This window comes from Eublepharis macularius, chromosome 3 (genome assembly GCF_028583425.1).
Source record: "Eublepharis macularius isolate TG4126 chromosome 3, MPM_Emac_v1.0, whole genome shotgun sequence".
Lineage (NCBI taxonomy): Eukaryota > Metazoa > Chordata > Lepidosauria > Squamata > Eublepharidae > Eublepharis > Eublepharis macularius.
In genome coordinates this window covers 72181475-72469832 of record NC_072792.1, presented here as the reverse complement: position 1 = coordinate 72469832, position 288358 = coordinate 72181475, and the positions used below count along the sequence as shown (strand labels likewise).

The 288358-nt window shown below is 42.5% G+C and overlaps 1 protein-coding gene and 1 pseudogene across 1 annotated transcript; both read right to left on the bottom strand.

Annotated features, from left to right (window-relative positions):
* Positions 1 to 10510, bottom strand: part of LOC129326225 (leucine-rich repeat-containing protein 14-like) — a 23415-nt pseudogene extending 12905 nt beyond the window's left edge.
* Positions 10511 to 95404: 84894 nt separating this feature from the next.
* PHEX (phosphate regulating endopeptidase X-linked) lies at positions 95405 to 272454 on the bottom strand. The gene is made up of 22 exons (XM_054974975.1): positions 272019 to 272454; positions 268045 to 268113; positions 266012 to 266173; positions 236925 to 237011; positions 234468 to 234694; positions 233488 to 233556; positions 229367 to 229483; positions 226490 to 226573; positions 226026 to 226171; positions 214512 to 214605; positions 211694 to 211822; positions 207926 to 208027; positions 177123 to 177200; positions 156036 to 156139; positions 144698 to 144756; positions 119644 to 119698; positions 109183 to 109250; positions 103760 to 103890; positions 103252 to 103317; positions 103033 to 103137; positions 102659 to 102735; positions 95405 to 99091 (listed from the first exon to the last, which is right to left on the bottom strand). The coding sequence occupies exons 1-22, from the start codon at positions 272140 to 272142 to the stop codon at positions 98989 to 98991; spliced, it is 2256 nt and encodes a 751-aa protein (XP_054830950.1). The 5' UTR covers positions 272143 to 272454; the 3' UTR covers positions 95405 to 98988.
* Positions 272455 to 288358: the final 15904 nt, after the last annotated feature.

Sequence of the window (288358 nt, the reverse complement as noted above, 5' to 3'; positions counted from 1 at the left end):
GACTCAGAGCTTTGTAAAGCTTGACCATCTGTATTCAATTCTTGCTTCTCTAAGAGTTCCTGTGATTAGTTTAAGTTCTCTTCTTTTGTTGAGGATTTCTTTTGGCAGATCAACAAAGACAGCAATATAAGACCCATTATAAGTAAGTGAGTTCTGTTGTATGGCAATTTCTAAGATCTTTCTTCTTGAACGCCTGTCTGAAAAAGTTGCTAAAATGTCCCTGGGGATTTTCCTTCATGGATTATTTGGCAAACCAAGCTGATGTGCTGTGGTAATTAGAGGGGCAGTATGATCTCTGAGGTTTAGAATGTTTGTTAGCCATTTGTTCAAGAAAGCTGCAGGATCTTCATTTATTGCTTCATTTTCTTCAATCCCTCTAAATTTAAGATGAAGCTTGCTATTTGAAAGTTCTAGGGATTGAATTTTGCTTTTCATTAAGTCATTGTCCCTTTGCAAGGCTTGGATTTCATTTTGCAATGAAGTACTCAGATCCATTGCACAATCAGCCTTATGTATGGCTCTAGTAATGTCCAATTTTGTATCTGAGATCTGGTCAGTTAAATGTGTAATTTTATACAAGATTCTTTGCTCCATTTTTTGCAGCAACAAGGGCAAATTAGTTTCAAAGTTTTACCTGTTGCATTTGCCTCAGGTGCCATTTTGAGTGCTTCTTCTCCAGCATTGTTTTGAGTCTCAGGCTGCAACGGCACGGGAAAGTAATGCTGGAGCTTTTTAGCTGAATTGCCATTTGCATTTTTCTTTTCTGCATTGTTCTTGCCCATTATTTGAGCGTTCTTGCTTAAATGAGTTGCTTTCTTATACTAATTGGCTCGAGGGAAGAGCAGAGCTCAGGTTTCTGCATCTGTCTTCATCCAAAGCAGAGCCCCCCCCCCCTGCCTGGTCGCTGTTTGTCAGGGCCAGGTAGGAATTTTTTCTCTTTTCCCAACTGGCATGAAAGGGAGAAGGATTTTTTGCCTACCTTGCACTGTGGGATTTGTTTTGTGTAATTGGTTGGTGGAGCTGTACATAGTTCAGCCACTGGCAGGTTAGGATGGCAAAATGAGCGGGCCGGTGACCCCCTTGGCACATCCTCATTAGTGAGGAATTGGGGTCTGTCCAGAGCAGCTGGTGGGCTGTACGGTAGCCAGTGGCGAGGGCAGACTGTGGCTGCCCTCGCCACTGCATCAAAAGACAGAGATCTCTCAGTGTCACAGACTGTGACACTGAGAGATGTCTGTCTTTTGGTGCTACACCTCTGAAGATGCCAGCCACAGCTGCTGGCGAAACGTCAGGAACTACAATGCCAAGACCACGGCAATACAGCCCGGAAAACCCACAACAACCGTTCTCCGGCCGTGAAAGCCTTCGACAATACAAATTCTAGTTTTGCTTAAGCAAAAAAAATCCCCTTTTTTGAAACCTCACAACCACCCCCATGCTCTGACTGTTCTGTCATACTACCATTTATAACATAGTTGTTCTAGAATTCCAGATAAACAGGAGAGATCTAAGGTGAAAGAACTTGGTAGCTGTGAAGACCTTTTAGAAAGCAGCAAGATATAGGTACACAGCAGTGGGATTCAAACCCAAAAAAGAAAGTGTTCTCAAGGTAAAGTAGAGAACACCTGAAGCTCTGTATGTGTGGAAATAAAAAGAATATTGGTTTTGACTAGGGCCCTCCTGAGGTAAAAGTGTAATGTAACAGAAAGAGGAACTGAATTAAAAGTCCAAAAGCAAAGGTGAGTTAAAAACAAAAGAAAACCATAACAGTACTCTACATAGGTGTCCCCTCAGAGTCAACTGAGAATCCAGTTGGTACAGAATGCCAAAGCTTGGTTATTATCAGGAACTAGGAGCAGTATGCATATTACTCCCATTCTGCAAGCACTCCATTAGCTACCTATCATTTACTGGGCTCAATTCAAAATACTAGCTGTCACATACAAAGCCACTCATGTATAGAGATTCCTAAAACATCTACATTCAAACATATAGATTCCTCAAAAAAACGACTGCTAGATATCGATAGGCAAACCCTCTGTTCTCTTGCACAGAAGACCTGCTCCCCACTGGAGTTTGGTATCACTCCTAAGTACAGAACCCTTGCTGCTTACCTCTCATTGTTGACTTTCCCTTGATTATGCCGACCTTTTATGCTCTCACGTTTTAATGTTTTACCTTCTGAAATCCTATTTGGGAGATTTACAAATACGCCCTATCTTAGTATATTTGACGGAGTATATGTTTAAAAGAAATAGAACATGTTTAAAGTAAGAGATACTGTGATCCTTGCTATATACTAGGCTATATGGTTATGCTTTATTGACACGATAAATATCATATGGATAGTATGCTTGATAGAGTCTATGTAAAAGAATTAGAATGCGCTTAGAGTAAGAGATATTATGATTTATAGAGGGTAGGGAAAGGTAAATGAAATAGATTTAAGCAATAAGAAGGGTTAAGGGTTGGAAAGCTGTTGGAAGTCAATAGGGAGGGGGGAGGAAAAGGGTGGGGGATAGAGGGGGGGGAAATGAGATTATATGTCTTAAATTTGAAAATTCTTTTTTTTCCACTCACCAATAAAATTTTATTAAAAAAAAAACAAATACGCCCTTTGCAACCCCAGCCGGAAGGAAGAGACAGACACAGGTTTGGAATAAAGGGCCGTTTATTAAAATGACCATAAAGGTAATGCACAGCAAGAGCTAACTAAGCGGTACAGGTCAAGCCCTGGGGTCAGCACACTGACCACTGCCTTGCCTGTCTGGGCGAGCCCCAATGCCCCGGGTGTAGGCCATCTCAGGAATGGCTGCAACCCGGCCAGCTAGGCCATAGGATCCCCACTCAAGCACCTGTTGCGCCCCAGCCGCCCAAGCATGAGGTTAGGCCTTGTTCCCGGGGATCCACTCAGGCGTCTGCCCTCCCTGACGGTAGCCGCCCAAGCATACCGCCCTAATGACAGACCCTGTTCCCCAACCTTGGGGAATGCCACAGGGGCTCACCGGCCCGCACCCTATTCCCAAAATCTCCTGCCAACTACTAACGAAACAGCACAACCCAACAATAACTCAGAACACTGCAATTAGTGCAAGGTAGGCGAAAAAAACCCCTTCCCAAAAGCCAATCAGGGAAAAGAGGGAAAAATTCCTACCTGGCTCTGAACTCAGCGGCCGGCTATTCCTGCACTAAAAACAGGGTGAGGTGGGTGGGCCAAGCGCTCGAAGAGACTGCAGCTGGAGAGAGCGGAGCCGCCTGGATCAGGCTCTTGGCTCCGCCCCCCAGCTAAGCCCAGGATGCCTGGGAAGGAAGCCTGTCTCCTTTCCTCCAGGGCGGGGCCGCAAAGGACGGCTCCCAGCTTGAGCGGCATTCTGCCATGCTGGGAGAGCCGCATTGCAACCCCAGCCGGAAGGAAGAGACAGACACAGGTTTGGAATAAAGGGCCGTTTATTAAAATGACCATAAAGGTAATGCACGGCAAGAGCTAACTAAGCGGTACAGGTCAAGCCCTGGGGTCAGCACACTGACCACCGCCTTGCCTGTCTGGGCGAGCCCCAATGCCCCGGGTGTAGGCCATCTCAGGAATGGCTGCAACCCGGCCAGCTAGGCCATAGGATCCCCACTCAAGCACCTGTTGCACCCCAGCCGCCCAAGCATGAGGTTAGGCCTTGTTCCCGGGGATCCACTCAGGCGTCTGCCCTCCCTGACGGTAGCCGCCCAAGCATACAGCCCTAATGACAGACCCCGTTCCCCAACCTTGGGGAATGCCACAGGGGCTCACCGGCCCGCACCCTATTCCCAAAATCTCCTGCCACCGCAAGGGTCAAGCCTCTGCTTAGACCCTCGCGCCCCACAGGTGGCCTAGAGCCACCCGAAGCCCTTGCCATAGGTCATCTAGGAATATATCATTGCCCTCAGGTGACAGATGGACACCATCTCCTCTGTAGAGGTGGGCAAATTCGGCCCTAATCTTGGGGTGTGGCAATAAATATCCAATCCTTGCCCCAAAGACCTCTTAATGGCATGGTTAGCCTTGCGTCGGGCCCTCTCTAATGCCCTGGTGTCAAAGGCCTCCCGCCATACCCGTCGTTGTAGCATCTCTGACCATACGAAAAGCACACCCGGCCATCGGCTGCTTATGTATTCAAGGTCCTCAGCTACCTGCATCGACAGGGCCTTGCCCTGTACCAGCCCAAGGTCATTACCACCCAGGTTAATGACCACTATGTATCGGGGAGGACCTTTCCGTCCCCTAAACAGGAGAGGCAGCAGCCCGGGCCATCTGAGACCACGCCTGCCCTGCCAATCCACCATGGCCACAGCGCTCAGGCCCAACTGGGATCCAAACTGTGTTCTCTTGGCTTGATTGGCCGCCCAGAACACCATGCTGTGGCCACAAATCAGGATCCTTTTCCTCTCCTGGCCCGACACGGCACCTGAGGAAAGAACAAGGACTTTGCCATTTAGCACTGATGTAGGGGCCGGACATAGGACCGAAACGCCCTTGACCGCCACCTACCCACTCTCTGAATCACCTGCTGAGGGTATCCCATAGCAGCTGCTGTGGAGGCCGCTCCAATCTGGAAGGAGTGGGTTCCGAATATGACCCCCAACAAGCCAATTTTCATAAATACCCTCTCTGTCACCGTCCAAAAATGATATTAGTCAGTGGGGCCTGATCTTCGTGGCAGAATAACACCCCTTGGGCATCCCCACGAAGCGTGACATATTCCCTGAGGGCCTTAACAGGGCACAGCTCCTGCTCAGAGCAGGGGCCCAAAAGCAAGGCGGTCCCCTGCTGCCGCTGGTCTGTCTTGGACCTTCTAATCCCAATGGAGACTTTGTCCCCCACAAATTTAATGTCCTGGGCCTTCAAGGCCCGTCCAGACGCGTCTGTACGCGATGAGGCCACCAGCTCACTTACTCGGAGGGCCCCAAAAAATGCCGTTAAGGCAGCAGCGTAAAAAAGCTTCCGTTCAAACACGGATGAGCAGACTTCCGCCCACGCGGTCACCAGCCCCCTCAGCACTGACGGGGAGATGGGCTGCCTCGGGTCACTTGGCGTTTTAATGCCCCCTAAAAAAGACTCCAAAGCCTGTAGACCAGGAGGCATTAGGGGTGACTTGAAGTTCGGCTTCTAGCAAAAGCTCCTCCCTCCAAAAAGTCACCCCATTAAAGGTGTCAAGGAATTCCTTCCCCACCAACAGGTCATCCCGCGTGCCCTTATTAATTCTTAAACGCTGATGGGGCAACCGTAAGGCCCTCATAACATCGCACAGCCACCTGAGGAAAGCCCTCCCAGGCACAACTGCCTTACAGGCAAAGTTTAAATGGCCAACTAATTGCTGCAACTCAAGGAGAGATATCTTGGCTCCACTCAAGCAGCCCTCCAATCGAGCCCAAGATCTACCACCGTCTCTAAGGGCAACCTTAAGGTCTGTTGAACTGTGTCTAGTTCTATTCCCAAGAACGTTATGACAACAGATGGTGTCTTGGTTTTCTCATGAGTTAAAGGAACCCCCAGTTCCTCAGAAAACTCCATGAACCCTGCCAAAAGCCTGGCACACTGCCCCAAGCCAGCTGGCCCAGACATCATAAAGTCGTCTAAACAATGGATGAATAGTCAGCATCCCTGCGCCTTGGGGAGACCTGAAGAAACCGTTCAAGTACCCTCAGCTTTACTGGGCTGGGCCCCTTTTCCAGGCTCTTGTTGGCCACCACTGCCCCCAAAGCATTTCCCACCCTGTCTTCCTTTGGGGCAGGCAGATTATGGGTGGGTTCCCATGCATGCAGGGCAGTCACACATATACTTGCCCACTTTCTTGTTGCAAAGCTCCTCGGACGTGAAGTCCAAACAAAGCAGCCGTAATTAAACCTGCTGCCCCGCAGAAGTGTGGGAACCTGAACCCTGAGAGGGTAGAATAATCATATGATCACTCTCGCTCCTATTCCTGAGGTTGGACTTGGCAAGGGCCATGACCTGCACCCACAGCTGTATCAACCAAGCCGTCCCCTCAAAGTCCGTGTACCCCCTGTATATAATATTCATGTATTGGAAAAGGGGGAGAGCCCTACCTGGCTGTGCCCTAGCCAATACCCCTGCATAAACCAGGAACCCAGACAACCAATGAGTCCAGTTCCTGTCAATCTGCCTGCAGCAGATCTTCTCCTTATCCCTATCGTATAGATCATCTACATCCTTCTTCTCCTGTTCCCTGAAGAGAAGGGTAAAGACATCCATGTACTAACCCTTTGTATATCCCCCCCCCCCTTGCAGGCAATGCCATATCTCCCAGGGGAAGTGTCCTATAAGGAACCATGCCATATCTCTGGGGTCCATAAGGGGCCAGGCCCATCTGCTTGCCATCACCAAAAGGCCACCCAGTCACAGACAGAGGGAAGGCCTATCCATCCCAAATGGTAGCACAGCCCGATACAGGCAGTACTTGCGCCTGCTGCAGGTGCAAGGAGCCACTGGCATAACTAGGCCAAATAGTTGGGCCTGCAGAAGGCCAACCAAGCATGGGATATGTCTCCAAAACAGAAGATGCAGGAGCGCCGGTAGCAGCTACCTGTCCCAAAGAGCCCCAGGGCCAAGTGGCACTCCGCTTGGGCAAAGGATCCTTACCGTCAGGCATGGGTTGTTCCACTGCTATGGCAACTTGCCCACTGTCAGCTGACCATTCCTGGTCAATGTCAGCCACACTCTCAGTTAATGTTGGATGGTCCTGGCTGCTGCCTCCATCACCTGCCACCACTCCTGATACTCCATCCAGGGCAGAAAGACAAGAGACAAAATCCTTATTAAAATCAGCCCTTGTAATTGTTTTAGCACCCTTGCATGGCAGAACAGGCCATCATCCTCGTCTGAGAAAGACAGAGCCCAAGTAGGGTTCCGCGGCACTGGCCTTTTTACAGGCCACTGCCCCATTGATGGGCCACCCCCTTTTCTGGGCAGCATAAACATTCCCAAATGATGACACAGCAGCCGTTAATAATGTGTTGGACTGGCTCGCAGCTTTACCCCTTAACCAACTGTTGACGCTAGCCTTGACAGGTAGCACTAAGCCCCAGCAAAAGTAGCAATTGCCAGGAGCAGTACCAAGCTGCCACACAAGATGGTGCCGAGCACATCCCTGAGCAAATCCGCCTGCCAACAGAATGGCTGCCAGGCAGAGACAGGCCACCAGTAATTCTCCACCACAAGATGGCGCCGAGCACAGCCCTGAGCAAATCTGACTGCTACCAGAATGGCTGTCAGGCAGAGACAGGCCACCAGGCCTCTTTTATGGCCCACAAGAATATAGGCTTAGGTGCCGCTTTACCAGTAGGCCAAAGTGAAGAACACAGGCTCTGTTTTTAAGTTACTTTATTTTACTTCTTGCCGGGGGTGGGGGGAGGCTAAATGGAAACAAACAGGCTTATGGCAGGAAGAGTGGTTTATGTGTAAGTGGGGGGGGAGAGGGGTCTCACCACCCACTCTCTCCAAGACAACTATTAAGGGGAGCGACCACATCCAAGTTGAGCCAAAGTCCCTCTGATACAGCCTAGTTGCCCGCCACCCCAGTGCCCAACCAGCCTGCTCAATTAAACCGCTCAATTACTCTAGCCCCAAAAGGCCCTGAAGCCCTGGCCTGTATTGTGCGCTGCAGCCGCCAGCCGCCTCCGACAGCCTCCAAGAGCTGACTGCTATCGCCGCTTTCCAACTGCCTCCACTGCCGCCATCAGTGCTTGTTCAGCACACATTCCTCCCTTCAGCTTCACCACTCAAATACACCCTATCTTAAAAGTCTGTGTCCTTGTGGAAGGAGGCAACCTAAAACAGTATTTTATGTTTGCCCCCTCAGTTGGAATGAAAGGCAGACACAGTATTTGGGTACTAAAAATGGGCCACTTTATTAAATTCTCAACCAGCAAACATCAACTACAGCAAAGGCCTAACTAGCAGTACAGGTCAGGCCCTGGGGTCACTCTGCCCTGACCTGCCCGGGGTGCGAGCCATCCATCAAATAGCTGGGACTCGGCTTGGCTAGGCGAAGTGGTTCACCCCTGTAAAGCTCCCCCACCAGTCCATACGGCAGCAGGGGGAGACTGGCTTGTCCAGGGGCTCCCCACCCAGGGTGTCTGTCGTCACAACTGGGCTGTATGGCAGCCAGCAACTCCTGACAGATCCCAATTCCCCACCAATGGGGAGGTGCCAAGGGTGCTCACCAGCCTGCTACAGATTTCCCCTAACTGAAATCCTGCCACCGCAGAGGCCAAGCCTCTGTTTAGGCCTCGATGCCCCATAAATGGCTTAAGGCCAACCTAAGCCCTTGCTGCAGGTCGTTCAGGAAAATACTGTTACCTCTTGTAGAGAGGTGCACACCATCCCCTTGGTAGAGGTCTGCAAACTTGGCCCGAATTTGCAGATGGGGCAAATAAATTCCCAATCCCCCTGTCATTGCTTTGAATAGGGCTCTATTGGCCATCCACCTAGCCCTTTCTATAGCATTGTCGTCCAACGCATCCCGCCACACCCAGCGCGGAAGCATTGCAGACCAAAAATTAGGACACCGGTCCATTGCTTCCGAATCTCCAGGAAGTCGCCCCATGTCTACCAAGAAAAGGGCCACGCCCTTCATCAAACCTGGGTCATTTCCTCCCAAGTGCATGACCAGGATGTGAGGCAGAGGGGCACTCCTCCCCTCGAACAAAAGAGGCAGCAACCCAGACCAGCGCAGGCCTCTTCTGCCCTGCCATTCGACAGTGGCCCACTGGCTGAGACCAAGCTGGGACACGATCTGTGTCCTCTTTGCTTGTTGTGCTGCCCAAAAGACCATGCTGTGGCCACAGATGAGGATACGCAGCCTCTCCTGTCGCACCACAGCACCTATAAGAAAGACAATGTCAACACGATTGACTACTGACCAGGGGCCTAATGTACGTTCTATAAGTGGCAGAACGCCATCATCCCACTCTCTGAATTTCAGGCCCTGAGAAACCCATCGCTGCAGCTGTAGATACAGCGCCTATCCTGAAGAAGTGAGTCCCAAATTTGACCCCATCCAGTCCAAGCTTCTGCAGTGCCCTGCCCATAACTGTCCAGAACTGGTATTTAGTCAACAGGGCACCGTTGCTGTGGTGGAAAAGAATTTAGCAAAAGAGAGAAACCTACTAATGAACAATAATCAAAGAAAGTACGAGCACATAAGTAGGCATAAGCAATGAGTCAGTTACAAAGTATCAAATATGTTCTATTGGAGTACCAACACTCTCAAGCGTACAAAGAAATAACAATCAACAGTGAATATATAAACAGTTAATTGACCAGTGTACAAAGAATCAAGATAAGTACAATGGTTAGAGAAGTCCAAGGAAGAAAATGGGTCCAAAAACGGTAAGTCCAACAGAGTAAATATTTCCTTTAGAAATATTTCCTTTAGAAACTTCCTTTCTTCCAGGTAGAAAAGGGAACCAAAGGGCTGCTGAATAGCTGCCTCCTGTGCCTGACAGACAGGGCCGGCTGAATACTGCTGTTTCGTGATGATCACGTCATCAGGGGCGAAATTCCACCATTAACAACATTAAAAAAGTGTAACAATGTACATATAATCAACCATAGCATGATACACGTAAAAAACAAAATATGAAAGACTTACCACCAATCAAGAGTAAATTCTTACAGAGTGCACATGAAGCCTGGAAGCTTCCTTTATATCCATTAGACTCACCAATCCATTTTTTGAACAGATTGTCTTTATCTTTATCTCTTTATCCTTCCTCTCCAGTTCCCTGAAGAGAAGGGTAAAGACATCCACGTACTCACCTCTTAAAAATTTTTCCCTCGTCACGGGGGTCAGTTGATCACCCAAAGGCATGAGAGCCAGTTTGGTGTAGTGGTTAAGAGCACGGGACTCTAATCTGGAGAGCCGGGTTTGATTCCCCACTCCTCCACAAAGCCAGCTGGGTGACCTTGGGCGAGTCACAGTTCTCTTGAGCTCTCTTAGTCCCACCCACCTCACAGGGTGATTGTTGTGGAGATAATAATAACACTTTGTAAACCGCTCTGAGTGGGCATTAAGTTGTCCTGAAGGGCGGTATATAAATCGAATGTTATTATTATTATTATTAATATCGCCGAATGGCAGTGCCTTAAAAGGCACCACCCCATAATTGGTCCATAGCACCCCCCAATAGGAGCCCCAAGGTAGAACCAAACCCATCCTGGCTTGAGACCGGGCAACCGGAGGCTGCCAAACCAGGTGCCCAGGCATCTGCCCGGGAACGGAGAGTGGCCCCATTGTGCCCAGCCCCCGGCTCCCCCACTGGTCTGAGCTGCTCCGGATGAGCCCCCCTGAGTGTAAATGGATTGGGGCATGGCTGAGGGTGCAGGGAGAGTGGCCTGATTCCCTTGCAACCACGGCCACGCACAGCCCTGCTGAGGCCAAGTCTTACCATCGGTCTCCGGCAGTTGCACTACCAGAGCAACTTGACCCACCTCCGCTGTCCAATTCCCTTCCGGCACCATCGGTCTCACATCTTCAGGTGACTCCTCTGCAGTGTGGACACTGGGTGAAGCTGCTGGGGCCACCAAAGCCACTCCTGCCGCAGTTCCGGCACCTGCTGTTCCTTCCAAAGCAGCCAGACAAGAGAGAATATCATTAAGAGAAGCAGACTTGGAGGCAGCCCTAACAGGCCTCTTGTTAATAGCGCCTGCCAAGAGGGAAGCCGCCCCCTGCGCCTGCTCTAAAGCAGCTAACCTGGCCATAATTTCCTGCCTTATGGAACCCCCTTCTTCCTCATCAGAGGAAGAGAAAGCCACTACTGGCCGTTTGGACGCATGCCGCACAGGCTGCTTGCCTTTTGAAGTACCTACCCCCTTCTTAGGGGCTATACTCCACCTGATGCGCCTAACGAGAGCAGAAACAAGCAACCTCTTCCAAAAAAGGGGGGGTTCCCAGCAGGTGGGCCAATCCACCAAGTGAATATTGGGACCAGTAACCTCTCAAAATGGCCACCGTAACCCGATTGCCCACAAAATGGCTGGCGACTGCCTAATAATGCAGGACAACTACTCGGGGGGGGGGGGCAGCAGTCTACTGCAGGGAAGATAAAGGCCTCACCTCACAGGTAAACCCACCCCGCTCCCAAACAGGTGGGGGTGTCTAGGGGAGATTTAAGCCCCTACTGGCAGCTGCCAAAAGCCCCCAAGCCCACTGCCCAGGAACGCTAGACTGGCCACCCTAAGCAATGTCCCTCGGGGCCTATTGAACCACTGAGCCCGGAAGAAAGTGCCACGCTAGCAAAGAGGACCAAGAGCCAGGCGAGCCTCAGCGCTAAGTAAGCCATGGCCCCTAAAGTGCAGCATGAAGGAACTGCACCAAGGCACGGGCTGGATCGCCAGCACTCTTCCCCACTTGGCGCAGAAGCACCCAACTGAAGCCAAGCCTCCCCCCACACCCGCAAAGTGCAGCATGGAGAAGCCAAGCCGAGGTGTGCCTGACTCTCTGATGCTCCCACTCAAGCCGCAGCGACCCGGCACTCCCATGGGGAACGATTCTCCGCTCCTCCAACCAGCCCAACCAGTCACCACTTCACTGCTCAACTGCAGGCCAACAGGCCTTGCCACCGCCCACTCCTCATGCCAGGGAAGCAACAGGATCGTCCTGCTTCACCCGAGCATGAGGCTCAACTGGAGAGTGAAGAGGGCGGCTAAGCCTAACAAGGCTTCAGGTTCTGCCCTCCCCACTAAAACCCCAGATGACCGGGTGTGCGCCTTCTGCCTTCCTCCTTCCAAGGAGGCAAAGTGCGGCCCCTAGCCTAAGTGGCATTGCCACAGGCTGGGAGGGCTGGATTTATTTTATTGTGACTTTTATGTTCACGTGCAGGATTCCTTGATTAGCCCTTTATTGTCTAACCGACAGGGTCATTCTGACAGAAGGTTAGGTTTTTTTTTTACTGTCAGACTAGTACTCCCATACCACATATATGGTTGAATTGTGCTTCTCAATTGCCATGTAGATTAGGGAGTACATGGTTAATTCTACTGCCGGCTGATCTTGTTGTACCTTGGCTCTGTCTCTCCTGATGTAATTTTTTTTCTTTTTGAATGCAGGGCCAGATCAAGGGGGGAAGGGGGGGTATCTTGCCCCCAGTGCTGCCAAAGAGGGGGCACCGGGCACAGCTGCCAGCCACTGGAAGCGTGCCAGAGCTGGTGGCTTGCTGTGCAGGAGGCTGAGCACAGGGTTGGGAGGCCCTCGTCTGCCCCGTCGATGGGGCGGCTGGCTTGCCATACGCAGGACCTCCCAGCCCTGCACTCAGAACCCGCATGGCAAGCCGGCTGCCCCAGTGCAAACCCGCAACGGTGCTGGCACTACCAGCTCCGCAGCATATCATGCACTGGGGCAGCAGGCTTGCCACGTGGGCAGCACGGGGAAGCGGGGCAGGCAAACTGCGTGGACGGCCTCCTAGCCCTGCGCTCAGCCACCTACATGGCAAGCTGGCCACCCCAGCACACACTCATGCTGCCGCTGCCAGCTCCGTGGCGCACCGGGCGCTGGGGCGGCTGGCTTGCCGCACGTGCGGCACACCTCCCACCCTGCATGATGATGTCACAGAAGTGACATCACACAGCCCCGGGAGTGCGCGTTCGTGCAGGGCTGGACAAGGGTTGCACCGGGCACTGGAAACCCTAGATCCGGCCCTGTTTGAATGCTAATAAAAGGTTACTGAGTGACTGACTGACAAAGCCATTCATGTCCTTCTCCCTTTTATATGCAGCATTTCCTCTTTTTCTATGGTGTCCCATGGCAGCTTTGCTTATTTGAACAGGGTCTTCTGCAGGTGTCACCCTGCAATTGGGAAAAATCAACTGCTGCCTGTACACCAACTTTATGGAACAGCCTTTCTGATGAGATTAGGAAGGCTCCCACTCACTTAGTTTTCTAGAAATTATGCAGAACTGAATTATATACAGGTAGGAGGGCTGTACTGTAAGGAAATGGTAGAGAGATGCTTTTTTTAAAGAAACAGTGGCTGTGGACTTTATTTCAGATATGTTCCAGCTCTGCTTTTGGATTTCTGTTTGTATTCAAATTTCTGCAATCCATACACTATTGCATTGTTATTGAAGTTCCAATTTGCAATTGTATTGACTCCCACTGTATAATCTGCCTTGAGTTTCAGTGAGAAAGACAGAGTATAAATAACCTAAATAATTTTTTTAAAAAAATAAAAATTAAACCAATGGGTAGATCTATACGTCTAATTCTGACATGGCCACAGGGTGCAGATCAAAAAATCTACACCAGGTGGCCATGTGTGGATTGGGAGAGAACTATGGCCCTACCAGAGAACACCGGAAGCAAAAGAGAGGAAAGCCCATGGATCCTGCAGCTCAGTAGTTAGGGGGCTTGCTTGAGGAAATGGGTGACATTGGTTCTCACTTTTCTCCTGAGAAAAATGTCACAGGGCTTCCTCGGAAGGTAAAACTGAAGTACGTAAGATGTTACAATTAAAATAAAATAAACAGATTAACGTAGGACTGTAAGAATTTTCCACAAGCAGACACTGAAGCACTAAGAAGAAGAATTAACACTTTTATCATTGTTCCATCCACGTTTGGAGATTATTCCAAGTATGCATAAAGGGAATCTTGGGAAACCTTTTTTCAAACTCAAGTCACATTATCAATTAGAATCACTGGAAATAATTTGAGAAAGGTTGGCTTTTTTGTAGTATTGGTAGTAGTTAATCCAGAATGTTACAAATTACATTTTCTGAATGCTTCTTTGCTCCAGCTTTTGGGAGGTTTTGACTCAAGCCATACTGACAGACAAGATGGTGAGTAGAGGAATTTTCTTTCCCCTTCAATTGGGTTTTACTTCTTTTTTTTGCGCAGTCTCTTCTCAGAGAGCAAAAACTCAAAATGGTCTAACTAAAAATCGCATGGCTATTGCAAGCAGCTGTTTCCTAGGCAACATAACTAAAGCTCAACCGTGTCAACATTATTATTTATTAAGCATCTCAAAGACTGAGAGGCGTATTACAGACATAAGATAAACCAGATCATAATACGAGAACGGCTAATCACATAGTATTATCTCAATATCTTTGGAATAGTTGGAGCAATACACATTACAAAACACCCTGCAGTCAGAAATATGAGCACCATATCCATAAATATATTAATTGCTCATTTTTTGTTTGTTTTATTAAATTAATTAACACATTTATTTCTCTGAATGTAAACAAGGGGAAAGACAGCTCCTTATTCTTTTCACAGAGCAATAATAGAGATTAAAGAAGGGGTGATACTTCATATTCATTCACTCAAAATGAATAATACTTTTCATTTATATTTGCAGTGAATGCAGAATATAAAAACAGTGTCATTAGACCTTTTGGCTTAATTCATAATTTGGGCTCAACTAATACAAACTCCCCAAAGAACTGATTTTCCTTCAGAAGGTAATTCTGAAATTCAGAAACCCCATCCCCCCCCCCCGCCCAGTTGAAATGAAAGGCAGACACAAAATTTGGGATTAAAATTGGGCCACTTTATTGATTACAACATAACTTGTCACTATGGCAAAGGATCTAGCTAACTAGCGGTACAGGTCATGTTCCCAGTGACATTATAAAGACTGTAACAGGGCTCACAGATTGTTCCCTGAAAATTCCCCCAAACTCTCCAGTGAGCCCACACCATGACAATCCAATCTATGTCCTTTTGCACCCTTCCTTTCACCATGAAGTCATTTTGATATAAGCAATTTCAAGTTCTTTGTCTCCTGGGCATCTCAGAAACTGAAATAGCAGTATTCCAGCAGTACTAGGGATCCTAGAACATGTAGCTTTTCAGGGTGCCTGGTTTCTCAACAGCACTTCTTGCTGCTGCTTCTGATAGCTTCCAGGATAAAATAATTTCTAAGGCATCTGATTCATAATGAAGCTAAGTATTACAAGTTGTTCATATTCTGAGCCAGGCAATTGCAAACCCTGAAATTGCACATAACCTTGGGTTCATAGGGTTGCCAATTCCAGGTTTGTAAATTCCTGGGATATGTGGGTGAATCCTAGGGAAGGTGGAGTTGGGGGAAGGGGTATAATGCCCTAGATTCCACTCTCTAAAGCAGCCATTTTCTCTAAGGGAACTGATCTCAGTTGTCTGGAGATCAGTTGTAAATCCAGGAGTTATCTAGGCCCTATCTGGAGGTTGGCAACCCTAGATGATTATGGGCCATGCCATGCCATAAATTTTACACTTGGGGACATGGCACACACATGTACAAACTGTAGCTGTTTGTCTTCAAAATTCATGAACACGGCAAGCGGGGAAGAATTCTCCCTGGTCCTGCTTTGCAGCCCTAAGCTACAATTTGCACATATATTTTCCACATATAAATTACACTATGTGTCAGCCTAATCTACCTCATGTGGCTGTTATAAAAATTTCAGGGTGACTCCAAGAATGGTACCTGAGTTCCATCAAACGCAGCAGTGTAAATGTGTGATATTTAGAGCCTGTTTTGCAGAAAGGAACACATTTCTAGCCTGAAGAAATAGGCAAGAAAGAACTAGCAAAGGAAGGTAAATTACAAAAACAAGCAAAAAGCCCATTTAAGTGGTGGCAGCAGCCGGGCCTAAACCAAATAGTAAAGAGACAGGAAGTCAATATGCTCCTGCTCAGTCTACTGGGCTGTCTTTCTTTCCTCTGATGTTTAACTTGACAGGCTTTGGATTGCTTGATTTTACTGAAGAGGGAGCTCTGAAACCTGTCACTGGTACTTACAGCATTTATTCATAGCTAGTTCTTCAACTGAACAAAGTGGAACTGGAGGGGGCAGTAATTTCCTCTTGATTCTCGATTTCAGATCCTGCTAGGCAACTCCAGATTATTGCCATGAGGCAATATTTTCATGTCGGTGCTGCTCTCTTAAGGGAAAAAAATGAGGGAAATAAGAGTAGATGGGTTTTCCCAAGTAAGGTCCAACTACATGTTGGCCTTGGCACAAAAACATCTTCAATTCCATTTTTTTAATGATGGTAGCCTGATAACCTATCTACTTATAATATACTGTTGATAGGCTTATGGAGTTATCCTAAGCAGGTCTACTAAGAAATAAGTCCCATTTTATTCAATGTTACTAACATCCAGAAAAATGTTTTTAGGATTACTAATCTCTGTTTTAAACAATGAGCAAAAAATTAGTAATCTGAACTCATAATTTCTTCAAATTAAAAAAAAAATCTTTGAGTGGGGTGGGGCAGTGCCAATAGGTAACGAGGAGGGAGATTCTCTAGCTGAGATTGCCAATGTTTATGTTTATTTTTAGATGTAAGAAGATTACAGAGTAACACATATTTTGGGTGAACAAGGTTATTATTAGAATTGCTTTTTTCCTGACAGGTGTATGGGACAGGAAGCCTGAGTTCTGCCATAGGTAATAATCAGAGGCACCATAATGGACTCTTCTTTCTTATAGGAGCTGATGCTGTTTAGTTGTGTATAACCTCCTTCCTTAGCATTGGTGCCAATTAAAGAGCCACACTGCCGATGTGGTCATCACACATGCTTTTTCATTTTTTGATGATTAGGAAACATATATTGGCTTCATATTCATTAAATGCTATCTGAGAAACAAGTGTTTGCCAGGATGTTACCTTCAAAGAGGAAAAGGAAAATCAAAATGCATTATAGTTTGAACGGAAGGGGCACATACTTGGTGCTACCTGGAGGAAGCAACTTGGTAGACAGAAAGAAGCTTTCCTAACTATCAAAGCTCCTGGACTGATGTAGTGAAATCGTGATGGCTCCTTATTGCATTCCGAGCTCTACCCACTAGGCCCTAAAACAGATAATTCAAAGTCCAAGTATTTTATATCAATATTCACCACAGCAAGTGTTGCTTTGTACAAAATATTTTCTAACTCTTTTCTCCTTTTCATTTCTGAGTCTGTGGCAGATTTCCTGCATAAGACCTGCATCCCTTGTTATCTCTTACCCACATTCAGAAGCCTCTCTTGATGTTTAGATACTGTCATTGCCAAATAGTGGCAGGCTCCTTTCCCTGTGGTAAGAAAGATAAGCATCTACAGCCATCAGAAGCCTTTTTCCCTCCCTTCTGTATGCAAAACTTACATCCTACTTGTGACATTCATACCTGAGCTATCTGTTCTCCAGGGAATGTGCTTTGCAGTTAATTCTGTCCAATGTACAGGCAGAAGCCAAAGGCAGTTGTTCAGTATATTTAATAGACTGGGTTAGTGACTGTATTCTAATGGCTATCATTATTTGTGCATTTGAGAGCTCCCACCCACCCCCTTTAAACCTTTTTCGCATTTTTTTTTAGCATGGAGTTCTTCTAAACCTTTTTTGCATTCTCATGCCTCTGCTTGGTTGCCTAAGAGCACAGGAAACAAAGTCTGTATGCTTGAGAAATTGAAGCAAACTCAAAAGAAGGAAAAATATTTTAATGTAGTTGATTACAGCAGTGTAGCTTCATTAATAACAGAGAGCTTTTTTCTAAATAAGTGAAAGTAAGAGTCTTTCATCATCATTATTTTAATGTTATTTCACATTCCAGATTTATGTCTGTATGGTTTTCCCCTTCCCCTCCAACAGTTCGTATTACATAGAAGAATAAATGCTGTGATTAATGCAGCTCGCACAGTTTATGGAAGGTAAGAAAGGCAAAGTTCTACACAACATCCATTTTCTTTTTCTTGCTACTCTCTCTCTCTTGGACTGAAGTGCGCATGAGTTATGTAATGTTTTGCATCTATATAGTTTGGACTATATGATAATGTGGAGCTTTTCAATATTGGTTACTGTGAGTTTAAATGCCGGGCTCTGAAGAAAGGAGGAAGGAGCTAGAAAGATGAATGGAGTTTGCTCTGTTTGGACCGTAGCTACTCCCTGGGAGGGGGGAGTGAACTCCTGTTTTTAGTCAGAGAGCTGAGGGAAGAGGTTTTGTCACCCTTTGTATATCAAAGAGAGATTATTCTGACTAACAGTGCAATCCAGTGCAATGGTGAGTTACTCCATTTTAAGCCCATTTACTTCAATGGGCTCTATAGGATTGCACTGTAAATCATGCAAACTAAGTGGAAGCCTGAAAGAGGTTTTAATTGTCAAATGGCTGGAAGCAAATGAACAGAAATTGTACCCAATAAGACAGAAGTGATACTGGTTGGAAAAGTGGAGCTCTTGAAGGACATTGCACTTCCAACTTATGATGGGATCCACTTGACCCTGGGTTAGGGGATATGGGATCCAGCACTGCTGCTAGAGAAGCAAGTAAATGCAGTGGCAAAAATGGTCTTCTCCCAAATTAGACTATCCTGGAAGATTGTCTCCTACCCCAACATGGCTGATTTGGCCACCTGGATTCATCAAGATTAAACTACCTATAATGCACTCTACATAGGTCTCCCCTCAGAAACTCCAGCTGATGCAAAATTCTGCCATTCATTTCATTTCAGGAGCTAGATATAGCATGCATATCACTTCCATTCTGCAGTCTCTCCATTGGCTACCTATCAGTCACCGGTTCAATTCAAGGTCATCACTATTACATTTAAAGCCCTTCATGACCTAGGCCCCTCATATCTGTAAAACCACCACTTGCTTTGTTCCACTACAGCAGCTTTGCTCATCTGAGCAGGGCCTTCTGTAGATACCACCCTGCAGTTGGGCTAAATCAACAACTGCCCATACACATGCTTTCTCTGTGGTAGCCACAACCTTATGGAATGGCCTACCTGAGGAGGTCAGGAAAGCTCCCACTCTCCTGGCTTTCTACAAACTATACACAACTGTTCATAAGGGCTTTCTACTCAAGATGGTCATAAATAGCTCAGAGAGATACCTTGTATAGTACAGGGACTATAGGCTATTATGTACTGCCTGCTGATGTAGATACATTCCTATTGGGTAGTTCTTCTTTGCTAAAGATGACATGTTAATTACTTATGCTTCTCAGAAATGTTTCATCGATGTCACTAGTTTCAGCTAGTGACTAACATACCCTACTATATCTGTTTTCACTGACTGTCCTGTTTATCATATTGTATTTTTGCTCTGTGAATGTCCTAGCTATTGATTATATTGTATTCACTGGCAGTCTGTAATCTGCCTTGGATCTCAGTGAGAAAGTTGGGCTATAAATAACAACAACAACAAATAATCTGTGTGGGAAGGCCTGAGTGAATCTATGTCTGCATGGATAAGATTTAAGCTTATTCTGTTAGTGAACATCTGGGTAGATATATCTTTAAGAAGATATAATTATTTTTGAAACCATCAGTTTTAAGAACTATTCTGAAATCCAGGGCTTTTTTTCAGGGGGAACGCGGGGGGATGGAGTTCCAGAACGTCTTGAAAATGGTCACATGACTGGTGGCCCCGCCCCCTGATCTCCAGACAGAGAGGGGTTTAGATTGCCCTCCGCGCTGCTCAGCGGCGCGGAGGGCAATCTAAACTCCCCTCTGTCTGGAGATCAGGGGGCGGGGCCACCAGCCATGTGACCATTTTCTCTGAGGGCAACCCACTGAGTTCCACCACCTCTTTTCCCAGAAAAAAAGCCCTGCTGAAATCAATACACTTGTTAAAACTCTACAACCATTTATGCTTATATACTTATAAATAAATACTACTTTTGTTTAAGGGGGGGGGGAAGATCCCTGTTTTACTTCACAACCATGCTCATGCGCTGACCATTCTGTGAAACTACCATCTATAAGTAGCCTTCCTATTACCAGTTAAACCAAAAACCGTTGGGAACAGTGAAAACCTTTTGAGGGATCCAGAGAGGAAGCAATATATAGGTCTCATAAACAAACAAAAAAGGTGTTTTTAAGGTAAAAGCCTGGGTAAAGTAGAGAACACTGGAAGTGGGAATAAAATGAGCATCGTGAGTCGTGACTAAAGCCCTCCTGAGATATAAGTTTAAGGAAACAAAGAGAGCTGAATTAAAGGTCCAAAGGCAAAGTTTTTTTAAAAAAAGAAAATCATTACAAGGTAGTTCACATAGAGAACAGAGCAGAGTTGTTTTCTGTTGCCCAGAGGGTCCGACCAGAACCAATGGGTTAAAATTAAACTGAAAGAGTTTTCAGTTAAACATGAGGAAGTACTTTTTGACGGTAAGAGCAGTTCCTCAGTGGAACAGGCTTCCTCGGATAGTGGTCAGCTATCCTTATTTGGAAATTCTTAAGTATGGCCATCTGTTAACATAAGAACATAAGAACATAAGCAAAGCCATGTTGGATCAGGCCAGTGGCCCATCCAGTCCAACATTCTGTCACACACAGTGGCTAGAAATCCAGTGCCATCTAAAGGACTGTCAGTGAGGCCAGGACACCAGAAGCCCTCCCACTGCCTTCCTTCCAGCACCAAGACAACAGAGCACCACCTCCCCACAAAGAGAATACCATCTATCTCCTGTGGCTAATAGCCACTGATGGACCTCTGCTCCATATATTTGTCCAGTCCCCTCTTGAAGCTGGCAATGCTTGTAGCTGCCACCACCTCCTGTGGCAACGAATTCCATGTGTTTATCACCCTTTGTGTAAAGTAGTATTTTCTTCTATCTGTTCTAACCCGACTGCTCAATAATTTCATAGAGTGCCCACGAGTTCTTGTATTGTGAGAAAGGGAGAAAAACACATCTTTCTCGACCTTCTCTAACCCGTGCATTATCTTGTAAACCTCTATCATGTCTCCCCTCAGTCGTCTTTTCTCCAGGCTAAAGAGCCCCAAGCGCCTCAATCTTTCCTCATAGGGAAAGTGTTCCAACCCTTTAATCATTTTAGTTGCCCTTCTCTGTACTTTTTCCAGTGCTATGATATCTTTTTTAAGGTGTGGCGACCAGAACTGTACACAGTACTCCAAATGAGGCCTCACCATCGATTTATACAGAGGCATTATGATACCGGCTGATTTGTTTTCAATCCCTTTCCTAATAACCCCTAGCATAGCATTAGCTTTTTTTATGGCAGTCGCACACTGTGCTGACGTTTTTAGTGAGTTATCTATCATGACTCCAAGATCTCTCTCTTGGTCAGTCTCCGCCAGTTCAGACCCCATCAACTTGTATTTATATTTTGGATTTTTGGTTCCAATGTGCATTACTTTGCACTTGGCTACATTGAACCTCATTTGCCACATGGATGCCCACTCTTCTAGCCTCGACAGATCCCTTTGGAGTGCCTCACAATCCTCTCTGGCTTTCACCACCCTGAACAATTTCGTGTCATCTGCAAATTTAGCCACTTCACTGCTTAATCCCAATTCCAAATCATTAATAAACAAGTTAAAAAGCATTGGACCCAATACCGACCCCTGTGGCACCCCACTGCTCACCACCCTCCACTGTGAGAAGTGCCCGTTTATGCTCACTCTCTGTTTCCTATTAATTAGCCAGTTTTCGATCCACAAGAGGACTTGGCCCTTTATCCCATAGCTACTGAGCTTACTTAGGAGCCTTTGATGAGGAACTTTGTCAAAAGCTTTCTGGAAGTCAAGATAAACAATATCTATCGGGTCTCCCTTGTCCACTTGTTTGTTCACTCCCTCAAAGAACTCTAACAGATTGGTGAGACAAGATCTTCCCTTAGCATCTGTTAGCATCTGAATGCTAATTCTAGGACTCAATATTAACTTAGGCAAATTGTGAGAAGGATGGATGACTCAATGCTTGGCTCTCATGGTCCTTTCTTCATGCTCAGGGTAATGTCAATCACCATTGTGGGGTCAGGAAGGAATTTTCCTCCAGGTCAGATTGGCCAGGGATCCTGGAGGTCTTTTGTCTTCTTCTGAGCATTGAGCAGGGGGCACTGTGGGAGTAGGAGGGAACCTGTAGATTTTCTGCATTGTGCAGTGTGTTGGACTGGAGAATTCTTGGGAGTACCCTCCAGTTCTATGTTTCTATATACTCAGAGTACTTTTCGGTGATTATTGCCAGTCAATATATATGTAGAAAGTGAAGTTCCCTATGGGCTCACTTTTACCTATTAGGGAAATAATAGGATGAGGAGGAAAACTTTGAATCTAGAAAGTAGCAGGCTTCCTTTCAAGTCAGTGGCATTGATTTTAGACTAGATAATTGCAAAGTTTGTTAATGAATTATATTGTATTTTGAGATGTTGGTTTTAGTTGTCTTGAGCAATTTTGGAAAGGTAGAGTAGAAATATTTACATAAATACAGGTTCATATACAGCATTGTTTTAAGCTTAAGAATATGTTGGGTGAGGCATAGAATTTGTGGCATGTAGTAGTCCTGCAACATCCAAATAGTGCCTCCGAAAAATGACTTATTGACAATGGAAGGTTAAAAATACACACCCATGACATGTCACTTCTACATAAGATGACAAAAAGATGTGAGTGGGTGCCATCATCACAAATCTATCTGCAGCATTCATCAGCTACTTTTGGAAATATTGTCACAGCTCTGAAAACAACTGGACACACTATGCACAAAAATGAAGACAAGGACCTGTTCTACCAAACATATTGGAATTTTCTATGTGACTTGCTATCAAGGAGAGCTCAAGCAACAAAAATGCCTGAAATCACAGTATTTTTGTTTCTCAGGTCCTTATACCAACTCACCCAGCAAAAGAGAGTTCCACTACACAATTATATATTTGGTAGCACTGATCCTTACATTCATTTTGCTACATTGTATGTCCCAATCAGTCATTCCATTCTGAGCTGTGACTGTTTCTCTGAAAATAGCTCGGCCAAAACCTCACAGTGATATGTAACCTTGACAATGGCTTGCAAGATCATTTTTGTGAGTAGTATCCACCCACATCTTCTTTGTCACTTTATGCAGAATCGTCTTGGCAGGATTGTGCCAGTTTTTAATGCCAATGCCGGTAACTCATTTTCTAATGCACTTTTTGGATGTTAACAGCCCTGTTGGTGAAGGTGCCTTTGAACATGTTCTGGATGCTATATGCTTGTTCAGTGGTAAGTAATATGGAATAAAGGCTGTGAAAATCTAACCAAGAATTTTTATTTTGTGTCATGGATTTTGTAGTTTTAACATTTCATAAATGTTCTTCTCTATGTATATTCCACTTGTGAGAATAAGTCCTGATAATGGACACAGAGAGGGGAAAAAGACATTTGAGGATTATTTACTCTAGATTGGTTTAGAGGTGTTTACTAGGGGTGTGCAAGCCAAAAATTTTCGGCTAAAGCCGAAAGCAGAAAGCCGAAAGAGGATTCTCTTTCATATAAGCCGAAAGCCGAAACGGCCAGCCGTTTCGGCTTTCGGCTTTCGGCTTACATTCGGCTTTCGGCTTTCGGCTTTTTCAATGGGAAAATGCCTCCGGCGTCTTCCCGGACGTCTGGGGGAGGCATTTTCCCACCGAATCAGCCCTAAATTGGTGGGGACCTTCCCCTAACCCCTCTCTACAAACCCCCCAAGTTTCAGACCGATTGGACTTTGGGGGGCCATGTTATGGCCCCCCAAAGCAGGTCCCCCTATCCTCCCATAAGAAAGCGAAGGAGCAGCATATTGTTAGCATGCTGCTGCTCATCTTCTTCATTATTTCCTATGGGGAAAAATGAAGAAGCAGGCTTCCTTTGCCAGGGGTGGCATTTTGCATGCAAAATGCCCCCTTACCCTCAGGGGCCCTTCTCCCACCCTTCCTCCCACCCCCCACCAAGGCTCAGCCTGCTCCCACTTGGGGGGGCCATTTCATGGCCTCCCCAAGTAGGTGCTCTTTTCTCTACCACTGACAGCTGGGGGAGGCTTTTCTTGCCAGGGGTGGCATTTTGCATGCAAAATGCCCCCCAGCCCTCTGGGGCCCTTCTCCCACCCTTCCTCCCACCCCCCCACCAAGGCTCAGACTGCTCCCACTTGGGGGGGCCATTTCATGGCCTCCCCAAATAGGTCCTCTCAGCCCCTAAAGTCCACCCCTTACAGCCCCACACAAACCCAATTCCCCCCAGCTGCCACACACAGACCCAAATCCCCACATTAGCCCCTCACAGACCCAAATCCACCCCCACCTGCCCCACACCCATAACCCCAGGAACAGGCTGGCAAAGGCCAGCCCTCTCCCTTTGTTCCCTATGCTGGGAACTTCTAAACTCTCTTTCCCTGGGCAATTCTGCACAGCCCAGGGGTGCCACAATGGTGGGCACACTTCTGAGTGCCAGCTGGTCCCTGTGAAAGAGCACCTGAACCACAGACACCCTCCCTCAAATTCCCCCACCACCTACAGAGATGGCTGGCCAGCCAGCCCCATTGTTCCCTATGATGGGAACCAACTGCACAACAAAGAATAAAACAAGAACAACACAAAATAAAGTTTTTAAAAAATTATTTTCTCCCTCCCAAAGTACAAGTAGGCAAAGCATTATGACACATTACACCAGCAGTCCCCCACACAGAAAAATAACACAACTCACTTAACATCAGAGAATCACAAAGCACGATTCCTGTCAAAAACACTTTATTTCTTGAACAGCTTTAGGTTACACAGCAGGGGGGAACACCAAAGGGCATGGCAGCACTATCTTACACAAAAATAACACAACTCACTTAACATCAGAGAATCACAAAGCACGATTCCTGTCAAAAACACTTTATTTCTTGAACAGCTTTAGGTTACACAGCAGGGGGGAACACCAAAGGGCATGGCAGCACTATCTTACACAAAAATAACACAACTCACTTAACATCAGAGAATCACAAAAACACAATTCTTGGCAAAAACACTTTATTTCTTGAACAGCTTTAGGTTACACAGTAGGAGGGCACAACAGGACATGATAGCAATGTACTACAAAAAATAATACAACCCACTTCACCGTTTTTGATAGCAATTGTGTTTGTGTGATTCTCTGATGTGAAGTGAGTTGTGTTATTTTTGTGTAGTACACTGCTTTCCTGCTCTGTTGTGCCTTCCTACTGTGTAACCTAAAGCAGTTACAGAAATAAAGTGCTTTTGACAGCAATTTTTTGGGGTGATTCTTTAATGTGAAGTGAGTTGTGTTATTTTTGTGTAAGATACTGCTTCCATGCCCTTTGGTGTTCCCCCCCGCTGTGTAACCTAAAGATGTTCAAGAAATAAAGTGTTTTTGACAGGAATTGTGCTTTTGTGATTCTCTGATGTTAAGTGAGTTGTGTTATTTTTGTGTAAGATAGTGCTGCTATGCCCTTTGGTGTTCCCCCCTGCTGTGTAACCTAAAGCTGTTCAAGAAACAAAGTGTTTTTGACAGGAATCGTGCTTTGTGATTCTCTGATGTTAAGTGAGTTGTGTTATTTTTCTGTGTGGGGGACTGCTGGTGTAATGTGTCATTATGCTTTGCCTACTTGTACTTTGGGAGGGAGAAAATAATTTTTTAAAAACTTTATTTTGTGTTGTTCTTGTTTTATTCTTTGTTGTGCAGTTGGTTCCCATCATAGGGAACAATGGGGCTGGCTGGCCAGCTATCTCTGTAGGTGGTGAGGGAATTTGAGGGAGGGTGTCTGTGGTTCAGGTGCTCTTTCACAGGGACCAGCTGGCACTCAGAAGTGTGCCCACCATTGTGGCACCCCTGGGCTGTGCAGAATTGCCCAGGGAAAGAGAGTTTAGAAGTTCCAAGCATAGGGAACAAAGGGAGAGGGCTGGCCTTTGCCAGCCTGTTCCTGGGGTTATGGGTGTGGGGCTGCTGGGGGTGGATTTGGGTCTGTGAGGGGCTAATGTGGGGATTTGGGTCTGTGTGTGGCAGCTGGGGGGGGAATTGGGTTTGTGTGGGCTGTAGGGGGTGGACTTTGGGGGCTGAGAGCACCTACTTGGGGAGGCCATGAAATGGCCCCCCCAAGTGGGAGCAGTCTGAGCCTTGGTGGGGGGTGGGAGGAAGGGTGGGAGAAGGGCCCCAGAGGGCTGGGGGGCATTTTGCATGCAAAATGCCACCCCTGGCAAGACAAGCCTCCCCCAGCTGTCAGTGGTAGAGAATGAGATTAGAGCACCTACTTGGGGAGGCCATGAAATGCCCCCCCAAGTGGGAGCAGGCTGAGCCTTGGTGGGGGGTGGGAGGAAGGGTGGGAGAAGGGCCCCTGAGGGTGAGGGGGCATTTTGCATGCAAAATGCCACCCCTGGCAAAGGAAGCCTGCTTCTTCATTTTTCCCCATAGGAAATAATGAAGAAGATGAGCAGCAGCATGCTAACAATATGCTGCTCCTTCGCTTTCTCATGGGAGGATAGGGGGACCTGCTTTGGGGGGCCATAACATGGCCACCCAAAGTCCAATCGGTCTGAAACTTGGGGGCTTTGTAGAGAGGGGTTAGAGGAAGGTCCCCACCAATTTGGGGCTGATTCGGTGGGAAAATGCCTCCCCCAGACGTCCGGGAAGACGCCGGAGGCATTTTCCCATTGAAAAAGCCTAAAGCCGAAACGTTTCGGCTGTTTTTCTTTCGGCTAGCCGAAACGTTTCGGCTTAGCCCGAAACGTTTCGGCTAACCTGAAAGAAGCCGAAACACTTTTGTTTCGGCTTTCTTTCGGCTTTCAGAAAGCCAAAATGCACATCCCTAGTGTTTACCAATGAACACCCATGAAATGTAACTGTATTTAATAATAGAAGTCAGTGTGTGTCACAGTGCACACTTGATATCACCACATGTTCTGCAAACATAAACACTCAATTATGTCTTGCAGTAGATTTGTGTACCCTATATGTACACCAATAAAAGTTGTTTCTTTCATAGCTTTATAAAAGTAACTGTTCTATTGGAAGCAGTTCTAACAACTTTAATTAAGGTCACTTCCACACATCCTTAATGAGACGGCCTGCTAATGGAACTTTGGCAGGTTATCTCACTATTTACATATGTCATTGTTCCCCATGCGTGAGCGGGTCATGATGATTCCTGTTTTGAAGCATTTTTGGTGAAACTTTTTTTCCATTTTCATTTTTATGCCACTTTTTTCTCATTATTATCGACCGTATCAATGCATCTGGAGGCTCTTTTTGCACTTTGAAGTGCCCTCCCTCAAATCTCCAACCCCTCTTCTTGCCATTACCCCTTCCACACAAGCATCTGGCTTGCATGCGCCATCATATAATTCCTCCTTCCTTTAAAAAAAAAACTTTTAAAAATGGTCCTTGTGTTATTTGCAATGCAGTGCTTGCTACACTAGATCACTCAGCAATCAGGGACTCCCTCTCCTCCAACCTCTCGGCCACCATTTGGCTTGTACACGGCCCTCTCAAGGGATGTTGGGAGTTCCTGACCACCATGCTAAGCCTTCCTACAGCCCCTGCTGAGCTCTTATGGGCGTCTGAAGGCCCAAAGGAGGCAACAGAAAGGCTAACCATTTTGCCCCTCACTCGCTTCTTATTCCTGCATACTGCACCTCCGTGGGGTTAAGAAATGACTGCTAGGGAACATGATTTGCCTTTTATATAATAGGAATGAAATCACATGATTGCGCTGCTCTACTGTTCACATATTTATTAAACACTTCTGCATTTAAACTTTGAGTGGGACCTCAACAGTAGAGGATGGAGGACTACACATGCCCAGTTTCTACAGAAGCTGAAAGACAGGACAATGATCTAGCACAATCCTGCATGTGCTCAAAAAAAAAAAAAGGTCACATTTGCCCTCAGGGATGTGACCTGAGGGCATGGCTGCCTGAAGCTTCCTCAGCAGGGGAGAGGCAACAAAGCTTTAATTAATGACTGGAGACGCACTCCAGTTGATAAATCACTCTGGAGAAAAGAGAGATCATGAGTTTATCCACATGGCCTCTGTCTAGCACCCTTACTGACAGTTTTACTATGCAGATTTTTATCTGGGTGATGGCTGGAAGTTTAGGGTTGCCTGGAGAAGTGGAAATTTCCATCGGCTCCCTGGCTGCATTGGATCTAAAAGCAAGCAACTCTCAAGTATTAATCTTCTGTTTACTTTAAAAGAACTAATTAGTTCTATGATGCAATTACTCATTGAGTGTTGAGAGGATAAACTGCTTTCCTGGATGTTTCTTTCTTTCTTTCTTCTTCTTTCTTTGGAATGAGTGGTGGAAGTATAGTGCCAGCAGGAAGCCTTTGAAGTGTATATGAGAAGGAAAGTTTTTAATGAACTAAAGGGGATCCAAAAGCTTTGTTTGTCTCAGTAATTTGTGAACTAAAATTTGAAGAAAGTATATTTGCCATATTTGCTAGACTGATTAAAACTTCTGTACTAGAAACTAAGGCTGAATTTATGACCTTGAAAACTTCTTGAAATGTAAACAAAGGAAAACAAAAGGAAAACAAACACCATCTGAAAGAGAAAGAACTTGCCACCTGCTGATACTTGGCATAACAGTTTAACTAAATGTCTTACAAGCCATCTAGTGGAGCAAAGTCGCAAGGCACAAGAAAATGTTCAATTGAAATTTCCTCATGCATGGATTTAATGCAAAAATTACTTGACCAATTAAGTGATAAACTAGATTCTTTTGAGAAGAAAATGGACGATAATTTCACAAAATTCAAAACATACTTAACTGAGCAAATTAAAAATATTGAAGGTGTTGTCAAGAAAACCTCTGAGCAGGGAAAAGAGCTGAATAATCAGGTGCAGACTTTGGACTGTAAAACAGCAGTGCTGGATAAAGAGTTAGAGAAGCACCAAGACAACTTAGCTTTACTGGAATTAAGAGAGAAAGAATATGTGCTCCACTTGAAAGGTGTGGAGGAGACACAAAATAAAGATGTTTGATACAGGGTGGTAGAAGCCGTGACAGAATTTATGCAGTGGGACATCCCAAAAGTAGAGATGGAACTAGATAAAGTATATAGAATTCCCACCAGATATGCGACACAGAATAAACTCCCAAAGGACATCATGGTGCATTTTGTCAGAAAGTCGATAAAAGATCAAATTTTACAACAACACCACATGAAGAAATTAACCATACAGGAAGTTCCAGTCATTGTGTTAAAGGATATACAACTCAGAATTCTGAGGAAACACAGACTATATCTTTTTAACTGAAAAGCTGAAACAGAAGAAAATCCAGTTTAGATGGGACAAGCTGGAAGGAGTGATCTCCAGAAGATTCAAAACCACTTATACTGGATCAGAAAGAACAAGATGATATGGACTCAGACAATAACTAAAATTTCAAGCATGGATTACAAATGCATAATGTGGAATATAAATGGAGTGAATGCTCCTCAAAAAAGACGGAAAATATTTCATTATCTGAAAAAGTTGAGAGTTAATATCATCTGTAAAAAAGGCTGAAAGAATTTTTTGAATTAAATTTGAACAAGGGTACAGATTTGAGAATGGTTTGGGATGCAAGCAAAGCATTTATAAGAGGCCATTTTATACATCATAATTCGGAATTAACGAGAAAGGGGTAGGAAAAAATGCAAGGTATTGTGCAAGAAATTAAGAAAAAGTTTTAAGAACTGTGCCAGGGGATGTTAAGGTGCAACAGGAGATAAAATATCTGCAACAACAGCTATCAATGATAACAGTAACAGATTTAGAGAAAAAACTGAAATATGTCAAACAGAAAAATTTCGAATTAGCAAATAAACCGGGAAGATGGTTAGTTTATAAACTGAAAAAAGAGAGAGAGAAGAAATTGATTTTAAAATTGCAAGATGGGAATGCTATGTTAATAGATAATTGGGCCATCCAAAAGACTCTTAAAATACTATTCTCTAATTTGTATAGAAGACAGGTTTCCTTAAAGAAAATGAATGAGTATTTAATAAAACAGAATTTACCTAAAATCACGGAGGAACAACATCAAGTGATGAATGGCAGCACTTAAGAAGATGAAAATAGGGAAGATACCAGGCCCAGATGGACTGCCATGTCTGTATTATAAATGCTTTGAAGATGAGATGTTGATACCCTTGCAAAATACAATGAATTTAATTTTATTGGGAGGCAAGATGCCAGAGACCTGGAAAGACGCAAATATCACATTGATCCCTAAAGAAAGACAAGATTTGGCAAAAAACTATAGACCTATATCACTGCTGAATAATGATTATAAATTATTTACCTTGATCTTAGCAGAAAGACTTAAGTATGTGCTTAAAGACTTTATCCACGAGGATCAAAGCAGCTTTCTATCCGAAAGAAAGTTGAAAGACAATGTCAGAACTGTGTTGGATATAGTGGAGCATCTGAATAAACATAATGAAAAAAAGATGCTGCTCTTATTTTTTTGGATGCTGAGAAAGCCTTTAACAATTTGAACTGGGTTTTCCTGTTTGAAGTCTTAGAAAAGATGAATTTTGGGGAGAACTTTAGAAAATTGGTGAAATCAATTTACACTTTACAGAACCCCAAAATTATAGTAAATGGAGAATTAACTAAACCATGCAAGATTCAGAAAGGAACATGTCTAGGTTGTCCATTGTCACCATTAGACACGGGCACGAACCGCATTATGAACTAAAAAAACCCATGAACTGCACAATCTTCCGTTCGCGATCCAGCAGATCGTGAGCGTCCATGGCCAATGAACCAGCGTTCATTAGAGGTGCGGTTCAGTGCGTTCTTCTGCAGTTTGTGAAGCCAGACAGTCAGGCACCATCAATCAATTCCCTTGGAAACGGAACGGGGGAATGCCTGAACTCTGTCTGCACTCCTTCTGTCACCCTGGAAACCCAAATGGAAGCCCAGCTTACCTTGATCGGCATGTCTTCCAACCATGGAGCTGCAAAGTAGTTACAACCTGGGAGAAGACACCCGGGGGAGGGAGGGGGGTGTTCTGTAGCCATGGGCACTCCAATCTCATCCCTGCAAACCCTGATAGGCAGCTCTGACGTCCAACCACAGACCTCCTGCGTTGCTTAATGGGACCTCTGCTTATAAAAAGCAGTGGGCTCCCAGGCTGGGTTTCACTTTCAGCGAGCAGTGGAGCGTGACAGAGCTGTTGCTTGCTACTTGCTAGCCTTTGGGGAGAAAGTCAGAGAGAGTTTAATTGTAGCTTGGATCCCTATTGCAATCTTGACCAAACTTGGGTAATGACTGGAGGAGAGCTTGTTAAACACTCCCTGGGAATATGGGCTCTCTAATTCCAATGGGGGTCGTTCTGACACCCACAAACCATGAACCTCGAACCAGTTCGGCAATGGGAAAAGTTCATTGCGGGTCACTGGTTTGGGTTCGTCGTTTGCACTGAACCACGAACCACCACTTCATTAAATTTTTTCAGTTCGTGCCCATGTCTAGTCACCGCTCCTTTTTATTTTGGTGGAGGTTTTGAATAGAGATATTAGACAGGATGAAAGGATCAAGGGTGTTAAAATTGAAAAAGAGTCATATAAATTAAGAGCCTTCGCAGATGACTTAGTCTTGTTTCTGGAGGACTCTTTAGATGGAATTGAAATACTAATGGAGAAATTGAGAGAGTTTGGTGCTCTGGCAGGTTTTAAAATAAATGATCAGAAAACAAAAATGTTGACAAAAAATATGGATATTAAATATAAGGGAGAATTGATGAAAATAACAGGTTTTAAGGTTGGAAAAAAGGTAAAATATTTAGGTATTACGCTAATGGGGATGAATTGTATGCTATTTCAAAATAATTATGTTAAGAAATGGAAAGAAATTTTAAAAGATATGTTAAGATGGGATAGAATGCAGTTATCCTTGTTGGGAAGAATATCAGTTATCAAGATGAATGTTTTATCTAGAACGTTATTCCTCTTCCAGACATTACCTGTGTTAATTTCAGATGTACCATTTAAGTACTGGCAAAAGGCTATTTCAACATTCATATGGCAAGGGAAATAAACCAAGGGTCAAATATAAAATTCTACAGGATGCAAAGGATAGAGGCGGACTTGGTTTACTAGAAAGTGTATTATGCCTCTGCATGTCTAACGTGGATGAAGGAATGGGTGCTTTTGAGAAATGAGAGGCTCTTGACATTGGAAGGATATCTTGAGATTTGGATGGCATGCCTATTTGTCGTATGACAAAGTAAAGGTCAATGCAGACTTCAAAAATCTTAATATTAGGAGAGCTATTTTGAGAATTTTGAAGAAATATAAATTGAGACTAACACAGAAGACACCACTTTGGATTTCAACACAGGAAGCGTTCTACAGAAGGGAGATCATTTTCAAACAGGGATGGTTGACATGGAAATTTAATAGAATTTTCACAAGAAGATTGCAAATTGAAGGCAAGGGAGGAGTTAGTAGCTAAGGGTTATAAATGTCAATGGTTTGCATATGCTCAGCTTTGATCAGAGGCAAAACATTGTCTTTCTTTTTGGCTAACTGGAAACCCTTTAGTTACTTGCTGCATGAAATGAGGAATAGTGACTTGATGATCTGTGGTTTTGATCATTAAGAAGATAATGGGGGAATATAAAACAAGTCGAAGGAAGGCAGTAGTGGAAAAGAAAACTTCGGAGAGACGGTAATTTTGCTAAAAAAAAAATTTAAGTGTTGTAGAGAAGAATGGAAATGAAATATGTATTATTGTTCTTTTTCCTTTCTAAGTTCCAAGTTCTGTAACTGTCTACTTTTTCCTTATCCTTATTTTCCCTAGATATGCATGAGGACACTGAGTGTGCAAGGTGAGTTCCGAAAGTGGGTCGGGAAGACAGCTTCGGGACAGAGAGAGCCTGAAAAAAAAGGAAAATGTGGAAGCCACCTAAGTTTCTAATGAACAAGATGGGATAAGTTTGTATGCAGGTTGTTTCTAATGAAACAGCCGAGGTAACTTGTATTCCAATAATTAACCTGAGCCAAGGTACAAAATTGTTTTTTTCCACCTTGATTAAAGGAAATAATAAATGCTAATTGTTTTTCCTTTGGGAATGTCATGCAACAGACTAGCAATGATAATGTCCTAAAATGGCAAAATGATACACCTACTAACTTCTGAGTTTTTCAAGAAAACTGTACCTGGAGCAGGCAGTTATCCTGAACACTGAACATGAGTCAGTAGTATTGTGATGCAGTAGCTAAAAAGGCAAATGCGATTTTGTTCTGTAGTTATGGACTCAGGGAGATCTTTTGAGGGATTGTAAAGGCTTCTCTATGCTTTAGCTACATTGGAAGAAAACTATAAAGAAACGTTTGAAGGACAGGAGGAAGAACTTTAAAGAATTATAAGCAAGGTCAATCCAGGACTGGTAGTCTTCCTGGTGCTCAAGCTTAAGGTCTTAATTTGGAGAATTCATGAAGTTGCTCTGCACTTCTTTTTTGCTGCATTCTACCTTTCATCCTAACATTCTTTTATTTTTTCAAAGGTAGTGGAGTTCCTTGAAAACAAAGTAGTTGGAGTATACACATGAAGCTATCTTATATACTGTCCATCATGATTAGTATCTCAGAGGCTAAGCAGGTAATGTATTATTTGGATGGGAGACCCCTGAGAAAGTACAGGGTTGCTATGCAGAGGCAGGCAAACCACCCCTTTTGGTCTCTTGCCTTGAAAACCCTGCAGGGTCACTATAAATTGGCTGTGAGTTGACAGTACTTTAACACACACAACCCTACATATGCTTAATCAGGTGTAAATCCCATTCAACTCTTAGCACTTACTACCAAGCATATATGGTTTGAATAGGAGTTCCTTTTTCATAAAAAAATTTTTTTAAAAAAAACGTTCTGTTAACAAAGCACATTCATATGTTGAATAACAAGCTTCTTTTCCAGTCAGCATCTTCCAGTCTCCTGGGAAACAATTTCCTTGGCTCAAAGGGAAGAAGATTCTCTACAAGATCCCATAATCTCCTGGAACTAAGTTCAGTGAGGGGGGAGGGGTGAATCATGAACTCTCAGCTGCCCGAAGCCTCAGAGCTGACAGAGATTGTCAGCATTGCAAGTTTGCAACCTTTTAAAAAAGGTAACAGACACTCGTTTGTATAGAATGGAGACCACCAATTTGAAGGCTAGGGTTTGTGCTGGGCTTCCTTGAAAGTAAGTTAGTCTGGGTGTCATCTTGAGAAGGCAAGCACAAGTGGCTCCATAATATGAAGAAACATTGGCTCCACCAACTATTATTTCCACAAGAGCTGAAACAGTGTGTTCTTTAACTCCCTCTTTCCTAGTATCAATAGCCCATTCTCATTTATGTGTACTTTAGCTCACAAGGAGACAGAACCTGAGCTGCACAATAGTGAGAGGAGATTTTGGATGCATGTCAGTGAACAGATGAGAAGCTTCTATGATATGGGGTGGGGGGAAATTAGGAAGAAATGCACATTTTAGCTGTGGTGGTCCATCTTGTTTTGTACACAAAAATTACATACCCACTCATTGCAACCATGTTTACTTGGAAGTAAGACTCATTGATTTCAGTATGCTTTGTTCTGAGCTCAGGTTTGCAGTCTCATGCTGCCTTAATTTCAAATGTGCTTACTTTGCAGATAGCATCTACATAAAGAGATGCAGGTAAACAAACTTGCAAATGCTGTTGAATCTCCAGAGGCTGGAAAAGGATGGGGAGACAACAATACAATAAGGAAATCAATAATCACATTTCTGTCAGCCCATTGTTAACAGATCAGATGGCAGGACACAGCTCTCAAGGTATAATGGAGATCTAAAAATAGAAACACCATTATATAACCCAGCTGCAAGCTCATTCAGTTTCTAAACATAGGCTTCTCTGCAAAGGCCCAACTGATGGTGTGTTTCCCCATAATGCCAACTAATTGGATGACTCACACAGATCAGCTAATAAAAATGAAATGCGTATCTTGAAGGAACAATAAAAAAATTATGTGTATTTATAGGAAACATTTGAAAAGGACTCAAAATTAGATTTAAGGATAAAACCAAAAGACGGAATAAAATCTAAAGAATAACACAACACAATGGAATGCCCACCAAGAACAATAGCAAAACAACCAACCATTAGCGAATTGTTTCGAGACATTTTGTTTTCTGTTGTATTCACGATACAAAGCCACACAGATTTTTTGGTAGCATATGAGAATAATTAAAAGAAAAACCTTTGGTATAAGTAATTGATCTACTAACACAACAAACCATAGACATTTTTTGTTAATAAAGTCCGGTTTATGCATACTACAGATGACTCAGTAACTCCAATAACTCCAGTATATGAAACCACTGGAAAGCCAATGCTGTCACTCTTTCCAAGTCCAAAAGGATAAAATAACTGACTGTACAAAAACTTGAGAATGTTCCAATGGAATCAGCAAGAAAAGCATCCCGTATATTGCTGTGAAGACATATATCATCCATAGGACCATTGATGCTATCTGTGGTTTTAAAGGTCATTCAATAATCATACTTGTATGTTTTTTTGCATTATTAATTTCGAACTATTTGTTTAAATGCATCTTTTTGTGGTTTACCACCTATCTCTGTGCAGCATAATTTGATCTGTGTACATTAATCTCTTGGGATATGGTAGAGAAATGTTCTTGCAACAAAGATCTTCTTAGGCCTTTCCAACACTAACAATGTAATCCTGTGCACAGCTACTCCAGTCTAAGCCTATTGAAAACACATTTTATATAAACCCCTTCTGTGGTAGAAGGTAGGGCACAGAGTGTACACTTTGACCTAGCATTCTTCCTCTTCAAAAAAAAGGTTCAAATTCTTTCTGAACTGCAAACCTCAATCCAAACACCCTGGCAGTTTGAAAAGGAATCATTTGCTAACAGTATTACAATGTATTTTGACAGGAAGGTATTCCTGGGCTACAGAATGGTTTCAGGAGATACCGTTGTTTCACTCCTTTTAGAACAGCCCATCTTATCTCTTGCAGTCTGCTCAAAACATCTTGGTGTTCATTTTATTTCTCCTGGAGCCTGTAGATCCAGTAAATCCTAATCTAAACAATTTAGCCAAGTTCCTCACCAAAGAAGCATTCTTCCTTTCCCCCCTCAAGCTGCAGAACTGATTCAGCTGTTTCCTTTGACAGATTTACAGTAATTAAAAAAAAACTTTACTTTTCCTTTTTGCCCACAAATCTTTTGCATCAGATTGAAAGTAGAAGGATAACCTCAACAGCCAGAGGGCAACATACTTATCAGCAGGACTGCTAAGCCACATTCAGTAAATGGGATGGCAGCCATGCCATGAGTCAAGCATAGAATTTCTCTCAGTCACATAAATGAGGTGAGAATTTTATTTAAACAGTACCTGGTACTTGTGGGGTGAGGTGAATTGAACCCTCCTGGAAACCACACTTTACTTCCCCAGATGTCTTTGGGCAGCTGAAACAAGCCCAGCGTCATAGCTCTGCTGAACGGCATTCAGGGATAGCATCTTCTTCTCTTCTAATCAGCACAGCCCTTTTAATTTTCAACCCCTTCTTCAGACTTGCAGCTACCATCTCTACAAGATTGGGGGACTTCCATGTCTAAATAAAGTGGAACAGTTTTTGTCAAATCTATTTTGGCTTTCAGAAGGTGCACAGAAAGCCAACATTTGATATCTTACTGTGTGAGCAAACTTCACGGCTACAAGCATAAAATAAAAACAATAAATAGCAACAACAATATAATAAAACAATCCTAGAGAAAAATAGGAACCACTGAAAGCAAGCATAGACATAAAAGCACATAAATCAACAGAGTGGTTTACAGTGAGTTTAAAAAAAACTCTCATGCTGGGAGCAAACGTTAAAACAGCTTTAAAAGATGGAACCTCTTATTTAAAAGCCTACATAAAGAGAAATGTTCTAGTCTGAAAAGAATCATGAGCTAAGCATCAAGGGACATTCCAAAGGCAAGGTGTCACCACTGAAGACACACTGATTGTCGTCCACCTTACCTCTGAAGACAGGAGGTGGGGGCAAGAGTAGGGCTCGAGGAGGATCTCAGCTGGTGGAGTCAAAAGTATGGAAAGAGGTGGTTCTTCAAGAACCACAGGCACAAGCCATTTAGGGCCTTAAAAGTAACATCCATCATTTTGTATTGTGCCTGGAAACAGATAGGCAGCCAATGTAGACCTTTCAGTGCAGGGGTGATATGATCTGTGCATGTAAACCCTGACAATAACTTGGCTGCAACATTATGGTCCATGGAAGTTTTCAAACAGTTTTCAAAAGGAATCCCAAATATGCTGCATTACATTAACCTAACCTGAATATGATCAGAGCATGGATTATTATGGTTGAATCAGACTTTTCATTGAAGGGCAAGCATATCAGCTGAAGATGACAAGGTTCTAGATGCCACAGAAGAGAACTAAGCCTCCAACCATAAGCAGCATCCCCAAGTTACGAACCTACTCTTTAAGGTGGAATGCAACTCCCTTGAGAACAAACTGTCTTCTCTATCCTCAAGTGGCTTTATCATTGATTGATATCCCAGACATCTGGATTGAGCTTCAATTTATTGGCCCTCATCCATCCCAGGAACCTGTCCAGGAGTTCCATAGACCCACCTGACTCTGCTCTTAAGGACAAAAAGAGTTGGTTGTTAGTCACATATTGGTGGTAGTTCATACCAAATCCCCAGATTGTCTGTTCCAGTGGTTTCATGAAGATAGTTTCAGGTGGGTAGCTGTGTTGATCTGCAGTTGAAGACCAAGATCCAGGTCCAGGATATGAGCTTTGGGGAGTCAAAGCTTCCTTCATCAGATACTTGACAAAGGGAATTTTTACTGTCAAAAGCTCATGCCCTGGAAATCTACTTGGTCTTGGACCCAGAACTTGTTCTCAGTGATTTCATGTAGTTCTGGAAAGGCTCCTCTCACCATTCCAGTGTCCATTTGTCCGGCGACGCTGGCCTTTTGTCCACCCTCACCACCAGCCCTGCAGCAGCAGGCACCCCTTTTAGGTCCTGCAGCACAGCCTCTGGCAGTACCTCAGTTGCAGGAGCCCCTACAAGCCTCCAGGCCTCCCCCACCCTTAGGCCAGTTGCAGCCGACGCCCAGGCACAACTCTGGGGAGCAGCCTGCAGCCACTCAGCAGACTCACCTGTCTCCTGCAGTTGCCCAGATGGCTCCACTTCATCCAGGCTCACAGGAGGTTGCCATCAGCACAAGTCAGGCAGGTGCAGGCCCCAAGATGCCAAGGGAGCTACTGGGGAAGGTTCAGAAGCAGCAGGGGCGAGCCAGGCAGAGAGCAGACCAAATGCCACACCCTAGGTGGGGATGGAGTGGGTGGGGCCAGGAGACTACAGAGTCTACCCAGCCCTCCTATCAGATAGGCTGGGAGCAGGGCCAGTCAGGGAGACGGGGTGATGATTGGGGCCAGAGCCAGGGAGGTGGGGCCAGGGGAGGCCTTTAAATTCAGGTTCCTGTGAAGGCCGGGGAGGATTTTTGGAGGGAGAGACAGCTGGAGCGCACTGCTACTCCCAGGGCAGGAGAAGGAACAAGGTGGTGCAACCCCCTTCCCTGCCCATCTGAGACCGGAGGACACCTGCCTGGAGAGCTGGTAGGATGGCAGGCTGTCAGGAGAGGGTGCCAGTGAGGGAGGATCCTCACACCATTCACTAGCGATCATTCCTCACAGATACATCAGAGAAGCCCTCTGTTGATCCCAGCTTCCCTTTAGATCCTCCTTTCCCAAATCTGCTTTCATCAGCAATTATCCCACTGGACTTTAGGTAGATATAACAACAACAACAACATTTGATTTATACACAGCCCTTCAGGACAACTTAATGCCCACTCAGAGCGGTTTACAAAGTATGCCATTATTATCCCCACAACAACAATCACCCTGTGAGGTGGGTGGGGCTGAGAGAGCTACAGAGAACTGTGACTAGTCCAAGGTCACCCAGCTGGCTTCAAGTGGAGGAGTGGGGAATCAAACCCGGCTCTCCATATTAGAATCCCACGCTCTTAACCACTACACCAAATTATATAATTTGTCTAAGACTCTGTACCTCCCCTTGCTGTCTCTATTTTGAACTGTAAATTGCCTTACACAAAGTGACAGAAAGGGAGAATATAAATTTAGTAACTAAACAAATTCAGATAAAAATAGAGTTGTCTCTGTAAATTTTAAAGCTATGGGTGAAAACTTTTTTCTTCCAAGAGACTCCTCCCCCCCCCCCCACAGTGTTGGGGGAAATTGAAATGTATATAACATTTACTTTCCTATCAAACCTAAATTTCTTTTTTGCTTTTACAGTGCAACATTTATAACTTATTTAGCATATAAAATTGTACTACTGACATATTTATGGAATTTTAAAGTATAAATGTCTTCACTTTCTATAAATAACTGCAAATATGTCCACTATATGATAGAAAGCTGGAAACTGCTGCACCCTAAACTACTTTAGTTACATCAAGATGGGTAGCCAAGTTAGTCTGTCTGTAGTGATAGAAAAAAGCAAGAGTCCAGTAGCAGTCCAGTACCAAAAGGTACTGGGAGGGTATGATCTTTTGTGAGCCACAGCTCAATACTTCAGATACATGGTGCCCATCACAATTTTTTTAGTCTTATAGGAACTACTCTTGCACTTTTTTACTACTTTAGTTACATTTTGCCATATGAGAGGATGGAAAAATTAGAAAACAAATTTTGTAGTAAACAAAAGAAAATATATTATTTAGACAGTAACAGACTCATACAGTTACAACAGGTAAATCTGCCAACATATCTGGATAACAAGTTTATAACACTGAAACACATAATATAGTGTCTGTTGCAAACCCTTTGCTGTCTCAAGTTTGTGCTATCTTTCCCGTACTCTGAGGTAAAATTTTCCTACCAAAGCATATGAAGCTGTTTACAGGGCTAGGAAGCCTTCAGTAGTGTGGTTGTGTTGTTTAACTTGAATGTGCACAATTTTATTCAGACAGCACCCTAATAAATGTCATGCAGTTTTATGGGAATAAGATAACCTTGAGAAATAATTGTAAAACACCTTAACCTAGGTTTTAATACATAAAATTGACAGACTAAATTAACAAAGTATTAAATGAGTAACTTAATGACATGAATATGCCTTTTTAAAAAGAAAAGCAAGAAGGAAACTGTGATCATGAGAAGGGGAGTAAGTCCAAGTAGAAGGGGCAGTCTGAGCTTTCTGTTTAGACTGTGAGGTAGCAAAGCAGCTTGGGCCCTAAACTCTTTGTACCATCATACCCCTTTGTACTATCATAACTACTAAGATCAACACAAAGCACCTTTCCATCTGTGACAGCACCCACCCTTTGTTGGGTATTACATTCCAGTGTAGCAGTTGCTTACAGATGGATTATCCACTCTGGACTAGGAACGTGTACCCCCCCCCCCAAATCATATCAGGCCAGATCCAGGTTTCAGGGATACCATAAACATTCAATATCCTTGAAATCCAAGTCAGATTCTCTAATCTGGTTCAGTAAGATTAGAGAATCCCAAATTTATGCAGCCATTATTTCATCTGGGGAAAATTATTCCAGGGACGGGGGGCATTTTTCAAACAAGCTCTGCCAGATTTGCAGAGAACCTACCCTGACCACTAAAGACTCCACAAGTTTCAGGGAGATTGGACCCTGGGGTGCAATTCTATGGACCCCTGAAAACAGTCCCCCCAGACACTCTCCATTGTTTTCTATGAGAAAACATTTCCAAAGCTTTCCAGTCAAAGACAACTCCTGACCAAAAGCCAGTCCCAATGCAGGTATCACTCCCAATGAAAGCCAAACTAACAAAGGCCAACAGAACCAAATTACAGCAAGGTAACCAAGGCCAAACTAGAGAAGCTCAATGTCAAATCAGAGAATCCCAAACTGAAGTGGGGGTGGGGGTGAGGCTCACCAGAGGTGTGGAGTTAAAGAGGTGGCCAGGAGTGGCTTGAAGAGCTCTTATGAAGTTTGGGCATGAGTGGAGGGGTGGGATGTGAATCTACTTTTCCTGCTATCTCCTGTCCCCCACCAGCCTTATGCTGCTCTCCTCCTACAGTGCAGAACTTGCCTCCATTTTTCACTGCTGCCCTGTCGCTCACTGCTGCTCTGCCTCTGCTGTACCTGCTGCAGGCTGCAGGGGCAGAGCAGAAGCAAGTGAGAGGGCAGAGGTGGATGCAAGCTCCACACTGTGGCAAGAGAGCTGTGTGAGGCCAGCAGCGGACAGGAAGAAGTAGGCAGAGAGGCTAGGAGAGAAGCCAGCTGGGAGCATAGCGAGCCATGAGAGAGCAGGACAAGGGAGTTATTCTTGCCTTCTCTTCCCCATGCCTGAAAAAAAAAGCCTATGGAAGCCAGAATAATCCGGCCCATCAGAGTCCGGCATCCTAGATCTGATCTAGGATTCTCAGTTGTGAGTCAGCTATTTAGCTGATTCATGAATCCCAGACCACACACGCCTACTCTGGACCAGACAGTTTAGTTGCAAATGATTGCTATAGCATGATGACAATGCAATATCCAATACTGCATACTGTATATGGTTTGAGCTTGTATACTAAAGTCACAAAAAGATGGTCACACAGGGAACTGTTTACCCTGCAACAGAGCTGAAACACTTTCTGGAACAATTGCAAAAACCTTGCAGCTATAACATGTGGGAAATCCTCAGGCAAGGTACCTCAGATCTGTGTTTGCCCCTTGGTTTGGGCAACTGTTGCTGCTGCTGCTCCTACTCTTCCTATTTTCTCTCAAAGTGTACAACTAGGTAGGTGAGTAGCAATGATGGAAACCTTGCAGCAACAGCCATCAAAGTCTCACTCTAAGTGAAGATCATCTGGTTTGCTCTTATGGAGGATTAGTGGGCTTTTCTGTCTTGTCCTTGGTTGTGCCACTACTGCATCTTCCAGAGATGAGGTCATTGTTGGCAGAGAGGAGGAGGCCCTTCTAGCTTTAACAGTTATGTTTGTCTCTGGCAATACACACAGTGTTTACATGCACTGCACAAGGTTGGAGGACAGGCAAGGAGGAGGAGACAATGGTTGCTTCCACATATTCCTTTTTTTTCGGGCTTTCTCTGTCCTGAAACCAAGTCTTTCCAACTCACTTTCATAACTCACCTTCCATACGCAGCATCCTCATGCATTTCTTGTGTGTGTTCATAGCAGAAGATAAAAAGGTCCCAAAACAGAAAGTGCGTTCTTTCTGCACTTTGCCACTAATGACATTGGTGCAGTCCCACCCAACATTCCATTTTTTTTTGAGCGTATGTGGGATTGCACTATATCGTTGTCCTGACTTTCAGTTTCTGTAGAAACTGGGCATGCATAGTACTCCTTTCTCTACCGTTGATTTCCCAAAGTTTTAAATGCAAAAGTATTTAATAAATATGCAAACAGTAGACTAGCGCAATCGTATGATTTCATATGCTACTATATAAAAGGCAAACCATATTCCCTAGCACTCACTCCTTATCCCCACGGAGGCGCAGTATGCAGGGATAAGAAGCGAGTGAGGGGAAAAACAGTTTGCCTCCCCCTTGTCTCTGTGAGGCCTTGGGAGGGCCTCGCACAAGCCAAGCGTGGCCGAGGGATCAGAGGAGGAGGGCGCCCCTGCTCTCTTCCCCATCCCCTTCTTGACTGATGCTGCGGGGAGAGGCGCGGGGGTGGGGCGAAGCGCTGCTAGGAGCTGTTGTATTTTCAAAAACAACAGGCTTTAATGCTAGTTTGAAATAAAAATCAGAAATGGCATTCTGTTCCCAATGCCTGCTTTTCACATTCTGAGAGAAGGGCCAAACAGTTGGCCTGGTGGAGGAGAACTACAACAGTAAACAGCAAGTCCTTCTTCTTTGTAATGGTACTCAGTGGCCAAGCCTAAGCAGGTGACATAGCTTTAATTTAATTTTTATCATATTTTTTTTGTTTTCCATCTAAGCCCTTGGATAGGGGCATGATAGAAATTTGACAAACTTGTAATATTAAAAAAAGCTTTTGCAGTCCAGTGATTGATTGTGAAATGAAGTGCAGACTACCCACAGCTCCTTGCTTAAATATTCACAGAAGTACACACCAAAAACATGTAACAAGATCAGAGGTGGTATAGTATAGTGGCTTAAAGTATCAGACTAGGAGAGGGGATATCTCAGTACAACTCCCTACACTGTCATGAAGCTCCCTGGGTGGTCTTGCACAAATCACTCTCTTTCAGTCACAGAGGGCCAAACTACAAGTGACGAATGACACTTGAACAGCAAGTGTATTCCTCCCTGCTCACTTGCTCTCCACTCAATCCACTTGCCGTTCAAGTGTCATTTGTCACTTGTAGCTTGGCCCTAAGTTGTGTGAAGATAAACCACGAAGGGAAGAATGTGCATGCTTGTATTGTCGAAGGCTTTCACGGCCGGAGAACGATGGTTGTTGTGGGTCTTCCGGGCTGAAGTGCGTGGTTTAGATCCGCAAAGCAAACTTTCAGTTAGGTCACAAGGTCTACAGGAAACCAACTCACACTGATCGGTACTTACACAAAAACTCCAATCACCACCTCCGACAGAAAAGAGGCATAATGAAAACATTAGTGGATCGTGCAAGACGGATATGTGAGACGCACTTTCTCAATGAGGAAATTAATCATCTAAACCACGCACTTCAGGCAAATGGCTACTCCAGAAATGAAATCCGAAGAGCAATCAAACCCAGGATGAATCAAACAACCAAGGAAAAACAGTCTCCTACAGGAAAAGTGTTTTTGCCATATATCAAAGGAATTACTGAGCAGATGGGAAAGCTTATGAAAAAGCATAACCTTCAAGCAGTATTCAGACCCACCCGAAAAATACAACAGATGCTACGATCAGCAAAAGACAGTAGAGACCCCCTCACCTCTGCAGGAGTATACCGTATACCCTGCAGCTGTGGACAAGTTTACATCGGGACCACAAAGCGTAGCATCCAGACAAGAATAAAAGAACATGAAAGACACTGCAGACTTGGACAACCTGAAAAATCAGCAGTGGCTGAACATAGCCTAACTCAAACAGGGCACAGTATCTTATTCCAGGACACCAAAATACTGGACAACACTTCCAACTACTTTGTCAGACTGCACAGGGAAGCCATTGAAATTCACAAGCATAAGCAAAACTTCAACAGGAAAGAAGAAACCTTAAGAATGAACAGAGCATGGTTTCCAGTTCTGAAAAACACCAGGCTAACAAAACATTCTATCCCCGACAATAGCCCTGCAGAGAAGATTAGCACATCAAGTACCAATCCATATGCAAAAGAACCTCCTCAGGATACAGTGAAGCCTCCCGCCATTAGCATTCCACACCCTGGGAAACTCTTACAGGATGACTCAGCTCAACCCTACCCCTCCTGAGTAGATACAAATGACCTACATCTTTTCCACACTGTGACACTGAGAGATCTCTGTCTTTTGGTGCTACACCTCTGAAGATGCCAGCCACAGCTGCTGGCGAAACGCCAGGAACTACAATGCCAAGACCACGGCAATACAGCCCGGAAAACCCACAACAACCATCAATGTGCATGCTTCTTGGAGGGTTTGACTGATAGATCATGCTGATAGAAGTTTGACTGATAGATCACACAACCCAAGCTACATATGGTAGGCAAGGTGATATTTATTAGACTAGCTTTATATAACTATTGGATTATGTGATGTTCTATGTAGTCAGAACTTCAATATATGCTCTTACATTATCAAATATATCACTTCAGGCTTACAACTTGGCTGCAGACTGGTCAGTGCTGAATTTTTCGAATGAGAAGGGCCAGAATTCAAGGATACTCAAAATCCAATATTTCTGTATTGTATCTTATCCTTTATTCTGCTTAATGATGATTACAGAAAAAAAGAGGTTCCACAAATGCTCAAAGATAATATAAGTTTTGAAACTAATCTGAGGACTAAAGTCTACAGAATCTTATAGCCAAACTAGCCTAGACATGATATAGAGTCCCATGTTGTTGTTTTCCTCCCCAGCATTTTTAATAAAAAGTTGCTCAGGATAGCTTTCATCAGGAGTGGGAAAGCAGAGAGGAGTACTTACCCAATCTTCCCACATGCTGCTTTTCCTTTAAAAAACCACTGCTTTTCAAATCTCTTCTTCAGCAGAGAAGCTAAGGGATCCCTCTGCTTTCTCCCCCGAAAGAGCAGAAAAGCTGGGGGGGGGGGGCGGGAATTTTCACAGAACTGCATGAATCTCTTTTTAATTTAATGAAAAGTAGTGTTGAAAGGTGCAGTTGGGAGCACGCAGGGTGATAAGGAGAAGCAGGGTGATACCTAACACATAAATGTCCAAAAGGCAAAAAAGATAAGCAGTTCCCCACCACTTCTCTTCAAAATTCCACTCCCAATTGTTCCTTCCAAGGCTGTTTTTCATTAAATTAAAAGTCAGGTTAAAAAGTTAAATAACTCAGTGTCGTGAGAAATTTGGCCCCCAGTTCAAATTATGGCTGCCATCAATGCTGCAGAAAACAGCACAACTGTCCCTGTTCTACCCCTAGGGAGATTTGTAGCGTTTTCTTACCAGTGGCTGCTGACTAATCCAAGACCAGATGCAACGTAGCAGCAGATTTCCCTCAACTCCTGCTTCTCCAACCACAGACTGTCACTAGTGTGGATGTGAGACTGATGTGAACAAGGGGAAAATCAATAATGCTGCTTTTGCATGCTCGTCTTGCTTGGAAACAAGTTGTGCAATGAATGCAACTTGTTTGTGTAGCGCTTTCAGGTGGCTTAGAATGAATGGAGTGACCTGTGCTATTCTCTTCAGAATCCATATCGATGTCAGGTAAATGCAGCAAAAGTGCAAATGATGGGAAGGAAATTGTTACATAATTGTTACATTCCTAGTGATTTGCCTTTGCCAGGAAATAGACTTTTCCTTCAGTGTTGTGGACAGAATGCTCCCTGAATTATCATTTTTATTGAGGAAAATCCGTATAGCAACAGACTCTGCAGCAAAAGAATGCCACAGCTTATTTCATCCTATTAGGTTGTTCAACCCTTTACTTAAATCACCAGCATTTCAGAAGTGGGATGCATGGATTTACAAAGTGCATTTCTGGCAAGGATTTGTGAAACACTCTTGTATTATAAGTAGACTGAGCAATGCATGATTTTAGTCCATTTCCCATTCCAGTTTCTTGTATGTTTTTAAAAGCCAAGGATAAGAGTGATTTTTTTCCCTTTAAAAAGTGAAACGAAGCCTAATACACACATTTGAGGAAGCTTAGGACAGCCAGCCATGCAGAGAGCTGTAAATCATCTGTGTTTTGCAGGCAAACACAACTAGTGGACTCAGGGCACAAGTTTCGTTGTACATTGGCTGAGGACAAGCTGACCACTAGACAAGTTAGACAGCTGACAAGAATGGTGATTTGGCAATTTGATAAAATCATTGATGTTTGGCACCTGTCACAGCCTCCTACAAAAAGAAAGGAGATCAGAAGATTGTGTTGAAAAGAGATTTTAAAAATATTGTTGTGTGTATCAAATGGGCCTTTGGCTGCCCTTTGTACTTTCTTTGGCGGAGTTCCATTTCTTTATGATGAAAGGGAAGAGAAGATTGGGCAGAAGGTAAAAGAGGAAGAGGAGGGTTGTTTCTTTTGAGTAGTTGTTGTTGAGGGTTGTTTCTTTTTGGATAGGGAAAACTAGTGTTTAAATTAACGGGGGGTACATATGGAAGTTGAATGGGTAAAGTTAGTTGAAAAAGGAGTTGATCGGGGATTGCTTTGTACCTTGGAAGTCACTTGTCTCTTTGCTTTACTGATTTGCCTTTGTTTTAACTAGATATTCCACCAGTATCAGCAAAGGAGTGGTTTGCAGTTTAGGAACTTCCACTTCTGTACTCAGTTTTTCTACATTTTGTGACTTTGGTCTATGTCTAACCAAATACTCTTTTTCTAACAGCAAGCAGCCAAATGCATCTGGAAAATTTAGGGATGGGGGACAAAGAGAAATACCATTCTTTTGTTGTTTGTCTCCAGAAGGCATGCAAAGGTACTTAACTTCTGAACATGGAGCTATCAAACTATAAAATTACAAAACATTTTTTTCTGTTATGACTCATCTAGTAGTTAAGGTAAAACACATACTTGGTGACACAATATCAAAGTGTTTCACAATATCTTTATGGTTTGAGTCCAGTGGCAACGTAGAGCCAAAACAGGCAAGACACCTGATGCGTGGAGGACACAAGTTGGTTTCCCGCAAGGTTCCATGGGAAGTGTAGTGAGAAAGAATCTCTGCCAGGGAGAAGAAGGAGAGAATCCTCTTGCTGCCATCAGCTTCCCTTGCTCCCCTAAAAGCACTCCACAGCCAGCAAAGCCAGAGGGAGGTGAGCACATTGGCAGTGGCGAGACAGAGGCAGTCAGAAGGGGTTGGCAATGACGACCAGCTCCTTGTACCTCTTGCTGCCACCAGCATGCTCAGCTCCCTCAGCAGAGAGCAAGGGGAGCTGGCAGTGGTGAGAGCAAGGGGAGCTGGCAGGGGTTCTTTCTCACTTTACTTCCCATGGAACCTTGCAGGAAACCAACTCTTGTCCTTCATGTGTCAGGTGTCTCATCTGTTTTGAATCTTAGAGACCAACAAGATTTTCAGGATATGCGCTTTCAAGAGTCAAAGCTACTTTCTTCAAATACTGATACAATATCTTCATTACTCTCTTCACATAATTATGTCATGTTATGGTGAAGTTGGCTCCTCAACTAATTACTACTCAGCAAGGAAATGGTCAGAAACTGCTAGTTGCAGAAGGAATATCTCAGCCTCTTGTCATTCATTTGTAAAAGATGTTATTTAAAATTGGGTCTGATACACAGTGCAATACTATATAAAATTACTCTGGAATAAACCCACTGATTGCAGTGGGTGTAGACTGGGATTACTTTGTACAGGATTGCATTACTAGAGTATTTTCTAAATCCATTCTGAGGTACAGTGAGATAATGGGAATTGTAAGATGAATAGGGTGTCACTGATAGACACAGGATTTTTTGCATAGCGCTGGAGCTCTTGACCCAGAAGAAACCATTGTAGTGGGGCCAGTTTTTATATTCAGAGGAATTAAGTCATAATGCTTTTTGTAATGTTTGTTGATTTTAAAGGTTTATGGTAAAAGTTTAAGGTAACATAAGAAGGAGCTGAATTAAAGCTTTAGCTCCTTCTTATATTACCTTAAAACTTTTACCTCAGGAGGGTCTTGGTCACAACCAACACTCCTTTTATTTCCACACAGATGTTCTCTACCCTGGCTTATGCCTCAAGAACGCCTACCCTTTGGAGTATGGATCCTACTGCTAACACCATCTGTGGCATTTCACCCTGTTTATGTGACCTATATATTGCTGCTTCTCAAAAAGCAGTGATCCAGGCAATGGTCACCTCCAGATTAGACTACTGCAACTCACTCTACGCAGGGCTTCCCTTGGGCTTGATCCGGAAACTGCAGCTGGTTCAGAATGCAGCTGCATGGGTGGTTGCCAGAGCACCAATCATGGCTCATATAACACTTATCCTCCATCAGCTGCACTGGTTACCAGTTGAGTACCGGGTCCGGTTCAAGGTTTTGGTGTTGACCTATAAAACCCTATGCGGATTGGGCCCAGCATACCTTCGGGACCGCCTCTCCCCATATGTTCCCCGGAGGGCGCTTCGATCAGCCACTAAGAACTTGCTGATGGTCCCTGGCCCCAGGGAGGTCCGCCTGGCCTCTACCAGAGCCAGGGCCTTTTCAGTTCTGGCTCCGACCTGGTGGAACTCTCTGTCTGAGGAAACTAGGGCCCAGCAGGATTTGTTATCTTTCCGCCGGGCCTGCAAGACGGAGATGTTCCACCGGGCATTTGGTGGGGGCTAGGCTGTCCTCTCGCTGGCCATACCACTGAAGACCTTCCACCACCCATGCAGGACAATGCTGTATTTTAATATTTTATACCTGCCAATTTTAATTGTTTTGATATGATGTTTTAATGTTTTTATAATGTTTTTACTGTTTTTAATCTGTTGTTAAACTGCCCTGAGCCCGTCTGACGGGGAGGGCGGTCTAGAAATGTGATTAAATAAAATAAAATAATAAAAAAATAAAAAGGGTTTTGCGGCCACCAAAGGCTTTTGCCTTAGATCTCTTCTGTTTAACTGGTATTATAGAAAGGTTCATTATAGACGGTAGTATGACAGAACAATCAGCACATGGGGGTGGCTGTGAGGTAAAAAAAATGATCCTTTTTTGCTTAAAGAATTGAATTTATAAGTATATTATTATTATTATTATTATTATTATTTATTCAATTTATATACCGCCCATCCCAGGGGCTCTGGGCGGTGAACAGTTAAAATTGATAAAAACAAAAACTAAAATCAATATACAAATAATAAAACAAATTAACAAAGTGCAGTGGTGGGGAGAACCTTCCCCACCCCAAAGGTGGGAGGCCGACATGGCACCGCCCCCTTCAATCACCAAACGCCTGGCGGAACAGCTCTGTCTTACAGGCCCGGTGGAACGATAATATGTCCCGCTGGGCCCGGGTTTCCATTGACAGAGCATTCCACCAGGCTGGGGCCAGGACTGAAAAAGCCCTGGCCCTGGTTGAAGCGAGGCGGGCTTCCTTAGGGCCGGGGACCACAAGTAAATATTTATTCGCTGATCGGAGCGATCTCCGGGGAACGTACAGGGAGAGGCGGTCCCGAAGATATGCCGGTCCCAACCCACTCAGGGCTTTAAAGGTAAGAACCAACACTTTGAACCTGATTCGGAATTCAACCGGAAGCCAGTGCAGCTGGCGCAGGACAGGTGTGATGTGTGACTGGTAAGGTATACCAGTCAGGACCCGTGCCGCCGCATTCTGGACCAGTTGTAGTTTCCGGATCAGGCCCAGGGGTAGCCCAGCGTAGAGTGAGTTACAGTAATCTAGCCTGGAGGTGACCGTTGCATGGATCACTGTAGCCAGGTCCTGGGGCGTCAGGTAGGGGGCAAGTTGCCTGATCTGACGAAGATGGAAAAATGCAGACTTGGCAACCGCCGTGACCTGGGCCTCCATCGATAGGGAGGCATCCAGGAACACACCCAGACTCTTTACCACTGGCAAAGTTGCCAGTGGTGTCCCACAATGTCCCACAAAGTTGCCAGTGGTGTCCCACAATGATCACAATATAATTGTGATCATTGCACAATACTGATAAGTGTATTGCTTTCATAATATTTCTTATGCTTAGTGGTTTCAAAATAGTTACAAATTCACAGACATAGTCACAAAGACTAATTTTTTACACAGGTATTCACAAACAGAAAAAACATTACTCTCATCCATGCAGCTTGCTTGACCTTGGTAGAATAATATTTCTTTCAGATATACACAGACTGATCCAAGCTCATGAACAGTTTGCCTGACTTAGAATTTCTTAAAACTTCACACAGATTTACTGAACTTGAAAGAATGAGACCTCTTTTGGACTCCTATGCAGTTTGCTTGACTTAAGGTAAAGGTAGTCCTGTACAAGCACCGAGTCATTACTGACCCATGGGGGGACGTCGCATCACGATGTTTTCTTGGCAGACTTTTTACAGGGTGGTTTGCCATTGCCTTCCCCAGTCATCTACACTTTACCCCCAGGGAACTGGGTGCTCATTTTACCGACCTCGGAAGGATGGAAGGCTGAGTCAACCTTGAGCCGGCTACCTGAACCCGGCTTCTGCCAGGATCAAACTCAGGTCGTGAGCAGAGCTTGGGCTGCAGTACTGCAACTTACCACTCTGCACCACGGGGCTCTTGACTTAGCCAGAATAAAAACTTTTCTCTCAACACTAATTAAAATCTCAGTCCACTTTCCCCTCTAGGATTCAGCTACCATCCATTCACAGCACACATTATTCACCCATCCAGCCTTTCTCCTTCTTACTTCAGAGACATGCATTTAAACCCACAATAACCAATAGTCAAAAACCCCACATTACTACATGCTCAACCGTACTTACATGAGAACATTACACTTTTCACAAACTATACCACTTCAGGCTGCAGGCCCAGTCTAAAAAACATCTGGCATACACACAATGACTATGCCAGAGAAAAAAGTTGAGTCTAGCCTTTTCTCTGTCATGTTGTTTCTTTCTGCATAGAAAGTGTTTTTCATGGGGGGAACTTTCAGGGTGCTCATCTCTATTTATAATTAAGGAAAAGTCCTACCACTTGATTCTGCTGCATCTAGTTTTGCAGTATTTTAAAAACACAGCTGATGAAAGTCATTCCTATGCTCTACATTTCTCAGGGGAGCAACACTAGCTTCAGTGTTGCCATTTCTTATTATAGAGATAAAACTCCTTATGGGATCTGCATTTGGTATATCACCTACACCTTGTATAGATTGGCCAATGTCTTCCAAGATCTCCAAAGAAATCAAACACAATTTGTTTTCTTCCATGAGTGTAAAAAAGAAAGGAAAAAAGCACAAAGAACAAATATTTGGCAGATATTTTATACTGAGCATCAGTATTTGATATCCAAAGCATTTGCTATAGCAGTTACTGATAGTGAGCCTGTAATCACTATCAGAATCTGGAAGTACCTGATTTACAGTGATCAGCTGATTTTCTGAATTAGTACATTTTATTTTATTATTTTATTTATACTCTGTCTTTCTCTCCAGTGGGGACCCAAAGCGGCTTACATTATTCACATCTCCTCCATTTTATCCTTACAATAATCATGTGAGATAGATCCAGAGGAGTTAGCTGTGTTAGTCTGTAGTAGCAAATTAGTAAAGAGTCAAGTAGCACCTTTAAGACTAACCAACTTTATTGTAACATAAGCTTTCGAGAACCACAGCTCTCTTCATCAGATGCATGGATCTGATGAAGAGAGCTGTGGTTCTCGAAAGCTTATGCTATAATAAAGTTGGTTAGTCTTAAAGATGCTACTGGACTCTTTATTACATGTAAGATAGGTTAGGCTGAGAGTGTGCTGTTGAACAAATGTCATCTTGCAAACTTCCATAAACTTAATCCTACACTCTAATCACTACAGCAGATTAGCTCATATTAATTTCATTCATAGGTTCTTTTTGCACTGAGACTTTAAAGCGTTTTAGTATCTGTTCTGCTTCCCATGTTTGCAGGAGTTTCACACTTGTAAGGTAGTCATGGGCTACAGTACTGATGTTTGTCCATGGTATCTCTGATTTTTCCCCCTGCAGACATACAGAGATGTTATTTTGAAGCCCCTGCTGAATGTCAGTGCAAATTCTATACTCTCCTTCTGCTTCTCTTCTCCCCCCTTTCCTTTCCCCAGGAGCTGATTGGTCTGTGTGGAATTAACCACTCCCACACAACTCAGCTCTCTGAACTCATTTTCTGCCATTTTAAACAGTAAACCAAGGTAAGGGTCATAAAGATGCTTCTCAGTTGGGGCTTCTTTCCTCCCCAGTATGTGGATACTGTTTTGTTTGTTTGTTTGTTTGTTTGTTTGTTTGTTTGTTTGTTTGTTTGTTTGTTTGTTTGTTTGTTTGTTTGTTTGTTTGTTTGTTTGTTTGTTTGTTTGTTTGTTTGTTTGTTTGTTTGTTTGTTTGTTTGTTTGTTTGTTTGTTTGTTTGTTTGTTTGTTTGCAGTCCACCTTTCTCACTGAGACTCAAGACAGATTATGTAGTGTGAAATTAGTACAATTAGTATCAAGGACATTTCCATACAGTGTCAAGAATAGACATGGGCATGAACCAAAAAAATTTAATGAACCAGCAGTTTGTGGTTTGGTGCCACCGCCGATCCCGAAGTCGCGAACTGCAACAAACATTTTCCGTTGCCGAACAGGTTCGTGGTTCACAGTTCATTGGATGCAGAATGGCCCCTGTGGCACTTAGAGAGCCCATATTCCCGGGGAGTCTTTTGTAGGCTCTCCTACAGCCATCATCCAAGTTTGGACAAGATTGCAAAAGGGATCTTCAAGTTATACTCTCTCCAATCCAAGGCCCCCAGGAAACTCCCACAAAAATCCAAGCTCAATTATACTCTCAGTCTCTCTCCCCAAAGGCTAGCAAGTGGCAAGCAAGAGCTCTGTCCCACTCCACTGCTCACTGAAAGTGAAATCCAGCCTGGGAGCCCATGGCTATTTATAAGCACAAGTCCCAATGAGCAACGCAGGAGGTCTGTGTTTGGCTGTCAGAGCTGCCTATCAGGGTTTGCAAGGATGAGATTGGAGTGTCCATGGCTACCTCCCCCTCCCTCCCCCAGGTATCTTCTCCCAACTCGTAACCGCTTTGCAGTTCTGTGGTTGGAAGGAAGACCTGCCGATCAAGGTAAGCTGGGCTTCCATTCAGGTTTCCAGAGCGACAGAAGGAGCTCAGACAGAGTTCAGGCATTCCCCCAGCTCTGTTGCCAGGGGAATTGATTGCTGGTGCCTAAGTGTCTGGCTTCCCGAACCGTGGCCAAACGCACCAAACCAGGCCTCTCCTGAATGCTGGTTCATTGGCTGTGGACAATCACGAACCGCCGGATCGTGATTGCCAATTTCAAGGGTTTTTGAAGTTCGTAATGTGGTTCATGCCCATCTCTAGTCAAGAACATTTCCATAAAAAATTTCACAGGATTTTTCAATGACATAACATTAGCCAGGATCCAATACAGAGTTGAAGAATTGCTGAAACAGAACGTAATTAATTCTAGGACTCACATTAAACAACATGAAGCACAGGTAGTATGTAGGAGTACATATTCAAAGCAACAGATAATATGCAAGCCAACATAGTGGTGAAGTCTATGGTCCCTAACTCATTAGCAAAGCATCTGAGTCCCCCTCCCTACAATACTTCCCTCCTCTCTGAGTAAAAAGCCTTTTTGAGTAATTCAGTTTTGCACTGTTTGCAGAAAGCCAGGAGAGTGGGGATTCTCTTGACCTCCTCGGGCAGGCCATTCCATAGGGTAGGGGCCACCACAGAAAAAGCCCATGTTCAGGCTGCTGTTGATTTCACCCATGTGCAGGCTGGCACCTGCAAGAGACCCTGTTCAGATGAGCAATGCTTCCATGGAGGGTCATAGGGAGGGAGGCGGTCCCTAGGTATGCTGGGCCAAGACTGTAAAGAGCTTTGTATGTAATAACCAATACCTTGAGTTGAGAACAGTAACTGATAGGTAGCCAATGAAGTGACTGTAGGATGGGATGTTCATGCTCCTGCTTGTTCCTGCTAATGGTTGAGCTGCAGCAATTTGCACCAATTGGAGCCTCCTATTTATCTTAGATGGGAGACCAATGTATAGTGCATTACAATAGTCAAGTTTTGATGTTACCGTAGCATGGAGCCAGGTGGCCAGGTCAGCCATGTCAAGGTAAGAAGCCATCTTCCAGGCTACAATGAGATTGTAATAAGCATTTTTGTGGCTGCATTAATTTGTTTTTCTAGTAGTAGTGCTTCAAAGCCAGGAATGATTCCTAATGTTGCTGCTTATTCCCTGCTGGCTTTAAAAGCCAAGAAAGGATTAAATGGCTGCTTTTCCCTCCCTCCCAGGCATGTTTTGGGCTTTGCCAAAGAAAAAAAAAACCCAAACATTTTACACAGCCCTTTGGAAACAAAGCAGCAGGGAAGCTGCCAAGAGGTAAAGCAGCAGCAGCATTATAACCTTTTCCTGGCTTTGCTTTAAAAAAATGAGAGTGGAACAAGCATGAAAAGTATATGTTTTTCCCCAGAACTCCGCCACCAATTGCCTCTCCAGTGGGCATGGAACAGCCCACTCAGCAAATACAGGGAGGGAGGATGGGTTCCAATATTGCAACGTTACTACACCTGCTCAAAGTTTTTTTTAAAAGGTATGATGTGAATTGCAAAGCCCTGAAAGCCTAAAACTGCAACCAAGGCTTCAAAGCCCATCTAAAATGAAAAACAAGACACCAAGTTGAAATGGCCTCAGACAGTGTGGAATGTGGAGGTGCCATGCCGAAGCCATTGTGATCATGGTGAATGCTCATAAATGGTGGTTTAATAACAACAACAACAACAACAACAACAACAACATTAGATTTATATACCGCCCTTCAGGACAAACTTAATGCCCACTCAGAGCAGTTTACAACTTATGTTCTTAATCCACACAACCCAGAGACGTGGGACCTAGGCAAATTGATTACTAGCAAAGAGCCAATCCTAGAGAAAGGCAGACTCCTCCCTTCTGCCACAAATGCAATAAGCCCAGTCACCTCCAGAGGGAGTGCTTTAGCAACAGAAGCTACAGCCACAAGGGCAGAAACAATTATACTGCTGCAAGCAGGAACCAACAGGCAGAGAGAAACAGAGATTTTTCAAAAGCAATAGCTAATAATTTCAGAGATTTTCCTCAAACAAGGGCTGATAGTAATTATCATGTGTCTCATATTGCCTGAATAAATGATAGCCCACAGTGCTGGGTACTGGACAGTGGAGCCAGCTGCCATATGACATCAGATATTAATCTGTTTTATGAATTGGATACCAGTGCATCCAAAAAGGTTACAATGGCTAATGGGACATGTGTGAATATTGATGGCCAAGGCTCAATTATGCTTCATTGTAATAATTATATCTCTAAAAAGATCATTAAAGTAGAAGAAGTTTTATACATTCCTGATTTAAAGGCAAACCTACTAAGCGTACCTGTTCTATCACAAAAAGGATTTTCTATACACTTTGAGAATAACAAATGTACAGTTTCTCGCAAAGGAGAGATATATTCCACAGGTAGTCTCAGAAATGGAGTCTTTGAACTGGACTGCCAAGGAGAAAAGGCCTACAGGGCAACAACAGCTACCACAAAAGGAGAACCAATTAAACTATGGCATAAAAGATTTGCACATCACGATATGCAAGCCATAAAGGAGCTGCAGTCTAAGGACTTGGTAACAGGTATTAATGTAAGTGCATATGGCAATGATGATGAATTATGTGTTTGTTGTATAAAGGGAAAGGCAACTTGACCTTCAGTTCCCAAACAAAGCCAAAGGTGCTCAAGGCAACCACTTGAACTAATCCATACTGATTTATGTGGTGCTATTAAACCAGCATCAACAGGAAATAACCTTTATATATTGTCTTTCATTGATGACTTCTCGAGATATACAGTGTGCTATTTGCTCAAGAAAAATCGCAGACTGAGCAGAAACTGCGTGATTATGTTTCCATGGTGTCTAAAAAGGTCAACAGGAAACCTCAAGCCTTTCAAAGCGACAATGGCGGTGAGTACGTTTCTCATGCCACATAGAGATTTCTCAGGGAAAATGGAATCCAACATAGATTCACTGTTCCGTATAACCCTGAACAGAATGGGGTAGTGGACCGTAAAAATCATTCTATCATGAATATGGTCAGATGTATGCTAATTGATTCAGGACTTCCCTACAGACACTGGGGAGAAGTGGCCATGACTGCAATCTACTTACAAAACAGATTGCCTACTAAAGCTACAAACAAAACTCCTTATGAGTTATGGCATAATAGGAAGCCAAACATAGAACATCTTAGAGTATTTGGATGCAAAGCATATGCTCACATACCAGAAGAAAAGAGATCCAAACTAGAACCCAGAGCCTTAGAAGGCATCTTTGTAGGATATGCTCCAGGATGTAAGGGATATAGGATTTTTAATCCAGAAACTAACAGTGTTACTGTAAGCAGAGTTGTGCAATTTGATGAGCGACAGAGGAGCAACCAGAATGCTGCTATACGTGACCCTTCAGAGGGAGAGAATGATGACAGCCAGCTGCTGCTGTATCGGCCAGATGACATCGCTACGCAAATGCGACCAGATATCCAACCCGATGATGAGGCAATGGATGCAGCCACTGAGCAGATGCAACCAAAAGCCTAACCAGGTGAGAGAATAAAGGCGGAAATTCCCAGGCCAGTGTGCCTGAGGAGCCAGAGCCCACTGTGGAGGCAGAGGTGACTCAGGACCTTAGGCGGTCTCAGCACATCAACAGAGGAGTTCCAGCCGAGAGACTGACCTACCTTGCAAGGTCGTTGCCACCACAAGAACCAACTTCATGGGCCGAAGTTCAACAAATGCCTGAATCAGAAGCAAAGAAATGGAAGGAAGCAGTACAAGAGGAAATAGATGCTCTACACAAGAACAAAACATGGACTCTCACAAAACTACCTAAGGGTAAGAATGTTATTGGATGTAAATGGGTTTTTAAAGCTAAGAAAAATGAGAATGGTGCAGTTGAGAGATACAAAGCTAGATTAGTAGCCAAAGAATATTCTCAGATTTATGGAACTGATTATGATCAAACGTTTGCACCAGCTGTAAAATATTCCACAATCAGGGTGCTTTTAAGCATAGCAGCTTCTTGAAACATGCAAACAGAACACCTGGATATAAAGACTGCATTTTTACATGGCGAAATTGAGGAAGAATTATATATGAGTCAACCTCCAGGGTTCATAGATGAAAAGAATAAACACTTAGTATGCAAACTTCAGAAAGGACTTTATGGTCTTAAGCAATCTGCCAAATCTTGGAATGATAAACTGACCAAAATGTTACTTGATCTAGATTTTAAACGAGGCAAAGCTGACCTCTGTCTTTACAGTAGATACAAGAATGGGAGATGAACTTTTATTTTGGCTTATGTTGATGATCTTATCCTTTGTTATGAAAATTCAAGTGATTGTGCTGAAATTATATCTCATCTAAACAAGGAAGTCGAGGTGAAATGCTTGGGCAATGCTAACTTTTATTTGGGGATCCAGATCGAGAGAGAACCAGATGGCAGTTACCTTCTCAGCCAAAGACAAAAGATACTAGAATTACTGGAAAGTTTTGGACTAGAAAATGCCAATCGAATGCCTACACCAATGGAAGTAGGCTTTCAGAAAGAAAAGGAACCAAATGAGCCTCTACCAGAGAACAACGGGTACAGAACTGCCATAGGCAAGCTTCTTTACCTAGCAATGACAACAAGACCTGACATTGCAACAGCTGTAGGTATTCTATCCAGGAGAGTAAGTAAACCCACTGTGAATGATTGGACTGCAGTAAAAAGAGCAATGAGATATTTAGAGGGTACTGCAGATTCTAAACTAAGGCTGCCAGCTAGTAAAAATCCCACACTATTGGGATATGCTGATGCAGATTGGGCTAAAGATAATTCAGACTGGAAATCCACTACAGGTTATGTGTTTTTCTGTGGGGATGGACCTGTAACTTGTGCCAGTCGTAAACAAGAAATTGTAGCCCTTTGATCCACTGAAGCAGAACTTGTGTCAGCTTCAGAAGCATGCAAAGATTTACAAATGCTTTTAATGTTACTTAAAGATTTTGGCATTACAGAACCTTTACCAGTTAACATGCTAGAAGATAACCAGAGTTGTATAGCCCTTTCTCTTTTAGAAGGAAATACTCCATGCACAAGACATATTGGGACACGACAGCAGTTCGTGAAGGAACTTCAAGCACAAGGAATTGTGAAGCTGCACTACTGTCCCACTGAAGAAATGACAGCGGACATCTTTACCAAGCCGCTGCCTAGAGACAAGTACCAAGGTCTACGAAGTGACCTGAACAGTGTGAATGCTGACGGCATTCTGAGTCGAGAGGGAGTGTTGGAATAGGCAACTCAGCCTGCCTTTGGATACTGGGGGGTGCTGCATGTCTCTTTGAATGTAATGTATAAGTCTAGCAATCTGCCACTCTCTTGTCTAAGGTGGGAACACCTACTGACTCCTCCTATCTTGCCTCTGTGCCTCTTGGGAGATTTCACACCTTCCCTCATGCTCTTGCAAAGAGAAAAGATGTAAAGCCACCATGCTCCTTATGGAGCCCTTCTCTTTGTCCACAAACCTGCTGCCTAGTTTCAGGCCGTCGTATTAGACTAGAGAATGTAACTCTTTAGAATAGGATCTTTCCCTTGTTATTACCAGAAGATATTGCTATGGAGAAATCTGCTACAATAAACTGTAAGTTCTATCTTTCTATGAATTTTGTCTGAGGATTAATTAATGCACGTTTGTGAGGGTTTAAACGCTTCTAAATAACTCTGCTATGTTACTCTGCTAAGTTACTAAACTAAATAAATATATAAAATACATAATCTCTAACAAAAGGATCTATGAGGCTTTTTAATACCAGCTTAACAATCTTTTCTGTGGATTCGTTTCATTTCTATTTAAGACCCCATATTTCCAACATGTGTCTCAGGCCCTTCATTGGGAGAACTGAGAACCTGTGTGAAATAATAGTTAAAGTGTTGAACTAGGATCAGGGGAAACCTAGGTTTGAATTCCCACTCTGCCTGGAAGCTTGCTGGGTCACATAACTCAGCCTAACCTACCTTGTTGTTGTAGTGAAGATAAAATGGAGGAGCGGAGAATGATGTAAGCCTCTTTGGGTCCCCACTGGGAAGAAAAGCAGGGAATAAATGATGTAAACAAGCAAACTAACAATGGTCCTTGTAAAATGGGGCAGACCCTGCCCCTGTGTGGTCCAGCGACATAATCTCTGCCTACACCTTGCCCAAGAATGGAATGTTGACTAGTGGGCAGTAATTATTTAGGTTTTAGAGTCCAAGGGCACCCACTTCAGGAGAGGGCTGTATGGTTGCTTCTTTCAAAGCAATCAGAACTACATCCTCCTACAGAGATGCATTTATTTTACATTACAAAGAAGAGACCAAGGGAGTCTCCATGAGGTTGTCATCTTTGGTGCACCAATTTCAGTATTTGCTTTCAGTTTCTGTCATATGTGGAATTATAGAGCAATACAAATTTAACTGAGGTACATTCCTGCTCAAAAGATGGCATTCAAACAAGGGATAAAAGGCAAAAAATTCACACTTCCCCTAAGCTTAGCCTTCAGGTTGGCATAACCCTCCAAGGCCCAGTAGATTTCTGTACTGATTCACTGCAATTAATTATCATTAGACTGCAGAGTGATGGGCATTGACCTTTCCCTGATGCAGCTAAGTATGGAAACACATCAGAAATTCTGTGGTGATATCTCTAGAGGAACAAAATAATATATTCCTTTTTTATTTTAACTTTAAAGGAGGAGAACTGATGAAAGATAAGCAAAGCTGAGTTGTTGGGCTGGTGCAATTACATGTAATCAGCTGGGATTTAAGTTTTGGCTCAGTTTATTCATTTACAATGGCAGCATGTGTAGTCTTAAAGTATCTACATGATTAATAGCAGATATAAACTGCAGCGCATCCTGTATAAGCCATTATTAAAGTCATTAACAGCAATGTTCAGAGATGAGGTCACAGTATGTCAGCAAGAGGAGAAAAACAGATTGTTGGGAGGCACAAATGACACTAAAGGAGCAACAGTCTCAAATCATCTTTAAAAAAATACAAAAGCTTCTTAGTAAACCACTTTAAACAACTGAAATGCTGCTACATGTAAAAGGTGTCCTTTGGGAAGTGCCAAGGTTTTCCTTTCGTTAATAAGTTGCACCTCTACAAGTAGTTGACTGATATTTTATACCAAACAATCGTGTCAAATTAGCTGTGAAAGCAAAGTTTTGCAGTATTCCTTTAACATGTGAGAGCTCTTATTGAAAGGGCACTGTAGCCTTCAGTTTCTGCATCATGTTTTGTGTGTGTGCACGCACGCACATTGTGTTCAAATATCAAGCATGTACCCACCAGTGCCCATATATGACAATTCTATTACATTCAGTAAAATTATGTTCAGCTAATTGTTTTTTTTCTGCTTCCAAATTCCTCATCTATTAACAATCTCATATCTCAGATAATAGTTTCTAAAGAAAACCATACCCTGGGAAGTGCTCAAGATGATCAAATACTTCATTTTAACTCTGCATTTTTTGAATCAAGCTTTGCTAACTGTTCCATATTTTTAACAGCAGCACAATGCAACTTCATTAATACTAAAATGACTTGACACCTTTACTTGATGCCTGCATTCTTTTTATACACACTGAAAAAGTGTGTATATAAACCTATAAAGAACTAATAAAGACGCCTTGGATAGTTTGAATGGAATTCAGATGATGGAGAGCCTTCCTATTTCTTTCCAGTTCTAGACATAAGCTCTTTGAGAGATTACTGTCAATTGGAGGAATTCACATTTGAGCTTCTTCATCTACGGGGAAATAATCATATATATAGTCATAGTAATCTACTTGGTAGAAATAATTTAAATGTACCCTTTACTAAGGGTAAATAAAGTTCTTTTCATACTTCTTTGATTGTCTGATCATGGTACACCGTAATGGACCTTGAAAGTTTCAACACAGGTTATGAACTACAATAAAAAATAAATAATAACAAGTAGCGAAGTACGGTTACCATATGCCAGGTGGGAGTAGGGTGGTCCCACCTCTGCCACCCCATTGCCCACCCTCATTATGGTGAGCAGTGGCGGGGGGGAGGTATGTGTGGAGGGAGAGTAATGCTGCTGCTCTAGCAACATTGGGTGACATAATGATGTCATTTCTGACTGCAGAACCAGAAATGAAATCTCTGCATTGCTAGACTCTCTAATGTTCACCAGAAACTCACCTTAGAGTTGGTAGAATATGACCTCATCAAAACACGAGGTGGGATATGACCTCATCAAATTGCTGAATACCTCTCAGGGGTTACCAGATGAGAGCATTATGATTAAGCTGGCAACTAATACAGTCCCACCCACCCTAAGGGTATAAAATACTGAATCTCTGAAAAGTTTGGATTTTCTAAGTCCAAGTTTTTGACTTCTGGATTTTTTAAAAAGCTGTTTGGGCATGATCCAGCAAAAATCAAGTTCATTTAAATCCCATTTATTTCAGTGGGAGATTCAGCAATGATTAAATTTGGTTTAGTAAAATGTCTAACTTTTTAATATATAAAAACTTGCCACAAAGGTGGTTTGGCCATTTTGCTTTGGAGATGTTTCTTCAGGTTTATAAAAATAAATCCTTCCTTGACTGAGTTTTCATTCCACCCTTGCTTTGGGATTCAGTTACATTCTAATTGCTAATTTCTATTTTGCAAGGAAATGGAGCTTATGTCTGAGGAAAACTCCTACAATTGATCAAGTGAGTTATTCCTCAGTTTAGAAGTGGCTTACCTTATTGTCTAGGGGTGCTACAGTGAGAGAAGCTTCTGAGAAGGACTTGGCTGTGAGTGATTATCTTCAAATGCATAGACAGTACCGTTGGATCACATTCAATATTTCTTTGTGTAACAGTGGTCTATTTTTTTCAATTTAATTCCAAAAAGAAGATCAGATTTAGGACAAGATCAATAAATATCTTTCAAGTTGCATTTTCAGTACAGTTTCTTCAATGGATTTTACATTCCAATCCATTTTATAGTATAGATCTTTCTAGGAATAAAGTAGAACAGTATATTATTCAGTCACAAACAGAGATGCTGGCCACAATACTGAGCACATTAAATTGTTAAGACAAAGGGAATTAAGCAACAGTATGAAACCTTGCGCCAGCTGTGTTCAGCCTCTTAACATTGGTCTGTTCCTTTCCCTAAAATGTTGAGAAAAGCTGCAGCCCATTTGGGGGCTTTTTCTAAAGTTCTGAAAAGTGCTTTCCTTGGACTTTCTTAGCTTTTAGAAAAGATTGTAAGATGGCATTTTTTACTTTCTTAGCTTTTAGAAAGGATTGTAAGATGGTATTTTAATGAGTGCTTTTAATTCATGGTGAGGGAGTTAGTTCTCTGATTATTTTGTTTTTCAAAGGTGGTTTGTTTCTGATTTTGTATGTTGTCGTAAGCCCTCTCTGGTATGGAGAAAAGTGGAATAAACATAAACTGTGTACTACATTGCAGTCCCTGCTTTCTAAAGATAATGATACGGCCTAACAGCTACCATACATTATACATTACATCCACCATACATTATTTCCCAGCTAGCTTATTCTACATCTCCTTATATGTTACAAGGCAACACAGGTAAGGTTGCCAACTCTGGAAATTCCTGAAGATTACAGTAGAGTTTACAGACCCCATAAAAAAGTTGGGTTAACGGTATGACCAGAAAATGATGTCATAGATCTCTAGGAGTCTCCAGAAATCATAAACTTTCTGGCAACTTCTACAGAGGAATATTACAGTGTCACTGATGGCTGCCCTGCCCCCTCAGTCTCCCAATGGTTTCTGGGTCCGGCAACCTTGCCATTTCCTCCAGGGGAAATGATCTCTGTAATTCTAACTCCTGTAGAACTCCAAGTCTCACCTCAATGTTAGTAACCTTAAGCATATGCAACGGGTCAAAAAGTTATCTATAAGCAGCACTTGCTACATCTAATTCTCAGTATGGCCTCATCTGTGAATACTTAAATATGGAGACTGGCACCATTGACAAACAAGACAGATCTTTCTACAAACCTGAGAAAAGCTCTAGGTTTGCAGAAAAGTCTGATATCTTAAAAAAATACACCAGGGTGTTAAACCCCACCCCTCAAATAGAAGAGCTGCCTGCAGCTTTAAGAAACAAATGCCCTCTGAATCCTTTGCTAGGCAACAACAACAGTAAACAGTACTGTCAGTAAAAGGTCAGGAGCAGGATGGGGTGGAGGGGGGCCTTTCCAGGGCTGTTTTAAGGGAGGACTCATTGGAGCCAGGTCTGGCAGCAACCACTGGGTAATGTGCTACCATGCAACATCCATAAATTGACCATGCCCGGCTACTTACTACTGTTCAATAGCAGCCACTACCACTGGAAAACTGTATTTTATAAATTAAAATGCAGAACTACTATGTTTTTGTTAACTTTTTCCTAGCCCAAATACATTCAGAACACTATAGAACTGGCCAGGATGGGCATTAAAGAAAACTATTTCCACAAAAAGAACAGTGGAGTGCATTAAAGATACCAGAGAACAGTATTTTAGAAATTAAATTTAGAAATTAAAACACTGAAATATCACACAAGTTTATTAACCCTTTCCAAGCAAAAATACTTCCAGAACAGCACATAATGGGCCAGAACAGGAATTAAACAAATATTAATACCACAAATAATATCACATTAAAGACATTAGAGAACAATGTTTTAGAAATGAAAATACTAACAATAGCACAGGTTTATTATCCCTTTCCAAGCCAAAATGCATTCAGAATACCTTGGAATGGGCCCAAATGGGCATTAAACTAGTATCACAAAAAACAGTAGGATGCATCAAAGACACCAGGGAACAATATTTTAGAAATTAAAATGTGGAAGTATTTGTTAACCATTTCCCAGCCAAAATGCATCTGGAATAGCAGGAAACAGGTTGGAATGGGCACTAAACAGATAGTAGAACCCCCAAGTACAGCAGGATATGCTATTTCCCCGTTGCTGCTGCAGCTGCTGATATAGTGCAGCAGCAAGAGAGCTCCACATGGCTGTGAGGAAGCAGGGAAAAAATATTTCCCCAAAGCATTGAACTCAGGGCAGATAACCTTTGTGAAAAGCCACTTAATAGCCTCAATCCTTCACAATTGTCAAGAAGGCTTATTAAACCTGAGCTCGTCATAACACTTAGGAACATGGATTACCAAGAAGCATCGGAGCTGATCAGGATGAGGGTGACTGACCTTGACCATGTCAGCACACTAACCCAGGAAAGGTATGTCTGTTCCACTTTTACATTACGAATCCCTGACAGCATGGTCTCAGCATGGAGTTTGAAGTCACCCAAGACCAAATGTCTTGGCATCTCCACCAACACTGCAGAGAACAGCTTGGCCAGCTCTAGAAGAGAAACAGCTGGGTGGACAGTGCACCAGCAGAATCCCTATTGTGTTCTGGTCACCCACCTTTAGAAGCACACCTTTAGGAATCCCTCCTTCCCTCACCTCACATTTGAAATTCCTTACAATCCCCATCCACAGGCTCACTTTTATGCTTGCCAGTTTAAATGTTCTGCCAATGGCAGAACTGAGAGGACAAATTGTCAAAATCTCATTTTCAGACCATTTCTGAGGTTGTATATCTGGTGCAACAGAGTCTGTAGACCACCTTTTGTTATATTGTGATCGATGGACTATCCCCAGGACTCAGGATTATGCCTATTCTGTCTAAATATCAGCTTCCTGTTGAGCCCTGTTGGTATCTTTATTATTAGCAAACTTTGCTCCAGAAATAACTCAATCTGTGGCAAATAGTGGTCTTTTAAAAACACGGCTAAAATGAGTTCTACCCTGTTGATTACATGAGAAATTGTATAGTATTAATTATTTATTTTATTCAATATGTTTTAGATTTTCATGAGACGTGTTTTATTGTTCTATATCTTGCTTTTGTTTGTTTTGTCATGTTTTGCAACGTCTGTTCTATTCTGATGTGATGTTCCGGCTTTATGCTCAAGACTGCTGATCATACAAGCTTAAATAATAATAAAGGAAAGGTAAATAGTACATTCAGATTCAGGATTTGTTTTTAAAGTGAATGCTTATAGCCATATTGGTGCTATGGATACTCCTTAAAAAGTATAAAGGTGGAGCACTGGAAAGATGTTCAAGATTACAACAAGCTTCCAGTAAAGATGGCAGAGTAATCAGAAGCAACTCTATGCCACTCCTGATGACACCCAGCTATATCTGTTGATGGACAGATTGGCCCCCAGATGTCCTGGAGCATGCTTTTGAAGCTGTGGCTGGATAGTTGAGGCAGAGTCAGCTGAAGCTAAACCCTTCAAAGACGGAGATCCTGTACTTGAGTCGCAGGAGTGTGGATTCAGGGCCCTGGCTGTCAGGGTCTGTTATCCTGGGAGAATGCAGCCTAAGTAACGCCATATTAATTTCTGTAGTTGTTTAGTCTTTCTCTCCCTCCAGGTCCCTCCAAGTGCCAGGACCGCATTTTCCATGGGAGAGGATTCTGCGTCTTATCTATGTTCTTCTTAGTCGACCTTGGGTAATCGGCGTTCCCACAGAGAAGTTTCCTGCTATGTGAACTCTGGGGGGAGGCTGGGATCTGAGGGTTTGATGTGTAACAACTTTCGTTTTGTACCTCATTCCTAACAAAGCTTTGCTCAGCCAGGATCTGCTTGGTCCTGGAGTATGGACACCTGGGCCTGAATGCTGTCTTTCAAATAAAACCTTTTGAAACCAAAAGACCTTGTCTTCTTGCAAAAGGGAGGAAGGCAGACTCATGCATCTGGAATGCCATAGCCTGACACTGGCTTCCTACATTCGATGGGGCAGTGCTTACACTGACTCCGAGTTAGGAGCCTAGGGGAGATCCTGTATGCCTCCTTGAAAATGGAGGCCCAGGTCACAGCCAGGTCATCGTTCTTCCATCTCTGACAGACCAGACAGCTTGCCCCCTATCTTTTGACTCATGACTTAACTACAGTGGTCCAGGCAATGGTCACCTCTAGGTTAGACTACTGTAACGTGCTCTGTGTAGGGCTTTCTTTGAACTTGATCTGGCAGTTACAACTGGACCAAAATGCGGCAGTGAGTGTCATCACCAGAGTGCTTTCTAATGCACATATAACACTGGTACTGTGCCAGCTGCATTGGTTACCGGTGGAGTACCAGATCAGATTCAAGGTCTTGGTATTAACCTATAAAGCCCTATGCGGACTGGGACTGGCGTATTTGCGGGATCACCTCTCCCTATATGAGCCTCGGAGGATGCTTCAATCCAGTGACAAACAGCTGTTAGTGATCCCTGGCCCCAGGGAGTCCTGCATAGCGTCAAACAGAGCCAGGGCCTTCTTGGTCCTGGCTCCAACCTGGTGGAACACTCTGCCTAAAGAGACCAGGGCTTGGTCAGATTTGTTATTCTTCTACCGGGTCTGCAAGATGGAGCTCTTCTGCAAGGCAGATGGTTGATGCTGGTTGGGCCTCCCCGCTGGCCGACTAGAGGAAAACATGCCACCCTACTAGAAGTATCTACCACCCAGCCTTGTTAAATACTTTTGGAGATGTTGAGTGGTGGCTTTTAGAGAAGTCTGCTGCTGTATGTTCTTAAATATTTGTGTGGTTTTGTTGGTTTTAAATCTATATGTATTTTAAATTACTATACCAATTGTAATCTGTCTTGAGCCTGCTGATACGGGGAGGATGGACTATAAATTGAAATAAATAAATAAATAAAATCTCTTTTGCTTGATATGCATTGCTATGGACATGTTTTCTTTGATGTAGCTGTAATTTGACTTTACTGTTTTGTATTCTCTCTGGCTATCAACTTGAGATAAATGGGCTTATAATTTTCAACTATGAGCTATAAAGATGCCATCTCCTTCCTCTCAGGGAGCTGGTGCGGAAAATCAGGAAGAAGTTATTGTTCTGTTGAAAAATATGGGGGGTCAGCTGGAAAAACAATGTGAGCAACTTAAACAACTTTCCACTAACAATAAGGAAATTGATAAGTCACTTCAACAACTTCAGGAGTCAAATGAAGCTATTGGTATATGAGTTCAACAAATGGAGGGAAAAAATGCTGCCTTGGAAGACCAAACCGTTACTTATGAGTTTACATGGGCACAAACGGGGAAAAAAATGAACAAGCTGTTCGTTGTTCATTGCCATCCACGAACAACGAACAACTAACAGTAAGGAACATGACCCTGTTCAAAAACATGTTTGTTGTTCGTGGCCCCTTAAAGATCCCTTTAAACTATCAGCTGGCAGGTGGCAGGGGGAATTCCCCCCTGCCGCCTGCCAGCTGATAGTTTACAGGGCCCTTTCCTGCAATGTGCAAGGGGCAGGACTCTTTAAACACCCCACAAACTGACCTTCCCAATGTCCAATACCCATCAAATTTGCCAGAGACATAGTCCTCACTGTCCTCTGAAGACCCCCCCCCCAAGTTTCAGAGAGATTGCACTCCGGGAAAGGCATGATCCATGGGTGTCCCCCCCCTTTGCTGTCATTTTCTCTTCACAGTGGCAAAAATGGAACTGCCTGTTGCAAGGCAGCTAATTTGAGGGGTTACAAAAAACCTTCCCAATGTCCAAAACCCACCAAATTTGCAGGGGACATAGTCCTCACTGTCCTCCAAAGACACCCCCCCCCAAGTTTCAGAGAGATTGCACCCCAGGAAAGGCATGATCCATGGATCATTCACTTTGTTGTCATTTTCTCTTCACAGTGGTAAAAACAGAACTGCCTGTTGGAAGGCAGCTACTTTGAGGGTTTACAAACTGACCTTCCCAATGTCCAATACCCACTAAATTTGCAGGGGACATAGTCCTCATTGTCCTCTGAAGACCCCCCAAGTTTCAGATAGATTGCACCCCCAGAAAGGCATGATGCATGTGTCTCCCCCTTTGTTTTCATTTTCTCTCCACAGTGGCAAAAACGTGAGTCTCTGCTGGAGTACTTTGAAGGGTTAAAGCCAAGCCAGAGGGAAAGCCAGAAAGAGTTCAGACAGAGTTCAGTCCGTGCTGTTGCCAGGGGAATTGATTGAAAGGCCCCAGACTGTCTGGCTTGATGAACGGCTGACGAAGGAAACGAACGAGGCTTGCAATGATCACTTGTTCATTTAGAATGGAGCCTCACAAATGGCTTGTTCGTAAACAGACTATTTGTGGTTTTTTTCCATTCATAATGCTGTTCGTGCCCATGTCTACTCATGAGAGGGTTATCACAGTTTCTCATAATGTTCTCTCTAACCAAATGTCCCATCTAAATACCTATGTCAGAGGTCTAAATATTCGTGTTCTTGCATTATCAGAAGAGTCTGAAAAGACAGGATAGGCTGATTGAACTCATGGAGACACTACTTCATGAGGTTCTGCACCTTCCTGCCGATTACCAGTTGCAGACTGAACGAGCTTACAGGATTCCTCGGGCACCGGGAAGTGTAAACGAACGAGCCCCTATAATTGTCTAGTTTCTACAAGTGGGGGTGAGAGATCACTTTTTACATAAGGAAAGAGAGAAACCGGAGTTGTATTGGGGTCCTAATGAAGAGCAGATCATACTTTACCTAGATTATACTAAAGAAGTGTCAATACTATGTCATCAGTTTGCAAAAGTGAAAGCTCTTGCAAGAGAGTTCAATTTGCAATACTACATCAAGTATCCTACCATCTTGTGTCCACTGCCAAAATCAAATTATGAAGTTTTACAAACCAGTCAGGAGACGCTTACCTCATCGGTTTAAAAAGATTAAGTGTTATTGCTGACCATCTGAAGAAATACTAAAGCATTTATAAATCTAGAAACAAGCAGTCTCCCCTCAACCCTAGCTTCTTTTTTCCCCTTAGGTTCCTTTCTATGTTTTGTCTGTGGGATCTAGGCATAACACCAGCTAGAGATAATAATTTTTGGCTATTTGTGCATGTGTGCACACATCTATTTTTTTCTTTTTTCCTCTAAGTATCTCTAAGTTTTAGACATATATATGATCCACAAATAATTTTATATATCAATATAACAATAAAGAGGGGAGTGGCCTGTATTATGGAGATCTCTGGCATTTTATTTGAGATCATTTTATTTTTTCTTTGTTTTTCTTTGGTTTTTTTCCTTTTTTAATTCACTTTTGGTGTGGTGTGAAAATTATTGTGGTGGGCTGATTTACAGAATCATGGCTCTACTTATTTTTTAAAATTACTGTTTTTTCCTATGTGTACTTTTTTGATATTTTTAAAGGTATTTTGCTTATAATAAGGTTGTGTATGTGATATTCTGCATTTATTCAGTGATAAGGGAAGAGAGCTTTATTGCTTAGATATACTATTGTATGGATTTATGTTCAATGTATCATGGAATATTAAAGGCATGAGAGACGCTAATAAATGCAAAAAGATTATCTCCAAATTGAAAAATTATAATGCTGATATGGCTTTTCTACAAGGAACTTATACAATGGCAAATAATAAAAACAAGTTGTATAGATACTGAGTCAGAGAGGTATATGTTAGAGATACATCTACTCATTCTGAGGGTATGGCTATATTAATACATAAACATGTCTCTTTACAGGGTCAAGAAGTAATAACAGACCCAAATGGTTGTTTTATTGTTTTGGCAGTGAAAATCTTAGATTCGGTTATGGTTATGATTAATGAATATAGTCCAAACATGGATTCCCCAGATATATTTCATCAATGTTTCAGTAACTTGGTAGGTCTTAAATATGATTACTTGTTAGTGGGAGGGGGAGAGATTTTAACAAAATACTAAATACAGCTTTGAATCAAAGTACACCCCCACATAAGGAACATTCATTGGTGACATCTATACTTAAGGCCTATATGGCTGAAGTAGGTTTGATTGATCCTTGACGCATATTACACCCAGAGATTATACCTTTATCTATTCTTAACATGATAAATGTGTTCAATTAGATTATTTCCTTGTTTCAGCAGAGTTGATGCCTCAGATTAAAGCATGTGATATAGATCTATATCACATGCTTTAATCTGATCATTTCTGATCATGCCCCTGTTTCAGTTTCCTGGTTGGGTCAGTCCACCAAGCTTATGGCATTTTAACATCTCTGTTCAATGATGAAACTTTTAGAAAACAGATGATAGCTGATTGCAGAGTATTTTAATATTAACCAATGAACTGCAAATACTGGTGCCTCTCTCAAGAAGAAGCTTAGAGAAAGGGAAGGAATGTGTCAGGTCTGACTATGTCCTTTGTATGATTTAACCAAACAGACTCCATTTTAATCCTGTCAGTGTTTTAAGCTCTTCTCTTGCAGGTGACAAGCAGCCCAGTAACAGTTATCTCAAAGAAGAGGAATCTTATGACTACAGCCTTTCCAGCCTTGGGAAAGTTTCACTCTCTCAGCTTCAAGCCGTTTGTTTTGAGAACTATGGGGGGAGGATGGGACTTGCTGGGCTTTGCTATTCTGTACCTTAACTTTTGCCTGTCATTCGTAACAATACCCGTGTACCAGCCAAGATATTGCATCTTGGTCAGTGGACTATAATGGTTGTTTATATTCAGTAAAATCTTTTGAAACCAATGGACTCATGTCTAATTGCAAGAGACAGGCTGGATTGCAACTTTTAGTAAGCCACAGTCTGACATTTTGTTACGAATCACGTCTGTTCCAACCGGGGCAGACGGATACCAAGGCCGCGTCCAACAGGGACCCTTTGTTTGATCCTTATACCTCCCCCGGTTCGGAAGGACTGGAACCTCCACGACCCGTTCAAGGAGGGACGGAGTCCAGACATACTGTGCCATACACCCTCGCACCTGATACTAGGCCCAGGGCGGCAGCAGACCCTCTGATATCCCTGCCTACGCCAAGGCAATGGGGTTCGAGGCCGAGAGACACGAGGGAAAGGAGAGCGAGTGCGGTATTTACTAAGTTGCAAATGGACGGGAAATGGAGTGTCGGCTCGATAGCAGAGCATTCAAGTAGCCAACCGTGGTATCACTGGAATCGGGAAGCCAACCAACTAGAGTGGGACCGAAGAGGTTCGGAAAGTACCCAGGTGTGGGATACCTCCCATTGTGACGTGATGAGTTGGGACTACGTGAAAGTTACCCCGTGGACGGGGCAATGCGAGCCAACTGAACGAAGTTGGGTACAATTGCAGAGCCAAACTTTAGCGGTGAATGCTGGAATCTTGGCGGTAACCGGATTAGCGAAAGGAATCCTGGCGGGGATATCGGAGGAAGACCAAGGTAATGGGACCCGGGGCATGGGAGAAATTCAGCCATGGCCTCATGCAACGGCTTCCTATGCGGAATATATGGAGACTACCCAAGTTCCCAATGAACCTCCTCAGCAATATTCGGAAATGGGGGGGTGCCACGGCGGCCCCAGGACGTGTTCAAATGTTAGAGGAGAGACTTTGTAGTATGGAGGAGAGCTTAGCGCATGCGGTTCACCTGCTCTCCATACTCATTGTCGGAGGATCAGAAGAGGGCACCTCACAGGGAGAGGGTGCCCACAGCCGAGTTGTCGGCCAGGGTCTGGCAACCCTGCAGGCTATTATCCTGGGTCCAAATGTCACCCCGAGGGAGCAACCGCTCATACTATTAGACGATCTGCAACAACCGGTGCAACCTCCGGAACAACCGCAGGGGCCAGCAGACAAGAGACCGGAGGAACTACCCCCTGACGCGCCCAGAGGGCCTCTGGGAGGAGAGGAAGAGGCACCGCAAGAGCAGCCACAAGAGCAAGCGCAGGAGCAGCCACAAGAACAGCCACAAGAGCTCCCGGTTCTCCCAGGAGACCAGCCGCTACAACCACAGGAAGAGGCTCCGGTACTCCCACCGCAACCTCAAGGGCAACCGCTTCTCCCACGACTTCCAGTGCCTAGGCTACCTCCACCATTGAGACCGAGAGGTCCACCTCCGCAAGGCCCTCCAGCTCCGCGACCACAGAGACCGCAACTGAGGCCGCAAGGCCTTCCAATACCGGGACCCCAAGGAATTCCGCAGCTGAGGCCCCAGCATCCGCCAATGCAACCGCCCCTGCATAGACCTGACTGGCAGCCAAGGCAGGAACTGGCGCCCGTACCTTACTACCCACTTCAAGCACTGGTTACCAGACCTCAAGAGTTACCGATGGGATGGGTAAAATTGGAAGCTACTTTCGACAGGGACCCAGTGAAGTTGGGATTTTTTCTAGTACAAGCACTTCAGTTCTTCAACCGTTGGGGACATTTATTCGAAGATGAGGCCAGTCAAATCGAGCATTTGGGGTCCCGTGTAGCAAGGAAAAGCAGCAGAATGGTATGTAGCCTTGTACGAATTGGGGGGCCCAGAACTTGACTCCCTACAGGGTTTGGTAGACGCACTCCGAGCGCAATATGAAGACCCATTAGAGGAGAGCAGAGCCCGAACGGAATTACAATCAATTAGACAAGGTAGCATGTCAGCCAGAGACTATGTTACAAAGTTCCGACAGCTAGCCGCCAAATGTCCAAGGTGTGAGGAATCCACCAAAATAATTTTGTTCAAGCAGGGCATGAATCCCAGACTGTTGGATCGGGCCCTTATGCAAGATAATCCCCCCACACTCTTGGGTTGGATTCAATTAGCCTGCGAAGTGGAAAACCGCATGCAAGAAGTGCGTCTTGTAGAACAACAACAAACGGCAGGGCACCGGCGAACCTCCATAATTGTAAGAGGGGGCAGGGGAGCAGGATATGCAGCTAGAGGAGCGAGAGATGCTAGATGGCAACAAGGATTGTGTCTACATTGTGGCCAAAGCGGTCACTTCGCAGCACAATGTCCGTTCCAGCCTGTGCAGAGAACTCCGTTCCCACCAAGGCGCCCAGCCCCTGCCACTCTTCCCCAGCCGTCCCGCCCAACGCCCACTCCGCGAACTACGAGAGGAAGAGGGACATTTAGAAGAAATCTTCCCGAGAAAGGATTAGAGCTAGAAGAAATTATGGACTTTGATTCAACCGCTCTAATCGGGGAAGAAGCACCCGAAAGTCCTAATTCGGGAAACGAAATGGATCTGTCATAAACGGACCCAAACGGCAGATCAAAACTCAGTCAGTTCCCATAGTGGATAGACCTCAAGGGTCCATACTGTTCATGCCTGTTACGTTAATCAATCCTGAAAGAAAGACTCATATTTGGGTGCAAGCGCTCATTGATTCTGGATGTTCCAGAGATATTATTGCACCAGCTCTAGTGAACGGATTAGTACTCCCAGTAAAAGAACTTGAAACGCCAGTCATTTTTGAACAAATGGATGGCACTAATATGAATCCTGTCACCACTGAAACAGTACCTGTCATCACAGGCATGGGTCAGCATTGGGAGACAAGATCATTTGTAATTAGCTCTACAGCGAAGTACCCTTTGATTTTGGGGAGCAGATGGTTGTGGGACCACAACCCAGACATAAATTGGACAGTCGGAAGCATCACCTTCAAAAGGGATAGCTGCAAAAATCATCGCTGGGACCAAAATTGGGGCAACAATCCTACCCTCATAGAACAAGCACTCCTAATGCAGGAGGAAATTGACCTAATACCTAAACAGTATAGAGCCTATTTGCAAGCCTTCACCGAAGAAGAGGCCAACACCTTACCTCCCCACAGGAGGACAGATTGTGCAGTGGAAATCATTCCTGGGGCTACATTGCCCAAAGGTAGACTTTATCCAATGAGCCCAAATGAAAGAGAGGAGCTCAGAAAATTCATTGACACTAATCTCCAAAGGGGGTTCATTCGACCTGCAAACAGTCCTCATGCTGCACCAGTACTGTTTGTTAAAAAGAAGGATGGAGGGCTAAGACTGTGCACTGACTTCAGAGGACTTAATGCAGTCTCCTCTACAAATGCCTATCCCATACCTCTCATCAGAGATCTACTCAACGTCGTGGCCCAAGGTAAGATCTTTACAAAATTGGACTTAAAAGATGCTTATTTCCACGTTCGTATAAGAGAGGGGGATGAGTGGAAAACCGCGTTCAATACGCCCTTAGGGCAGTACAAATACTTAGTTATGCCTTTTGGCTTATCTGGGGCCCCTTCGGTTTTCATGTCCATGATCAATGAAGTATTACACGAATTTTTATATAAAGGAGTAGTTGTTTACCTGGATGATGTGTTAATTTACTCAGAAACCGAAGAAGAACATGTACACTTGGTGCAATGAGTATTAACCACTCTCATGTGCAATAAATTGCCCATCAACTTGTCTAAATGTGAATTTCACAAAACTGAACTTAGTTACTTGGGATATTGCATCTCAAAAGATGGGTTGAAAATGGATCCAGGCAAAGTGAAAGCGGTTCAGGACTGGCAAACCCCCACAAATCGTAAAGAACTGCAATCCTTTTTGGGGTTTGCCAATTTCTATAGAGAATTTATACAAAACTTTGCCCAAATAACTCTCCCCCTCACAGAACTCCTAAAAACTAAAGACAAAGGGGAGCAAGCTAAAAAACCAAAAGCAAAATTATTATGGACACCACAATGCCAAGTAGCCTTTGATCAGTTAAAACAGCAATTCATATCCGAACCAGTGCTGCAACACCCCGATGAAAATCGCCCATTCATAGTACAGGTGGATGCCAGCGATACCGCGATTGGGGGCATCCTCCTGCAGCGGGGGTCGGACAATATTCTCAAACCTTGTGCATACCTTTCACGTAAATTTTCTGAAGCCGAAAGAAATTGGAATGTTTGGGGAAAGGAAGCTTTTGCTGTAAAAGCGGCGGTCTCCACTTGGAGACATTGGCTGGAAGGGGCCCGCCATCCTTTTGAGGTTTGAACAGATCACAAAAATTTAGAAACGTTACGCAGTCCTCGGAGACTCAACGCCAAACAATTGAGATGGGCAGAATACTTTTCAAAATTCAATTTCACCCTCAAATTCCTGCCCGGCAAAACTAATTTCCTAGCGGACGCCCTCTCGCGCATGCCCCAATTCAAAAGCAGGAGGGAGGAGACAATAGACACAGTATTTTCGCCTACCCAACTGGGATGTGTGGTTACTATGCGCAGCCGCACAACACAACCTCCTCACTCCAATCAGGGGTGGAGACAAAAACTGAAAAGCGAAGTCGAAAAGGAGGGGGAGAATGTACCCAAAGAGAAATTAATCCAATCTGCACAAGGGGAATGGCTTTGGGGTGATCGATTTTATGTACCAAATAGTTTAAGAAAAGAAGTACTACAACGCTGTCATGATGCCCCAACAGCTGGCCATTACGGATATTTAAAAACCCTTCATTTGATCCAAAGACAATTTTGTTGGCCAGGCATGCGCAAAGACATTTCACAATATGTAGCTTCGTGTCCCATTTGCCTCAGCGCCAAAACGCGAAAAGGCAAGCCTCCTGGACTTTTACAGCCCCCTGAAACTCCAAGTAGACCATGGGAAATTATTTCTATGGATTTCATCACAGATCTTCCCCCTTCCAAAAGTCACACCTGCATTTTGGTTGTAGTAGATCTATTTTCAAAACAAGCCCACTTCATTCCCTGCACTACTATGCCTTCGGCAAAAAGGTTGGCAGATATTTTTCTGAAATATATTGTAAAGCTTCATTCTTTTCCATCAAAGGTGATATCCGACTGAGGCGGACAATTCGTTGCCAACTTCTGGCGGGAGCTTATGCAACTCATGGGAATTGAACAAGGTTTAAGCTCCGTCCACCATCCGCAAACCGACGGACAGTCGGAAAAAACTAATCAATTATTAGAACAGTTTCTCCGTTGCTACATCAATTTTCAGCAGGACAACTGGATTGATTTATTGCCTCTAGCAGAATTTTCTTATAACAACAGTGTACATGCATCCACCGGAGAAACACCATTCAAAGTAGTTTATGGCTATCACTTTAAACCATTTCCTTTTGAAGCTCTTCCCTCCGCAACAGCCTCCAATGACGTTTCAGAATGCTGGGGGGAGGCAGTTCAACAATGGACTCTCATTCAACAACATCTTAACAAAGCTAAACAGGACTATAAGAAATACGCTGATCGCCATCGTGCGGCTGACTGGGAATTGCATCCAGGAGACCTTGTTTATTTATCTACAAAAAATTTGAAAGTCGCTCAAACCAGCCATAAATTGGCACTAAAGTATTTGGGACCTTTTCCTGTTCGTAAAATCATCAACAAAGTGACTGTAGCACTTGATTTACCAAAGAACCTCCGCCACGTCCATCCTACTTTCCACATCAGCTTGTTGAAAAAAGTTCCCCCAGCAAATCAGTGGCATACCCGTGCTCCTCCCAGACCAACTTTAATTGATGACCAAATCCATTATGAAGTGCAACAAATTTTGGACTCTAAAATCAAACTTAATAAGCTGTTTTACCTCATCAGATGGAAGGACTTTGATTCTGGGTTTGATGAGTGGGTGGAGGCTATTCATGTTCATGCTCCTAGATTAGTAAAATCATTTCACAACCTCTACCCTCTCAAACCTGGGGGAAGGGCATTCTAGAGGGGGCAGAAATGTCAGGTCTGACTATGTCCTTTGTATGATTTAACCAAACAGACTCCATTTTAATCCTGTCAGTGTTTTAAGCTCTTCTTTTGCAGGTGACAAGCAGTCCAGTAACAGTTATCTCAAAGAAGAGGAATCTTATGACTACAGCCTTTCCAGCCTTGGGTAAGTTTCACTCTCTCAGCTTCAAGCTGTTTGTTTTGAGAACTATGGGGGGAGGATGGGACTTGCTGGGCTTTGCTATTCTGTACCTTAACTTTTGCCTGTCATTCGTAACAATACCCATGTACCAGCCAAGATATTGCATCTTGGTCAGTGGACTATAATGGTTGTTTATATTCAGTAAAATCTTTTGAAACCAATGGACTCATGTCTAATTCCAAGAGATAGGCTGGATTGCAACTTTTAGTAAGCCACAGTCTGACAGGAATGAACATGAAAAATAAGTTGAAATATCTATTAATTGTACCCCCAGTCAGAAGTAAGAGACAGACACAGGCTTGGATAAAAGGGCCGTTTATTAAATGACCATAACAATAACATTCGGCAAGGGCTAACTGAGCGGTACAGGTCAAGCCCTGGGGTCAGCACCTGACCACCGCCTTGCCTGTCTGGGCGAGCCCCCAATGCCCCGGGTGTAGGCCATCTCCTGAATGGCTGCAACCCGGCCAGCTAGGCCCTGGGATCCCATTCAAGCACCTGTTGCGCCCCAGCCGCCAAGCATGAGGTGAGGTCTTGTTCCCGGGGATCCCCTCAGGCGTCTACCCTCCCTGACGGTAGCCGCCTATGCATACCGCCCTAACAGCAGACCCTGACGCTGGGAAGGGGCAGAACGCGCACAAAAGCGCCAAGCTCCGCCCCTTCCCAGAACCCGGATGGAGAGGGAGGGAGTCTGCCTCCTTCTCCGTCCAAGGGCTCCAATTGCCGGCTCCCAGCTTACGCGGCAAGCCGCGGCTGGGAGAGCCGAACTCTGTTTGCTACATCTCCCAATCCAGATCTCTATTGAGAATTGCAGAAGGTTAAATAAGAGTTATATTGTCAATGAAAGCAAAATATGCTTTGATATACCTGCAACAGTCATACTGGGAAAGAGGAGAGTGAGCTAGCAGATTATTGGCCCATCATTTAAGGCAGAAAAAGGACAAGAATTGTATTCCTATGATTGAGGATGAGGAGAATGCAATACATACTACCTCTACTGAAATAAATTTGCAGTTCAGAAGTTTTACTATAAATTATATAGTCAGGGCAAAGAACCATTAGGAGAAGATTTGGAAACATTTTTCTCTCACCTTGATCTTCCATATTTAGATATGGCTCAGCAACAGCTACTTGATGAACCTTTGCATATGGGTGAAATTAAGACTGTAATAATGAATATGAGTATTGATAAATCTCCAGGACCAGATGGGTTCCCTATTGAATAGTATAAAACCTTTTCAGATTGTTTAATTCCAAAATTATATCAATTGTACAATGAGATTTTTGTATCTGGTGTATTGCCAGCATCACGGCAGGATGCTTATATTACTGTCATTCCAAAACCAGGTAAACACACACAATGTGCAAATTTTCAACCTATTTCCTTGATGAGTGTGGATGCTAAGATATTAACTGCGATTCTTGCTAACAGACTTCAAAAGGCTGTTAAAATTTTGGTACATGTGGACCATGTGGATTTAAACAAAATAGGCAAGAATCTGTGAACCTAGGCAGATCTTTCAACCTAGGCAGATCATGTGGGGGAGGGGAGCAGGAAAGATTACATCAGTACTTAGTTCTTGTGGCCCCTTCCTACACATCCAGGGTAATGCCATTCACTTCAGGGTCAGGAAGCAATTTTTCACAGGCCAGTTTGGCTAGGGATCCTGGAGGTGTTTTGCCATCTTTGGGGCATGGAACAGGGGTCACTGGAAGTGTGCGGGGAAAGGTAGTTATGAATTTCCTGCATTGCGCAGGGGGTTGGACTAGATGGCCCTGGAGGTCCCTTCTAACTCTATGATTCTGTGATTCTATCTGATAATCTTAAATTGATTACTGTTCTGATTGCATTAAATAGAAAGAGATCTGATCAAGTTGCTATTCTTTCACTTGATGCTGAAAAAGCATATGACAAAATAAATTTCCTCTACATTCATCAAATTTGGCTTCCCTCAGGAATTTTGAAATGAATTAGAATTTTGTATTCATCTCCTAGATCTAAGGTACAGACAAATAATATTTTTTCTACACCATTGTCTCTTGAAAGCGGTAATAAGCAAAGTTGTCTTCTTTCTCCTCTTATTTTTGATTTATGTCTGGAACCTCAGGTTTGTGCTATTAGACAAAGTAATAATATACATGGCTTTATATATAAATCTATAGAATTTAAAATTGTTCTATATGCAGATGATCTTTTATTATTTATTTCAGAACTTCAGTCTACCATTCCTGAATTAATGAGTTTGATTAATAACTTTGATGATCTGTCTGGTTATTCAATTAATTGAACAAAATCAGAATTGATGCCACTGGGAGACAATATATTACAGAGAGTAATTACTGAGGGACATCATAGATAGTGCCCAGATGCTGTTACTTATCTTGGAATACATCCCAAAGAATATTAGGGACATAATTTTGTTGAATTTTTTAAAAAATTGATCTCAGATATATCCTTGGATTTGGATAGATGGGCAACCCTAAATGTGTCATTATGGCATAAACTAAATACACTTAAAATGAATATTATGCCTCGAATTCTATATGTTACACATGCAATTCCTTTTTATATTCCTTGTAGATATATCCATATGATTAATACTTTGTTTCAGAAATTTAAGTGGGGTTCAGCAACATCCAAGATTTCTTTAAAGAGGATGCAGCTTTCAATTTGGACTTGGACTTCCAGATTTTAGTGCTTATCATCAGGCATATTTGTTAGCGTGTACATACTATTGGGATTCCTTCTCTCAACTGGAGTGTTCATCTTGGACTCCTTTGGAAGCCTCTTTTTTGGAAACACTTTTTAAGCGGAATGCATTAGGGTCTACTTATGTTAAAATGGATTTTGTTCCTTTAACAATTTCTGTAGCTAGAGAAGTATGGTGTATAATATCATGACAATATCAATTCGACTCTTTTTCACATGCTAAACTAACATTATGGTCAAATCCAGACTTAAAAATTGGGAAGAAATTTTTGTTATGGGGGAGCTTGGATAGATAAGGGAATTTTTACTCTGGTCAATTGATAGGTAAAAACAATGAGTTCTTGTAATTATTTCAACTGAGGTCTAAATATGATTTGCCAACTTCTGCTGAATGGCAATATTTGCAATTGCAACATTTGTTGGTGTCCAAATATGGTCTGGCAATATTGAGTGCTTCTCTCCCACAGTTGGAAATTCTTATTGAATCAATACAGAAAGCAAAATCTACTATATTTGTATATAAATATTTGGGGTAGGTTAATTAACATGATACACAGAGCCTTAGAGATGAATGAAATAATGATTCAAGAGCATCCAGTTTTGCTAAAGCAATAGAATAAGCTTTAAGCCATTTACCTGCTGATACTATGGATCTTAAGTTGTGACTTATTCAACAACAAAAAATGTTTAGGGTATATTGCACACCACAGTGTCTTTTACTAACTGTTGGCAGTGTAATTCACAAAATGTATCTCATAAGCATATGCTCGAGACATGATTAGTTGTTTAGCTCGTCTGAGAGGAAGTTATTAGTCATATTAATTTTGTGTTAAGAAGTTCTCGTATTTTTGAGGATGTTAATGTATTGTTAAACTACTTGTCTGTCTCTTGGAATCTAACCAATGATCAATGGAAATGGACCCTCAGTGCCCTTAATGTTGCTAAAAGACATGTTTCAACACCGTAAAAATAAAAACCCACTTCCAGTGAACTACTGGAATGAAGACCTTACAAACTCATCAACATTTGAACATATTGCATATAGAAGGCAACTGCACATGGACTTAATTTTAGATATCTGGAAATCTTGATAGATAGATAGATAGATAGATAGATAGATAGATAGATAGATAGATAGATAGATAGATAGATAGATAGACAGACAGACAGACAGACAGACAGACAGACAGACAGACAGATAGATAGATAGATAGATAGATAGATAGATAGATAGACAGACAGACAGACAGACAGACAGACAGACAGACAGACAGACAGACAGACAGACAGACAGACAGACAGACAGACAGACAGATAGATAGATAGATAGATAGATAGATAGATAGATAGATAGATAGATAGATTTGCCAACAGTATTTTTGTAGCCAGCATTGTTTTTTTTCTTTTCTACTGTTTTATTTTTATTTTTTGTTATGCACTAATAAAATAATAAAAATAATTTAAAAAAAGATTACATGGAACCTTTAGCATCTCTGGGAAAAGAAATTGAAATGAAGATTTGATACCAGAGTCAGAAAATCCTTTTAGTGAACATGGCACCAGATATATTTCCATCTGTCCAGCAGATAGATATTATTTCCAGGCCCAGACACACCATAGACCAATGTGAGGCATTAAACAAGGTGAGTGGGAACATCTGAGCACAACATTGCTCCTGTGAAAGAAGAACAATTTCTTGCCCGAGTGTTATCATTTAAAGAAAGAGTGTGAGAAATTGCTACCTGCCATCAATTTATAACCTGAGGTCAGGATTAAAGAAACAAAGTAAGTAATAGCAATTGCATTAGTTTTTAGAAAATGGAAACCTGCTTTATTGATACTCTGTGCTTATTGTGAAGGCTTAGAAGGAACAGCAAGGTATTATTTACTACAACAATGTCAGAAGCAGCCTATCTCACTCTCTACTTACTTTGCATGAACTAGAGGAGCTAGCTGTGTTAGTCTGTAGTAGCAAAATAGTAGAATCCAGTAGCATCTTTAAGACTAACCAACTTTACTGTAGCATAAGCTTTTGAGAACCATAGTTTTCTTTGTCAGATGCATGCACCTGACGAAGAGTAAAGTTGGTTAGTCTTACAGGTGCTACTGAACTCTACTATTTTGCATGAACTGTTATGCTTATAGGCAGGACAAATGCAATTTCTTCAGAGAAATCCTCTGCTCCCTTAGTCTTGCAGGCCGAAGCTGTCAAATAAGATTTAAGCATTCTGACCATTAAACCTTGCTATCTCAAGGATAGTAAGAACTGCTGGATGTGTGAGACAGGCACCAGCCAACTATCTCCCAAACCTGCTGGCCTCCTAAAGGTTCCAATCTCCTGCACATATCTGAGATAAGCTGTCCTAGTGCTAGGGGCTAGAGATGCCAACACCGCTCTCTGTGCTTCCACCTCCCAAGCTGCCAGTGGCTCATAGGCATTGGGGTTGGTATGGTGTCTGCACCAAGTACCAACTCCTGAAAATGTTCCTGGGAACAAGACAGGGTGACTATGATGCCGTTGTCAACACCTGGTACATGTCATGCCTTAATATTAAGCAGGAGGCAGCACAGCACCAGCTTCCTGACCAACCGATCACCCATGGGTTACAGGAAGATTGGCTATTCACCCTATGTACCATTGCAGCATTATCACAGCAAAAAAAGACCACCATGTTCTAAGCTAGTCTCCCCAAATGCACATTACAACCAATAGGGGAAATATTCTAGGAATGTCATATCCTTCAATATGCCCTTGGACTCCCAGTCTTGTGGCCAACACTGGGTGCACCAGTGCCCTTGAAAGTACACCCCAAAGCCATACCTCCTGGCCTTTCTGTCTCTATCCCAGGAGGTGAGATTTGTTTCTTCACTCTCTTGAGACAAGAGGAAGAAATCCCCAGTACAAAAGGACTGCTGTCAGTTCTTGGGATGGCAGTCCATGGCAGCTAGATCCCCAAACCCCTCACAGCAAGTACTCCAGGGTCTTGAATGAAAATTTATTATAGAGATCCATTAAGTTCACAGGTACATCCAAAGATGAATAAGTAGGCAGGAATGACAATACAAGCATATGCACTTTGATATAAGGAACATGATTCCCCCCTGCCCTTGGGCAGAGAGAAATTAGGTGTGAAAATCCCACAGTCTTATGAGAACATAAAAGCTTTGTCTGGGCCGCTGTTTCCCAAAGTATGGGTCGTGGCCCACTGGTGGGTCGCAAGTGGATATTGGGTGGGCCCCAATGTTCCCTCTAAGATGTGCAGTGCTGTGAGCCAAAAATGTATTTTGTGAGCTGACTTGCATAAAATTTTTGAGAGCGCCTTTTTAGAAAAAAAATTGCAATCTACAAACATACAAACATTTGGCTACCACATAAACCAGTTTGTAGAAGCTTATAACCACAACCTTATAAATATCTAAGAATTAATTTTTAAACTGTATTTTAAGCATGTTTTTAAAGAATGTTTTATACATTATACCTGTAAACATAAGTCACATTTCATTACAGAGACTTTCAATTTAACTTCTCTCTTCTTCCTTTCTCTGTTTTCCAGAACTTGAAAACACTGGTATTTGATTGATATTGAGCCAAAGGAGGCTGGAGCAGAGGATCCAGAGGAGTTAGCCATGTTAATCTGTAGTAGCAAAATAGTAGAGTCCAGTAGCACCTTTAAGACTAACCAACTTTATTGTAGCATAAGCTTTTGAGAGCCACAGCTCTCTTCGTCAGATGCATCTGATAAAGAGAGCTGTGGTTCTCGAAAGCTTATGCTACAATGAAGTTCGTTAGTCTTAAAGGTGCTACTGGACACTTTACTATGGAGCAGAGGGGAGTCTGGGAGGAAAGCTACTCATATGAAAAATGTACCAAGCCAAACAGGACTGAAAAAGAAGCGGGTGAAAGGACCAGATTATAAAATACAGGACAAATGTCTTCCCTGGCAGCAGAGTCAAGGAAGAGGGGATATGGGCAAGTCAAAGAGAATAGAGATACTGCCTCTGAATAGGATCCAAACTTTATTGGAGCAAGAAGGAAAGGGGAAGGGAGCCAAGATCCACAGCAAAGAGCCCAAGGATGATGCAACTTCTGGGTTTTGAAGCCAAGCTATCCTTGGTCCCTTGCCTTGCTCACGTGGGATTATTCCCCCCACCCCAGCCCCCTCCATCCACCATTGCCACTGAAGGAGACACAAGGCAGAGTGGGTCTGTTTAGAATTTCACATGCCTTCCTTCTCTCAGAATGCTAAACTTACAGTTCAACCCTCCTCAAGCCAAATTCAGAGGCGTTTGTTGGTGAGGCAGATCCTGAGATTTCCTGTTATGAAGAAGAAAAGAAAGGAGGGAGAATGAGAAAGAGGTGGAGAGCAAGTTTTGTGCGTGCAACAAGCCACTGAAGGTGCATTTTACTTACATTTAAACAAAAGGTGTCAGCTTTATGCAGGCAAAAAAGGGGACAGAGATTGCTCAGAGAAATGCCCTGATGCTCAAACTCAAAGGTGGCAGAAGAAGAATTTCTTCTACGTGTGCAGAAAGGGAGTAGGCTTGCCATTCTCCTGGTGGTGGCTGGAGATCTCCCTGAATTACAACTGATCTACAGGCAACAGAGATCACTTCCCCTGGAGAAAATAGTTGCTTTGGGGGTGATCTCTATTGTATTATACCCTGCCAAGGTACCTCCCCTCTCCAAACTCTGCCTTCTCCAGGTTCCATGACCTAAATCTCTAGGAATTTCACATCCTTCACCAACAAGCCCTCAGTCCCACAGGACAAGCCTACCCCACTGCTATCTTGTGCCATCCTTCATTCCCGGGCCCTCATTGTCGCAGGCCAGGCCTGCCCCAGTGCTATCCTGTGCCATCCTTCATCCCCGGGCCCTCAACGTCATGGATGAGGCCTGTCCCAGTGCCATCCAGTACCATCCTTCATTCTTAGGACCTCATTGTCACAGGCCAGGTCTGCCCCAGCACCATCCGGTGCCATCCTTCTCCCTGGGCCCTCAGCGGTGTAGGCCAAGCCTGCCCTGGTGCCATCCTTCACCCTGGACCCTCAGAGGTGTGGGTCAAGCCTGCTTCAGTGCCATCCTGCCACATCCTTACCGTTCAGAGGGCGCCAGCTGAGCAGGAAGTCGAAGCCATCAGAGAGGAATCATCTCTGTGCTCCTGAAGCAATCATGTGCGCCAAGAGGTAATATTATGTGCGCAATTGCTCACAAGCGCACACTAGAGGGAACGCTGGTGGGCTCTGAAAATGACAGGGCAACAGTCACAACACATCGGCCGGGCCGTGTCGTTCGGCCAGCAGCCGAATGGTTACTAATAATTTAATTTCTCGCGGCGTGGCGCGGAGTGTGATCGTTTGTCGTGGGTGCGGGGCGGGGGCGGGGCGGCCGAAGGCGACTCGCAAGCCCGAGCATCAGTCGTCACTGTAGTGTTCGTCGTCGCGTGTTGTGTGTTTATTATCTTCTTAAAACTAAACAATGGACAAGTGGTTGAAATGGATAGCAAAAAGTACGCTGCCAGCGGCAGATTGTGTACAGAGTGATGAAAAAATAGAAGACGTTATTTTGGATGACAAAAGTGACACTGAGCCTGACCTACTAGCTCCCTTTACGAGTTCACATGAAACAAAACGTCGAAAAGTTGTGAGAAAATATGTCAAATACCTGAAACTAGGATTCATCTGGAATCAAGATATGGTGGATCCACGCCCTCAATGCGTTATTTGCTGCGAAATATTGGTGAACGAAAGTATGCGTCCAAGTAAGTTGACACGTCATACAGAAACGAAACATTCCCATTTAAAAAATAAGCCAGTGGATTTTTTTCAAAGAAAATTATTGGATATGAAATCTTCAAAGAATGTTGTTTCACATTCCATAAAGATTAATGAAAATGCTACTTATGCCTCATATCTTATTAGCTTAAGAATCACCAGAGCAGGTAAACCTCATACCATTGTCGAGAATTTAGTGTTGCCATCGATTAAAGATGCTGTTGGAGTGATGTTTGGAGAAAAAGAAGTAAAAGAAATTGAACGTATACTACTTCCCAATAATACTGTTGCACGAAGAACTGACGAGATGTCCGAATGGGCAGAGGATGAGTTAATCCATAGAGTAGTTGGTAGTAAATATTTTACGCTACAACTGGATGAGTCTACCGATGTGCAAAGCCTATCTCAGTTACTTGTTTTCGTGTGTTATATATGGCAAAACAACACACATGAAGATATCTTGTTCTGCAAACCAATTATTCGTGGAACGTCCAAGGAAATTTTCAAAGAAATTGATTCTTATACAAAAGAAAAAGGTTTGGAATGGAAGAACTGTGTCGGCATATGCACTGACGGAGCTCGAGCTATGTGCGGCAAAAATAGCAGTGTGGTCACGAGGGTTCTTGAACGAAGTCCCAATGCTTCGTAGACACACTGTAGCCTTCATAGAGAAGCACTGGTTTCAAAACCATTGCCTGATGATTTAAAAACAGTATTAAATACCGCTGTGAAAATTGTAAATTATATTAAAACAAGACCCTTACAAACACATTTATTTCAAAAGCTGTGCGAAGAGATGGGTAGTCTCCATAAATCTCTTCTTCTGCATACAGAGGTACGTTGGTTATCCAGAGGGAAAGTACTGACAAGATTAGTGGAATTATGCAATGAAGTTACAGTTTACCTGGAAGGAAAAAATGAATATCTTGAATCTCTACTGGAGGAAGAATTCATCCTCAAGCTTGGCGGATATTTTCTCAAAGTTAAACGAACTCAATTTGTACCTGCAAGGATCAGACGGATCCGACATTTTTGCAGTTCACGATAAAATTCGAGCGTTCATGAAAAAACTTATGTTGTGGAAGAGATGTATCGAGGAAGGCAAGTATGATTGTTTTGAAACGTTTGAAACTTTCATTATAGAAAACGAAGTGCAGCCAGATATCAATGTAGTGTCTGCAATTTCCACTCATTTAACAGAGTTGAAAAATAACTTAGACGCCTACTTCGGGGAAGAGATGAAAAAGTTCAACACGATGAGCTGGATTTGTAACCCGTTTCAAGACAACATACCAACTGTAATGTCAACAAAAGCAAGTGAAGAACTTATTGATTTATCAGAAGATACATCGATGTATTGTCGAAGGCTTTCACGGCCGGAGAACGATGGTTGTTGTGGGTTTTCCGGGCTGTATTGCCGTGGTCTTGGCATTGTAGTTCCTGACGTTTCGCCAGCAGCTGTGGCTGGCATCTTCAGAGGTGTAGCACCAAAAGACAGAGATCTGTCTTTTGATGCCAAGACCACGGCAATACAGCCCGGAAAACCCACAACAACCAGAAGATACATCGCTGAAAAACACTTTTAATCGCAAGCAATTAACGAAATTCTGGCTTTCAGTTGCTGACACCTATCCCTGCCTGTTTGATGAAGCCATGAAAGTCCTCCTCCCCTTCACTACCTCATACTTAGGTGAAGTGGGATTTTCAGCCATGGTTCATATTAAAACTAAATACCAAAATAAATTGGACGTAATGAATTCATTGCGATTAAAAGTGATTAAAATCGAAGTCGACGCTAAAGCTGTAATGGCAAGAAATAGGAAACAAATACATCCTTCTCATTGAAATATCACATCTTATATTTAGTAAGTAAAAATTTCAATTATAACTGGATGTTTTTCTCTTTTTTTTAATTGAACAGTCTTTTACAATAGTTACGATATGTATTAACGAGAAAATGCTGCAGCAGCAATATAACGCTGCTTTTTTTCCTTCATGTTAGGCACGGGCGCGTTATATATGGTTATTGTATTAGGTGGGTCCCGAACTTTGAAATATTTTTTAGATGGGTCGCAGTCCAGACAACTTTGGGAAACACTGGTCTGGGCAGAGAAAGGTAAAAGATTACAAGGAATCCAACTCCTTCTGTCTCTTGGGAAAAGAGACAGGACAGCTGCAAGGTCAACAAGCAGACTCCAGAGATAACAGGCTCAGCATTATTACTTTCATTTTCAGGCAGGCCAAGAATGGCATCGACCAGGGCCAGGGCCTTTTCGGTCCTGGCCTCAGCCTGGTGGAATGCTCTGTCTCATGAGACCAGGGCCCGGCAAGACTTGTTAACATTTCGCTGGGCCTGTAAGATGGAGTTGTTCCACCAGGCATATGGTTGATGCTGGGCGGTGCCCCCCCCAAGTGTGGGGGGGTTTAAACTATAGGCCTTCCCATGTAATGTTGTTGTCCATCTTATTATATTTTGTTCTGGGAAGAACTGCTGTATGGAATGTCTAAATTAAATTATGTGCTGCCTTGTTCTTTGCTTTATATGTACAGACAGACAGACAGACAGACAGACAGACAGACAGACAGACAGACAGACAGAATTTTAATGATAATATGTAGTAATTTTGTAATTTTTAACTATAGCTGAATGTGTTTTAAATTGTGTTGTTATCTGCCGTGAGCCCGCTGATGTGGGGAGGGCAGAGTATCAATCTAATAAATTAAATTAAAATTAAATATTAGTTACAGTATATGAGCGTAATATGAGAGCAAACACGTACACAGTGTGAACGAACCAATAAAAAGAGCAGCGAACATATGAATGGCATGGATGACTAGTAGGCAGCCATGACAACTGCCTTCTGTTTCTTCCTATTCAGCAGTGCCCTGTTTAGCAAAGGAAGAAACTGAACTGGTCTGACTCCCACTCTAAGTGTACTTTTAAAAGGCAGATGCTTTCTTTGTGGACTTCAAACTAGCTTGTTGCACTAACTACTTTCAAAACAACAGGAATGATCCATGTCTCAGTTTGTGGAGCAAACAGAGTGGGAGGGAGCAATATTAGAAGAATGTGGAAATCTAGCTGGAATAGTGTCTTACTCTGGTTTCTCTCTATGAGTGGAGGAGTTGGTTATCTCAGGCTTATATATATTGCCCTCCTCTTTAGATGAGGCAGATAATATAACTTTTTCTATACTGGAAGTTAAATGTAGTCTAACATAAGACTAAATCTTCTGTCTGTATAATATTAGCTGCTACCCCCACTCCCAATCTTACTATAGCTTTGTTTTTGTGGCTTCAGAATTATGAAGTATGTTTTTTTAAAAAATGTCTATCGCTTTTCTCCTAAGCAAACTCTTTAGATTGTTACTTTTAAAATATTTGTTAGTATACAGATAGTTTTGAAAATAGGTAGCACAAAAATGCTTTCTCGTTGCATGCCCACTGAAGTAGTTTAATTGTTTCTTTGGACATTATAGCAATCCATTGGACGTGGTTGCTTTTGCAATATGTCAATCAGACAAGGTGTTCATACAGCTAGGTTTCTTCTTGATCAAATGATAATAAATATACATGAGAAATCTCAAGCCTTGTGTAGCTATTTAAGTGCATGTTGATGTGTGTGTAAATTTGATTTCAGTTGAATTGACAATCTATCTTATGTATAACAGAATAGTTAAATGTAATTATTTTATCTGAAAGCAAGAATGTGAGATATGCAAAGCCATAGCATCTGTTATTAGCCCTTCTGTACTGGGGACATAACTCCTCACTTTTCCTGAAGTCCAGCCAAAAAGCACGGAATCAGCTTGTGACTGTTCGAACCTCTCATCGGAGCAGCAATGAATTGCTGGCAAAGCTCCGTTCCTGCCTCCATTCTCTGTTGCCCCCAAGCATCTGTTTCTCCACCGTGGGATAAAAAGAAAATCTAAAACTCAATATTAAAATCTTTATTTCTGATACCCAGATATTTAGCCCCTTATACAATATTTTCAACCGTACCAAAGCAAAAGAACAAAAAGGGAACTTCCCCTGTCTGCTTTCAAACCAGTGATTCATTGATCCTGCACTGGATGTTTTAAACAATTTAAAAAGAGGGAAAAGTGGAGGGGTGAGGAATAGAAAGGAGGAGGGTGACTGGCTAGATGAGAGTAGCCAATCACAATGCAGTGGGCTGGCAAGGGGCAGGAGAGGGGGAGGAGAGGGTAGAAGACCAAAAACAGAATAAAGAGTATGCTCGAGAAACAGCCTATCCAAAAGTGGATTTTTTTAAAAAAAGGTCAGGGTATAAACACTCCCAGGAAAGCCAGGGACAAGCCGCATAGTAGGTGGAGCGACTACTTATGGTGGCAAATTTGGTGCAGATGGTCAGGAAAAAAACACTGCAATGGGGGAACTGAACTAGAAAAATTGCCCCATGCAGACTCAGCTATTGTGTATCCACACTCATTTTAAAAAGTTTCTAAGGTTATGTTTTTGCCTAGGATAATAAAAGAAATATACAAAATTATAATCTTGTCATATTATAATTACAGACATTCATAAACTGGATACTGAAGCATCAGATATATTTTTAGTTACTGACATTTATTTAAACAGTGTTTGGATAACTAGCCTTATGCGCCAAAAACTTGCAGTGATAGTAATCTTGAATCTCTTTGAGAGATCATCAGAACTAGTTGATTTCCACTGTAATTCTATGCAGTTACTGAAGTCTAATCCCATATATTTTAGTAGATGAGGACTGCAGGGACTCTGCATAGAATCACCCTCTTAACAATGCAATCCTAAACAGAGTTACTCCAATATTAGCCCATTGAAGTCAATGGGTAACCCTTCTTAGGATTTCACTGTTAGTAATTCATATGATTCAGAGAGGTCAACAAATGTATTGAGTTGCTGTCTTTGAAAGCTATTGGAAAATATATTATGGTTATAGGAGTATTGTCATTAAAGTTTTATTTTGGATCTTGTGACAGGTGTATGTGAAGGTTACTATTACTTTTGTTGTTCTATGGGTTAAGAAATGAGAAATGTAGGGAAAATTGGAGTAACATAAAGCAGATAAAGGACTTTACACAGATGGACCACAACTTTGTGTCCTGGTTTGATGATGTAGGATTCTATTTTCTCTCAGTGAAACATAACTTTTAATTCCAGACAATAGAAATGTAAGTGGAGGAAGAGGTTTGTAAAAGTAATAGCTTTTGAAATTGTCACAAAAGACCTACAAATACAGAATGCTGTGGCCCAGTAGTAGAGCATCTGCTTGGCCAGCAGAAGGTCCCAGATTCAATCCCCAGCATCTCCAGTTAAAAGGATCAGGTTGTAGGTCATGTGAAAGACCTCTGCCTAAGAACCTGGAAAGCCTCTGCCAGTCACAGTAGATAATACTGATCTCGATGGACCAAGGGTTCATTCAGTATAAGGCAGATTTATGAGTTCATGAGAGTAAAATATGTTGTGGATTTAATAAGAATATGCTACAGTGAATTATACAGTTTTCCTGAATGTTTCTGTTATTGCAATTATTTCTAAACCGAGCTATTACAACATTGTGTGTGTGGGGGGAGATCTCCCAATGTGACAACAGCCTGAAGAGTTCAAGCATACAGGCAAGAGCTTGTAATGGATGGGCTGGATGACAATATTTAATGGTGCAATTCTATGCATGTCTACACAGATCTAAACCCCATTGTATTCAATGCGGCTTGCTCCCAGGTAAGTGAGCAAGCAGATTTGCTACTGGCAGATTAAAATTCTAAACTAGCTCGCAGAGGTCCATTGCTCACTGGGCTTTATTGAAATCCATCAGTTCATTCTCTAAATTGTTGCTGCCTTAGTGGGAAATCAGTTCCATTCATTTAAATGGAACAAGTTTCTGGGACAGGTTAAACAGGAGAAGACTCAGCAGTAGCGTAGTTGGATAACCTGCCTGTCAAGTTCACACATGTAGAAGAATGAGATGAAAGAAACCTACAAAATAGATTTCATGGAGAATCACACTGTGGAGTGCTCCCCATGTTAACCACTTGCCAGTAGAAAAGCAGCTCAGCAAGAGATGGGGAGAACCTTTGTTCCTGCTGTGATAACTTTCTGTTTGCATGGAAATTTTTGTAAAATTACATGAAAATATATTATCAGTTTATTGGTCTGGGGAAACAAGCACCATTAGTCCAGGATTTCTCCCAGGAGAGTTGGAAATATTGATCTGTGGTGGGAGAGTGAAGTAAAGCAGAGAATTTAAACTTCACTTTTGGAAGGTGAGAGTGACTTCACAGGAAGGGCAGGGCTTGAGACCATGACCTGGAAATGATGTCACTATGTGTGGTCATTTGACCTGGAAGTGATGTCACAGGATGTGCCATCACTAAGTGACATCACATCTTTCCTAAGCCCTGCCCCCCCCAATCGCCACGTCTTTCACAACATGGACCTGGCAACCCTAGTTTCTCCATAATGGGGACTCAAAGTAGCTTATATCATTCTCCTTGTCTCCATATTATTCTCACAACAACCCTGAGGGGTAAGTTAGGTTGAGAATGTGTGACTGGATCAAAGTCTCCCAGTGAACTTCCACAGCAGAGCGGTGATACAAATCTGTATCTTCCAGATCCTACTCTGAAACTCTAACCACTACACCACATCAGTTTTTGTGGTGGAGGGGGGGTGCTGTTGAACAGTAGCAAGCAGCCAGGACTGAATCATGCAAGTCATGTGGTATCAAATCACCCAGTGATTGCTTCTTCAAGGAGCAGCTGGACGAATACTTGTCAGGGATGCTTTAGGCTGTTCCTGCATTGGGTTGGACTAGATGGTCTGTAAGACCCCTTCTAACTCTATGATTTTATTCTATTATTCTATGACCTAGGTCCAATTACAAATTGGAAGAAAGTTTTTTTTTTCCAAAGCAGCTGGACAAACTATTACACTTGATGGCAATCAAAGAGCCGCAGCAGTACTGATCCTACTTACATTTAGCAAACCTTTCATTAAATGATTTAACTGGATAAAGATTAAAAATGCTTTTCTATCAAAAGAATTGCATGGCAGGATTTTAATTAAAATGAAATAGTGTGGCGTTTTCATTAGTACAATGAAAAGTAGAAAATCACATGAGGGAATTTAAGGAAGGAACTGCCCCTTCAGCCTCTCTTTGCCTGACTGAGACTCTCTTGCTTCTGTAAAACCCTTTTTGTTATTCAGCGTAAACAGCTGATAAAAATCCTCTAGAGAATTAACAGACTAACTTACATAATTATTCAAAAATCTGACTATATTGTCATTTTTTTCAGCTGATTGATTTTAGCCTATTCTTTCTTCTTTAACTGAAAACCTATTAATGACCTTATTAAAAACAAAACTAGGGCTGCAATCCTATTCACAGAGAGGAATAAGCCTAATTGATCAAAGTGGGTTTTAATTCTGAGTAAATGTACATTTCTGGCTGCACATAAGTGCATAAACAAACAAAAAAAGTTTGTCATGCGTGAAATTTAAATCTCGTTTCTGTGCATGGAGATGGGGTGTCATCACATCATTTGTTTAAGCTTGGTTAGCAAAAGATGGGGTCTTTATATGACTCTCTATTCTTATACTTTGTTCCTGAATATGTTTTGAATTGATGGAGAAGCAGGTTGGCATTGTTGATATGAATACCTTCTTTCAATTACTTCGAGTTTGAAAATTGTGAAAATTTTGGATATTGCCAATACACACTGTTCCATCCCACTGTAACCACAAAGTTAGAATACTGTAATGTGCTCAATGTAGGGTTGTCCTTGCAGATAGCTCAGAAACTTCAATTAGTTCAAAATACAGCAGCCTTACTGTTGTGTATGATAGGTAATACCTGTTATATTAGTGATATTCTTGAACATTTACATTAGTTGTCTGTGCATTGCAGAGTTCAGTTCAAGGTGCTAGGTTTTAACCTTTTAAACCTAAATGGTTAGGGATACACATACTTACTGTATTTCCTCTATCAGTATGAGCGGTTGAGGGCACTATGCTCATAAGAGCAGGACATACTCATTGTTTAAACTCTAAGGGAAGAGAGAACTATTTCAGCCCCCCAAAAAGTCTTTCTTCGTGGCAGTATCAATCTTGCAGAATGGCTTTCCAAAGGAAGAGGCATGGACAGTCATCCCTGCCAGAGTTTTCTTGAAGGTGCAAAAGGGCATATAGTAATTTAGCCTGGTCCTCCTGATAAACGTGTGTTTTTTGATATTTGTAAAAAAGTAGAGTACATGTTGTTTCATGGTTTTCTATTTTATAGATTTATAGAAACAGCGAAAACAGTCTTTAAATATTTTAAGTAAACAGATTCCTGCCTGTTCTCTGTCTTCCCTAAGACCTAAGCCTGAGTTTTTCTGTACCCAGATCTATTTTGTTGGCAGGACTGGCTGCCTGTATTGACTGAAGGACTAAACAACAGTAATCATTTCCCCAAGTAAACAACAATGTTCAAGCTTCCTATAACTACTCCTTGTTAGAAACTTGAAAGAATTCTTTATAACATTCCTTGTTTGCATGAATTTGTGATATCACCTAATACAAAAGGGTTTCTTCCTTAACAATGGGAGTTTAATATGGTTCAGGTCTTTCGTTTGACTGTTACCATAGATACATATTGCTGAGAGACTCTGTCTTGCTGAGAGACAGGTGTGATTTGTTTTCTATGAAAAATTAAGGTAAATCTCTAGGCCATATGTGACCCAAGTATTGTACAACTTAATTTGTGGCTTTTAAACAAAAACAGCACGAGACATTTTGAAAGAAATTGTCTCATACTACCAGGTTATCAGGATACATCAAACTTGAAAGCTTGCAGAGACCGCAACTACCGTAGGAAGTTGGTGAATTCCTGTCTTTGCCCTGTGCTTGCTGCATGCCCATCCCACCCTCTATTTTTCATATTTTGATTCGTGCTGTGAGACTTAGAGCAGAGTTTCCCAACCAGTGGGTCATCATGAAGCCTGTGAAAGTGGGTCCCAGGCTTGTGCAGGTTTACTAATTTGTGCATGCTATGACTTTTTAAGTGGCCACCATACCAAATAAACCATACCATAAAGGTTGGGAATTGCTGTCTTAGAGCATTTTATACAAGTGCAAAGTTGTAAATCATGGAGATTGCAGAATGATTCCTGCGTCACTGGGCACTACTTTGCTCATGCAGCAATCTGATATGGGCAGGTCAACTGTAAAAGACAGGAACATAAAACATACAGAAATGTTCTGAAATGGTAGAAAATCAAGCCAACACAATTGTACTGCATATGATAAAATTAAAATCCCATGCATATTTTCACATTATGTCCTTATAGTAAGAGCTACTATAGGCTTGATATGATACTATCGTCTGCTTATGTGATTACAGGTTAGTGTTACATGTCCTCTGTCTTCATTTTAGCTACTATCTTTGATAATATATTTAATAAGACACATGCTTGCTTAGAATAATCACTGGGGAATCTCAGATCTTTCATACTTTAAATTGGATTAAGTGAACTGATTAGCGAAGCAAGTTTCTACTAAAGTAGATAAAATCACCATTCCACTAAGTATTTTTTGGCAGCTGCTAAAGTGCATTTTTAAGCCAGAAAATCCAAGAAAGTTTACATTTTACTGTTCCAGTGAGTTACACTAGAATTTTTTGATGCTCCAATTGGTACAATCAAGAACATGGAATTAAAAATGCAGGATGCACTAACAGCTTGTGAAGTTTAGACAGGGAACTGGATAGTTTAAGAACAAAAACAAGAATGCTGAGAGCATGCAACCAGGCCAGCAAAGACAAAAGTAGAAGCAATCTGGAATATTGTAAAGGTTACAGAGGCAGAAGAAGGAACTAGTTCTTTACCAGAGTATATTGGCAGACAAGAACCAATTATTTTTAAAAGGGGGCGGAGGCTGGTCACTTACAGTGCAATCCTAAGAAGAGTGACTCCAGTCCAATCCCATTGACTTCAATGGGCTTAGACTGGAGTCACTCTTTTTCGGATTGCACTGTTAATCTCCCTGCTATTAGAATAACTAGTTCACTAATATATAGTGGACAGAATCACAAAACAAATATATCACAAACTATAGACAATATAGCTGAAGATATTGCCACATTCATTCAATACTGGGAGCAGACATAACCATCGCATCTTATTTTTCTGTATTGAAAATAATAACAAATATTGAGAAAGGCTCTGAAATACAGGGTCAACGTGATCTGAAAAGCTTTTATTATATGATATAGTTTACAAAATCCCTATATTTAAACAAATTTGCATTCATCTGCTTTCCCACATAAATGTAATCTTCAAAAATGTATACAACAATAATTCTGAAAACATTTCCTTTTATACTGAAATATTGTTATTGAAACAGTTCTGCAACTTATGCACTAAAATAAACAGCAGGAAAAACAAAAATTCAACAAAGACCATTTCTTTGGCAGGAGAGGTGATGCTACTTCCAAAGTGACTCCATGGTGATCTGGGCTCATCACCCAGGTTCCATATTAGTCCAGAAATGCATATGCTTCTGCCTATTAGGTCTAGCATGCCGTATTTATATATGGAAGCACATCCTGGGCCCTTGTGAGGTCCTGTATTTGCTTGAGAGTATATTTATACTCTCAGGACAGAGTGTGTGTGCTGGATGTAGTTATACATACATAGACCAGTTCGAGAGAAATTGTGGGGACAGAGGCACCACTCTGTTAAAAGCATGTATAAATAAAATCTAAAATATTATGACGAGACCAGGCCTTTGCCTTTTCAGGTACCAGGAAAGTTACATTTTCTTAATCAAAATTATGTATTTCACAGTTATTTTATTTAATTAATAACACATCCAAGGGCTACAAACAAATGATGACTTAAATCCAAAGATGTACACATATGAAAGTATTGTATGTACAGCCAGAGATTTAGTTTTTGTTCTATTTACAGCAGTCCCTACTACTGAAGAAACAAGGTTTTGCTTTGGTCTCAGCTCCAATGGGTATATACCAACTAGGATTGATATAGTTAAGGGGCAAGCTAAAGCTTTGAGGAAAATAATGGTAAGGAAAATGAGGGAGTGTTTTCCTTTTATCCTGGTAGCAGTTTTTGACTGCAGGTTGCCACTGCAGGGATATAGTGTGTACACAAATACACGTTTCAACATGCATTGTAGAAGAAAGAAGAAGGAAGTACATGATTAAAGCATAGAGTAGGCAGAATGCATGGGGAGAGAAGCAGGCCAGGATGAAGGTAGCACGATTTTTAGCAGAAAATGTGCTGGCGTAAAAGTGGCTAATCAGCCTCAATACATGCTATCTGTGAGGACTGGCTTCAGCTCTGCTTCTCCTGAGAGACGGCCAATGGGAGTGGGCAGATTGCTGACCTAATCAGAGTATGGTCATTTCCCCATGGTCTAAAAATAACGTGATAAATAACGTGATACTCCTGGAAGGCTGCCGGCTTCCTCGTGCGATTTTTGACGCCATTTGTTTACAAAATGCCACCAAAGTGCCATCATCACTGCCTGCCTCCATTTTGTAAATGGATGGCATAAAAAATCATGCGAGGAAGCCAGCAGCCTTCTGTGAGTATCGTATTATTTTTAGACCATGAGGAAATGGCTTTAGAATCCATTGGTGGGAAAAGGAAGCTCTTAGGAGAGACAGGGGGAAGGGATTTGAAACGCTGCTAAGAGAGGCCACGGAAAGATAGCTAGTTGTTGTAGATTTTCCGGGCTGTATGGCCATGGTCTTGGCATTGTAATTCCGGACATTTCGCCAGCAGCTGTGACTGGCATCTTCAGAGGTGTAGCAGCGAAAGACAGAGATCTCTCAGTGTCAATGTGTGGAGAAGATGTTAGCAGGTAATTTATATCTACTCAGGAAGGTGGGTTTGGGCTGAGTCATCCTGTAAGAGTTTCCCAGGGTGTGGAATGCTAATGGGGGGAAGCTTCACTGTACCCTGAGGAGGTTCTTTTGCATATGGATTGGTGGTTGACATGCTAATCTTATCTGCAGGGCTATTGTAAGATGTAGAGCATTTTGTTAGTCTGGTGTTTTTCAGGACTGGAAACCATGCCCTATTCATTCTTAAACTCTCTTCTTTCCTGTTGAAATTGTGTTTATGCTTATGAATTTCAATGGCTTCCCTTTGCAATCTGACAAAGTAGTTGGATGTATTGTCCAGTATTTTAGTGTCCTGGAATAAGATACTGTGTTCTGTTTGGGTTAGGCTATGTTCAGCCACTGCTGATTTTTCCGGATGGCCAAGTCTGCAGTGTCTTTCATGTTCTTTTATTCTTGTCTGGATGCTACGCTATGTGGTCCCGATGTAAACTTGTCCACAGCTTCAGGGCATGCGGTATACTCCTGCAGAGGTGAGGGGGTCTCTAGCTGGCTATAAATCTGTTACATGGAAACCTTCCTTGTTTAACCCAAGTATGGTTTCTAGTTTAAAATCCATTCAATCCTAGGTTCCTTCTTGTAAATCAAGTTTATTTTTGTCTTGTTTAACTTTGGGTGGCCTGAGGTAGTTAACTGAGGGGAAATAAGATACACATGCCCAAACGCTCTGGTCACATTAAATAGGCCTAGTTTAAATGGTGGCAGTGTATATATAGTGAGAGTAGCCTCTGAGTTCCCTTTTCCCCAGTAGCCCTGAGCTGTAGCTGGGTGAGAGGAGGTACACAGAGGGAAATGGCAGCATGTCTGGTGGAGCCTCTGGAAAAGGAAAGAGGGGACTCTGTGAGGATTTGGGTCAGAGCTCTGCCTCCTGTAGTGGAGGCTAGACAGGTGGCAGGAGGTGATGGACTCCCACCCTTTACTTCCCCCAAACCTGTGAAGAGAGGATTGGGGTGGGTGACAAGGAGTGGGAAAGGTTTGGGTGTGTTTGTGGGTCTATCTCCCTGCTTGTTCCTGCCATACTGTCATTCTTCTATTCAAATTTGCAGCCTCCTAAAACTACTTTGGGTATTTAAAAAAGTTGGGAGAAAAAACAGATGCAGCTACATGTCATATATAGTTTCATTAAGTGCAGAAGAGTGCAACAGCAGGTCTAGATGTAGTATGTAAACACATACTATATAAGTATGTTCTTAACATAGGTGAGCTATCAGTTTATTTCAGATTATCACTGTAGCCAAAGTATGTTTCTCTGATTCTTTCTTCTGAAAGGCAGTAGTGTACCACTTAAGCCTTGCTAATCTAAAATCCAATGTCATGTACTTTTGAGTAAGGTTCACTGAATAAAGCACGACTTACTTTCAAGCAAGCATATACAATAATTGGGGTAGATGTCACAGATTAGAATGTATTATTAAATAATTCATAAGGAACTCCATTCATAAACGTTCTTTCAATAAGGTCTGCCATTTTTATAAATCCTATATTTTAAATAGTTTCTATGTCTCAAACAAGCAAGTATTACATTGAGCAAGTTGGGTTATCCACCCAGATCACAAGGCACATTAAAAACAAACAAACAAGTGTTAGGTGGATAGCAGTGTTAATATGCAGTAGAACAATAGGATTTGAGTCCAGTGGCAACTTAGAGATCAACAAAACGTTTAGGGTATAAGCTTCTTTTTCTTCATCATCATCATCATGACTATCACCATCATTAAGGGTACAAGCTTTTGAGAGTCAGAGCTCCCTGAAAGTCTTGTTGATCTCTAAGGTGCCACTGAACTAAAAAAAAGTGGTCCACAGATGGCAACACTGCCCTGAAGCAGCAGAAGCTCAACAGTTTGGCACAGTTGAAAGGAGGGAATGATTTCAGCACAGGGTTCCAGAGAAATAGCTACCAGAGCCGACAGGAGTCTGTGCCTCGATTCATTGTAGTATTTGCTGGGCAGCTGAATGCTTTTCGGAACTCTTCAAAGTTGCTCATAGGACCATTAACTCTGGAGAAGAACAAATAAGATAAAAGTTAAAGTGAGTTAAAGTGGCACAGGTTCTTCTCAATGTCTGGATTTCTGGAGATTTTGTTTGTTCCTGCTGGGTATCCAGTTCATCTAGTTCACAGGGTTGTTGTGATGATAAAATGGAGGAGAGGTGAACAATGGCCGAATCCACACTTTCTTACCTTCTGCTTTTCATAAGCAATAATTGTGCTGGATTCTATCCCGCAATGTTCCAGTTTGTGTTCACATCCCCTCTTTTACTGAGTCAGCGTCACGCTATACTCCGTTCACATCCCTGGGAGAATTGCGCAATACGGGGCGGGTTTAGATCCACCGTCGCCGATGATGACATCACGTAGCCTTTTTAAAAAAATTTAATGCTAGATTTTCGCTATATCAATTTTCTTCTCAATTGCAATGGCGGGGCCACACCCCCATTGATGCCTGCGATTTGTTAATGTTACCGTTCAACTATAATTTAGGATAGTGATTTTTCATTATACTGATAATTTTAATATTTAAAAAAACCCAAAACAACTCAGAAAGAGTCAACCTTTGCAGGCACAGTCCGCTTATCAGAAATTACCTAGGCTCTCCTTTGGCAGTGAAACATTATTTACTGTAAAAAAAATGGCAACACCCCCACCCCCACCCCGATGCCTCCACAAACTTTTTACAATGCCACTTCCCAAACCGCTTGTGGGTGATCTTCATGAACGAGATTGTGCAATAGCGCTAGGAATGCCCCCCCCCTTTTTAAAAATAAACAGGACAGGGGTGTGGGCATGCCTCAAACAGAGTTGGGACCATAAGAATTGCTTGGCAAAGAGGGACTGTGTTCCGGAAAGGCAAGAAACAAGGAAGTGGGGGTGGTTAAGAGGGGGTGGTCTCTTTGGGAACCACTTCTATTTGTTCACATCCATAGTGAGAACTGCACAAGAGAAGCGTTTGAAAGCGTTATAACCTCGTCTGAGGCGCAGCACAACAGATACGATAGAATGGCGGGATTGAGGTAAGAATATGTGAACAGCCCTCTGAGAAGTGCATAAATGGCAGGAAAATAGCGGCAAACTTGAGCTGTGTGGATTTGGCCAATGTAAGCAAGGTTGTATATAATGTTTTCTTCTGAGGAGGCAAACTACTGAAATTATGCCCCCATGTACTTTACTTCTGTGACAGACTGCATTTGAAAGCAGGTTTTCTAGGTGTGGCAACCACAGAGCTGGGAAGGAAAGAATTAAATCTTGCTTGGAATAGAGTGACAGGCTGCTCCCTCCTCTCTGACTGGCCAGAACCCAGCTGAAAGGCTGACAGTTGGTTTCTGACAGGATTGTTCAGAGAGAGTTTATGAGTGAGTCTAACAGGGAAGGTCAGACAGGTTCCCCTATGGAGTGAGGAAAGAGGAACCTTTTGCCTTAACTGTTACATCACTGTCCTGAAGAAGAATTCTATTTAAGAATTCTTAGTACAAATGTCAGCAGAAGCTGAAGCCCACTTGACACAGACCCCATAGAGCTGGGAGTGTGTTTTGGCAAGAGTGATTGGGTGGAAAGTGGAGACTCCCTTTCAAGCCAAAAGAAGAAGGGTTATATCTTCTTAGGAGAAGATGATTAATTCCTTTATCTGACTGTCAAGGTAGGACAAAAAAACTTTTAAACCACAAAAATTAAGAGGCTACTTGGGGCTGTTCAGCCAAAGCAGGCAAACCAAATTTGGGGGAAAAAATCTGCCTCATGGTGGGGAAGTGAAGGGTGGGTTAATTGTAACTCCCTACTCCACCTTTGCCTTTGGTAAAAGAATTAAAGCCACAGCAGCTTCAGGAGTGTACCTTGGTGATCCAGTACAGATAAGGGCAGTTCAAGGAGTACACATAGCAGCAGTGTTCATTACTATATCTACTACTAGTCTCCCTTTTATTAATCTGCTTTCTAAAGTAAATGACTCTAATCTTGTCAATCCCCCTTTGCATTGCTTTTTATGCATTTTCTTAATTATGTTTATTACCCCTTGTCTGAACTGCCTTCAGATCAGTGATTTCATTTTGGAGATGAGGTAACCAATACAGCACACAATATTCTTGATGAGGTTATACCATTAATTTGTATAATGGCATTATAATCCTCTGTTTTATCCTGGCTTTTTCTGCATTCTGATATCTTGCTTGCTCATTGCCTAAAGCAGCATATTAAAGAGAAATCTTGACAGTGGTGCCTGTGATTTAATCCTGACTATCTTCCTGAGTTGCTCTTATGATCACACTATTTGTGTGATCATCAACTTTATTTAATGTTCATGTTCAGTGCATTTTGTTTCTTGGAAGCACAACTCATTTACTGCCTTTGGTCAGCTACATTTCTATCTCTTTACCATCTTGCTTGATTTCACCGTTTAAAACTAGCTTCTGCCATAATCAAATTGTTCAGCTTCACTGCCAGACTGTTCCTTTGAAGAAAGCATATATTAATGAAAACTGTATTTTCTAATCCTCAAAGGTACTGTAACCTTTTCTATCTCATGTCTCTCTCATTCTTCCAGAGGTGGACTTTTTGGGAATTCAACCTTTGAGCATAGATAAGCAATGTGAAAGGGAATTCCTATCGCCTTTCTAGTGAAAGAAACTGTGCTGTCAAGTGATGCAATCACTTTTTTGGGACACCAGAGTGGCATAGAGATAAAAGTGGTGATCCAGAGGACTTTAAGTTGTTGTTATTATATTGTACATTTTATTGTGCTCTTTGTCCAGTGAGCTTAAGGTAGCATAGGTGATCACTCCCTCACTTTTTTCTCACACAATCCTGTAAACTAGGCTAGGCTGAAAGAGAGTGATGACTCAAGAAGATCAAAGGAACTATATCCAATTTCACACCTTTGGAGTGGGAGGAAGGTCTTTTGGCTTCAGTTTTTTGAACAGTGCCCTTTCCTCTATGCAGCAACCTGCTTTGAAGCTCAAAAGCAAATTATGATACCTGACTGTTCAAAGAAAAAACTCTACAAAAAACCTTATTGGGAATGTTCTCGCTAGCCCTTAGTAGCTGTTTGGATCCCAGCTCCTTTAGCAAATTGTGTTCATCCACAATTCCTTTCCTACATTAATAAAAAATTTACATGCAGATTTAATGCTCTGAATAATTCACTGGTAAGGACTGATTTACTGTTTGTTTTTAAGATAATTTTTGCTGATGCTTTATTATCATGGATAATTTATTACTGTTTTAGTATTTTAATTCCATCTTCTGCTGTGATCATTGGGTTCAATTCTGTGTGCAATATAATATTTTATTGCTTCTAGTTTTAATTTAAAGTCTTTATTCCATTAATATTAACTTGGAAGCTCCCTGGTAAGCCAGAGTGAAAGTACAGCATATCAATACTATAATTAATACATAAAAATATTATGTATGCATCTGGAAAATGTGGGTGATTGAGAAATCTATAGATAGAATAACTGTGATTATTCAAACAGTTACAGAACAAAATAGAAGACACGTGCTGCCTATTGTCAAAATTTTATACAATATTTCCAGATGTTTACATTTGTGCAAGTGAGAAAAATCACCCTTAAAATACCTGAACTGAGGAGGACTGTGAGCTCCAGTGTAGATCTGCTCTCTGGCGGCTTCTGGTCTAAAGGAATGACATCTCACCTAAAAGAGACAAACATCATAATTTTATAACATAATTTTATCAAGAGCTCTAAATTAGCCCAAAGTTTTAACTGAGAATATGCTGTTTTTGTGGTCTGGTTATACGTATACAATAAAGGAAGACAATGGGAACTGGCAGGAGATAGGAAAACAGGTGAAGGTTAAAAGAAATGTAAGTTGAAAACAAGGTCTGAGTTAACAGAGATCCTTTTGTAATCAAGCAGAACTGTCTATTCACTACAAAGTGAACAGCTAAATATGCACATCTATTCTGAAAGGCCATATTTTACTACTCACATGAGCATAACTCAGAAAGAAGAGCTGATTGTGGGTGAAGTCAATGCCTGGTAACAGGGCCTCTTCCTCTCCTTGTCTCCTTTCTTCGATCCACTTCCTATAAGCCTGATGACAAGTAGAGTGCATGTGAGCTGGTGCAAATTTCATGAACCCCCTTTATGAAGCACAACATTGAGCTTCAGGTTTTTTGGTAAGTTTAGAATCAAAGGAAGTGCCTACCCTGAAAGCTTCTCGCAAACCTCCATTATCTGCAATATTTTCTGCCAATGTCCTCTTTCCTTTAATCTGAGAGATTTAAAAAATAGAATTTATTATAAGTGATTTTCCTGTCTTCTGCTCTATAACTACCCCCACCAAAGGTTGTTAGGGCTCTTGCTATAGCAAGAGGCTTCCTATAGGCAACCCTCAGCCCCTGCTGATGCCCAGTAGGCCAACAGAAGAAAAAATGAAGAGAAAAATGCCATTGTGGCAGTAGCATGAATTATTTCCAGGCCAAACCAAGAAATGACATCATACTGCTCTAGGATTCCTCTGAATCCTGGAGCAGTATGTTGTCATCTCTGGGTTCAGTCTGGAAATGAGATCATGCTATCAATCCAATGGTGCCCCTCATTTCCCCACCCTCTATTTGCTTCCAGGATCTATATGACAGAAGGCAACCCTGCCCCTGCCCCCTGCAATTGCTGGGAAATAATAATTTGACATATACAGGATTTTTAAAACATACATTCAAGCCAGCTTTCTTCCAGTAATAGCTGTTGTACTGATTGATCATGCATTTTGATCTCTCTTTGAATTTTTCTTCTGATTCTGAAGACCACCAAGGATCCAAATTTCCATTCTTGTCATATTTACGTCCTGCATATTTTATAATTGTTAATATAAATGTAAAGATAGATCAAATAAAAACAGTCACATGTCTTAAAACAGTAAATGAGCATTTGCTTGCATTTATATTTCATTATTCACTTCAGAGCTTTTGCTCTTGTTCATCATGGAGGAAAAGACTAACATCATTACTGTAACAGTTTGTGTTTTAAAACCTGTCTTGGATCTTTAATTAAGCTCCTACTTACATTACCTTAAACTTTTACCTCAGGAAGGCTTAGGTCATAACACTCATTTTTTGCCACATACACAGAACTTCAGATGTTCTCGAATTTACTCAAGCTTTTAACCCCAAGAACACCTTCCCATTGGAGTTTGAATCCCACTGCCAATGCTACCCATAATATTTTGTCCTGTTTGTATGACCTGTATATTGCTGCTTCTCAAAAGGTTTTTGCTGCCACCCAAGGCATTTGCCTTAAATTTTCTGTTTAACTGATATTATAGGAAGGCTTGTTATAGATGGCCATATGATAGAATGGTCAGCACATGGGAGTGGCTGTGAGATAAAAAGACAATCCTTTCTTGCTTTATCAGAAGTAGAATTTATTTATTAATTTGTTTATAAAAACATAAGCTTTGGATTTCAACACAGGAAGTGTTTTATAGAGGTGAAATGACTACTAAATTACTACTAAACAGGGATGGCTGACTTACGGAGATTTACTAGAATTCTCACAAGGAGATTGTAAATCGAAGACAAGGGAAGATTTAATAGCTAAAGGTTATAAATGTTTTTCTATGCCCAACTTCTAGAGAGGTTTAAATCAGATAAAAAGTTATGGGGTTTTGGTTATGAAAAGAGAGAATCTGTAAAAGAGCTTTGTACAAATGATAATCATGTTATTTCTAAAATGTACAAACTTTTGTTGAAATTTGAAACAGAAGAAGAATGTGTGAAAGATTGTATGGTAAAATGGGCTAAAAAATTGGGTATAATATACCCAAATTGGTATAATATACCAATGGACCAGTGGGAAAATATGTGGGTAAAGGGGTTCAAATTCACTTTGAGTTCCACACTTAAAGAAAATTTCTACAAAATGATGTATCAGTCAAATGTACCTTTAGTCAAAAATGACTAAAGGTATGTCAAACAAATGTTGGAAATGTGAAGAACATGAAAGAACATTTTATCATCTTTGGTGGACTTGCTCTAAAGCAAAACATTTTGGTCACAAATTCATATGTTAATACAAAAAATGGTGAAGATCAATATACAATTTAAACCAGAAGTCAAAATTAAATATGGTACTTATTTCTATACGTGACCACGGCATCTAGGCTTTTATATGCGCAAAAATGGAAAAATACAGTATTGCCTTCAATCTAGGACTGGATTGTGAAAATGATGGAGTTAGTGGAGATGGCTAAACATACAGCCCTTATCAGAGATAAAATATTGTCTACTTTTATGGTTCACTGGAAACCTCTTATTGACTTTCTGTCAATAAGGGAATGAGGGAAAATGAACTGATGATTTGTGGTTTTCATTTCTAAGAAAATAAATTTGGGAAAAATAAATAGAATGGAGGTAGTATTGAAAAGGTAAATTTTGGAGTTATTAAAATTCAAAGTATAATGTTTGTTAAAATATGATAGGTGGTGCAGAGAAAAATGGAAAATGGAACATATTATTTTTCTTTGTTATTTTCAATCTTTGTTCTTATTTTTCTCTCTTTGTATTCTTTTTTCTTTTCTTTTTTCTTCTATTTCTCTGCCCTTTTTACTGGGCTTTTAATCTTATTAATGAAATAAAAAGTATACACTAAAAATATAAGCTAATGGTTGCAGAGTTTTAATAGGCATATTGGTTCATAATAGAGCATAAGATTTGTGGTTTCATAAAGGAATATTCACAAACCCAGTCACAAACACTAATTTTCCACACTTATCTTCACTAACAGAATAAACACTCCTCCCATCGACCCCAAAGGCTTTTCCACACAGCTTGCCTGACCTAGATAGAAGAGCCTGTCTCTGACTTACATAAACACTGACCCAGGGTAACACAGTTTGCCTGACTTAGCCAGAATGAATACTTTTACCTTGCACTCTTGACTAAAAACTGCCAATCACTCTGCCTCTTAGGGAACAGCTACCATTAAATCAGAGCAGACTCCATTCACCCATCCAGACTCCCTTACTTCTTACTTCAAAGGACTGTATTTGTTTTATTTTATTTCAAATTTCTATTCCGCCCTCCCTGTGAGTGGGCTCAGGGCGGATAACAACATATTAAAATACAAAATACAATAAAAACAACATACTAAAATACAATAAAATCCATACACATTTAAAACGGGATGGTGGACAGCCTTCACAGGGAGGGTTAAGATTTTATATACCCCTTTTTTCAGGCCAATGGAGGCCCAACCTCAGCCATATGCCTGGGAGAACAACTCTGTCTTGCAGGCCCGGCGGAAGGATGGTAGGTCCTGCCGGGCCCTGATTTCAGCAGACAGAGCATTCCATCAGGTGGGAGCCAGGACCGAAAAGGCCCAGGCTCTAGTCAAGGCTAGGCGGGCCTCCTTGGGGCCAGGGACCACCAACAGCTGTTTGTCCCCTGATCAGAGTGTCCTCCGGGGAATATATGAGGAGAGACAGTCCCGTAGATATGCTGGTCCCAGTCCACACAGGGCCTTATAGGTCAATACCAGAACCTTAAACCTAATCCAGTACTCCACTGGCAACCAATGCAGCTTGCGTAAGAACAGTGTTATATGTGCCTTATTTGGCACTCTTGTAATAACACGCACCACTGCATTTTGTACCAGCTGTAATCTCCAGGTCAAGCTCAAGGGCAGCCCTGTGTAGAGCGAGTTACAGTAATCTAGCCTAGAGATGACCGTTGCTTGGATCACTGTAGTTAAGTCACGGGTTGACAGGTAAGGGACAAGTTGCCTGGTCTGCCGCAGATGGAAAAAAGAGGACCTGACAACCACTGTGACCTGTGCCTCCATTTTCAGGGAGGCATCCAAGATCACCCCCAGGCTCTTAACCCTCGGAACTGGCACTAACGGTGCCCCATCAAGGGCTAGGAGCCGGAGTCCCAAACCTAATCCCCCGTGGCTCAAGTACAGGACCTCCATCTTTGTCAGGTTCAGTTTCAGCTGACTCTGCTTCAACCAGCCAGTCATGGATGCAAAAGCATGTTCCAGGACATCTGGGGCTGAGTCGGGCTGTCCGTCCATCATCAGATACAACTGGGTGTCATCTGCATATTGATGACACCCAAGTCTGAAACTTCGTACCAACTGTTAAACAATAATGGGGAGATATATTGTCGAAGGCTTTCACGGCCGGAGAACGATGGTTGTTGTGGATTTTCCAGGCTGTATAGCCGTGGTCTTGGCATTGTAGTTCCTGACGTTTCGCCAGCAGCTGTGACTGGCATCTTCAGAGGTGTAGCACCAAAAGACAGAGATCTCTCAGTGTCACAGTATGGGAACATGGCCAACATCTTCCCATACTGTGACACTGAGAGATCTCTGTCTTTTGGTGCTACACCTCTGAAGATGTCAGTCACAGCTGCTGGCGAAACGTCAGGAACTACAATGCTAAGACCACGGCTATACAGCCCGGAAAATCCACAACAACCAAATGGGGAGAGTATTGCTCCCTGTGGGACCTCGCACACCAAAGCGTGGCGGGATGACAATTTCTTCCCAAGCGACTGTATTTAAACCCACAGTAACCAATAGTCCACATTAAAACATGCAAACATATTTACATGCAAAACATTACAATTATGAATTTCATTCATCCAAAGGACAAACAATACTGATTCATTATAGTCACAGCAATACTGTGGTTCTCGAAGATACCCAGGCCCATACTCATTAGTGTCTTTATCTCTCTTTAAAGCTATAGCAGGAAGTACAGAACCCAATGGTCACCCATCTTTGTTAAGGATGAGTAAGCCAATATTCAGCTTCTGAAGGGTTGTCATACATAAACCAACTTTGCATTCTTGTACTCATTTGGAATTTGTGACATAGGCCATTTTCACGTCTTACCGTCTCCAGTACATCGCACAAAGCTCCCGCAAGGACAGCATCTTCCTGGCGCGATTTCCTGGTTCTTGCACGAAATCGCACCAGGAAGATGCTATCCTTGTGGGAGAGTTGCGCAATGTACAAGAGCCAGTAAGATGTGTGAAAATAGCCATAGTGAAATAAGACACATCTCACAGTTCTTGGCCTTGAGCATATCTCCTCCGTGTACATTCCCTGACAGTTTTCCTCTTAAGAGGCTTTTCTTTGTTATTGTCCTCTTCCCCTCTAGACCACTTTTTCTTCCTACTGTTAGGGTTGCCCATTCCCCCACTATATCCGGACACCTCCTGATCTGCAGGAGGAAATGGGAAGGGGTGGGGGGAGAATCAGGGCATGTGCTAGTATCATTCACATCCAATGAAAATCATGGGTTTTTTTTTTCCAAATTCTGAAGCATCCATGATGTCACTTCTTAATTTCACCAGAAGTGATGTCAGTACACTTGCACCAGTCCCTGTCCCCTAAACACTCCGGGGGATAGCCTGGCAACCCTACCTACTGTCCATTACTAGGCTCACCTGCTTTTTCAGACCCCTGCTTTCTCTTTTCCAAGTTCCCTGCTTCTTCTAACTGTCCTTCATTTGATCATTCAACTTATCCTCCCCTGCCTTAGGATAAGAGCTAAAGGCAGAAACAAGTTTTCCAGCCCTGTTTGTGACATTAAGATAGTTCAATTAAACTCTACCAGGGGCTTTATCACCATCAGTGTAACACCACAAATTCAGTAGTACTTTACCAGAACCATTGGTTTGTTAGTTTGATTTAATGTTTACAAACAAAATACATGTAAGCATAATTAATCAGAATAAACCCTTTCCAATGGTTTAATCCTTAATTCACTGAACAATCCACAATTCACAGGACGTGTAATTCACATTATACTTTAACTTTTCATTTACTACTGCTGTTATAGAGATAGCATGAAATTAAAGAGATATTAAACCATAATAAAATAATGGGATAGTGGATGTTATAGATCACTATAAAAAACATTGTCCTAATTTTATGGCAAATGTGTTATATTTAAGAGGAATTTATCTTGCAACCATTATAAACAAACAAAACAGTAACTATTCCAATGTTTCAAACTACGTATTAGAAGCAAGACATCTACCCCTCATCTAAATTTATCTCAAGGGAGTTTGGGAATGAAAGGAATATTTTCTGTTCAATAGGTCCATAACCTACCTAGACAGTTACTCACCATTGTTATCAAACCCATGGGTCAACTCGTGCCCAACAATTACTCCAATGGCTCCATAGCTTAAAGACCTATAACATAAAGAAGCACATTCCTTCAAAATATACACACACTCATGAACTTCAAAGCAGACATTACAGACAGTGGAATAACAATGTGGCTTATTTTTACATGTAAAATTTAAACCCAAAGATGTTTCATTCAACAAGTGGGAAAAGAAGGAAAAGAGGGAGAAGGAAATTTTTTGCTTAAATTTTGCTTAAAGAATCCATTGAAGTAGACCATTGCTATTAGGGGGAAATGTAGTAATAAATAGTACTTCATTGTACAACTTATTTTGCACCTAAGAAATGGAAATAAGATAAAAGTACTGGGTAAATATTATTATACAAGAAGGCATATCAAAGGACTAAAAGGCAAATGTAGTGCTTTCACAAACTGTACATGAAGGTCACAAGTACCTCATATCAATGTCTGAAATACAGAACATATTTTTATTAAAATTGTTATTGTAGATTTTATATTAGACAAGTAACATTTGAATGTTATATTTATAATATTTCAAAATAAACGTTTTCTTATCATTTACCCTGATTCCCTACTCCAGAAAATTCCAAGAAGCAAAATCTCACATGTGCCATTTGGATGCAAGAAACAGGTTCCTTTAGCACATGTACTTTTCAAGAGAGAAAGAAAGGCTAAAATAGGATCGCAGCTAATTAAATTCTCAGTAGCAGTTTTTAGAAGATGTGATATTTACTGAACTGGGCTTCAGCACACCCCAAGGCTCCTCCATTGTCAGTGCAACAGGGAAGCGCAGGAGCGCGCTCCTGCGCTTCCCTGCCACTAGCCAGGTAGTGGGGCCAGGGGGCAGCAGGTGGATAGGGGAGGGGGGAGGCAGGCCATGTGAATAAAAGAAAAACACAAAAGAGAAGAGAAATGGAGGGGAAAGTTAGAAAATAGAGATACAAGATTCTTTAAATGCCTCAGCAATTATGAGAATTTTTATTGGGTGTCTAGGGCCTCTTTTGTGCCACAACCTTTATACCATTGCTACCTCGTATTTCTCTGATGCGAAGTGGAATGATGGGGATGATTTCAGACAACATTTAAATCTGTTTTATAAATCACTGTAGATCGTGATTTCCTTTTCTGACTGTAGCACAATTTCTGTGTGAGGCTTGCAGATTTTTTCCTCACCCCATATTCTTGAAAGGTTTTCCACTCACCTCATTCAGCCTGTCTGTTTGAAGACATGTTTGTTTCCTTCTCAAGAGACAGACTGCAAGACACCCACGATGAATAGAATTTAGTTGTTGATTAGCCCATATGTCATTGTGTAGAAACATATGTTTCCACTGCTGAAGAAAAATGGCAAGGGGGAAAGGGAGGAAGAAAGGGAGGTGCTGCTTTTAAAAGCATGAGAGAACTTTCAATGGACAGTCTTCTGTGACTCAGCAGTGCAACCACCCTCCCTCCCCAAAAAACCTTGGAGCAAAAACCTGGATTAAGGGTTTGTTAAAAGTGGGAGGACTGTGATTTATCATTAAGGAGTGTGAGACCTTTAAAAAAAATCTATTTGGTTCAGAAGTCAAAATGGGTTAAAGAGCCTGTATGAAAAAAGCCTTAGGAGAGCTACCCTAACTAAGCAGTACTACTCAGAATTCCACTCAAGTCTAGCTGATGGGGCTTACTCCCAGGAAGGTGTTCTTAGGATTGCACTGCAAATACAGTAGCTGGAATATGAAGGTTGTGAGATTTTTTAAAAAATATGTAACAATAGGGAACAACAGAGGAGAAAGGAATGAAAGATGTAAGTTTGGGTTTACAGAAGAGAAATATATCTTAAAACGATGAGTGTGCAGGGAACAATAGAGACATATGAGGAATAAAGATAGTAAAAGTATTTGCAAATCAAAAGGTTAAATAAAACACACACAAAAATGCAGAACTGAGCAGAACATCTTCTAATGCTCATTCCAGACAGATTTGTGTGTGTTTTATTTCATTCTTCTGGAACATTTCATAGTTAACTGAGGCAAAATAATCTTTAGTAAAATAATGATATACAATAAATAATGATATATAAGAAAATGATATACAAGAAAAGAGTGGTTTTCAAAGTTTCACTGGATTTAATGATCTATAACATGCTAATTGCGTATCTGAGTCATGGCTAAAACTTGCAGTATGATTTAATTTCCTTCTGAGCCATGGCAACATTTCTTTTGTTGTTTCTGCCACAAAAAGTAACTTACATGAGAAAAATGCTTCCAACTGATTTTTTGTTTCCTATCAGAGCAAACTTCTATTATAGACTGAAGAGTAAAATTACATATTTCAACAACGGAAGAGTACCTTTAAGTGTCAAGAATTTTATTTTATATAATACGGTGTGATATAGAGTTCAAAGTAAAGCTGTTCAAATTTTTGATTGTATCAAGCAGTGTGATTTAGAATCAATTAATAGAAATGGCATTCCCGGTGCACGCACAGCGCGCTTACCAGGTGCTGCCATTTGCCCTCCTGCACAGAGGGAGAGATGGCTGTTCCCGGGCATCCTGGTACTTCTGGGGAGGCGTGGCTGAATGAATGAATGAATTTGTGGTCAGAGACCATAACAATGACAACACATCCTTATCAATCAATAGAATAGTTAAATCCAGCATAAAAATGTAAAGGACATAGAAAAATACATTTAGCATTTAAAATCTTATCTTAAAATGTATATAGTTCTCTGGGAACCGCAGGAATTCTAATATTTAAAACATTGACATTAAAATAGTTAAAATCATAAAAAGAGCAGGACAGACTATGTATGGTTATTCTTTTTATTATGGAATTTAACCAAATAGAGGAAGAATTTGGCTATTTGCCTGGAGATAGTTGGATTTTCATCAATTAGGAATTTCTACAGGCAGGCCTTATTTGCCTCTGCAATTGGTGTGTCTAAGAGTGGGGAAATAAACTTGTCCCTATAAACAAAAGACATATGAATAAGTGATTCCACTTCACCAATGGAGCAATGGCAGCGTCTATCCTCGGCTTGCAAGGGAGAGCAAAGGGTGGCTGTGCAGGCTCTCTGCAACAGTGTGCAGCTTGGCTTCCCTTTCTCTTTGCCTGGACAAAGGCGAAGGGCAGCTGATCAGTGGAGTGTGGCGTTGGAGTTCTCTCTTGCTGCGAGGCGAAGCGCCTGTCCGCAGCAAGGGATTTTTCAGCGCTCTGTTTGCTGCGGCTCCATTGGTTGGCGGCAAGGAGTCTGCCAACGCTTGGCTTGCCACGGCTCTGAGCAGGGGGCCCGGCTCAAGTGGCAGCAGCTGCGTGTGCGGGGTGACAGACAAGCCTTTCCTACAACCCTAACAGGGCTTGGATAAGGGGGGCCCTTGGTTGTGCGGGCGGTTCTGGTGGCTGGATGCACGGAGGCGCAACTTGTTTGCCCCCCCTTTCCCCCCCCCTCCCCGCTCCAGTGGTTCTCCTTTGTAGTAACCTTTGTGGTGGCCATTTTTGTGCCCTTTTGGGAAACCAATTGGGTTTGGCCCGGCTGGGGACGCTCGTATTTGGTGCAGTCAGTGGAGGCTGCATTGTTTTAGCCTTTCCTCCTGGGAAGGTTTGCATCTTCAGGGACTTTGCATAACATTTGGCCAGTTAATTACTGGGAGTTTAACAGATTGTTGGCCTTTGTGGGTGCATAGATATTTAGCCATGCCTTCAAGAAAGGTGGTGGTTTGAGTAAGGGAAAGCAGCCTGCCAAGAGACCCCCGACTAAAAGGGTGTTGCCGCCTGATTCTTCCTCTGAGGATGAGTGCTTGGCAAGTGGAAGGCAAAATTTTTTGGATAAGTTGGCTGCTCTAAAGAGGGCAAGTGGTGTTGGGCCAGTACAAGCCACTGGGGTTGGGGTAAAAGGGTTGCTAGAAGAGTCTCGAATGCAACTTTTCTGAGGGATGTGTTAACCCATTTGTCTGCCCTTGAAGGTTCAACTAGGGCAGTTGGTGAAGAAGCTGGTGGCCACTCTGAGGAGCCTGAACCTGCCGGGATGCCCAGTGGCGTGGATCAGGAGGGGAGTTGGGCAGCTGAGCTGCCACCTCTTGCTGTGGTTGTGGACCCCCCCTCCCAAGCCTGAGGGTAAGTCACCCACTTCACAGGACACAAACACATAGCCTTGGGACCTGTCGGCACGTCAAGCACTTCTGGTGGCCTTGGGGCACCCCAGCAGCAGCACAGTGCCATGTCGGTTGCACCACAACCGGGCTGCTCTTCATGGCTTGGTCACCCTTATTAAGCATCGCAGACAGGTGCGGGCCCCTGGCAGGTTTGGGGCCAGCAGGCATTGCCTTGGCAGCATGGGGTTGGAAGCCCTCCTGCGGCCTCAATGCCAGTTGGAGGTGTTCCTGGTGGCGCCACCAGTGTTCAATCCTTGGGACAACCACAATTGATTTGGCCTCCCTTTCCCCTGGGGCCTTATTACCTGGCTTCAGCCTTGGGGGTAGTTCCTTATCATACTATGCCTTTTGGGGATACAGCTTTGCCCTTGGGGGACCACTTGATGCCAGCTACTAGGGATAAAATTCTAGGCGGGGAGTTTGTAGATGTATTCACCCCTCTCTTCAGGGAACTGGAGAAGGACAAAGAGGAGATGGATGACCGTGACAAGGAGAGGCTTAAGTGGCAGAAGGTTGACCGCACCTGGGCAAATTGGTTGCCTGGCCTGCTAATTTATGCCGGGGTCATTGCACGTGCCCAACCAGATCGGGCAGCCCCCATTTCAGTACATAGATATTATCTACAGGGGGTACATGGAGTTTGTCGGTGCAATATGACGAGGAGTTTCATATGCGTGCAGTGGTCAACCCCACCTTGTCATGGGACCAAATTCATCAGCATCTTTGGCTGCAGCTTATGGCCCCAGCTAAGCCCAACCCTGGGGATAGGTCTGTCAGTGGGCATTTGCTTTAGTGCCTTGCCACCCCTTCTGGTACCCACACCTCCGCGGGGCAGCTGGTTCAGCCCCGGCTGCTTTGCTGGGAGTTTGCGTATCAGGGGGTGTGCTCCAGAAAGGGGTGCAGTTTCAAGCATGAATGCCCGCGGTGTAGAGGGTCTCATTCATTCTCCGTGTGCCACTTCCCGGCCATGTAGAAGTAGCAGGCGAGCCGGTGGGGGGCCTGGCCAGTTGACAAGGGGTCCAACACCCATAAAACTGAAGGCTCTTGAGAGGTTGTTGCAGGGATACCCTGATCATGCTTCGGCCAAGTTTTTGTTAGAGGGTTTTACAGTTGGTTTTCATATTCCGTTCCAAGGGCCTCGGGCCCGCTTCATGTTGGCCAATCTGCAGTCAGTGTCCGGCCTGGAGGAGGTAGTCTGACTTAAAATTGCCAAGGAGTGTTCTGAGCGGAGAGTGGTTGGGCCTTTCTTGGCCCCTCCTGTTCCTAATTTGTGGGTTTCAAGTCCTGACATACCTGGGTATCGAGGTCGATACTTTGCACCAGACATTCCGTTTACCTGAAGCCAAAGTTGTTGACCTCAGGGGGCATTTGGCCTTTATCAAGAGTAAGAGAAGGGTGTTGCTAATTGAGTTGCAGCAATTGGTTGATCATCTCAATTTCACCTGCAAGGCCCTGGCACCAGGGCGTGCATTTCGCAGTGGCTGTGTGAAGTTATGGTCAATTTGAGGCTGCCTCATCACACGGTCCGGTTGTCTCAAGGGATCAGGGATGACCTGAGGGTATGAGAGGACTTCCTCTCATCATTTAATGGGGTCACTTTCTGGTAAGAGGAGCTTTTGCTTGAGGCCAAGTTGTGGGTGTCCTCTGACGCTTCTGGGTCCACAGGCTTTGGGGTGTACTTCCGGGGCACTGGTGTGCGGAACGCTGGCCAGCAAATTGGCAGGACAGTGTTCTTACCAAAGACCTTAAATTTCTGGAATTTTTTCCAATCCTTGTGGTGATCTGGTTGTGGGAGGATGAGCTTGCCAACCATGCAGTCCACTTTTAGTGCGGCAACTTGGCTGTGGTGCAGGTAATTAATTCCCTTTCATCCAGGTCTCCTAGAGTTATGAGATTGATCAGAGCCTTCATGCTCCAGTGCCTCAGGCTGAACATTTTGTTCAGGGCGAAACATGTTCCTGGTATTGACAATAGTGTGGCAGATGCTTTGTCTCACCAGCAGATGGAACTGTTTCATCAGTTTGCCCCTGAAGCTGATCTTCAGCTGGTTCAGATGCCCCCGGAATTGTGTAGGCTTGGAGGGCCGAGACACACAGAGCTATCTGACTAGCCATTGCCCCCAGCACATGAAGGTCGTATGATCGCGCTGTGCAGCAGTTTGCTTGTTTTAGGCTCAAAGCGAATTTGGAGCAAGTTTGGCCTATCCCTGCAGAGCATCTCATGCAGTTCTGTGTGGATAGGGAAGTTAAGGGATTGTCGGTTAAGTCTATCAGGGGGCTCTTGGCCACTTTGGCCTTTGCCAGCAAGGCCCAGGGCTTTAAGGAGGTTACAAGGGACTTTAGGTTCCACAAGATGTTAGAGGGTTGGTCTCGGGAAGCTGGTGCCCAGCCAGACACGAGGCAACCTATTTACCTTCAGGGTTTGGGGGAGGTCTGGAGTAAAGTATGTAATTCTGGATATGAAGCCGCATTCTTTCATGCGGCTTCCCTCACAGCCTTTTGGGGGGGGGGGTTGAGTAGGGGAGCTGGTGGCGCAGTCCCGCTTGGACCAGTCTAATTGGGCCCTCCTGTCGCAGGATGTCCATTTTACTGGGGATAGTGTTTCCCACCATGTTAGGAGGTTCAAGACTGACCAGCATCAAAGGGGGGTTGTTGTAAGCCTGGGGTCATGTCTGGAGGCCGAGCTATGTCCTGTTTGGGCTCTGCGTTCCTATTTGGAGAAGAGGGACAACAGTGATAGCCTTTTGTTCCGCCACCGTGATGGGTCCCCACTCACTCGTTACCAGTTTTGGTCCATGACTGAGAGGGCTTTAGCTCGTTTGGGGTTGGTGGGGGTCAAATTTTGTACCCACTCCTTATTGGGGCGGCTTCCACAGCGGCTGCAATGGGTTACCCAGGGGAGGCCATTCGGAATGTTGGATGGTGGCGGTCGGCGGCTTACCAGGAGTATGCTCGCCCTCTGCTGACCCCTTTGTGAACAGGGGCTAATTGTTTCTTTTCTCTTTAGGTGCTGCTGTTCGCCATGGGAGGTGTCAGATCCTCATATGCAGACAAAGCATGGTTTTTTGGGTGGCTCATCAGGCCAAGAGGACACTGTTGGGCTCCCAGCTTGGCCTCAGTCATTGGGCCCAGGTTGAGTGGCAGGGCCGTCGGGGCCTCTGTTGGCCGTGCTTGCTGCCACTCCTGTTTGAGGGGAGGAGTGCCCCTCCCCCTCATTTTCTAGTCATTCACCTAGGTGGGAATGACTTAGGGTTAGTCAAAGGATGGGGATTTATTTGCCCCATCCCCAGATCAGGGACACGTATGCACCTCCACAGAGGTGATGGCGTGCACTTGTCAGAGAAGGGCAATAACATCTTTTTGACCAACTTACAGCATGGGTTGTGGTTGGCGTTGCAGCAGATGTGGGGCATGAGGGCCTAAGCAGAGGCTTGACCCTTGTGGCAGCTTAGTTTGGGTAGGCAGAGCGGGCCGGTGAGCACCCGGTGGCACCTCCCCATTGGCGGGGAATGGGGGGGGGTTGTTTCAGATCGGCTGTACGGCTGCCAGCTGATAGGACAGACTGCCCATGGGACCCCCTGGACAAGGCCTTCCCTCGGGCTTCACGGCTGGGGTGTATGGTGCATTAAGAAGGAAACCACTTGCCTGGCTGGCCGGGTTAAAGCCATGCAATTGGATGGCTCGCACCTGGGGCAGGGGGTGCTCGCCCATGCAGGTTGGGGAGGAGGTCCAGTTGACCCCTTGCTCGACCTGTACCACTAGTTATTGTCATGTATGACTGTACCCAATCATACATGCCAATGTTAATTCTGATGCTTATGTTCTAATGCCAGTTATTGTAACCATGATCCTGGTGTAACTCAATTTCCCGTTGCTAGTATTCTAATGGTTTCTCAGGCTTTCACAGGTAGCTATCTGTTGAGCTCAACTATTTACGACCTTGAACTTCCCCTCGGACTATGATATGTCTTTCTTCCTAGTGGCGCAGTATGATAGCACAAATATGCAAAATGTTCTCACGCTGAAAAAGCGCCAAGGGATTGTTTGGGAATTGGGAGGGGGAAGAAAAGCAGGGTAGAAAAGAGATGTATTTTTCCCATGTTGCCATTCTTGTCAAACTTCCACTTGAGCTACTTAGATGCTTACCTTACTCCCAAGTAGACCTTTGGACCTGAATATGGAAAAGATCTGATTTCTAAATAAAAGTAATTTAACCAAGAACCTGTGTCTTGCTATAATGATCCAGGAATCTGTCTGCCATATCCTGTCATCCAGAGCCTGACAGTTATACCCCTTGCCGTTCTTAAGTTCTTAAGTTATTGTTGGTCAATAAATGGCCCTGTTTTCACCCAAGCCTCTGTGTCTGTCTCTTCAATCCGAATAGGGGGGCAAACAGAATACAATTATTTCACTATGATCATACACATGCACACACACACACACACACACACACAGAGAGAGAGAGAGAGAGAGAGAGAGAGAGAGAGAGAGAGGTGGAATCAAGCAACCTATTGTATTGTACATACACTTATTATTTTACTTGAGATAATTTATTTGCTGTCCCCCAACCACTGGCTCCCCAGGTCACAAACAATATGAATAAAATATCAAAATTATAAACATCAAATCAGAGTTCACAGCCATGAAACATGCGACAGTGGTTAAGTAGGTATTGTGTCATATCTGTGGTTTAAGTGGGTGTTATGTCATCTATGAACATTTAAAGTTATCATAGAACAATGCTACTAGAATGTTTGCAGTTTATTTCTGGGAGGGAAGGAAAAGGGGATAGTAAGAGAGAGTGAAGCGGGAATTGAATTTCACACACTGATTTGAACAAATCATTTAAGTCTTTGCCTGCAGGTTGTTATTATTCATTTGTTTATTTATTCAGTTCATTTATATGTCACCTTTCTCTTCAGTGGGGACCCCAAAAGGCTTACATTGTTCTCCTCTGCTACTTGGTCCTCATAACAACCCTGTGAAGTAGGTTAGTTGTGTGTGACTGGCCCAAGGTCATCAAATAAGCTTTCATGGCAAAACTGAGATTTGAGAGTTTGCATCCCAGAGCTAGTAATAAATCAGAGTCTCAGGCCATGATGTCTGTTGAAAGAAGAAATGCTTAAATACAGAACATTGTGTATATTGTACAATAGGTTGGGTCCTATAAAATGTTCTGCTAACTGTGGAACTTTAATCAAGCATAGGCGCTTTCCTCTTGCAGAAAAAGCTCTTGCACTGATTGATGAAGGCTCTCTGTGCTTGAGGAAAGCTTGTTAATATAATGTCTCTATAGGCTCCAGCCCCATATCCAGAAGAGACAGTAGCTCTCCACAATTGTCCTGGGTGGTATAACATGAGTAGCACCATATGTATTATTTTTATAACCACTGTACATTATTCTCTCCCCTCTTCACCCATCATCCCTTCATAGAACAGGGATGATAAAACTGTGCCCTAGTATGCATTTTAAAGGAGAAAACAGATTGATCCCACCCACTTTTGCATGTGGCAGCTGAATCCTACAGATAAGGTTCTGCCTCAATGTTTGAAACCTTGATCCTCAGAGAACTGAAACACTCATACACCTAATCCAATGCCTGCTGGAACTACCAATGGATGCACAATCTGTTGACTTGAATGGATTCTGAGGCACAAACATGATTATGAATATGAAAAAAAACTGTCTAAGGGCTTTGCTAATGTAAAACAAACTGTCTAATTACCATGTAAATATAAATGTTTCGTGCCTCGTCCCACAGAAGTGACATTCTTTGTAGTGTTGGTTGGTATTTTGTGCTGAATGGCAGCATGTAGGAGGTTGTTAGTTTTTTGGCTAATATAAAAAGAATGCTCCCTTGAGATTTCCATTCAGCCCAAATTATTGTAGGTGATCAGGTTTTGTGAACAAATAATTATAGGTTGCTTTAGGCGTGCTTCCATGAAGACATTGGATTTTACACCATACATTTAAAACAACAGCAACACAGAGACAGTTATTATTATGAATTTTCAACATTAATTGGTGGTCGTGTTAGAATGTAGACATCCATTCTCTATTTTGGAAGCAAAGCAAATCATCTTAAAGCACAGCAGTCTTGAATATAACTCTGTACTTAAGTACAAAAATAGCAACTCAGCATAAATGTGTGTTTCTCCAGGGTTGCCCGTTTCATCCAGTCTTTCTACTGTGTAAAATAATATAGGCTGGCCCACCTATCAAACTATTAAGTCCAATTATTTCCCTTCCCTTCCTGCTTCCTTCTCTTGCACCCATATTCATTCATACAATTATTTTCTTTTACCTGGGATATTCTGTTCCCCAAAAGAAAGGCTTCTGGAGCTCTCCTGCTGGGAATCCTGAATAACAAAAATATGAAGAATAACAGTATATCCAGCCTTCCTGAACAATTAAACCAAGGCTTTTCTAAGACACTTCTAAAAGGAAGGTCATTGTTTCTTTTCCCACTCAAGGTCAAGAGGGCTAATCAAACGGTTAACGTTATGTATATGAATCAGGAGCACAGCATGTTCTTGCAAATGAGCCAGCCATAAGAGTCAGACAGGCAAAAATTAAACATGGCTATTAAAAGCATTAGCAAAATGTTTTTCTAAAATAGGTAGCAATTAAAAGCAACTAGCTGGGCAAATGTTCAAATGAATGGCTTATTCAATCATGCGTAGAGACAGAGGCAGTATCATTGTATCTGTGAGGTGGCTTGTGAAGTGATTCCTCTAGGTAGGTCACCCCCTTACCCAAATCTGGTTCCTGTAGTAGTTATGGATCAATGGATGATTGGATGGCCTAGGAGCAAATTGCATAACAACAAATAACAGCAAAAGTACACTCATTTATATGCTTTCCCACAGTTAAAATGATTCCAATCTTCTTCTTGAAAGATCCCACTATTGCTTAGAGTTGTATTATATCAAATATAATAATAGAAAAGAACAAGCAGGAAACCTGCAAGGACTTGCAAGGGTCATTTCATTCCCCCCTGTATCCCCTTCATCATACTATTTCCTGTTACTGTCCTCTTGGCAGCCCCCATACCTTCTCCATGCTTTCTTCTCTCCTTCCCACTCATCCACCAACCTTTCTTTTATCTCCCCCACCCCACCCCAGTCTTCATCTTCATTTACTTCATGTATTTACTTCACCTTTCTCCCCAACGGGGACCCACAACAGCTTACATCATTCTCCTCACCTCCATTTTCTCATCACAAGAATCCTGTGCGGTAGATTAGGCTCAGAGGGAGCAGGACTGGCCGCTGAGTTCTCGGGGCATTCATTTCTTAAATATAACAGGCACTGCTTCTATTATTTGGCAGGTTAACCCTCAATGTTTGTTTCCAATTTCAGATTTTTCAATAAACCTGGGGCTTTTCTTGGGTTTGTAGAAAGATCTATCTTGTCTGTTCCTGGCTCCAGTCTCTAGATTTTAGTATCCATAGTTGGGTACATGTTGAGAAAATTTATAAATATTATCTATATCTATATCATCTATATCTATATATTTAATCACATATGAGTGATCAGAAGGGCATTTTCCATGTGTAGCATAGTGGTTAAGTGGTTAAGCTACAAATCAGTAATCTGCTGGTTCAAATCCCACTACTGCCAAAAACTCAGTAGGTGACTTTAGGTAAGCCACTCCTTTCAGGCCCAGCTCCCCAGCTGTATTGTGGGGATAATAATAACACAGACTTTGTTCACAGGTCTGAGTGGGGCACTAATGTGTCTAGCAGAGCAGTATATAAAAATGCAGACCTTTTGTTGTTGTTGTTGTTGTTGTTACAAACCTGTAAAATTCTAGAGGGGTAGCAGTGTTCTTCTGTTATAGGTCAACCTGTACAAGTCAGAAGTAATGCTGAACATTTACCCCCTACCACTGATGGGGTCCAGGTGATCCTTGATGATTCAGTTAAGAGTGTGGGGATTACACTGGATCCCAGCACTATTACTAGAGAAACAAGTAAATGCAGCTGCCAAAAAGGCATTCTACCGGGGGGGGGGGTTAGCCCAGAAGATGGCCTCCTATCTTGACTTGACTGACCTGGCCACATGGATCCATGCTATGGTTACCTCAAGGATAGATTACTTTACTGCACTCTACATGGATCTATCCTTAAACACAATTCAGGAACTCCAGTTAGTGTAAAGTGCTATAGCCCAGTAACTACCAGGCACCAGGTGGAACTCATTGTGTAGACATGCCATTGGTTCAGTTACTGAATTTAAGTCAAGGTTCTAATTATCACCTACAAGTCCCAAATGGCCATGGACCCTCATAACTGCAGGGCCACATCTCCTGCTGTGCTCTAGTAGTGTAACAGCTTCACTCATCAGAGCAAAGCCTCCTAAAAGTGACACCCGGAAAACGGGTAACACCAGCAGTTGCCTGTTCACATGTATTCTCAGTGGTGGCTACCACAATGTTGAATGACTTGCCTGACAAGGTCAGGAATGCCACCTCATTTCTGTCATTCCACAGAATGTGCAAAACCATCATGTTCAAGAGTACATTTTCCAAAAGTGATTAGAACTGTAGTAGAATGAATAGCCAAGGAAGGCACTTTTGCAATGGAAAAGTCCACTGCGATGGTTGTAGGTATCTTCTGCGTTTACTACATTGTCTTGTAATCCACTTTCTGTCATGTTACAATATACTTGCCTTAGATAATTTATTGTTAGTAATACTCTATAATTCTGTAATCCTAGTCCTATTGCACTGGTTGACATTATTCTTGATTGCACTGTTTATATAAATCCACTATGAGTCTCAGCGAGAAAGGTGGACTATAAATAAAAAATAAAAATAAAATACTCACTTTGCTTTTCAGATTCTCAGTTTGTGAGGGTCAAGCCATACATGATGCATACTGAACAGCAAGATAGTCCAATAGCATTATAGTCTAATAGCACATTAAAGATTAACAAGATTTTCAGGGTATAAAATCTAGAGAATCAAAGCTCTGTTCATCAGATTGATATCTGACAAAGGAAGATTTGACTCTCAAAAACTTAAACCCTGAAAATCTTGCTCATCTTAATGTGCTCCTGGACTTGAATCTTGCTGTTCTGCTACAGACCAACATAGCTTACCCACTTGAAACTATGATACATACGTTCATGTGATAAACTTAAAAACAAAAAAAGAATGAGAAGATCCTCTTTTAGTAGCTCTAGGTGGCTGTTTGGAAGATTTAGGAAGAGCAGATAGATGAGAAAGTATCTAAACATGGATCTCTTGCATCTTTTCCCATTGATCTGAAATGTTACATCACAAATGGCCCCTCAAAAGTTAGGAAATATTGTTCATCTAAACAGGTGATGTTATAGACTGAATCTGTGAAATGGTTATCTCAGGATGAGATGTTCCTGGGCCCTGGATTTCATCAAATAGTATCAGAGAAGAAATGGCTGTCAAAAGCCTTACCCTTTAGGGAATGAGACAAGACTACTCACCCTATAATTTACAGGACATACTTTATAACTAAAAGATACTATAATCGTAGCTACAGGATGTGATGGCTCATTTTCATCTTTTCTCATATTTGCTTGTCAAAAAGCTCAGTTAGTTTTGCCTTCAGAATTCACTTAGTTACACTGAAAACAATCTCCAGCAAACAATTCCACTTAAGCAACTATTTCTTAAATTTATGAATATCCTCTAGGTGGCCAGACAATCAAGCATTTTCCTTACAGCATCATTTAAAGGGATACACTAAATTTAACTCCTGTCAAGTGAAGCAACAAGCTGTATGTTCCTTAGGCCTGCCCATCTGCTGTCTGCTGACTTGTTCCCTTGCTAGCATTACCACCTGTTTTGGCATTGATGTATGAGAATGAAAAATTGTAAAAATATATTTTCTGAGGACTGCAATCCCTCTGATGATCTATTGTTGTTTGAAACTTGTCAAATATGCTTATTTCTGTGCTGCAAAAACAAATTAATTACATCAGTGTTGGGAACATGGTTTCCTTTATCTTTATTTATTCTTATCATAGCACATCCAAAAAGGTGAGCATTCATTTCTGCCTTGTTGACTGTTCAGCATCTCAACTTAATGTCACTCAATGCTTACTCCCACACAATGGAAGATCTATGTATATTCAGGATCTCTCTCTCTTGAGGATTTTAGAAAGAGAAAATAACCACATTGCATTATTTGTAAACTATGAGTCCACCAAATTAGGCCCTTTATGGAATACTTTTAGCTTTTAATTTTTCAATCTTCCAATAAGTTTCAAAATTTCTACCCTAAATACAATCCTGTCCTTGTGAAGCTACTGCCTCCTTGTTGTTATCTTTAAAGTTATATAAAAATCACCCTCTAGATCTCCTCCTTTTGTAGCAAGTTTCTGGACAAGCCTGCTCCCCTAGCCTTGTGGTTGGCTTACTTATTAGCATCATTATGACATTGCCACACACATCTCTTCTGGACAATTCCTGACTTGGTAGGCAGCTTCACTTCTAAGCCCACTGCCCTAACTTTGTCAATTTCTTCCCTGGATCTCACAACCCCACAAGGATTGGATTCTTAACAGTCTTCTCTCTCTAGAAGCAGGCTTGTTTGTTTCCCTTCACTAAGGCAGCCAGTTTGCCTATTGCTAGGTGTCTCTCTCTTGGGTTTTCTGTATGGTTTTTTCCTATCAGTTCTGGCCCAATACTACTTTGATTTATCTCCTGATTTCTGCATGCATTTTTTTACTTTTAGTTTATGCTTCAGCTATTTTGGTTTTCCCATTTTTTCTCTTCAAAAGAATTGAGAAATTTCAAATCACTTTTACCCCAATCTGATTCTGAGTTGATTTTTCCCCATGCATAATGTTCCTTTCCAGGTTTTTTGTCCTACCCAATCCCACCCACCTCCAGCCCACTTTTCAATGACTGGATGCTCATCTTCATTGAACCACTCCTCCCCCTCTTCTTGCCCTGCCTCCTGGTTTTGTTTTCTATATTTTTATTGTCATTTTCATAGCATTATATTGATCTACTATTGTAACAATACATGCAACAGATTCTCTGAATCCCTAGCTTTCAATTTTTTAAAAAATGCAAATCCCTAGCCCCTTCCCATCACCTGCAGAGATATAAAGAAACAGGCATATCTCCACAATGGAATGAGCTAGAGACATACTTTTTTTAAAAAATGAAATTTGAGAATTCAGAGAAGCTGCTGCATGTACTGTTACAGCACTACATCGACATAATGCTATGGAACCGGAATCATGGACAGAAGCAACATTTTTGTCGATACATAAGGAAGGAACAGAACCAAAAGAAATAAAAAATTATAGACTGATCTCTCTGCTGAATTGTGATTATAAAATATTTGCCACAATATTGGCTACAAGGGTGAAAAAAATATTACTGGATAAGATACATCAAGACCAGACAGGTTTTCTTCAGAAAAGACAATTGAGGAATAATATTAGACTTGCAGTAAACTTGTTAGAATATTATGAGGCACATCCAGAAAAACAGATGACGATGATATTCTTAGATGCTGAAAAAGCATTTGACAACGTTAATTGGAATTTCTTTATTGAACAAATGAAAAAATGGATTTTGAAATGGAATTCATAAAAGCAATTGAAGCTATATATAAGAAGCAGAAAGCAAAAATACTTCTGAATGACGATATGACAGGATCAATCTCAATAGAAAAGGGAACGAGACAAGGTTGTCCACTCTCACTGTTAATATTTATTTTAATGCAAGAAATATTGACAAGAGCTGTAAGGAAAGACCCTATAATAAAGGGAGCAACGATTAGAGGACATAGATACACACTACAAGTATTTGCAAACGATCTACTATTTATATTAGAAGAACCGTTACAATCAATAGAACAACTAATAAAAAAAAAATACAAGACTATGGAGCGATGGCGGGAATGAAGATTAACTATCAAAAAACAAAAATGATAACCAAAAATATGACTATACAACAAAAAACAGAGTTGACCAGAATAACAGGATTTCAACTAGGAAAAAAAGTAAAGTATCTGGGGATACATTTGACAGCAAGATGCAGCTCACTAATGAAAGATAACTATGTGAAGTTATTACACGAAATAAAAGGAGATCTGGACAGATGGAAAGGACTACAACTGTCGCTACTAGGAAGTATTGCAACTATTAAAATGAATATACTGCCACGTGTAATATTTTTGTATCAAACCATCCCTATATGTATCAGCAAATCATATTTTGAAGAACTAAATAAAAACTTGAGTAAATTCATTTGGCAGGGGAAAAAAAAACAAGAATTAAATTAAAAGTACTCCAAGGACTGAAAGAAAATGCAGGCTTCGTGCTACCAGATTGGGAAAAGTATTATCAAGCGTGTGGTCTAGTGTGGATGAGACATTGGATTTTATTGGAAAATTCAAGACTACTAGCCCTTGAAGGTCATGATTTACAGCTAGATGGCATGCATTTGTATGGTATGGGAAGACAGTCAGACATAAATATTTTAAAAACCACCTGATAAGGAAATCCCTCATGACAATATGGGAAAAAATTGCACCGCAAATATATGAGAAGACCCCTCAGTGGGTCTCCCCATTAGAAGCATTCACCCAACCAAATGTATGTTCAGCAAGTAAAATTATTAGATATAAAGAGTTGTTAAACAATAAAGGACTATTAAAAAACAGGGTTAACATACCTGTAACTTATGTTCATCGAGTTCTTCTGTGCTGACATACATGGGACTGCGCAGGCGCAGGCCAGCGCCGGAAAATTCTTTATCGCTTCTCTAGCTCTGAAGGGGCCGTTAGTCACGCGCCTCAGTGACCGTTTCCCACCCAACGGTCACATGTCCTTCCAACGACCAACGGCCCCTTCCCTCAGTTCTCCCTTGCCGCCGCTATCCAATACACATAGCCAAAATCGTTCAAATCACCAATTCCCATTATTGTTATCATATTTATTATTATTCTGCATTGGAATTCACAGCGGGGCAGGAGGGAGGGATGTGTGTCAGCACAGAAGAACTCGATGAACATAAGTTACAGGTATGTTAACCCTGTTTTCATCTTCGTTCTTCTGTGCCTCCACACATGGGAGAGTACCAAGCTTCACACAATAAGGAAGGTGGGGTGAAATCCAACTCAATTTTATTATGTACTCATAGTACAAGGACCAAGAGATAAAAAAAATTGTTCAATAACATTAACCTTATTCAATAAATATATCCATATATACATATATACATCAAGTGTCATTGTCAATTATTGCAGTAAGACACTCCAGCATCCCTTTAGGAAAACAAGGAGTGGAGGACAGCTCTGGCCACAGCAACATCTTGCTCTGCATTGACATCCGTAGCATAATGCTTAACAAACATGTCAGCAGAGCACCACGTAGCCGCCTTGCAGATATTAACCAGCAGCACACCCCTGATAAGTGCCGATGAAGCTGCCTGAGACCGCGTGGAATGGGCTTTGATCTCCAGTGGACAAACCACCCTGGCCAGAGCATAGGCCCTATTAATGGCCGACATAATCCACCGTGACAGAGTCTGTGACGACGCCTTGTGGCCCTTGTCCTTTATCCCAAAGCAAACAAACAGATGGGGACTACTACGGAAGTCCTTTGTCCTGTCCAAATAAAAGGCTAAGGCCCTCCTTAAATCTAAAGTATGAAGGGCCTTTTCTCCCCTGGTAGAAGCATTTGGAAAGAACACAGGTAGCGTAATGTCCTGCGACAAGTGGAAGGCAGACACCACCTTGGGTAGAAACTTAAGGCATGGTCGCAGGACCACCCTATTTTTATGGAAAAGAAGAAATGGGGGGTCAGCCCTGAGTGCTGCTAACTCGCTAACCCTTCTGGCAGATGTTACAGCCACCAAAAACGCTACTTTGTAAGACAGTAAGTCCAAGGGGCATGTAGCTAATGGTTCGAAGGGAGGCAGCATCAACCTAGACAGTACTAGGGAGAGAGACCATTGAGGCACTGGTGGTGACACGGGCGGGTAGAGATTAAACATCCCCTTCAGGAACTGACATGATTTGCAGTGTGAGAACACTGTACTACCATCAACCCGATCGTGAAAAGTGGAAATCGCTGCAAGATGGACCTTCAGGGAGGTAACCCTAAGCCCTTGGCCCTTCAATTGACATAGGTAGTCAAATATTAACCCCAGGGGGCTACTGGTAAGCACCACTTTCTTTGAAAGCGCCCAAGCCTCAAACCTAAGCCACTTTGCCTCATAAGCCCGTCTAGTAGACGGCTTCCTTGCATTTAGCAAGACCTCCTCCACCTGCTCAGAGAAAATTACAGGCGGGGTCGAATCCGCCAGGCAGACAGGTGCAACTTTATGGGCTCGTGGTGAAACAGGCTCCCATTCAGCAGGAGATCCTGTCGGGGAGGCAGACTCACATACGTCTGATTGGACATCTGCTACAGTTTGGGGAACCACACTTGTCTCGGCCAGAAGGGTGCCACCAGAATGCAATCTGCATTGTCCTTCTCTATTTTACACAACACCCTTGGTATCAGAGGGAATGGTGGAAACATATAGTGCAACCTGTGGGTCCACGTAAATTGGAAGGCATCCCCAATAGAGAGGGGGTCGCTCCCTGCCCTTGAACAAAATATCTGGGCCTTGGTGTTTGCTGACGTTGCAAACACATCTATGCTCGGTCGGCCCCACATTTGGAAGATCGGCCCAATGTACTTTGCGTTCAGTTCCCACTTGTGGTCCAACATGGGCACTCTGCTCAGGGCATCTGCCCGAGCATTGTCTGATCCCGCTATGTGTATTGCCCGAAGCATCACACCATTCTGGATCGCCCATTGCCAAATGAGCGTGGCCTGTCTGCAGAGAATCATAGATGATGTGCCCCCTTGCTGGTTTAGATAATACATGGCAGTCGTGTTGTCCGTCTGCACCAACACCTGATGGTTTTGTAGAAGTGCTGCAAGGGACACAAGTGCAAAACGAATAGCTCTTAATTCAAGAACATTAATATGCAGGTTCTTTTCCCTTTCTGCCCATACATCCTATACACATACAGCACCACAATAAGCGCCCCATCCCTGCAGGGACGCATCAGTGGTCACTCTAACCTCAGGATGCAGATAGCCAAACAGGGTCCCCTTAAACAAGTTGTCATCTGACAGCCACCAATCAGGGGAAGATAGAATTACCCTAGGTATGGATAACTTGAGAGATGGAGGGTGCTGTATAGCATCGTACCTCCGCACAAACCAATTTTGAAGCGGACGCATACGCAGTCTCGCAAAGGGTACTACTGAGGTAGCAGCTGCCATATGACCCAGTAAGCGTTGTATCACGTGCACAGATTGGAAACGATTTCTCTTAAACATGGAAACCAATCCCTTTAGGGATGTAGCTCTTTCCTGTGGAAGCAGTGCTTTAGCCTCTACTGAGTCTAATACCGCACCAATGTAAGAGACCCTACGGCTGGGTAGTAGTTTTGACTTATCAAAACTCACCAGCAGACCCAAACATTCGCAAGTGCTTAGTATTAACTCCACATCTTGCAAAAGCTGAGCCTCAGAACCTGCCACGATGAGCCAATCATCGAGGTAAGGAAAGATGGTACAGCCTTTCTCTCTAAGGAAAGACACCACAGGAGCCATACATTTGGTGAATACTCGTGGCGCTGTGGACAGGCCGAAGGGAAGCACCCTATAACGGAACACCCTTCGCTTGTAAACGAAACTCAGGAATTTCCTGTGCTCCTCTAGTATTCCAACATGGAAATAGGCGTCCTTCAAGTCGAGGACAGCAAACCAATCCCCTTCCTTTAGCAAGGAAATTACAGCAGACAGTGTGACCATCTTGAACTTAGTCACCTTTAGAAAAACATTAAGACCCCTTAAATCCAGAATGGGACATAAACCCCCATCCTTTTTGGGGACGAAGAAGAATCAAGAAAAGAAGCCTTTCCCAGACTCCTCATACGCCACCTCCTCCACAGCACCCTTGGCCAAGAGCGACCCTATTTCTGCGTCCAGCTCGGCCATGGTATTATTTACAGCTGTTAGGGGTGAGATACACCTAGGCAGTTCAGTGAATTCCAGCCCGTATCCTTTATTTACAATCGTTAAGACCCATGAGTCAGATGTTATCGACTCCCACTCGAAGAGGAAAGGCTTCAGCCTGTCCAAAAAATTCAAGGATGCGGCTGGTTTATTCTGTCAGAATTGCCTCCCTGTTTCCTGCTGATCTTTCTGCTGGGCAGGGGGCTGAGGCGTGCGGGGCTTGAAGGGCCTACGCCTCCTGGGCTGTTGTGCAGGAATGAAGTGGCGCTGAGAGGCAGGGTATTGCTGGTAGTAGGGACGCTGTTGGTATCTGCCATGGTACTGATACGGATTGTATCTCGCAGGGTACCATGGCCTAAATGCAGACCTGTCCGCCGAGGTCACCCCCAATGACCAGGCCGTCTGCCTATCTTCCTTTTTCTTTTTCAGCGCCTCATCCGTAGTTTTCAAAAACAAGGAGTCCCCTTCAAAGGGCAGATTCTCAATCCTTGTTTTCACTTCCTGCGGGAGAGCTGTCGACCAGAGCCAAGAGTGAGAACCACCGCTGCCATCATTCCACGGGCCGCAGTGTCAGCTGCATGGCTTCCAGCATTCATCTGCTGCTTGGGGAGGCGGACGGCTTCATTCTGCAGCAGGGACACCACTGCCTTCTTGTCTGAAGGCAAGTCGTTGACATAAGATGCCAGCTTCTCCCATAAATATAACTGGTAGCCAGCCATGATGGTCTGGTAGTTGGCTATCCGGAGGCCCAACGCCGAGATGGAGTACTGGCGCCTGCCCAGGGCGTCGATCTTTCTGCCCTCCTTATCTAGGGGTGCGGAAGAGGGGCCTGACCATCGAGGCTGGACTTCCTCAGCGATCAACGAGGAAGGTGGAGGATGCTTGACCAGAGATTGCCATGTGCCTTGTTTAATCTTATACATCTGCTCGATGCGCTTAGATGTAGCTGGCAGATCTGAGGGCACCTTCCACACCTTCTCCACAATTTCCTCTACTCCTTCCAGCATCGGAAAACCTACTGTAGCTGGGTTATCGCCATAGATATGACACAGCAGCTTGTCCTTCATCTTAGGCGTGGCCGAAGAAATATCAATCTCCAACGCCCTGGCCATATAGGCCATCTGGTCAGCGTAGATCCGGAGGTCCTCATAAGGGGAGCATGTACTGGGAGCCACATTATCATCTGGGGACGGTTCTGATAATGATTCCAACCGATACCCACAGCTGACATCAGCCTCCTCTTCATCGGAAGCAGGCACCGACACATCCCCTGGAAAAGGTGGAGGCAGCCATCCCTGTCTGGAAGTCGATGTCCTCGGTTCTGAATACTCAAACCCCGCAGGGGGCCCCCTCCACTGGCAATGGTAGGCTGGAGGAATATAGGAGGCCTGTTGATGCCGAGACTCCAGGGAACGTTCGGAACCGACGCTCTCTGCCTCCGAACAGCACCGGCTCCGAGTAGAAGAAGCTGGAGACGCAGGAGATGGTCCTCCTTGTGCGCGTTGGATCCGACGACGGGTAGCTGAGCCCGGTTCCGTCGAGGGGGAACGATGTTTGCTGGAAACTACGATGAACGCACCCGGATCCGGCACCTCCTCCAGACCCAAATGGTCCGGCAAGTTCAGATGAGGGGGAGGCATGCGAGGAGACACTAGCACCACCTCATCAGCCAACTTGCGCCGTGGGGACTGAGAGTGTCGGTGTTTGGCTTTCTTCGGCTTCTTCGACGGCGGTTCCAAGCTAGCCCTCGGATCCGAAGCCCCTTCGACGGTCGGCCTCTTGGTGGACTCTGGTCTTGGACCCGAAGCCCTCTTGGGTATCGACTTCCCAGCAGCGACCTCTGGCCTCGGAGTCACGGCAGCCATCGGTTCCGATGTCGTTGCCGGATCCGATCCCCTCGGCTCCGATCCCGAAGCCATCCTCCTCCGAATGCAACGACGCCATCTCCAGGGGAGATCTCGCAGACCGTTGCACTGGAGAGCCCGCTTTTGAGGCTGCTGCACTTGTCGGCCGAGATTTTGATACTGACTTCGCAGATGCCACTGAGCTCGCTCATGATTGCCTTTCAGCAGAGGGGCCAGGGCCAGCCTTCGGGGAGGGTAACGGTGTCTTCCCCGCCACAGAAGGGGTACCGCCTTCTTCCAGCACCTTCTGCCACAACGACGTGTTCAATCACTGTTCTTGCCTGGCCTTGTGCATGAACTTTTGGCAGATTTTACATGCCGGAACATTATGGGTCTCCCCAAGGCAGAACAAGCACAAATCATGCCCATCGGTTTGGGCCATTTTCATGTGGCACTGAATACAGTGCTTGAACAAGGCCTTCAAAGCCATGTAGGGGCCAGGCAATATCGCGTCATCAAAAACAGTCCGAGTTATACACTACCAAGTCCAGAAAGAGTCCAAATCAGTTAGAAGAAGAGTAGTCAAGTCCAAAATCCTAGTCAAAATCCTAAGCAATCAATCACTGTAAAGTACCGGAGCTGCGAAGCAGATGTTCACTTCTAGCAGCGGGAAACGGTCGCTGAGGCGCGTGACTAACGGCCCCTTCGGAGCTAGAGAAGCGATAAAGAATTTTCCGGCAGCTGGCCTGCACCTGCGCAGTCCCATGTGTGGAGGCACAGAAGAACGAAGATGAACAAAAGAACTACAAAACCAAGATGTTAATTTAGACTGGTGGTCAAGAGTTCAGATTGAATCCAGATTCAACAAAGACAAAAAAATGGGGGGCCTCTATCTAGAACAAAAAGAGTTTGAAAAACTGTTATGTGACTCAGATGAAAAGTTGATAAAGAAAATGTATATCTTCTTAATGGAAATGAAAGAAAATGAAGGGGTGGAGAAATGTAAAAGATTATGGATACAGAACTTAGATAATGATATTGGCCAAATACAGTGGAATAAGATATGGAAAGTAAATGTCAAAATAACTAAATCTGCTGTGTTTAAAGAGTATTTAAATAAGATGTTCCATAGAACATATCTAACGCCAGGTAGACTGGCTAAAATGTTTAAAAATATGTCAAATAAGTGTTGGTAATGTAAAGAAGGTATAGGGATATTTTTCCACATATGGTGGTCCTGCAAAGAAGTGCATAGATATTGGATAATGGTACAAAATATCTTACAGATATCAATTCCTTTGAAACCAGAATTTTTTTAAATTAAACTGTATGCTGGATATAAAGAGAGAGCAAGAACACTTGGTAATCCATATAGTAACAGCCAATAGAATCTTACTAGCAACCTATTGGAAACAACAAAGAATCCCTCAGCAAGAAGAATTATTAACAAAGGTAATGGAGACAGCGGAAATGGATAAATTGACATTGTTAATGAAAGGGCAAATGGAAGAAGACTTCTCTGTACCATGGGATCCCTTCTACAAATGGATGACAAATAATTACAATGTTTAAACATAAATATGATACCAAGACTAACTGTATAATGACATAATAGAACTCACAATTAAAGACGTAACAAGATGAAATATAAGAGGTAAAGAAATAGTTAACAGATATCAACAAAAATGATAACTGGCTCATGTTTGTATTTGTATGTGTGGAAAAACATTAAAAATATTTTTTTTAAAAGATATAATGCTATGAAAAATAATTATTTTTTTAAAAAACTGCAAAAGCCCTGGGGGCCAAGGGGAAGGGGGGTGGCTACTTTTGCCTCCAGAAAAAGCAATGCAGTTTGGAAAGCACATAGCTGCTGCTCTGGACTCCATCCCAACAAGCATTGGTGTGCCGTGCTGGTGCCAGCCTCCACTTCCTAGTTCTGGATCAGCCTAAGCAGGTCTCTCCAGGTTGGGCCATGGAGGGGGACTTAGGTTTAGGTGGGAGAGCTGCTCCTCTTTTAGGCTTTGTTATGTAAAGACTTCTCCGTTTGTTAATTTTTGATCTTCTAAAAAAACCAGCCCTTATATCACCATAACATTACAAGCACATGCAAAAACTAAAAAGAGGAGGGATGCTGTCATTGATGATGACAGTACTCTCACTTGAAAATCCTGATTATTTAAGGCACACACAGAACAAAATAAACCCATTTCACAACGGTAAAACTGCAAAGAGAGGGCAGACATGCAGAAGAATCATATCTAAACCAATTTCAGTGCTTGGGGATCGACTGTGAAGGAATAACTCGAGTATGCAGAAAAGCTCTCTCTCTCTCTCTCTCTCTCTCTCTCTCTCTCTCTCTCTCTCTCTCTCTCTGGTTCTTCTCCAATTAGGGCCTGTCTCACTCTTTCAGAGTGCTGAAATCCCATATACAGTAGACAGAAGATCCTCATTAATTAATTAACCCTGGGTAACACAAGTTGGACCTTACATACGTAAAGGACATTTTTCATGTTATAGCTCACTTTATAGACCCCTCTTTGGGTAACACACAGACCTACTTTGTCCTTCAGTCCAGAGAGAAAATTATGCCCAGAGAAACACACAGCTGCAATCAGAAACTCTCACCCACCTGATGAAGATCACATAGACTTTTGGAATTAGGCAATCAAAATGATGATTTGCATGACTTAAAGGGAACAGGATAACTAATGGTAATCGAAATTTGGGTGTCATTCCTAAACAACAAGCCTCTTATATTTCACACTTTTCATCAGCCAAAAAAGGCTAAGCATCAAATAAACTGTACAGATATATTATATCTCTAAGCTGACACAACTGCAGAGCTGCAGGACTGGATAATAATAACACTAATTTGTTCACTGCTCTGGGTAAGACACTAATCTGTCTAGAAGAGTGCATATAAGGTCAGTTATGATGATGATGATGATGATGATGATGATGAAATTTGGGTTTGAAATGGCTGAATAATTTAAATAATGCACATGGAAACCCACAATGAAGCTGCGCCAATGTCACCATGACCTTAACTCCCATTATCTGTGTCCGAGCATGATAGCAGATAACAACAACAACATTCGATTTATATACCGCCCTTCAGGACAACTTAATGCCCACTCAGGGTGGTTTACAAAGTATGTTATTATTATCCCCACACAATAATTACTCTTGTGAGGTGGGTGGGGCTGAGAGCTCCTAGAAGCTGTGACTGACCCAAGGTCACCAAGTTGGCTTCAAGTGGAGGATCAAACCTGGTTCTCCAGATTAGAGTCCCGCATTCTTAACCTCTACACCAAACTAGCTCTCAGATAAGGATCCTTCCTCATCCAGAAAGACTAGGGAGCTTTTCACTCCCTACACCTTATGTAAAGAGAATTAGAGAGGTAGGTTAATTTAATCCATTCCTGTTTTGTTTCAAACAGGATAGAAACTAACTACTTGATGGCTTTTCCCTCTTCCTACTCATGTCTGAAATGCCCTCTCCACCTCCAACCTAACAGCAAAGCAGCGATAAGGCTGCTTTATGGCAGAATTTTAATAGCTCTCATCTATTGGTGAGGAAGAAACCTCCTAGACCAGGTGTAAGTGATGCTTCCATCTCAAAGGCTGAGATCCTGTAAGAAAAAGCAGGGGACCCCAAGGAGTTGCAGAAGAAATCTCATTGCCTTCAGCCATGTTCTTTCCCTTTCCTGAAAGCTTCCACAGCTGCTCTCACCTTTTCCTGCCTCTTTCCCTCCTCCCAACCACCAGCCAACCTACCTTTATCTGCCCCCCATCTTCAGTGCCCCCTCCTTCCCTACCCTGGGAGAAGTTTGTTCACTGTCAGCCCAGTTGCATAGTGGAGAGCCTCTAAGGACTTTCCCCTTCCCCCACTATTTTCTCTTTCTTCTGGTAACCCCCATATCCTCACCTTTACCTGCTTTCTTCTTTCCTTCACACCTTCCCATCCACCATCCAACCCTTTATCTCCCCTCCCTATCTTCATCTGTATCTATTATTTATTGACATTTATAGCCCTCCTTTTGCCACATTGAAAACCCAAAGCAACTTATATCAATCTCCTCAGTAGGTTAGGCTACTGTAACTGGCCCAAGGTCATCCAGTTTGCTTCCATGGCAAAATGAGGATTCAAGCCTGGATCTCCTAAATCTTAGTTCAAAACTCTAACCAATACACCATACTGGAACACAAGTAATTCATCCAGTGGCTGCTGCCAGACCTCACCCCATTAAATCCTCTCTCAAAGACCAAAACAGAAACAAAAGCTTCAACTGGCAATACAGGGATCATTTGTTTCTTAAAGCTACTGGTAGTGCTCCTATTATTTTGGATTTTTTTTAACCACCCAGAGTTTGTAAAAAGATCTGTCTTGTCTGTCCATGCACCCTGTCTCTGAATTCATGTATGCACAGATGGGGTCATATTGACAATTATATACGTATGTTGATGGGAAATTGAAGTTTAACACCTGGGCTTTCCTTAATCTCATACATCAACTTTAGGACTACTAGGATCTGCCAAAACGCTTCCTTAGGTTAGTTACTGTTTTCTCACCTCCACCCTAGTTCTGGAGTGGAGCGGGTGTTCATATAACCTTAGTTTAAGGAGAAACTTGAGAAGTACCATTACTTGTTAGATAGCTAACTAAGATAGTGGGAAAACACACACTGATATGCACACATTGTGTCAGATCTGTGAGCTCTACAATTCATAGAATGTATGTCTTTCTAAATTTTTCCATTACAATTCTTTCTCTTTTATGCTAATTAATGCCTTTTTAAAAAGCAAAATTGTATGTTAATATTTTCCATGGTGCCTTCAACCATCTGTTCATGACACCAGTAAGTGTCTAATGTTAATTTTAATTTCTATTAATATTAATTTCTATGAATAGGTGATTCTATGAATATGTGATTTAACTGATAGGAGTAGCCCAATTAATTAATTAATTAATTGATTGATTGATTATATTTCTTTAAAGCAATTATTAGCTACCTTTCTATATTGCAGGAACTCGAGGCAGCTTACAATATAAACAAAAACAATAATAAAACTAATAAAGACATAGTTTAAAAGCACAGTTTAAGCCTGCCAACAGAGACCCTAAATAAAAATATCCTCAGCTGCCTCCTTAAAATCTGCAGTGAGGGGGCCAGGGCCACCTCCTTGAAGAGGCTTTTCCATAATCATGGGACTGCCACCAGAAAGGCTGTCTCTCATGTTCCCACTAGGTGAGTTTCTTTAGCTGGACAGTCAGGAGGGTCAGATTGGGTCCAAAAACTCTCTTCCAAGAGCCCCTGGATTTGGGAAGCAACCATCCACTCTAGCACCTTGTCCAGAACAGAAAACTAGACTGGCCAGAAGTTCTCTAACAGAGTAGGACTCAGGGGAGGCTTTTTCAAAACAGATCTAATCACCACCTCCTTGAGAATGGGGAGCACAACTCTTGCTCTCAAGGAAGCTTCTCCTTACCCACTTGGCCAGTCCCTTTCTGACAGCTTTTATCAGACAGGAAGAGCAAAGCCCAAGGACACAGGTGGTAGGCCTCGCCCTTCCACATTCTCAGCTGAAAGGTATCCATATAAATCAGACAAGCAGATGCTAAAGGTACATCATCAGAACATACATCCATGATGGCATCTAACTCAGAGTGGATCTTGGCAATTCTGGCTGCAAAGTAAGTAGCAAAGTGATCACAGCAGGCTGTCGTGTGGTCAGAGTCCAATTCTAATTCCAAGTCTAATTTTGACTTAAGTACAATTAATTAGATAGTTTAATGAAGGTTGCCTTTAAGATTGAATGATTCATTGATTACTTAGCTAATCAAACTCATTAAGCTTTAATTTTGTTTAATTATCTACCAAAGAAATAACATACCCTATACCTTGTAAAAACCATCCATCAAATATAATTAACAACCAAATATTTAGAAAAATAAAAGTATTAATGAATACTAACAAACAACAAATAATTGCATATAAAAGTTACAAATTAATGAATCAACACTGACCTTTAGAGTTCGGCTAATGAATTTTTTTTAATGGCAAAGAAATCTGAATTCATATTAACTGTGACACACACCCTCCTCTGTAGCGGTTAACATTTAGAAAGTCATTTGTACTCTGGGGAGTTTATACTGAAATGTATGGGTTGTATTCAGACTTTCTGTGAATGGAAAAGGTGGGGGCAATTTCCACCAATTCCCTCTTCTTGCTGCAGACCCTCAATTGGCCTCACATGCTGTTCCTGAGGGTCCCTTGTTCCACAGGAGAGGCATTTCAGTGAGATCAGTAGGCTGCAATGGAGGTGGGGAGGGAGCATGAATGTTCTGTTCCACTGATAGAAGTGCCTAGCAGGAGCAGAAAATTTAGTCTGGATTCAGCCCTAAGAGACTTGTTAAAAATTGTATTTCTTTGAGTTAATACAGTTTTCTGCTGCAAAAGATGCAGCAAGTCTAGCCATTCTATTTGAGAAGCACGGTTTCACCAGAGCTGGATACAAGTGACCTGGCCATAGCTCAGCTCTCTCTGCATCTTCCAAAAGAAAGGGCAGGATCTACCTTGGAATATTAATTTTGGATAAGGGGAAAGGTTAGCCTGTACAATAAAGGCCACTGTCCTTCACAAACTGATTTCAAACAACACTTAGCATTCTTATGGCTCTTTTCCTTAGTGTTCAAAGTGCTTCACAGACTTTAATCTCAATAATCCTTAAAACAACAAAGTAAGGTGAATCTGTTTAATGCTGCAGACTGAGGCTGTGAGGGAAGCTGGCCTAAAGCTGTCCAGTGGATTCATACTTGAACTGAGATTCTCATTGGGGATTTCCTAGTTCAGAACTTAGGCTCTTTGTCATTTTGTCACTATGCACCAGCAGCTCCCGTTAAATAAGTACCTGATTCCACTGTGGTCTACAAAGGATATTGAGGCTAAAATCCTTACAGCACCATCTTTACCAGAGTTATACCCTTTAAAATAGATTAACTTCAATGGATTTAGAATGGTATAATTCTGCTTAGAATGGCACTATAAACATCCTTGCCAAGGAGTAAGTCCTATGAATTCAAAGGAACTTACATTTGAATAAATATATTTACTGATTGCACTGCACAAGAAACCCAAACTATCCCCAAGAGATTAGCACTAGTGCCCTTTTCAACAGGATTGTCAGGAGTGGAAATGAAAGAGTATTTCAAAAAGGGTCACTCAGAACAGTTACCAAAAGTAGATTAAAAGGTTAGAATGTCAATTTTATAGCAGAAATTTCCGTCAATTACATCTCTATTCACTCTTCCTCCAAGTAACTCAGAGCCACATGCCTTGTTACCTCCTCCATTTTACCTTCCCAACAACCCTCTAAGGTTGGTTAGGCTGAGAGAGAGTGACCAGCCCAAGATCACCTAGCAAATTTTACAAGTAGATTAGGATTTGAATTTGGGTCTCCCCAACCCTACTTCAGCACTTAACTCTGATGTTACACTTTCCTTGGATCAATTAATGGTAATCCAGTAGAAGTGATTCCTCCATCTCTACCCACTACAAAGACAGAAAAGATAAACACTTTCAAAGTTGTAGGAAAAGCTAAGAGGAGGAATAAAGATGATATTCAAAGATAAAATGATGAGTAATGAGAAAAAAGAAACAGTGGTCATTAGGAAAATGAGAACAGCTTGAATCTTTTAATTAGCAACCCTACTTGAACGTGTAAATTCCAGAACAGCTTTGCCCATCACCCATCAGAAAGCTACTGGGCTATTTTAAAAGTGCTTTCTCATCAATATGTTTCTGATTAGTCAGAATCTTCTTTTACAAAGACACCTAGCGGGGGGGGGGGACCTCCTGCAGAAAAATCCAGAAGCTTTTTCTCACTGTTATTTGAGTGCCAAGAGTGCTCGAATATTCATTCCAAGCCTGCTATAACACACCAGCTGCATGCACAATTTTCTATACAGAGCTTCAAAAGTTTAATACTGATCTTTAATTTCTTTGAGCAGACTTTTATTCAAAGCAGATTTTAATGGTCTGTAATCCAATAAAGATATGAATAGGGGTTTCTCTGAAGAGAGATTTTGGCTTTGATATCATGTGCCTGGAGACATAACCAGGAATTAATTATACGACTTCAATAACTATGCTCAATATCCATTACACTATAGGATCATACTGAAAATTTACTTCATTATATCCCTATTTTAACACAGAAATGCACTTCTCTAATTTTCTAAAAATATTAAGACCTTAAAATAATAAATAGCATTTCCATCAAACTGATACATACTAAGAAAAATGTTCCTTTAACAGTCAAGATTGGGCAAAGTGCTTTTCCTCCAATCCTAACCCCACCCCCATCTACCCAATAACTCTTTGCATCCCTATACATTAAACATTTATATCGTCCTGAACTGGAGGGGATGTGAATGTGAAATGTGTACCTTTTCATGTCCACACATCCATACCCTGATCAACATCTTCCCCTCCAAGATATTATGAACTGTTAGGGATTTGACTTGGCCATTTTTGCTTTAGCTCTCCATTTTCCTTGCTTCCTTTACCTAAGTACAACCATCTTTAAAATTCTGTGGCTCACAGGGCATGTCAGTGCTTATTAGACTGTTTGGAAACTTTGCTCTCCTTGGTTGTTGTGGGTTTTCCAGGCTGTATTGCCGTGGTCTTGGCATTGTAGTTCCTGATGTTTCGCCAGCAGCTGTGGCTGGCATCTTCAGAGGTGTAGCAGCTACACCTCTGAAGATGCCAGCCACAGCTGCTGGCGAAACATCAGGAACTACAATGCCAAGACCATGGCAATACAGCCCGGAAAACCCACAACAACCATCATTCTCCGGCCGTGAAAGCCTTCGACAATTTGCTCTCCTTCTTCATAATTTACTTCATAAATAACTCAAGAGTTCCTAAGTAGGCAGAACACCACCACCCCACCCCACGGTCATCTGTTTTGATGCTCGATTAACAGGTGCTTTCAACTTTGCTATCATAGAGCCTTGCTACAAGTGACATTTTACACGTGAAGGATAAAGGATCATTTTCGCAAGTCTTTCTGGGAACTGAAGTTCCTCTCCCCTACCCCTTTTCCTTCTGTTCCTTCCCCTCGCTGCCTGAAGAAACAGAGAGAGCCTACGGCAACATCAAAAAGAGTCCAGTAGCACCTTTAAGACTAACCAATTTTATTGTAGCATAAGCTTTCGAGAATCACGTTCTGTTCATCAGATGCATCTGACGAAGAGAACGTGATTCTCGAAAGCTTATGCTACAATAAAATTGGTTAGTCTTAAAGGTGCTACTGGACTCTGATTTTGCTACTACAGACTAACATGGCTAACTCCTCTGGATCTACGACAACATCAGCTTTTGCAAATCGTCTTGCTGGAGGCGGGGGGAATGCTCCGGAGAAAGCTGAGAAAGTTGCAGCTGCCTGCCCCAAAGATCATTGAGAGCAGGCTTGTGACTGGAGAAACGATTTGCAAAAGTTGCTGTTGCCGCAGGCTTTCTCTGTCTCTTCAGGCAGTGAGGGGAGGGAACAAAAGGAAAAGGGGTGGGGGAGAGGAACTTCAGTTCCCAGAAAGACTTGCGAAAATGATCCTTTATCCTTCACGTGTAAAATGTCACTTGTAGCAAGGCTCATAGTGAAAAACTGGGGGGGGGGGGTTGAGTGAGAAACATCCATAAACACACCCAAAGTTCCTCTCCAAATGTCTATAAATTATCAGCACCTTCAGCAGCCCCTCCCTATCTGAAATGTTCCTCAAATTTTTTTAGTATTGTGCCCCTCCAGGAATATGTTCAGTTCCAGACTGTGGGACGGGAATATCTCTTACATTTGAAGTCTCATGATTCTGCCTATTTAGATAGTTCTCCAAGTATGTAGAAACCTCCATGCTGTCAGGGGTAGCCATCAATCAGAAAAAAGATTTGAAGGTGAAATTTAGTTATGAACTATACCTTAATAGAACTTTATAGTCAACCCTTACATTAACTTAATATTACACAGTTCTTACCTTATTTGTTGCTTTTCATGTTGATATCCCATTCTATGTTTCAAGAAACACAGGGCAGTGTATATATATATAGTATATATATATTTATTTATATATATATAGTATATATATTTATTTTATCACTACAATATTGTGATTTGTGAGATTGGGTCTACTTGTCCAAGGTCAGCAAAGCATCATGGCTAGCAGAATCTGAATTCAGTTTATCTCAATTCAAGCCAAGTACATTATCTGTTGTACCATACTATGATGGCAAGTTCTTATCATCAACTTGGTATAAATAATCACACAGAAATCTATGCCACTGTGATTACTTATAAGACGTGGTAGGCTATTTCTAAACAAGACCAGCTCATGCCATGTGAATTTGTTGATGCCTGAAAACAGCTTTTAAAAGGCAGTGAGCAGCAAAGTACCAAGGGCATATCTGCCAGTGCACAAAGGTCAGTAGAAGAGATACAAAACACAATTGCTTGTATGACTGACTGGTTATGTTAGACAGCTCTTGTCTTCATCATGTTGTTAGACACAGCTGAGTATGAAATCTTACATTGGTAACCTTGACTTTTTGTTATAGTTTCGTTTAATCTGTTGTGGCATAGCAGCTCTGAAATTAGAAACATGCTGAGATGCAAAAAGGCTTAACACATAGAATTTGATGATGACGAGTAATAGTATGGAAATGCTGTTCATATATTAAATCTATATACACGAATTTTGCACTGAAATTGGTAGAAAAGGCAGTTGTTCTACTACATGCTCCTTAGTAAATTAAAGAAAACAATTCAATCTGTCTTAAATTACTTTTTGTAATTAAAAACAAAAAATGATATAGGGAGTGAATAAAATACGGTGGGGAAAAGTAAAGGCCATTCAGAAGTCTAGAACAATCAAGTTTAGCCCTAAATATTGCTATTCCTTCCTGCCGAGCTACTGGGACTATCTTAGAAATGGTTATATTACACCTCTGTAAAACGAAATGATTTGAAAGTCTAAGGTATAAATATCCAGCATCGTCCAACAACCACTGACTTCCTTCTCTACATAATGACCCCTACTTGTAGTATTGAATCCATAGCTTCCAATCAGCAGAATATTTTATACAGTGAATGTAAAAGAGGAGGACAAATGTATCTAAACTAAATTTCAATTGAGGGACTGGTTTATAGAAGGTATTAAAGGATCCATAAATCATTAAACTGTATTGCAGGTTCCAGTTTTGGGGGCCTTTGGCAACATGTCATCCAGAGTGCCCCCTCCCAGGAATGGCCATAACATAGCTAGAGAGGGCACTGAGCAAATGGTGGCCAATGATCCTAGTAACCATATCTGCAACTAGGAGCAACAACTGCCATGTGCTTTCCTGGCATCTTTCTGAGGTTGCTGGCTACTGCTCGTTGTACACATCCTTGTGTGTTGCATATTTAGGCAGGTGCATACTGGATAGTGGCAAGGAGTAACCTCTGTTGTCTGCATTCTGACTATTTGGCAGAAGAAAGGAAGGAAGAAAAAGGGCCACTATCTTCATGTATGATGATAATGTGCAGGGCTTTTTTTCAGCCAGAACACCATGGAACGGTGTTCCAGCGCCTCTTAAAAATACCCACATGACTGAGTATTTAAAACTTTTTTTCAGCCTCTTTAGGACTAATTCAGGCCCAAAATGGCCAGGATTGGACCACTGTAGGGTGGGAAGGGTTCCCCCACACAGCAGCGAGCCATTCCAGGCTGATTTGGGCCTGATCTGGGCAGTTTTGGGTCCATTTTGGCCATTTTAGGCTGGGATTGGACCACTGCTGGGCAGGGGGAAGGTTCCCCTTTGTGGCAGCAGCCCCTTCCAGGCCAATTCTGGCCCGATCCCGGACATTTCAGGTCCATTTTGGCAATTTTGGGCCTGTTTCAGCCCAATTCAGGCCCAAAATGACCAAGATCGGGCTGCCAGGTAGGAGAGGGCTCTTCCATGTGGCAGCAGCCCATTCCAGGCTGATTTGGGTTCGATCCAGGCCGTTTTGGGCCAGTTTGGCCCATTTTGGGGAGGGTTCCCCCATGCATCTGTGGCCCATTCTAGGCCAATTCAGGCATGATCTAGGCCATTTTGGGCCCGATTCAGCCAAATCTGAGCCCCAAATGGCCATGATCGGACAACTGCCGGGCAAAGGAGTGAGCACATGTGTGGCAGCGGTGCATTCCAGGCTGATTTGGGCCCAAATCAGGACCCCTGTTGAGCATAGGAGCACTCTTGGGGCAGCCACAGCCTCCATGATGATGCCACTTCCCGGAAGTGATGTCATTGTGCAGTCCCGGGAGTGCGCGCTTTGCATGCGCGTGCATGGTACCCAGTGAGTTCTACCACTTCTTTCCCTCCTAAAAAAGCCCTGATACTGTGCATATCAACAGACAGATGCATGCCCTGTCCTTCCAGGGCAGATGACCAGATGTAATCACTATTGCCAGGAGCGCAGTTGCCCTCTGAAGGCTATAGAGCAGCTATACATTGATGCTAACCTGCTGGATTTTGCTAAATCTCCCGTAATATTATATAGAACTCTAAAGCAACCCTGTTAACAGATTAATTTTCTTGAAAGAAATTGAAGGATTCAAGGGTTCTGATGATTTATTTCCCTAAAAATTTCCCAAGAAATTAAAAAAATAATACTCTGATTGCAACATACAATCCTAGCAGAAAACAAACTCTTTAACTATAAAGTGAAGACAAGCAAGGAAGAAGTCCGTAATAATGATAAAGTATGGCCTTCATTTGCATGTTGCACTGATAATGGCCATTTGCACACATCCTAAATGGGACAGCCCACTCACCTAAAACTGCCAGCTTTTCCCCTTCACTTCACACTTCTCTGATTTCAAAATGGTAGCAGACTGCTTGGCTTCCATTTTTTCGGCACCTTTTCTGAGAACGCACTTTTCCATTGTCCCACAAAAGGCACTGACAAAACAGAAATCAAACAGCCTGCTATCATTTTGAAATTGGAGACATGTGGAGTGAAGGGGGAAAGCCAGCAGTGTTTGGAGAGTGGGCCATCCCTTTAAGGACGTGTAGAAATGACCAATATCTGTGAAAGAACCAAATGGGTCAGATGCCATAGTTACTTCCCATTATAATGACATTCTTCACTGGGAGCATTGGGAGGTAGAATAACTATTTGTCCATCCAATGTAGTTCTTGTGCTCAAACATTCCCAGTGTGTCATAGGCACCAACCATGCTGAAGCAGCTCCCAGAGTGTCCTTAAACCCACAAAAGAACATGCTAGTGATAGTTTAAAAATTGTCCCAGCACTCACTTGTCTTGTGGGGAATGCTGCCAGAAAATGTGTGTGTGTGGGGGGGGTACGAACATAAGTTTCATATATCAGAACAAAATGCCACCTTCAGTAGGCGAAAGATGTTTCCCCCTCTATCTACATACTTAAATGAAAAAGAAATGCCAGTACTCACTGATTTGATTTGTAGATGAACTATAAAAGGCATTGACAGTAGTTGGGCTAGTAAACCATCTGTTGAAATAGCAAGAACACATTATTAAATCCTGTGCATTTATGAACTGGACAAAGATAAATAGTAAAATCTGTTCTAGGAGACCATGCTCTTTCCCTCATACCAACCAACCACCCTCCAACTAGTGTAGACCAGCAAGGCGGGACATCAGAGGCAGACCTCTGAACATGGGCAGACTCAAATGAGTTGTCTTTCAGTCTGGAACCATTTATAGATCAATGCCAGTACTCTGAATGTGTGTGTAAACTTATTGGCTATTAATGTAATTGGCTCAAATTGGAACGATATACTCTTCTGCACTGGGCAGCACCTATATTTAGGACCAATTAAACTTTCTGGGCAGTCTTCAAAAGCAACAGCTGATTTAGAGTGCTACAGAAATATGGTGGTATTATATTACATTAAAGGATATATGGCATGCCTATGAAAATGGCCTAATTTCCAGAACTTAAGTGCTATACTCACATGTTCCTAGCAAGACTTTGATGTGTCACTGGTGACCGTGTTTCTTAGGTAACATCAGGTGAGGAAGAGAAAGGTGTTTTGGAAACTAACAGTTGTTGAACTGGTAAATTTGAAGTCTAAATTCTCCAAAACGTACATATTAGGAAAAAGTTCTAACCTCACCAGTTTGACTCAACCCTGTTATTGATGGTGACAAGTAACTTTGAAGAAGTGAAGGGACAAACAAAAAATGAGTATGAACTTTTAAATGCACTTACTAGAAGCAATCCATCTTCAACTATTTGAGCAACCAAAAAATTCTTAAAGGATCACCATATCATGTGACATCAGTAATTAAGTTTTTTACTATGAAATTGAAAATGCATGGTTTTTAGGCGTGGCCATTGTTTTAGTTCCATTCATTATTGTGATTATCATAAATAAAATGAATAGGAAAATTACTGATATTCATTTACACTCGTTACTTTGGCCCTGGCTGTCTCCTTATTCAGAGAGGAAAGAAGAGAAAGAATCAGGAAACAGCAAAACTGAAAGAACATTCCGTCAGTGGAGCAAACAATAGCTTACAAATTAATACAAGAGAGTTGTGCTGGTGAGTCTTTTTTCCCCACAGTGTTTTCACCAACACTGGCTTCATAACGACTTGCTTAATTATGTATAAGCAGCATTCCACTAGCTAGCATAACTTTTCCAGAACTATCAAGGCCCAAGATTGATTCCTCTGTTCCCTTTAATGTTCCTTTCCATTGTTTTGTTTATTTGGCCATCAAGTCACAGTCAACTTATGGCAACCCCACAGAGTGTTCAAGGCAAGATGTTCAGAACTAGTTTGCTATTGCCTGCTTCTGTAACCCTCAACTTCTTTGGGAGTCTCCCATCCAAGTACTAACTAAGGCTGACTCTGCTTAGCTTCCAAAATTTGACAGGATTGGACTATCCTGAGCAATCTAGGTCAGGGCAGTTCTAGTGTAAGTCTGTCTATTACCGTGCAATCCTAAACAAAGTTATACTCATCTAAGCTAATTAACAGCAATTAACTCCATTCAGGACTTAACTGCCAAGTCTGTATTCTCTTTCCCTCACTGCCTTGACTTACTGCAATTATTTGTAATGCACACAGATACCAATAGCCTGTGTATCTCATACTGCATCACATATTAATAGTTTGCCTGCACATTTCTCATTACAGCATACACACTTATTTTCACCAAGTACTAGTTTTTCAAGTTAAAATGGGCCAGGAGCAAGCCAAGCTGCAGAACAGCTACTGTGCCACTGCAAATTAGGGAGACCTTCTGGTTTCTCTATCCAATGCCTCTTGGCCTGCCAAGAGCTGGCAGGAGGGTGGGGAATGTTCAAGAAAGAGGTGACTTCCTATCCTTTCCAGCAAATACTCGTAATGTAATGTCTCAATCATAGTAGCAACAACAGTGAGCTTATATTTATTTATTTATTTAATCGCATTTCTAGACCGCCCTCCCCATCAGACAGGCTCAGGGCAGTTTAACAGCAGCTTAAAACAATAAAAACATTATAAAAACATTAAAACATCATACCAAACAATTAAAATTGGCGGGTATAAAATATTAAAATACAGCATTGTCCTGCATGGGTGGTGGAAGGTCTTCAGTGGTATGGCTGGCGAGAGGACAGCCTAGCCTCCACCAAATGCCTGGTGGAACATCTCTGGCCCACCAGGGCCAGGCGGACCTCCCTGGGGCCAGTGACCATCAGCAAGTTCTTAGTAGCTGATCAAAGCGACCTCCAGGGAACATATGGGGAGAGGCGGTCCCGAAGGTATGCTGGGCCCAATCCGCATAGGGCTTTATAGGTCAACACCAAAACCTTGAACCGGACCTGGTACTCAACCGGTAACCAGTGCAGCTGACGGAGGATAGGTGTTATATGAGCCATGATTGGTGCTCTGGCAACCACCCATGCAGCTGCATTCTGAACCAGCTGCAGTTTCCGGATCAAGCCCAAGGGAAGCCCTGCGTAGAGTGAGTTGCAGTAGTCTAATCTGGAGGTGACCATTGCCTGGATCACTGTTGTAAGGTCATGGGTCGATAGGTAGGGGACAAGTTGTCAAGACTGTCTTAAATAGAAGAAAGAGGATCTAACAACCGCTGCGACCTGTGCCTCCATAGACAAGGAAGCATCCAGGACTACCTCCAGGCCCCTCACTCTCGACACTGGCTAAGTGGTGCTCCGTCGAGAGCAGGGAGCCAGAGTCCCGCACCCATGGACCCTAGGCCCACATGCAGGACCTCTGTCTTCAAGGGATTCAATCTCAGCAGACTCTGCTTCAACCATCCAGTCACAGCTCCGAAGGCACGTTCCAGGACATCTGGGGCAGAGCCAGGCCGGCCGTCCATCATCAGATACAGTTGGGTGTCATCTGCGTATTGATGGCACCCAAGTCCAAAACTCCATACCAGCTGGGCGAGGGGGCGCATATATACGTTAAATAGCAGGGGGGAGAGTATTGCCCCTTGAGGGACACCTCACACCAACAGGTGGCGGGATGACAACTTCTCCCCTAGTGCCACCCGCTGTCCCCGACCGTGGAGAAAAGAGACAAACCACTGCAGAGCTGTCCCTCAAATCCCCACATCAGCAAAGTGGTGGACCAACAGGTCATGATCGACCGTGTCGAATGCTGCTGATAGATCTAACAATATCAGCAGCTCCAACCCGCCTTGATCCAGCTGTCTACGGAGATCGTCCATCAGGGCAACCAGCAATGTCTCCGTCCCATGTCCCGGACGGAAGACCGACTGGAAAGGATCTAGGGATGAGGAATAATTCAGGAAGACCTGCACAGTTGCTCTACCACCGCCCGCTCAATCACCTTACCCAGGAACAGGATGTTCGAAACTGAGTGGTAACTGACCGGGTCGGTAGGGTCCAAAGATGGTTTTTTCAGGAGAGGCCTAACCACAGCTTCCTTCAACGCTTTCGGGAAGTTCCCGGAGCTCAGAGACATGTTGACAATGGCCTCCAGGGCATCCCGTAGCCCATCTACGCTGGCCTTCACCAGCCACGAAGGGCACGGGTCCAAGGAGCATGTGGTAGGCCTAACTGCTCGCAGGATCCTGTCAATCTCATCCCCAGAGAGTGGACTGAAATGGTCTAATATCATCCCAGAAGGCGGCCAACGGGCCTCCAGTTCGCACACTGTATCAACTGTGGCTGGGAGATCACGGCGGAGAGACAAGATTTTATCAGCAAAAAAGCTCCCAAAAGCCTCACAGCTAATATTCGAATTTGAATTTTGATGGTTCCCTCCTGATAAGGAGACCAAAGACCGAACCACATTGAACAGTTTTGCTGGGCGTGAGCTAGCTGATGCAATGGAGGCTGCATAGAACTCTTTCTTTGTAGCCTTCACTGACATCTCATAGGCCTTCATAAACGTCCTATAAGATGCTCTTGCCTCTTCGTCACAAGTTCGCCGCCACACTCGCTCTAGCCATCTCAGCTCCTGCTTCTTCCAACGTAGCTCCTCTGTATACCAGGGAGCTAGTTTGGTACGGGGGCGGAGAGGGCGATGGGGGGACAGCCTTCTGGACAGATTAGTGCCACACTCAAAGAGGTGAACAAAGTCAGTGTTATTATTATCCCCACAATACAGCTGGGGAGCTGGGGCAGAGAGGAGTGGCTTACCCAAGGCTACCTGCAGAGTTCATGGCAGTAATGGAAGTATAACTAGCAGAGTGCTGATTCGCAGCCCAGGCATTGAACCTCTATGCTACAGCAGCTCTCAAGCAAGTTTGACACCTATGTAACACTCAAAGTTTCAGACAAAACTCTTGGGTTTTACCAGAGTTTTATCCAAATCCTAGAGTATTGTGTTGGCATCACACTGTCAATTTGATGTCACTTCTCGATATTTGCCAAAAGTGAAGTCACACCATCAGCCAGTCCCTGCCCCCTCCATCTCTGGTTGTAACCCAATCGCAGGAAACTCTACTACAAAACAATGTTTAAGAAGGCAGCTCATTATATATCAGCAGCATTAAAAATGGGCTTCAGCTCACTCACTGCTTACTCCCACAAACTGGTATGAGTACAAGAGGAGGCAAAAGGTTAGCAAACATTGATCAACAATGCTCCTGGCCATTTTAACTTTTCATTCCACCTCTGATTGGGAGACTAGTGCTCTCAGTGAAAATAAGTGTGTGTATGTTGCAGTGAGAAAAATGCAGGATTCAGAAGAGTCCAAGCCAAATGGATTCTGAAGCACTGGCTGACTCTGCTTGTTTCTGGCAACCAGTAGCCCTATAGGTAAATAGCCTACTAGGAAAATTAAATGGCATCTCGCCTGCAACCAGTATTTGTTTTTGACTAAGCACCCACACACCCAGTCTAAACAAGCAGCAAAAGCCATGGAGCTGTGCATGAGATCAAGGCAGGGGTAATGGCTCTACATTGCAACCTGCCTTACTTAGGGTGCCAAACACCCTTGTGCCCCCCCACCCCCGCATTGCTGCTTGCTTCTGGGAGGCAAAAAATGTCTGCTCCTGACCATTTTGCACGTGAGAATTTTTCCCTTAAAATTCATACGTTCTCCTAACTGCATGAAATTTGGCAGGGAAGATTTCTTAGGTGCAGGGTAATATCTGAAAATGTCATCCAAATTGAATGGAAAACAAACAAACATACAAAGAAAACAACCACCACCTAACTGCACGTGTTTCTCACTGAAACTAATGAGAAATAAAAACAAAAAAGTACCAATACCAATTAATACCAACAAAATGCCAATTAAACCTAAAATGATTTTTGAAAGCAAAATGAAATAAAATTACCTCTAGTGGATTTAGAACATCAAATTTAATGTAACATGTACTTAGTTACTTTGCGAGGTATGCTGAAACATTTTACACAATAAGCCTCAAGCATTCGCCCAAACCCTGCCACAGTGATACTTTACTATTAACATTAAAATACATCAGTTTAATGGTATGCTTAATGTTTTTGTTGACATTTACTAATCTTTTTCTGATAGTTTATAAATTGGCAATGCATATGCATTAACGAAAATCTTTTTTTTCTTTATGTTCCTGTGATAAATAAAAGCATTAAGGATTAGTCAATTAAAGCATAAAAAGAACAATATCTTAAGAATTCAACATTCACTACTGAAAAATTATCCTTCTTCCAATGGAATTTATTTAGGAGACATAGAAAGCATTACTACCTCCTCCCTCCCTTTCTCCAGCCAAAGAAAGGATTTCTAATAAAATGATATGATGGCAGATATATTTTTGCAAGATAATACGAGTCAGAAGATGACTGACATCTATACTGTGGAGTCAGGAGAAAACATTTAGCAGGGTTGACTGCATTCCAATTTCAGAGTCATTTACGGCAGCAGTCAAATAAACTAATTCGAAATGCAGCAGCATAGCCACTTATAAAGAGCTGCCCTTATGCAGGACAAACTGAATGACTTTTGCATTGACCTGCAGGGACACATTTGAAACAATGGACATTTTTATTGGAAATTTAAAATGCCATTGCACATTTCAAGTCTGCACCACGGTCTCAACCCTTGACTTTATCTCTTTATTCATAAATGTGTCAACTGTTTCAAAGCTTTTTCTGCCCATATCCTAACACTTGAAGTTTTTGCCAGATTTAACCAAAAGACATCAAAGCTGTCCATAAACCCTTTCAAAACAGTCACTAGTAATACTTAATTTGCTAACCAATAAAATATTTGAATATATTGTTCATATAAAAATTGTTAATTTTTTCCTTCCAAAAGTTTTACCTGCCTGTAGTTTTTCTTGGAAGCTTCATCATTGTTCTGTTACTTGGCCAACAGGAAGGTAGTAAAGTGAAGCAATGATTGCTAAGCTTCTGTCAAGTTACCCTAGGTTTTGTTAAGGGTCAACAATTTCTATATTTCTGAATTTCATCTGCTCTAGATTTGCCCAAATTCATGAGATAAAGAAAATGCTTGACTGAGACCTTTTAAGTAGTACAAAGTTCAACTCACTCAGAGAAAGCCTATGTTCATTACAGCTATCAGTGTGAAGCATAATGTTAGAAATTTTATTTATTTTTATTTTATTTATTTTCTTTGGATTTCTATTCCGCCCTCCCCACGAAGGACTCAGGGCCGATTACAGCACTTTAAAACACATTTAAAATTAATTTATACAATTAAAACCATAAATATTTTTTTTTAAATTTCACATGTAAAAATATACATTCAGATGGTGGCAGTTTTGCAAATTACAACTTATTTCCATGAAGGACAAAAGTGCTGACATGGGCCAATATGCTGTACCAGCAAGAAAGTGTCCAAAGCAGAGGCCAGGGGGCAACTTAGTAGAAGGGCAGTCTTAGCAATTCTAAGCCCTAGGTAAATGCTGTCTTGGCTTTTTCCACAGGTGAGGGTGATCTAGGCAAAAGTCCAAGATGGGACCCCAAAATCACTACCACTCCCCAAGGCCAAGCAAAAAGTGGTCTATGTGAGGTGGATGGGAGCGACTACTGCCACTGGAAGCCAGCCAAGTCCCAGATCTTCTTCTTCTGCTCCTCCTCCCTCCTTTGAGAGGTATGGCTGTGGGTGGTTGAGCACCACAAGTGTGGACCTGTTGTCCAATGCGTAAGACCACCCCTGCTTGGTGGCTAGAAGCATCTTGGTGTCCACCTTCTTTTCACTGTTCCAATCTGAATTCATCCCCCAGCACATCTGGAAATTAAAAACATAGCCAGCCTGTTGTGATGGGTTCAGCAGAGGCCATGGATCTTGTCACATATGGGATATGGGGAGCATCATGCATGCATGTCCCTGTTACTTTGGATTAACTCAACATTTTGTAGCCCAGGTGTTGATATTTGGTTAGCTGCCCTTTGGGGCTTTGGAGGAGGAAGAAGACAGTCAGGCTTTGTGCTCTCACTTCTCCTTAGCATGGCTTCAGGTCTGTGCCTCTGCCTCAAGGTGAGAGATGCAGTGCTTTCCTCAAAGAAGAGATTTTTTTCTTTCAGTTAATAACCCTGGAAGGATGGAGATCATGCCTCACTTCTCCACCCTGTAGAGGAGCCAACAATATTGTGCCTGAACATTCACCATTTGAGGGAGGGGGCTCCCCTCCTAGCTCCATTCCAGAGGCATCCTCCTTACAAGCAGTCTGCACACCCCACCACAGGTCTTGAGAAACAGGAGAAACTTGGCAGAGTGGAAGCAACATTCCCTTTTAAAAGACACGGAAAGCCTGTCAAATCCTCAGCCCAGAACCTTGCACAAAAAGGCTGCTCATCTTCTGCACCTTTTGGACCCATTGCCTTTCCCCCCCTTTTCATAACGTATTTTTCGGTTCAAAGACATCAGTGAGGATGACAGGATTACTTATAATATAATTTATGTGGGTTTTTAAGAACTTGTGTTTCTTGAACAATATATCTCTTTGTGTACTGGTTCCCACAGAAGCTTATGGCACAATAGGTCAATCTACGGGTTCCAGTACTGCTGTTTAGGAATAACCAGAGGACTCCTCAAAGACTAACAATGTGTTGTTCCAGCATCAAGTGTCTTGGACTAGAACTCACATCTTCAAATATTAAGTAAGATTCCTCTTTCAGTTTCTTGGCTCTTCCTGAACTCATCCCCCCTACTAAATTTCATGAGACTTAAGTGCAGCTGTATATTGTTTAGAGGAAGAATGTGTTCATTTGTCAGAATTTATTTTTCTTGCTAAGAGTTTCTCAGTTGACTTCTCAGTGCATTCTTTTCTTCATGCTGTTTCTTCTCTGTGACTGATTTCTATCTATGGGAAAAGCAGGGTTATACTCAGCTGGCCTCTGATAGCTGGAAGAAGCAACAGGATTGTGGCATTTGATGTTCTAGAAAGTCCATGCTGAATTCCACTTTGACATCGTGTGGAATGTTTCCATAGCACTTGTGGGAGTTATTACAAAGTTAGTTCAGGCTTTTATTCCAATATTAAGTTTTATTCTACATTACTGGTAGTAGATTTAGGAACAGAAGTCTTGCACAGCATTCCATTACGTACATGAGAGAAGGTAGAGGGAGACTATGTAATAATACTGGTAGGTCTGAGTTACTTTCACCCCGTTTATGGAAACTAAACCCATGTACACTCACCGCAACATGTTATGAGTGCACACCTAGATCGAACTGCATGTACACGTATGAAAAAACTTATAGTCCACAAAGCTTCCCACCAGGCGTACATTTAATAAACAAGTATATCTCACATGTCATATTCAAGTGTCATCTGTGTTAGGAATGCATTTTATGAGAAGCAACCCTCTAAGACCAGTATTTGTCAGTGACTTACATTGAAGAGTTTACCACATTCTGATTTCAAAACGATCAGATTCTCATTTCTCATGCTTGCTTTTCTATATAATTAGGAATGGAAAATATCCCAGAATAATTTTGCATAGACAGATTTTTAAATGTAGACTGCAGACAAATTATGTTAAACTTCCTAGTCTGGCACAGAACAAGCAGCTAACATAAAGAGATTTATTTGTGTGGCTCTAGTTAGATGGATATATTTTCAGTATTTTACTGCAAGAATCTAAATCAGGCTTTCAAAGTATTTTATGAAGGGAAATTCTCTGGCATAAAATCCAAAATTAAAGACAACAGAACATATTCAACAGACAAGAGTGCAGGAGCACAGCTACATTTCATTTTTGTTCTTCCATATGTAACTTTGTAAGCTATATAGGTTCCTTTACATTATCAGCTTTGTCACACACAAAGCACTCACTGTGCCAGGTACTATAAAAACATTGAGCTTACAAACGTACTGTATAAGACATAAAACTCCTATCATCCTTCTGGATATGAAGGTCGGGACATATTCTTCTCATAGTTTCCAAATAAGAAGCAATGAGCACTGCCCTGCATTATGCTCAAGAAGAGTAATGTTGGCCCCACACCAACATTTCCAACATATCATTGCTTATGTCCACAAGAATCAGTCATATCATATTAATTACAATACGAAAGACTTTCTTCTTTATTTAATGTTAAAAGTAACAGAAATGATTAATTATAAAGAAAATGGCAGGGTAGATTTCATCGCTCCCATATGTGAGGCTTTCTGCAGTTCAGTTATTAGGTTGTGGAGCCTGCATTTATTTGCTCATGTGTGATTAACAGCCCCTCCTGTTCACAGTGCCTTTGCTTAAGGGTTCAAAGCCAACTATAAATTACTTCAGCTTATCTGGCCAAAATCAGGGAGGTGGCTTATACTCATGTTGTATGTGCAATATGTTTGCCACATTCCTATTACCTGCTGGCCTTCATTTAAAAAGAATAAAACAAATATCAGACTCATAAATATGAAGACTGACTGGGGGCAGGTGGCATTAAGTAGTTCATGAAGGAGGGAAAAATGAGATAAGCTGAACTGCATTCTACTCCCTCATGCAGGGTGAAGGAATAATTCCCTTCATTTTAAAGTATTCTGGTGATGAGAGATGATTCACAGGGGACGGGCCTACAGTTGTATATTTCAGGGATTACCTACCAATTAATTTCACCTTGGGTGGCATTTTCCATCATAATAAGAACCTCTTCAGGTTATATTAGTGCAGCTAATAGCCACTTCCACAAGAATGAAGGATCAAGGGTGTTTATCTCCTTTTCCACAAAGAAAAAACTAAGGATTTTTTTTACTGCTCTAAAAACTAGTGGTGAGCTAAAGATAATGTGTTTTGCTGATCTATAATATAAAAGAATTTTAAAACAATCCCTTCAGGGTTATATATTACAGTTTCAGCATACATCTGCATAACAATTACAATACTGCTGCTACCATTGCTAAGAATTTTGAATACGGTAACAAATAAGAGAGGCAAATGCACAATGTACAACCCCCTGGTGCTGTGTGTACTTTGCACCTGAGAAGTGATTCTCCCACCTTTTTTGCACACAATAAGATCACTCTCATTGTACTGTAGGAAAGATATAGAATCTTTTTTGATGCAAGACCATTCAGAGAATTTCATGCCATTGGCCCAGTAGTTGAACTCCTTAGCAGGCTACATAAGGATTATTACACTACTTAAAACAAAACACAGAAGTTAATCAATGGTACAGGGAGTTATAATCCAGAAATCAACATTAAGGAATTATGAAATGTTCATCTTGTGCTGCAACATTTTCCAGCACAAGATGAATGACAGGAGGCTTGAGAGACTAGCCAGCACCTTGCCAGGTCTGAGAAATGCTCCATTAGAATCAAGGATAAATTACTCACACACAAGACCTACCTCCTCACTGGTGAAACAACCTAGTGTTGGAGAATGGCCAAAGCCTAACTACCATTTGAAAGCAACATAATGTCTTTTAGGAGGACTGCAGTTTGCTAGGCTGGGCTAAACCAGGTCAGCATTTCCTCTGCAAGGTTTTAGATGGGGCAGGCAGATGTTCTCTCTAAGTATGCCTTTTTTTTTTACTTTAACAGAAAAACTTATCTGTTAATCCACAACACGGGTATGTGCAGCAGGCAGTTTCTTTTTATTAAAAAATTAATAACATAAAATTATTCTGTACCACTCCAAATCGTTATAGTTGCCAAGAAAACTCTAATTAAAGTTTTTTTAAAAACAAAAATATTAAATTCTGGTCAAGACAGAATTAATCACCTTTAAGTCCTTTTGATTTCAAGGGGAGAAATTTCAGCTTAACCCGTCCAGTTAAATCAATGGGGCTTAAAAGTGCTAAACTTGGGATGGGTGATGATGCTTGTTGAATGCTAACTGTGAGCTGAGGCATCAGACTGAGTCTTTCCTAATGCTGTTCTTGCCTACTCACTCTGTTTTTGGAACTTCTTTTCTCAGCCAGTAGAAATCAGACTGTGCTGCATGCTTGTAAGTCTGAAGTACATTGCCAAAATAGTCCGCTTCTGAAAACTTCATCTGGGAACAGAAGAGTTTTTAAATATAACCAATGCATTCTTAGGGGAACATTTTTTAAAAATGCAAATAAATCAACACCCCCCACCCCAAATCCTTAATCAAAATATTTTGTTTTTGTCTGTGAATTCATTCACATATCCCAGATTTTCCAGACAAGACTGTTAATATGCAAGCACTTTTTCTATAACAATCTCAAATACCCATTGTTGGAAGAATTATCCCATGAAAAGAAATTGTCTGATTCAAACATTTTTATTAAGACATTTGTACTCCATCCGTCCAACCTATGTAGGATCCTTGGGGTGTGGTTTAGCACAAAATTAAAAGTGTAAAAAAAAAATGAAAATAATACAAAATGATGAGCAAACAAAAACAGCAATGCGGTGACCCAAATAAATTTCATGTGCAAAATATTCAAGCACTCACCAGTAGACATGGGCACGATCAGAATTACGGTCTGAAAATTGCCCCAATTTTGGCATTTGCGCCATCGGGACCGGGCTGATCGGTTCCATCCACGGCTCCCGGTTCAGCAGTCGGGTGGGGCGCTCTATCGGGTCTCGATCGGATTGATCGGTTTACATTCAGGATTGCAGTCTGCAGACAGTCTGGCGCCAGCCATCTGTTCCCAAGGGAACGGAGCCCCGTGGAAATGGAGCCTGGGGAATGCCGGAGCTGTTTGCCCTCCTTCTGTCGCCCTGGAAACACGAATGGAAGCCCAGCTTTCCTTGATCAGCAGGGCTTCCTTCCAACCACGGAGCAGCCAGAAAAGCGCGTGCCCGTCTCGACCATTTGGGAGAAGAGAGGGGAGGGCGGGGGAAGGGGGTGTTCTTCTGTAGCCATGGGCACTCGAATCTCATCCCTGCAAAGCCTGAAAGGCAGCTCTTACAGCCTAACACAGCCCTCCTGCATAGCAGACCCAGGCTTTATAAATAGCCATGTGCTGCGCAACTAAGTTTCACTTTCCGCTCACGGGTGGAGTGGGACAGAGGCGAGCTCTCGCTTGCCGCTTTTGGAGAGAGAAAGCGCAAGAGAGAGAGGGGGGGGGAGCTTTAGCTTTGGGCTTCAGCGGATAGGGAATTAGGGAATAGGGAGCTATCTCCTCTGGTTCCAGGGCTGCCACCTAGCTCTGGGGCCAAGCTCGGTGGGCACCTCGGCTGAGGGCTCAGGTCTGGGGGGGGAGTGTTGCAGCTGGGGTTGGGCTCTATTCCTATTCTCTCTCTCTGCTTCCAGGGCTGCTGTCTAGCTCTGGGGCCAAGTTCAGTGGGCACCTCCTTGGCAGAGGGTTCACACAGTATTACACACTCTAGTGCCTGGTCACTCTGGTCTGGGGGAGTGTTGGTGGTGGGGCGCCCTCCCACGTCGGCCTTCCCGATTCCCGATTCTGTATCAGAAACGGGACTTGATCTGTGAGGTTCGGGTACCTGGGTTCAGCGCCGCCGCGGAATCACAATCAGCTAAATCGGGATTATTTTTTGGATCGTGCCCATGTCTACTCACCAGCCCCGAAGCAAAATACCAAACAATTTCAACATAACTGCAGAGGGCAGTGGGTAAATGACCCTTGGCAGGGCATTCCAGAACTGGAGTGGTGCTATTTAGAAGGCTTTTTCTCTAGTAGCTAGCTACCCATCACACCTCTATCACTGGGGCACACACAAAGAAAGAGGATATCAGGAGTTAGGTAGGTTTATAAAATCATTATTCCCACTAAAAATTGTTCTATATTCTAACCTTTAAAATACTTTTTATGGACCTCTTTGAAACCACTTTACTGAGGTTGATGGCCCACCAAATAGATGCATGTGTAGGAATCAGTAAGCTTTCTTTATTAAGCCACCATATACAGCATGCTGGAAAACTTTTAAAATCATTATTCTATGCCTGCTTTTTGTATCTATGTATCTAAAACATGACATGCAATTCAGCTACTATTAGAGAGCCAATTTTGATCCCAGGTAATTCATAAAAACTAGGGATGCTATAAGCTAAATCTCAGCCTACAGCATGCATACACAAAGAGTTAATTCCAACATCTGACAGGAGTAAGCTAAGCCAAAACATGCATTTAAACATGAGGTAGCTCTCCCCAAAATAATAAATTGATATTCCCCTGCAATTTTAATACTCAAAGCAGCTATATGTTTATTTATTTATTTTCAAATTATACCCTTAGAGGGCCAATAAATATTTTATTGCACTGCGAGCACCGTTAAAAAATTTGACTGCTGACACTGTAAGTGGTTCAGAGAACTAGTAATTGGATCTAGGTCACTGGTTCAAACTCAGAGCTTGTTAGTAGGAACTGTGAATCATTAATATCTAATTACTGTTAGTGACTTGTCTGGAAATAATACAAAGCTGCTGATTCCTTTCAAAGGAATATGAAAAAAGCAAATTAAAACAAAAGGAAGAAGGGACAAAAACAAAAAAGCAAATGAAACAAAGTCTTCATCCACTGGCAGATGTGGGAAATCTAGAAAAAGGCTCCCTTGGTTACCTCCACCATCTGTTGCTCAAGCCTTAGGGGTGAATCCAAAAGTGCCTTCTGGCTGCAAACTCGTTCCTTCAGGAAACGTGTAATCTTGTACAAAATGGTCTATAACCCTATTTCTAGCTCAGTATTACCCATGAACACCTTGTCTGGATTGTCAGTTATTTCAACCACATCCAGTCTTTCACTACCTGCAGACAGCAATTAAGAGTCTTCCTGGATGCAAATGCAAAGACATTCTGTTTCATCAGCATACTAATGGCTCTTTATCCAAACATCTGGATGTCTTCTCTCAGAGGTTTTGTATTGTGGCAAAATAGGTCTCACAGGCATACTGTTCTAATACAGGAGATGTAGAATTTATTCAGCTGTCCAGGTCCCAAGCCACCAGACCTCTGGTTAAGAGTTAGACATGATTGTCTAGTAACCTGCAACTCAGTCAGTCTACTTCTATTCCTTAAGAAACTCTTCTTCAAAAAGAACTATCCACTTCCTTCATTTCCATGGATGTAGGGGAAGTCTTGAGTTCACTCTTACTAGAATAATTCAGATCCAGGCAGGAGTCTCCCTGCCTTCTCTTTGTGTCTTGGTAAGTGTGAGCTAGTAAAAAACTAGGCTTTATGTGGGTGGGTGCAGCTGACAGACCACCATAACACCAATTTCCATAAAATACAATTTAACTTGACTTGCATATGCAGTCATTGGCTACGAAAAAGGAAAAGCACTGGGTTACACAAGAAATAACTACTAAACTAAGGGAATTAAAATAACTGATAGGGTACATTCCTTTTGCCCTAAATCTAAAACTTATGTTCCTATGATAGTATACTAGGAGGTAGACAGAAAAAGCTTAGTTTCCCAGTTTCTCTTCATCTGTCTCTGTCTCATATTTAGTTGGCCTTTTCCCTTGAAGTCCAACACATCCCTGTCTCCAAAAGAATTTCCAAGTCCCTCTCTACACAAAAGACAAAGAGTACATGAAAAGGATGGATGAGTCTCATGCTTCTGGGATGTTCCATGATCACCATTGGAGAAGGAAGTAGCAGTCATGGCAGGGTTAGAAGGAAGGACGTGTGCCTGCGCAGAAGACCAATTGATAAACAACAGTTACAGGTAAGTGCAACTTTCTTTTGGTCATTGTGGGTTCTGTGCAGTCCCACATGGGAGATAAGTGAACAGACTTACCCTGCAGGAGGGTGTGATGCTCTTCAATTGAACAGATTCTTCAGGGCAGCTCTACCTACTGCCACATCTCGTCTGGAGTCTATATCAATGGCATAATGTTTGATGAAAGCTGAAGGTGTTGACCAGGTGGTCACTTTACAAATGTCAATTAGCAGAATACCTTGCTTGAAGACTGAAGTGTGCTCAGAGCTGTAGCAGGCAGTGCTCGTTGGATTGGGCTAACAGATTGATGAGCCATACAATCCACTTTGATATAGTTTGAGGGGAGAATTTCTGACCTTTTTTGGGTCCCCTGAAGGGTATAACCAGATTTTCTCAGCCAGTATGGCACTATTATTATTGCCAAGGACGGGTCCTCATCGTTTTGTTGAAAATGAGTGTGAGCAGAGGAAGGGGAGGAAAGGCGTACAAGAGATGGTCTTTCCAAGGGATCTGGAAAGCATGCCCTAGGGAAGACTTCCCTTCTCTTGAGCAGAAAAGAGCACATTTTGTGTTGGATAGGAGGCAAAAAGATGTATAGAATGGGTACTCTGGGTGGAGAAAATGAGATGTAGGAATTCCATTTGTATGGAGCATTCATAGTTCTGTTGGAGGGAATGATTCAGAGCATCCACTAGGATGTGGATGGCACGTAATTGCACTTGGCAGAGAATTGCCCATTCCCATAAGAGGGAGGATTCTTGGCACAGGGCTTATTTGTTCAAATAATGCATAGGCATTGTATTATCTGTGCAAACTTGAACGTTCTTGCCCTTTAGAGCATATCTGATAGCCCTGAGATTGAGGGATGTGAAGGGAAGATTCTGGGGGAGACCAAATTCCTTTCACCTGTTTGGTAAAATAAGCCTGTTAAGAGAGGCATCCATATTGATGGAAATGTGTATGGGGGTAGAACCAAACGGGGTGCCCACCAACAAATTGTCTGTGCTGGTCCACCAAGGTAATGAGGTGAGGATGGACCTTGTACAAGATAACCACTTGTATGTTGTTGTGACATCGTGGGTGAAAAGCCCTGACAAACCAGTTTGGCAAGGGATGGAGCCTCAGCCTGGCATAAAGGACTATGAAAGACACAGAGGCCATAAAACCTAACAGTCTTCAAATTTCTTTTGCCCTTCAGTATCTGCACCATGTGAGAAAGAAGGCAAAAGCCCCCTGAAGGGAAAAAAACAAACTATCCTATTAAATGTAGGATGTATATAAGACTATATATGATGCATATGCATACTTACCCTTTCCTAGGATTTTAAACTGGGAGTCTTACTCTTAGGTACTATTTATTTAGGATTTGTATTGAATATATTTATTACACTTATTAAGCACTTTGGGCACTGTGTACTTTAAAGGAAAAAAAGAAGCTATAAAAATAAAATATATTTAATAGGGTAATTTGGTTTTTTCCCCTTCAGGGGGCTTTTGCCTTCCTTCTCACGTGGTTCAGTCCCGAAGTAGCCCTTTAATTTCCTCAGTACTTTGGTATCTGCAGACAAGACCTTTGTTCAGAGATAGAAGGAGTTTTGAAATCCTGTCATGAATAGGGCAGTCTAGATCTTTTGTAGAGTCTAGGATTGCACCTATCAAGGTCACCTTCTGTTGAGGAGTGAGGGAGGACTTCTCCAGATTTGACCTTGAAGCCTAATTGACTGATAATTTTTAGTATGAAAGAAATTTGATGAGCAAGGGTGTTTCTGGACTGATCCACAATTAATCAGTCATCGAGATGGTGAAACACCATTTACCTCCCTGAGGTGACCTACAACAACAGACATGATTTATGTGAACTCAGGGGGCTGAGGGTGACCAAAAAGCAGAACAGTGTATTGGTACTTTCTGGAGCCACACCGGAAACAAAGAAACATTTATTGTTTTTATTGTAACATGAAAATAGGCATCTCTTAAACAAACAGTTGCAAACCAAACTTGAACTTTTAAAAATGGTAGAACATCTCTCAGAGATAACATGCAGAACTTTTTTAGAACAATAAACTAGTATAGGAAACAAGGGTCCAGAAAGAGAACTGCACAACTTATTGTTTATCCGAAAGTAATGGAAAAAACTCCATCTTAGATAATGGATGGAATCCCTTCTATGGCCCCTTTTCACAACAGGATCTCAGGGGGAGAGGGTGGGTTGAACAGGGGTGGTAAAATTAGAGGAGATGTTTTGAACTCTAGACTATAACCTGATTGATTATGTGAGATAAGTCCCCAGTCCCCAGTCCTACGTGATGATGTGAGATAAGTCCCCAGTCTTGCATAATATGTTTTATGATGGGTGATAGTGTGCTATGGGGACAGATGCTAGGCATACCAACAAAAACTCTGTTTGCTATTCCCAGACTGATCCTTGGAAGAGCAAGAGCCAGCCAAATAGCTTCTGCAAGACTGTTAAGCAGATGGTGAAAGTAGCTGTGAACCCCTGGACGAGTAAGGGGTTGTTGAGAGCCATATCTAGGATACCTATAGTAGGAGGAATAGTAACAAGGGAGAATTCTATGCCTAAATGGATTAGGATAGAGAAGAGTTATGCCTAGTGACCTAGTAGTCACTCTGTTGTCTTTAATCATTTTTAGTGCCTCATAAGTTGTGAAGGGAAAAAAAGATCAGAGCCTTCGAACAGTAAGTCCTCATCTTATGGTGAGGGGCAAGAGCCATGGTCCTGAGCCATGCACGTCATCTGATTATTATGGAGGCTATAGCTTTGGATGTACAATCAGCAATGTGTCCGGCTGTGTTTAGTTGCTGTTTCACAAGCTTTATTGCTTCTCTTTGTAAGATCCTAGCCAGCCTTTTCCTCCAGAATATGCTTCATGTAAGGGACTATCTTTTCCAAAGGAAAAGCTAATATCAAGCCATAATGGCTTTGTAGTTGCCTGTACAGGATGTCAGAGCTGAGGAGGCATATATCCTGGGTCCTAGGATATCAAGTTTTCTGCCCTCCTTATCGAGGGGTGCTGAACGGCCTTTGCTTTTTTGAAGGCCTTTACCTTGTAATGATTTTGTAACTATGGAGATGGCAGGAGGGTTAATGAAAAGGAACCCCGGCCCATCTTGTCTACTTTTATTCATGTTATCAAGCTTTTTTGAAGTAGCTGTTGTCAAATCTGATCTAGCCCATCCATGGCCACATTGTGTTAGCAGTCAAACCTCTCTTCACTGCTATGAGGGCAGTTTATAGATGAAAAATCATAAACACCCTTCCCCATATATCATAAGGCCAGGGCACTACCTGGCCTAGAGCAGATGCCAGCCAGGTGGGAGCCTGGAAAATTACCAGAGTATGAGTCAAAGAGGCTGGCTGACTGATTCTCTTCCATGCCCTGAAGAAAGACATATAACTTAGGACAATGAGGTCTCTGCACCCACTTACCCTAATCAAGCCTAGGATCTGCAGCCTTGAAATGTTGCACTCCGAACACTCTGATGTTGGAGGCAAATAGATGATCTCAATCTCCAATGACCTTCCCATTCTCACTGGGAGAAACAGCCGATTCCTTGGTGAGAATGTCAGGAAGTGATGGCTCAGAAGGTATATTGGAACCAATGCCAGAAATGTTGTCAGACTGACGTGATGGTTCCGAGGGCAAGTCATGGACAGCAACTGTCTCTGATGCTTCAGATGAAACTCATGCAGACTTTGATTTGTGTCTTGGTTCTGAGCAAGGGCATGTAAGGGCATGTAAGGATCTTCCTCATGATAAAAGTAATGAAGTGAGGGTATACATACAGGGAGCCGTCATACCCATATGAATAGTAATGGTGGTTAGGCAAGGCATATGAGGAGTATTGGAACCAATGATGGAGCCTGCAAGGCTGCGATGGTTCAAAGCAATTGTCTGTACTAGCCAATGCCACGGACTCTTTTTGAACACCAAGGTAGGAACTGGAGACCAAAGCAGTGGTGATATGGACATCGACATCTCTACAAATTCAGGGATCTCACCTTCCTATGGCAATGGTGGTGATGTCAACTGATATCTCAGAGTTGAAGAAGGTATTCTCAGAACTGGTGTTGGATCCAGTGGGGGAGATGGAGCTAAGGAGGAAGAAGTCTTTTTCTTCCTGAGGGCTAGGCCTGCAGAAGGTGAATGAGACTTCTCAAGATATTTTGTCTTCATTTTCGCTTTCTCTGCAGGTGGCTTTGAGTAGCTCCTACAGGAAACTGAAGATGATGCTATTGGAAGAGACGTGTCTTTGGAACCAGACTCAGGCATTGAACCTATCAATGGAACAGTGGAGGCATGTTCAGGGCAGTTTGGTTCCTTGTTAGAGGCTGCTGGATCCAATGGGGCGGAACCTTTAAGGGCCAATTCCCATAATGCAGCCTTAAGCCATGATGCCCTTTTGTGGCATGCTTTCAGCATGAATTGCTTGCACATGATGCATCTTATGGTGTTGTGTGCCTTGTCCAAATACGTTAGGCACTTATCATGGCCATCAAATTGAACTTCTTCATTCCGCAATAGAAGTATTTCTTTGATGCCATGGAATTGAAGACTGCAGTTTGGCATCCTGGAGCCAAAGAGAGGAAAAAAGAACGTTCTTTTTCAGTGGTAGCAAAAGAAGAACTGAGGGAGGAAGCTGCTTGCCCACCCTTTTATAGGAGTGAAAGCAAAAGTGAAAAGGTGAGCATCTCAAGCTTCTAGGAGTTTTTGAATGTCCATGGCTGGCCTGCTCATCTGCACTTCCCATGTGGGACAGCACAGAAGCCATGATGATGAACCTGTAGTTGCAGTGCCACAACTCTCCTGACATTCTCTCCCAAAGGACAAATTTGACAATAGGCAGAAATTGTTTAGATTTTGAGGACCAAAAATTGCTTCTTTAATAGCAGTCTGAGAGCAGCCACTTTTGAAACTTTTGGGAAGACCTCTTGTAGCGTTTCTTTTTTAACCTGGCTTGGATCATTATTACAACTCCTCCTTAAGTTACCTTAAACTTGTACCTCAGGAGGGCTCTAGTCACAACCAACACTCCTTTTTTTCACATATGCACAGAACTTCAGGTGTTCTTTAGTTTACCTAGGCTTTTTAAACTCAAGAACATCTTCTCTTTGGTGTTTCAATCCCACCACTAATACTACCTGTGGCATTTTGCCTCCTTTGTGTGACCTATATATTTCTGTCTCTCTGACTTCCTCAGTATTCCCAAAAGGTTTTCTCACTGCCACCACAGGCTTTCAGCTTAGATAACTGCATTTTAACTGGTATTATATGAAGGCTTGGTTATATGACAGAACAGTCAGTGTGTGGGGGTGGCTGTGAGGTAAAAAGGGAATTCTGTATTCCAGATGAAACAAGTTTTTTGCTAACATGTGCATATATGTGATGGTTGCAGTGTACTGATAATTGTATTGTTTTCAGAATAGGTTAATAACCTTGACACTTTTATCAGAGACCTGCACTTCTAATCACAGTAAACATACATTTAAAATGCCCATATTAACTAGCAGAAACAAAACACAAACTACTCACAAGACAAAATATTACACCCCTCTTGCAAAAAGGCATTAATTATGCACTGCAACCAACATCTGTTGGCATGATATACCAGCCACAAGGGGCAAGAAACCTAAGCAGTGGCCATCATTTCTGCACAGATCTTCTCTATATCTCTCCCAGGAAAACAACTGAAAATTATCATAGAAACTGGTCCTGCAGAAGCTTGAGAAGCATAGTCAGTAATAATATTTAAATGGAATCCAGGTCAAATCACATTTTATCCACATGGTGTCTAGCAAATTGTTCACATGGAGCTGTGAAAGATTTGAAATCTTGTTGAAGACCAGCACATAATAAGCCCTGAACCACTAGAAACAGGCAGTGGTTGACATGCCGTAAAGCAAACAGAGAAGTAAGACTTCTTCATGGCCATCACTGCTAAGTGGTAATGTTGAAAAAGAGCTCTGAATCATGCTTGGTTGGTTTCAGCAGAAGCCGTTCAGCTGCACATGTTATATCAAAAAGATTTAAAAGCTCATCCCTGCTCCAGCAACTGCTGGCACTCAAACATCCACTCATAGGTCTCCATCAGGGATCTCCTGTTCTGTCCCTGAGTTGCTTCCTGTGCCACCTTCATCCGCTATTGTCTTTGTTGTTAAATTACATGCTTCTCTAATGGTGTTCGTCAGAATACATCGTAAGAAAATTGTCACAAATGCCAGTTAAAAAATATGTCTATTTATACTTAAAGGCATCTACAGGTGGGAGAAAATATGATAATCCCAAGACTGCTTTCAAAACTTCATACGCAGATAAAGCTTTATCCCACGTTTTTTTTTTAATTAAAGCTGTGCAGATTTTTCTGAATTTCTTTTTGCCCAGTCTGTTCTGGTAATTTGTGATTTGTGCCTTACAACTAGGGATACCAGCCCCACCTTTTACCCCCGGGCCCTGCTTACCTGGCTAGCAGGGGGGAGAGTCCAAAGGCAGACCGGGAGCCACCACTGCATGCTGTGGAATGGTATACATGCACTTGTGCTCCTGAGGCCCCGATGACACACTCCTGGTTGAAAATTGCAAGCTATGGGGTCCCAGCAGGGCCAAAATGCTATGTTTAGGGCAATTTCTCCCCTGTTGAGACCTCACTGCTTCCATTTTCAACTGGAAGTGATGTCATCAGGGACTCCAGAGCACATACACTTCATGCGAAGAACATGGATTGGGCCCCCATGGCTGCCAGTGGACCCCCCCCCCCCCGCTTTTAAGGTAAGGGTGGCTGGCAGCCCTACTTACAAGCACTATAAAAACTGTTTCTTTCAAATGTAGATTATTGACAGTGCAAAAGAACCACAGCTAGTTTCCTTTTACATTTCTGTTATATTTTTCTGCACATGCTAAAGCCATACATCAGAGCAACAACACACGATTAATCTAAAAACACCACAAGAAAATATATGTTGTGAAACCAGCCCTCAGGCTGTGCAGTTTAGACAACAAGTATTATTGATCTAATTATTTGATATAATAGATTGTTTCTACTAAATATAATGAATATAATTTACATGTTTTGCTTGTATTAAGGTCTGAACAATTTACAAATAAACCAGATCTTCCATGTTCACTTTCCTCATTTCCAATTGCAGGCTTACTTCCTAGAACAGATTTGCTTTAGCGGTTTTCTTGTCTGGTTTTAAATATCTGTAACTGTGAAGTTTCACACCACAATGATTTGATAGGATGTGAACATAAAGAAATAGAGCGACTTGTTTTCATTTCACAGGCTGCTTTAACTCCCAAAGTCAGAACTTTTGCCTCAGAGATAGTATTGTGTGTTATATTTGAGACTTTTTTACCTCACTGATATTATGGGATATTTAGTGTTTATTTATTTCTTGTATTTTATTGCCCCCCTCCATTCACAGAGCTCAAGGAGCATACATCATTGCCACCCCATTCAGAAAAGAGACGGACACCAGGTTGGATCTAAGGGCCACTTTATTAACTTAATACAGACAACACAAGCCAAACAGCGGCAAGGACCTAAAGCGGTACAGGTCAAGCCACGGTGTCCCATCCTGGACCACCGCCTTGACCTGTCTGGGCGAGCCCCCGAAGCCCCAGGTGGGACCCATCCAATGGATGGGGCGGACCCAGCCGGCCAGGCAACTTTGGTCACCCCCTTTTAAGCTCCTGACACCTCAGCCGTATAGCAGTGAGGGAAAGGACTCTCAGGCAGGGTTTCCCGAAGGCAGCCTGCCTGTGGGCCTGGCAGCCGTCACAGCAGTACCAGCCCTTTAGGCAGGCCCCTCTTCCCACATAGGGAAGCGCCAAGGGAGCTCACCGTCCCGCACCCTACTCCTACAAACCAGCCAACGCCCGGGCCAAGCCTCTGCTTAGGGCCTGGTGCCCCACTGGTGGCCTAAGGCCAACTGAAGTCCTTGCCGCAGATCCTATATAAAAATCTTGTTACCTGTCTGAGACAAGTGCACCCCATCACCCCTGTAGAGGTCGGGGAATTCGGCCCTGATCCAAGGGTGAGGCAAATAAATGCCTAACCCGTCCCCCAAACCCTTTTGGATGGCCCTATTGGCCTTCATCCTCGCCCGCTCAATGGCCTGGCGATCTTCAGCCTCCCTCCAAACCCGCCGAGGGATCATAGCTGACCACATGATCAGCACCCCCGGCCAACGCGCCGCAATAAGGCGCATATCAAATAGCGCCTGGGAAGATAATGCCTTACCCTGCATCAGTCCCAAATCGTTTCCCCCTAGATGTATAACCAGGATGTTGGGTGGCGTGTCACACCCAACTCCAAACAACAATGGCAACAGGCCCGGCCACCGAAGGCCCCGACGGCCCCGCCATTCCACCGTAGCCCGGTCGCTAAGCCCCAGCTGAGACCCAACCGGCGTCCTGCGTGCTTGATGGGCAGCCCAGAATACAAAACTGTGCCCACATATCAAGATGCGCTGACGTCCAACCCGCGACGCAGGACCTAAGAAAAACAACAATTAGTAACGTTTAAACATGCTTTAAAGGACGCACATAGGAGCGGTAAGCCGTGGACCACCACCTACCAACCTTTTGGATAACCTGACCCAAATACCCCATGGCAGCGGCCGTCGAAGCCGCTCCAATTCGAAAGAAATGAGTCCCAAAACTCACGCCTTGCAGACCCAGCGCCGCCAACGCTCGCTTAGTCACAGCCCAGAACTGGTAGCGAGTTAAGGGGAAACCATCGAGGTGCCGAAAAAGGCATCCTTGCCCCCGACCCCGCACTTGCCAATACCTTCTCAATGCACGGACAGGGCACAGCTCCACATCAGAGCAAGAGCCCAGCCGAACACAAATCCCCTTACGCATCTGGTCCGTCTTGGACCAGCGGATTGTCAGAGAAACCGTATCCCCCTCAAAAACTAGGTCACTGGCCATAAGAGCGCGGCCCGAGGCATCCTTGCCGGACGAGACCACCAGCTCACCAACCCGGAGGGCCCCAAAAAAGGCCGTCAACGCGGCCTCATGAAAGAGCCTCGCCTCGTATCCTGACGCACAAACCGTTTTCCATACCGCACCAAGGCCCTTAAGTACGGACGGGGAAATGGGTTGTCGCGGATCCCTGTGGACCGCGCATTCCCTGGACCAACCCTCGAGCACTTTCCTCACCCGGAAATCCCCAGTGGCCTCAGGAAATCCCCGAGCTTTGCTAACAAAGGCGAGGGCGGCCAGTTGCCCCTTAATGGACTTCACTGCCAGCCCCCGCTCCTTCTGGTGTACACAGAACTGAAGGATGTGCTCTACCGGAATGGGCCAGGCGCTCCCAATGCCAGCTTCCCGTCTGAACCCTTCTAACTGGCCTACCGCTCTCCAATATGCCCTCCTTGTACTGGGTGCGATGGCTAGCTGGATGGCGCGGCACGCCTCGACCTCCCAAGCAGCCAAAGCTCTGGAGGCATCACTGCCGGACGAGGATCCGCCTCCGGGGCAAGCTGCCAGAAACGCTCCATCTGTTGGCGAGACAAAGCGTCCGCCACACCGTTGCATACGCCTGGAACGTGCCTAGCCTTGAACAATATATTGTGCTGCAGGCACAATAATGTAAACGCCCTTACCAATCGCATAACCCGTGTGGACTTAGAGGTCAAGGAGTTGACGACATGAACCACAGCCAAATTGTCACACCAAAAGTGGACAGTGTGGTTCGCCAGCTCCACACCCCATAACTGAACTGCCACCAGAATGGGAAAAAACTCTAAAAAAGTTAAGTCCTTAACCACGTCTGATGCCAGCCAATCAGCAGGCCACTGCTCAGCGCACCAGTGCCTCCGGAAATAAACTCCAAAGCCAGTGGAGCCAGAGGCGTCAGACGTAACCTGCAACTCTGCCTCCAGTAGCAAGTCATCCCGCCAAAAGGTAATGCCGTTAAAATCCCTCAAAAATTCCATCCACACCTCTAAGTCAGCGCGCATACCGCCTGAAACTCGCAACCTGTGATGGGGTGCACGCAGGTGAGCCATAGCGTCGCAAAAGCAACGCAAAAATGGCCTCCCAGGGGCTACAGCTTTGCACGCAAAATTAAGGTGCCCCACAAGCTGTTGCAGCTCAACCAAGGAAGCCTTGCGCTTACCCCTAAAATCCTGCAGACGGGCCCTGAGCTCCTCGACTTTATCAAAAGGCAATCGCAAGGATTGCTGAACCGTGTCCAACTCAATACCCAAGAAAGTGAGTACCGTAGATGGACCCTCCGTCTTCTCGTGAGCCAATGGAACCCCCAGCTCACCTGCCAGCTCCATAAAGGTGGCCAAGAGCCTGGCACATTGAGACGACTGTGCCCACCCAACGAATAAAAAATCATCTAAATAGTGGGCGGAGTCACAGCAAGCGGCACGCCTCCTGAATTCCCACTCCAGGAATGAGCTGAATCGCTCAAAGGCTGCACAAGAAACGGAGCAGCCCATTGGTAGGGCCCGGTCCATGTAAAACTTGCCCTCAAAGGCAAACCCCAGAAGCTCAAAATCTAGCGGGTGAACTGGGAGAAGGCGAAATGCAGACTTAATATCGCATTTCGCCAGCTCCGCGCCCACCCCGCATCTGCGCACTACTTGCACAGCCTGGTCGAAAGAGGTGTACCGTACCGAGCACAAATGGCCAGGGATGGCATCGTTAACAGACCCCCCTTTAGGATAGGAAAGGTGGTGAATGAGGCGATACTCGCCCGCCACCTTCTTTGGTACCACCCCCAAAGGAGACACCCGAAAATTAGGGGTTGGAGGGGTCGCAAATGGCCCCAAAACTCTGCCCTCAGCACATTCTTTTTGTATCTTAAGCCTAACTATATCCTCCCTGCCCTGAACAGAACGCAAATTCTCGGCCATAAACGGGGCCCTGGAACCCTGAACAGGGATTCTAAAACCATCCCTAAAACCTTCAAACAAGTAAACCGCATCCTCCTTAAGAGGATAAGAACGCAACAAGCGCTCAAGGACCCTCAGCCTTACCGGGCTGGGGCCCTTTTCCAGGAGGCTGCTGGCCACCGGAACCGCCACCCCCCTGCTTTCTGCCACCCCACCCTTGCCGGGCTTTCCCACAGGCATTGTAGGGATGCTGGCCCGCACACGATGGGCATTCATGCCGGAATCGGCAAGGCTTTCTAGGGCAGGTTCCCTTATAAGCATACTCCCAGCAGAGCAGCCGGGGTTGAACCTGCTGCCCCGCTCCACCGCGGGTATTGGTCGCCTGGGCATTACGAGAAACCACATGGCCGCTGTCCGAACGATCCCCTAAGTTGGGCTTAGCCGGGGACATCACCGACAACCACAGCTGCTGGTGAATGCGGTCCCACGGTAAGCTGGGGTTCATAGCCGCCCGCATACGGAACTCCTCATCGTACTGCATCCATGCAGCACCTGTGAAGCCCGTATAACCTTTCAATATAATGTCGAGGTATTGAAACAGAGACGCAGCCCGACTGGGCTGCGCCCTGGCAATCACCCCGGCATAAATCAAGAAGCCAGGCAGCCAATTGTTCCAAGTCCTATCTACTCGCCTCCTTTTTAAACGCTCCTTGTCCCTATCATCCATCTCATCTTTGTCCTTCTTCTCCAACTCACGGTAGAGAAGGGAAAAGACGTCAACATACTCCCCGCGAAGGATTTTATCCCTCGTGGCCTGCGCCAAGTGGTCACCCAACGGCAGAGCCGTGTCACCAAACGGCAGAGCATGGAAAGGGACCTGGCCATAGTTCAATGCCTGATAGGGATAATAGCCCCAAGGGCCGGCTGACAAGCCCGGCCAGCCAAAGGGGGGACACCCCCAAGCCTGAAAGGGAACCGCATGCTGCTGCTGAGCGCCAACTGGAATGCCCTGGTTAAAGACGGGCTGCACCGCACCTGCAAGAGCAGCCGCCGTGTTGGAGGGGGCATCCTGCACACCACTCACCGACCCACTGGCTGAGCCCTGCGCCCACGGGCCCCAAGGCCACGGACAAGTGTAATGTGGTGCATTGTCCTTACCAGCCGGCTCCACAGGGTCCACAGCTACTGCAACAGGCGGTAACTCCTCAGGCAAGTCAACCACTTCAGCCGCCGGTTCCTGGGCATCCGCCACCGTCACTGCACGACCGCTGCTGGTTCCAGCCGCCGAAGATCCAGAAGCGCCTTCCAATACCGCTAAACGACGCAAAATATCACGATTAGTTGCGTCCCTAGCTGCGCGCCGCACAGGCCGTATTGCTCGCACCACCTGTTGTGCAGAGCCCGTATCCCCTTTTGCCCGTTCAAGAGCCTCCAGGCGCTTTAAGATATTCTGCTGGTCCCCCAAGGAGTCATCCTCATCAGAGGACGAAATAGCCGGGGGAGGGGGCCGCTTAGGCGGCGCCCTCCGAGCAGGCTGCTTCCCCTTGGAAGCTCCCGTACCTTTCTTGGGAGCCATACCGTGTCTCACCCAAGCACAATAGCTCACCTCTGGCCTCGCCTACCTAGGCCGTAGTCCGCACCCGGCTCCCAAACCAAACAAGGCTAACCCTGTTTAGCTTCCAAGATCCGATGATGTGGGCAAGTCACCAAAGGCAACTGGGGATTATTTATTTCTCTCTCTCTCTTTTTTTTTTTTTAAAAACCAGGTCGCACTAAGCACTAGGCAACACAGCCTTGGCTGCACTTTATTCTAAAAGGGGAGAAGGGCCCCCGCAAAAAAGAGCCCAGACCCCTTCGAGCCCCACACGGCAGGCCCAGCCAACGTGCAGCACAGCCCCTTCCCACTAGGGCACAGTGCCCTCTGTCCAACAGGAGTGGCAAAAAGGCCGACTCCAAGGGGCCCACACAAAATGGCCACCGGCCCCTGAAACAAAATGGCGGCCGGACCTAGAGGGCTACCTGATAACGACGCCCACTAGGCTCCTTGCAACAGGTGATGCCCACTCGGTAGCCCACACTAGGGTTCCCTTTACTGCACTCAGGCTGCGCCGCAAAAGAAAAAAGGGGGGGCCCGGGCCAGCTTCCAACCCACGCCCCAACACCCCCTCGGTTAGCCTGCCTCCCCGTGCCCTAATCAGTCAGGGAAAAGGCGCCCAGCCGCGCCACGCCGCCGCCAGCCGGCTCGCCCATGGGCCGCTGCACACGGCCCACCAGACCCAGCAAGTCCCCGCCGGCCTGATGCCGCCGACGGAGAATTCGGAGGCCGCGCAGCCGCGCCGCGCCTCGACCGCCCGTCGCACTCCCGGGCCTCGGGACGACAACGACGACGCCTCCCAACGCTGCCCCGAAGCTCTTCCGCTGTGCCTCGACCCAGCCCAGAGCCAGGCAAGAACGCCTGTACTCTAGGCCCTCAGTCGCTCGCTGGAAACGTCTGTCCCCTCCGAGCGACTGAGCAGCACTGAGCTGGGAGGGCAGAGCTGCGTCGCAACGCTCGCTCCGCCCTCCCAGCCACTCCTTATAAGGAGCAGAGGGGTGGTGCCGTCCATCCCTCAGGAGTGGCAATGGACGGCCCCTGGCTGAGCAGCAAAGCTGCTTGCCAGGAAGGGGCCGAATTCCCTTCTCCTCTATTTTAGTCAGTGATTTGAACCTAAGTGTACTCAGGCTGAATAGTGGGACTTTCAATATGACTGCAGTTGTCTTTATGTTGGTTCCAGCCTGCTCTACTAAGGATGAAAAAGGAAGAGTTCCTACTAGACATGGGCATGAATTGAAATATGAATCAAATTTCATGACAAATTGGGCCGATTCATGTTTCATGAAACATGTTTTGTGGGGCCGTGGACTTTTTGGGCTGATTTGTTTGATTCATGAATGATTCATGATGCCAGACAGGCTGGCGCCGATCCATTGATTCCCCTAGGCAACATAGGCCTGGAATATCTGCAGACCTTTTGTTGCCATTGGAAACCCCAGTCTTACCCCACATAACATTGATAGGCAGCAATCCCTGCCAACTGGAGAGCTTCCATTCTGCCCTATACAGCAAGGAGCAGGGTGGTTAATCGCTTAGGCAACTGAGGAGATGGCCTTCTGTAGCCATGGGAACACCAATCTCATCCCTCCAAACCCTGTTAGGCAGGTCTGTCTGCCAACCAGAGACCTCTTGTCCTGCTCCATGTAAGCATTTCTTATATAAGGCACAGCTCTCTGCCTCATGCTTTTCAGTAGACAGAGGGAGAGGGAGGACCTGTTGCTGGGATTTGGAGTGAGAGAGTGGAATTGGGAGCTTCTGGATGGATTTGCTGCTGCTTTAAAAGAGACTGAAAAGCCTCTTTCTTATTTTCAGCTCTTGGCCTTGCTGGGAAAGTTGTTGGATGAGGGTGCCTTCTTTCCTCCACCCCACCCAACCCCAGTCTCAGGGCATTGCCTGGCTCTGGGGCCTAGCTTGACTGAGGCCTACCTTTTTTTTCTTCAATTTTCTTTGCTTATATTCTTATTAGAGCATTTGTTCTTACTGGCTTGTTGGCTAAGGGTTGGTGGAAGAGAGCCTGCTGAAATCTCCCTGCAAGTTTGGCATTTCTGGGTATGAAGGGGGCCATTGAAGTGCCCTGGGTTCTGATGAATCATGAAACTAATGAATCGTTTCACGAAACAGGACAATTTCATGAAAGTTCATGATTCGTGGAATGCGACGAAACATGAAACGTTCGTTTTGTTTTTTCCCATTTCGTGCCCATCTTTCTAGTCCCTACTGACCACCAAAAAGGCTATGTAAGGGATTATGGGACCTGCATTTACAAAAGCCATATAGGATGGGGGCTATAGTAAGGAGCAGAATTTGGTGAGATTGAATGGAATATCTGGCTAAATCCAACTCATTAATTTGTTCCAGTAACACAGTTGACCATTTTTTTTATCCTAAAGGTAGAGAGAACAATTATCAAAATAAATTTAACCTTAGACATGGTTAAGACTTCCTGTTTATGGATTAAATAAAGCTTGGAGTACTTACTTGTTGTCTTCTATTTCAATATTTTTAAAAACTTCATTCTCCTGAGATGTGATGCTTAACGCAGACGCATGTAAATAATGTGGGACATTAAGCAGAACTCAAGAAAATGTGCAAAGCAAGGGAAAATGCATTATAGCTGAAAGCAAAGCATACATTTTAGAACAGAAATGCAGCACTTAGGAAGTTAATATCCCTTTACTTCCACAGGGAATTAGATATGCCAGTATGAGCCATTATATCTTGGACAACACATCTCAAAATCATGAGTCCTTTGCTAGCAAATTACAATTCTAAATAAAACTTGAACCAAACATCATTGCAGTTTTAATTTTTTTTCCTCAAGGATATAGCATAAACACATTAATTTCAATATATTCTGTTGTTCACCTTTCGTTATCTGGAAAGATGATACTAAGTAATGATCAGGGATGACTATAAATCATAGTTCGGAATCTGCACAGAAACAAACCAAACTTTGACCTAGGAATGGCTGGATACTGTGAATGGGATAAATGATGCACATTAAGCAGTGTGCATATTTTACTTTACTGTGCATAATTTATTTTGCTTTTAGCAATTATGGAGGGGGGGGGACAAGAAGCTATGAAGGGCATTGAAACTGAAAATCCTGCTCAGCCCAACCCTTTTCAGCCTTTGAGCTCAATTAGTCTCTTGACCACACACTTTCCAGCCTGTTTTAGCAGACAGAAGTTCTAATTTTCAAGTAAAACGATTCTCAAGAGCCTGAATTCTTCTCCCTAAGCCATACTCTGTTCTTGTTAAGAACAACCATGGAAACTGGGAACAAGTGCAAAGCCCTAGTAGCTGCACTGTAATTGCAGGTGTAAAGCCTTGCCATGAAAAGCACATGCATTGGGGGAAGGGAGAGAAAAGAGACAATGTGCAGCAGGAAAAATGGAGAGAGAGAGAGAAATAGGCTAGAGAATAAAAAAGAAGAGGTAGGTGATAAAAAGTAACCCTTGTTCATAAGCTGGTGGATGGAGACAGCTACCATCTACCTTCCACCTTCCAGACCAAAAACTTGTGATCTTAGGTGTCTTCACAATAACACTCAATCAAAAGGAGATCCATCTCATGTTCTTTGGGAGGGTGGAAGAACTGCATGAACAAGACCTTTTCAGTTGGGCAGTCATTTCCACACTGGCCATTTTCACACTGTCTATAAATAGAGCGAGACTCACGGAAGGCTGCCGGCTTCCTCGCAAGATTTTTAACACCATCTGATTACAAAATGCCATAAAATCACTGTTTGTGGAGTTTTGTAAACCAATGGCATCAAAAATCGTGCAAGAAAGCCGGCAGCCTTCCGTGAGTCTCGCGCTATTTATAGACAGTGTGAAAACGGCCACTGTCTATAAATAGCACGAGACTCACGGAAGGCTGCCGTTCCTCGCACAATTTTTAACACCTTCCGACTACAAAACGCCATAAATCACCATTTGTGGAGTTTTGTAAACAGATGGTGTCAAAAATTGTGTGAGGAAGCCGGCAGCCTTCTGTGAGTCTCACGCTACTTATACACAGTGTGGAAACAGCCGTAGACTGCAACTAATATGGTTCTTAAAGTGTAAAGTTGAAGGAAGGAATACCCATCTGCTCCTCCACTATCCAAACGAAACTCACCTGCTCCCTCCTTAAGCAAGGTCTTCAAACTGCCAAACTGCATACAAGGAGAAAGCTGTAAGAATTCTCTGCTTTCGTTACCACTGCAAATGTGAAGGTATACGTGTTGGAAACAGAGCTTTCATACCTGGTTGCGTTTTGTGCACTTTCCTCTGTTTCCCCCCACAATTTTTCCCTTCCACACATACTCCGTACAAACTCCATACTGGCTCAGGTGCAAGGTTGTCACGGCTACCAGGGTGACTTGCAGCCCCTTTATTGTTGTTTCCTTCATGTACAGTTTTCTATCGTTGTGCTGTACTGGCTGTTAGAATTTGAAATGGCTAACAGATTTTTATGGCAATTAATGTTTTTTTTTAAAGACCTCAAAAGCCACTTTTGGGCACATTACGAAAACAAGGCTGAGAAAGAGGTGCTCATGAGGGAATGACAGCAAGACAATGGAGCTTATGTGGCTGGACCCATATACAGCATGACGTCATGTGGAAGCATCAAAGAAAGCACTGCACTTTACATACCAAAGTCCCCCCATAGGCAAAGTATGAATAAGGACAGAAACAAGACAAGATAGTGGGGGGATGCAGCATGTTGGGGTTTTCCCACTGAACATTAACTAGGAGGATGCTTATAGGTATTTACCAGACCTAGAGGCAATATGTGTATTTTCAGTTTTAAAAATGTATTTTATTTCAAATCCATTTGTCCCTGCATTTTACTTTGTTTTTTAAATAATCCTAGTTGGGGCAAATGGACATACCTCTACTACTCAATAACAACAACAATAATAATGACTTACTGTTTTGATTCCTTCGTTTACATATGTGTCATTCATTATAAACTCTGGGTAACCCACTTTTGCCATGACTGCATTTGCCTTTGGAAAGAAACAGAAACAGAAAACAATTATGCTTATTAAAACCATTGCATGATTTATTCTTATCTCACATTTGCCATCAGCTTCAGAATCAGAAACACTGTGCATGCATTTGATGTCCTTCCTTATGTAGGGATCACAGTTCTGGTAAACCCAATATTCAAAAGACAGTAGACAGTTTGACAAGTCATTCCCACTGCCTAGTGGCCACTGTCACTCGGTTCATTTCCACCTTCTCATTCTCATCTACCACACAGAGGATAGAAAATGGCACCAAATGCTGCTTGCCATCACCAATCACTTTTCCACGTGGGGATGGTGACCAGAAAAAGCAACTTCCCAGAAAGCAAGCAGCAATTCACTTATGATTGGTAGGTAAAGAGTTGCCACAACCCACTTGCCCTCTGAACAGTTACCAGAGAGGGCATCCTCCCAGATGCCAATTGCTGCTGCTGTTCAAAAGGAGGTGGTTGCTGCTGCTCTTTGTCCTCACTGGTAGAAGAATGGGGCAGGCTCTAATAGGTTGCTGGACATTGGACCCTAACAATAGAACTTCTGAAAAGAGCATACACATGGTACACATGGATATTGGATATGCAGCAGGAATGGGCCTTCTGCTATTATCATAATCCTTCCATTCATTCACAGAAGCCATATTTGCATATTGCAGTAAATGCATGTACAACCCATTTGTAAGAAAGCACCAACAAGCATTCACTTTAAGAATGAAATTGGGGTCCAGGACCTGGATAAATGTGGGATTTCAATCACCTGTTCAGCTGTACACGCACTGAATACAATTTGAGAATTACTAAACCCATATAAAAAGACCAACCACATGAACACTTTACACGGATTGTACGTACATTTCACTGTAACTTTTGAATGCTGCTTCAGAAGAAGAAGAAATGTCTGCAGAGGGTTTTCAAGGAATTTGAGTGACATTTTACTGCAAACCACTGCTCAGAGTATAGGTTTTCTTTATGTTCAGTTTTATAATGGGAGGGTAGGGTCCAAATACTCAATCTCTCTCTTTTTGAAAATTCATCAGCTGCTAGGTTTTTATTTCCCACCTGAAATTAAAATCTTCTACCTGTGACATCACAATTAATTGTAAGAGATATAATTAAGATGTCACACACTGAAGAATACAGGCAGGGAATTAGCAGCAGGAGCAGATGAATTCTTAAGCAAGAAAGATACTATTGTCATGCAAATATCCTCAGTGACAGAAAAACAATAGAAGACAAATGTGGTGCAGAAGAAAACAGGAAATGAAGCAGATGATACCTAAAGGGAATAGTTGCACCATTCTCCAAGAGATGAGGGAGGGTCTTGGGAACATTTTTAAATGGCAGACATTGGGAGAGGAAGAGAATTTAACAGCATCTGTTTGATGGTTTGACTGCTTTTTGTAATGGGAGCTAGGTAGTGACTGTTAGTCTGACATGTTTATGTTTTCCTCTTATGTTCAGATTACATTCAAAGGGAGAAAGACATTTAAATTTCCACTGCATAGGCTGCTTAAATGAGCTAGGTAAAGCAAAATGCCTTGCATGTACTCAAATGTAATCATTTTAATCACTTAATTAAGCAGTCTTTGTGCTGCGTTGACATACATAAGCCTGTCAATAGTTTTATTAAAACAACACAAGAACAAAATAATGTATAATAGCTGATGAACTATTGCCTCTTTATAAACAATTGATTTTACAACTGGCTTTTTAGAAGAATTCATGTGGATTTACCGGTCCAACACTAAAGATGATTTATGTGTATAACAGTTTTTATGAACTGTTGATCAAATTTTAGACCTGAACACAAAACCAAGAACACACACTTATTTCCTTGGCTTTAATTATGTAGATAGACCTTGCGCAATATTGAAAAACAAGAAAATTTCATTCCACTAATCAAGTCTCCTCAAATTAATCATAACTGTTCCATAAGGGTCATTTTCACTTCTTTTTTTTTAGAAATTATATATGCTATCTCTCCAGATGCCTGCTCGAGGAAGCTCACAAAGTAAAAACAAGTCATAAACACAACCATACTATCATCAACATTAAAAGGAGACCATACAGCATTAAGCAGCCAAAAATTATATCCACAAAATAGCCCTCAACTAGAAGCAGATCATTAAAATAGCTTTTAAAAATTGAATACTTCCAACAAGGAAGGTAAAGTTCCAGGAGAGCCTCAAGGGGGAGGGCATTTCAAAGATGAGATACCATCACTGATAAAGCCTTGTCTCTTGCTGCTAAAGCTCTCATCTCTGCAGGCATGGGGCATGGAGAGGAGGACTTGAGAACTTAACTGGAAGGCTGGGAAGTACAGGAAGAGATGGTCTTCCAGTATCTCAGCCCCAAGGTATTTATGGCCTTATAGGATGAACCAGAAATTTAAATTCTGCCCAGGAACAAGTAGGAAGCCAGAGCACATTTTTCTGCACAGGGATGATATGACCCTAGGCCAATATCCAGCCTCCAACAATAATTTTTGGTTGCCACATTTTGAAACAGTTGACATTTCCAAACAGTTTTCAAAGTCAGTATCACATAAGCATATGACAGTAATGTAATTGGAAAGGGGGTCCCCAAAACCTGGACCCAGCCATGCAGATGGGATATTTGTTTCTAAAAGATAATACACAGCAGAATGAAGAGAAAGTCTAGGTCAAACTTACAGAAAACTAAGCCCACAAATGACACACCACTTTTGTAAAATTTATAGATGTGGAAAAGAAATGTTTACTTTGCATTATGCTAATAGTCAGAGGTTAACCTAAAACAGCCTTCTTGGGTAGTCGAAAGACTATAGATCAAGGGTTTTTTATAGCCTTCACTGAGGAAAATGTGTATGTTTATAGTGAGTAGTCAAGGGAACAGGGAAGGCAAACTGGAAAGAAAACTGCTACGATCTTCTTCCCCGTTCATTTTGCTCAAGTACAGTGGTGTACTCCAACCCAACCTGGTGGTCATTATTGACTTGCATAGCATTTCTCCAGCTGTTTACTTAGACCCTGGGATGCCAGAGGGAGGCCTACAGATTCCCCACCCCCACCCCCGTTTTCCCACCGCTGTGTGTAAAAAGAGAATGAATCATTTTAGAAATCAGTGAGCCCACTAAAGTATTGCTTAAGGAAGAATTGGTGTTCCCAAAAGGGAAGGAGGAAGTGTGTCCTGCTGGACACTATTATGGTGGAAACAGTGACTGCATGAATGAATCAAACTCACATTTTAGTTTTATGAAAAGTACCTAAGCCATTTGTGAGTGAAATGAGGGTGTGGGGGGGGGGGCTGCAAATTACTATCATGAGGGGAAATTACAACTCCCATGGTACTTTGCAAAGCCATGCATGCAGAAAATCAGCAGCTACAATCAGAAATCATTGATAGGAACAGTGAAAGGTAAGAACAACTTTAAATCTAATTCATTTTCCAAGACATTTATGAGAGATTTAAATTTGGTTGCAGAAAAAAGAATTATGCCTGTGCATAAGCACCATTGGGCTATGTAATTTCATGCATTGGGTACAAGCATGAAAACTGATTGTTCATCCAAGCATGCTATTGTGCTAAGCATTAGACACCCAGCAAACTCTGGTGAATGACTCAACAAACAGTTGATCCAATCATCAATACATCAGTGGCATATTCTCAGCTGGTGGTTAAGACATGATCTGAACCCACAGGAATTCAGGCTTTCTACTGGCAGCTGCAGCATCTTAGCTATGCTTTGGTTTTGCTCTTACAGTTATAGGCATATACCTTGGGCATCACCAGTTGGCTCTTGGACCTTGGCTTCTGGTATGCAGCTTGTGCCCCGTGGCCTGGGCAACTGGCCTATTAGCTTCTGACCCAACCCCAAGGTTTAACTTGTACTTGTAATTTTCTTTTGAATATTTAAATTGTATTTCTTGAATTGTACCTAATTGCATTTTATTTGTTGTAAGCTATTTTGAGTCCTGTTAGAAAGAAAAATAGATAATAAATATACTATCATAAGACCCCTCCCCTTCATTAATATCAGGTTTTTCATGTATGCAGTGAATTCCTTGGAATCTTTTGGAGCCAGGAGATCAGAACATCCCACCAAAGAAGGAGTTGGTCGGTGCTCCAATTGATGCCCTAGTGGACTTATGGAATGATGGAATGACCCTGGTGGTTGGCACAATCACTCCCAAGCACCCTCTCTCAACTGTTAGAGCCCAGGGAGTGCTTTGGTTTACTAAAGGGCTGCAGATAATGAAAAAACAAGGGAGATGGATACAGCAACAGTGGAGGAAGAGTCAGAATGAATCGGATAAGACATAGCCAAAAGCTTGTTGTGTCTGTAGGGAAGAAAAGGAGTAATAGTGGAGGCAGCAATAATCGCAAGAACTACATTTATTGGAACACATGCAAGCAACTAAACAAGCTAGAAGAACTAGGCCTCTATAACTCTAATCTCTCCTCCAGCTATGATCACAAGATCTGGGCCTCTTCTTTCTAGAGGGCCTCTGGGCATTATCCTTAAGGCAATAGTACCAATATACCACATCACTCTTTTTCTTTCTTTGTCATTTAAGAACAATTCTCAGTAATACTTTTCACTGTGAGCTGCTCATCATCTGTGTCACTTAGCAAATCAGTAAGTCACAATATTATGCTGAGATGCACACTAGGCATCCACTTCTCGTGTACCTGCAGCCTGGTTGTTGCAGGGCAGCATGAGATGAGCAAGACTTCATTGTGGCCCCTGCCTGGTCAGGTTGCAACTTGGGGACTGTTTGTTGTTCTCAGTCTGCCCGTGGAATGGAGTCTGTTGGGGGTAATAATTAATAATAATAACAGCAACAACATCTGATTTATATACTGCCCTTCAGGACAACTTAATGCCCACTCAGAGCGGTTTACAAAGTATGCCATTATTGGATTCGTTTTCGTTTTCGCAGCCATGTCGGACGCTCCTCTCGGCAGGTCCGAGAAGAAGCGGCCGAGCACCCTGACCGGGCGGCTGATCTGCAAAGGTTAGCCCCCAGGGCTCCCAGGGAGGGAGTTTGGGTCCGGGACGCGACGGGAAGAGCCCTCTGGCAGATCGAGGCAGAGGGTAAATTGCCCGTTTGTCCCTATGGAGGCCGGCAGACGTGCGCAGCACCTTGTGTGCTGCCGGGCTATGGAAAACGGCAAAGAACAGGATTAGGCGGAAGCCTGTAAGTAAGCGAATCCCTTCTGTTACTACAAGCGCATGTGAAGGAGTGGTGGGATCTGAAGCTTAGAAGATTTGGATTTTTTCCCCCTCACAGAGTCTCGGAAGATTTGCGGTCCCCCCCCCTAAAATGGCAGCAAAAAAACAGAGTCTTGCTTTGGGCAAGTCAGTTTCAGCTGCCCTGCAGGGAAGAGCCAAGTCGCTCGAGGAACTGGTGAAAAGATCGGTTACTGAGGCCATAAAACCCTTTGTTGACAAGCTGAATGAAACAGATCAAAGGGTGGGCTTAATTGAAAGCGATGTGAAAGCCATTAAGGAAGTAGTGGGGGGGGGCAGAGAAGTCTGCTCGGGAAAATGCGTCACTTACGAGAGCAACGAACAAGGAGCTAAAGTTGGTGGAAAATCAGCTGATTGGGCTGCAAGTGGAACGAACACAGACCATTTTGCGTCTCCAGAATGTTAAAGAGGAGGAAAACAAGGATTTGTGGGATCTTGCCTCGGAACTTTTAGCGTCACCCGCGAGGGCAACTAAAGAAGAAGTAAGAAGCGCCATTTTGGGAGTCTGTCAGGCATCTTCAAAATATGCAATGAAGCGGCAGCTGCCTCGCGAAATCGTTATTGAGTTCTCATCCAGGAGGGTCCGGGACAATATCCTATATAACTCATATAATGCGGAGTTGGACTTTCTGGGAAATAAAGTCAAGATACTGAAGGACGTTCCATTTTTAGTTCGGAAGAGAAGATTTAAATATAAAAAGCTGGCCGCTCTTTTGAGGGAACGTGACATAAAGTACAAATGGCTACTTCCGGAAGGAATCGGGTTTAGTTACAAAGATCAAGCTTACAAGATTAATTCGGAAGATCAGCTAAAGGATTTTGTGGACAAAAATCCAGAATTTGGGCCAGACATCAAGCAAAAAGAAGAAGATTCGAAGCCTGAAGGGAGGGGGGAGGAAACGAGCGCTGCGGCTGTAGCTGCTCAGAGAGAACTGCGTCCGAGGCCCAGAGGGGGGAAAAAGATTTAATTTGAATTGTAATTTGTATTTTGTAAGATCAACCATTCCATCATTACTTTATTAAGCTATTTTTTTAATTATGGCAGTATGAAGGGAAAGCATTAAAGTGTAGTGTTTAGTGTTTGTAAGTTGCCTTCCCCTTTTTTCCACCCCCTCCTTCCCCCCTTTCTTATTCTCCCTTCTTTCCCTTTCCTTGTATTATTGTAGTTTTTTGTAGTCTATTGTTTTTAGATGTTAAAAAGAATAAAAATATATATATAAAAAAAACAAAGTATGCCATTATTATCCCCACAACAAAACACCCTGTGAGGTGGGTGGGGCTGAGAGCGCTCGAGAGAGCCATGACTAGCCCAAGGTCACCCAGCTGGCTTCAAGTGGAGGAGTGGGGAGTGAAACCCAGCTCTCTACTATCCAGCAATCTCCTCTGTCTCTCATATTCTTTATTACCTTCATTTGGGAAAATCTTCAGTAACCAACACATCCATCTTAAAAAATATAGATGTCTATAGTGTAATGTAAACTAATATATATATGATCTAATGATATCTAACCGCTATATAAAACCTTAGAAAATTGTCTGGAGCCTTAAACAATAACTCCTTCTACTACCAGCTTATTATATACTTTGCATTTTTTCTAACCTTTACTTGAAATAGCCTTACACTTTTTACATCTATTATTTAGACATATAATAACCTCCCTAAAACCTTTTAAAAAGAATGCTCATTTACATTAAGCATCTTAATTATTCTTATCTTGATTTTCTATCTTTTATTTCATTGTTATACATCTTTCTCCAAGTTTACTTTTTGGGAGTACTTAATCATATAATCTTTTACCTTTTTCATTCTTTACCTTAATGTAAATACATTTTTCTTTTTATCATTTCATCCCAAGCATATCACACAAGTTATTATTATTCTTACATTGTTCCATCCTATATCGGTTTTACTACTTTTCCCTATCAAAAGGATAGAGTTCCTTCAATTAATTTTCAAAATCTTTCTAGATCCCAACTTTATCATATTCCATGAGTATATATCTAGCCATTTTCAAGACCTCGAGTTCAGCTATCAGTTGTCATCATTCCAGCTGTCTTAATGTTTACAAAGCTGGGTGTCCTGGCTGTACTCTTTTCTCCCCCCCCCCCTTTTTTTGCCAATATGCTTTCAGTTTGATTTTTGGTTTTTTTCCTTGATAGTTGAATTTTAAAGTTGATTTATTCAAATCCTTAAACAGGTATTGGTTAATGTAACTTGAACTGGCTTGAAATTGAAGTGCGTAGCATAGCAGAGTATCTTACAACTTGTCTTCCTTTACGTCTTCCAAATGCTCCTCTGTCCTCTTCTTCATATCTTTTCTTTGTTTTCCGCATCCCTTTTGTAGTCTTATTTGTTGATCTTTCCATTCTTTTTCATATTCCATTTAAGTTTTTGTTGACGAGCTATTACCTTATGTCTTTGTGTACCAGTCCCGTTTCAAATCTGTTCCTTCTTGGATTTCAACAGGCTGTGGTTGCTTGCCATTCATTATAACCTTAAGCTCTACAATTTCCATTTTCAAATTTTCAATTTGATTCATGACTTGATCCAATGTGCTGTTTACTTGATTCATCACTGTGTGTATAGCCAGCTGTAGAGAGTTCTGTAGCTCAGTTCTGGTTTTTTGCAGCATCCCCATCATCACTCCTCCAGTAGATGTCAGTAAATGACCATAAATCCAATCTAGTAAGGTTAATATTGGTCAGAGTTTCTGCATACACAGTTCTTATTTGGAGAGTTGCTATCTAACCCCACGATAAGAGGAAAGTGGGGGCCAGGACTGACAGAAAGGATTTTCCTTTTTTCACTGTGTTTTCCTCTAAAGTGGTCCTTAAAACTTCATTTTCCTTGCACTCATATCTCCAATACACCTAGGCCATTGATTCCATTACCCCTCCAGCACTCACTTGCACATTCGATGTATGGAACAGATAATAGCAGAGGCAGTAACGAAGGAGATCATAAGACTGTAAATCATACCAGGCACCAGCAATTTTCAGTTAGTTGTTATGTTAACAATCACATCTTATGAAATTATTTTCCGTATTTAACTTTTATCCACAACACTTCTAAATAGGGGTATTTTCTAGTTAACGATGTTGAAATCCTAGCGTCTTCTTTTTCCCAGTCAGTAATTTTGAGTTGTCTACTAATTAAGCCATAAAGTAAATTTCCTAAGCAATTCATGCCTAATTAACAAAACTCATACATCCCACAGAGGAGGTTGTCAGTAGCAGTTGTAAGCAGAAAGTCTTTGCAGAGGGAGAAAGTGTGGCTTACCGGAGGCTAGCAGCTAGTCGCCATGATGGCTCTGCTTCCGTCTTGAGCTGAAGGATTTGTTTCAGAGAGATTATCCTCGGCTGCATCCAAGGACCTCTCTCCAAATAGCATCCAAAGCTTCAGGGGTCTTCTCCAAAGTCCCCCTAGGAGTCCGAAAACCTCTGGACACCTCCAGACAGGGCAGATCAGCTATGTCTTGAGGAGCTCTCCCCAGACACAATTGACTCACTGCTGCCGTTCCAGAAGTCCTGGCTAATTAAATCTGCTGGGGAGGCTGGTTGACTGTATTTGAGAGGTAGTTAATGCCTCCTTGAGGGAAGGAGTGGTCGCCCTGCTCTTGAAACAAGTTATGGTGCACTCACCTCTACAGAAGACTATCCTGGACACAGGAGATCTTAATAATGATTGACCAGTTTGAAATGTTTTGTTCTTGAACAAGGGGACTGAAAAGATAGTGGCTGGACATTGAAGCTTTTCTGGATAAGGCAAATTATTTAGATCCTTTCCAGTCTGGTTTTAGGCCTTGTTATGGGACTGAAACAGCCTTGGCCATCCTGGTGGATGACCTGTGCTAGAAGATTGACAGAGGGAGTGTGACTCTGTTGATTCTCTAAAACCTCTGAACAGCTTTCAATACCACAGATCATAGTATCCTGGACTGCCTTTCCAGACTGGGATTGGAAGACACCATTCTGTGGTGGTTCTAGATCTATCTGGAGAGAAGGTTTCAGAAAGTAGTATTAGGGAGCTGCTGCTTAGCCCCTTGGACTTTGTCCTTTGAAAGAGGGTCCCACAAAGCTCTGTCTTGTCCCCTAAGCTTCTTAACATCTACATGAAACTGCTGGTTTCAGTCATCTGGAAATTTGGGCTGGTTTGTCACCACTATGTAGATGACACACAGCTCCACTTCATACATCCCAGGGAGGCTGTAGAAACTCTGAACTGCCTGAAGAGAGCTTTGGAGTTGATGCAGGCAAATAAACTGAAGTTTAATCCCAACAAGTTAGAAATGCTACAGGAGAATGGAAGGTCTATCACAGGATTTAAGATGTCACCCATTCTGGATGGAATCGCGCTCCCCTTGAAGGAACAGGTTCATAGTTTGGGGGTGCTGTTGGATCCAAGCCTACTGCTGGATAAGCAGGTGGCAGATGTAGCCAGACATGCCTTTTACTAGCCTTTCTCAAATATATTACAGGGAAATGTTTTAGCCTTAGGAAATTGCAGGATTGCATTTATCACTGTATTTTTCCTTTATTATATATTTACTTGCTCAGCTATAGTTCTTTTTCCTTTTTGTGATCAATGACCCTAATGACAAAGTTAATTTTCTTCTTTTTGTGATATTCATATTTTATTATAGTTCTTCTGTCACACATCAAAGCCTCATTTGGCCCACACTCTCCAAGGGTGTCGCATTAAAAAAATCCTGGTGTTAACTCCAAGATGAATCTTTAAAAAGACAAAAAAAAAAAAAAAGCTGGTCTAATTTCCAGAAGAGATAAACTGTCACATCTGTACAAGCATCTGGCGGTGGTGGTGGAGGAGGAACAATGCCCATAATGGTCTAATGACTTGGACATGGGAAGAGTTAAGTAAATTCCATATTCCTATGGTAGATTAAAAGTGCCTATTGGGCACAGGAATATAACTCCTTATAATATTTAATACACTAATGTTACTGCAAATAATACTGTAATTAAAATGATTAACACACACAAATACTTGCAAGCCAAATATGGGCATATCAAGAACTAATCTAGTGCCTCTTACTTTTTAATTCACTATCTCCCATAAAATAAGCAACATCATCACTGAATGCACCCCAGGCACAAGCAAAGATTACTATATAAAAACAGCACTTTTAGCAAAGGAACTTTATTTATATTGGTATACTTATAATATATGTGAATGATATTCAGTGACACTTTTCCCTTATGGCCAGCCAGCTCTTTAGTGCTAGGTTTGATTTCCCACCCCCCTTTTCTTTCTTTCTTATTTTACTTTCTTTTTTTAAAAAGGGCTTGGGGAAGAAATCTAGGTTCTGGGAATTTATCCCCAGGAAAGTGTGAGCAGTGTACAACACTATTAGTGCTCTCCTTACACCATTCTAGGCCCATTGACTTCAATGTTTGTAGAAGGTTGTAACTGCATAGCGTGACAAGGGAAGGAGAAGGAAAATTTGGACACTTTTTTTGAATAAAGGTTTTATTTAAAAAGGAAATTATATGAATAATAATAAAAAGTACATAGGAACATATACAAGCACTACATTTGAATTAAATTTAAACTAACAAAAAGTATATTCAAAGTTTATAATAGCACAACTAAATTATATGATAGCTCTCTTCCCCTCTACTTAGTTGCTTATACCCAGACTTTAATGTCAATAATTTTTAATCAGTCATCTCTTCTGTATTTTATCTCTATAATATAATTACCTTAATTTATCTTAGTTTTAACCTAATAATTGAAGAAATTTTTCCATTTTTCCCAGAATGCCAATATTGGTCTGTTATGCATATAGGAAGTTAATTTAGCTTTTGATGCATATTCATACATCTTGTCTGTCCACTCAGGCATGTTAGGGCACGAATCTGCTTTCCATTGCGCTGCATATAGTACTCTCGCGGATGTCACCGTATTCCAGAAAAGATCTCGCTCTTCTTTTATAACATTATACAGTAAAATATTTAATAGCATATTTTTTGGATTCAGCTCAAACCTGAGCCTAAGAATCTTCTGCACCTCTTCATGTATCTTTATCCAATATCTTCATTCTTTCTTGCATGTCCATCACTATACTGTCCACTATAGTCCTTACTAATTTTTGCGATATATTTGGGCCCTCCTAATCAACTCAGAAACTTCAGCTGGTGCAAAACACTGCAGCTCATTTACTTTCAGAAGTTAGAGTATGCATATTGCTCCCATTCTGCAGTCTCTCCATTGGCTACCCATCAGTTACCAGGCTCAGTTCAAGTGCATGACTATTACATTCAAAGCCCTTCATAACCTAGGCCCCTCATATCTATGGAATCACCTCTCTCCCTATGTTTTACAGTGGCAGCTTTGCTCATCTGAACAGGGCTTTCTGTAGATACCACCCTGCAGTTGGGCTAAATCAACAGCTGCTCACACACACACTTTCTCTGTGGTAGTCCCCACCTTATAGAATGTCCTGCCCAAGGAGGTCAGGAAAGCTCCCCCTCTTCTGGCTTTTTACAAACTAGGCAAGACTGAATTATTCAGGAGGGCTTTCTACTCAGATTATATGGCTGTGTCATAAGAAATAGCTCAAAATAAAGTCAGAACAAGGGATATAACTAGGCAATTGAATACTATCTGCTGGATGTAGATAACAACAACATTCGATTTATATACTGCCCTTCAGGACAACTTAATGCCCACTCAGAGCGGTTTACAAAGTATGTTATTATTATCTTCACAACAAACACCCTGTGAGGTGGGTGGGGCTGAGAGAGCTCCAGAGAGCTGTGACTAGTTCAAAATCACCCAGCTGGCTTCAAGTGGAGGAGTGGGGAATCAAACTTGGCTCTCCAGATTAAAGTCCCACACTCTTAACCACTACACCAAACTGGCTCATCCCACTGGGAAGTTTGAAGATCCTAAAGATGGCATGTTAATTACTTATGCTTTAATTCAGGAAGGTTCCATCTATGTTTTCAGCTTTCTATTAGTTTTCAAATTTGCAGCTATTGTATTTTTTTTATTCAATGTCCTAACTGTTGATAATATTATATTTTTGCTCTGTGAAATATCCTAGGTATTGATTATATTGTATTCACTTGCAGTATGTAATCCACCTTGGATCTCAGTGAGAAAAGTGAACTATAAACAAACAACAAGAATAATAATTACCATCAAGTCACAAAGTATCCTGTTACCTCTCTCTCTCTACCAAAGTTGATTAATATATCAAGAGACTGCACAAGGCAAATTTGAGCTTAAATCACCATTTATTATGTATAGTAGCTCAGCACTGCCATGATCAGTAACTGATCAAACTATCCTTCTATCCAGAGGCTCCTCAATATCAAAAAAATGATATCTGCACTAGTAATAAATTAGAGTTATGTGTAAAGAGATATAAAAAAGCCCTTATCTAAATTCTTGCCATACATTACATTTTATTATGACCATTTAGTAGGGGAACCATACATCACTGTGCACTGAAGACTTGAATCTACTATAGCAACACTTTTATGATAGCCACAAAAATGAAATGGCAATGGCAGTATCGTATATACTCCTTCTTTATTTTTTAAAGACAGTTTTTATCTTTGTTTCTAAGAGATAAAAACCATTGAAGAATTAGCATAAAATTGTGTTTGAAAGCAAATATAATTTAGAACAGTGTAATAGAGCATTTAATTATGACAATAAACATTCCCTTTATGTACCTATTTATATTTTCATTTTCCTACAAAAAGGAAAGCACCTGTGTTCTAAACAAAGGAAGAAAGTGATGAAGGAAAACAGGGTTGCTGTTGTTCATTGAGGTCTTCTGTGCAAGCACACATGGGACTGCGCTTGCACAGGCCTACCCGCTCGAGGATTTGTAGCTAATTTTTTCCACGAGAGGGCGCTTGATGCCTTCCTGAGCACAGGCACGGCTGTTTTCCTGCTGAAACAACCTATACCCGGGAGGTGTGGTGCCCTCTGCCCTCAGCTCCTCTTGCCGCTGCTCTCCTCAATATGAAGAGCACCAGCAGGGAAGGAGGGAGGATATGTGTGCCTGCACAGAAGGCCTCAATGAACAATAGTTACAGGTAGGTGCAACTCTATTTTCATTGTTGGTTTTCTGTGCATTCCGACATGGGAGATTAACAAGCTTCTCATCTGAGCGGTGGATTCTGCTCTTCAGCGAAAAATAGATTGCAGGATGGCTGTGCCCGCTGTTGTCTCTTGTCTGTCAAGGACGTCCAGGGCGTAATGCCTCACGAAGGTGTCCACCAATGACCAGGTCACTGCCCTGCAGATGTCCAGCAGAGGAACCCCTTTCAGGAACGCCGTCGATGTCACTGCGACCTCATGGAATGCGCACGTACTCCCAAAGGACAAGGTAAGTTGGCATCCTATAACACAACCTAATAGTCTGCACGACCCACCATGCAATGGTTTGAGCACTCGCTCTATTCCCTTTTTTCAGGCCTGTATAACAAACAGTTGGCTATCTATTCAAAAAGTCTTAGTACAGTGTAGATAAAAAAGTATAGCCCTCCTAACATCCAGGGTGTGGAGCGCTCTCTCTGCCTCATCCATTGGGTTAGGAAAAAATACTGGGAGCGATATCTCCTGTGTCACATGAAAACGTGATACCACTTCAGGCAAGAATTCCAACCTAGGCCTCAGGGCTACCTTCTCATTATGTATTTTAAGAAAAGGTTGCTCCACCAACAGAGCTGCTAGCTCTCTAACCCTCCTAGCTGATGTTATTGCAACCAACATTGCCACCTTCATGGAAAGTTCCCTGAGGTGGCAGGTCACTAAAGGTTCGAAAGGGTGCGGTAATAATTTGCATAGCACCAATTGGAGTGACCATTGTGGAACTATCTTCCACATTGGAGGAAAAATATTCAATAAACTCTTCATAAACAGCTTTGAGGTGCAGTGAGAAAACACAGTCTTTTTATCAACTGGGGAATGAAAGGCTGAAATCGCTGCTAAGTAGACCTTTATAGACGACACAGAAAGTCCTGCATTCTTCAGATCTAATAAGAACTCTAAAACTAGAGCCAGGGGACAGGTGAAAGGGTCAATCCCTTCCTGTGTCGCCCAAGCTGTAAATTTCTCCCATTTGTAGTCATAAGACTTTCTGGTTGATAGCTGTTTGACATTCAAAATAACCTCTGCCACTCTGAACAATGACTGCCCTATTGTCTCAGTAACCAAACTGTCAGTTTGAGTTTGTTTATAGCATGGTGATGCACCCCTTGACACAGGATCAAGTCTGCCTCCCTGGGCAGGTGTCGGAACGTTTGGTTCGTCATCTGGTATAAATGATAGAACCAGGGTTGCCTGGGCCAAAAAGGTGTCACAATTATGGCTGTCATCCTTTCTGCCTGCATTTTGCTCGCCGTCCACGAGATCAATGGGATGGGGGAAACGCATAAAACAGACTCCTGGATCATGTCATCTGAAAAACATCCCCTAGGGAACCTATGTCCGAGCCTCCTCTGGAACAGAACAGAGGGGCCTTTCTGTTTATCTTGGTGGTGAACAAACCTATGTTCGGTAAGCCCCATTCTGCGAATATTGGTCTGATATAATGGTTTCTTATGGACCATTTGTGAGAGTTTGAGCCAATCCTGCTCAGCCATCTGCGAGCACATTTTCTGCACCTGGTATGTGCACTGCTTAAACATGTACATAGTGTTCTATAGCCCACTCCCATAAGGCAATAGCTTCTAGGCACAAATGGCGAGATGTTGTACCCCTTTGTTTGTTCACGTAGAACATAGCTGTGTTGTTGTCCATCAGCACTTGCACCCTTTTGTCCCTGGTCGTATCTGAGAAGGACATTAAGGCAAAATGTATCACTGGTAGCTCTAGCACGTTAATGTGTAGGAAGAGTTCTTCCTGGGACCATGTACCATGGGCCATAAGGCTCCCACAGTGTGCACCCTATCCTGCAGTAGATGCATCCGTGGTAACAGTCACATCTATGCAGTCACTATCCTTTGGTGAGCCAAAGGATATCCCTTGAATCAGATTATCGTCAACCACCAACTCAGGCTCCTAAGAATCGGTCTAGGAATACTGAACTTCCTTTCTTGACTGTGAATTAAGGCATAGTAAACAGATATAAACCACAGCTGCATCTCCCTCATACGCAGCCTGGCCAGCGGTGTTACCGTTGTGGTAGAGGCCATAAGGCCTAGTAATGTCTGGATTCACCTAGCAGACTGAAACCTCTGACTCATGAACATCCTAATCATGCCTTTAAGTTTCAAAGCCCCGTCAACTGGTAAGAATGCTTTTCAGGGAAGCATCAAGGACTGCACCTATGAATTATACTTGTCTAGATGGCACTAATCTAGACTTCTTATGGTTAACAATCAGTCCTAAATCTGAACAGGTATTTAGCGTTAGGGACACCTGTCTATTCAAATCATCTTCCAACATGGCTGAAATCAGCCAGTCATCCCAATATGAATAGATGGAACAGCCCAGCATTCTAAGGTGGGCAACCACCACTGCTACACATTTAGTAAAATCCCTAGGGGCCGTGGAAAGCCCGAAGGGAAGTATATGGTATTGATATACCTTACCTGCACACAGAAACTTCAGGTATCTCCTGTGGGAGGGGTGGATGGCTTTATAAAAATATGTATCTTTCAGGTCGATCACTGAGAACTAAACATTAGGGGGCAGTAAGGTCATCACCACACAATGTGGTCATCCTAAATTTTTGTACTTCTACGAACTTGTTCAACTGTCTCAAATCTAGAATGGGTCTGATACCCCCATCTTTCTTCTCCACTAGGAAGAAGTTTGAATAGAAGCCTAGTTGTTCCTGTTCAGTGGACACTTGCTGCACAGCCCCTTTTTTAATGAGTGCCTCCAGCTCAGCCAAGAGCTCAGGTTATGGGTCAGGAGATGATTCACCAGGAAGATGGAGACATGTTAAGTAAGAGAACTCAATTTTATAACCATTCTCAATAATATTAAGAACCCAAACATCAGTGGTGATAAGGGACCAGGCAGCATAATACACACTCAACCTGTCCCCAAAAACTGGTTCAGAGTCCCGGTCTAGTCAGAATTGTTTTGGCACATTCTGCTGCTGCTCTTTGCCGGGCTGAGGTTGAGAGCTCAATCTAGCCCTGTAGCTATGCTTCCTTTTGGAGGGACCCCCTTGGCTCGCTTGGTATGAGTGGTTTTGAGGATGCGTATAAGCCTGGTACCTATATGGCCTGCCTTTATAGTAAGGCTGGTGCCTATATTGCGGTTTACCCAAGCTTTGTTGCATTGGTGGGAGACCGCTGTATGACCTGGCAGTCAGTCTATCCTTTTTTTTCTGCAAAAGGTAGTCATCAGTCTTTTCTGAAAAGAGGGATTTACCCTCAAAAGGAAGATCCTCCACCTTGTTCCTGGTGTCGATCGGCAAGGCTGTAGATCTAAGCCAAGCATATCTTCGGAGGATGATCGTAGAGGTCAGGGCTCTGGTCGCAGAGTCAGCAGTGTTCCAGCCTACGTTCATCTGATGCCTTGCTAGCCTCAAGGCCTCTTCCCAGATGACCTTGGCCAGTGGCTTTTGTTCTTCAGGGAGTTTATCATGGAAAGCTGCCACTTTCCCCCACAAGAAGATTTGATAAGCAGCCATCATCACCGCATAGTTGGAAATCTTTATGGCTAGAGCTGTGGATGCATATATCTTCCTCCCAATAGCATCCAACTTCCTACCGTCCATGTCTGAAGGTGCAGAATGTGACACCTGTCACTGGCGAGACTGCATCTCCTTGGTCACTAGTGATGAAAGAGGGGGGGTGGATTGAGAGGAAATGGCAAGCGTCATCTCGAGTTTTGTACAGTGCTTCCATCGTCTTAGTTGAAGGCACGTTGAAGGCTGGCTTCTCGCATAAGGAGTTCATGAGGTCCACAGAGCCCTCAATGACTGGGAAAGTCACATTAGCTGCTGACCCCGAGTACAGGTGTCGCAGGATCGTCCTTGGGCTTGGGGTCCAGAGATGTTATGTCGATCTCTAATGCTTTGGCCATCTTCTGAAGCAATTCAGTATAAGACCTGAAGTCCTCAGTAGGAGAGTTCTCACCAGGTTCTCCCAGGTTCTCAAGTTAATCAGTTATTCTACCTGGTTAAACATTGATTAGATTTTCACAGATGGGATATTCCTGAGTGGTCTTTTTGTGGATCACAGGTTACAAATCAGTATTTCTGGCATGCAAACCATCTCCCTTCTCTGTCCAGAAAAAATGGTTCTATGGGCCCTTTTTTATTTTTTAAGAAATTAATCCAGTTCATTTCTCAAGTATATTGCATTGGGTGACCATTTTCCCAGGCAAGCAGGCACAAAAGGTTTTTCATTAACCATTGATCAACATGAGCTGACTTTGTTTTAAACAGCAGCTACTCCTTGTGGGTGTTTGATGGATGAAAATGTCTCTCTTTCATCAACAAATTTTCATTGTAGAATGACAGCTCAAACAACAAAAAAGTACTTGTCAAGAGATACAAAACTAGCCATCACCAAACTAACTGGGTGGTGGTCACCAGTAGGAGGAAAAAACAAAGAAAAGCAAAGGCAGAAAGGGAATTTTTTAAAGAAGATGATAAATAATCCATTTTAAATGCCATAAAAGAATCTAAATATCATAAATGGACATTCATCCATCCACTCAGACTTTGACTGGAGTCAATCACATGCAGTGACCAGTGGCTAACCCACAGTTTAAGAGAACTTCTTTCACATTAACAAGATTTGAATCAAACTGATTAATCTTTTACCTCTCTACAAAGTGCATATAATTCTTATTGCATGCTGTAGAGGTTACCCTTCCAGTTAAACAGCAGTAACAGGACTGTGTGTGCATCGCATCGCATCAAAACAATTCCTAAAACCTTTAAGTAAATTAGGTATTTCTGCATATGGAAGCTTAGTATGATCTGAAAATTCCCATTCATCTTTCAGGCACAGCCACTTTCTAATGCTACTTCCATTCTATATTGAGAAAACAAATTCCCACATTTTACTATAATATTAAAACAATCATCTTTGTGCTGCTGAATATTTCAGAATTGTTGACCTGCCCACCAGGTAATCCAAAGCAAAGTAACACTTCTAACAGCACTGAAGACAATCAGTTTAGAAGAGTGAGTATAACTTTGTTTAGTATTATTGTATGGTAAGAACCCATTAATGAGAGGGAAATACAGTAAGAAGGTCATGTTGTTGATTGAAAAATATCTTGCCATAGTAAAGAGCGTCCTCACTATCCTTCTCAGATCTTCTTGAGAGACTGGCATGCAACCCAACATGGCTGGGAAGGCCAATATGAGGACCGTAAAATAAAGTTAGTCAGCTACAGTTAAACCTGATTGATGCCACATGGAGAAGGATGCTGTGTAGGATGTGACTCTTCCCACTCTCAACAACATTGCAGGCAAATTGGTATTTGTTCTGATTTATCTTCCTGTATTGAGTGAAGAAGTAAGGGGATGACCAGTAAGATAGCATGGTCATTGCTTCCCAAGTAAGTATCATTTTAGGAAAGTACAAGTGTGGATCATTTCAATACAAGATTATATTTAAGAGAGCAGTTTGATCAGATTGGTAACATCTGTCAGTGCAATCCTATGTAAAGATATTCAAGTTTAAGACTGGAGTAATTCTGCATAGGATTGCATATACAGGTTACTTATTGGCCCATGCCATTGCCTTGCTCACTATGACCAGGGTGTAGACCTTTAAATAAGTGAGTTATCACCAAACAGGTTTTTGTGTGTATTGTTGTATTGCGTGTGCTTGTGCGTACTTTTAACATCTACATGTAGCCACTGGGAGAGGAAATCTGGAGATTTGGGCTGAGTTGCCACCAACATGTGAATAACACTCAGCTCTATCTTGCACTTCCAGAGAATCTGTGAAAACAGTGAATAGGTACCTGGAGGCAGTTTTGGGATGGATGAGTGCTAACAAGGTGAAACTTAATCTCAACAAAATGGAAATGCTACTAGTGGAGGAAAGGTCTGATCAAAGAACTGAGGTGTCTCCTGTCCTGGATGGGGCTGCACTTCCCTAAAGGAGCAGGTTCATAGCCTCGGGGTTCTGCTGGATCCACTGCAATGCACTCCCTGGGGCTGCCCTTGACTGTCTGGAAGCTACATTTGGTACAGAATGCTGCAGCCAGAATGTTGACTGGAGTAGCTTGTAGGGACCATATCATTCCAGTCTTGTTCTATCTACAATAGCTTCCAATTTGTTTCTGCATCCAATTCAGGATCCTGGCATTGGCCATTAAAGCTCTATACTATCTGGGACCAGCATGCCTGTATGACTGCCTACTCTCATATAAACCTATCCAACCTCTCTGTTCATCTTCAGAGGCTCTGCTTCAGTTGCCCCCACCATTTGAGAATAGATGGGTAGCAACCTGAGAAAGGTCCTCAGTTGTGGCACCTAAACTGGAGAAGTGACTCCCCAGGGATATTTGTCTGTCTCCCTCAGTCATTTGTCTTCTGCTATTGGGAGAAGACTCTTTTGTTTTGTATGGCATTATGTCACTAATTCTTATTAGCACCCACATTTGTGTGTTTTCACGTTTTTATATGTATATACTTGTGTTTATATTATATTTATTTAATTGTTTTATATATATTTATATTTTAAATGCCTTTTTAATGTTTGAAATGCTTTAAAGTTTGCTGCATTGAGGATCCTGAATTGGCTGCAAAGGCAACATAGAAATGTTTTAAAATAAATAATAAATAAATAAATAAAATGGACTGCAAGAGCTTCTTCTGTATACATAATGCCCTTGTCTTCCCCTCCTTTTCCATATCAAATATGAGAGTGGTCACAAATTCTAGAGCTCATGCAGCTGTGCTAGCCTTATGGACTGATGCTGGGATCTGGAAATAAAATGACAGCTGGGAGGCCAGAGCTAAATACAATTTCCTTCCCTTCACCAGTTCCCCACAATCTGTCTGCGCAGTGCTCAGGTTATTAATGGAACTGACATCTCTGTACAACTGACTGAACACTGGCAGCAGCCAGGTAACAAGGGAGAAGCTGACAGCCGCAAATCTAATGCCAAAAGATACAAGATAAGCAAAGGTGGTTTGGTGATTAAGTTTCAGATTATGCCAAAGACTATGAGACTAATTCATTCAGACCTACATTTTTGCTCAGGAAATTACATATAATCTATATTTTATACGTAGGGGTGGGTGCTCTAGGAAGTGTGGTTATTACAAATCCTGTTGAATCTGCCAAGCCACTCACACTATATCATTCTTTGGTTCCAGCCAATCTGCTCTTCTCCTACCTGTTCCACCAGCTCTGCTCTTAGAAGTTTTTACTACCAGCCATGAAAGCTGTGTTAACCAGAAGCAACGCATCTTTGAATATCAAGTCACCAAAACATCTTTCCAAACCTCCAGATACATTCATTTCCTTTTCAGAACTTCCCTCCATAATAATTTGTCCTTCAGTGAGATTTTCCCTCCAAATTTATTTTCCCTCAAAATGTTCATTTTCTCCAGTAAATTGACCCTTCCCATTCACAACCTGTGGAAAGAGAGAAAAAAACCCACCAACTCTATTTCTGTCAGTCTTTTTTAACCCAGGCAACCAAAGGCCCTTGTTCACCTAGTTCAATGCCAGGCTCAGTCACTATTCCTTAGATCCTCAGTCTTTTGCAGCCTGCGTCTGTTCTGCCAGCGTCACTCCTTCCACGTTAAAAAAGGAAAACAAAGGCTTTAAAATGTCCGGTCCTTAGCTACCTTCTCTGTACCACTTTTTGTCCACTATACTGCAAAAATCAATGTGCCACTCAATGTGGCTGCAAACTGGCAACCTTTTTGGTACAAATGTGCCAAGTCCACAGGATTTTTTAAAAACAGAATTTTTAACTTTTGTTCAACACATGCATGTTATTGTAATGTTAATTACAAGGTTGTGTGTAGACACTGATTTTTCATGACTGTTTTGCCCTTTTACAAAATTATAGATGTCTTTGAAGTCTGTACCTTGAACAAAAAAACCACAGGTTTTTTTACTCACCTAAATATTGAACGTAAGATAAATAGCTGTGGACTTTTGTATAATTCAATATAATTCATATATTCAAACTGGAATATTTTAAATTTGAAAACCCTCGTTAAAGAGGTTAAGCATTGAAGGAAACACTTTCATATTTTTCATCTTAACAGCAACAAAAATGTATCTACGTCTAAAAAGTGACATTTTCCAAACTGCTTTTCAGATCAATATGGAAACGAGCTCGCTCAAGATTTGTCTCACACAACATTTTCAATTGTTTCTATGAAAAGGAAGATTTAACCGCAAATGTTCCTATTGTAAAAAGTGATCAGTAAGAATTTAAGACACTTTGTGTACCAAAAAAGTTGTATAAGATGAGTGGTGGGGTGTGCACTGGATAAAATATTTTAATTCTGTATCATAATTTTTAAAAAGTAAGGTGTTTCATTTCCATTAAGATCAGATTCAATGTCTGCCAATTGTTTTCCATGCATAAAAAATGGCAGATTTTCCTGAGCTGATATTTTTTCACTAAATCAGGGCTTTTTTTCTTGGAAAAGAGGTGGCGGAACTCAGTGGGTTGCCCTCGGAGAAAATGATCACATGGCCGGTGGCCCCACCCCCTGATCTCCAGACAGAGGGGAGTTTAGATTGCCCTCTGCACCACTGAGCGGTGCGGAGGGCAATCTAAACTCCCTCTGTCTGGAGATCAGGGGGTGGGGCCACCGGCCATGTGACCATTTCCCCCCCCCCCGCGTTCCTGCTGAAAAAAAGCCCTGCACTAAATTATATCAAAATATCAGGAATCTCAGTTCATCCTCTTCTAAAAACTACTTTATTATCAGGTGAATTGGACAAAGGCGTCTTATTTTATAGCCCCTTGAATAAAGTTTCCCCAGACATCCTCTCTGCACAGTGGAAAAAGGCATGGAAATAGCCACAATTTTCAGGACCATTTTTAAAAAATAAAATAAAATAAAAATCAAACCTAGTAGCTGCAGGTAAAGGTAAGTCCTTTCAGAGTGTCTGTCTACTGAAGAATCCACCTGTCCTGCTGATCACATGTCAGAAAGAAAAGAAGGCTATCTAATCCAACCCTCGAAAACAAACATTTATTGTTACCTAAAAGCACTAATCAATCTGCAAAAAAGTGGGAAACACTAACAAATAATAAATTAAGCTCTAATCTTTATTTAACAAAAATGCCTAAAACAACATAACATTTTAATGAAACATATTCTAAATCACAAATCAAGCAGAGGATGGTTTCTGCTTAAAGGACTGGAGTTTGTTTGTTTGTTTTTAAAGGCCACTGGTTGCATTCACTTCCGCCTAGGGAATGTGATATTATACTCACTGTACTTTTCTTGCACTAGTGAGCAGCCAGAGTCATATAGAACAAATATTTCAAAAGGCTGTGTTCCTGACATACTCTGTTGAGAAAAAGATCATTGCCCATAAGGCACCATTTTTAGAAAGTATGTTCTTTTCCATTTTTAAGATGATTAAGGCATAGATGCCTTGGTTGGATTGAGAATACAGCAGTACCAATACAGGCCCCACTCTACCCCACCCCATCTAAAGCGTAGGATTAAAATAATGTGATAAATCCATTGCCATTTGCCAAATTTGTGCATTTAGTACTCACCAAAACAAAGTGCTTAATGCATTTTTGAAAAAAATTATCCTAATTGCTATAACAGAATTGGAATCAAAATGTCAAAATTTAAACTGAGGGCCACATCTTGTATGGCAAGCATAAATATTATAATAATATATAATTATTCTTATAATATCCATTAAATAAGTATTGTAATGCTTAAAGGAATAATCTGTAAGGACACAGAGATTCATATATGTAGAAGGCCTGCATAGAGATTGCAATTGCTTTTGCTCCTCAGCGTGTCTGCTAATGAATGCAGGTCTTTTTACTTTATGATGTATACCACATGGACCTGCTGAAAAATTATTTGCCAGAAAAAGTGTGAAGAAGCTATAAAACACTATGAAACATTTGAAATTATGATACATTTAAACTGATAGGACCTAACTCCTGTTTGTTTTTTTTAACTGGTTGTGTAAATTTTAGTCAACTGGGGAGGGGGGAAGACTTTCATAAAGAGTGGGATTTAATAGTGTAGTAGCAACTCTATTTGCAACTGCTTATATGATCCTATTCCCATTTCCTATTCCCATTTCCCCCACTCTAGCTGCATTAGGAGATGGTCCACTGGGAAAAACCCCAAACCAATCAATGGTGCATCAGACATCACAAGAAACAGAGTTCAGTCCATGATGGCCATGGGCACAGCATGCCGTGCTCATCCACTCTCTTCACACGCATAGAGCAATTGAAGGCTTTCTGGTTGGAGAAACCTTGAACTGTGCTCTAATGTACCAAGACATTCAAATGCAGACACCTGGGCTGATTAGATCCTCTCCTTCCACACTCCTCAACCAGGTTAATTCTACTTTAGAAGTGGGGAATATAAACCTCACTTCATCACCTGCATTCAGATGTCACAAACTGAAACTTGATTCAGGTCTTCAAACAGGGAAACTTTTAATTGTACTCCATGTACAGGAGGGGGAGTGGGAAGAGAATCTGTGTTTGTGCTCCTTGAGGACCAACTTCTGTTGGTTATGAATGATGTCTGAACAGCTTCAGTTTGGTGTAGTGATTTGGTGTAGTGGTTAAGAGCGTGGGACTCCAATCTGGAGAGCTGTGTTTGATTCCCCACTCCTCCACTTGAAGCCAGCTGGGTGTCCTTAGGTCAGTCACAGCTTCTGGGAGTTCTCTTAGCCCCACCCACCTCATGGGATGTTTGTTGTTGTAGGAATAATAATAGCATACTTTGTAAACCGCTCTGAGTGGGTATTAAGTTGTCCTGAAGGGTGGTATATAAATGCTGCTGCTGCTGCTGTTGTTATTCTGTGCCCCAAGCCAGTGCCATCATCCCATATGCACAGCATGTCAGCCAACCTTTTACACAGCTCTTATATCTCTCTTGTCTGTAATACTTATTTCTCACACTCAGCATCAATTTTAGAAATCTCTTCTGTGAATGTGAGGAAGTAAATTAATTTACCATGGTCAGGCAGCAAAAATGCAATATCTTTTTCTTCTTGCAATGACAATCTGCCAATGAATGAAAATTTTTGAGGAAATGGCAGTAAATTACCATTTTAAAGAGAACCCATGTTAATACCACATTAACATAGTCTAAGTCCTGGGCTACCTCCGTTTCTTTTCTCTGCAGAGTGCTTATTATGGAACGCGGCATTCAATATAGTTTCGCTGAGAGAGCAGCCTGTTATCTATGCCTCTGCTGTGAAGCAAAGGAAAGCCCTTTCCAAAAGCATGTTTTCCACATTCAGCAGCTTTCCTACTAGGCTACAGGGTGACTCAGACCTGGGCCAGGACAAGAATTTCTGATGAAGTATGTTCATGACCAGCCAACATAATGCGCTGCATGACTCATAAAGAGTGGTATACCCACCCACATAAATGGAGGCATCTAAATAATGCAGATTATTTCATGTAGACTATCAATAGGAAGTGGTAAATCAAGAAACAAGATGGTTATTTTAAATCTTAGACTTCCTTTACACATGACAGTAAAAGCACCACTGACAGTGCAATCCTAAGTAGAGTTACTCCAGTCTAAAACCTTTGAAATCAATTTCAATTTGGAGTAATTCTGCTTAGGATTGCACTGTGAGTCTCTGCTATGTGTGAATGTTATTGTAGCTAATGCAACTATTACACTAGTATTACAAACTTCTATAGGAAGAAATCTATTTCGGTCCCCAAGTCATTCAAAAATGTGCAAAGGAGGAACAACTCTGTGACAAGGGATGGAGGGGAAAGAAATTGAAATGTGATGTTACACTCACAAGCTTTTCCAGCACAGACATTTAATATGCCATTACTTGTTGCCAGCAGGGACGTTTTTGATTTCCCTTGACTTCTCTCTGCACATGAAATCCTGCTTGATGTCCACAGAACTGACATAGATTTATATCTGATGGGTGCTTTTGGAAAGTGTAAATGTATTGCTTGTCTCTAATTTTCAGTGAACTGTTGGTTAATAAAGGACATTTGTTACATTATGCATTAAATGTTAAAATGTGTGACATTTTGGGGAAACAGGTCTGTAATGGAATGACACACTGTTACAAGGGAGAGAAGACTTTTTAAAAAGTTTTTTTTAAAATAGAGAGAACTTCGAGTATGCAAATGACCCTCGGGTATTTATACACATGAAAGAAGCTTGAACACACATCTGAGCCTCTGTTATGCTATTTGTGCTATACATCAACATTCTTAATACAGGTTAACAAGGAAGGGAAATGTAGCAGACTGATTTAAACCAAAGCCAATTTAAGGATTGAGTGTAAAAACACTATTAAGGCTGAAAGGATTCATATGTACAGCCTACTTAGAGCTTTGATTTTAGATAGATAGATAGATAGATAGATAGATAGATAGATAGATAGATAGATAGATAGATAGATAGATAGATAGATAGATAGATAGATAGATAGATAGATAGATAGATAGAGTGTGTGTTTTAAAAAAGAAGAGTTGAAGAAAAGCAAAACGGTATGAAAGCAAATTGGTGGCACCAGTTACTAGTGTTGTACTGTCTATGGCAGCACCTTGAGCTCCACCTAGAGAATTATGTGAGAACTGCACATTAAAATTAGAAAATGAGATCCCAAAAATTTCAGCTAATTCTTATTGCTAACTGCCCACTGAATGTCAAGAAAACATCCAACGCAGCTGAGTTAATTAAATTCCTGTTTTAGGTTTCATTTTTCTTCCTTTTAAACAAAGGGATAGAAAACACAAATGTTTTATTGTATACTGTAAAGAAAAATAGGCTCCCTTGATGGTCAGAGTAGAAGAAACAAAAACAGAAAAGCTTTCAAGGCAAATCACTGGTAAATATACCAGTCGATACTAATGGCTGTAGCCTGGGCAGACAAATACTTCATGTATCTGTCAAGATACAACATGGAGGGTCTTTATCAAGGAAGCCTAATATCAGGGTCTGGATCAATAGATGTGGAGTACCCATGGTGACTAGCCCCAGCCTTAACAAAAACACAGCCTTCTCAGTCACAAAGTTTCAGGATTCCTTTGACGTTTAAAATAAACTGGTTCAACTGAAAGTGTCTGATCCAAGTTCCCTTAAAGCCACTGAAAGCATCTCAAAATAGAGGATACCAGGCCCACATGTCTGAGCAGGTGAGCAAGCTACACCACAGCCAATTTTTCAATACATGGTTTCTCACAAGAATGTAGCTGTCTTACACTGGCTACCTAGCAAATAGATAAAACGAGACCTTCTACAAAACTAATGGAAGTGATGTACAATCATCTTCTGCCATGCCTGCCTCTAACAACTGGGGCAGGAAGCAAGAGATCAAGATTCCACTTGCACCAACAACAGGTCCTGCCATGTTCTGGAGCTAGCAGACAAAGTTCTGAGGCAGTGATCCTGTTTGTCTTCCTTTCCTTGACACATCTTAAGGCCCTGGTCTATGAATCAGTATAGTTACAACCCACTCCCAACTGCTCAGTCATTCATTTTTAACATAATCAAAGTAGCCAGCAGCAACAGCTGTCATAATAGAGCTTGATAACTGATGTCACTGATATCCCCTTGCCATGTTTTATCATCCCTTGGTTTGGAGTCCTTGATGTCTATCATAAATCAGTCACTAACTCAAGGCACTTTCCCTCAGCATCTCAAAGAGGTGGTCATCCTTTAAAAACCATCCTTAGACAAAAATGTTGTAACCAATTATCACCCAATCTCTAATCTACCCTTTCTGGGCAAAGTGGTCGAGAGAGCAATAGTCGACCAACTCCAGGTCTTCTTGGACAACTGTTGTACTTTGGACCCTTTTCAATTTGGTTTTAAGCCAGGCTATGGGATGGAAACAGCTCTGGTGGCTTTAGTTGATGACCTCCACTAAACAGCCATGATTCATTGTTGCTCCTTCTGGATCTATCTGCAGCCTTCGACACAGTAGCCCACACCCTGCTGAGGCATTTGGAGACAGAAGTAAGTATCAGGGTATGTGCCTTGGACTGGTTTAAATTGTTCCTCATGGGACGAACACAAAGGGTTGCTATTAGAAACCAACCATCCTCAGTGTGGGAATTATCTTGTGGGATTCCACAAGAGGCAATTTTATCCCCCATATTATTCAACCTCTATGTATATGAGAACTCATTTGTAGCTATGGAATTGGGTGCATCAATATGCAGATGACACCAAACTCTATATTTTGCTATCCAAATCCCCTGGTGATGCAGCAGAGGTACTGAGGCACTGCTTGACAGCTGTTGTCAGCTGGCTGAAAGCAAACAAATTGAAATTGAACCCAGATAAGACAGAAGTGATGCTGGTTGGAAAAGCTGAGATCTTGAAGAAAATTGCGCTTCTGACCTTTGATGGGGTTCAGTTGACCCTGGTGGACTCAGTTAAGAGCCTGGGGACTATTCTAGCCACAGCACTGCTGCTAGAAAAGCAAGTAAATTCAGCTCCAAAAAAGGCCTTCTTCCAACTCAGACTCAGGTGGTCCCGTACCTTGACATGGCTTATGTGGCCACCTGGATTCATGGTACAGTAACATCGAGACTAGACTACTGTAATGCTCTCTACATAGTTCTCCCTTCAAAGTTCACTCAGAGACTCTAGCTGGTGCAGAATGCTACAGCTCATTTACTCTCAGGAGCTAAACAGAACTCAGAAAGAAGCATTGATAGGGAGAGTGACTATTTGCTACTCCACTGAGTAGTCTGCTGATGTAGACATAGGCCTACTTACTACAGAGTTTCCTCATTGCAAAACATGCCATATAAATGGGTTATGTTTTGTTTCAGAAAGATTTCATCTCTGTGCTTGGCTTTATGCTTGCTTTTTAAAATTTCTGATACCATACCTTATTATATATGCTCACCGAATGTCCTAACTGTTATTAATTATTGTACTTTTCTCAGTGAATGTCATAGTTGTTCATTAACTGTTCACCGCCCAGAGCCCCTGGGATGGGCGGTATATAAATTGAATAAATAAATAAATAAATAAATTATATTGTATTTTCACTTGCACTAGGTAATCAACCTTCGACCTCAGTAAGAAAGTAGTAGTAGTAGTAGTAATTTTAAATGGTCTGATTCACTTTTGAATAAGTTCTTGAAATAGGTAGCCTGATGTACAATGTACTTAGTGTTAAACCATTTTGCAGATTACTAGCAGTTTTCTCATCTGCATTATCTAAAAGCTTTGAAGGTTACTTTTTGAAAGGGAGAAAATATCAAATTATGCCTGTGTTCATATGAACACAGCAGGTAGAAAATGACTCAGCTGCAGTCTCCACAGAAGTCCTGTCAGAGAGGGCATTTGCCAATAAGATGGTATCCAATCACTTGTACAAATAAGGTGAAGAGGCCATTTCTTCCCCTGTGTCTCCGTGTATGCATGTATCTTTTAAAAGTGTCACTCTACGTGCTGTTTGGCATTTGGATGAGCTTCCCCTGAGAGCTTAAAATGGAGGATTACAATAACATGGCTCCAAGATCCTTGTATATTTGTAAACAGGCTGCATACCTGTTGTTCTCTAACAGAACACTCAGTATTCAAAATGTTACTACCAAGAGGTGATTCAAATGTAGAAAAAAAATCCTTTCTGGACTGAACCACAGTGCTTGAATTACAGGGGTCAAGGAGTTTTAATTTAATATAATTAAAACTCTCTGTGTTTTCGTAAGCAGTATTCAGAAAACATACACCAACCAATACCCCAAAGGCAGGGTAAAAAGAGTATCAAAATATATTTAAAACATTTTGAGAAAAGAAATAGCCACATATGAACAAACTAAGGGGGGTTGAGCATGGGTGTCAGCAGCCACCATTTCAACCAGGAAGGCAGCCTGTAGGTGATGCTTGCCAGCCCCCCCTCCCAGGGTGAGAAATCTCTACCCCCACTTGGCACTCCTGGCCCCACTCACCAGGCAGGGGTGGGGGGAAGCATGGGGGGAGAAGCATGCACACACGCCCTCAGACTCCCTTATTGTGCAAGCATGACAGAAGAGTCGTGGGTCACACTGAGGCCCAATTAATTAAACATTGCCTGTTTGGAGGTGTCTTTTAATTAATCTGGCTTCAGCTTCCCCATCATGGCAGAAAAAATGGCGTATTTTCAGGCACAATGGAGGAGCACAGGTGCACTTCACAGATGAATAGGAATTTTAAATCATTGCTATTAATGTGCTGTTTTATAGAATGTCATCCACCCTGAGCCTGCCAGTTCAGGGAGGGCGGAATAGAAATTGAAGGTAAATAAATAAATAAATTAAATAAATAAGTACTCTGCTACCTCCAGGCCCCTGCGCTGCCACCCCCAATTTGGCCCTGGAGGCCTGGAAACCCTAATGGAGGTGCCTGCAGCCAAGATGCCAATGGAGGAGTCGCGGCAGGGCCTGGGGGTGGTGCATGCTGCTGCAGGGCTGGTATGGGGGCAGCAAGGAGGACATCATTTCCCAACAAAGAATTAACTACACACCCCAGCATCAGCAGTGTTGATTCTAAGTGTGTTTTAAAAAATCTTTGATACTGATATCGGCACAAATATTGTCCAGCTTAACTCTGTGAACTAGTTTTTATTCCTCCTTTTTTATGGGTCCAGAGGAATTTTAAAGAAGAGATTTCTCAGAATTCATGCTAGCAGGAAAAGTTTTAAAATAGCTGTTTCAGCTTTTGTTGTTCTTTTTCCTTCTCACAATTTGGTAAGTTTGTAATAATGGGGGGGGGGGGTGGCATAAATAAAAGAGCTGATGCCAAGCCATTGAGAGCCAAGCAAGTTTTGGAGGTATTTCTTTTATTTAGTACATGATTTCATCCTGCTAGTCCTTCAAAGATTTCAGCGTGAAATGCATCAGCCTCCTCTCCTCTATTTTACCCTCACAGCAACTCTGTGAGGTAGGTCATAATCATGATGAGAGAGATTGACCAGGCCAATGTCACTCAGCAAGTTTTATGGCAGGGTGGGGAGCCTGGGTCTCTCGGATCCTAGTATGACTGCTACACCAAACTGCCTCTCTTGGTATAGTCAGCAATGAACACATAAAGGCTTTGGAATTTCTTAACTAGGGAAGATGGTTTCAGAAATCCATCCCCAATGGCTAGTAAGAATGTTCTTTCAAATCAAGCTTGTTGATTAGCTTGTCCAAGTGCTCCAATCAGACCAAAACAGCCGTAGGCACTAGCAAGTAACTATGAGGATTAAACAGGATGTGGGAGGGGGAAATAAAAAGAATTACATCACAATACAAACATATGGTGTCATTTTAAATAGGATACTTAATAGGAATTCAATAATTCAATAGGATAGGAATTCAATAATCTTTAAAAAAAAGCATTAAATCCCTTTACCTTTTCAGTTGCTTTTCTTTGTGTTTCTAAATCCATCCAGGTATTTTCTTTTGCTAGCATGTCTATAAAAGCCCAACGAATCCCTTCAGTCAACTCTGCCATCTGAAACAAAGGTTTCCCAAAAAGGAACTTCAGAATTGTACAGTACCATCAGCATGTACAGCCAGTGCAGATGTTACTATGTACCTAAATGTGCATAAGAGCAAGATCTGGGTTCAATAGCTCCTTAAAGACCAACTAGAGTATGAACTGTTGAGATTCAAAGCTCCCTTCATCAGGTGCTACTGGACCCAGATCTTGCTCTGCAACTGTGGTCTAGAAAGCCAGAGTTAGAGGCAGGAGCTGTTTTGCCTTCTTCCACATCAACCCACTCTTCATAGGCTGTAATGATAGCCAAACAGGAATCCATCAAGTCTGAGCATAGAGTCTGATGGAGCAGTGATTAAAATGGGACCATCTATACTGCAATGTTATAGCACTGGATAGTAGCATCTGTGTACATTTCCATTTTTTAATATACTGCACCTGCGTAAACTTACCAAAATTACTGTAGGACCCTGACAAACTCACTTTTTTGTCCAATCAATAACAAATGTAAAAGTGCATTATATGCTTGTTTTAATGCAATTAGATGACTAATAGGCATACCTATTCATCAACAATTTTTAACATGGTCATATATTGCACTTTTAGATACTTTGGTGACAGGCTTCTCAGAAAAATCTGAATCTGACAGAGCAAAATGAAAATTTTCAGATCCAAGAGCAGTTGTACACCACCACCATTGGTTGATGGTACTTTAAATTTCAAGTCAAAATGTAAAAAAAAAAAAAAAAACCTCTGAAAAACAATGTTCATCTACCTCACCGATAGTTCTGATATTGACTCAAGTGGGTATCTTTTCTTAAATGGCTGAAGAAAATTTTAGTATCTCATTTTTATGCTTTATTACTATCCTTTTATTATTGTATAATTTGTATACAATACAGAAATCAGTACAGACACAGCATTAAATATGACCAAGCATTCAACAGTGTGGAAGGAACTGCATCCCAGGGAATAAAGTAACTTAGAAAATATTGATGGCTGAGCATTGTATCAATTAACTTAGTGCACTAATGAGGTGAACTCCCTGTACTTGGAGGTTGCCAGTTCGTATTCTAGCTATACAATTGGACCCTCGTGTATAGTCTGGATTTTATGCACCAGCTGTAGCGGTAGGGGTGGGAAGAGAAATCTATTCATACCATCAGAGTTGTTACCAAAATTGCTCAGGCGTAGCCGTATGAAATGCTGCCTAGACTGCAGGTCAAAAAACAGTGCTATATTTAGACACAAATAATATCTCTTTGATAAAAGGAGGGAAGACAAGAAGATATCCAGGGCATGAGCTCATCAGTGACTCAGTCTGAAAACACCATTTTTCCTTTAATTCATTATTTCTTTAGCATGGACCTTCCCCTCTAGTAAAGGGGGGAGTTGTTGTTTTTTAACAATATCTATGCTGCTGAAACCTAGGGTGAAAATAGAAGAAAAGAATGAACAAAAGATAGAGCTTGTTAGATGGGGAAGAAATCAGCAGGTTCAGTGATCCATTGTGAATGGTTTGCTCGTTTCCTTGCAGATAAAAATCTCTCATGACCATTTTGACTTGGACACATTAGCAGTGACAGGATCAGATGATGCCAGGGCACCAACCTGTCCAGTTATTTGGGATACTTTTCAGTTTGTTCTGTCTGTGAATATGGACAGGATCCTTGGAGGTTTGAGGTCTACTGCTTGCTTGTATGACCTTTGCCTAGAGATGCCAGCCTCCCCAGTGGGGGGGGGGGGGTAGGAGTGAGGACGTAGGCCAGGAGCCACCGGAGCACATGGCGGAATGGTATGCATGTGTGCTCTCTGGATACACTTCTGATTGAAAACTGGAAGCTATGGGGTCCAGCCTCCCTCTCCTCTTGCCCCACTCATCATCACTGCAGGCGGTGGGGTGGGACTTGGAGTGTTGCCTGTGTGTGCCTGAGGGGGGCATGGAGGACTCTCTCCACATGTGCTCCTGGTATTTGATAAGCCAGCCAGAGGACTGCTACATACAGGGGGGGGGGGAAGGTTGCTGCCAGGAAGGAGAGGTGTGAAGCAATATCCTGGGATCTCTGGGTCTCCCACTTAGTGAGGCCAGACCACTTAACTGTTTGCTGTTTACAGAGGCAGGGATGGACTTTGGAAATCTGGCACTGGAGATAGGATGCTAGCCCCCAAGCAGTTTCCCTGCTCCCACAGGCTGTCATTCCACTCTAGGGGCCATAATCCCAGCTCTGGAGTGTGGCTCTCAAGGTTCACCACATGTTCTCATCCTTGCAACATCTGTTTGATGCAGTGATGCGTTTCAAAGGCATCACAGCTGGTCAATGGGCAATCGGTGCTCCCGCCACATCCAATGGGCCTTCCAGCCTCTCCCATGGTTTCCAATAGGCATTTCCATAATTCGTTTTAGACCCTTCCCTTTGCCCACCTCTATGGAGCTGCCCTTCCAGTACTTGGAGGCTGCTCCTGAGTGCCAAGAACTCTGGTTGCACCCTTGCTGGGTCATGCTGCCTTTCTAGTCTTACTGTTCAAGGAGGGGGTGCATGTTTTGGGGGGCAGTGGCGGAGAAGGGGTTTGCAAGCGAGCGATGTTTCCCAGAGGTGGAAGGCAGAGATGAACTATTTCAGCAACCCAAACCATGTTTTAACCTTTCCATTTTGTGAGGTTCTGAGACTTAATAAACTGCCATTGGGAGAGAGGAAAAGACTTGCAGAAAAACTCCTAAGTCAGGGACAGAGTTGCTCCACCTTGCATTTGGATACTACGTTTAAAATTGACCAATCCCTTGCTTTTAGAGAATCAGCTGAACCCTGGTTATGGGCTTACTACTTCCATCCTTAAGAGACTTGTCAGACCTGAACTGCAGTTTGTCCCTCTTCTCTTAGGTTTTTTCCTTGTTTCCCAAATTAAATTTAATGTCTGGCTTTTACTTTGCCTACTGGACACTGACACATAAAAATTCTTCCAAATTGTTGTCATAGGTGTCACTGTGGAAAACAGGACACGTTGAAGTTGACTCCCACCCCCTTGCAGCAAGAAATCCAAGCTCTCTTGAGTCAAAGGTTCTTTAATGAGATATCCTAGCTTCAGCATATATATATGTCCATTGGTTACACAGAGGCAAGTAAAAGCATCTGGCTGTACTCAGGTCTCCTGTTGAGAATGACATACTGAGTGCTTGTTACAATATATCTATCTCTCTACATAGGCCCCCCCACCCTCGGTGCCCATCCAGCTGGGTATAGCCAGTGGGAGAGCAGGAAGGAGCTGTCCCAAGGCCGCTGCAGCGAGCCATCCCAGATAAGAGCTCAGTCGTCCCGGGAACTAGACAGCAACTATGGAAAACAGACACATGAGAACATACTGCAATATACTCAGAGTAGGCAATATGGAGGGACTGTGGGCAACAGACCTGACAATAGGTATCACATTTGGAGTACACCATTTTTTTGTTGCCAAGATTCTTCCTGAATTGGTTTCCAATTCAGAGGCTCTTATAGTCCAATCTTAAGCACAGTTACTCCAGTCTAAGCCCATTAATTTCAATGGGCTTAAACTAGAGTAACTTTATTTAGGACTGCACTGTTTATCCTGCAGTGACTGGGGATTAAGAGTTCATTCCATAATTGTCTACTTTATGGAAGAAGAGAACAAATTTTAAAAGCATTAAAATATATAATAACTTACCATTTTCCTCTTGTCTTCCTGGAAATGAAGATCTACAAACATTCTGCCAACAACGTAAGGGAGAGCATTTTCCACAAAGTTTACACATTTATCCCATTGAGCCTCTAAGGAAGTCGTCCCCTGGATTATCTGTTTTTGATTTAAGATTGATAAATTATGATGAGCTTTCTTTAGAAAATACCTGTGGCAAAGTTCACAAAATAAAACAACCAGTGTGTATTAATTAGGGTTTTTATTTAAATCAAGTATTTGGTTACAGAGCAATAAACTTGCTGGTTCAGACCTGAAATTGACCAGAGGTCTACTAAATAACCAATCTATCTTCTGTTTACCTCAGTTTATCCTAAAGGCATATACAAGTAGGTATATACAGAAGGAAGTAATTATCCTCATCCAACTCACATTAGCTGTGTCTAGGAGCCAAACTAGATGTCATGGGGCAGCCATGTTTGTTAAGTTAGGTGTTTGCATTGTTCACCTATAAAGTGAGAAGCAATTCTAATGTTTACATGTGAGGGAAGCTAAGTGCACCACATACCTCACTATGCACTTGCAATCACGTCTTACCTACACTTTTGCCAGTAGTGCCTTCATAAACAAATACAGAAATATGTGATCAATGGATGTGGCATCTCCCAAATTTGACCTCACTGAAGCCCGATTTAGCTTTGATCACAGCACAGTGGGATGAGGGGCTTCTGGACTCCCCCTGTGCTATTTTCCTGGACCAAAATGGGACCCTGCAGTCTTTCCAAATGCCGTTCCCAGCAGCTGTTCTGCGGTTGTGGGGAAAGTGAGTCAGGTCCAGGAAACCTGGACCAGGCTTGTTAGAAATCATATCATGTAGCTTGATACCTGCTGAAACCAACAGTACAAGCTGATCACTATTGTCACCAGTGCAGCTAAGTAACAATGAGAGCACCCACATCTATTGTTCATATGCCTGCCATATTCTCATATGAAGCAAGGTGCTAGAGGTACAGGTGTCTAATATTTATAAGAACATTTAATGGCAGGAACATAGTGAGGTATGGGGAACATTTAGTCAAGAAAGCCAGTCCTGACTCATTAGAAATCATAATGTGTAGCTTGGCCAAAAATTGGCAGACCGAGTTTATCTGGGCCGGGACCTGTTTCTATAACAGCTTCAGTATATGTATATAACTGAAAACACACCAATCTCTTGCCATTCATATATTTAAAGACCCACATCCTTTCTGACATAGAGATTAATGTCCATAAGAGTAACAAATAGAACAATTTTTAGAAACATGTTGGGGAAATCACTATCTTCTAGATTTTGCATAATTAACACTTTCTGACAAACCTTTTGAGAATGTCAGCATCCATCAGCCAAATGGAACTAAACACAGCTTCACAGTGTTGAAAATAGCCTCACAATTAATTAAACTATTCAGTCTCTAACATATTTCCAGTTGCATTCAGCTCATTATAAAGTCCCAAATAATGACCTAATACATTCTCTCTGCTCTATATCTTAGCTACTAGCAAATGAAAATCACTGCCTGACAGAAACAGGATTCTGAAATAAAGGGAGAAAGACTTGGATGTCCAAAAAGATAACTTTGTTAACTTCCTGGAGGCAGAGATATGGAATTTACATTTAAACCTGTGTCAGGAATCTAGTCCACACTGATTCCTGAACTGGTGTCCTGAAGTCTAGAAGGGCAAGTGATACTCTTTAATTTTTATTAAAGCTTCCAATTCAAGTTTATAGATTGTCTAAACTATAAGACTTATGACTACAGATCTCCACTGTCAACTTGTCTAGAGTCGGGCCCTTCAACTCCAGCCCAGACGACAGCCCCACCCACAACCCTGACCGGGCACAAGCTCGAGACCCACCTGGAGGCCCCAGAGCCAGCAGGGAGGGGAGGAGGCCGCCCCTGCAGAAGGCGCCTCGGCGGCCAAAGGAAGCCCGGAGCCGGGAGGCGCAGCTGCAAAGGGGGCATTCCTGGCGGTGAGGAGGCCCAAGGATCTGGCCCAGCCCCACGAGCAGCCGCACATGGCAGCGGCCACAGGCTCTGCGCAGCCGGGGAGACACCGGGGCTGCCACAAACATGCCCCAGCCGGGTGGGGGCAGCAAGATGTGCAGCCAGCTCAGGTGGGAGGGGTGGTGAGACCCTGCCTCCAGAGGCTGGCTGCTAGCCTGGCCCATCCCTGGGCCAGCAAGCCAACCCCCAGCCAGCTCCCAAATAGTAACCGGGCTGGGGGCAAGGACACTGGGGGAAGTGCCCAATCAGACCCCAAAGGAGCCGAAGGGGGGTGGGACAAAGGGGTTGTGGCCACCCTTGGCTCAGGTGTTGGGAATGTCTCTGAGGGGTGGAGGGTGGGAACCAGGGTGTGGATGGTAGTGAGGGAAAGGGTATAAAAGGAGGCTCCATGCCCAAACTGAGGAGTATGGAGTGCAGTCCCTGAGCTTAAGGGGCAGGCTCCAGGAGGGGCAGGAAGCCAAGCCAGAGTACCTTTCAGAGAGAGGCTAACCCCCCAAGTCTGAGACATTGCACTGGGCCAGGAGCCTCCCCTCGTCAGGGGACCTTCCCCCTCCTTGGGGGCCGAACCTGCAGCTCTGGGACAGCAACCAGGGCAGTGAACAAGGCAGCGTGGCACCCCGGTGGACAGAAACACGGCGGACGCTCCAGCACCGGGCAAGGCTGCACCTGACACAACTGCACAAGAGTCTGAGTTGTAGAAGTGCCAAATGGAGTTACAGTCATTCATGACATCTGGATATCAATTACAAGCAATGGATTCATAGTCACAGGTGACAATATTAATACAAACATCTCAAACTTACCCTTGAAAATTCCAGCCATCTATATTGGAAACGTCGACTGAGGTTAAATATCCTTGCACAAACTATTCTCCATACCAAGTAGTTGGCAATAGTCCTGTCAAACCAGTCACATCTTTAGGTCAGAGAGTTAAGCTCATGTGTTATAATGTACAGCTGTCTGATATTATAAATGAATACATGAACAGATTTTTTTTTCAGATCAGAGCACTGCCTGTGATGGTAGCAACTTCACCTTGAAAATCAATGAGCGATGACCAAACTGACAAAAGCCTATTATACAGAAGAGACTGCGAGTTAACAGCCATTTTGTGTGTGATTGAATGATGGGATCATTCGTTCAAGAATATTTCAGCCATTTCACATTTGGAGATACAATGTGGCATTAATGCTTTTCTACAAGGAGAGGCTTTGACAACAACAAAAATCAGGAATTTTGTCCTGTAGTTTAAAGATATATAAGAATCACCAGATATCACGGCATTACATTCAAGAAATATGAAACACCACTGTATGTAAGTACCTTGCAAATCCTGGTAATCTGGCAAGTGCTGGCAAAATAATTTGTGTGGCAGGTGCAAACTTATATAGTAAGCAATTAACTCACCCACAACAACTAACAAAAAGAGGTTCTTGTTGGAGGTATATTTTTGTTAAACACCAAAAATCTCAGTCTAATAGAGTGCTTTGTTCTTTGGAAAACCACTAATAACAGCTGTTGTGTACCTAGTTATCTGCTTCATTAAGTTAGAAGTGCAAATATGCAAGTACTGGGAAGCTTCATTTTTTTCAGGTCGTTACATAGTCAACCTCTATCTAATCTTCATGTCTTTGGCTCTCACCCCCAAGGCATACCACTCTGTGGGATCCCACACAAAATCTTTAATAACAGAAGGGATTTCTGTCAGTAGAGCAAAATTTCCCCTCAACCTTCCTGCTGCAGATCAAAACACATACTTCCACTCTATAAATTGGACAAATAGATCAGTCTCTATGCAAAAAAAAATAAATGGACATAAATCTGACATTAAAAATCACCACACTGAAAAACTAGTGGGAGAAGATTTTAATCTTCTGGGACATTTCATTGCTGACCTAAGAATGGCTGTCCTCAAACAGAGAAACTTCAAGGGGAGATTAAGGGAAGATTGCTGAAAAAGCGTTCATTCACACATTCAGAATAGTGCCCCTATGGACCGAATAGGGACATAGGATTCTTCTCTCACTACAGATGCTAATTTTCTGCATTTCCTCCCCTCTTCTAATCAAGCTAATTACATTTCAAATTGTGTTTCCACATCCTATTTTACTTCTTTGTAACACCCATTCCACCTTCTGAGATAAAAAAACCTCAGATCTCCATTCCTACTCATATTTGATGAAGGGGGCTTGAGTCTTGAAAGCTTATACCCTGGAAACTCTTTGTTGGTCTTTAAACTACTACTATTGGACAGGAGACCCCAAGGAACAGCACGAGGGCACAGTCAACATTCTGCCACAGGAGGGAGAAATTGGCAGAAATCACATATAACACTTCCATTAGCAGAAATTTCTGCAGGATCCAAACCTATGTCAGGACTTGGAGTCAGACACGACAGAGAGGATCCACATGTTCTTTCATTCATACGTTGTGGAGATTGGGGTGTAATCTTAACAGAAAATGGAGCTCATAGGTAACTGGAACTAAACTCTGCCCTTCCTTCCTCCTTGCCTTGTGGTATTCCATTGTTTGAAGCATTTCTCTCCAAGCCCGGCTCCAACGCTAGAAGTCAGCCGGACTAGAAGGAAAAATGGTTAAAGCAACAGAACATGAAAGAAAATGTGGGGACAAAGCTCCTCTCCTCACTTGCATGCTATGTTTTCTGTAAAAAATAGTAATAATAACCCGCTCTACCCACCTATCTTGCTTTACACTCAACTAGGATAAGGTGAATAAATATACTTGGATACTCATGAACTGTCTTGTTTGGACTCCTCTTTCTGCCATGTCTAGTTCAGGCTTATTTAGACTATAAAGAATAAGCCTGTTCTAATGCATATGAAATAGTCTTGGGGAATTAGATATTTACTAAGACATAAATTGCCTCTTTAATGTATGAGTTCACAATTGTCCTCAGGAGAGTCACATATCAGTGACTCATAATGAGTGCTCCAGGTATGGTGTGAAAACTGACAATACAGCAATTCTAAAGGAATTGTTAGAATAAATAGATATCTTGAACAATAGAGAGAACTGCAATAATGACAGTATCTAGTCACTAAGGAACTGGAAATGCATCTTCTGGTCAGAGATAAGGGAGGAGTTATAGCTGTTGCCAGTTTCTTCCGCAGCTGTTTGCAATCAAGTCTGAGTCAGTGCAACCAGGCCTCTTTTCCTTGAATGAACCATCAAAACAGAATGAGCAGGTATGGGCCTCAGAACCTTGCGCATGCTACCTTCAGTGCCACAACAGAAGAAAGGTTGGATACAAATGTAATCGATAATTAATAAACATGCAATTCTGTTTGGGCCAACCTACTGCAAAGCAGAAACAGATCACTTACAACATTATAATTTACCTGCTTGACTCTTAACATAAGAACTAAACATTTTAAAATTGTCACCAAACAGAAATAAATCCTACAATTTACATCATTTTACACCTGCTGCAGCTCTTATTATGAATTTATGATATGATCTAGAATCTTTGATCGTGGAAAGTGCCTGGGCTTTCCAGTGGTGAACAAAATTTGCCCACTATTTCAGAAAGGGAAATGGTGGAAATGACTATACATATGAGACTGGATCAGCTGAGGAATAAAACAAATTAAATTATCTTTGGTTTCCAGTTATTAATTTTATTAATGTTCATTATAATGTTTAATTATAATCTGTATATTGATCTGAATGATAGCTAAACTAACAGTTCAATCCTGGGTGGGGGGAGTGCTCTGGAAGTTAACTAGGAAATACAATGGTGTATCTGGCTGGTACGCTGTCATAAACCCCACTTATGATGGTGGGGAGCCCAAGTGCTGCTTTGCCCGGATTTCCCACAAATGAGGGGCCGTTGTGGCCAGGAGCTGGTGGATCTTGAGTGTAACTCGCACCAGCAGGCCAGGGGGCAGGGCAGGGCAGATCCTAGCTCCCTAAGCTAACTAAGACCTGCAGGGAGAGTAGACTAAAAGTTGAATAAGCCATTCCAGCCTTGAGAACACCCCCAACAATGGCAGAAAGTTATGCGACAAAAAAGGAGGCATAGCCCATAGGTGCCCATGTTACAGGAGAAGTTGGTTGCTGGCCCCCATGCACAGCCCAGCCCAAACAGTCCAAAGGAACACAGGATGCCAACTAGAGCCACAACCAATCTGCTCGTGCCCTGGCAGCAGCTGAGCCCCCTTCCTGGCACCCAATCACAGTCCCCCCACTCTACAAAAACTCCAGCTGAGGCTCCCATTCACTGGGTAAGTAGGGGCGCAGCACGAGGCTCAGCACAAGAACCCTCTGCCGCTGGGACTTAGAATGAGAGGCAGATCAGCAACTTGGTGACAGGGAAAGAGCACACAGTGGACACTTTACAAAATGTAACAAGCGAGCACTTTCCTCTTACATATAGGAGGAGAGCTAAGGCCAAAATGTCTAACATCTCCTATTCAAGTTCCCTAACAGATAACACCTCTCCATAGTCTCAGCTGGAGGGGGCAAGGATGCACCTACAAGTAAGAGGTAGCTAGGGAGTTGGCTCCCTCCCCCATTCCTCTCACACATGAGCAAGTACTTTCCCTCAAATGCTGGCCTCCACAAACGAGGCTGCATCATAGAAAGGAGGGCATCCCCTACCCTTGAGGTACCATGGCCCAGCCTGACAAAGAGGCAGCCCTGCTTGACAGAGCTGTGTCAGACTTCCTTGACTTCACTCTCTGCCCTTGGGCCATGGTTTGGGGTGACTGGGTGCTGGCTAACTTCTCTGTGATGGCAGCCATGTAACCCTTGGACTGTTTCCCTCACAAGATCAGAGCTCTATGCTGCCACAGCAGCAGCAGAACAGTCTGATGCAGTCAAAGAGCACTTTATTGCCAGAGGGGCAGTCATCCTCTGGTTGCCAGCAGCACTTGCATTTGTGGGGCCACCTTACCCCCCCCCCCCCCAGGCCATGGACACTTTCACAAGGCACAGCAGACCAAGCTGTAGCTTGTGCAAGGCCAAGCTCCTCCCTCTTACTGCACATGTCTCTGTTTCCTGTTCAGGTAGGTGGTTACCCATCAGGGAAGCTTGGGAGCATGGCTGTTTATGCCCCCAATAATCCTGTATGACTGCTATTTCAGCCTGACTCCAAGAGTGGTTTCCCAAGCAGCCTACAACTCAGCCTTGCTCCCAAGAAAGCAGCACAAGGAAGGGCTCTTCCAGCTCTGATAGCAGCACATAAAGGCACAGTTGCTACTCTAGATGAGAGGAGTTAGCAACCTGAGTCCAGACATCCTCCTCACTTTTGGCAGTTCAATAAAGTCTGTGTTGTACAACAGCTCTCTCCCTGTCTGCTTCTCTGTGGATGACACTTGGTCCATGCTCTTCTCCAACCCAACCCCTCCCCACATCTTTCACTTCCCTATAAGGCTGCCCCTTCGCACATCCCAGAGGATGGTCTCTAGCTCCAGACTGGTAAGAATGGAGTGGCCCCAAAGATGTTCTGCTGCAAACAAGTGCAGCGTTCCAGTGACACCTTGAAGGTTGCAGCCCCACTTAGCTTCCCTCCCACTCTTCTTCCCCGCAGACCCATTGCTGGGAGCAGGGTGGAGTGTTAGCTATGTGTGTCTGCTGGGTGGGTGGTTCTAAAGAGGTGTCACACTCTCCCACAGCACTGCTGGCATCTGATAAGCCAGGCATATGAGTAGTGTGTGGGGGGACAGGGCAAGGTTGATGCAAAGATGCAAGGATGTAGCAGGAGGAGATTGTGGAACCATGTGCCAGCCAAACCAATGGATCTCAAAGACACCTCATCAGCAAGGCCAGACAGCTCTCCCTTTTGCTGTTTGCAGAGGAGAGGGTCAGACCCAGGGCTTTAGCCCACCTCTCCCCTCACCCTGCTCTAGTGAGGTTCACACCACAAGCACCAAGCATGATATCCCAGTGCCTTTTCATGGAGCCATGCTCATCAGCATGATATTCTCTGTTTGGTCCCAAGTAGCTGCAGGTGACATCAGAGTTACAGAGGGGTCTCCCATCCTGCCTGGCATGTCTCTTGGAAGCAGCCTCTCCTGGCTCCAAGGTGGGTTCAACACTGGCCATGGATTTCTGGGTTCCGCTGCCTTTCTGGCTTTACTTCTTCGGGATTAAGGAGCGTGTGTCTCAGAGTGGCAGCGGGGAGGTTGAAAATGGGAGGCACTCTCACTTCCAGCTTGGCCCTTGCAAGCAATGGGGTGGGTGCCTTATCTGCCACTTGGATGTGTGTGTGCGCACACACACACACACACACTCCCGAGCAAGGGAGGGTGCCTCTCGAAGTAGTTGCCTCTGTTGTGGCATGGTGAGCACAAGCAGGGTGGATTTGATTTAAATCAAACTGATTTAAATCACGATTTGAATCACGATTTAAATCACTAGTCAGTAAGGATTGATTTAAATCATAGTTTTCTACATAAAGACTAATTCTTGCTGGTATAACTTTAATATGCAAGTAGATGAAGATTGTTCACAAACTGTCATCAGAATCGGCCAGTTCTTGATATACTGCTCAAAACAGTCCACCACAGAGTTCCATCTAACATCTTGTGGGAGCGTTAGCTTGGTTCCACCCATCCTTTTCAGAGCTGCTGCAGCAAAATGATTGTTACGGAAGTATTTAGCAATTTCAACAACATTAGTCTTTATTTCTGGAACACTTAAGTCTTTGGCTAAGAGGTGCAGCAAATGAGTACTGCAACCATATGTTATTAGCTTTGTATTCCCTTCCTGCTTTTCTAAATTTCTTCTCATCTTGGATACATTTGCAGCATTGTCTTTAAGGTCTTTTTCTCAACTCTGTTCATGTTATAACATTTTTGCTGTGAAGAAGAGGCATGTGATCTCTGCTGAGCTGACACAAATTCAGTTTTGAGAACTGCAAAACCAAGCATCTGTGATAATATCTTGTAGGCAGAGAAACTGCCCAATAATCTTACAAAAACCTCTGAAAGAGCATGGCATTGTGAATGGATTAATGGAATTTATTTACCAAAAAAATTAAACATATACAGCCTTATTCTACATAATTAAAAACTAATCTTTATTTCATGATGAAATAACCTTTGGATGGTAATATATTTTCCTCAAAAAGCATTTTATTTAAAAAAATCCGATTTAAATAAAAAAAATCCGATTTAAATCAAAAAAATCTGATTTTTTTGATTTTTTTAAAAAAATCATTGATTTTTATCCACCCTGAGCACAAGCATCTTTTTGTGCCCTGTGACCTGCTCTTTACAGGGGAGGAAAGTAGCATTGGCAGGCAGTGGCAATCATGGCACATGTTTTGGCTTCACCTTTGCCTGCCACTCACGGGACTGTCAACAGCAACTGCCCTGCAACTGATGGATGCTGCCAGGGAAACGAGAGAGTGTGCACTGCTGGCTGTGGTTGGTCAAGCTGGCCTACCAGCGTATTTGTCTCCTGAAAGTCCTTTGGGAAAGAATGAACTGTACCACAGATACACAGGCGAGCGTACAATGGTGCCAAAGCAAGGGTTAGATTGCACTGCCCATCGTGTTATTTATTTTGTATTGTTTTTTGGTTTTAATATATTTTAATGGAATGAACACATTATTGTTCTGGTAATTCTTTTCTACATATTAAGATTCTATATTTTTTCTACATATTCAGCTCTTACAGCCCTTTAAAAAATTTCTTATGAACCAGTAAACCTTTTTTGCTTTTTAAATTCACAGCAACACAGCAACTTTCTGCAGCGGGGGTTTGGTGTCATCTGCATATTAATAATGACATCCAATTCCATAGCTATGAATTATTTTTCCAAATGGCTTTACATAAAGGTGGAATAGATTGAGGGATAAGAGTGTGCCCTGTAGTTCCCATACTGAAATAGCTGGCTTCAACATGAAACAGTCTGTTTCATGAGGAATAATTTAAGTCAGTTGAAGGCACATCTCCTGATACCCACTTCAGCCTCCAAATGCTTCAAGAGGCATAATCTACTGAGTCAAAGGCTACAGGTAGATCCAGGAGGAGCAACAAAGAAGCATGACCTTTGTCTTCATTCAGACAGAGGTCATCCACTAAAAAGATCTAGAGCACAAGAGTTATCCAAGAAGGCCTGGAGTTGGTCGCTACTGCTCTTTCAATCACTTTGCCTAGAAAGGGCATATTAGAGATGGGGCAATAAGTGACTACATCATGTATTTCTTGGGGATGTTTTTTTAAGTAGCAAGTGCATAACCGCTTCTTTGAGTGGCCAGGGGAAGGTGCCTTGAGTTAGTGACTGATTTATGATAAACATCGAGGGCTCATTTATGTAGTGTTTATACAATTTTAGCAGCCAAGATGTGAAACAATCCAGAGTAGAAGTAGTGGCCTTCACAGATGCCAAGATCCTGTCAATATCTATCACTGTAACTGGGTCAAAATGGTCCATAAGCAGACCAGATGGTGTATTAAGCATTTCTTCCACCTCATGACAACGTGTGCCAAAGCAAGTAGGGGCCAGCCTTGAAGTCCTTTTTTCATTATAACACTCAATCTAACTTGTCAACGGATAATAGAGGGCCATTTGAGCAATATACCAAAGAGTGCCTTCCATTTCAACAGTAAGTTACCACCATCAATCTCTATGTATATGGGAAAACAAACACTCTTGTGGGACCATAAAACAAAGTGATTTATTCTGGCATAAATTTACCTACAGATGGAATTAGAGTTTCCAGGGGTAGCATGAGACTGCCAAATGGGTTTTAAGCCTTCCAGTTTAGAAATTAAGCATCTGAGAACACTGCCGTTTATACAAAATCTAGTGACACTTTTGTGGTTCACTGTTATTCACCTGAAGCTTCGGCATAGCTGGCTCTCTTCTTAACACTAATGCTCAGAGACATTAAAAACACATTTTCAGACTCAGCACTTGCAGTAAAATGGCGCATTTTTCTTTAAGCTTTTTGGCAGTATTAGCCTTTTACACATAAAAAATTTCCAATGACATATCAACTCCATAAAAATGTTGTGAGCTGATGCTATTTGCAATGATTTAATAGAACAGTACTAGGCCCATATTCCTGGGGAGAACACTGCAGTTTAGAATATCACGGTAGTCTGTATAACATTAAGGCTGTAATTTTAATTTTCCTCATACCAATTAATAAATTAATGGTTTTTAGATCCGTAAAAAAGCTGCAATTAACTAGGCCCTGTCCCCAGTGTTTGTGTTGAGACTTAGAAAGCTGTATTATTGCTTTTTGAGTCGTTCCAAGTGTCACCATGACAGGAACATTTTTGTCTTCTGTTGGGAGACTTTCAACAGACTTTGGACAGCCATTCCATGCAAACTGCATCCAGGTTTATTTGTAATAAGCATGAACTTGGCTTACACATTGTTTCCATGCTCCCTCTCTCTTTTCATGGTATATTGAGGCTGAAAAAGAAAGTCTTCAGTCTAACTCCAATTTGCTGTCACAAATGCAGGCACCTGAATGGACAGAGGTTAGTTTCTTTCCAAGTAACAACCCTGGACTTCCATTCCTGGCATGACACACAATGGGAGGAGGATGACATAGGAGGTAGAGGGAAGATTGTGAAAACCTGACAATAAACTGACTTCATGCCCATCACAAATAAACTCCAGTTCATGAAGCCTCAGTAAAGAAAATATATATCCCTGCCTGCTCTTGAGACCAGGAAAGTAGAGATGGGCACAAACAGCAATATGAAAAAAAGCCACGAACAGCCCATTCCACTGTTCGTGAGCAAGCTGTTCATGAGGCCCCATTCCCAGCGAACATGCGTTCATTCCAAGCCCTCTTTGTGGCGTTCGTCAGCCATTCATAAAGCCAGACAGTCTGGCACCTTTCAATCAATTCCTCTGGCAATATAGGCATGGACTGTCTGAACTCTGTCTGAACTCCTTCTGGCTTTCCTTCTGGCTTGTAACCCCTCAAAGTAGCTTCCAGCAGACAGTCCAGTTTTTGCCACTGTAAACAGAAAATGACATGAAAGGGGGAAGACCCATGTATCATGCCTTTCCCGGAGTGCAATCTCTCTGAAACTTGGGGGGGGGGGTGTCTTCAGAGTACAGTGAGGACTATGTCCCCTGCAAATTTGGTGGGTGTTGGACATTGGTAAGGTCAGTTTGTAACTCCTCAATTAGCTTCCAGCAGACAGTCCAGTTTTTGCCACTGTGAAAATGACATGAAAGGAGGAGACCCATGGACTCTCCTTTCCCCGGCTCAAGTTCAGCTAAGTCCCAAGGGGACCGTTCTGGCTCCCATGAACCTCCAACTACGAACATGTTCGTGAATATGTCATGTCCAATGTTCATGAATCCTTGTTCGCGGATGGCAATGAACAACGAACATCATTTTTTTTTTCCTGTTCGTGCCCATCTCTACAGGAAAGGGTTACCCTTGTATTGAGAAAATGATTTTTTTACATAAATGAAATAACTAAAATAGGAGCATTAAAATCATAGAATAAAAGTAAAATACAGCAATATAAGGTTATTATTAAATTAAAATCTTTTAATCCTCATTTCTAATGACTAAAATTAGTACTTGAATTTGTTTTCATAGGGAAAAAACACAGCTGGCAAAAACTGGCTCTGCTGACAACACCCCTAATATTTTATAACATTTTAAAAACAGAAAACCATTCGGGGGGTGGGGTGATACTTTGCCTTAAGTATTGGCAGAATCAAAAATGGTTGGATTAAATAAATTCAGGTACCTCAATCTTCACATTTTATTCATGTTATCTGCAAAGCTAAATTGGAAACTTTATAAGTTATGTAATTCCTTGTGTTTCCTATTTGACTGAATTGTAAATAAAATACAAATGCAGTTCTGTCTGAGAAGAGCCAGAATAATGTTTCATTTCATCATTTTTAAGGGAAACATTGTTCCAAAGAAATCAGGACATTCCATGGCAACATTCTCAGTTCTCAATTTCTTAATAGTATGTTTTCAATTACAGAAAACTGGATTTATAATTCCAAAGAAGAAATAGTATGGAAATGGGCTGAGGCTCAGTAGTATAGTGCATGCTTTCATTCAAGTCCTTGGTTCAATCACAGGATGTCAGGTAGCTGGTGTTGAAAAAGTCTTTTTTGTACTTGAGATCCTAGAAAGCCATTGTCAGAGCAGAAAAACAAACCAAACCCATTTGTTACAAGGCAGCTTCCTGTGTTCATATGTTTAAGAGTACATATTACAAGATGCAACCTGCAAGTTCAAAGCTTCAGTCAGCAATGATCACACAGGGTTGCCTCATATCTCAGGGGCAACAGCAACACCTTTAATAATGGCTTTTCATTTCAGGTAAAGGCACCTAGGCTGAGGGCAGTAGTGTAGGCTGGCATGTACAGAATATTGTGCAGTGCCATCAAAGTATAAGATGAGAGGTTTAGACTTTTTCTCCCAATTCTCATGGTGTAGCCTTCTTCTGCTTTAGAATGCAGATAAGAAGGGGATGTGTTTTAATAGGCCTCCTCATAATTCCCCCCAAATATTCCTGCACATAAAAAAACTAGCACACCATCTCAATCTTGAAGAGCTACAGTCCTCACAAATTTTGTGGATCTCTACATCAACCCCTTCTAAGTCTATGATTCCTCTATTATGGCATGTGGATTCATTTCATACATACTAACAAAAGTATATCCTTCCAACTGATCCCGCTAACAGAATTATGAGGGGGGGGGGCGGGATGAAAAAATGAGAGCCAGTGTGGTGTGGTGGTTAGACTAGGAACTGGAAGACCCACATTCGAGCCCCCACTTGAAGCTCACACATTCTTGGCCTAACCTACCTCACAGGGTTGCTGTGAGGACAAAACGCAGAAGAGAATGATGTAAGGCACTTTGGGTCCCCATTAGGAAGAAAAGATACGCTTCAAGAAAAGGCAATAGTTAAGACAAACCAGTACTTTGCACTTTAAAGATGCTAGATAAATAGGGGGGAAATCTGTGATTTAACTGAGCCATAAATAGTGAAAAATGAGGCAACGTATTAAACCTTAGAAATAACAGAAATTGTCAAAAGAATATTCCAGCCAGGCAGAAGCCATTGCTTCTTATTTCATGGAGTCAGTAGCAATGAGTTCCTTTATCTGTCCATTCAAACCACTCATTTATTTATTTATTTATAAGATTTTAATCCCTCCTTTCTGCCCTCATAGGGTCACCAAGGTTGTTATTATGTGAACTTAATGGCAGAAATAACTGTGAGCATCATATTCCAGTTGGAAACTATGGGTTCTCAAAAGTGTATTGTTCAATACATGAACATTTTACTCAAAAACAGGAATTATTTTGAGCAGTTACACAACATACTGGAAATGCTTACTTTTTTCTTTCACTTTCTAGTATTCTGAACAAATCTTTGAAGTATTGCGGCACACGAACAATCACATTTTCTGAAGCATCTATATCCTTAAGGTGAGGATAGAGTTTAGTGTCAATCACCTTCTTGATATACCCCAGCCAATCAAACTGAAAAACAAATAAAGACACAGTTATTGTATCTTACAAATAGGGGGGGAAAGCTTCTACTATTTTTGCCTACAGTTAGCTAAATGACAAAAGCTTTGCTTATTTCAAGAAGATCATAAAGATCACAACAGCATAAATATTTTGTAACATAAATAAAAATGTAGCTGCATTTAAAATAATAATAGTTGAACACCTGTTTCTACTAATTTTATTTAAATTGCCATCTTATGCATATCTGAAGAATCTTTCATTTTGAAAAGGTAATTACACAGTCCAATTGGCATTGATACAGTCATTTTCCAATTAACTTCAACCAACCTGTGGGATCATAGTGCTAAGTTCTGATAGGTTCATTTTGTTGTACATAGCTTCACTGGTTCGATTCTCATGTGGAACAATTATCTGCAGAATACAAATGCAAACAAATTATTATCTTCCCTGAAATATCTACAGTGGTTTGGGTAACATCACAAATTTATTTATCCTTGTTGGAAACTATGTCCTAATAGCAGTAAATTATTCTGATTTCAAGAAAATAAGATCCTCAAAATCCATTATTAGATTTATTTATTTATTTATTTATTTATTTATTTATTTAATCGCATTTCTAGACCGCCCTCCCCGTCAGACGGGCTCAGGGCAGTTTAACAGCAGCTTAAAACAATAAAAACATTATAAAAACATTAAAACACCATATCAAACAATTAAAATTGGCGGGTATAAAATATTAAAATATAGCATTGTCCTGCATGGGTGGTGGAAGGTCTTCAGTGGTATGGCCGGCGAGAGGACAGCCTAGCCCCCACCAAATGCCTGGTGGAACATCTCCGTCTTGCAGGCCCGGCGGAAAGATAACAAATCCTGCCGGGCCCTAGTTTCCTCAGACAGAGAGTTCCACCAGGTCGGAGCCAGAACTGAGAAGGCCCTGGCTCTGGTAGAGGCCAGGCGGACCTCCCTGGGGCCAGGGACCATCAGCAAGTTCTTAGTAGCTGATCAAAGCGACCTCCGGGGAACATATAGGGAGAGATAATTAGCTAAGATCCCCTTCTATATTTAAATATTTTGACTACATTTTGCTTCATGTAATTCTATAGTAAATGTTTCATTTTATCTAGATTTATCTAGTCATTCATCCATTCATTCCAGTTTTAATTCCTAACTACTTCAAATATATTGTAGGGCCAGGCAGTTCTAGAGAACTAACTGACCGATGTATTGCAAAGGAATCCTTGTGAACTATTGAGGCTGTTGTCACAATTTATCATTCCATTAAAAGGAAGCTGTGACAGAATGGGCTTTTAAATGAAAGGATTACTAAGTGCAGCACACAGAGAGTGGAAGTAAAGGGTTGATTTAAAAAACTGTGGCAAGGGAGGATGATTGACAGGCTACTCCCCCCGCCCTGTGATTGACCAATAAAAAGGTAACAATTAGTGCTAACAGAATTGTTGAAAGAGTTGAAGTTTTGTGTCTGACAAAGAGGGTCAGACTAATAATCCTCTGTGAAAGGAAAAAGGGAAAGTTTGCCCTAACTGGGACAACTTTAGATTTAAAGAAGGCTTTTCATTAAAATTCTTACATGTGAAAGCCAACACTGATTTACACAGACAAGATAGAACTGGGGATGTGTTGTTGGAAGAGGAAGTGGGTAGGAAAGGAGACTCCCCTTCAGCCAAGTGATCAGGGTTGTGTCTTTTGGAGAAGAATAATTCCTGCCCAGTGTGCTTTGAGGAGGACTCTGGGTCTGATGTAAAGTGTATAGAGTGCTGTATTGACATCCAAACACCTAAGCTGTAAAGTGAAATCTATGAACAAACGTTTTTAATGCAACCTAAGGCTTAAACTACCAACCTCTCACTTTTAAGATCTGTGACTACTGGAACTAAGCTTTAAGAATATTATTACACCTAATGCTTGTGAATTATTCTGTTCTCCAATCAAAGTTTACCACAACTTTTCTTTCCCTGCCTACCTATATACCAACCCTGCCTGTTTAATAAACCTGCTGTTTTCCTTTTGAACTTTACTCAGCCTTTAGTGCCATTTCATTTGAAGAGGACATGGGCTCTAGCATCTCCCCTACCAAATATTTGTGCTGGGATATAAGCTATAAACAGATAACCCTAATACCCACAGACATATTACCAGAGGCTGCCCAGCCACAGCAAGCAATCCTGACAGTTTTGGAGGGAAAATCTGCTTCACAGATGGGGGATTGCGTCAGGCTTACGTCATAGAAGCCTACTCCAAATTTTGTTACCATTGATAATTGATGGCACATGGCTGCCCTTGCTACTCCAAAAATTTGGTCAGTTGAAAAATATGAAGTAAATGAAACTTTGAATGGCTTTGGAAATTTTACATAATTATCCATGTCTGTTGTGTAGTTAGTTAGGTCCTCTCTCAAATTCCATATGGGTTGGAGTTGTGAAAACAACCAGGGAAAGGAAAATTATACTGCACTATTGGTCCACTACATAACCTCTGACCAGCTGGAGGGATTATGGAGCTCACTTTATCATTGGCCTGAAGAACTTTGCATATGCATATTCCTCTTCCCTTGTACCAGTGTCCAAAGGCATTCCTCTGTTTGGGGTTCAATATTCCAATATTAAACTTCATAGAAACTCACCAGCCCACATTAGTAACAGTTCTTAATTCTAGTCTCATTTGTTACATCTTTAATAACATCTGGTTTCCATCCTGTTACACAGATTCCAATTACAGTTACTCAAACACTGTGCATTGAACTGCACTGACTGGCTTACAAACCCAACCCCTTTCATCGCACATTTCAAATAAGCAGTGAAAATAAACCTTTAAAAAAGCACTCTGTAAATACTAGCACATAAAACCATTCCTGCATTTAGAAAAAACAAAACTAAAGGGACAACACTGTCCAAAGAATGGGGGAGGGACTATACATATTTTTTCTCCATCTTTTTTCTAATATAATTTAATTTAGAAGTTATACTTGTGTCTGTTGAAGAACAAATGGATGCTCAGCAGAGCTTGCCCTGTAGTTGAAAACCCACCCCTGTTCCTCTTGAAATATACATTCACTTGCACTCATTACTGACCTGAGAGTGAACAATGTTAAACAGTAGCCCCTACAGTCCTTCTGCTCCCAACCCCTACAGACATGCTGGCTGTCACCAGTGTAGCTGAAAATACATATTTTAGAAAGGCACTAACCTCAGCAATTTTTACTTCCAGTTTAAGCACAGACTTCATGTCCAGCTCTGCACGAGAAGCATTGGCACCCAAAAGCACAGCGGTATCCACCATAAATTGTAACAAGGCATCTCTGCACTGAAATGGGAGAAGAGTTCCATTGATTACAGTGTTCTAAACAAATTAAGATTTGCCCCAATAAAGATCATACTGCACACCAATAACACATGAAAATTAAATGACCAAAAGAGATAGACAAGTAAGGAAGGAGGGAGGAGCAGCATTATATATAACGGAGAAATATACTTGTGAGGAAATATATGTATCTGAGCATGGAAGTTCAGTTGAAAGTCACTGGGTAAAAATAAAAACAGTAAGAAATAATAGTGATATTATAGTAGGGGTCTGCTGTAGACCAGCAAGCCAGGCAGAGGACTTATATGAGAAACTCCTAGAACAAATTCTACAATTCACAAAGAGCTGGGACACAGTAGTCATGGGAAATTTTAATTACCCGGATATCTGTTGGAAGTCAAATTCTGCTAAAAATGAAAGGTCAAATAAATTCCTGACTTGTCTTGCTGACAACTTCATTTTTCTGAAAGTGGAGACAAGGCGTTCTGCTATCTTGGACCTGATTCTCACCAACAGGGAAGAACTGGTTGATGAGGTGAAAGTAGCGGGCACCCTGGATAGCAGTGACCATGTAATTTTGGAATTTACAGTCCTGGGGAAGGGAAAAGCTGTACATAGTCAGGCATATAGGTTGGACTTCAGGAAAGCAAATTTCAACTAACTGAAAGTTATGCTGGATAGAATCCCATGGTCAGAAATACTTAAGGAGAAGGGAGCTCAAGAGGGGTGGGGGTTTCTTAAAGATGAAATACTGAAGGCACAATCGCAAATGATTCCTATGAGAAGGAAAAATGGGAGGAGCCTAAAGAAACCAAGATGGCTCCATAAACAGTTTTCTAATGAATTGAGAAATAAAAAAGACTCATTTGGGAAATGGAAGGAGGGCCTTATAACCAAGAAGGAATATAAACAAATAACCAATGCTTGTAGGGAGAATGTTAGAAACACTAAAGCTCAGTATGAGCTTAGGCTAGCAAGAGATGCTAAAACCAACAACAAAAAGGGTTATTTGCTTATCATCAAAGTAAGAAAAAGAGCAAGGACATGGTAGGCCCATTGCAGGGACAAGAAAGTGAAATTGTAACAGGTGATAAAGAGAGAGCAGAACTGCTAAATTCCTACTTTTCCTCAGTCTTCTCCCTTGAGGGAAATGGTGCTCAACATGGCAAAAACAGAACACACACAGGGGAAGGGAGTTACAGCCTGGGATCGACAGAGGTAGTACATAAACACCTAGTGTCTTTGAATGAAACTTAGTCTTCAGGGCCACATGAATTGCATTCAAGAGTACTAAAAGAATTCATGTATGTAATTTCTGAGTCTCTGCCCATTATTTTTTAGAATTCTTGGGGAACAGATGAGTTGCCAGAAGATTGGATGCAGGCAAATGTTGTCCCCATCTTCAAGAAGGGGGGAAAGGAGGATCTGGGTAACTACCGACCCGTTGGGTCTGTCAATTTCACAGACCCCACGCTGGAACTGGTGCTGGGTCTATAAAACTGACATCCTCTTTTCCTGCTGCCCGGGCTGTCAGTTTTACAGACCCCACGCCGGTTCCAGTGTGGGGTCTGTGAAACTGACAGCCCAGTCAGCAGGAAAAGAGTTTCACAGACCCCGCACTGGATTCAGCCCATCGGCTGAAACTGGCACGGGGTCTGTGAAACTGATAGCCCCATTCTCCTGCTGCCCGGGCAGCAGGAGAAAGGGGCTGTCTGTTTCAAATGCTCACACTGGCTTCAGCAGCCGGTGCAGGGTGATTGAAATGACATGAACCACAAACTGGGAAAAGTTTGGAAGTTCGTGGTTTGAGGTTCCGTGGAATGCTACGAACCATGAATCACGTGGTCCGGGTTTTTTTTGGTTCATGCCCATGTTTAATCCTGGGACCTGTCCTCTTCAACATTTTTATAAATTATTTGGATGAAGGAATAGAGGGAATGCTTATTAAATTTGCAGATGATACTAAATTGGGAGGGGCATCAAATATGGTCAAAGACAGAGGCAGGATACAGAATTATCTTTACAGGCTGGAAAACTGTGCTAAAACAAGCAAAATGAATTTCAACAGAGATAAATGCAAAGTTCTGCATTTAGGTAGGAAAAATCAAATGCATAATTATAGGATGGGGGAGACTTGTCTTGGCAATAGTATGCGTGAAAAGGATCTAGGGGTCTTAGTAGACCATATACTGAACATGAGTCAGCAGTGTGATATGGTAGCTAAAAAGGCAAATGTGATTTTGGGCTGTATCAACAGAAGTATCGTGTCCAGATAACGCAAAGTGATGATATTGCTCTACTCTGCTCTGGTTAGACCTCACCTAGAGTACTGTGTTCAGTATTGGGCACCACATTTTCAGAAGCATATAGACAAGCTGGAATATGTTCAGAGGAGGGCAATGAAGATGGTGAAGGGTATGGAGACCAAGTCCTATGAGGAAAGGTTGAAGAAGCTCAGTATGTTTAGCCTGGAGAGGAGACGACTGAGAGGTGATATGATAACCATCAAGTACTTGAAGGGCTGTCATGTACAGGATGGTGCAAAGTTGTTTTCTGCTGCCCCAGAAGGTCAGACCAGAACCAATGGCTTGAAATTAAATCAAAAGAGTTTTTGACTAAACATTAGGAAGAACTTCCTGACAGAGCAGTTCCTCATTGGAACAGACTTCCTCCGGAGGTGGTGGCCTCTCCTTCTTTGGAGGTTTTTAAGCAGAGGCTAGATGGCCACCAGATAGCTATGCTTATTCTGTAAACCTAGGCAGATCATAAGAGGGAGGGTAGGAAGGGTTACATCAGTGCTTAGTTCTTGTGTCCCCTTCTTACATGCCCAGGGTAAGGCTGATTGCAACATTGAGATCAGGTAGCAAATTTCCCCAGGCCAGTTTGGCTAGAGATTCTGATGGAGTTTTGCCATCTTCTGGGCATGGAGTAAGGATCACTGTGTGGGTGGGAGGGGAGGTATTTGGGAATTTCCTGCATTTTGCAGGCTGTTGGACTAGATGACCCTAAAGGTCCCTTCCAACCCTGTGATTCTATGAGTCTATGATCAGCAATAAAAGAATACAATCCAAGCCCTAAACAGGAGAATAGCAGAAACACAATTTAAGAGCAAAATGGGCTAACATAGTGCCTTAACAAGAGCAGAGAATGACTGTGCCATCATAAGCAGAGTTACACTCTTCTAAACAATTGACCGGCAGAGTTAGAAGGGTATAACTTTGTTTAGGATTGCACAGTGAGTTTTGCAATTGTACCTGGAGAATGCATTCCACAACTGGATGGCCAAGATTGAAAAGGCTTTTTTCCTAGTTGCCACCTACCTCATCTTACCTGGGCATGGGCCTATGGTTAAGACCTTAAAGAAGGATCAAGTTTACATGGGGAAAGAAGTACTTTAGATACCCAGATCTCAAGGAATGTAGGGCTTTATGTCAAAGACAACACCTTAAACTGTGCTCAGAAACAAACTGTAATTGGTGCAGGTCTTTTAACCAGCATAACCCCATTTAACAATCTCCCTGCTGCATTCTGAACTAGTTAGAGTTTCCAAACAGCCTTCAAAAGTAGTCCAACATACAATATATTACAGTATCTAAAGATAGATGTCTCTGCAGCATGGATGACAGTCAAGGATATCTGTGTCCACAAGGGGCTACTACCTGGTGCAATAGCCTAAGCTGGTAAAAAATGCCTCATACTACAGAAGCCACTTTTTATGCACAGACACCAGAGGAGACATGGTCTCACCTCGTCAAAGGCATAAGATTAGAATGGAAGCAGTGGTAATGAATTAACCATTACTAAGGAGGATGGAAGAGAGGAGACATCCAGAGACATGGAGAAGCAGCTAAAATGAAAATAGTTCTGGGGACTCAACCCTTTGGTCAGCTGTAAGCTCAGAACAGAGCAACATTTTTTTTAAAATGGCCAATATAGTGACACTGAAAAGATTTAAATGTAGACATTATTTTCCATGCAGGAGTACCACTTATGCAAACAATACTCACAGATTTAGCTTCAGTTGTGTTCTCCAGGTAGTCTTCCCGTGCTGGTAAAGACAGTGGTGCTTGGTCTAGCTGTTTAAAATGTACCAAAAAAAGTAATGTTATTTACTATTAAGTAGATGTATGAAATCCCACTCAGCAAACTGAAAAATCAGAAAGAAACACATTAAAATCAAAAATCAAAACCAAAATTGTTTACCTTCATTAAATAATAAATGATTTTTTTAAAAAATCACTTTCAGACATCATATAACCTGAAGACAAGACTTTTCTTTCTAGAAGACAATATCTTATGCCTACAGCTACTAGCTTAAGAATTCTGCCGTATTATTCCTCAAAATATAAATGTGTTAATGTTTGGCACATTAAATCAGAAAATGTATTCAATCACTCAGTAACTAAGTAGAATATTGGTGTATACATTCTGTTAATCAGATTGCTAATCCAATTAGAGATGGGTTTAATGTGCCCTAAAGTTACATGTGCTGTACTGACTTTCAATCATTTACGTACGCCCATACTAGTAATCTGATTCCACGGAGATGTTGTTGAACACTGTGGAAAAGGGCTGATAGTTCCAATCAAGAAAATTAGCTAGAGGGTGGATAATTATCATTTAGGTATAGTTTTAAAAAGTCATTACAGAATGCTTTTTTTTTTTGCATTTCATGAATAGGAAAGAGTTATTTCTGCTAAGTATAAAGATTTTATTTGATGTGAAATTAAATCACCCAGTTCACTAATTAAGACTTTGTTCTCTAGAAAGACATGTGCATAACATCTACAAAACTACAAGATCTCCTATCCAAGTGTGCTCCAAGCTCCATTCCCTGCACAATGGGTTGGCCAACCATGATAATAGCCAGGAGAGAGAGACATTGGATTAGGGCATACAATAGTTATTGGTAAAGTGTGAACTATTAGATGTTACAAGTGCACCAGTGAAAACTTTCATCCTACCTGCATGGCTTCCTTATCCGTACCTTTATGATGTGTTCATCAGAGATCTTATCATCAAATCCCACATACAGTCGGATGAAAACAGAATTGCTATATTGGCCACGAAGAGTAGCCAGGGTCTGCAGCATGCTGAACTTTCTTTCTGACCACAGTCCTTCAGGCCCAAGGTTTGATTCCATCACAGGCCAGCGGAAAGGAGAATGTTTCAGCATGTTTAAGAGGGGTTTTGCATCAGCCTTTTCTATCTTATCTGGTGAGAAAAAAAAAGGCATGATAAGGCACAAGTCTATGGTAAGCCCAATTTAACAGTGGCCATTAAAATATATAACATGTACATACAAAGACAGATCATTCATGTGTGCACAAAATAGCTTAAGCTTAGTCAATTTCAGTTATCAAAATTGCAGATGTCACTTTGTGTGGATGCACTCAGAAGGCCTCTATGATGGGTAACACTTTATATATGAGTTTCTAACAGTGCAATCCTAAGAACACTTTCTTGGGAGTAAGACCCATTGAACAGACCTAAATAAGATTCTTAGGAATGCAGGACAGCTTCCTAAAAGCATAACCTACTAACCTCTAGATTACTGGGAAGGAAGCATAAGCAATAGTTATGAATAGGGATGTGCAGCAAAAAAAGATTTGGTTTTCCTGCTTCATAAATCACGAAGTTGGAAATAAGCAATCGCTTCTTGGCTCGCTTCGAAATGCTCCAAAAATTCAGAGCACATTGAAGCTTCCCTGTCCCCATCCCGCAGCTTTCTCTTAACCCAATGGGCGGGGGGGGGGGGAGGGAGGGAATCCCTATCTCCCCTGCATCGAGTCAGTGAGCCAGTTTAAACTAGCTCCTTGCCGCTGCCTCCTCTTCACCCAACGCCAGGGAGGCGGGGAGTCTCTCTCCATCTCCATGGCATCAGGTCAGCAGGCCACCTCCCCGCTTCCCTGCCGCTGCCTTCACCCACTGCTGATGGGGCCCGGGAATTCCCTGGCCCCGTCAGCACCAGGTGAACGAGGCGCCTGGAGGCAAGGCGTAGGCTTCAGCCTGCCTCCCCACTGCCCCCTTCACCCACTGCTGACAGGGCCAGGGAACTCACTGGCCCCAACAGCACCAGGTGAACTAGGTGCTCGGCGGCGAGGAGCAGGCTGAAGCCTGCCTCCATGCTGCACCCTTCGCCCACTACTGACGGGGCCAGAGAACTCCCTGGCGCCGACAGAACGGGATGAACGAGGCACCTTGGGATGAGGCGCAGGCTGAAGCCAGCCTCCCCGCCGCTCTCTTCACCCGCTGCTGTTGGGGCCAGGGAACTCTCTGGCCCCAAAAGCAGCGGGTGAATGAGGCACCTGCCACCACCCTCACTCATTGCTGATGGGGCCAGGGAGTTTTCCAGCCCCGTCAGCAGTGGGCAAAAGGGGCAGCATGGAGGCGGGATTCAGCTCACCTCCACCAGCATCGAGTCAGTGAGCGGGGTGGCCAGTTTAAACTAGGCTGCTGCCTCCTCTTCACCCGACGCCAGGGAGGGTGGGAGTCTCTCTCCATCTCCATGGCATCTGGTCAGCAGCCCACCTCTCCGCCACTGCCTCCCCACTTCCCTGCCACTGCCTTCACCCACTGTTGATGGGGCCAGGGAACTTCCTGGCCCCAACAGCACTGGGTGAACAAGGCGCCTGAAGGCGAGGCACAGGCTGAAGCCCGCCTCCATGCTGCCCCCTTCACCCACTGCTGACGGGGCCAGAGAACTCCCTGGCCCCAACAGCACTGGGTGAATGAGGCGCCCGGGGACAAGGCACAGGCTGAAGCCAGCCTCCCTGGAACCGACAGCACCGGGTGAACGAGGCGCCTGGCGGCGAGGCACAGGCTGAAGCATGCCTCCCTACCACCCATTTCACCCACTGCTGATGGGGCCAGGGAACTCCCTGGCCCCATCAGCACCAGGTGAAAGGGGAAGCCCGGCAGTGAGGTGGAGGCTTAAGCCTGCAACCCGCCATTTTCTTAACTTGATGTGATAGGTGCAAGAGAATCTCCCCGTCCCTCATGCACCGAGAGAGCAGCTGCTGGCCTGCTGCACCCAGTGTGAGGGACAGGCAGATTCTCCCTTTCCTGTTGCTTTGGGTGACCGGGTGCCCATCAAGATGTTGCACGCGGTGCGAGAGGGGCGGGGAGATTCCCTCACCCCTCTCGCAGCAGCTCAGAAAGGGGCATTTTAAGCCCAGAAGCCTCCACTCAGCTGCTGGTTGGGGACCCCCCCCCCCCTTTCCGTGCTGCTGTGCAGTGGCACAAAAACGGGCATTTAAATTCCTTGACCTGACACTTCCCGAAGCTATACAAATAGCTTTGGGAATCTTTGAGTCGAGGTTTCCGAAATGGACCCGGCATGCTGGGACCATTTCGGAAATCCCAAACCTTTGTGAATCAGGTCCGATTCGGGTATTTTTGAGTTTGTTACCTACAACCTTGAAAATAAAAGTGAATTACTTACTCTCATTCATACATGAAGAATAAAGTATTTTGGCCTTCTGTACAGCTTCACTGTCCCGCCTTTTGCTCAAAGGTTTCTCAAGGAGGACTGAAAAGTAAAATGGGACCATAATTTTCTTTAACTGCTCTAGAGTTTCATTTTCATCAAATAACAAATCACTGGTGGTGCTGCTGGACACTTTTTGATTTTGCTACTACAGACTAACACGGCAAACTCCTTTGAACCTTTACACAAGCAAACTGATCCCCACATCAAAAGGAGCTGTTTGCATCTCCATATCAAAGGAGTTGTTTACATCCCTCCTCTCCTCCTCCCCTCCCCTCTCCTCCTCTATATTTGACCAGTTTCTTTCTGCCCTCCATGCAGGGCCGGATCTAGGGGGAGGGGCAGGGGGGTAGTCTGCCCCCGGGCACCGCCAGGGAGGGGGCGCCTGGAGCAGCTCCCAGCTGCCGGGGCGCGCAGGCGGCAGCATGGGCAGCCGCGCTGCCTTTTGCTTGCCCCGCGGGACAGGGGGCGGCCGGCTTGCAGTGCACCCCCTGTCCTGCAGGTCAGGCAAAGGGCAGCGCGGGTGCCCACGCCATTCGCTTGCTCCGCAGGAGAGGGGGCAGCCGGCCGCCCCCTGCCCCACGGGGCAGGTGCATGGTGCGGGCAGCCTCACAGGCTCCCGTGCTGCCTTTCGCTTGCCCCATGGGACAGGGGGCAGCCGGCTTGCACCGCACCCCATCCCGCAGGGCAGGCAAAGGGCAGCGCAGGCGCCCACACCATTTGCTTGCCCCGCAGGAGAGGGGGCAGCCTGCCACCCCCTGTCCCACGGGGCAGGTGAAAGACAGCGTGGGGGGCTGCAAAGCTGACCGTGCCATTTGCCTGCGGAGAAGCGAATGGCGTGGGCAGCTTCCCAGCCCTGCATGCTGCCTCCGGCGCCGGCGCGATGATGTCACCAAAATGACATCATCACGCTGCGTCGGGAGTGCGCGCGCACGCGCAAGGACCTACAAGCGTTGCCCCTGGCGCCGGGCACGCTAGATCTGGCCCTGCCTCCATGCATCTGACGAAGAGAACTGTGATTCTCGAAAGCTTATGCTACAATAAAATTGGTTAGTCTTAAAGGTGCTGCTGGACTCTTTTTGATTTTGCTACTACAGACTAACATGGCTAACTCCTCTGGACCTGTGTCCTTGGAATCGGTGCACGTTTTGGTTTCACATTAGTGAGGTGAATGCCAAAGGGATAAAGCGCTATTGGAAAAAGAGGCAGATGACTCTACTCCTTTATGGGTTAAATGAAAGCCTAAAATTGTTATCTCTCATATGAGGCAAAAGTTGAGTCAGACCATCGTACACTGAAATGCTGCTGCTATGGGAAACGCTTGATACAATTATACAGGTTAGTTCCATATATTTTTTGTCTTGTTCAGCATTGTATACAAATTTTGTTTTAAGATCTATGTTTCCAACATTGTGTGGCACCTGTATAATATCTATAACATTCTCATGGATTGTGTTTCTGGATACATTTATGCACTTTACACATTTATTATTTTTTTACCATGGTTTGTTGCCATGTTTCTCAATTTTATTTTTAAGGACAATATATTCATTCTTGTTTTTTAAAAAATATTCTTATAGATCCCCCTGAAGAAGCCTAGGCAAAATGTGTAGGGAAAGTATAATTGAATAAAATTATTCTTTCCCCCACTGCACCATTGTTTTGTTGTTGTTGTTGTTGTTGTTGTTGTTGTTGTTGTTGTTGTTGTTTTGCTCTATCATTGATATGGCCCTCATCACCCTTTTATAATAAGTCATTTGAGTGCCTCATTCCAAATTCTTTTGGACCAGTCTATTATTGATGGCGATAAGTATTGATGGCGAGTTCTTTCATTTCCAAGATCCTGCTATGCATATTCTTCAGTCAGCAAAGTTATAACTTATTCCAGACCATCATACATAATTCTTTAAAAACTCCCAACGAAGGCACCTAGGGCGCCAATGGTACTTCGTATTCAGTGACATTTTTTATCAACTCCAAGATTTTTACTGCAAAGATACAATCAGAGAGTATCTAAAGGAGCTGAGGGGACACATTAGGTCTGCATACCTCTTATGGTACGGAGAGCGGCAGTCTATGGGAGGGAGAACATGCAGTTGGGAGGGGAGTGCAGGCATCAGGCTCTCGCCGGGTGCCCCCCTTCCCCTCCGCTGGATGTGTGTGTGTGGGGGGGGGGGGTCTGTAAACTTCAATTAAATGGAGAGCCAAGCTGTAAGACCAGGATGCCTACATTCCCCATCAAAACCTGAGGGAAGCTGACAAGTGTCCAACCTGTGTCAGGCATCACTTGTAGCTTGGCTCAAAGTCCAGTGCTGGGAGGGTGTGCTGTTGCATCCCAAAGTCCAGCGCTGGGTTGCTGTGGCGCTAACTGCTGCCTTTTTGTTTCTATCTTGGAGGGACCCAGTTTATTTGATAGAGTGATTGGTGGGATATAAGATACAAAAGGTTGGAATTACTGAACTAGAACATCAAGAAATTTTCATGTGTACATTTATTAAAATGTAAACCTTATTTTGTTCATTTTTATCCTGCCCTTTCTCCAAGAAACTCAAAGCAGCATAAATATTCCTGACCTGCTCCATATTATTCTTACAACAACCCTGAGAGCAAAGTTATGCTAACAGCATGTGACTGGTCCAAGGTCACCCAGTGAACTTGATGGTAGAGCAGGCATTTGATCTTAGGTCACCTCATTTCTAGTCTAACATTCCAACAACCACACAACACTGGCAGTTCAACAGAATATTCTTTTGCATTTCAATTGTCTCACTTATCGGATGTTCAGTGGGGGAAAGGCTCAAAAGAGTTTAAGCTTCACAGTATCAAAGGAAAGGAAACCTCTTTTTTTAATCACAGATGAAGAACATCTAAACAAATTAACTTATTCTTCTTCTAGACCAAAACCATAAAACATGACTACTTCTAAAGGAAGTGTATCAGATTTCCTGTAATTAACCATCATTCATAGTCTTTCTCTTGGAAATGCGAACTCAGTGCTGGGACAGCTAAATATGTGCTCAAGGAACACAGTGAGGTGGTGGTGGTTGAGTTTTTTCCCTCCAGAATGCAGCCACAGAGACAAGAACTACATTTGCAATGGATGTTATCTTATTCCTTCCAGGTTACAGGCTGGATCGTATTGTTCTTTGTAGCTGGTCACCTATTCCTTCAAGACTGTCTTTATCATTTATCTGTTTATTTAGATTTATATCCATTTTGATTCCTAGGATTTTGGGGTACCTCTTCAGTTTTGCATTCTTAAAATGGAATGGGGAAGAGGTCACATATGCCTGTAGAATACAGCGCCTCAGTATCTGTAGCAGTATCTTTAGCAGAGTGGTTAAGTGGTTCGGCTGCAAATCAGCACTCTACTGGTTTGAATCCCACTGCCATGAGCTCAGTAGGTGGCCTTGGGTAAGTCACTCCTCTCAGCCCCAGCTTCCCAGCTGCATTGTGGGGATAATAATAACACTAACTTGTTCACCATAAGCTTGCTCTAGGGATACCTTGTGTTGCTTCCTCATTCTTCCTATAAACTCCCATTCTTACAAATATCTCAGGATATGTCAAGTCACTACCTTCCAGTGGCACCAGAAGTGATTTTTGCCTCTGATCAATTTGTGAATGGAGCATGGAGCTTTCAGGCCAGGAATACCTGCGTGCCTCATATGAACCAGCTAACTGGGGAGGTCAGGTGGCTACTATTAAAGGCAGTCCTGCCTCCTCAGAACAAACTTTTGCTGTTGTGGTTGTCCACCACACCACCCTTTGTAAAGGCAATATAGAGTTAGCTGGTAGCTTCAAGGGCAAGCAGAAATTGTCTGGGGTTCCTTCTTAAATTGGCCCAGAATATGGGGCATTCTTCACACATTGATGGGTAGGTGGGCTATTATTGATTAGACACTAACTAGGGATGGCAGAAACAGGGCAGGGCTGCTACTAAAAGATTTCAGATAAGTGGACAAGCCCCCAGCATACTGAAGGATGATTATTGCTACCCAACTGTTTGTGGACACCAGCATAACCTGAATCCTAGGTACTGCCTGGATGAAGGCGATAAGGTTCAGCACCTCATAGCATAAATTCTTCTGTACAGGCAAGGAAAAGCAAGGCACAAAGTGTAGTAGTGCTGAGTTTTGAGCCAGGGTGGATTTGTCCATACAGCATATTCTTGTGTTTATATTCTAGTATCACAGTTGGTTATTACCGAACATTTTCGTTCACTTTCCTATTCATACTTTCCTGCCCTTGCTGCAAACTCCCCAATCTCCCAAAGTATGCATTCCCATATTCAAACTGGATTTGTAATCTGGGTGACCAGAGTTACAAGGCACTTTACATTCTGAGTTAGATAACTGCAAAACACTTGAACCAAGATGCATAATAATAGAAAGTTCATCACTCGTCAAATTCTAGACTCAACAAAGAGTAGATTAGAAAAGCAGAAAAATATAATGCAAGTAAATGTATAGAAATATTTAAATATTAATATATCTATACATATATTTTTAAAAAAAACTTTAAAGCAGTATATAGTTAACCATGAGTGGAAGTATATAACACACTGCATCTGACAAAGAATGCTGTGGTTCTCGAAAGCTTATGCTACAATAAAGTTGGTTAGTCTTAAAGGTGCAACTGGACTCTTTATTATAACACATGGCAACTTTCTTCTGAGTAAATCTGCATAGGATTGGATTGTAAATGCTATATTTCTGTATTTTTTTAGTTACTAGTCATGTTCATTTCCCCAAATCATTTCAAAATTGCCCTCTAAGGGCTTCCCTGGCTTTCCCTTGACCTAATTTTCTACACCATACAGTCACTGAAGAGCAGCCAGGCTATCTCAGTGCAGGATTAACATCTAGCTTGAAATAAAAAATGAAAACAGCAGGTGCCAAAGCCAGTTGTTAACTGCTGCTCCAAGGCAATGGAATGCCATAACTTGCCTCATTAAACAAGTGCCATCGGAGCACTCCAAAGCAGGTTCAAAGTGTTCATGCTCTTCCTTCCAAACTCTGCAAATTGCTTTAGTGTCCATAACTCAATGATTTCTGCCAGGAGAGTTAAAAAGGCAAAGATGCTTATGTTGCTAAATGTCTCTCTCTGTCTCTGTCTCTCTCTCTTGGTGACCTAGCTCAGCAGAAAAACCCACATCAAATCATGCTCTAACTATTGCTTGCATGTGCACAAAACAGAAAGATAAAACAGCCATTAAACCAAAGTTCCATTCAAAGCATAAAATACGGTTTTTGTACATAGATCACAACACATAGAATGTCCTAGGTGAAAGAAGAACATAGGGATGAATGTGGACAAGAATGATATATCACTGAGCCAATATGATGTTAGATCCAATGTGGTGTAGTGGTTAGAAGTCCGGTTCAGGCAGTCAAAACTGTATATAGTGTATGTGTATGCTGAGGACTGGGATTGTGCCTATTGGCCCCATCCATGGTCATCTGTGCACACAGTTAAGCATCTGTAGTATGCCTAAACTGTACAAGTGTACTTTGGATAAGCTTTGTATATGTAGTCAACTCTTTTTTTTTTTGGTAGCATCCTGATTGCACATCCAAAGCCTGGAAGCATAAGCTTACATACATTGAAAGTTCACTGCTGGTATATGGCTATATGCACAGATGTCCAGGGCCAGAGCCACTGTTCTTTTCTAAACACTTACAGTGTAAATTATTTAGAGTGCCTAAACAGGGCAATGGCAAACCACCTCTGTTAGTCTCTTGCCATGAGAACCCCACCAGCTATGACTTGAGGGCACTCACCACCGCCACCAAACAGAGCAGAGTGTTGGGCTTAGAGTGGGGACAACTGAGTTCAAATGCCTGCTCAGTCATGATGCAAATTAAGTCTCCAAGCCTGGCCTCCTCATAGGAAGGAGAATATATTTAAGAATATACAGAACATTTGATGTACACTGGCTAGAGATCCTCAAAGGACTAAAATTGAAAAGAGTCCAGTAGCACCTTTAAGACTAACCAACTTTACTGTAGCATAAGCTTTTGAGAATCACAGTTCTCTTCATCAGATGCATCAGATGCGTCAGATGCATCTGACGAAGAGAACTGTGATTCTCGAAAGCTTATGCTACAGTAAAGTTGGTTAGTCTTAAAGGTGCTACTGGACTCTTTTCGATTTTGCTACTACAGACTAACACGGCTAACTCCTCTGGATCAAAGGATTAAGCCTCTGTTGGCAGTTACTTTTTCATTCCTTTTCTGATCTCTCTGTTCTCATCTTAAATGGAAAGATATGTCTGGAAATTACAGTTAATCACATTTTGAAACAAATTACAGATAATCCCAGGGCACTACAGCTATCTTCAATACTTTTCCAATGGTAAAACCATTTTGCGACCCTTGAAAGTTGTGTGCTTGGTTTCAAAAGTGATTGAGAAATATGAACAGTTAACCTATATGCTACCTCTATTGGCTTGCCTGCAATACAGATAATTTTATTACTATTATAATGAACCAATCACTCTGTCATTCAGCATTCTAACAAAGACATCAACAGGAAGCATCCAAACCTTTTCTGCCCCTGCCTCTTCCTTGCGGGACACAGAGGCTTCTCATGAAGTTGGTCTTCCCTTTTGCCTATTCTGGCCTCACCATTCATGCTTCTTGTCATCTCATAGATGTAGGCTATAACTAGTCCCAGAGGTGCTGATGACCCCCAGTCCCTGCTGGCATGCCAGTCCTTGATGCTATATTTCCTTATGATTCAGCACAAATACTGGCAAATGAAGCATAACAAAACATTGTCACGTGCCACAGAGCTGGGAGGGGCTGTGACTCAGTGGTAGTTGCCAACAAGCCTAGAGAAATGTTCTGTCCCTTTAAATAAAAGCTTAATAACATATTATTACCAAGTGCTGTTATTTACTCCCGTGCCATGAAAAGTTTCTACTGCTGATTTCCACACAGTCAGATATTAGTTTCATGTTCTCAATGCCCACACATGCACTACTCAATTTAGATCAAGACTGCGGCACACACAGAAAAAGGACTTCAGCCCTCCCCCCGCCCCCTGCCATTTTGGAAAATGCATGCTTTTCCTTGGGGTACATGCCCAGCATCTGGCTGCTAAGGTTTGTTCCCCGTCCTTCAGCCCATTTATTACTAAAAGGTTCCAAATTCACAAACAGACGCAAGAGAGCAACCTGGAAGACATAGGAAGCAGAGAAACCAGGACAGATATACACAGTTCCCCAGTTTCAAATCACCTTCTCCCAGAGTAGTTGTTCCTTTAAAAAAAAAATCTTCATGGTTCAGTTAAACATAGTAACACTTAAAGCAGTCAGCCACTTAAGTATGGCTGCCATCCATGTTCTCCTGGAATTACAGCGGATCTACAGAGAACAGCTCCCTGAGGAAATGGCAGCGTTGGGGGATAGATTGTACGGAATCACATACCTGCTGTGATCCCTCCCCTCCTCAAACTCTGCTCTCCCCAGGCTCTGCCCCAAAATCTCCAGGAATTTCCTAAACTGGAGTTGGCAACCCTCCTTTTAGAGTACTAAGACTTAAATGAATTTAAATGATACTGTTACCTCTCTAATAGTAAATGTCTATCATCTTCCCTTAAATAAAATACAGCCTACAATCCAAGAACACCTACAGGGTTTTTTTTTCCCTTTTAAATAAACCCGTTTTAAAGCTACCTAATTATACCCTTATGGTAAAAGTTACCTTTAATCTTACTTGCTATTTCTGGCTCCCACCACTGTCCCCATCTACAGGCGAAAACAGCATCAGTATGATTTTCATAACCTTCACACTAGTTACTCTTTTCTTCCTTGCTTTTTAATCAAAATGGAGATGGGGATAAGGTGGGTTACATCTGTTATGTAGTCAATCTATTTACCCTACTTTGGCACATAAAATGAAAAATGAATGTATTTCCTTTGAGAAAATTTAAAAAGCATTCCATTACTGCTGTCTCACTACAACCAGCCTAAAACATCTGACATTAACCATGTAATCCTAAGAACACTTTCTTGAGAGTAAGCCCCGTTGAATAGACCTCAGTAGAATTCGGAGTAAAACTGCTTAGGATTGATTTCTAAGAGAAAAGGACTTCTGGTGCAAAGTCTGTTACTTATACGTAACATCTCTGATTTAATATATTTACAAAACTGCATTTTAAGGATCGTACAAAAAACTCTTTCCAGTGTACAAGATGGAACTGGGAGGATGGCTGTAGGAATTAGTGGCAGAAAGCCTTCAACAGCCTCTGAGCCCCAGCTACTGCCCAACATTACCCAGTGCTAACACCAGCCATGACCATCTTCATTTAACAATTTAACACCATTAAACGTGGAGCAATTTGATGCATTTAGCATCTTAGAGAGTCAGTTCTTGTTCTGTTCTTCAGGAGCTTGCCAATTTCATTTTTAAAATATATTCAAAGTCATAGTTGTGATTTTTTATCCCAGGAAATCATGGCTTGACTTAAACACACAATTCTTAATTACAGAGTTGCATTTTTAATCTAGTGCATTCCAGGAAGGATTCTTTGAGAATAGTTCTAGTATCTGATTTCTATTTTCCCGGAACCTCCAGAAATAGACATAGGAGTCACAGAAGACAAACATCTGGAGTATTTAAGAACATGAGAAACGCTAAGTATATACTGTTCTTGCTGAAAATAACAATACAACAGCCACAATCCTCTAAAATTAGTTTCTACGTTTTAATTCAAACATCCATGTCTTTTCCAGAATTCTACAAAGGAAGAAGGAAAAAAGAAAAATGGAAGTAAAGACACTGGCACACTATACATTTTTAGCAGGACAGATAGCCAGGCTATTTAGTTCCCTGATAAGAGACTGAACAAAGATTTACCTCAGTTGGAACCTGAAAGTTTTGTGGATGGATTGCTAGACTAAAAAAGCAGTGGGGAGATAGTAATTGCAGGGCATTTATCTGTGTACACAAAGAGGTGGTGGAGTTGAAGTCATGCCTATTGGCCCCACCTTTATGCTCCACATGTTCTCGTGTGCCTATAGCCTACAATCACATACCCATATGTGCATAGGCTCTAGGATCCTCCATTTTCCAAGGGACTATCACACAATCTGAGAGCTGCATAAGCTCAGATATGTGCCCATAGCCTTCCAGACCCAACTGGGAGTCAGAAAGGGCTTGTAGGTGTAAACTTTCCTTTCATATATTAACAGAATATCTGTGTACTTGAGAGTGCCTTTAGCAGGCAGGTGGGGAACATGATCTGCCAAAAATTATTTCTTATTTATTTAATGTTTATCCTGCCCTTCCTTTAAGGTGGTCAAGGAAGAGTATATAATTCTCCGCTCTTTTGATTTATCCTTGCAACAACCCTTATAAGGTAGGTTAGACTGAGAGAAACTGATGGGCTCAATGTCAGCCATCCGAGCAGGGATTCAAACTGGCATCAGGGAAGGCCTCGGACTTTGTGCCCTCTTTATTGAGCTTCCAGGGCAACTTGTTGGCCACTATGTGCAACAGGATTCTGGGATAAATGGACCACTGGTCTAAACCAGAAGGGCTCTTTTGAAGTTTATGTGTTTGTAAAATATAGAGTCTTCAGACAAAATGCCTCTTTTGCTAGTCCCCCACCTTTATATAAATACACAAATGTAGAGACAAATGACCCTGAGGAGAAGCTACAATCTCAAAGAACGTTCTTATCAATGCTGATACTGATGCTGCATTCAAATGGAATGCATCAAGGAGCACCTTACTGTGCCGCTGCATGAAGACCACACAACATACTAAAGGAGACTTAATTGCTGTCAGTATTCTAAAAAAACCCTCTCCTGATACTCACTTTTTACCCTAAATACTTTTTGACACTTGGAAACAAGTTATTAATAGATTTAGCATTCATGACAAAGAGCAATCAGCGTGTGCAAATGTTCAGCTAATGAGGATTTAATTAATATGGGCTTCCATGGAGATTTTATGAAACTATATCCCATAAATCAAATGAAATTGATATGATATTCCAAGAAACAACAAACATTTTATAGGAAAGAAACTAAATGATGATAATCATAATAATAGCCTCCAAATACATGTGTTTTTCCCAAGATGCAATTTTCTTAAGTAACGTTTCACAATACTATGAATGTTTTCATGGAAATAGTCATCAGACAGATTTGTTTATACACAAATCTTATTTATACACATAGAAATGTCACATTTCTAGAATGTGGCCCAAATTATTAGAGCACAAAAACTTATGCCATAATAAGTATATTGGACCTTCAGGCATTCTGCTATTTTTGGTCAGAGCAAAGGTTGGCTGCATGTTGCAATGGCAAAAGTCATGGAATCAGGATTTAATGTATGCATGAGATTTGTTTTGAATGCCAGTCAACCCTAAGAACATGTGAAAAAAGGAATGGGGAAACTGCAACTGATATGGTGCAGACTGCAGAGTATATTTTCCTTACCACTCAGTCACACTACAGAATTTAGTTATGTCAGGATATTTACAAACTCAACATCCCTGTTCCCCAGACCCCAGTTCATTCCACATACATACACAAGCTCTCATGAGGAATTAAAGAAAAATGTCTTTCAAAATGTTTTGAGCAGACTATATGAGGGAAATCGATAACTTTTTTTTTCCAGCAGCATTTTTAAATCAGGAGAATTGGTGGAGTTATGCAGTACAGAAACAGCCATGGGACAAATAGGAACGTTGCTTTGTAAATTGTTTGTAAACATTTTTGGAACTCAAAAGCGGAAACAAGATCAGTATAAACCCTTTATTATAAGTATTTGTACTGCTTGCATCCACAGAGCTAAATAAAACTGTCTGTCTGATCAAGAGACATGAACTCTCAAAACACAAAGGTGGTGTCTCTCTCTTGACCAAGGAACACCACAGCAATCTTGTGGCTCAGATGATGTACAGCCATAAAAACCTCTCTCAGGAACCAAAATCATCTCATTTTCTCATCCTTGGTTTCCCACATAGCCATTACAACAACAGCTCATTAGACTAGCATTAAAGCCTACACAGTTTCCTGACTCTTCACCATCTATTCCAGTGTGTTTTTGTAAGTAGAAAATTTAACAGCTAAACCAGAGTGTTTTTGATCAATCCTACAGCATTACACCTATGTGATGAAGTTTGTGCCAGAAATGATATTATGTTGATCTGATAGGTCCCCACCGCCCCCTGCATTCGCTCACTGCATGCTTGTGCTGGGCTGGCAAGCCTAGTAGTTGTGTAAACTGGAGTCAATTCCAGATTCAGTACAAAATATCTACACTTAACAGATCTTGTGCAGCAAAGGCTGGGAAATGTCTTTCTCTGCTTGAGAGTCACTGCAATTCTGAGAATGCAATACCAAACTAGATGGACCAAAGTCGACTGGCACAGTATAAGTCAGCTTCATACATTCAGTTACTGAAAGGACAATGTGCTTAAAGGAATGTCAATGTACCATCTTGATGGTGGAAAGTGCCATCAAGAAGACTGGAGGAGGACAATATCTGGAGCCCTATGCCTTACTGCTGAGCAGGAAGGACACAGAGGGCAGAGTTCCAGGTGGAGAAGGCTGGAAGTGCACAGGAGTGAGAGGAGAGAGGCAGCAACAGGGAGTGAGAACAGGCACATGGTGAGCACCAGGATGTTCAGCCCTGGTCTAAGGCCATAGGATGGTGACAATGTCACATCCAGGTTAGTGCATCAGCCGATTCTCTAGAAACTATATGTTCTTTCCAGAGTATCAGCTGACGTGCTGATGTCTGGCCAAACCCCCAAATGTTACATAAAGTTCATACATAGTGTAATGTCATTACTACCCCCCCCCCATTGTTCTCCCACTAGCCCCAGAGGCAAGGGCTGTTGGGAGAACCTAGCAGCAGCAGAATGCATACTTATTCCTGGTGAAAGGCATACATATTCCTGGACAATGCCTAAATGCCACAGGAGCCATACAGCGAGCTTGATTCCACTGTCAAACCAAAGTTGTAATGAGTGCATTAATCCAGTTAAAGGATCACTAAGCCTCATGGCATAGATCTCTATGGAAATAGTTCACAAATGTAGAAGAATGAGGTGGAAATGAGAATTGGTTGGAAATGAAGCAGTAAAATCTTATGATGGCAGAAAGTAACCCACTACTTGGAATTGCAGATGGTAGACTCTAGCTCCAAATGTATTTTCATATTAAAAACTCCCAGCACATAGAAAACTACCACAGCAAGGAGAAAGTTCTCCTCTGTCTCTGCCAGTTTTCTGTTTGCAGGAAGTTTTTGAGCATATAGGAATATTCCAAAAAAAGACTTTCTATGATTCTCCAGCAAAAGGAGAATGCAGTACATTGTAACACCTTGGGCGTCTGCCACATTATTCCTCTATATATGTGAATCAGGCCCTAATTGTGCAAGAGTCATCCTGTTAATTGCAGTGGACAGTGAAACTCTACATCAGAACACCAGCATTAAAGAGATTTCAGTAGTTCATTATTGTGGATTATTATGTACAAGGCCAAATGTTTCCCCATTTCAAAGCAAATGACAGTTTTGTTCATGTAAGTATCCCATTTTATAGTCATACTATTGACATCTAGAACTTTTTCAATAGATAAATACACAGTTCAGTAAACAAGTGATAAAACTATTATGAATCAACAACAACAGGAATGAAAGAAGCAAAAAAGAGCAATCCAAGTGCACCACAGTTGCACAGATGCCTGAGCAGATCCCAGAAGAACATTACATTATTTGTTCTGTGTAGCCATGATTAACATGACTTAAAGGAATTTTACTTTGGACATTAATTGTGCTGATGTTCATTAGATCATTTTCTATAATTTTGTGAGAGTTTGCTTATGCTTCTACTGAATTCCACCCCCAGCTCAGAGCAGTGGCAGGAGAAAAATAAAATAATACTCTCGAAGTCATCAGAAACTTTATGATTTTACTATGGAGTTTCAGTCAATTCCTAGAGAGACTTGATGTCATTCCTGGGTTTTCATGGAAGTGACATCATACCAAAAACCTCCACCCATGTCCCTGCTGATTGCAATGTTAGGGCCAGCAAATCAAAATGAACAACATCCAAGTAGGGCTAGCTGAGTAAAGAAAAACTTCATTTTAAAGTGAATTTCTTTTTTTAAAAAATCAGTCTGGAAATGCTGTTTCATTAGACTAAGGATCAATAAAAGGATTAAAAATCTCCCCAGAACATAAACTTACTGAAAAGCCTTACATTTGCAGAAGTATTCTACCGTTCTAAATAACCTCCTAAGTAACGCTGACTGAGATTTAGGAAAGCAAGTACAAATTTATTGCTTCCTGAATTAGCCATATGGAAAACAGTTGCATATCATTTGTTCCACAGGCTGGAGTAGAGATGAGGGGAAATTAAGTGCTTGCCTTCTGGTCAAAGTGCAGCCAGATTCTAAGAACTGATTTAGTTACTCTTAGTTCTTTGCATTATTCACACTTGCATTTAAATGCTAGGATAATATATATTCTCAAGTGCCATAACAAGGGTCGAATCCACATTCACCCATTACCCGCATGTTTATCGGATATCTTCCGTTTGCCTCCAATCCGTGATTTTTTTCTCTTCGTTCACATCCCTGCTTCCAATTCGCCTTTCTCGCGCGTCTCTCCGGTCACACGGCCGCTCGAAAACTGCTTTTTTGGGCGGGACCTTTTTTCCCCGCCCATTTTTTAAAAATTTTTTTGAGCTCACTTTTCCGTTATTTCGATCTTGTGTTATAAAGAAACATCATTGAAGATAATGATGCCTCTCTTTCCCCCACTGACAGCACTGATGGCTCTTCCGTTTCTTTTTTGGACATTTTGAAGCATGCGGGAAGCTTTCGTGGGCATTTCCTATGCAGGACAGTTCAGTGCTCGAATTTTACTGAAGTTTCACAAAGCCAAGCTTTGGGCGGGTTCAGGCCGGTCAGTCACTTTGGATGAAGAGGCTGGTTTGAAAGGTGGTTTGAAAGGTGCAGTTTGAAAGGCTGGTTTGAAAGGTGCGGGTTGCATGTCTGTGCGAGTGGAGCGTGCCGAGACGCCACCCAGCCGTCCGCTCCCCCTTCCCCCCTCTCCAAGACTGGAGCGGCAGCGCCTGCGGGGTCAAGCCGGCTTGGTGGCCAGAGGGCCGTTTACCCCAAGGGGGGAAGGCTGCGCCCCCTCCCCTCCCGCGGACCGCTGCGCTGATGGGCGACCTCGCAGGGGCAGGCGCCCCGCGAGCTGGGCCTCTGCGTGGCGAGCGCCTGAGCCGGAGTGCCCACAGTGGAGAGGGCGCCTCGCAGCGCAGCGCATCCTCGCCCCCCGGCAGCGCAGCACTGGCTCACTGCAGAGAGAGGCTTGGAGGGACGCGGCTGTCTCCTCGGCCGGCATCCCCGGCCCGCCGCCGCCGCTTCTCTCGGCAGCAGTTTTTAAAATCCCTGTTCATCTTCAGCCCCCCTCCGCGGATGTGCCAGCCCACGGGCCAAGCCACCTTTGCTGTCCCGGCAGCCCCCGCAAGCCCTGCCGTTCGGCTCAGCCGGGGATGCCTCGGCCAGTCCCTTCTCCGCTCTGAGCTGGGAGCCTCCAGCTGCGCCTGGGCTTCGACTCGGTCTGCCGGGCACCTTCTTGACCCCGGCGGGAGAGGAGGCGAGCGATGAGCCCGCCGGCTTCCCAGCGCCTCCAGCCCCGCCGCTGGGGCGGCCCTCGGCAGCGACTGTTTTCTTTATTTTGAATGATTGATTCACTGTAATTTCGATATTACAGTAATATAAAATAAAAAAATAAAAAACAGTTAAAAAGGAAGTTTTGCGAGTCCGTTCTGAGGATGGATTCACCCCAAAATGATTTTTCAAACTACCAGATTTGATTCAGAAACAGCATAATCAATAAATCCAATGCTATGAAGTCAAAAACAGTCTTTTGCAGACTACGGAGCACTTGCAAGTTGAATCAGCCAATAGGAACTCTCGGAACGGCCGGAGAGACAGGAAGGGGGGGGTGGTTTTTAAAAAAACCGCGTAAATTGCGCATTGGACTGTTCACGGCCACCGTGAAACTCCCGTTGAAAAACTGTGACCACATATTCGGGAGAAATGCGAATGAAATGCGTCTGTTTAATGAGGTAATGTGACCGGCACTCAAGATTGCGGGGAGAATGCGGGGAAAACGCGGAAAAAAAGAAGTAATGTGGATTTGGCCCAGATCAGGCACAGAGTCAGAGAAATGTACAAATAAAAAGGAACTCATTTATATTTTCCTTTTTTTTTTGCCGTGTCTCTCCAAAGACAGTTTCCTATAGAAAACATGTACAGCATGGTATTTTGTGCTGTGTTAATTTTTATCCCAGTGTTCATTCCAGAAACATAAATTGCCTACCTGGTTTGCTCTCTCCAGGTTATTGTCTCAACAATCCTGTGAAGTAGCCCAAGAACACCAAATGAGTTTCCTATTAGGATAAGATCAAGATGGGTAGCCGTGGGAGTCTGTCTGTCACAGATATCCATGGCAATTAGATAAGGGCAGTTCCTTTTCTTCTGCAGGCATTTGCTGCAGAGATTGACCCACTCTCCTTCCCTGAGTGCATCATAGAACTAGCTGGTTGCCAGCCAGGGCCAAGCAGGAATTTGGGGGGAGGGCGTTATACCAAATTGGCAGTGGTGGGACCTGTTTTTTGCCTGCTTCATGATATCTTTAGTGGCAGGAGTTAATGCCTGATTTAGACACTGGTTAGGTCATAACTAGTTCAGCAGAAATAGGGTGGGTTGCTATGGAAGGGTTCAGTTAATCAGCAAACACCCTGAGGCATCTCAATGATGGGAAGACGGGTTTAGAAAAGGCCATCACATGCCATACATAGGGTTCACAGGTGCCTGCCACTGGTGGGCAAACTCCTGAGGATTTGCCCCCTTGCTTGTTGATCACCCAGCAATTGGCGGGAGGTAGCAAGTCCCCTGGAGGTTGCCTGCCACTGGCAGGCACCCAGGGAACACACATTATGTGCATGCTCCCTGGGGGAGCACTGACATCACTTCCAGAAGTGATATCATCGTGCTGGCCACATGAGCATTCCTGTGCTTTGGTTGGGGCTGATTTGGGCCCCAAACAGGCCAAATGCCCGACAAGGACCCTACCCTCCCAGGAGGAGGGGAGAGGGACCTGGCAACCCTAGCCATACAGCTGGGTGGTGCTGTGAAGGAGTGGCCTGGGTGCTGAGTGGCATCTCTCAAACCTGGTAGATGCCTTACAGCCCATCAAGGTATGAGGATGAACCTGGGCACCTCTCAGCATGGGATGGCTACGCAGGCTAAACAAGGAAGATGAAATCACCAGCCAAGTTTGAAGCCAGGCTAGACTTGCCCAGTCAGCAGCCAAGGAGAAGGCCTATTGCAGCCTGTCCTCAAACTGTTAGCTTATGTTATAAGTGTTGATGAATATTAGCAGATTAAAGTTAAATGGTTAAATAAATACAAACTAGTTGAACCCACACATGCCTCATGTCATAACTGGGTGCTGGGGCAACTCACTCTGCTAACTCAATCCTGATTAGAGAGGGGCACGAACAGCAATACGAACAAAAAAAGCCACAAACAGCCCAATCTGCTGTTCGAGGACAAGCTGTTCATGAGACCCCATTCTAAACGAACTGGTGGTCATTGCAAGCCTCGTTCGTTGCTGTTCATCAAGCCAGACAGTCTGGTACCTGCAATCAATTCCCTTGGCAACTTAGGCAGGGATTGTCTGAACTCTGTCTGAACTCCTGCTATTGCCCTGGAAACCCCAATCGAAGCCCAATTTAGCTTGATAGGCAGGTCTTCCTTTCAAGTGTGGAGCTCCAAATTTGTTACAACAATGGAGCAAAGACCAGGGGGGAGAGGGGCTCCCAGCTCTGACTTTGCAGACAGTGGAGAGGGAGAGACTGTTGCTGTTGGCATTTTGATACAGAGAGTGCATTGGAGCTTGCATTTTCTTTTTGTGTGGTGGGATAGGGATCTACCCCTTCCAGGGCTGCTGCCAGGTTCTGGGCCAAGCTATTATTTATTATTGGTACCTTTCCTGGTGCCTGCTCAGGTCAGGTTTTTGGGAGTGGTGCAGTAGGGATCTTGACCAAACTTGGATGATGGTTGGAGGAGAGCCTGCTGGCCCCCACGAACAGCCAACCATGAACATGTTCATGAACAGGGCCATGTTCATGGTTGTTTGTGAGGCCCTGTTCATGGATGGCAATAAACAATGAACATCATTGGGTTTTTTTCTGTTCATGCCCATCTCTAATCCTGATCTCCCCAGCTGTATTTTCTTTGTCTAGCTACTACCCCACACTGGGTTTCTTAAACAAAGCATTCACCTTTCTCTACCTCTCCTTCACTCACTCTCACACAAACCTATTTCAAGTCTAGAGACAAGCAGCTGGTAGCCCAGAAATTCATTCAGCAATGAAGGCATTCCTATCTGGCCCCTGATATAGTCTGCAATCTCAAGGACTACTTCATTATGCACCTCAGTTGCTTTTTCTCATAGTAGACCAGACACAGTTAAAGAGCTCTTAAGTTTCCTCCATGCAGTATAAATAATAACAGATGCTTTCACAGCACATCTCTTCCATGCATACTGTGGTGTGTGAAAAGCGACCAGGCTCTGTCATAGTAACAACAGGTACACAAAAACAGAACTCTGCCAAAACCTCTTTGCTGTTCACATAAAATTGTGTTGCAAGGAGAGGGCTCCTGTTTAAAATTAGTTGCTAGCTAGGAATTTATTGTTTCCATAGAAGAATTTTTCATGAAGAAGGCCATCCCCCACCCTTCCTTTTCTAAGAATGAAAGTAAAATATGATCTCAAGAGAACCTTATCACATTAAACCGTTGAAGAGTCCCATTCCAGAAACTAGTTAATTGAACATTTGGACTCCAAAACTTTTTAAACATTTGTTGATTACTTCCTGTGCGCGTATGTATTGGTTGCATGTCCTCAAAGTCCCAGTTCTGAATCTAGATTTGCATTTCAGGGTGTGGGTGTTTGTATGGAGGAGAGAGACTGGTAGAAATTTTACTGCATGCTTTTTAGCATAGTTATGTATTAATTGGCTTGGGTCCAGCAATGGGTTAATGAAAATATAAATAGACTTAGCTTATTTGCTAAGTCTATTTGTGCAAATTATTCTTTATCACTGATTTCCTTGCTATATCTTATAGTGCCTAGAAATTGCTTCCTAAGATTTCATTCTCTTAAAGATAACAAAGCATGGTATATAATTCTATAATGATTAGTTAACCTTTTAAAAATTTAAGCAGTAATATTCTGGAAATGATTACCTAACATAAAATATGTTTAGTTTCCAGAAACAGTACTTGAAGAGGAGAGGAAGACATGTATGTGGCATGCACTTTTCCACCTGTAGCACTTGTTTCACATCACCCAATGCATTTCAGATGGTAGAGAGTACCCTCAAGTCATAGATGATTTATGGTGACTCCTGGTGGGGTTTTCATGGCAAGAGACTAACAGACGTGGTTTGCCATTGCCTGCCTCTCTAGCCCTGGTCTTCATTGGAGGTCTCCCATCCAATTACTAACCAAGGCCGTCCCTGCTTAACTTCTGAGATCTGATGAGATCAGGCTCACCTGCCCTATTCAGTTCAGATAACAAGCTTTAATTTGTGACATGACTGTTTCTATTAAAGAATAGGAAGATATTTTCATATAAATTTCAGGGTGCGTATGTAAATCCTTGTTAGCTACTAAGGCTGTGAACAAAGTGCTAAAAAGGTCTAAGTGGAAAACATAAACCAGGAATAGCCAAATGCTTCAGTCTAAGGGTTGAATTCTCCCCAGAACATATTCAGGGACTGGACAGCCCCAACCATTTCACCACCTTCTGCCCCTCCTTCCCACAAATTAACTGAAATTTTGCAGCCACACGTAGTGAGTAACTTTGGCTACAGCCCAAGGAGGAGATCATTGGTTTCCTTTGTTGTACAACTAGAAGTCAAAATATTTTCTTTTCCTTTGCCTTTAGACGCACAGAAGGTCAAGCGAACATGTCAGGTTTACCACTTCATGTGTTTTGCTTGACCCTGCTACTTTTCCTAAGCACCTCTTTCCCACCATCCAATTCCAAAAATACATTTTAGACAGACAACTATGTAAACGTTGAAACCACCAAAAACATCATCATTCATCTCATTCTGGGGCTGTTTTTAGTAGCAACTGGAAACCTTGCTTTTGTTCTTAAGTGCTTGTTGCTAATTTCTACATTCTTGTTTGGATCACTGTCCTAGATCAAAACTTTTGCTTTACTAAATTGCATATGTATCTACTGTATCATATTCCTTCTGGTTATTATATATATTGATTTGAAGACCATTCTACAGTTGTAATATCAACACCTTGGCTATTGATATCTAAGGAGGATCAATAAAAGAAACACTTGTTTGAAAAAAGAAAGGAGGTTGCCAATAAAATATTTACGTGACAAATTGTGCAAAGATAAATACAGCATTTCTAGAAACACTAGATGCACCTTCTACTGCTCTGCATCTAAGTTGCAGATAATAAAAACTGTAGTCACTCAATCTATCCCTACACTCCACCACATCTGCTTTGCTTATCTGAACAGGGTCTTCTGCAGGTATCACCCTGCAAAATAGATAACTGCCCGTACACAGTCATTCTCTGTAGTGGCCCACATCTTGTGGAATGGCCTCCAAGAGGACATAAAGAAAGTTCCCATTATCCTGGCTTTCCAGAAACTGTGCAAAACGGAGTTATTCAGGAAGCCTTTTTTTACCCAGGTAGGTCAGCTGTACTCTACTAAAGTGTTTCAGGGAGATGCTTTGGACAAGGGATAGGGACTGTAGGCTATACTACTGTGTTCTGATGTCACTGTAAACTACTGCATTGTTTATGGAACATCTCAGCAGTAGCTCATATTGACTTGCACTATGTTATCCACCTTGAATCTCGCTGAGAAAGGTGAACTATAAATAATATAAATAACTAAAATAAAACTATTTTAACATGATCATTATTGGCAATCAACAAGAACAAAAACAGTGCCTTTATATTGCTCTTCTAGACAGATGAGTATCCACTCAGAGCAGTGAACAAAGTCAATGTTATTATTATCCCCACAATAATAAGAGCCATTTTGGTGCGAGAGCCAGTTTGGTGTAGTGGTTAAGAGCGCGGGACTCTAATCTGGAGAACCAGGTTTGATTCCCCACTCCACCACTTGAAGCCAGCTAGGTGACCTTGGGTCAGTCACAGCTCTCCGGAGCTCTCTCAACCCCACCCAACTCACAGGATGATTGTTGTTGTGGGGATAATAGTATTTATGATTTCGTGTGAGAAGACGCTGTATTCTGGGTGTTTTGTGTGATGTTCCGGCAGCAGGTAAGACATGTGAAAATGGCCTGTATGTGAAGACCAGCCATATGCAAATCACAGTTCTTCCTTGGAATGATGTGGATGGATGGGCTATGTGTGTTGAGGACTGGCAGTGAAAAGCAAATGACAAGTTTTACATAATTACGTGTATTTTGCATAATATTTGCACGCAAAGATGTGCTGTTTACATTATTTCTCTTTGGCATGCATGCAATATGAGCTGCTGTAGCATAGTTATTAAGTGGTGGGTCTCTGAGTCAGGACTCTGCTGGTTTGAATCCCTCTATTGCTATTAACTCAGTAGGTGGCCTTGGTTAAACCACTCTTCTGAGAGCCAAGCTACAAGTCACGCCTGACACAAGTTGGACACTTGTTAGCTTCCCTCAAGTTTTGATGGGAAATGTAGGCATCCTGGTCTTGCAGCTATAATGGAGAGCCAAGCTGTAAAACCAGGACGCCTACATTTCCCATCAAAACTTGAGGGAAGCGGTCATTCGGTTTCGTTTTCTCGGCCATGTCGGACGCTCCTCTTCGCAGGTCCGAGAGGAAGCGCCCGAGCAGCCTGACCAGGCGGCTGATCTGCAAAGATTAGCCCCCAGGACTCCCAGGGAGGGAGTCAGGGTCCGGGACGCTGCGGGAAGAGCCCTCTGGCAAATCGAGGCAGGGGGTAAATTGCCCGTTTGTCCCCATGGAGGCCGGCAGACGTGCGCGGCACCTTGCATGCTGCCGGGCCACGGAAAACGGCAAAGAACAGGACTAGGCAGAAGCCTGTAAGTAAGCGAATCCCTTCTGTTATTATAAGCGTATGCGAAGGAGTGGTGGGATCTGAAGTTAAGAAGAGTCGGATTTCTTCCCCCTCGCTGAGTTTCAGAAGGTTGGCGGTTCCCCCCCCCTAAAATGGCAGCGAAAAAGCAGAGTCCCGCTTTGGGCAAGTCAATCTCGGCTGCCCTGCAGGGAAAAGCGGAGTCGGCTCGAGGATTTGGTGAAAAGGTCGGTCATCGAAGCCATAAAACCCTTTGTTGACAAGCTGAATGAAACAGATCAAAGGGTGGGCTTAATTGAGAGCGATGTGAAAGCCATTAAGGAAGTAGCGGGGGGGGCAGAGAAGTCTGCTCGGGAAAATGCGTCACTCATGAGAGCAACGAACAAGGAGCTAAAGCTGGTGGAAAACCAGCTGATCGGGCTGCAAGTGGAACGAACACAGACTATTTTGCATCTCCAGAATGTTAAAGAGGAGGAAAACGAGGATCTAAGGGAGCTTGCCTCGGAATTATTGGCGACACCCGTGAGGGCAACTAAGGAAGAGGTAAAAAGCGCCATTTTGGAAGTCCGTCGGGCTTCTTCAAAATATGCAAGGAAGCGGCAGCTGCCTCGCGAGATTTTTATTGAGTTTTCATCTAGGAGGGTCCGGGACACTATCCTATTTAACTCATATAATGCGGACTTGGACTTTCTGGGAAATAAAGTCAAGATACTGATGGACGTTCCATTTCTAGTTCGGAAAAGAAGATTTAAGTATAAAAAGCTCGCAGCTCTCCTGAGGGAACGAGGGATAAAGTATAAATGGCTATTTCCGGAAGGAATTTGGTTCAATTATAAAGATCAAGCTTACAAGATAAATTCAGAAGATCAGCTAAGGGATTTTGTGGACAAAAATCAAGAATTTGGGCAAGACACCAAGCAAAAAGAAGAAGATCTGAAGCCTGAAGGGAGGGGGGAGGCAACAAGCGCAGTGGCTGCGGCTGCTCAGAGAGAACTGTGTCCGAGGCCTGGGGGGGGAAGAAGGTTGAATTTGGGCTGTAATTTGTATTTTGTAAGGTCAACCACTCCATCATTACTTTATGAAGGTTTAAAACTTTAACTATGGCAGTATGAAGGGAAAGCATTGTAGTGCAGTGTTTATTGTTTGTATGTTGCCTCCCCCCCTTTCCCAGCCCTCCTTCCCTTTTTTTTTCTTCTTTCCCCTTTCCCCTTCCCATTTACTTTTGTAGTTTTTTTTCTGTAGGTTTTTGTCTTAGATATTAAAAATTAAAAAAAATTCAAAAAAAAAACTTGAGGGAAGCTGACAAGTGTCCGACCTGTGTAAGGCGTCACTTGTAGCTTGGCTCTCAGTCCCAGCACCCCAGCTGTATTATTATAATAATAACAACATTCGATTTATATGCTGCCCTTCATGACAACTTAATGCCCACTTAGAGCAGTTTACAAAGTATGTTACTATTATCCAACCCAGCTCAACTCAGCACAGCAACCTTTATTGGCATAAATAAATACTGTTGGGGGGGGGGGTCTACAGGAAACCAACTCACATTGATCGGTACTTACACAAAAACTCCAATCACCACCCACGACAGAAAAGAGGCATAATGAAAACATTAGTGGATCGTGCAAGACGGATATGTGTGCCGCACTTTCTCAATGAGGAAATTAATCATCTAAACCACACACTTCAGGCAAATGGCTACTCCAGAAATGAAATCCGAAGAGCAATCAAACCCAGGATGAATCAAACAACCAAGGAAAAACAGTCTCCTACAGGAAAAGTGTTTTTGCCATATATCAAAGGAATTACTGATCAGATGGGAAAGCTTATGAAAAAGCATAACCTTCAAGCAGTATTCAGACCCACCCGAAAAATACAACAGATGCTACGATCAGCAAAAGACAGTAGAGACCCCCTCACCTCTGCAGGAGTATACCGTATACCCTGCAGCTGTGGACAAGTTTACATCGGGACCACAAAGCGTAGCATCCAGACAAGAATAAAAGAACATGAAAGACACTGCAGACTTGGACAACCTGAAAAATCAGCAGTGGCTGAACATAGCCTAACTCAAACAGGGCACAGTATCTTATTCCAGGACACCAAAATACTGGACAACACTTCCAACTACTTTGTCAGACTGCACAGGGAAGCCATTGAAATTCACAAGCATAAGCAAAACTTCAACAGGAAAGAAGAAACCTTAAGAATGAACAGAGCATGGTTTCCAGTTCTGAAAAACACCAGGCTAACAAAACACTATACTCGACAATAGCCGTGCAGAGAAGATTAGCACATCAAGTACCAATCCATATGCAAAAGAATCTCCTCAGGATACAGTGAAGCCTCCCGCCATTAGCATTCCACACCCTGGGAAACTCTTACAGGATGACTCAGCTCAACCCCACCCCTCCTGAGTAGATATAAATGACCTGCCAACATCTTTTCCACACTGTGACACTGAGAGATCTCTGTCTTTTGGTGCTACACCTCTAAAGATGCCAGCCACAGCTGCTGGCGAAACGTCAGGAACTACAATGCCAAGACCATGGCAATACAGCCCGGAAAACCCACAAGAACCACTGTATCTTAATATTTATAACTGCCAATTTTATTGTATATGGAATTTTATTGTATATGGAATAGTATTTTAATGTTTATTTATAATGTTTTTATTGTTTTTAGACTGTTTTTAAACATTTTATTGTTTTTAGACTGTGTGTTGCAAGTTGTATGCTGTTAACCGCCCTGAGCCTGTCTGACGGGGAGGGCGGTCTAGAAATGTAATAAATAAATAAATAAATAAATAAATAAATAAATAAATAAATAAAATCAGAGCAGGGCATCAGTGGTAGCTTAAGAACTTGAGTCTCTCTACACAAGCCATCTTACACGGGGATGCTCAAGTGACTTACTTTCTGTGTGGTCTTATATTCCAGTGTACTCTGTCTCCCTAGCAGTGCATGCATATCCACAATGGGAAAACAAGTGCAAGATCTTTCACTTGAGCATCACTGTGTAAGATGTCTTGTGTAGAGATACACTATATGTATGGTTAGTTCCTAACCAGTGCCACCCCTCCCCTAAAGTGCTACCATGGGCAGAAACTACATCTACATGGTAAGAATCTGCAGTCACGTAATTAAGGCCTAAGAGTCAGGAAAGTAATGTAGAAACGGTATAAGTGAAGTCACATGGATAGAATAATTTAAGAAGAACTCTACTGGATTATACCAAAGCAATTTTTTAAAATGCTAATAAAAATAGCTGAGCTCTTACAGCTGCTCATCCTCCAACATGATATATGCCCTCATATGCCAACAATGTCCTTCTGCTCTGTACATTGGACAAACCAGCCAACCTCTACGCAAAAGAATAAATGGACACAAATCTGACATTAGAAATGGCAACGTCCAGAAACCAGTGGGAGAACACTTCAATCTACCAGGACATTCCATCAAAGACTTAAAGGTCACTGTAGTTCAACAGAAACCTTTCAAAAACAAAATCCAACGGGAAGCTGTTGAATTGGAATTCATATGTAAATTTGACTCTGTCAAGCTGGGACTGAATAGGGACTATGAATGGTTATCTTATTATCACAGGTAACTGATTTCCTTTACAGAAACAAGATCAAAGGGAGTCCAGTGGCACCTGGCGTGGGCTTTTGAGGATCACAGTTCTCTTCATCAGAAGCATCTGGCGGGGAGAGCTGTGATTCTTGAAGGCTTGTGCTGCAGTGGAATTGGTTGGTCTTGGAGGTGCTACTGGACTCTTTTTGATTTTGCTACTACAGACTAACACGGCTAACTCCTTTACAGAAGCAAACTGATCTCCATATCAGAAGGAGTTGTTTGCATCTACTCCGTCCTCCCCTCTCCTCCTCTATATCTGACCAGTTTCTTTTGGCCCTCCATGCATCTGACAAAGAGAACTGTGATTCTCGAAAGCTTATGCTACAATAAAATTGGTTAGTCTTGAAGGTGCTACTGGACTCTTTTTGATTTTCTCCAGGGGAACTGATCTCTGTAGCCTGGAGCTCAGTGGTGATTCTGGGAGATCTCAGGCCCCACCTAGAGGTTGAAAGTCCTAGCTAGGAATCTCTAGTCATTCCATATATGTAGCATTCCAAAAGGAAAAGCCATAAATTCCAGATAACTGGGGGAGAAAGTTAATTACGCTTTTTAAACTTAACTTCCACCGTAATGTGTAAAATGGCTAATCATGCCAATGTTGAGATTTAGGAGTTCCAGGTGATTGGAACTCACAGGAAAAACAGAAGTACAAGTCTCTACCCCAAGTACAAGGTAAGTAACGGCCTCCAGACTTACCTGGATGGCCCGATCCTCCTCCCCTCCACTGCCCTCTCAACGCTGAGCTGCAAAGTATGAACTAATTCTGAGTTTGAAGCTAAAAGGGCAGTCTTTGCTTGAACAGATCTTCAATTCTACATCAGAAGTGTGTGCACCTGCTAGAGCTGCTGGGCCCAACAATATCTATAAAATGCCCTCCTATCTCATGAAGAATTCTTGAAAAGCAATGCTGCATGTGCTTGCCAACTTGAGCCTACTTCTTCATGTCCACAATGCTGCTCAGAAAACTAATAATCCATTAGTAAACAATTTCATAAAATGAAGTCCCACTGATGTCAATATACTTTATTTATATTTAAGTGTGCTAAGGATTGAAGACTAAATTATCACAGAGGATAACAACCAGTGTAGCCTGCATCAATATGTTTATGTTGGCAAAATCACATAAGAGGTTCAAAGGAGCATATTAAAATTCTGTATGAACTAAATGAAAGGTTACATTACAGCCCTTTACTTTATCCTACAATTAGTCTCAGAATGGAGAATGCTGGCTGCCCAGTGAAAACACACTGTGTTAAAGATTAGCATTAATGATTACTCAACCTCTTTTGTAAAGCTGCTGGGTTTCAGGATTATTATAAAAGCTTGATTTGCTACTTCAAAATTATAGTTCTCTTTTTCCATGTGGGTCAGTGTAACACCCATACTGAGATGGTTTTGCAGTACAAAATCCAACACAAATAGAAAATGTTCAGATCTCCCTTCCTACAGATTTCCACCCCAAACTATTTTTGATCCCAAATGAATGCATTCTCACAATTTTCTTGCTGACAGATAATTTAAGAATCACTTCTCACATCCGCCCTGTCATGTTGCCAGACTACAAAGGAAGCTGGTCACAGCTCAGGTTTCATCTGCTTTTTAATTGCATTGTTGAGGGGAATTTTCTTAACTCCTCTTTACCTAATTTTCCTCTGAAATCCAAAATTTTGTTTGTTTTTAGGGATTTGGAGCCTTGTCGAAGGCTTTCACGGCTGGAGAACGATGGTTGTTGTGGGTTTTCCGGGCAGTATTGCCGTGGTCTTGGCATTGTAGTTCCTGACGTTTCGCCAGCAGCTGTGGCTGGCATCTTCAGAGGTGTAGCACCAAAAGACAGAGATCTCTCAGTGTCACAGTGTGGAAAAGGTGTTGGCAGGTCATTTATATCTACTCAGGAGGGGTGGGGTTGAGCTGAGTCATCCTGTAAGAGTTTCCCAGGGTGTGGAATGCTAAGTAGATATAAATGACCTGCCAACACCTTTTCCACACTGTGACACTGAGAGATCTCTGTCTTTTGGTGCTACACCTCTGAAGATGCCAGCCACAGCTGCTGGCGAAACGTCAGGAACTACAATGCCAAGACCACGGCAATACTGCCCGGAAAACCCACAACAACCATCGATTTGGAGCCTGTTTCTAATTGGTTCTGTTTTGATCAAAGAGAAATGTGAAGAGTAGGGGTGAGGGAGGTTCTGCAAAATGTTAGAATTTTGCTCTGTAAATGCTCAGAGGCAGGCAATGTCTTTCCAAACCTTATCCTCCTACTGAAACACGACCCTATGGCGTGCAACATAAAAGAAGTGCAAGGGTTAAAATGACAAAAGTGTGCATTGAATTATTTAAAGAGAAATCAAAGAGAACTTGCTCTTTTAAAAGAGAAAAAAGGGAAGAAGAGGAATAAAAAAGTGAATTTAGGGAAAAGAGATTCCTTTCCCTATAACAACACTACTTTTTAAAAATAAACATGTTTAAGGGAAGTTGTGAAAACTTTATAGCTTTCTTTTAAACCAGCATGCTGGTATATAACTACACCACAATCTGTAATCCCTGATAATAGCCATTTAAAGAAGCATCTTTTCCATTTGAGATTGTCATGGATCTTGTAGCCTATCTCACATCAGTTGTCCTTTCTGTTGTAATCTCCCGGTGGAATGAAAGTGATGTGGTCTTCCTTTAATACTAAATATCTTTAGGAATTGGCACAAGAGCTACCTTTATTATCCTGGCTATTGGGCACAGATTGTCAGAGACATCGGAAACATAATGAGATTTTCTTATGCCTTATTAGTAAACTAAAGTTTCAGTTATCAATAGTGTAAAGCTTTCAAAACAGGAACATGGGTTTATAGCAATATAGCTATTCATTTTGACATTATTTTGCCATTTTACATCCCAAAGTTGCATGCCTGATTAGCAAAACTGACAGACTTGGTTCTGATCTTCAGGATCAGCCCTGGTTAGTACTTGGATGGGAGACCACCAGGGAAGTCCAGGGTTGTTATACAAAGGTAGGCAATGGCAAACCATCTCTGTTTGTCTCTTGTCTTGTAAACCCTACAGGATTGCCATAAATTGGCTGTAACTTAACAGCACTTTACACACACACAGGGCTAGAAGATGTATATATCAGACTTTTATGTTCCTTTTCTGAGAGTAGGTCTATTTCAACAAACAGGAAACATGCTTTTGCTGTTTGTAAGTCATGATACAACTATAATTTTTTTCTTTTTCTGAAAACTGGTAGGACAGGATTGGGTCTCTGCATCTAAACAATGCCTAAATTTGGCTTACCCTTCAAAGAGAAGGTAGGGAGAGCTTGCTTAGCTCCCTTATTCTCTAATGTTTCCCTACTTTCAAGTTAGACATAGAGTTGGAGAAATGAGTTGCAATTTGAAGGATAATCTCCAAAATACAGGTTCTGGTTACAAGTGTATCTCTAGTTGATGACCTATTGGTGGAGTAAAGAGTGTTTCTAGTTGTGAGAGTCAGCTTTACTTCAAGTCCTAGTATAAGACCCGCAGCTTACCCATTTCTATGGTAACAGCTGTTTCAAGGTGGAAACCATCTGCTAACCACAAGCCCTACTGGAGATTGCCTTATCGACTTTCCTGAAACATGGTTTGGGTACCATATCGGAGAACAGTGCTCAGAAGATCCACAAGAGGCTCCCACTGTGATATAGTGGTTAGAGTCAAACTAGGATCCGGGAGACCCAGGTTCGAATTCCCACTCTGCCATGGAAACTCACTGGGTGACCTTGGGCCAGTCATGCACCTTCAGTCTAACTTACTGCACCAAGTTGATCTGATGATAAATAGAAGAGATAAAATTGTAAGCTGCTTCGGGTCCCCATTGAGGAGAAAGGTAGGGTATAAATGATGTAAATAAATAAAGTAAATGAATAAATGACTGTCTATATCATTGTGCTAGGGAATCTTGGAATAAAGCTGACAGGAAAACTTCTTAGGGATCTAGCAAATAAGATCTATGCCACATTCCTCTGGCAGTAACAGGTGCCCACAGGGCCTTTTTGTCACAGCATTCTCTTATTTCAACTTCCCATTAATCATATTCTATCAATGCCAATTCAGTGGCTGCCTCTATGTATTACTGGACATTACACTATCATTGGACTACAATAATTGTTCATAATGTCTAGCCTACACAGGAAAATTCAGTTATGGTTGATTGCTATAGCAGAATATTCAACTAATATGTGAATGCAACCCTTAGTGTTATAGACTCTTGAGGTTTTTCAATAAGAGCTACCTACCTTTCAGTTTGAGGTCTACGTTATGCCTCAGCCAAGGATAAATTCCGTGACTTGAGGAATCTTCAGGAATGGGATTGTTCTGTATCCATCCCTCACAAGCAAACCGGAAAAAGTTATCACAGGGATCCACTGATGTGTTTAACTTGCTCATGATGGCTGCAGCTGGAAAGAGTCAAACAATTTCATAAAAATATACTTACATTACTAAACTTTATATTTAATTATGCAATATTCATTCAAAGGCCCTCTGAATTCCTGATTAACAACTGTTCCATCACCATCTATAATTCCCTTTCCGCAGGCTACTCGATTGTTTTCAGATATGCTACTATTTCTTCCAACCTCAAAACAACTTTTCTTTAAGCATTCATATCTTTACTGGTCAATCCAGCTTCTTGCCTACATTCTGCCCTCTACACTCAATTGAAGCTTCTCTTTCCAAGATCTTCTCACCGACAAATCTCTTGAAGACAACCCAGAAACTTCAGCTGGTCCAGAATGTGGCACTCCAGTTATTGTCAGGTGCTAGCTGATAGGAACATATACGTTTGCCCATTTTGAAATAGCTTCATTCCCTGATAGTTTGTTTCAAGTTCAATCCAAGGTGCTGGTTGACCTTTAAAGCCCTTCATGGTATGGTGATCACATATCTGAAGAACTGGGGCATCAACTGTCATCTTCAAACTGCCATTTGCTGACCCCCTGCCCACCACTTACGGTGGCCCTCTTGGCATCAATGAGAGCCCAAGCCTTTTCTATTGTGGCCTCCACTCTGGAATTAGCTCTATGAAGAGATGAGGGAAATCTCCTCATTGAACATCTTCAGGAGATGTTGCAACTGTGTATGGACTTAGTTTTAAATATTTTGAAATATTTTATAGATATCTATGTATAAATAATTTACCCTTTGTTGTCTCCTGTTTAAAAATATCAACTAGAATTAGTCCATTCCTTTATATTTATTTCTGGTACTTATATACCCTACTTTTCTCCCAGCACATTCAGGACCCCAGGCTGGTATCAACAATAAATATAAAAGAAGACTAAGCATATATTTAAAATCATTAACCCAGATTGAGTTCAGGTCTCATCTGCACCTTTTTTCAGCAATGCTTCTTTCCCCCAGGTTCTCAATAGAGAGCATTCTTGTTTAATTTCTACGGACACAACTGCCCAGAAGCTCCTCATAAGTAAGTAGCCTGGGCCCAGGGTCCTGAATCTGCTACCACTTAGCTAGGCCTTTTTCTTCTTTCGCACTTACAGTTTAAACCACCATTTATGAGCATTCACCACAATAGCAATGACTTCAGTATGGCACCTCCATGTTCCACACTGTCCAAGGCAGTTTCGATTTAGCATCTTGTTTTTTATTTTAGATGGGCTCTGAAGCCTTGGTGCAGTTTCGGGCTTTCAAGGCTTTGCAACTCACATCACACTTTTTTTTTTACTTTGAGCAGGCATAATAACGTTGCAATGTTAGAACCAGTGTCCACTGGATAGGCAATTGGTAGCAGAGTTCCACGGGAAAAGGTACTTTACGTGCCTGTTCCACTCTAATTTTTTAAAAAGCTAAGCCAGGAAAGGGTTAAAATGCTGCGGCTTCATCCCCTTCCAGCAGCTTTCCTTCAGCTTTGTTTCCAAAGTTCTGTGCAAAACACTTGTATTTTTTTTCCTCTTTGGCAAAACCTGAAATATGCCTGGGAAGGAGGAATCGAGGATACCGCGGACAAACATCATTACTGCATCCCATGACTACCTTACAAGTGTGAAACTCCTGCAAACATGAGAAGCAGAACAGATACTGAAATGCTTTAAAGTCCCAGTGTGAAAAGGACCTAAGATAGTAGCACAAAACTCACCTCTATCACTTATCAACCATAACTTGAAAAAAAGAAAACTAGCTTCACGGAAGTGCAGCTGCATTTCAAATTTATGATGAGAAGGCTGCATTTTGATTTTCAAAACAATATACTTTTTAAGCAATAACAGTTGCATATTAGAGTATTGCTGCAAAAAGGAAATAAGTTACTTACCTGCTTCAACACATTCAGGAGTCAGGCAAATCTGTTGCTTAGGATAAAATTTTATGAGACCTTGGCAAGCTGCAAAAGAGAAAAGAAACTGGAATTAACATTTGTCATTTGATGAATTTACTTCTGGCTCAAAATTATCACGATCAATGTGGTTATGGGCTTTTAAAAATACTCCACTTGAGATACAGCTTTTTCAGTACAGAACATCTCATTTACATATAAATATCTTATTTATTTGTTTAGAATAATTTTAGCTGCCTTCTCCAATGAGAATGATTGAAGCAGCTAGAAATAATATCAAAAGAAAATATACTTTTTAAAAGCCACAAAAATCAATAGCTTTGAGATCACTAAAAAAAATTAGAAGTCTGTAAAGCAACAAAATAGAAGTGAAATGTTAAAAACACAACACACCAATCCAGCAACAGCTGTCAATATAATCAGTGAGTGCCGAGTATGAGGGTTCAAGTACAACTAAACAGAATGTCTGAACAATTTTGTTTTTAAAAAGTTTGTACTTGGTATCAAAAGCATCCAAGGTTAGGCCCTAGGTAGGGTTACCAGCAGCCTGGAGAAAAGTATCCTGTCCTTTTAACTGATGCTTAATGTGTGCAAATGGGTAGGTGAAGCTTTTCATGGCATGGAGATAACATCCACTTGTAAAGAACATTTTATTAAATTCCTAGAGAAGTTTTTGCCATTGCTGAAGCTTCAAAATCAACACAGATTAGCAGGCATGAGATTACCTGCTCTCTTGCTCTCACAGGAGGGCAAAATGAGGTAGGTGGAAGTGACTATTTTGTACTCCTAGACCCACATACATATTTATTTATTTATTTTAATTTAATTTACATCTTTTGTACCACACCTTTTTCCTCAGTGGAAGCCCAAAGCTGTTTACATTATTCTCCTCTCCTCCATTTTATTCTCACAACAACCCTCTCAGGTAGGTTAGGCTGAGTGTGTGACTGGTCCAAGGTCACCCAGCAAGCTTCCATGGCAGAGTGAGGAATTGAACCTGGGTCTCCCAGATCCTAATCTGACACTGCATGAACTATGCCACACAGCCATATATTCTTGAATATATTTTAAATATGCACACATGCACACACACATATACATGATTCAGGTCCAGTAGCACCTTAGAGACCAACTAGAGAGAGCTTTGACTCTTGAAAGCTCATACTGTAGACATCTAGTTAGTCTCTAAGGGGCTATTGGACCACAACTTTGCTCCTTTACTACAGAAAGCATAGCCACCCATCTGAAACTACACACATACATATCTATCTATACCACATGTATTTGGTATTCCATAAAAAGAAAAACATCCTGGGGAGTAAATCTGAACAAGAAAATGGAAAGAAAGATCTACACCCATTGGTGTGCATGTAGTTTAACGATTCCATAAGGATAGCTGTGTTAGTCTGTAGAAGCAAAATTATACAGGAGTCTGGTAGCACCTTAAAGACTAAGAAATGTCATTTGCCTTGAGTAAGTGTGAGACACTTCTAATCAAAAACAGTAAAGCAGAATAAACATCACATCTGGTGCAGGATATGATATAGTGGACCAAATAATCAACTGTAAAGGAGGGATGGGTGTGTTGAGTTCCACTCTCATTTCACTAGATTTCATTAGATTTGATGTTTATTTTCTATTATTGATTGGAGGTAACTCACACCTAATCCAGGTGAATGGGTTTCTCTTTTGAACTGGATCTTGTTTTACACCAGCCTTTCTTTATTATGTCCCCTCTTCTCTATATTTAGCAATATGCATCAACAGAAGCAAGTTCTGCCTCTCAGAAGCTGATGCTGAAATAACTTTTGTTGGTTTTTAAATTGCTACTGCACATCTGCATAATCCTGTAAAGTTTAGTTTGCCGCTTTTTAATTAAAGCTTTGTTCTAAGTTTGTAAAAGTATATATTAATTTAAAACATATTACTGAAAATAGGCATTTTTGTATGATGACCCAAGTCTGCACACAATTGTGCCCATGACAATAATCCCATTTAAATAAATATCATTCTTGTGAATTAAGTTGTTTGTTTTAGGGTTGTCAGCTCTGGGTTGAGAAACTCCTAGAGATTTTGTGAAGCCTAGGGAGGGCAGGGTTTGGGGAGGGGTTTTCATGAGATATAATGATTAGAGTCCATCCTCCAAAGTAGCCATTTTCTCCAAGGGAATTATATCTGTCACCTAGAGATCAGTTGTAATTCTGGGAGATCTCCAAGCACCACCTGGAGGTTGGCAAATGTATTTTGTTTGTGCATTGATTGTTTAGCTCTGAAAATGGAAATAATAGCAGAATTCAGGATGATGTGTACTGAGTACATCTGAGTTCAGCTGAGAATCTCAGTTTTGTTTTAAAACAAGTTTCTGTCCCTCAAGGCTATGGAAAACCTTTAGAAATTTTACACAATGGTTAGTAAAAACTCAAAAACCAAAATGGATCTGCACAAAGTGTTATCGGAATTTACTCCTTCTCTTCTGCTTGTATGGCCCTACTGACTCTAATTTCCAAAACTTTGTTTTACCTGTAACACACTTTTTGCAAAATTATACCAAAATGAAAAACCATAGAATTATTCAAGTCCTGAAAGCAGATTAATAGTGCAATCTTAATACTTTCCTGTGTGTAAACCCAATCAGACTGGAATAGGATTTTAATTAGGGCTGTTTAGGATTGCTCTCTAATTTATATAAAAGAAATACCTCCAAATAGCCTTAATTTGCATAATATGCAGTCAAACCCATGCATCTTTACTCAGAAAGTCCCACTATGAGCATTGAGCCTCATTCCAAAGTAAGTATGCACAAAACTTCAGTCTTAATATTAAATTTGATTTTTTTTTTACATGTAGAATATACCCTGAGTATAATCTATACACTCTCTTAAAGGTGGTATTTGGTAATTGATGGCCTGTTAAGTTTTTGTGAATACACAAGAACTGTATTTTTTTTCTTAATAACTTTATTAGTATTTGGCAAATGACCATCATTCTTCTATTTAGAATGGCATTTAAATTAGATTTTATATAGTTTAACTTCCGTGTTTTCACCCGAAGAATCCTGAGAACTGTATTTATTGAAGAGGCTGAGAATCGTATTGTAGATCCAACACTCACCCACTGTCCACAAACTATAGTTCCAAGAAATTTTGAGTATAAGGAATGGCATTGATACAATCACAGTATTATTGTACTATATTCTTTTTTTATTACATGACCCATTGTACCATAATATAAATATATATATTGTATATCATTTGATAAATGGATATTGGCAATGAGTTTCATACAGTATTTCGGCATTAAGCATGTATAAAAACATTCAACTATCAAGGAAGCAACATTGTTTTTCAGCCATCCCAATTTTATAATATCCTAGATTCTCTTTTTCGCCCAACTGAAACTCCAGTGTTCATCTAGCCATCTCTTAACTGCTCAGAAACATGTGCATGTTCTATTCAAACCACCTTTAGTTAGTCATTATTACACTGAAACCCAAATATGTCCACAAAATATATACAGTTAAATATTTATCGGGGGGGGGGATATTAACCCCTTTTATTCAGAAGTAGCATGGTACCAACTACCATAGGCAGATTCTGCAGAGTATAGGACATAAATCATCAGCACTGTGGAGATACACAGTTATGCCAGTTTTGAGCCAAACAGTACAAGCTTGTCATATAGCAGAGTGAGAACAGCTAAATTAATCTTGGGTTGCAGACTTCTCAGAACCCTAAAGTAATAGGAGGGGAACCTCAGGATCCTTGGCATGAAAGCTGGATCCTCCACCAACTAAACTTCATTAACAGTTCCATTGGGGGAGGGGGAATAGAACACAATTACCATAGCAAACCCAACATATAAACATTACCATAGCAAACCCCTGCCTTCCAGTGAGGCTTTTGAAGAGCCTTATAAAAGCTGCATTTACGCTAGCCACAAATATTGAAACTTACCCAGAAAAAGTGCAATGCCAAGCACAACTGTGCTGCTCACAAACACACCAAGGGCTATCCGGATAATTTTGCTGGCTGCTGTCTTGCTCACTGGCATTGAGCTCCCAGATGCTTCTCCTTCCATCAGGACAGATTTACAAAACTCTCTGAAAGAAGTCTACTTTTCTTTCTACTGCTGTTTGTTGCTGTTCAGCTACAGAGACATCCCAACCATGACTACACTTTTCCAATCTCTCTTATTTATTATAACTAAAGTCGCTGTCAGGACCCATTTCCAAGTCCTTCAGTCTTTTCAAAGTGGGGGGTAGGGAAGCACATCAAATGCAGTCTTAAGTTTCACCTCCGACTAGGACTTGGAAAGACAAGCAGTGACAATTTAATTTATAGCTCTTGTCGCTTGCAAAGTCTCTATGAGCTTCTGTTAGCCAGACATATCTTATCTGCAATTCAGGGTATAAACATTTCACAATGTTACCAAAACAGATGGTTTAGCTATTCCAACCTCCAGTGATTAAAAAAAAAAAAAGTCTGGACCAATAAATTTTCTTTAAAAATGACTTGAACTTCTGACAACGTTTTGTAGACGCAAAACTGACGGAGTCTGGTCTTGCCACCTATTTAAGAAACCTAATTAACTGCTGACCATAATTCTTTTCCCGCTTAGCTGCACAGTTTGTCTTCATTGAAGAAAGACATTGCCATCATGCACAAATCCCTTTTAAAGCATGCAAGGAGTCCTTGGAATATCTTAGAACATTTTTATTTTGGGAGATTTGTATACAATACCATGTGCCAAAAATCAGAGTCATGCTTAAGTGCAGGGCAAAGCAGTTATTAAGACAACCTACACAAGGTTTAAAAAAAACAACCATGGGCAAGTTATATTTTTGTGTCTGTAGTGCTTTTGTAAATCTTAGCCAAAGATAGCACTCTGTTCCAAGGAAGTGAGGACAGATGCACTGCAGGCATGCTGGCTGAGTATAAGGACAGTGCACCGAATAAAGAATTGAGCACTTGGAAGAAGAACCCAACACATAGGGCTGTGGAGAATCGCCAGAGAAATATGCCTTCTGAGCCCTTCCACACACAACACATTTGGGCCCCCTTGTGTTTTTCTGAACACACACAGATGTACACATACATGTTATGGAAACAGTATGCTATTCAGTGGAACCCTGGCTGCCTACCTGGGCTCACATAGTCTTCCTATCCGATTTAGTGGCTCTGCCCAGACATACATGCAACGAATGATTTTAAATTTTTAAAGGCTAAATCTGGAAGTAACAAATGGCTTTGTAATGGAGAATGTTTTCAAAGTCTTTAAAATGTACTACTTTCATTTAATAATGCTTGACGCTTAGTAGAAGCAAATATGTTCTGGTCCCCTCACAGTGACTGATATCTAGAGACAGTGAGAAATACAAAGGCTTAAGTCTACCTAGAATCACCCTTTAACACTGAGAACCTGCCTCTTAATTCCAGATATGTGAAGGATTTGTGGCCGGCATAAAAGAGAGAGTCTATTACATCATGGATGGCTATATCCACAAGTTGTCCTGAGTGGGAGATCCAGAGCAAAACACTTAAAACTGGGAGTTCTCACTTCTAGGGTAAGGAGCTGCCACCAGCCTCTCTGATTAAACCTTAGCTGTGAAACAGAGAGGCACGTTCCGCAGCCCTTATAAGCAAGAACTCAACCCTGCAGATTGAATTATACTAAACAAACTATTTGGGTAGCTGTGACTAGAGATGGGCATGAACAGAAAAAAAATCAAACATGATGTTCGTTGTTCATTGCCATCCATGAACAGGGACTCACGAACAACCACGAACATGGCCCTGTTCACGAACATGTTCCTGGTTGGCTGTTCATGGGGGCCAGCAGCCATCATCCAAGTCAAGATCCCTACTGCACCGCTCCCAGAAACCTGATCTGAGCAGGCACCAGGAAAGATACCAATAATAAATAATAGCTTGGCCCACAGCCTGGCAGCAGCCCTGGAACTTGAAGGGGTAGATCCCTACCGCACCACTCCCAGAAACCTGACCTGAGCAGGCACTAGGAAAGGTACCAATAATAAATAATAGCTTGGTCCAGAACCTGGCAGCAGCCCTGGAATTTGAAGGGGTAGATCCCTATCCCACCACATACAAAGAAAATTCAAGCTCCAATGCACTCTCTCTATCAAAATGCCAGCAGCAACTGTCTCTCCACTGTCTGCAAAGTCAGAGCTGGGAGCCCCCCTCCCCCCTGGTCTTTGCTCCCTTGTTGTAACAAATTTGGAGCTCCACACTTGAAAGGAAGACCTGCCTGTCAAGCTAAATTGGGCTTCGATTGGGGTTCCCAGGGCAACAGCAGGAGTTCAGACAGAGTTCAGACAATCCCTACCTAAGATGCCAAGGGAATTGATTGCAGGTACCAGACTGTCTGGCTTGACGGACAGCAACCAAGGAGGCTTGCAACTACCGCCTGTTCATTTATAATGGGGCCTCACAAACAGCTTGTTCTCGAACAGCAGATTGGGCTGTTCGTGGCTTTTTTTGTTCGTATTGCTGTTTGTGCCCATCTCTAGCTGCGAATAAAGTGGGCCAAAGTACTGGATTCAGACTGAAGCTTGCAAATTCCCAAAGAACACACTAAGTTATACTCCAACAAATTTATTAACAGAAGTGCAAAAAAGTACAGACACAGAATTGTGAAGAGAGGAAAACAACAAAACTAACTAGTCTACTCTAGCACACTTAAACAGACTTTCAGTCTCCTAGCCTATGATTACCTTTCAGGCTAAAACAAAAGATGGTTGTTGTGGGTTTTCCGGGCTGTATTGCCGTGGTCTTGGCATTGTAGTTCCTGACGTTTCACCAGCAGCTGTGGTTGGCATCTTCAGAGGAATAGCACCAAAAGACAGAGATCTCTCAGTGTCACAGTGTGGAAAAGGTGTTGGCAGGTCATTTATATTTACTCAGGAGGGGTGGGGTTGAGCTGAGTCATCCTGTAAGAGTTTCCCAGGGTGTGGAATGCTAATGGCGGGAGGCTTCACTGTATCCTGAGGAGGTTCTTTTGCATATGGATTGGTGCTTGATGTGCTAATCTTCTCTGCAGGGCTATTGTCGGGTGTAGAGTGTTTTGTTAGCCTGGTGTTTTTCAGAACTGGAAACCATGCTCTGTTCATTCTTAAGGTTTCTTCTTTCCTGTTGAAGTTTTGCTTATGCTTGTGAATTTCAATGGCTTCCCTGTGCAGTCTGACAAAGTAGTTGGAAGTGTTGTCCAGTATTTTGGTGTCCTGGAATAAAATACTGTGCCCTGTTTGAGTCAGGCTATGTTCAGCCACTGCTGATTTTTCAGGTTGTCCAAGTCTGCAGTGTCTTTCATGTTCTTTTATTTTTGTCTGGATGCTATGCTTTGTGGTCCCGATGTAAACTTGTCCACAGCTGCAGGGTATACGGTATACTCCTGCAGAGGTGAGGGGGTCTCTACTGTCTTTTGCTGATCGTAGCATCTGTTGTATTTTTCGGGTGGGTCTGAATACTGCTTGAAGGTTATGCTTTTTCATAAGCTTTCCCATCTGATCAGTAATTCCTTTGATATATAGCAAAAACACTTTTCCTGTAGGAGACTGTTTTTCCTTGGTTGTTTAATTCATCCTGGGTTTGATTGCTCTTCGGATTTCATTTCTGGAGTAGCCATTTGCCTGAAGTGCGTGGTTTAGATGATTAATTTCCTCATTGAGAAAGTGCGGCTCACATATCCGTCTTGCACGATCCACTAATGTTTTCATTATGCCTCTTTTCTGTCGTGGGTGGTGATTGGAGTTTTTGTGTAAGTACCGATCAGTGTGAGTTGGTTTCCTGTAGACCTTGTGACCTAACTGAAAGTTTGCTTTGCGGATGACCAAGGTATCCAGAAATGGGAGTTTTCCCTCGATTTCTTTCTCCATTGTGAATTGTATGTTCAGGTGGATGTTGTTGAGATGATTCAAAAACCCCATCAATTCTTCCTCCCCATGGCTCCAAATGATAAATGTATCATCCACAAACCGGAACCATACACTAGGTTTGTGGGGTGCTGATTCTAGAGCTGTTTTTTCAAAATGTTCCATGTAGAAGTTTGCTATAACTGGGCTGAGAGGGCTCCCCATGGCCACCCCATCCATCTGTTCATAGAATTCGTTATCCCATTGGAAAGAACAAAACACTCTACACCCGACAATAGCCCTGCAGAGAAGATTAGCACATCAAGCACCAATCCATATGCAAAAGAACCTCCTCAGGATACAGTGAAGCCTCCCGCCATTAGCATTCCACACCCTGGGAAACTCTTACAGGATGACTCAGCTCAACCCCACCCCTCCTGAGTAGATACAAATGACCTGCCAACATCTGTTCCACACTGTGACACTGAGAGATCTCTGTCTTTTGGTGCTACACCTCTGAAGATGCCAGCCACAGCTGCTGGCGAAACGTCAGGAACTACAATGCCAAGACCACGGCAATACAGCCCGGAAAACCCACAACAACCATCATTCTCTGGCCGTGAAAGCCTTCGACAATACATAAAACAAAAGAGTTCAATAAAAATCTCAAAATCCAGAGAAAGAAACTCTGGGCTGGCACCAATCCAGATGAGCAAGTGCCGAACACAAAAGCAGGAAGCAGAAAATCATTCAGCAACTATACAGAGTCCCAAGCAATAAGTTCTGGAGGGCCGGGGAGCTATAATGAGGACCCTTGCTATATCCAAAACTGTCGCAACTGGCCTGATCACAATTAGCCAATCCAGGACCACGCACATATTCTCACTCATGGTCCTTTGCTAGAATGATGCAATGTAGGTGCAACACCTTGAAGCTATGATCTCATTACACCTGTGTAGTTCAACCCCAGCTCTGAAACTTCAGTCATGGTGACTTTACAGGTTTCTACCTGACTCAGAGCATGAACTGAACCAAGAAACAGACTGGGACACATTAGTTTCTTGGCATTATATATCACACATGACCAGGTACCTTCCTCTCTATTGCTCTTTCATACATTCCAGGACTGAGCCTCAGCATTGAAATTAGATTCTGAAGTTCAGCCTTATCTTAAAATTATGCTCACCTTTCTGCTATACCAGCTGGCCTAGTATAAAAAGTTTTAAAAAGTGCTTGTTTAAGGGCAAGGCACAGTCTCTGCTGGTGAATCACGTTACATCAAAAAGGAAGCTTCCACATTGATTATGACTTCATAGTTCCCTGCCATTAAATTTGTGTTTGTACATTGAGTCCTTAGTTAAGTGAATTCACTGCTCTACACTTGGTTATCTAAACCATATACTTGAAGCTGCCTCTATGAACACTGTGATTTTACACATTAACAGTGAAATCCTAAACAGATTTAGACTGGAGTAACTCTGTGTAGAATTTCACTGTAAGCTTCCCCACGCAGCATTAATACAGTTTTTTGTTATCTGAGGCAGAAGATATTAAGCCAGTTCACTTTCAAGAAAGCAATCAACCCACCCATACAATTTGCAAAGGTTATTTTTCTCTATGAACAGCATATTAGAGTTATCTGAATTTTAGGATAAATACCTGAAAGATTGATGTTTAGGGTCTAGAATGACTGGGACTACATTGGCATTTAAACTCTTAAAAAATAAAATTTAAAATTTAGAAGTAGATATCATATACTGATATCCTGATTTTTATCAACTTCATTGCTTCAGGCCCTTTGTGTGTAAAAACAGTTTGGAGATACTCAAGATGAAAGGCACTAAAGGAATTAATGAAAAATTAATGGCCTCAATCTGCCACGGCAACGAGACAGTTTGTGATAGCTTCTTAAAAGGGTTTCTTGGGGCACGTGTGGATCAGCATCAAGAACACTTGAATGCTAACAGAAGGCTAATGTTGCAATCAAAGAGATTCCCACTAACAGAACCATGATTTGATTCATATTCCTTCAGATTTAGTTGTAGAGTACACAATATTTCACATCATCACTGGAGGGTGTAAAAAAAGAACTTCCCTGTGTATTATAATTATGGGAGCTATGATCAGTGTTCATGTTGAATTTAGAAAATGCCAAGTAAATTTACACTGTTCCCTGGTCATATAGAACTATCCACCTAGTCTTAATTTTTCACACACACTAGTATCTCTATTAATAATAACTACATATATACTATTCTTCTAGACAGATTAGTGCCCCACTCAGAGGGTTAAAAAAAATCAGTGTTATTATTATCCCTGCAATACAACTAGGGAGCTGGGGCTGAGAGGAGTGTCTTACCCAAGGCCACCTACTGAACTCATGGCGGTGGGATTCAAACCAGCAGTATGCTGATTCACTCAACCCCTTAACCACTATGCTATAGCCGCTCAATTATACCACTAGCAAGACTGAGTATGCGGAATCTATTTAGTTACAAAATGAACAAAAGTTTGTTCAAAACTGGAGCTCAATACAAAATGTATTCCTTTAACCAGAGAAGAGAGTTTCATATAGAAATGAGGAACACTTCCACATGTTCCATTTTAGGGGGGGGGGTTCCCCTGTCCCAAAGTCGCATCTTCCGGATCCACTTCGAGAAATCACCTTTCACATGCATCATCCTCATGAGCATTTTGTGGGTGTTTGTCGCAAAAAAAAGTTCCCCAAACATAAAAATAAAGTATTTTTAAAAATGACATTGGCGCATCCCGCCCAACTTTCCTTTTTTTTTTTTTTTTTTTTGAGCGCATGCAGGGTTGTTATACCATTGTCCTGTCATTCAGCTTCTGTAGAAACTGCTGATGCGTAGTACTCTGTTCTCTACCACTGGTTTCGCGCTCACAGTTTTAAATGTAAACATGTTTAATAAATATGCAAACAGTAGAGCAGCATGATCATGCGATTCCATGTTTAAAATAAAATCAGAAATCGCATTCCATTCTCAGTGTTGTTCCTAGACTGATAGTCCAATTGCTGAATGATCCAATGTACCAAGCACTGCAGTGTGATTCCCTTTGTATACGTAGATAGTGCAAGGACTGTTTAAAACAAGTTAAAGGGGGGGAATTATACAATTGCGCATGTGAACCAGGCGCATGTGTGATATTTAAAGGAGGGGTAATGGCAAGAGGAGGGATTGGAGATTTGTGGGAAGGTTCTTCTGAAGCGCAAAAAAAAGCCTCTGCATGCATTGAAATGGTAGGATAGTCACGTGGAAAACCTGCACCAAAAATAAACATGAACCAAAGCAGATCTCACAAAAAACACTTAAAACCTGGATCATCATGACCCACTTGTGCATGCGAAACAATGACATGTTTAATGAGTGAGATAACCTGTCAGAGCATCTGGCTTCATAAATTAGCAGAATATCAGAAAGTGGAAGAAAAGTTTGAAAATAAAACTTTATTTTTTATCTTTAAAAATAAAACTGCAACAAAAGTATATATAATATAAACAGAAAAGCTATCTGTCAAGAAACTGTTCATATTAAATAAACTGCTCAATATTAAATAAACTGTTATCATTAACTTTCTGTGCCATGCATTTACTGCAGGCAACATCTGAAACTGTGGGCTCTGTTCTTCATCAAGGCATATTCCACAGCAGTCACTCTACTATCAGGTTGGTCTCCTACGCTGATGGCAACCAGCTGGCTGAGGGTTGAGAGAAAGTTAAATAGCGAGCTTTCTAGGATGCATTTCCAATTTAACTGATGACATTTGGAAGATAAGTAATAGTTACAAGTAATAGTTTGTAACTATTAGTGAACTGGATTATTCCTAGGTTGCACCCTTTGGTTGTATTGTGTAGTCATTTGGAAGATAAGGACATCATTTATACTGCCAAAAAGGGGCCACCCATTGTGCATTGTGCATGGCAGACAAACTCCAAATTCAGTCGCTGAAACTTCTTCCTATAACTTCTTCCACCTGAAACTTTCTTCCTATAATGCACCTTTATCTATTCTGTAGTCATGACCAACACTTGGGCACAGTCTGCAAGAACATTCGGAATCCTGTCAGCATCACAGAATACCCACTTTATTGCTGTAATTTGATCCACTTCTGTACAGAATTGCAGAGAATATCTGAAATAGACTTGTTCAATTTTTTTCTTAAAGCCATGATGTACAAGGAGATCACTCCAATCTGCATGTGCCATCGAGGCTTTAAGAAATGAAGTACTAGTTCACAGAAGATTGTCCAAGATGCAGACTGTGACAGACTACACTTTTTAAAAGACTAGAGGGTGCTGTACAAATAGCTGCAGGACTGTTATGGGTTAACCCCTCACAGACAGCATTGAGTGACAGTCTAATCCAAGGAATCTGATTGGATAGCATGAGCTGGAAAGAGGAGGGTCTGTTTGCAGCCCTAGCTGAGAGGAATCCAGTGTGAAGAATTGGGAGGCCCGAGGCCTAACTGAAACCAGTTTAACATGGACAGGAGGCGAAAATTGGCGAGGAAATTTGGGAAGTAGGTGCAGATGTTGCCTAGAACCCCCTCCCCAGAGTTTGGACATGGACTATATGTATGAACAGGACTTAACTTGGTACTGAGGCCAATATGATGCACGAAGAAGGGAAAGTCATGGGACTGGCAGGGCAACCCCCTGATCAGCACCCACAAGCCACCCTCTCTGCAAAGACTCTGGAGTGAACACATTGCACCCAGATGAATAGGACTGCGCGCCAAGATGCCAGCCACTGCTGATGCGCCTGTAGGAACCAAGGCGAGCAGTGGGAGACAGAAGTCATGATTCCAGAGCAGTTTCAAAAGGACAACTTTTCCTGTGGCCATAGCCAGCCCATGCTGCTGACACGATTTGTTTGCATGTTTGCACCTTTGATTGCAGACACCCTAAGCAAAGGCCGGAAAGTGAGGCACCTCAAACTCTGGGAATCCCACATCAAGCCAACTATCAAAACAACAGACTGCAATAAAATGCAGATGGCTCCCCATTTATCCTTCCTTTATATCTTTTCTTCTCCATGGAAGTGTCACCAAGTACCAACAATAATCTCAATTGCTTCCTTCCCACTCTTTCCTCCTCCTTCCTATTCTCTCAAGGTGTCACCAAGAAAAACATTAGATTCCAAATTGTCCATCCTGGATATCTTGTGTCCTGTTAAAGTGACACATTAATTGCTTTTGATAAATTTCCTGAGAACCATCAACGGGGTATAGATCATTACGTTGGTCATGCCCCAGGACAGAGAATTGGCTATGTAAGGGAGAGGCCAACGCTCCCTGGTGCGCGCGCCATTTCCCCCATCCTAACTAGCGTAGTGCAGATACTACGTTAGACTCCCTCCATCCCCTTCGCTGCTAGGATCTCTGCTGCTCAACTGACAAGTGAGTATTGCCCAACAACGACACTCCTGCTAATGTGACAGTCTCTATACCTTCCCACCTTTTATTTCCTAGCCTTGCATTGAATGAGTGTGTGTGTTTCTTGTACTCTGCATACTCAAGATTATTAAGTAAAAGCCGTGATTCATTGAAATATTAGTTTCCTCTTTATTGGGCAGCCACCAGGATTACTGACCCTGGCATCGGTCATGATCCCTTGATAATAGCCTGCTGCTTATTAATTCCCCATCTTTAAAGCAGTTTGGCTAACACAGAACTCCCATTCACGCCAAAGTAAGGGGATAGATCTTCTAAAGAGAAGACTTTCCCAAACCCAGTTAAACAAGGATGTAGCTCTGGAGAGTGGAGAGATCCCTGGTTTGGTGTGGTTGTTAACTGGAAACCTTAAGATTCAGTTTTTAAAAATGAAGTCAAGAACTGGTGTTTGAAGAGAAGGGGTTTGGGGTACTAGAAAGTGAGTACTGGCATTCTTAAACCCAAAAGAGACAGAATACTAAAAGAAAGTGTACTAGAGTGTTTTGGGAAAATATGGGAACAAAAGCCTCTAAACATAAGAGTATAAGTATCTTTGAGGATTATAAGAACTAAAGTATCTGCATGTCCTGATTTTATCTCTGAGATTTCTGTGTTGAATTACCTCAGAAATTTTCAACCCTTGATCTTTCCCCTCTAAAATAGTTACATTTGAATTTAAAAAATGCTCTGGTGCCATTTCTGCTGTTTAAGGCCAGAGAAAAGGGAAAGAGAAGGAGGGAACATTATACAGACCTTAACCCCCACTCTATAAAATGAGGCAGTTTCAAGTACTTGCAAGCAAGCTAGGAATCTTTGTAACAGATGAATAAACCTGATACTGTGAACTCCTAACATGAGGTCTGACTGTAAAGCATCGCACAGATGATGCACTCATAGTTCAGCCGGTACAATCAGCCACCTTTTTCATATGGAATCCTGAAAAACTTTATTCATCTGCAAAATCATTCACACTTTTATCTTGTTCTTCGCATGAACTCAAGATGGCATACATTTTTCCTGCCTCATTTTATCCTTACCACAGCCGGAGAAGTATATTAAGCTAAAAGTATCTTGTTCAAGTTCAACAAATGACCTTCATGACTGAGCCAGGACTGAAGGATTTCCTCTTTTCCTTCCATGAATGCCTCCATAGGCTCTCCTTTTTCTTGCTTCTTTCTCTCCTTCATTCCCACCAGCCAATATACCATTATCTGCCCCACCTCCATCTTCAGCTTTACTTCCTCCCCCTGCCCTGGCAGCCCCTATCCAGAAAAAACTATGGCCCAGTTAGGTGGTGCCAGCTGCCAAACGGGACCCAGTTACGTGGTAGGGAACCCTGAAAAAATTACAAGGGGGTGCTTAATTTTTCCTCTATCTCCCTCCTCACACTGTTTCCTCTTTCTCTCCTGCCAACCCCCATATCCTTCCCTCCTTCCTTTATTTCTTCCCACCAATCAACCTGCCTACCTTTTATTCACCTTCATCTTCAGCTATATTTATTTATTTATACCCTAGCTTTCTCTACAGTGGGGATCCAAAGCAGGTTACAACAACCCTCTCAGGTAGGTTAGGCTGTGTCTTTATAACTGGCCTAAGATAGACTGGGAATTTGAACGTGGGTCTCTCAGGTCCTAGTCTGACACTCTAAATGCTGTACCATACTGGCTTTTGTAGAGTGGCTGCTGCTGAACAGTAGCAAGCAGCCAGTCCTGTGTGAGTTATGCAAGTCACAAAGTAGCAAGTTCCCTCTGGTGGTTGCTTCCAGGCATGGCCCTGATGTTCTCCTTCAAAGGCAAAAACAGCCGTGGAAAAGGCTCCTCCCCCAACCTTTTCCTTACATAAACCAAGGCTTGACAATGCTACTGTGATTGCTTAGCAACAGTGACTGAAGGCATACTTTTCTTAATGCTACGGGTGTTCCTTTATCATTTGGAGAGGATTAACTTCCCAATGTATTTTTAAAACTTTTTTTCTTTATGTCAAGGGCTGACTTTCAATAGATCATAGCAAGGGAACTTCTCTGCTATGTACAAAACCCTGACCCAGAATCAGGTCATCTATGAATGATTTAATACCGAGTGCCCCATTAATGTGCACTTCACTATGGGCAAGAGGAGGCCTACTTCCAGCCATACTTCACTCCCGAGACAAATGGCTCTCTGTACCAGGCTAGGTGGCCCAGCTATCCATGTCCCACCAAAGTTCCTGGCACTGCAGTGTTGTTATGCTTAGGGGGAATTCTGGTTTAGAAGTGTTCAGTCATAATCCCACAGGTGGTAGCTTTGCTCCATTTGCTCCTCAGCCACGCACATATACCTTATGTCTAAACATGTAGTTCCTGTCATACTAAGCAGGATTTCTGTGGCAACAAGACATCATGAGTAAAGCAAAACTAACCTGTCTCACAACTGTCTAATCCCAGTTCACGTTCCTGTCTCATGACAGTCTAATCCTAGCTCATGCTCCCTATTAGCAGGTGAACAATCCAACACTTGGTGAATTCTACTTCACAATGACAGAAAGAGCTAACATCAAAAGATCCAAAAACATCATCATGAGTGTTTGGCTGCCACAAGTCAGTTATCCCTGTAGTAACTTTTCTGACACCTCCTGCTTAAAACCCCCAAAGTCAGAAGGATCATGAGGCCCCTCTTTCATGGTCCGTATTTGTACTGAAAATCAAGCAACCTTTTGTCCTTCGGTTTTGCTGGAAGTTTCTGTTCTCCCTGAGTTCACCTTCGGACACCTACAAACTCCCCACCTGACACTTTCCCTGGAGCAGCCCCTTTGGTAGAATTCGAGTTGCAGAATTTCATGGTGTTTTTGAATGTTTTGCAACTTCTACATAGGTTGAGGCCTTTCTTTCCCAATACTTTCAGGTGGAATAAGGGATGGTTTAATGATGAATGAAAGCAAGCAAAGAGGGAGGTACATTTTCAGCAGGTCAGTCCTGCCATTACGCTACATAGATTATTCTTGGCGAAAAGGACCTACAAGGCCCTTGTTTCCTGTAAGAAAAGATAGTACCATAGCAACGTGGCAGCAGCTTATTGTACCATCCTGTAATTAAACCATGATTTATGATCTTTTGCTTGTGTTTGGACTCTATACTCTTGTATTCCAGCACAGATTTGGGAGGATGACTTTTTTGCCTTTTAATGATACCACGTCCAGCAAAACTCTTTCATTTTCCCCATTACCTTTGACCTCTCTTACTAGCTCCCTGGCAACTTCTGGTACCAGAGCAGGAGATAAGAGGATTAATACAGCACCTTAAGGCTGAAAAAAGCTCCTGGGTCAGACTTTCTACCTGTGGACCTATTAAAGTCCTTTCCAGTGTCTCACATAATATTATTACTTGCCTTTATATTACTTGCTGTTCTCCAAATAAGCTGCCTATGATTAGAAGTTTTCTTCATTATAGAAACCAAACTCTTATACAATTTTGTCATGCATTTGATAGAGAGCAGAACATTAATGATGTTATTTTCTCTTTAGATAGAACATGTACGTATCTCCCTAGCAGTTCAACCAGAAATTGCATCAGAGTACAAAATATTAGGTTTCCCATTAAAAAAAAAAATCTTGGTTGTTACTTGGATAGTAGAAATTTTTAGAACATGATAACTGCACTTAAATATTGTGAACTGAGTGATCCTAGGTTAAATCAGGTCTCATAATTTCTGTCAGATATAAATCTGGGTTTGAGATCTTCTGACCATTATTCTTTGGATTCAAGCTATTGATTTTAATAAAACTAAGATAAGTTTAAAATAAATAAAATACATAATAATAAATAACATATTAATAATTTTGTATTATTCCTTTTCTAATTTTCTTTCTTTTTTTAGAATTTTAAACTGCTATAAAATTTTATTAAAAACTGAAATAAAAGGAGTATGAAAGATAGTAAAATAAAAGCACCAATAAAGGCGACACTTTGAATGTTGTACCATTTTACTACTTTTCCCCCTTCTAATGTTGTATTGGTTGCTCTTGACACAAGTAAACACTTGTGTATTTGCCCAGATCTACCATTACCTCTTTAAGAGCTAACCAGAGCATGCAGAATTCACCTGAGTTCAGCCTATCATCTTTTTTGTGGCTTAATTTTGAAACGTAAGAAGTAGGAATGGATTACGGTTGCCTTAAACGTGCAGAGTACCTTTCCTTCACCTCTGAATAACTACAGAATGTCTCCAAAACAACAGGGAGTAAAAGCAGGTCTTCCAGATGAGCCACAGCCTATACATAATATTCTAAATGTCTGTATATTAAACATTTTAAATAATTTCTTCTTAATCATTCCTAAATATAATTACTCTATGGAGAAGATGCCCAAGGCTCAATACAGGCCAACATACAGGTAAGTCATGACAAAAGCAGCAAGGCACATTGTACATTGGCATACACTGGTTTGTTTATCTTGTTATTTAGACCAGTAAAAACAGTTTTTCCCTCAGTCCAAACATACATGTGCACTTGCTGCCTAAAGAAGTCTGGCTTTCTTTCGAGCACTGTTTTGTCATATTTCTGGATCACATTTCCAGATGCTATTTTGGTGGCTCTAAAAAACTATACTCAAGGAACTTTCCAGATTAATTTTTATGAAAAAAACACTTAAAATCTGCTGCCCGAACCCAGCATGTTGCAGAAGGTGTTCTAGGGTGAAAACAGGTTGCATCTAGTCACACCTTTTGGACTTTGTTATTGTCCCAGAGACATGACAACACACACTAACAACTGCACAGCAAGATTTTGGTTTTATTGGACCCAAATCTTGCTTTTTTTACTCTAGACCAATACAGTTTTTACTGTAGACCAATACAGTTAACCACAGCAGAATCACTAATAGTAAACAAAGGGAAACTTGTACTTTAAGGAGCATGTCCACCATTACTGTTTTGAGGAAGGCTTGGTAAACCTAATGAATCCCTGGTTTCCCCACATATAGTATGTATTTTTTTTTCTATTTTAAAATTTCTTAGGAAAAAAAGGTATATATTCAATTAATGAAAAACTAAGTAAACTGATTTTCCAGAGGCTTAAACAGCAAGCAAAACAATGTTTATGATATTCAATGCATAATTCTTAAGTGCCACATACTCTATACTCCTTGTTTTGTTTTAATGTGGGATTAGGCTGAAGGCTGTGGCCGAAGAGCTGTATCAGGAAAGGAAAGGAAATACTATGTACTGCTTTAGATGAAATAATTCTAACAGAAACTGATTAGGAAAAAAGTGCATAGAAGTATTATCTGCAGTCTGCCGAGATTCAGGAAGTTTTAGAAGGCATTCCATTGTTAAAGTTCCCATAGTCAAGGTGGCTGTTGGTTGAAAACACCACACAAAGCCCCACAGGATGTAATCAATGAGGCTAAATTTTTGCTTACCCACAAAATCCATGAGAAGTGAACATTAAAGAACTAAATATAATTATCCTGGTAAACCAAATTGCTATGTTTCTAGGCAGCCCTTTTTTGTCACTTCCCATAGCATTTTTAACCTGAAACAAAACACAAAAGAACACTAGTTATGCAAAGAATACAACAATGCCTTCTTGACATTTTCCTTATTCCCAGATGTGACAAATCTGATTAAAATGTACAATGACTATTGTGAGAACAGCCATTACTTTTTCTACCACCAAAGTTTCATTTTTCATTTACCCATTTATGGCCAGAATACAATTATGTATTAGAATAAACTTTTTTTCTTTACTGCATCTTCTATGACTATATGATATATTCACATGAAGCAAAAATGAATTTTTGAAGAATTTAAGTAAGTATAAGTTGTGGAGAGGCACCTGGATGCATTGGACGAATACAAATTCCCTGGGCCGGATGGTGTGCACCCAAGAGTGCTCAAAGAACTTTCTAGAGAACTTGCAGAGCCTCTGTCCATCATCTTCAAGGCCTCCTGGAGGACTGGGGATGTGCCACAAGATTGGAGAAGAGCGAATGTTTTCCCAATCTTTAAGAAAGGGAAGAAGGATGACCTGGGAAACTACAGGCCGGTCAGTCTTACTTTTGTTGCTGGGAAGATATTAGAATAGATTTTAAAGGGATCGGTCTGTAAGCATATGAAGGACCGCTTAGTGATCCGGGGAAGTCAACATGGTTTTCTCCCTAACAGATCTTGTCAGACCAACCTGGTTTCCTTCTTTGATCGAGTGATGAGCTTACTGGATCATGGGAACTCTGTCAACGTGATTTACCTGGATTTCAGTAAAGTTTTTGATAAGGTTCCCCATGACATTCTAATGGGTAAACTGGAAGACTGCGGACTGGACTATAGGACACTTCGGTGGATAGGGAACTGGTTAGAGGACAACACCCAGAGTGGTGGTCACTGGCATTTCATCAGATTGGATGGAGGTGTCCTGTGGGGTGCTGCAGGGCTCGGTTTTGGGCCCGGGACTTTTCAATATTCTTATCAATGATCTGGATGAAGGGATAAACGTGCTACTCGTTAAATTTGCTGATGCCAAATTGGGAGGAGTGGCAAACACCCAAGAAGAACAAGACCTGAATACTCTGGAGAAGTGGGCGGTTGTGAACAGGATGCAATTCAACGTAGATAAGTGCACAGTATTACATCTGGGCCACAAAAATGTGAAGCACAAATACAGGATGGGGGATACACTTCTGGGTAGTAATGTATGCAAAAGAGATCTTAGGGTAAGAGTGGACTGTAAACTAAATATGAGCAGTCAGTGTGATGTGGTGGCAAAAAAGGCAAACTTGTCTTTTTCACGGTCATAGTAGTTCAAAGGTGGAATCAGCTGCCTAGGGAGGTGGTGAGCTCCCCTTCACTGGCAGTTTTCAAGAAGAGGCTGGATGAATATTTGTCAAGGATGCTTTAGGCTCATCCTGTATTGGGCAGGGGGTTGGACTAGAAGGTCTGTATGGCCCCTTCCAACTCTTTGATTCTGTGAAGTATCACACTCTTTCTGTAACAAAAATTTCATATG

Coding starts and splice junctions, on each gene's coding strand:
- PHEX (XM_054974975.1), bottom strand. CDS start 272,142: ATGGAAGGAGAAGCATCTGGGAGCTCAATGCCAGTGAGCAAGACAGCA. Junction 226,574..229,366: donor TGGAAGTAAAAATTGCTGAG/GTTAGTGCCTTT, acceptor TGTATTCTGCAG/ATAATTGTTCCACATGAGAA. Junction 109,251..119,643: donor TGGGGAACAGAATATCCCAG/GTAAAAGAAAAT, acceptor TTTATGTTATAG/GTCTTTAAGCTATGGAGCCA.